Here is a 288358-nt window from a genome sequence, read left to right as displayed (position 1 = left end):
TTTGTCACGCATTGATTGAAGCTTCCTCCAATCGATGCCACCTTCTGGATTCAGGTCCCGCATCTCTATTAAATATTTCCACCAACTGCAACAGAAGTACTTGCATTGCACAACTTTGAAGAGTCTTGACACATGCTCACAACTGTTGAAGAGCTTGTCAAGAACCATCACTCCCACACGGGACCATAGTTGGTTGAAGTAAGAACATTGCAAGACTGAGACATTGAAGATCCTTTTGGGAGGAGAGAACTGCATGGAACAGTACTCCTGTTTCCAGACACATTTTATTGATTGTAATGCCCAAATTGCTTCTAAATTGGAACTTTTGGGTTAGATTTTATGCCCATTGAGTATGAATGCCCAAAATTTGTGTCGCTGTAAATTCTATTCCACATTCTAATTATATATCCGATCTGGTGAATGGCCCTTCACCTTCCACATTTTGCACTCCTGTCTCAAATATGAAATGCTACAAAAAGCTTTAGGAAATTACAGTTTTTCTCCGCACGAACCGAGGCTGATGAATTTGGGAGGCCTTTAGACAAAAGAAGACTTTTCTGGCTTTACCTTTTGTGATTTTCTCGGGAGGGGAAGCGATAATATTGGAGTCACTGCATTGACTATATTTTGATATGAAGCAGAAGATGACATAGGTGAAGGAGCCCCTGAACTAGAGCAGGTGGGATGAGAGGAAGTGTTAAATAGGGATTTGAGAAGAGTGTATATGTATATGAAGCATATGAATGCATGAAGAATTTATGTATTTAAAATCCTTTTAGGTGGTAGGGATTGCAAAAATGTGATTTTGGAGTTTAAGATAGTGATCTTACGAAAGGATGGCTCGTTGCCCATTCATTTGGCACTCATGGACTCTTATAAGAGGCTGAACCTAATGAGCTTAGATTAAGGAGCAAGGAATACTGGGAGAAGCTGGATAATAGAGTTGAAAGAATGGATTATTTGGAATGTTGTGATCATGCACTTACGCTTGTTGTCTAATTACATTCTTGTTTCTGTTTCAGTTTCCTGTGTTTGATTCTTTTTTAATGTCAGATTATAATCACTTAGCTTCTGGAAAGGAGCTCCTTGGTAAGTAAAATGGAAGTACCCGCGGACCTGGATGATTTTAGTGTAGAACATTGTACTGAAAGGTACAACAACTTGCATTTATATAGCACTTTTAACATAGAAAAGGCATTCTGTGACGCTTCTCAGGAGCGTAATCAAACAAAAATGAATGTCAAGCTAAAGGAGATATTAGGAAGGTTGACTGAAAACTTGGTCAAAGAGAGGTGGGTTTTAAGGGAGAATCTTAAAGGAGGAGAGATGTGAAGAGCTTTAGGGAGGAAATTTCAGAGTGTAGGGCAACTAATGGTGGGGCAATAGAGGGAAGTGCACAAGAGGCCAGAATTGGAGGAGGGCAGTTATGGGAGCGTTGTAGGGCTGAAGGAGATTGCCGAGATGGGAAGGGTGAGGCCATGAAAGGATTTGAACAAGAGAATGAGGATTTTTAATTGGAGTTGTTGGGGAACCAAAAGCCAATGTAGGTCAGCGAGGATGGAGTGCTGGGTGGACGGGACTTAGTGAGGGATAGAATTTGGATAACAGAGTATTGGATGAACTGGAGTTTTTTGGCGTGTGAAGGATGGGAGGTCAGACAGGGAAGCATTGGAATAGTTAATTCTGGATGAGGGTTTCAGCAGCAGATGGGCAGAGGCAAGCAATGTTACGGGGTGGAAATAGGTAGTCTTTGTGAGGGAGAGGATACGGGGTTGGAATCTCAAAGTCAAATGTGAACCATCTTATTGAAACTGAGACAGTGAAGCATAGCCATAACATAGCTAAGGTTAGTCTAGTGAAATATTAGGGGGACATAGACCAAGCTACAAATAAATTGCACACCAGTTTAGTAAACTAAAAGCAGGGATGACATTTCTTCAAGAAACATGAATGGAGTCACCAAATGTTGGTGAGAGTAAGGCAGGAATAGTACAGAAGCTATGAGAGAAAATGTCATTCATGGGCTCCTTTGGTTTATGCATGATCACTTCAGCAAATGTATATACATCTAAATTATCTAACTTAATTCCTAAAGCTGACTTCCGCTAAAATTTGCCTTTCCTGTCATTGTAAGTGGGTACAAAAGCCCGGTATTGAACCCAGCTGTAGATGGATATCGGAGAAAAGATAGGGGCAAAGGAGAGGATCAAAGGGTTCAAAAAGAATATGGGGTCTGTGGATCCGATGCCAACTTAGCTGATATTCTGAAAGTAGGCCTGAGGAAGGGCAGAAGTTTTGCTTCAATTAAAACAGAAAAACATTTATGTTCATGAGAACTGCACAGCCAGATGAATCTTTTAGAACCTCATCTTAAATCCTTTCACTGGGAGAAAGTGCTGAGGGAACTAGCAAAGAACATAAGAATTAGGAGCAGGAGTAGGTCATACGGCCCCTCGAGTCTGTTCCAAAGGTAAAATGTGACACAGTAGATCCTTTTATGATGGCTAGGGTTAGGCAAAAATATTATCATTGAGGAAACAAGACTTGTAAAGTACAGCGGACTGAAGCAATAATTAGAACTCAGAAAGGAGAGCTTCTGACTGTCCCCACCGGAGATTAGCAGGAATTTTCATGGCCTCTGCCAACTTAGAGCTACATACAGGCACCCCAGTTTCTACAATTCCTTCCAGTTCCGCAATTGGAGAAGTGAAATCCAAATTCTTTCAATATCTCATTATCTTAGAGGAGATTGAGGGTCATACAAGCGCATAAATCTGCGGGGACTGAGCTATGTTCCAGAGTGATCTAGAAAATGTTTTTACAAAAGGTAGAACTTACATTACTGAGTGATTTCTAGCCTACACATATTTAGAATTATTCAATTCACTCAATATTACAAAAGAGAGAGAGGGCTAGATTTTCAGTTGCTTGCGCCAGCAGTTAGCGCCTTAAGAGAAGTGATTTTCGGGCGCTATGCGTGTAGCGCCTGGGCGCAGCGCAGTTTGCGCCCCGCCCCAAATTAAGTTGCCCGTTAGCGCCGGCGCAAAGTTTAGCGGCCGCCCGGATGCGCGCGCAGAAAATGACGTCACATCCTCGTGCAACGCCCTTTGGCCGCCCCGACTCCAAACTTCAGTCGGACCGCCCCATTGTGCGCCTGGCGTCCAGAGCGTTTGTAAAATGGAACGCAACACACCCTGGGGAGCGCAAATTAAAGGGCACTCGTACAAAAGGCACTCTGCATGTGTTGTGTGGAAGTAAGCTGTGTGTTGTTCTGAACGGCCTATTTATGTTTCCGGGCACCAATCAATCCTCCTCCTCCTCCTCCTCCTCCTCCTCCTCTCCTCTCCTCTCCTCTCCTCCTCTCTCTCCCCCCCCCCCCCCCCCCCCCGTTTCACCCCAGACTTTGCATTTGAAAAAAATACATGCACCCTTCCCCTTTAAGAGCTCACTGGCACCAGAGTGTCTGCCGTGCGCTGCGCCCGAGCTCGGGTGTTGCGCTCTCCACCGCCGGCTTAGCGCCTAAAGATACTAGTGGAACGCCTCTTTTAGCGCTCCACCAACCTCTTAGGGCGAAGCCACTGAATTTCCGGCAACGGGGCGCTACTTTGGGGCGGGCGCTAAGCTTAGCGCCCCAAAACTGTCTATACTGAAAATCTAGCCCAGAGTCTATAAAGAGTAGCAGTTACAGAAGGTCAAGCACACAAATCTAGCTACAGCATTAATGTCCAAGCTTTAGATGGTGTACCACAAAAATAGGATAGCTGTGAAGAGAAAGTTAACCCACATTCTTTTAGGTAGTGCCCATATTCGGTATCACATTTTGGCTTTATGACTGGCTACTGAAAAATGTCTAAGGTTGAATAAATGTACCTAGATCACAACCGTGGAGACATTTGGCTTTGCAGTTGGCTTCATCTAGTGGATCAGAGCATTGTGTGTAATTTTGTTCACTTTAATATAGAATTATTTCAAAATCTGATGAGAGATGTTGAACAGTACTCTTCTGAAGTTTATTAAACTGGTGCATTCTGTCCCCACAGGTCCCCGGCTACAGCATCCTGCCGCTCGTTTGAGGTCCCACCTGCCAGCCAGGCTGTCAATTTGGCTGACTGTCAGGCGGGAGTCTACAGCAGATTATTTAAAGGAGGCCCTGCCGTTGAGATTGGCAGGGTCTTCACGTCCCCGGCATTGCCGGGTTTTCCCCATGCTCCCCTGTGCCCTCCCTGTTGATATCGGGGCAGCATGCTTCATCTCAAAATTCTTCAAAATATCTGATTTTTCCAGTTGGATAGGCAGCCTGCCCCATTGCTGGTGGAATTTAATCAATGAAAAAGCACAGATTTTATTGAGATTACCCTGACATTAAAATACCCTGGTTTTGAATGTTCCCTAATTTACAATATTTTGTATTTGGTATTCAGCATACGTAGAGCATCAATTTTGCTGATTTTTGAAAGTTAGCAGGAAAATTCAGGTTCCATAGGGTTAAATACTATGGTTGTAATCTGATTAATGATCGGTGTTCTCTCAAATTGCATCATTAGAGCTAGAAGAGGAACTTAATATTAATGTCTAAGTATCTCAGAATCGGCCACATAAATTGCATACAAAGCACAACAGATTTCCTGAAGAGCCGCCATGTAAAATAACCCTATCAGAATTTGATAAAATGTGTACATCAGTGGGTAAATAGGATTATTATGACTAACCAGGTGCACTAAACCATTCTAAATGAGATTGATAAAGTGACAAGGTTTTATAGAAAATGATCAAAGGCTAATATATATCATTCAAATTGATATACTAACCAGGTCTGTAAATACAACAACATCTTCCGTGGTTGTCATTGTTTTGGTGAAATGACACCAGGTCTTTAATGCTGGTTTGTACCGATTATGATGTACTTGGAATATAGGAGTTTGGTTCTGTCCATGGTGGATTAGTACAGTACATCAGCTGTCAGGAAATGGTTCATCCTCCACTTTGTCCAACCCAACAGAAATTTAGAGTCGGATCACTGTTTCATGCAAGAGTGCATATGCTTATACAGTATAATCAACTAACAATTGGTTATGTAGCTATTAGCCATTTTTTAAATTCCTGTTTGAGCAGTGATAAGGCAGAATTAAGATGCAGAGAATAATCTTCATACCAAGTGAAAGTGATTTCAGATCTTATCAAGCTTTTTGAATTCCATGCAAATAAAGAATTCCTGCTATTTATGTTTTTAGAGCAGGATACTGTTTAAACCAAGATAAATGATAAGTAATCCACTTTTTTGTGCTAGCTTGCTTTCTTCTCCTAAGACACTAACCCATGCTGGGGTTTGGACTCATAAGAACTTGTAGCTCCAATACAGTGCCCAAGTGGTCGTTCTTCCTGTTTGAGCATAGACATAAATTTTCAGCAGACTATTCAGCTGCAAAGGGCATCACATGTAGCCTGAGCCGCCTTATCTCATGCACACTTTCCAGCATAAGTCACTGGATAGCAATCAGCTGCAGAAATCCTGAATGACTTCCCCTCTCTAGCTGGGGCATTGAGACCAATTGTGGGACCCCTCCCTGCTGCTACTTTGGTGATAGCTAACACATCGCCAACGGGGGTAATTGAACTTGGGACTTGTAAAACTTAGTACTCATTAATCCAACAACTTTTTTAATGACTTCACAGAGTACCAAATTTGCTAAGAGAAATTTGTCATGAGTTTTGTTTTTTCAATGTTTATCATGAATCTAGCCTACCTGTGTATTTTCTGCCCAATTATCATCTTTGTGTTTTCAAAATGACTTAAATTCTTTTTAAGGCATATGGGATGATTATTGGTCAATATGCTTATGGGCAACCCTAAACTGCATCTGCACAAACCATGGCAGATTGGGGATGCTTGATGCACAAATGGAGAATTAAAATCTCTCCAGTGTGCGACTGTGATCATGCAGAACAGACCATGGAACATACAACGACTCAATGGCCGATTCACAAACACGAAGAAGGCATCACAGTGTTAGACTCCACTACGTTATCTGGCTTAACCACCTAAAATGTAAAATTATAGTTGTTGCTGTACTTCTACATCAACCATACGAAGTAGTAGTATTGGTCAATACCAACCAAGGTTGATGGTCTTAATAAATGTTAGCTATGTAATTGTCAGGTTATGCGTTCTGTCCTGCAGGAATATAGCTTTAGGATTTTGAGTATAAATCTTCAAAATTATATACTACATACTTATGAAAGTAGCAAAAACAATTGTTGAAGAAAAACCCTCAAGTAAATCTGGTGGAGAAAAAAATGCAGCTGTTTTGGCCAAAAAATTGTGGGTTGCTCCTAACGTTTAGTAACTTTCAAGACTCCCATTTTTATTCATCTCAGTCAGAGAGGCAGGTTTGCTAAGAGTTTCATGCCTATTGACCCCCTCGTAATACTGAAAGTTTTTGTTCTTTGACTACCATCCACATGAAGGTCTGAGTATGGAAATGGCTGTTTAAATTTCTTTGGGGCCAGGAGAGAAGAACTAGATTTAATGCAGCAGTGTATAAAATAGGGTCAAATCTAACATTTAAGAGCAGAAAACTTATATGGCCAGCAAATGTTACTTTTACAAAATTATCCTTGTTCAAAGATTTTGAAAAGCTGTGTAATTAAAACATTTTTCCAAATAAAAACTGCAATATGTCTGTTTCATAAGCATTCCAATGTAAAATAAATGGAAAATCTCTAATTAGAACAGAAAAATAGGATTTTTTTGTGGCTTTAACCAGCCAAACAAAGTGTTACATAACCCTGGCGTAGTCATGCTTAGAAACTACACAAGTGTGTATATTCTTTTCACCTACAAGTGGCAAGTCACCCATTGCAATGAAAGCTGACACTGTAACAGTGGATTCACTGCTCCATAGGATCTGGCTGGGCGCTCTCAATTCCCCTGCTGCTCTTCAAATATGTCCATTTTAACATGCAGATGGGGCCTCTGTTTAACGTGTTGAACCTCCAACAATACAGCACTCCCTCAAAACTGCACCAAAGTGTCAACCTAGATTATGTGTTCAAGGCCTGGAGTAACACTTGAACTCACAACCTTCTAACTTGGGTGGGAGTCCTGCCAAATAAGCCAAACCAACACATAGCTGTGGAAAATCTGCCAGTGCTATAACGCCAATAAGTTTTTCAAAAGTATTGCGATCCCTTGATGCAAACATGGTTGATACTGAGTACTAGAGGTGAAACTACGAGGATCCTACCCATCATATAAGGTTCTACATCTAAACTTAATGACTTTGGTATCACGTGCATGGAGATCCTAGACAAGCTAAAAACTAATACATTTCCAGGGATGGGCACAACGTATCTCTGGGTGCTAAGTGAGAGGATAAAATCTATGAAATGCTGACTGTCATTGTGAGAGTCATTTAACACAGCAGAGCTTCCACTGGATTGGAAATCAACCACTTGGTAGCTATTTTCACAAAAGGCAGAAAAACACACCTGAGTGACTACTGACTCATTAATCTTGCATGAATAATTGGAATAGATAATACTGATGAAGTGAAGGAATGTTGAAGGCTGGGTGCTTAAGTGAATGGCTGCAAAATTGGTCATGTTGGTTAGGATATTGAGAAATCATTAGAATCAGGACTTGTACCAAAGGATTGGAGAGAAGGGAACATAACACCCATTTATTTTAATGGCATTGAGCCTGACATCTGTCACTGATAAAATATTATAGGCTATCCTCAAGAAAGGTATTGTGAAACAACTCTGATGGTTGTTGCTTTTTAAATTAAATGATATAACCTCAACATAAAAAGTTATAATTGGGGATGGTTGGCCGAGCAAGGCTGGAGGAGGGGGAAGAGAAGGAGGAGGATGTGCCTGACCTTGGGCACCACACTTTAGGAAGGATGTTGAGGCTTTGGAGAGGGTGCAGTGGTGATTTATTAGAATGGTACTAGGGATGAGGGACTTCAGTTACATGGAGAAACTAGAGAATGTGGGATTGTTCTCCTTGGAACAGTGAAGGTTAAGGGGAGATTTGAAAGAGGTGTTCAAAATTATGAAGGGTTTTGATACAGTAAATAAGAAGAAACTGTTTCCTGTGGCAGCAGGGTCGATAACCAGAGGACACAGATTTAAGAACCAGAAGTGACAGGAAAACAAGAATTACGCAGCAAGTTGTTATGATCTGGAATGCACTGCCTGAAAGGGTGATGGAAGCCGATTCAATAGTAACTTTCAAAAGAGAATTGGTTAAGTACTTGAAAGGTGACAATTTGCAGGGCTATGGGGAACGAGCAGGGGAGTGGAACTAATTATATAGCTCTTTCAAAGAGCCGGCACGGGCACAATGAGCCGAATAGCCTCCATCATTCTATGATGCTTACCTTTAGCTAACGTCCTATCCATGCAGCCACGCACCCTTTAATATTGTGTGTCTTAGTTTTATCAGCAAGCCTCATGCAGTACCTTATCAAATGCCTTTTAAAAATCCATGTACACCATACCCACTGCATTTCTTTTATCAGTTGGTTGTTAGAGGAGCCGAGGGTGTGTGAAGGAATGCTATTACCAGAGGAGATCCTGGCAGTAGTGAGAGATTTGAAAATTCAGACAGGGATCTTGTTCAATTCTCTGGGGCACAGGGTTTCAGTGGAGCTTGCCAAGCGTGGGGACATGCACCACAGCAAATTGGGTGAGGGATGATAGGCCTGAAGAATGGAACTCTTCATTTCAGGCACCCAGTGTGGTTTTCAACAGCTCCTGGGTCAGGTATACCACACATATGCAGAGTAAAGGTACCTAAACTCTGATCCAAAAGCATACCTCAGCCTCGAGCTCCACCCCACACAATCCCTGCATCAGTCTGCTACTTTTTTTTTCTATTTCCACACACTACCCTTCATGTGGACTCTCAGTGAGATTTCTAATTAGTGCCAAATTAGAGATGGTTTTGTGCTGTATGGAATATAGTGCAGTCTGAGAAATTCATTTGCTCCCTGAGGCTGAAGCAAAATAAATTCTTCCAAACATAGCCACTTCTGGCCTAGTGCCAGAGACTGACTGGTGGGTAATTCAACAGCAACCTCCACATAAGTTAAGCACTTGGAGTGTTCACCACCACACCTGCACATGGCAACAGTCAGAGCCTTGGTGGAGCAACCTAAACCCAACCAGCACAGCAGGCAAACAACAGTATACAGTGGTGCCAAAGTCGAACCTGAAATCAGACAGTGAAGTTACGCAGAACCCGAGCCCTTAGCAAAGCTTATTTGTTACCATAATGTATAGTATATATGCTAATGTTTAGGAACCAAATATCAATTGCTACAAAAACTCAATTAAAACAACAAAGTCCCTTGAACCAATCCTTCAGTCGTAAAAGAGATGTTTTAGAATACTGAACAATCCACAATAGAGAAGCTACCAACAAGTCAAGTCCATTTGTCTCTTTGTCTTCACTAAGTCATCAGATTTCTTCTCCGATTAGATAACCATTAAATATTTCAGCGAATTTTGTGCTTAAAATTAAGCCATTTTTTAACCTCGGAACCTTGTACAAATGAATGACATTTTTATCATAATTGATTCTTTTTTAACTGAATCAAGATCTCTGATCACATGCATGTATATTTGAAAACCTTAACACTAAAAAATACTAAAATTAAATCAAGATATGGTGCTTTATCCTGAAACCATAATATTGATATGATAAATTTGTTTACAATTCAGATCTAGACATATAAGATTGTGGAGAACATACTGTTTGAAAATTAAATAGCCTGGTTAAAATAACCTAATTTATTCAAAATTTGGTGTGGAAATTATGTTTTGAAAATGGATGTTATGTTAATGTCATCAATTAATACCACATAATTGGCTCTGTAAACATCATACAACATTGAATCAAATGGCAAATATCATGAGATATAGTTCCTAGACACTGATTGACTCAACCATAATGATCCTTCCCAGTCTTATGTTCCTCTGTTTGACAATATTCATACTAGCAAATGATCACCTGTGAATTCACGGCCTGTCACTACACAGGATTAATGAGGTGCAAATTTATTGAAGAACCTAACGAACTGCCTGAAATAGTGGGCACAGCCTTGCCTAACAAAAATCTATCGATCTCCGTCTTGAAATTTGAGATCCTCAAATGTTGACTATTACTACGATTTCCATTGATGGAGGGGCCTTTTGATGGAAGGAACATCCCAAGGCACTTCACATATAGACAAATGAAAAATGAATGCTTAGCAAGGAAAGGAGAGGTGACCTAAAAGCTCACTAGATGTTAACCTAACATGATAATGGTTAGTCAATTGCTTGATTAAAGATTAGATTTCATTTAAGATCCTGGAGCTCTAAGGTTTTGTAATAAAGATTCATTTCCGTATAAAATAATTGTTTCTTTTGGACATGGTGTTTAAGAAACAGTTCTTACATCATGCATAGTTTGAAAGAACAATAGCAGGGATGTTAGCACAACATTTAAGTTTGATCAACAGATGTGTACAATGCAGTTCTGAGCAGTTGTAATCTGAATGTTCAATATGTTCACATTTTCCCATAAACTGGATTTTGACAGACTTACCGGTCAGTATCACTGTCTCTTTGCTCTCTGGTCTTGGTACAGCAGGAAAGAATTAATGAACAGTATCACTCATTTTGCTGTACACCAGAAAGAACTTTGCATGCTTAAATACAGTTGCCACATGTTCAAAAACATCAACTATAAGCATTTCAATTTTTCTGAACTATTTGAGTGATTTGTGATCATTTCTGCAGTATGCATGAAATAGTGGTGCTAGGAAAAGCTGCTTTAATTATGCTTTATACCCAAAGTTACCTTTACATTCACGGCTTTCTGCTGGTGGTGCTCTTCGCCGTCGCCCTCATTTTTTGCTATTTGGCATATTTTCGCATTTGATGAATTGAAGACTGAGTACAGGAATCCTATGGACCATTGCAATACTCATTCCTCAGGTACTCCCGAGTACCTCGTCCTTGCCATCTTCTGTGTCATGTTCCTCTGCAGCAGAGTGGCTTACACTGGGTCTCAACATGCCATTGCTGGATTACCATATCTGGAGGCACAGGACTAGGCCAGTAATGAACGTTCCAGATCTCTTATGATCCAACCATTATTTTGAATGCTGATACATGAGCATGCTGTCAGAAGGAAGGTGGTGCAAACTAGCATTCTATATGGTGTCTTTTTACTACCTGTATGGCACTACCTGTGCGGGTGAGTTCTTAAAGAAATCTTTGTAAGATCCAGTGACTCCATGCAAGGAACACAAGGATGATGGTGATTTTTCAAGAACTCTGGTTCATCTACAGAACTTGTAGCTCACCAGATATGAGCTGCTTATATGTATACAATTTAAATGCTTTCCCTCACTTTTCATGGTGGTTTTGCCTTCAGAGTTTATAGTTTTCTGCCTTATCAGAAATGTTTCTGTAATTTGCCTTGACCCAAAACTCAGTAGAATTACGTTTGTGTTTTATGTATGAAAATCAATAATTACAGATTACATTTTAAATGTAAAATTGAATTTGCACTCCTAATATATTTATCCCTTAACCAACATCACTAAAACCAATTGTCTGGTCATTGTCATATTGCTGTTTGTGGAAGCTTGCTGTTTGCAAATTGACTGCTGTGTTTCCTACATTACAACAGTGACTACACTTCAAAAGTACTTCATTGGTTGTAAAGCACTTTGGGACCTACTGAGGTCGTGAAAGGCCCAATATAAATGCAAGTCTTTCTATCTCTATCAGTGCCAGTTCATCCATTTCTGTCCCTTAATGTACTGCATTATACTGACACTGAATCAATGGCATCATAGTTCTCTACTATGCATCACGTTCAAGCCTGATCATGTTCTCACTCAAATGTTCAAGCATGTGCACTTCCTGCAGGTTCACTGGATAGTAATATAGAACAGGAAGCCGGGTCAGTGTTCCTTCCCTAATCCAAGTGTACCGAGGCCAGTTACTGTTGACCCAGCTGAGCTAATGTAACTCAGCACGGATCAGGGATCGTACCTGGGACTTTCCCGATTTGTACAACTGACTGATATAAGCGACTGAGCATTGGGTGTGTTTGTCAAATACATTTTTACATGATTACCCATTTCTGTGACAAAGTCCAATGATATAGTCTGACACATACCTTTGCTGTAATGTGTTTCTAATATTCATTTTGCCCCTACAAGGTAACTTATCACGCAGGTAATGTAATACCAGTTATAGAACCACTTTCACTGTATGAATTCAGCCAGCCGTTGTAAGTTTCAGTCTTCGATGATCACAGGCCAGCAATGTGAAAAATGTGCTAAAGTAGAAGGTTCAGTTTTAGACTATTTCCTCATCCAAAAATGGCACTAGGGTGAACTGGTTGCACCTCATAGTTTTGAAGTGAAGTAAAATAGTTGAACAATATAATGGGACTGTAATCTATGCATGTTTCTAGACAATATCAAGAGCTCTGCATCATATATATCTCACAGCATTAGGCCTAATATGTTTCCCCTGCTAGCAGACTACTGCCAGTTAATGCATTCCTTTTCGAGGTGTGCCCACCAAGCTCCTCCTCCTGTAGCAACGACTTTCCTTTTTCATTATTAATAGTTTTTTTTACTGAATTCTCAAAAGTATCTCCCATATTTTAATGGATCACTCCTGACGTGTTTTAATTAACTGTTTTATCTTCTGTTTAAGAAGGGCCTGCATCATCCATTTTTTAAATAGCTAATGTTGCTGTCACTTTAAAAGCCATCTTATTTGAAATATGAATCATTACATTTCATAAGTGGCAATTTATAATTGTAATGCACTGTCACAAATATTATCAAGCATTGTCATTTATCAAGAGCTCAAGTGAAATATGCACAGTGGAGAACTGAAAAAGGAAATAAGAGGGGCAAAGAGAGTGTATGAAAAAAGATTATTGGGTAACATAAAAGGGAACGCCACAGTCTTTTATAAACATAATTAGTAAAAGGGTGGTCAAAGGAATGGTGGCGCTGATTAGAGACCAAAAAGGAGATCTTGTGGAGACAGAAGGCATGCTGAGGTACTGAATGAGTACTTTGCATCTATCTTCATAAAAGAAGAGGATGCTACCAATGTCACAATAAAGGAGAAGGGAATAGAAACATTGGAAAAGATAAAAATAGATAGAGGAGTTACTTAAAAAGTTGTCAGTGCTTAAAGTAGAAAAGTCACCCAGTCCAGATAAAATGCACACTAGGTTGCTGAGGGAAGTAAGAGTGGAAATAGCAGAGGCTCTGGCCACAATCTTCCAATCCTCCTTCGACATGGGAGTGGTGTCAGAGGACTGGAGGGTTGCAAATGTTACACCCCTGTTCAAAAAAGGGGAGCGGGATAAACCTGGTAACTACAAGCCAGTCAGTCTAATGGTGGTGGGGAAACTTTTAGATACAATAATCTGGGACAAAATTAATTTTCACTTGGTAAAACATGAGTTAATAAATGACAGCCAACTTACTAATTCTCAGGGTGTGGGCATTGCTGGTAAGGCTGGCATTTATTGCCCATTTCTAGTTGCCCTGACAAGGTGGTGGTGGGCTCCTTGATCCACTGGTACCGGTTTGACACAACTGTTAAAGGCAAATTGTGTGTGACAAACTGGATTGAGTTCATCGATTAAATAATGGACAGGGCTGATGAAGGTAGTGCAGTTAATGTGTATATGGACTTTCAAAAGGCATTTGATAAAGTGCCACATAATAGACTTGTTAGCAAAATTAAAGTCCAGGGGATTAAAGGGCAGTGGCAGCATGGATACAATATTGGCTAAGAGACAGAGAGCAATGGTGAATGGTTGTTTTTCAGACTGGAGGGGAGTATGGAGGTATACAGGGGTCAATATTAGGATCACTGCTCTTTTTGATTATGTATTAATGGCTTGAACTTGGATAGACGACATCATTTCAAAGTTTGCAGATGGCACAAAATTTGGAAATGTAGTAAACTGAGCCGGATAGTAGCAGACTTCAAGAGAACATAAACAGACTGGGCAGACACATGGCAGATGAAACTTAACAGAGAATTTTGGTTGGAAGAATGAGGAGAGGCAATATAAACTAAATGGTACAATTTTAAAGGGAGTGCAGGAACAGAGACACCTGGGGCTGTATGTGCACAAATCTTGGAAGGTGACAGGACAAGTTGAGAAGACTGTTAAAAAAGCACATGGGATCCTTGGCTTTATTAATAGAGGCATAGAATACAAAAGCATGCAAGTTATGCCAAACCTTTATAAAATACTGGTTAGGCCTCAGCTGGAGCACCACACTTTAAGAAGGATGTCAAGGCCTTGGAGAGGGTGGAGAAGAGATTTACCAGAATTATACCAGAGATTAGGGACTTCAGTTAAGTGAAGAGACTAGAGAAACTGGAATCGTTAGAGAAGGTTAATGGAAGATTTAATAGAGGAGTTCAAAATTATGAGGGGTTTGGATAGAGTAAATTATGGGAAACCATTTCCACTGGCAGGATGGTCGGTGAATTATGCAAGGGGCCATTTAAATAAATTTACACATCACAATAATGCTCCAGCACAGAATGCCCAGCTGAATCATAAATTGGGTGAGAATCTGATGAAAGGAATCCCCTTTCCCAGCTCTTGCACGCCCATTCCAAGCTTTTGGGACCAATCCTGCTGACTGGAAAATCTACCCTCATATATCTTAATGCTGCTGCACAGATGCACTTCCAAACAGTGCGACCACTAGTATATGTGATGTTTTTGCACTTGAGTTTGTGTGTCACTGAATGAGCAGGAAAGAAGATCTGACAAGATCAGGATGGTACTTGCCCTGAGACTGAGAAGGGCTCCAGGCTTCACCCTCTTGTACTCCCCTGATGCAGACCCTTCCAATAATGTCTAGAGTGGCCTCCTCAAACAGGTTTCAGAATTTGAAACTCCTGGGACTTCATCCAGTATTGTTTCCTTTTATTATTTGCCATCTTGACCTAAAAGCTAGCAAGTAGTCTTGAGATTTTGCAAGTTTAAGTACCACAGACAGTGACATACAGCTGCCTATCCTCCAGTACATCCTGTCTGGTTCTAAATGAACATGCGTCATTCAGCTCGGTTGTCTTACAAGGATTTCCTGTGTCAAACCCCCTTGAGACTTCTGTCTGACTGCACTTTCAGATCTAAGTTGCTGCTTGTATTTTTCCCAGGCTGCAGAATGACCATGCACAGTAAGCATTCAGTAAAGGGAACTCAAAATGTGTTACAGGTTGTGACTTAGAGCAGGCAATTAGCATAGAAACCTATACTGCAATGTTACCTGAGCAACTTTCTTGAGATCAAGAAGACTGAGGGGTGACCTGATAGAGGTCTTTAAGATTATGAAAGGGTTTGATAGGATGGATGTAGAGAAGATGTTTCCACTTGCGGGGCAGACCAGATCTAGGGGCCATAAATATAAGACAGTGGCTAATAAATCCAATAGGGAATTCAGGAGAAACTTCTTTACCCAGAGAGTGATCAGAATGTGGAACTCACTACCACAAGGTGTAGTTGAGGCAACTTAAGGGGAAGCTAGATAAACACATGAGGGAAAAAGGAATAGAAGGATATGTTGATGAGGTTAGATGAAGAAGGAGGGTAAAGGAGGCTCATGTGGAGCATAAACACCCTCATGGACCTGTTAGGCTGAATGGCCAGTTTCTGTGCTGTAAATACTATGTAATGGCCCATGCAAATAGCATTGACCCTGTCTACAATCTGTCATGCTTACTGAACTGGTTGCTTTTGAAGAGGGCATCTTTCTGTCCTCCTTACCTGCACTTGATGGCTTAATAGCCCCTGTGCTGCGTCATCATAGTGAGTGCTTCTTGCTCAAGTAGCCTACATTTCACAGCAATAATGTAACATTAACCGCTAACCATATATATATTATTTAATGGATTTTTGCATCTAATTCCACAGGGCAGTGCCCTAGGCCCAACCATCTTCAGCTGCTTCATCAATGACCCTCCCTCCAACATAAGGTCAGAAGTGGGGTAGTTCGCTGATGACTGCACAGTGTTCAGTTCCATTCGCAACTCCTCAGATAATGAAGCAGTCCATGCCTGCATGCAGCAACACCTGAAAAACATTCAGGCTTGGGCTGATAAGTGGCAGGTAACATTCGCGCCACACAAGTGCCAGGCAATGACCATCTGCAACAAGAGAGAGTCTAACCACCTCCCCTTGACATTCAACGGCATTACCATTGTTGAATCCTCCATCATCAATATCCGAGGGGGGGGTGGTGGTCACCATTGACCAAAAATGTAACTGGACCAGCCACATAAATACTGTGGCAACAAGAGCAGGTCAGATGCTGGGTATTCTGTGGCAAGTCACCTCACTCCCCAAAGACTTTTCACTATCTACAATGCTCAAGTCAGGAGTGTGATGGAATACTCTCCACTTACCTGGATGAGTGCAACTCCAACAACACTCAAGAAGCTCGATACCATCCAGAACAAAGCAGCCCGCTTGATTGGTACCCCATCCACCAGCTTAAACATTCACTCCCTCTATCACTGACGCACCGTGACTACAGTGTGCACCATCTACAAGATGCACTGTGGCAACTCGCCAAGGCTTCTTTGACAGCATCTTCCAAACCCGTTACCTCTACCCACCCCGAACTCCTAACAGCACCGTGGGAGTACTTTCACCACACGGACTGCAGTGGTTCAAGATGGCGGCTCACCACCACCTTCTCAAAGGCAATTAGGGATGGGCAATAAATGCTGGCCTTGCCAGCGACGCCCACATCCCGTGAATGAATTTAAAAAAATCTAATCATTTCTTTTTACATGTAAGAGAACAGTCTGAGCAGTAGGAGAAAAATTAGGAGAATTGACCAAATAGGTAGCTAAAAAGGTATTAAGGAGGTTTTTAAAGGAGGGAGAGAAGTAACAAGCAAAGATGTTTTAGTGAGGGGATTGCGGGGCTTAGAACATACACTTGAAAGCTCTGCCAGCGAGTGAATCGTACCAGGGTGGGAGAAATGCACAGGAGGGCAGAGTAGAAGAAAATAAGGCATGGACTGGGACATGATACTAGAGAAGGGTGGGGGTGATGCCATGGAGGGACTTTTAAACAAGGACCAGGACATTGAAATAAGCAATTTTGGGGACAGGAAGCCAGTGGAGGTTCAGTGAGGACCAGAGATTTGAGCAAGAAGGTCAGGATACAGATGATGAAGGTTTGGACAAGCAACATTTTGTGTATGATGGAATTCAGCAAGTTGCTGAAGGTAGCATTGAATAAATTAAGTCTTGTGGTAACAAAAGTGCGGATAAGGGTTTCAGCAGTGGTGGGTGTGATAGGGATGGAAGTGGACAATGTTTTGGAGGTGGAAGTATGCATTCTTGGTGATGGAGAGGATATGGGGCTTGAACCTCAGCTCAGTGTCATGTAGGGCATCAAAGTTCTGTACCATCTGATTAAACTTGAGTAAGCAGCTGTGGAGAGGGTTGGAGTTGGTCAAAGATGTGAGGAATTTTAGGCGAGAGCCAAATACGATGGATTTGATTTTGCTAATGTTCAGTTCAAGAAGGTTCTTGCTAATCCATCACTTGATGTCATGCAGGCAGTCTGACAAAACAGAGGTGGTCATGGAATCAAGGGCATGGTGGGGAGCTAGAGCTGGGTGTCATCTGTATACAGGTTGGACCCCGGTAATCCGGCACCCTCGGGACAAGGCCGGTGCCGGACCATTGAAAATTCCGAACCACTGAAGGTTAGGTAAATAACACCTAAAATAACAATATTAGGTACAATATTATGTTTGTTTATATCGCGGGAAACGGTGGCGCCGCCGAGCGGCTGCTCCGCAAACTAAAGACCGCCGGTTTCAATTCGTGCCGGACCACTGAAGGTGCTGGGCCATCGGGTGCCGGATTACCGGGGTTCAACCTGTGTATATATATGGAAACTGATCCCATACCTGGAGATAAATTTCCGAGGGGGAGCATGTAAACAGGGAAGAGGATGTAACATTTGGGTACTCCAGAGGTAACCATGTGGGATGGGGGGCAAAGAGGAACTATTGTTGGAGATAGAATCATACAATCATAGAATAGTACAGCACAGAATGAGACCGTTCGGCCCATCGAGTCTGCACGGGCTCTTTCGAAGAGCAACCCAGTTAGTCCCACTCACCCGTTCTTTCCCATATCCTTGAAATGTTTTCTTCAACTATTTATCCAATTCCCTTTAAAAGCTACTATTGGATCTGTATCCACCACCATATCAATCAGAGCATGCCAAATCCTAACCACTCATTGCGTAAAAATGTTTCTCCTCATGTCGCCTCTGGTTCTTTTGCCAATCACCTTAAATCTGTGCCCTCTGGTTATCGACCCTTCAGCCATTGGAAACAGTTTCTCTTTATTTACTCTTTCTAAACCCTTCATGATTTTAAACACCTCTATCAAATCTCTTCTCAGCCTTCTCTGCTCTAAGGAGAACAACCCAGCTTCTCCAGTCTATCCATGTAACTGTAATCCTTCATCCCAGGAATCATTCCAGTAAATCTCTTCTGTACCCTCTCCAAAGCCTTCACGTCCTTCCTAAAGTGTGCTGCTCAGAATTGGACACAATACTCCAGCTGGGGCCGAACTAGTGTATTATATTGGCTTAGCATAACTTCCTGGCTTTTGTACTCTATGCCTCTATTTATAAAGCCCAGGATTGCATATGCTTTATTAAATGCTTTGTTAACCTGCCCTACCGCCTTCACAGAGTTATGAACAAACACCCCCAGGTCTCTCTGTTATTGCACCTCCTTTAAAATTGTATCATTTAGCTTACATTGTCTCTCCTCATTCTTCCTACCAAAATGCATCACCTTACACTTTTCTGCATTGAATTTCATTTGCCATGTGTCCCCCCATTCCACTAGCCTGTCTATGTCCTCTCGAATTCTATTACTAGCTTCCTCAATGTTTACAACACTTCCAAGTTTCATGTCATCTGCAAATTCCAAAATTGTGCCCTGTACCCCCCAAGTCCAAGTCATTAACGTGTATCAAAAACAGCAGTGGTCCTAGTACTGAACCCTGGGGGGACACCACTGTATACGTCCCTCCAGTCTGAAAAACAGCCATTCACCACAATGCTCTGTTTTTGCATTCTTCGGGTCAAGTAGAAGTGAAACCAGGCACTGATACAGTGGAGAGTGGGTTGCACAAAGTGATCTGAAATGGAGTGCTTCTAGACAGAGTGCTAAATTGGGCATTTGGAGAGAGTGGGAGTCTCTGGTAAGTACTAGGTAAGTCTTAGCTGTATTAGTTGTAAAAAGTGGAATTTATTTTTACATTTTGAATTTAACTTAGAACTTTAAAAACTGTAGTTAACAGAAGCTGGTACATTTTCCGGTACATTGATGACTGTATCAGTGCCGTTTCCTGCTCTTGCCCTGAACTAGACAATTTCATTCACTTTGCCTCCAATTTCCACCCTTCCCTTACCTTCACATGGTCCATCTCCGACTCTTCCCTTCCCTTCCTCAACTTCTCCATCTCCATCTCTGGGGATAGGTTATTGACCAACATTCACTACAAGCCCACTGACTCCCACAGCTACCTGGACTACACTTCCTCCCACCCTGCCTCCTGTAAGGACTCTATTCCATTCTCCCAGTTTCTCCATCTCCGCCGCATCTGCTCCGACAATGCCACCTTCCGTACCAATGCTTCCGACATGTCTTCCTTTTCCCTCAACCAAGGATTCCCCTCTACTGTGGTTGACATGGCCCTCGACTGCGTCCGTTCTATCTCCCGCATTTCTGCCCTCACCCCTGCTCCTCCCTCCCGGAACCACGATAGAGTTCCCCTTGTCCTCACCTTTCACCTCACCAGCCTCCACATTCAACGCATCATCCTCCGCCATTTCCACCACCTCCAACGTGATCCCACCACCAAACACATCCTCCCCTCACCTCCCCTTTCGGCATTCCGTAGGGACCGCTCCCTCCGAGACACCCTAGTCCACTCCTCTATCACCCCCAGCACCCCTTCCCCTTCGCCCGGCACCTTCCCGTGCAAGCGCAGGAGATGCAACACCTGCCCTTATACCTCCCCCCTTCCCACTGTCCAGGGCCCCAAACACCAGGTGAAACAGCGATTTACTTGTACTTCTTGCAATCTAGTATACTGTATTCGCTGCTCACGATGTGGTCTCCTCTACATTGGGGAGACCAAACGCAGATTGGGTGACCGCTTTGCAGAACACCTCCGTTCAGTCCGTAAGGGTGACCCTGAGCTTCCGGTTGCCTGTCATTTTAATTCACCGCCCCATTCCCACTCAGGCCTCACCGTCCTCGGGCTCTTGCATTGTTCCATGGAAACTCAGTGTAAGCTCGAGGAACAGCACCTCATCTTCCGTTTAGGCACTTTACAGCCTTCCGGATTCAATATCGAGTTCAACAATTTCAGATCATAACCTCAGCCCCTGTCATATTTATATGTTTTTTATCCACACTTTTGGTTTGTGCCTTTTCTTTTTTTTCTCTCCCACATGGCAGCTGTCTTTCATTCCGCCAGTGCATTTCACACTTCATCTAGAGCCATTTTTTGTTTCTTAATCTGTCCTATTACCATCTAGTCTCGTCTTGAATATTTCTTAATGCCTCTTTACTTCTCACAAACCTTCCCTTTTGTTCTTTCATCCCCGCCCCCATTTCCCAGCCCCCAACTTGCTTTTTCATCTGTTTCATTTCCTGCTTTTTTCTCAGTTCTGAAGAAGGCTTTCAACCTGAAACGTTGGGCTGGATTTTCATTAAGCTGTCGGGAAGGAGGCGGGACTACAACTTTCGGGTTTTAGTCCCGTCTCCATCGACGTCCGGCCAATCGACGCGAGTTTTCTTTGATTGACTTTGTTGAGCCCGCCCAGAATGCTCAGCAGGCCAATTAAGGGCCACCCGGCAACAGGTGCCGTCACAGACTGAAATTTCATCTGTCAAGAGTTTTTGACAGATGAAATATCAGTGTTTCACAGCTGTTTGAAGCTGTCAAACACTGACAGTCTGACTTCTAACCTGAGTCCTTCTACGCAGACTCAGTTAGAACTCTCACCGACACTGAAAGCTGAAGGCTGTCACTTTTGACAGATCGCAGCCATTCAGCTTTCAGTGCCGGCTGAGTGATGGTCTCCCGACGCCTAGAGGAAGAAAGGCTGTTACGGTAAGTACAGGTAAGTAAAACTTCTTTACACACTTTAGACACACCAAACACACTTACCTTTGCACTCATGCACCCATCACTCACCTGAACACCGACATCTCGACCCCTCCAAGTCCTTCAACCCGACAGCCCGCCTGCTCTAACCTGGCGTTGTTTGGAGCCGTCGGGAATCCCACACGACACCCCTCAAAATAGGGATTAGGCTAAAAACTGCCTGTTAACTACCTGTTAACAGGCAGTTAATTGGCACTAATCCCTTCCCGCCTCGGGTCGGCGGGTCCCAGTGCGGGGCGGGTACCCGCCTCCCTTGAAACTTACGTGGAGGCGGGTTTTGGGCGGGATGGTGTCGGGACCCCCGAATTCGGGATTTTTGCCCCCCCCCCCTGCACGCCTGAAAGCCCGCCTCACGGTACACTGAAAATCTGGCCCGTTAACTCTGTTTCTCTCTCCACGGATGTTGCCTGGCCTGTTGAGTTTTTCCAGCTTTTTCTGTTGTTAACAGAAGCTGCCTGCCAGTGGCAGTTAACTGTCAGTCAGCTGTAAGTGCTTGTCTTGAATAGGTGCTAATTACTGGGAGCAGGGAGCTGAGTCTGCACTTGTAACTTGGGTGTGGCTCCAAGAGTATAAAAGTAAACAGTAATTGCTGATACAGAGTGCTTCTAGACGGAGTGCTAAATTGGGAATTTGGAGAGAGAATTCAAAGCCGAGGGGGAAGGGGGAGAGAGCAAGAGGAGCGGCGCGGCGCGGCGCGGCCGGAGATAAAGGTAGGCCCGAGAGACTGAAGGTAGTGCGAGTGTCAGGGAGTGAGGTAAGTGATGTCAGCACAAGGGAAGGAGCTGAGGAGGGGAAAAAAACAAATTGGTGAGTGGCTAGTGGTTGATCTTTCTTAAGTTAAGTTTATTTCTGTTAAGTTAGTTAATTTATTAAGTAGAGGCATGGCAGGGCACCTCAGTCCTGTGGGAAATTGATGGGATTGAAGGCCGATAAATCCCCAGGGCCTGATAATCTACATCCTAGGGTACTTAAGGAAGTGGCCCTAGAAATAGTAGATGCATTGCTGATCATCTTCCAACATTCGATGGAATCTGGAACAGTACCCATGGATTGGAGGGTAGCTAATGTTACCCCACTATTCAAAAAAGGTGGTAGAGAGAAAATGGGGAATTACAGACCGGTAAGCCTGACATCGGTAGTGGGGAAAATGCTAGAGTCCATAATAAAAGATGTAATAGCAGAGCACTTGGAAAACAGTGACAGGATCGGACAAAGTCAACATGGATTTACAAAGGGTAAATCGTGCTTGACTAATCTACTGGAATTTTTTGAGGATGTAACTGGTAAAATAGATAAGGGAGAACCAGTGGATGTGGTGTATTTGGACTTTCAGAAGGCTTTCGATAAGGTCCCGCATAAGAGATTAGCGTGTAAAGTTAAGGCACATGGGATTGGGGGCAAGGTATTGACTTGGATAGAGAACTGGTTGGCAGACAGAAAGCAAAGAGTTGGAATAAACGGGTCTTTTTCCGAGTGGCAGGCAGTGACTAGTGGGGTACCACAGGGATCGGTCCTTGGACCCCAGCTATTCACAATATATATTAATGATCTAGACAAGGGAACTAGATGTAATATCTCCAGGTTTGTAGGCGACACAAAGCTGGGTGGGTGTGTGTGCTGTGAGAAGGATGCCGAGAAACTCCAGGATGATTTGGACAGGTTGGGTGATTGGGCAGAAGCATGGAAGATGCAATATAACGTGGATAAATGTGAGGTTATCCACTTTGGTGGCAAAAACAGGAAGGCAGATTATTATCTGAATGGCAATAGATTGGGAGAAGGGGAAGTGCAACGAGACCTGGGTGTCCTTGTGCACCAGTCGCTGAAGGTAAGCATGCAGGTGCAGCAGGCGGTTAAGAAGGCAAATGGTATGTTGGCCTTCGTAGCAAGAGGGTTTGAGTACAGGAACAAGGATGTCTTGCTGCAGTTGTACAGGGCCTTGGTGAGACCACATCTTGAGTATTGTGTGCAGTTTTGGTCGCCTTATCTGAGGAAGGATGTTCTTGCCATGGAAGGAGTTCAGCGAAGATTCACCAGGCTGATACCTGGGATGGCAGGAATGACATATGAGGAGAGATTGGGTCGATTGGGCTTATACTCGCTGGAGTTTAGAAGAATGAGAGGGGATCTCATTGAAACTTATAAAATTCTGACAGGACTGGACAGACTAGATGCAGGAAGGATGTTCCCGATGGTTGGGGAGTCCAGAACCAGGGGTCACAGTCTAAGGATAAGGGGTAAGCCATTTAGGACAGAAATGAGGAGGAATTTCTTCACCCAGAGAGTGGTGAACCTGTGGAATTCTCTACCACAGAAGGCGGTGGAGGCCAGAATAACACCATTTCCCTACAAATACTGATTTCTTTCAGTTCCTCCCTTTCTTTCAGTTCCTCCCTTTCATCAGACCCTATGTTCCCCGACATCTCTGGGAGGTTATTTGTATCCTCCTTTGTGAAGACAGAACCAAAATATGTATTTAATTGGCCTGCCATTTCTTTGTTCCCCATTATAAATTCCCCTGATTCTGACTGCAAGGGACCTATGCTTGACTTCACCAATCTTTTTCTCTTCACAAATCTATAAAAACGTTTACTGTCAGTTTTTATGTTCCCTGCAAGCTTACTCTCATATTCTATTTTCCCCTTCTTAATTAATCCCTTTGTCCTCCTTTGTTGAATCCTAAACTGCTCCCAATCCTCAGGTTTACTGCTTTTTCTGGCCAATTTATATGTCCTCTCCTTGGATCTTATGCTCCCTAATTTCCCTTGTTAGCCACGGTTGAGTCACCTTTTTGTTTTATTTTTATGCCAAACTGGGATGAACAAATTCTGTAGTTCATGTATGTGAATGTTTGCCATTGCCTATCCACCGTCAACCCTTTGAGTGACATTCCCCAATCAATCCTACCCAACTCGCACCTCAGACCATCGTAGTTTCCTTTATTTAAATTCAGGACCCTAGTCTCTGAGTCAACTACTTCATTCTCCATCTTAATGAAGAATTCAATCATATTATGATCGCTCCGACCCAAGGGGCCTCGCACAACAAGATTGCTAATTAATCCTTTCTCATTACATGTTACCCAGTCTAAGATGGCCTGATCTCTGGTTGGTTCCTCGACATATTGGTCCAGGAAACCATCCCGTAAACACTCCAGGAATTCCTCCTCCACAGTATTGTTCCTAATTTGGTTAGCCCAATCTATATGTAGATTAAAGTCACCCATGATGACTGCTGTGCCCTTATTGCACGCTTCTTTAATTTCCCTTTTAATGCCATCCCCAACCTCAGCATTACTGTTTGGGGGTCTGTATACAACTCCCACTAACATTTTCTGCCCCTTGGTATTTCTCAGCTCTGCCCATACAGATTCCACATCATCAGAGCTAATATCCTTCCTTACAATTGTGTTAATCCCTTCTTTAGCTAGCAATGCTACCCCACCTTCTTTCCCTTTTTGCCTATCTTTCCTGAATATTGAATACCCCTGGATGTGGAGGAAGACAAATTTCAGTGGGTTGAGAATAGATCTGGCCTGGGTAAATTGGAATCAAAGATTGGCAGGCAAAACTGTAATCAAACAATGGGCTGCCTTTAAAGAGGAGATGGTTCGGGTACAGTCGAGGTACATTCCCATGAGGGGGAAATGTAGGGCAACCAAAGTTAGAGCTCCCTGGGTGATGAAAGAGATGGAGCGTAACATGAAGCAGAAAAAGAAAGTGTGTATGACAGATGCCAGGTTGAGAATACAAGCGAGAATCAGGCTGAATATAGAAAGTTCAGTGGGGAAGTGAAAAAGAAAATAAGAGGGGCAAAGAGAGAGTATGAGAATAGATTGGCAGCTTACATAAAAGGGAATTCAAAAGTCTTCTATAGGCATATAAATAATAAATGGGTAGTAAGAGGAGGGGTGGGGCTGATTAGGGACCAAAAAGGAGACCTACATATGGAGGCAGAGGGTATGGCTGAGATACTAAATGAGTACTTTGCATCTGTCTTCACACTGGTTTGGCCTCAACTGGAGAATTGTGTCCAATTCTGGGCACCGCACTTTAGGAAGGATGTGAAGGCCTTAGAGAGGGTGCAGAAAAGATTTACGAGAATGATTCCAGGGATGAGGAACTTCAGTTACTTGTTCTCCTTAGAGCAGAGAAGGTTGAGAGGAGATTTAATAGAGGTGCTCAAAATCATGAGGCGTCTGGACAGAGTAGATAGAGAGAAACTGTTCCCAATGGCAGAAGGGTCGCGAACCAGAGGACACAGATTTAAGGTGATTGGCAGAAGAACCAAAGATGATCTGAGGAAAAACTTCTTTACACAGTGAGTGGTTAGGATCTGGAATGCACTGCCTGAAAGGGTGGTGGAGGCAGACTCAATCATGGCTTTCGAAAGGAAATTGGATAAGTACCTTGAAGGAAAAAATTTGCAGGGCTACTGGGAAAGGGCGGGTGAGTGGGACTAGCTGAAGTATTCTTGCAGAGAGACGGCACAGGCTCAATGGGCCGAATGACCTCCTTCTGTGCTGTAACCATTCTATGGTGGTCCCCAGAGGTGGACTATGTAGGCGAGATATTAAAGGAGATGGAACGGTTGGCATGTCAAACATTGCAGAAAGTACATGGAGGGATAACATGCCATGGTTGCAATCACAGAGGATGTTGTTAGTGAGTTTGACTGGGGCAGTTTTGGCACTGTGGCACTTGAAAATCAGATTGGAGTAATTCAGAAGGGAAACTTTGGGAGAGGGGAGCGGCAACAATGTATTCAAAGAGCTTGGAGAGGTAAGGGAGGTTAAAAATAAGATGGTCGTTGGAAAGGACAGAGATTTAGCGTAGTTTTTGTTGCAGATCCATTTTTAGATGTAGATAAACCAAACAATAAATATTTGTGAGCAGTGTCTGTATACACAGGTGAAATTCATTGTGAGCAGTAGCAGAAATGGGGTGATCGGGAATCTGTTGACCTCAACGGAAAAGAAAATTGGGCAGAGTGTAAAACGAGCTCCTGATTCATTATAGCCCATGTTGCATAACCGCCCAAGACTAATTTCACCCCCATAAAAGCAGCATTGCCTTCGTGCCTCATTTAATCTTTTGACCAAAACTGTCACAGCTGGACCATGTAGGGCTTTTAACCCAGCTCTCTCCACACTGGGTTTCAGGCATCTATTAGTAACTCCAAATCTCATCATCTTCCAATCTCTCAGTCCTTGATAGGTATTTTTTATGCTTCATTTTGACAAGTTCAGTGAAGATATTTCTCCCCTGGAGAAACAGGACGAATGTAAATTAGGTTCTCTCAGAGCTGATGAAACAGAATTGTGTCCTTTTACCTATACGTTGCAAGTGTCTAGTGCCGAACCCACACCTGTTTCATCTTATGAAAAGACACGGCTGTTTGCATTAGAATTAATTGGACCTGTTTAAACGTTGGGGCTGTCCTAGTTCATTAACAAAGCAATATTTGCACACGTGCAATTGCTCAGTCTGCAACTAGCCATTGCTACAGTCTGATGTTTTACAATCTTAGTTCTATAACATTACACAGCAAACTCCAGCTTTCACTTTAAAACAATATGCATTAAAAACTATATTTAAAGTTGAAAAACTATTACAAACTAGACATTATTAAGAAAATGTCAGATACAAATTCAGAGTGCAAGTATTTTGAGCAGTTTGCCATGCTGTCTTGTGGCGTCTGCTTCACAATGACACCAGAAATACCGTATAACCAGAGTCATCATATAACCAGAGTCACCGCCTCAGTGCCGTAAATTCACCACTTGAAGTTTAATAATAAGTAACAACACTAATAATTTTGGTACAGGGCTGCAGAAGTATCAAAATTACTAGGGAAAGGACCTTCTAATGAGAACATAAGATGTTGCTAACTGAAAAAGCTAACGTGCTCTTTTCTAATCAGTCACTCTCCAATAAATAAGCGTAAAGTGGGCTTAGTTGATCAGAAATTAGCTGGAGATCAGCTCTGCTTATTTAGCGTCCCACTTGATTTTCTGCTCAGTTTCTCAAGTGGTGTTGGAAGTGTTCACCAATTATTGAGGTCCTAATGATCCCATTGAATGTCCACACAATTTCCCACAGTTTGCACTGGAATAGTACTGAGTCATGTACCTGCCCAAATTAACTAGGCATCTTTGGTTGCTAGGGATTATGTTTTTCCAATTTCTGTTGCATTTTGCCCCATCAGCACTTAATTGTTCAGGAACCTTTGAGCCAAATGTTTTGGCGTTTCAATATTTTTTTTGGAACATCCACAGCTTTGGCATATGGTTTACTCATGAGGATCTCCCTTTATTTATGTTCTTTGGAAAAAGCAGAGAAGGAGCAACAGAAGGAACTGGTCTTATCAGGCTGGAACTGAGATGGACTCCACCACCTGGCAGTACCCGTCCACCCACAGTACAGGCAGAGGCACACCTACCTGGATTTCTCAGATGAGTGCTGCCTGAAAATGCTTTGAATCACAAGTGAGGCAGTGATAAGTAGTACCATCTGCTGCAAGGGTACCTTTAGCTAACCTGTGTCAAAGGGCTGGCACAGCGAGTGGCAGCAATGGTCAGCAATGCCCTCAAGGTATCTGCATCTTTCCAAGCATGCTGCAATGCTGTCTTATGCAGAGGGTGCCCTGGGATGCAAATGTAGCCACCTTCCATTTTGTTGTCCCATTCTTTGGTCAAAGACTTGATTTTCTTGCCTCCACATTTATTGGCCCCAATTTTCCCGAAGGTGCGGGGAATTGTCGGGTTCCCCGAATGTCAGGTTCCGACCCGAATCTAAATGGGTCAGCCAGCTGCACGCAATTTTCCTTCAAGTGGCCAATTTATTTCCAGTGTGTGGGCACCCTTGCTAATTGTCCATTTCCAGTCAGAAAGCCCCACAGTATGATGTCATCATTCGTGGTGCTTTTAAAGTGTCCAGCAAGCTTTTCAACATTTGCAGGCTTCCCAACCAGTCTTGCAGAATGGCAGAGGAGCCTGCACCAGCTGCTGCCAGCGGCAGAGGCCGAGCTGCCGCCAAATTTGACGAGACGTCACTCCAGACATTGGTGGATGGGGTAAGGGCCCACAGGGAGGTCCTCTTCCCTAGCTCAGGGAGGAAGAGGCCTGCCAAAGAGACCAGGGCTGCCTGGATGGAGGTGGCTGCAGAGGTCAACTCTCAGGGAGTCACCCGATGGACCTGGATACAGTGCAGGAAGCGCTTCCATGACCTTCACCGTACAGGAAAAGTAAGTATGAAGTTTCCATCACCCTCAAATCAAATCAAATCAACTTTTATTGTCATTGTTAGTGCACAAGTGCAGTACAACGAAATGTAGGCTTGCGGCTCCCGAGAGTGTACAATTTGGATTAGGACACTTAAACATTTCAACATACATTTGTACATATATATTAGCATAAATATGACCATAATAAAGTGCATCGGCAGGTGTGCAGGCTTTAGTGTTTATTTGTGGAGTTCAGTAGGATGACAGCCCTGGGAAAGAAGCTGTTCCTAAATCTGGTCGTACGGGTGCGAATGCATCTGTAGCGTCTTCCAGATGGTAGGAGGGCGAACAGACTGTGGCTGGGGTGGGTAGGGTCTTTGATGATGGACCGTGCCCTCCGTAGGCAGCGTTTCTGATATATATGTTCTATGGTCGGTAGCCGGGTGCCGATAATGCGTTGGGCAGTTTTGACTACCCACTGCAGGGCTTTCCGGTCATGGGAGCTACAGCTGCCGTACCATACCGTGATACAGTTTGTCAGGATGCTCTCTATAGTGCAGCGGTAGAAGTTAGAGAGGATCGGGGGTGACAGATTACATCCCTTCAGCCTGCTCAAGAAATATAGGCGCTGCTGGGCCTTCTTCACCAGAGAGGAGGTGTTGAGTGACCAGGAGAGGTCTTCCGTGATGTGGACTCCGAGGAACTTAAAGCTGATCCCCATTGCCTTTCCCCAACAGCACTCCGCTTCAGCAATCTCCCATCCCACTTCACAGTCACATCCATGCACCCTTACCCATTCCCTATCTCTCTATGCTCACCTTCACATAACTATTCCACCATGCAGCCCTCATACTGTCTCTCACTCTGATGCTTGGAACACAACTGACAACACACAGGGAGGGCCCTTGGTCTTGCAGCCTCACACCATCTTTGTCTCCTTCTAAGTATCTATGCTATGCAATCTCTACACTCACTCCTGCACTCTCACTCAAACTCCACTTGTCTCCCTCATTGTAGGAAAAGAGAGCTCACAATAGGAGAGAGCGTGCAAGGACTGGAGGAGGACCACCCTCAATCGCCCACCTGAGCCCCTGGGAGGAAGCTGTGATGGAGATTGCTGGGGCTGACGTGCCTGTGGAAGCTGGGGCAGGAGAGACCGGATCAAGCCCGCAAGCTGGTGACAGAATAGTTTCCCATCTCTCTCATTGACATAGCACGAGTCGCTGATATGATTCTGAAGCTACATCATTTGGACTTATGAGCATATGCCAAATCCAATGTGCAAGTCGCCTTGGCATCACATCTCTAACTCTTTCCTTTACTCCCCCACAGGACCATCCGGAGCCCCCGTCCCCACTGCCGAGGAGGAAGAGGCTTTGAAGCCAGACTCCTCAGAGGAAGCTCCAGCCTCTGAGGGCGCAGCGTCAGCAGAAGTACGCGCACCCAGCACCAGCCCAGACACTCACACCTCAGGAGGGGGAACCTTCGGGACATAGAGTAGTGTTGTCACCTGGTGTTTCACAGCTCACAAATGAGCATCAGCAGATTTTGGAGACGGACAGCAGTGGAGAGTCCTCATCAGAGTGTGCAGGACTCTGCTAGCTCAGCTCAGCTGCATGTCGACCCTATGCCTCTGGGTCCATCTGCAAGAGAGGAGGTGATGGATCTCCATGCACAGATGCAGGAGTCTCTGACAGGTTTTGTCTCCAGGGTCGCTGCGAGTGTGGAGTGAATGGAAGAGTCCATCGCGAACTTGAGTAGAGCCTTATTGGAGTCATTGGCGCATGAAAGCATCACCACGGAAAGGATGGCTACCTCCGTGGTAAGGCTGGCTGTGGCCGAGGAGAGGAGGGCTGCGGCCATGGAGGAGCTTCGTCGCCAGGGTATCGAAAACATGGTGAGTGCTCAGAATAGAATGACATCTCTTGAGGAGCGATGGGCATCTATTGAGCACCGAAACCAGACCTTCATGGAAGTCCCTCTGAGCAGGACTTCCAGTGCAGGGACGGGTCCCCATGGCCCCCCTGTTGTGCAGCAAGGTGCTCTCCAGCCACTTGCAGGCACTGAGGGGGAGCTGACCCATGAGAGGGAGGTTGCTGGCAGACCTCAAGGAAGTGGGGGCTCCTCTCCACGCGCTCTCACTTCCATGCCACTTCAGAGCCCCGCCGGAGTCCACACCCAAGTGAGATGGGAGTCTCAACCCCTGCACAGCCGCAGGAGCAGCAGACTGCTGGCGAGCCCTCACAGGCTCGCCACCCCAGAGGACGCCTGCCAAAGGTGTCGAGACAGGAGCAGCAGCAAAGTGAGCAAGGGGCCTCCACGTCTGCTGAAGCCACAGGGGTTGCAGTATGTAGGAGCATGCGTAAGAGAAAAATAAAGCACCACTAATCACAAGGGTAGTCACTTGGGTGAGAAGTCTTGTATATAGTTTTAATGCTATCACTTTGTTGTACTTAAAAAAAATTTGATGGCAACTGCTGGAGTTGTGGCATCTGTCATTTGGCAAATGGGGATTTCACATTGAGGCCTTAGGATTACTTGCAGATGTCAGCAAGCTGGTCCAATAGGTAGAAATGCGCGGGGATGGGCCACTGTCCATGGTCAGTTAAGAAGCAGCGAGGCTACAGTGTTTGAGGTACCAGGCTATGCAAATCTGCCCAGGATGAGTGCGTTCCTTGCATTCCGCCCAGCAATGTTCTCGCGCACTGGTGCCGCTGGTTGACGGGCCTCTGCAGGATGCTCGTTTTCCTCCTCCTCCTCCGCATCATCCTCATCCGAGGCGGCTCTGTGAGGAGCCTCTTGGTCCTGCGGAATCGGCAAGCCACGACGCTGTGCCATGTTGTGAAGCACACAGCATACCACAACGATTTTGGAGACCCTGGCTGATGAGTACTGTAGGGCTCCACCTGATCTATCGAGGCATCTGAAGCGCATCTTTAGCAATCCGATGGCTTGCTCGATTAATGCATCTGGTGGAAATGTGGCTGGCGTTGTAGCGCTCCTCAGCTTCTTTGGCTGGTCTCCTCACCGGCGTCATTAGCCAACTCTGCAGGGGATATCCCTTGTCTCCAAGTAGCCATCCCTGAAGTTCGTTTGGTGGACTGAATAGCGGAGGCACAGTAGACTGGCACAGTATGAGGGAGTCATGGCAGCTGCCAGGGTACTTGGCACAAACATGCAAAATCTCCTTCTTGTGGTCACACACCAGCTGAACGTTAAGGGAGTGGAAGCCCTTGCGGTTGACAAAAACTCCTGGATTGCGATGGGGTGCCCTAAGGGCCACATGTGTGCAATCAATGATGCCCTGCACCCTTGGAAAGTCTGCCAGCTGAGCTAATCCACGTGCTCGCGCCCTCACACTTGCGCAATCCCGGGTGAAATGGATGTGATTGTGTGCGAGGGCAGAGGCCATCGGTGACCTGTTTGATGCAAGTGTGTGTGGCCGCCTGGGAGATGCCGCCGATGTCTGCTGCTGATCCCTGGAAGGAGCCTGAGGCATAAAATTTGAGTGCGGTGGTGACTTTGATGGCCACTGGTAAGGAGTGTCGACCTGGTGCTCTGGGCTCCAGGTCTTGCTGCAGCATTGTGCAGATGTCAGTCACTACCTCTCGCAAAAGTCGGAGCCGCCTTTGGCACTGCTGCTCAGTCATGTTGAGGTAGCTCACCCTGTGTCTGTAGACCCTGTTTGGGGGGTATCTCCTGCGCCGACGGCCTTCCATGCGCTGGCCCCTTTTGGCCTGAGCTGCCTCAGGTGGCTGAGCCGCAGCCTGTCGCTCCTGCTGGTGCTGCTGTTGTTGCTGGTGCTGCTGCTGTTGCTGGATCTGCTGTTGCTGGATCTGTTGGAGATCCTCTAATGCCAAGAAGAGAAGGAACAAAAGGCCTCCCATGCTTCTGGCAGATGCCTCCGTTGAGGCGCTGAGTTAGGGCGCTGAGAGGGGCTTCCCAGGAGCTCACACTGGAGAAGTGTGTGAGGCTCCAACCTTCCACAGCTGTGCCTAAGCCTTCAGCAAGTTGCCCCAAGCCTTCAGCAACAAGGTCCTGCAGCCTACAAATGCTGGCTGATTAAATCTCTTCAGTCCTGATTGACCTGCAGCCGAAAGCAAGCAAGCCAACATTGTTCACGCCAGGTTTCATCAGCGGTGTTCCCACCAGGCGTATTTTACGTGGGGAAAGGCTGAAAATTCCAAGGGACCTTGAAAATAGGATTAAACATGCCAATTATTGATCATTAGGCTCCCGCCGACCATTCCCGCCTGCTGCGGGCAGGACTGATTCGGGTCGTGCTGAAACACGGGGGCGAAAGTCGGGTGGGGCGGGGAATCTGGTTGGGGGGGGGGTCGCGACCCCCTATTTCTGTGATTTTTCAGCCCTCGCCCGCCTGAAACCCCGCCCGATGGCTCCGGGAAAATCGGGGTCATTGTGTCAGCCTTTGAGTTTTACCATCCATTTTTGTTACAAAAGTTGAACTATACTTTGAAAATATTAAAAGTCCTTGTGAAGTTTACCATCAATTTGTCCTCGTATGCAGCCAATTACCCTAACTGGTCACATCCCTTTAATCTACCTATCACTCCTTTTTTTAAGCTGCTTGTAACAATTACCCTCCCCACTTTCTGGTAACCTCCCAATGTCAGGCCTAATATGGACTGGGAGATCATCCACATTATTGTTAAAAAAAAAGCCGATCGCACAAAATCAGGCAGGGTCAGCATACTAACTGTTAGGCTAACACTCACTTATCCTCCAGACAAGCAGACAGAAGTATGGGTAGGTGGACACACTGTTTCAGGTCTCATGGTCTAGTCCAGTAATCCAGTAAAGGTATTGGACATCATGGATGGGCATTGAAATCCAGCTGAACTCTAAGCAGTTTGCTTGACCTGCAATAAATCCCTCAAAGAGCAAATTACGGAATCTCTCGTTGTGGCTAGGCTAGTGTACTTTTTTATTTAATTCATTCACTGGATGTGGGCATTGATGGCAAGGCTAGCATTTATTGCCCATCACCAGTTGCCCTCAGAAGGTATTGATAGGCCTTCTTGAACCTCTGTTAGCAGTTTGATACAACTGCGTGGCTTGCTAGGCCACCTCAGAGTGGGGTTGTCAATCATCCAGGATTGTCCTGGAGTCTCATAGGAATTGAAGATTAATCTCCAGGACACTGCTGCCAGCAAACACGGGGAAAAATCATAGAGGCATTGAAAATATTGTGGTTTTTTTCATTTTCTTTGAACATTTTTGTTTATTAGTTATAAAAATATAGAAGTTGGGGGGGGGGAAGGCTGTTTGACAGTCAAGAATCATCCATTTGAGTCGTGAAGAGTCTGCTCACTTTCCAATTGGCGTGGGAAGATGGTGTGCCACGAGGATGGATGCGTTGGGTAGATCAATGGGGGGAGCGTGGAAGGCGGGATGTCATGTGATTGAAACCGCCCAAGAATACTTCCAACCAGAGTTGGCAACCTGATCTGGGAGGGTAGTTGAGTCAGCCACGTTGGTGTGGGACTGGAGTCACATATAGACCAGATTGGGTAATGACGTAAGGTTTCCTTCCCTAAGGAACATTAGTGAACCAGTTTAGTTTGTACAACGATCTGACAGTAGTAAATGCATAGCAAGAAACTGCACATCCCCAGCCTGTGAGTGTTCATCCGTTATTAGTGGACAGAAAATCCCAGGCTGGTGATGCACAGTTTCATAATACCTGCTCTTGGCATGCACCCTTCGCAGAACATTCACCTTCATATCATTGCAAACCTTGAAACAATGAACAGGCTTATCTATTCCATTTCTATTTTGCTTCTCAAAGCATAACTGCTTTACAAGTACAGGATATTTTATTAAGTATTAAAAAGTTCATTGTTTTAAGGAAGATTAGCCTAGAAATGCCTGTTTGTGATACTTTATTTGTTTTTGGTATATGAGTAGCACTGGCAAGGTCACTTTTTATAGCCCATCTGTGGTTGGCCTGCTGTTTGTACAGCTTGCTAGGTCACTTTGGTCAGCAGTAAAATCTAACCCCATAATCTAACTTGAGTTATTTGAAGGACAGACTGTGTATAGGGGGCAGGTTCCTTTCCCTGAAGGGCATTAGTAAGCCAGTTGTGGTTTTATGGTCTCTTTTCTCTGGTGCCAGCCCACAATTTACCAGATTTCTTAAATCCAATTTCACAACTTGCTGTGGTGGGATTTGAACTCTGGGTTGCTAGATATTAGCCACAAACACCCATTATCCATTTACACACTATTATCATAAAGTGCCTCTTGTTTGCTTTAATAGAACCAGATATACTTTAATTCTGACCTAACGAAAGATGTTTCAATGAAATGACTGGTGTGGGGTCCTGGGATTTGGCAGTATGGGGGGTCCTTTAATCTGACATCTCCGTGAAAGGGAAATTTGGGGTTTGGCAGTACTGTGGAACACGAACCTGAGGTTTCGCACAACTGAGTTGAATGTGAGGTTTGGCACAATGGTGCATTCTTGGTGTTTGTCAGTAGGAAGATGCAGGGTAGGGCATGAGGTTGACAGTACGGGGTGAGGGGAGGATCCATGTCTCATTGCACTGATTTGTGCCTTTTGTAGGGACTTCTGTAACCACAAATTTTGATGTCTTATGATTGATTCTTGGATTTGTATCTCTGTGTATTTTGCACTGTCTCTCTAACCCTCATCACCTCTCTGTCTCACAGCTGTAAGAAAATGTAAACATTCTTATTTTAACTATTAAAGAAACTACAGATGATAATTAGAGCTTTCAACTTATTTGTTTTCTTAATTTAAAAAGAGCTTGAGATAAAGACACCGTGTATGTCTCTTTAGCTCTGTCATTGTCTCTGTCTCGTCGTTTGACAGATATTATTAAATGTCAATGTGATGCAAGTGATCACCAGGTGATAATTAGAAGCTTTAAAATTCCAACTAATTTGGGGTTTTTTTGGAAAATGAACAAAACATGGCCAAAGAAGCCTTAGCAAAATTGAGGTCAATGAGGGTTAAAGGGAAAACCCTCCAGTGGCTGGAGTCATGCCAGACACAAAGGAAGATGTTCATAGCTGTCGAAGGCCAATCATCGCAGCCTCATGACATCGTTGCAGGAGTTCTTTGAGGAAATTTTCTCAGTCTAACCATCTTCAGCTGCTTCACCAATGACCTTCCCACCATCATAAGACTAGGAGTGGGGCTATTTGCTGATGACTTCACAGAACTCCATTCAGAATTCCTTTAGAACATAAGAACATAAGAAATAGGAGCAGGAGTAGGCCATTTGGCCCCTCAAGCCTGCTTTGATAATGAAGCAACCCAAGCCAGTCTACAGAAGGACTTGGCAGCATTCAGGCTTGGGCTGACAAGTGACATGTAATAGTTGTCAGCCCAAGCCTGACATGTAATAGTTGTGCCAAATAAGTGCCACACAACCTTCAACAAGAAAACGGGCCCAACACCTTTCCTGACTTTCAATGGCACCAACATCGCTGGGTTCACCATTGACCAAAGGGTAACTGGACCAGCCTTATTAACACAGTGGCTATGAGAGCAGGGCAAAGGGTGGGTACTTTGCGACGCATGGCTCACCTCCTGATCCCTCAAATTCTCTCCTCTTCTACAAGATTTAATCAGGAGTGTGATGGAGTAATCACAACTTACCTGGACGGGTGCAACCTCAACAACACTCAAGAAGCTCAACACCATCCAGGACATAGCAGCATGCTTGATTGGTGCCCCTATTACTGGGCTCAGTATCCACTCCCTCCATCATCAGAGCTCTGTAACTGCAGTATGTATTATCTATAAGATGAACTGCAGCAACTCGCCGAGCTTATTTTGACTCCACCCCCCTCCCCTCCGACCTCTACTACCAAGGACAAGAGCAGCAATGTTGGAGGATAAAGTTGACACAAATGTGTGACAAAAAGTAAAGTTTTGTAGATAGAAAGCGCATGAAGTAAGATTTCTAGTAAGCTTTAAGATAATGTGATAATCTACCTGTTTAGAAGTCTGACTTAAAAATGGCAGTGATGACAATTTTAGGGAGAGTTAGATCAATAAGTTTATTTAAGACACCATTGTAGGGACCTCTGTCCCCATGAATGCATATTGTTTAGGAAGAGTGCAGGCATCAAATAATTAAAGTTTCAATGAAATTTTTAATGACATACAATTCCTTTTTAATTTGACCCATTTTATCCTTGCCTTTTCTGAAGGTATTGGCTTATGCTAGGGCACAGTTCTATGGGTACAGGTAGTCGGCCAGTACCTCACCCAAGTGGCCTTTTATCATGTGTACGCTGAGTATCAGAAGGCTATTGAATCTTTGGGGGCGATTTTGCCAGCCTCAGGGAGGCGGGTTTGGAGGTGGGACTGCCAGGAAAATGGTAGAATCTGGGGGCGGGTACCCATCCCGCCCCCAACCCGCCTCCGTGCCATCTTCCCAGGAGGTGGGTACCCAACCCGCGCCGGGTCCCGTCTCCTTGAGGCGGGGAGGGGATTACAGCAACTTAACTGTTAACAGGCAGTTAAGAGGATTATCTCCATTTTTCCAACAGAGGTGCGGGCTTCCCGACGTCAGGAAGCCCCACCAGGGTCAGCAAGGCAAGTAGTGGGTCTGCGGGGGTGAGGGGGTCCAAAAGTGTGCTGTGGAGGTGCGTGATGGGTGCAATGGAGAGGTAAGTATGTGAGGTGAGTGAAAAGTCTTAGAAAAAGTTTCCTTACTTTTGTTTCTTCCTGTAGGCTTCAATCGTTGGGGATCCGGAGGCTCCGGCATCTCCACGGCAGAGATGACAGATGGCTGCTGCATTCTCTGATGCAACAGCCATCTGCTTTCTGCTCAGGAAATAGGTTTGGTGAGCCTTGAGTACAAGAACTCACCAAACAACAGAGAATGTCAGTATTTGACAGCTTCTCAAAGCTGTCAAACGATGACAATTCATCTGTCAAAAATTTTTGACAGATGAAACGTCATACGCTGATGTTCTCTGCAACCGGCTTTCCCTTAATTGGCCTGCTAAGCTCGCTGGGCGGGCTTAACAAGGTCAAGCAAGGGAAAATAGCGTGGGTTGGCCACAAGTCGATGGAGGCGGGACTAAAACCCGACAAGCAGCACTCCTACCTCCAACGCGCCCCCATTGACAAAATCACCCCCATAGAGTCCATCACAGCTGAGCCTGATCCTGCCTTCACCCAATATCCACACATGTGCAACTTCCATCGGGGGATCGCAAGATGGTGGGAGCCCTAGTTATATTTTCCGTTTCTTAGCCCAGGGGTACTGAGACCATAGTGAGCATCCATACTGCCACCTTGGCTAAGGTCAGCAAACGCAGCCTAGAGCAGGCATGGAAACTGGATTCTCCTGGTCTGTATAGCTCAGTACCATACCACACAAGGGAGCTCACCTAATTCCTTCAGGTACTCTACAGCCTTGTGTCTTGTAATGTGAAATCGGTTCCGCCTAAAGATTGTTATGTTTGCATTCCAAATTAAATATGTCTTAAGATGAAGTCAGGAGGATTGGTAACCAAAGGATATAGATTTAAAAATAATTGGCAAAAGAACCAAGGGGGCGATGAGGAGAATTTTTTTTAATGCAGCAAATTATGATCTGGAATACACTGTCGGAAAATGTGATGGAAGCAGATTCAATAATGGGCTGGATCTTGCTGGAAAAATAACGGTGTGTTAATGACGCACGCCGTTATTAATGTGCAAATCGGCCAGCATGTTCAGGGGATTAAGAGATACACTGTGAGTTGCAAATCTCTAGAGCTTGCTGGTCAATTTACGCCGCTCTGCCGCTTGCTTCACACAAACGACATTTTAGCCTCCCTGTTATTTTAAGAACCTGATGGATTTGCACATTAATTGCCGATTAAACTCGTCACAGAAAAGCTAAATCTGGTAATTAACAGCGTAAGTATGCGTGATAATTGTTAATGCAATGCCAATCTCTCTGGCCTAGATATTGAACAATTTAAACTGTGGAATCCCATTCCTTCAAGTAGTAAATTGTTGATGGAAATTTTAAAAGTCAAATGTTACATTTAAATAAAAATTTCTTGCTTTTCCTTTCTGTCTTTATTTTTCCCTTTCTTAATCTAATCTTTCTTTCACTCTATTGATTTGACTTTAATTCACCCAGCTTCTCCATCATGCCTCTGCTTCTTTCTCAATCCTTAAACCTCATTGGTTAAGGAGCTAGAATGTAGATCCCGCAGTTCACTGAGGTACCAGTTGTCCTGTTGCCCTCGCTGCGCTGTTATCAGCTCACACTCCCAGCAAGCTACAGCTCAACAAATGTTTGAGCTGTAAAGTGCAAAATAAAGTTTAACTAACTGGGCACACTGCGAGATGTCCCACTCCAGCAAGATCTAGCCCAATTATTTTCAAAAGTGAATTGGATATATACTTGAAAAGGAAAATTTGCAGGGCTATGGGAAAAGAGCAGGGAAGTGGGACGAATTGGATAGCTCTTTCAAAGAGCCAGCAAAGGCATGATGGGCCAAATGGCCTCCTCCTTGTGTTGTATCATTCTCAGCTCCATTGTATGCGAAATTACTCAACATGTAACTCATAAAATAGCTAAATGAAAATTTAACTGATCCAATGTAATCTTTTTACTTTCTCAGTCATTTGCTATTTCTTAGGAAGAGTAAATGTATACAACACTGAGTTTTTTTTTCCATTGCATGGCCTTTGAATGCTCCTGCTTTTGAGGTGCCCTCAATAAACTGCATTCATATGTTATCAACAAATACAATTTAGCATAGGTTGTAAAAACATAGTTTTCTTTTTCTGTAAATAAGTAATTAAAACTGCTCGAAGGAACAGAAAATGGTCAACTATGTACGAACCTACATGTGGAAGCAATTATTTAAAAACTATTGAACTGACATGCAAAGTCCCTCTTTCAGAAAGACAGGCAGTTGTCCTACAGTGTGCAGCAAAGGATAAGTGCGGTATGTAGTCATTTGGATTGGAATCCAATTTGAACTATTGCACTCGCATCCCTAAATATTAGTAAATTCTAGCAGATGTTTTTTTCCAGTTTGTATTATCTACACCGTGGTTTCCTTGCTTGGCTTCAAGTAAGAAAGTGAATCTGTTGGAATGGGCTTTACTGTTTGCTGGTTGGAATCTCGTTCAAATGTACAATTGGAAGGTACTTTATGTACTCGGGTGCCCAAGCAAAATCAATGCATGATCTCAAAGTATATGTCCTGCTCCTCTGTAATCACAAATGTCAACAGACCTACGCAAGTGAGCCAATTTGTATTGTCTATAAAAGTGAACATTATGTTCTAGCCAGTGAAAATAATTCTCTTGAGGTCACTATTGCTTTTTATCACTTAACCCCTAGGATGCTGCCAAGAAGAGATAACTAGCTTCAACAGCATCTGCACTGCTGGGCTGACAATGTGTTATCTCATTGAGAGACTGGAGCACCTGGTGATACACTGTGGACATCAAACAATTGGCTTGGTTGCTTCAATGATACAACCAGGTCAATCTTTAATGATCTGATAGTAATGTTCTTTGAATAGTGAAAATGGGAGAGCAATAAGAATATTTGATTTTTATTTAAACAATTTTTAATTGTTTAGTAGAAGTTAATATTACAGTAATAAAACTATTTCTGAATGAAATCCTCACATCAGCCTTCACGTCCTCCTGGGCCAATGGCCTCCTTCTGTACTGTTTGATTCTATGATCCTACAATCTACTTTTAAACCCACAATTGACATCACTTAATCATTAGTTCTTGATTTAACTCATTTTGTCTGCCATGTATTTTAGATGTCAATTTTCCACCTCTTCCTATTCAGAAGCTTGGATTTCTTTGTGGGTACAGTGCCATGGACCTCAAATACCTTTTTGATTCCTTTCTCAAGTAACATCCGATGTTTATGTGCTAAGACAGTGATTGTTGGCAGGCTGTTTGATCCATGTGGCATCACAACTGAGCCTAATCCTCTCCTTACTGATGTCCACACGCATGTACTTTCCAGCTTGGGCCAATGGAATGCTGATTTTTCACCCTCTGTAGCTCAGGGGCACTGAGGCCAATTATTGTGCCCATACAGGCGCACTGACTGAAAGCAGGTAACTCAGCACAGACGGAGAATCAAACTGAATCCAGAATTCAAGATAAAACTAGTGGGCAGTAACAACACATATTAATCAAGAATAGCCAGCACAGATTTGTTAAGTTGTGTTTGACAAATTGAATAGTTTCTGGAGTGACCAGTTGGACAGATAAAAGAAATGCAATAGATGTAGTTTATATGGATTTCGAAAAGGTGTTCGATAAAGTGTCTTACAAGAGGCTTGTTAGAAAAGTTAATCCATATAGTACTTGAGGAAATATAGTAGCATAGCTAGAAAGTTAGTTGACAGATAGTGAACAAGGAGTTAGGGTAAATGGAAACAGAAAATGCTGGAAATACTCTATCGATCAGGCAGCATCTGTGGAGAGAGAAACCAAGTGAAAGGTCATCGAGCTGAAACGATCGTCAGAACAGTTCTGACAAAAGGTCATCGAGCTGAAACATTGGGGGGGATTTTAACTCGGGTGAGGGATAGTGTCGTGTTATCCGAATTTCGTGTTTCCCACACGAATCTAAATGGATGTGGGAGATTGATGCAATTTTAACTTAAGTGGCCAATTGATTTCCAGCGTGTGGGAAGCCTTTGCAATTGGGTTTTTCATGACTGAAAGTCACCTCTGATGATGTCATCATTGCTGCTGCATTTAAGGTCCACAGCAAGCCTTGCTTCTTCTGCAGACTGCCTAGCTTCTTGACTGTGCAGTGTGAGGGAGCTGCAGTAAAAATGACAAGCGGGAGGGCAAGATCAGCTCCTCGCTTTGACAAGGTGGCACTGCAGGCATTAGTGGATGGGGCTAGGGCCAACAGGGAGGTGCTCTTCCCTTCATCAGGGAGGAAGAGGCCTCCCAGTCAGATCAAGGTAGTGTGGATGCAGGTGGCTGAGAAGGTCAACTCCTTGGGAGTCACCCGCAGAACCTGGATACAGTGCAGGAAAAGATTTCATGACCTTCAGCGCACTGGAAAAGTGAGTATGAATTTCCCATCACCCTCAATCTGATCCCCATTGCCTTTTCTCACCAGCACTCGGCTTTAGCAATCTCTTTCTCCACATCCCACTTGACAGTGACATCCATGCACCCTTACCCATTCCCTCTCTCTCTATGCTCACATTCACATAACTATTCCACCATACAGCCCTCACACTCCCTATCACTCTGATGCTTTGAACACAACTGACAACACACAGGGAGGGCCCTTGGTCTTGTAACCTCACTCCATCTTTGTCTCCTTCTAAGTATCTATGCTATGCAATCTCTACACTCACTCCTTCATTCTCACTCAACCTCCACTTGTCTCCCTCATTGCAGGAAAAGAGCGCTCACAACAAAAGAGAGCGAGCCAGGACAGGAGGAGGGACAGCCTCAATAGCCCACCTGACCCCCTGGGAGGAGGCAGTCCTGGAAATTATGGGCATTGAGGATGTTCGCGCGTGGGGGATGGACAGACGAGTGCAACACAGCAAGCTGGTGACAGAAAAGTTTCCCATCTCTCTCTTTGACATCGCTGATAATGATTGCGAAGCTGTAACAGATGGACTTATGCGCATCTGCAAAAAGCTATGTGCATGTAGCCTTTGCATCACATCTCTGACTCTTTCCTTTACTCCCCCATAGGACCATCACAAGCATCCGTCCCCCCTAGCCAGGAAGAAGAGGCTGAGCAGCCAGACTCCTCAGAGGAAGCTGCAACTTCTGAGGGCACAACATCAACAGAATTCAGCGCACCCTCGGTGGGACCTTCGGGACATAGAGTAGTGTTGTCACCTGGTGTATCACAGCTCACAAGTGAGCATCAGCAGATTGTGGAGACAGGGACAGCAGTGGAGAGTCCTAGTCGGAGGGTGCAGGACTCTGCCAGCTCGGCTCAGCAGCATATCAACCCTCTGCCTCTGGGTCCATCCATGAGATCAGCAGTGATGGAACTCCAGGAACAGATGCAGGAGTCTCTGGCAGATTTTGTCTCTATGGTCGCTGCGAGTGTGGAGCGAATGGAGGAGTCCATAGCGACCATGACCAGAGCCTTTGTGGAGTCATTGGTGCATGAACGCATCACCACGGATAGGATGGCAACCTCCATGGAAAGGATGGCTATGGTAGAGGAGAGGATGGCTATGGTAGAGGAGAGGATGGCTACAGCCATGGAGGAGCTTAGTCGCCAGCATATGGAAAACATGGTCATTGTTCAGAATAGAATGACATCTCTTGAGGAGCGATGGGCATCTATTGAACAGAGAAGCCAGACCTTCATGGAAGTCCTTCTGAGTAGGACTGCCATTGCAGATACGGGTCCCTATGGCCCCCCTGATGTACAGCAAGGTGCTCTCCAGCCACTTGCAGGCGCTGAGGGGGACCTGACCCATGAGAGGGAGGTTGATGGCAGACCTCAAGGAAGTGGGGGCTCCTCTCCAAGCACTCACACTTCCATGCCACTGCAGAGCCCTCGGTCAGAGCCCCACCAGAGTCCACACCCAAGTGAGATAGGCATCTCAACCCCTGCACAGCTGCAGGAGCAGCAGACTGTTGATGAGCCCTCACAGGCTTGCCACCCCAGAGGAAGCCTGCCAAAGGTGTCGAGACAGGAGCAGCTTCAAAGTGAGCAAGGGGCCTCCACATCTGCAGGGGTTTTCCTGATCTGCTGTAACTTTGGTGGAATTTTGGTGGAAATCAGGGAGAAATGAAGTTGCAACAGATGATCAGGAGAACCCCATGGAAATTCAGGGCTTGGGACTATATCCATTGAAGCAAATAAGACTAAGAGGAGATTTAATAGAGAAGTTGAAAATTATGAAGGGTTTTGATAAGAGTGAATAGGGAAAGATTATTTCCTCTGATTGGCGAGTCAGTGATGAGGAGTGAGTGTTAGTGCAATTATCAGCAGCAGCAACAACTTTCCATATTTCTGCAGAGCTCCTCATGTCTGGAAGGATGTCTCAAAGCACTTTACAGGGTGTCGGAAAACAGTGGATGTGAGCAGGAGGAAAAGGAGGAAAGCCTATAGTGGGGGTTACAGACGGTGAGTGGGCAACCAACGATCTGGTCAAAGAGATGGATTTATAGGAAGTTATTACAAAAAAGGAGGAAGTTAGCAAAATATTGGGATTTTGAGAGGCTGTTCCAGGGACTTTCAGTGGCTGAAACATTGGTGGCTGATGGAATGAAGGAATTGGGGAAAGAGTAAGCCAGTGTTGGAGGAGCGGAGAGATGCATTGCTGGAGGACATCGCTGAGGTAGGATGGGATGAAGCCATGGAAGGATTTGAAAGAGAGGACGAGGATCTTGAAGTCAAGTCACTGGGGTGCAGGATGCCAATGGAGCTTGGAAAGGAGAGGGTGATAGGATTGCAGCCTTGGTGTGGGTGAGAGCACATGCCTCTGTTTTCTGAATGAGTTGTGCAGCAGAGGCGGGAGAGAAGTAATGGCAGCTGTGGGAAAGGTTCTGGAGGCGAAAGAACGCAATCTTTGAGTGGAATGGGCTTGGATAAGTTATTGACTGACAGTTGAGGGAGCTGACTTAATATCAATGGGTCATATGCCAGAATCATCCAGTATGCATTAATGTTAGTGACATTCCTGAGCTGCATAGAACAGTGTGGTTATCAGCAGATTGATTGATTATAGAGCTAACTTGATAAGCTAACTGTGGCCAGCCTTGCTTGTATATTGTGCTATAAGGAAGTAATTATTGTGTAGCTGGTGTGGTTGTTGTCTTATCGTGATCGACAATGATAATAACCGGCAGTAATATTGGATATGGATTTTTTAAAAATTCATTCATGCAATGTGGGCGTTGCTGGCAAGGCCAGCATTTATTTCCCATCCCTAGCTGCCCTTGAGAAGGTGGTGGTGAGCCACATTCCTGAACTGCTGCAGTCCGTGTGGTGAAGGTACTCCCATAGTGCTGTTATGGAGGGAGTTCCAGGATTTGACCGAGCAACGATGAAGGAATGGCGATATACTTCCAAGTCAGGATGGTGTGTGACTTGGAAGGGAACTTGGAGGTGGTGGTGTTCCCATGCACCTGCTGCTGTTGTCCTTCTAGGTGGTAGAGGTCGCGAGTTTGGGAGGTGCTGCCAAAGAAGCCTTGGCGAGTTGCTGCAGTGCATCTTGTAGATGGTACACGTGATTGTTTAAGGTGGTGGATGGGGTGCCGATCAAGCGGGCTGCTTTGTCCTGGGTGGTGTCGAGCTTCTTGAGTGTTGTTGGAGTTGCACTCATCCAGGCAAGTGGAGACTGATCCATCACATTCCTTTCTTGTGCCTTATAAGTGATGGAAAGACTTTGGGGAGCCAGGAGGTGAGTCACTCGCCACAGAATACCCAACCTCTGACCTTTTTTAGCCACAGTATTTATATGGCTGGTCCAGTTAAGTTTCTGGTCAGTGGTGGCCCCCAGGATGTTGATGGTGGGGGATTCTACAATGGTTATACCATTGAATGTCAAGGGGAGGTGGCTAGACTCTCTCTTGTTGCGGATGGATCATTGTCTGGCATTTGTGTGGTGCAAATGTTACCTGCCACTTATCAGCCCAAGCCTGGATGTTGTCCAAGTCTTGCTGCATGCGGGCATGGACTGCTTCATTATCTGAGGAGTTGTGAATGGAACTGAACACTGTGCAGTCATCAGCGAACATCCCCACTCCTGACCTTACGATGGAGGGAAGTTCCATCTTCCTTTGTGCTAGTTATGACTCCAGCCAGTGGAGAGTTTTCCCCATGATCCCCATTGACTTCAATTTTACTAAGGCTTCTTGACACTCAGTGAAATGCTGCCTTGATGTCAAAGGCAGTCACTCTCACCTCACCTATGGAATTCAGTTCTGTTTGGACCAAGGCTGTAATAAGGTCTGGAGCCAAGCAATCCTGGTGGAATCCAAACTGAGTATCAGTGAGCAGGTTATTGGTGAGTAAGTGCCACTTGATAGCACTGTCAATGACCCCTTCCATCACTTTGCTGATGATTTTAAAAAAAAGTTATAGAATATAGATAAAAATGAACATTAAAACTGTGTTTTCGATAGATGAGTGGCTTTCACTTTATTGTGTGAAGGGTCCTCTGCAAATATTAGCACACTCCTGAGGATGTTGCAAATATTGACCTACTCCCAGGACCCCTATCAAAATTTCTGAAAGAAAAATGTCAGTTACCCAAAGCAAAAAAAAGCCCTTTCATTGCCAAAAGAACATTTTTTAAATTATTGTGCAACAGAAATAACAGGCGAATAGGTCAACAACAAAGGGTCTTGTCCCTGTAGGCCATGGCAGCCATGTTTTCTGGCTGTCAGAAGCTCGGCCTGCCTGTACAGGCTAGTAAAGTAGCTTTGTGTTTGCTGGCTTCACCAGCTGTTGGGGAACGTACATTGGGGAGAGATAAAGACTAGAACTCTGACTTCTTCTGCATGCTCGACTGTGTTTCTGTTGTTCCAGCTGCTGTCCTATCTTCCCCACAATATAAATGGGGCATTTTCACAGCAATAAGGCACCGAGGCAGTGTTGCAGAACTACTCCTTGAAGTAATTCTGCAATATAAAAGTGCTAAAAGTCATACTCCAAAAGGTCAAGTGATCACTTCCAGTTGTAAAGATATAACCTGACACGTTTTATTCCATTTGCTTGTTTAACTTGCTGTAGGTAGTAAATCATGCAAAAAAAGTACAAAATTGCATTTTAATGTTTGGGCAGCAGCGATGGATAATTACCACACAGACACCCACAGAGTAGGTGATTCTGGCCAGTCATTAACTCAGGGTATTTCCACAATTATATTGTTGCAACTGTACATGTTAATCTATCTGCCTAGCTCATTAACTGCTACAAGCCACTTCCACTTAATGTTATTAGCTCATTATTTATTTAAACAAAGAAAAAATGCAGGCGGTAAAAGTGAAAAAAGCAACAATATGTTAGTTAATGGTAATTCTTTTGTAACTGCTTAATAGACGGAATCTAAATTAAAATCACTAAACTTTCAGTTATCTGATATCCATGCTCAACTTGAACAATCAATTTATTTACTTGCTTGCAGTAACTCTTGAATAAAATTGATTTTATTGGCCTAATCTTTTCCTGATTGAGGCACCATTTTGGAATAAAGTGTCCAAGCAGATAGGACATTGCATCATAGATATGGTACAGAACTTTATTCAGTCATCGGAGTCCCATAGGTTGGGAATTTTACACTGCATTGTTAAATAAAATCATTTTGGGACTTTCTGTCTGATTGTATTTAGGACTTCTTAAAATGGGTATTTGAGGTATCCTAGTTTTTCTCTGCAAAGATGATTCATATATTTTCAGATTCTTGAGAAATCAAAATATTTTTATGGGAGTTGGCTCTGTCACATTCAGCAGCTTCAGGAGCATGAGTAATACTATTTCTATCACTTTGGGGGAAAATCACTGTATTTATAAGCAGTGCTGGGCTCTTAAATGTCTTATCGGAGCTGAATGAATCTCTTCCTATAAACTGCCACCACATGTCTGTTCCTGCTGTCCTTAGAGCAGGAGGAAGAGGCCTCTGATGGGTTAACCACACTGTTGCTGTAAAGCTTCCAGCTGGCCCTATCGAGCCAGTTCACTCAAATATGGTTTCCCTCATCTTCGTTCTTAGCGCATCTTGTTTCAATGTTGTAGTCTAATTTTCTTTCTTGGCCTTTCCTTTCTCTGGCACGTCGGTAGAATTCATGAACTGTGAGTGTTGACATCAAAATTAGACACTACTGCAGTTATGCAATTCTGATCTGAGTTTGTTTAAAAAAAAAGTAATCTGTAATCCCGATATTGAAGCCAGTACATAGTGCTCTTTTAAATTATATTTGTTAGGGTCAAGTATATATTTTTGTGAGACCATGTTCTTGATCTCTTCCATGCTGGACTTTCGTGCTATTAGAAGTTGTCTGCCATACATGGAATAGCTTCCTTGAACAGACCGCAGCACAATATTGTTCCACGGCAATAAAAGGGAATTACGTGCTGGAGATTCCCTTTATAAGGCTTTCTGATCTGCACTGACCTCTAATATCTTGCATTGTTGAAGGCCTTCTCACTAACATTGAACCCATAAAAAGAAACCCTATTAAATCACACATTTTGTAAGGCTTCCAGTAAGACAGCGCGATAAACCAGAACCTCTAGGAAGCAACGTGCTTTCAGGTTGAGTATTGAGACCAGAATTTACTCAATTTTGTTTAATTAAGTGATCTTTGTTATTTCAACTGAATGCAAAAGGCCTTTCACTAAATGCTATGATTCTAACCAGCTCAATCCTGTGTGCTTTCCTTTTATTTTCTCTTCTATTCTGGATTAGGGTTAATTACCTTCATGTAGGTACAGCAAGTGGATGCAGTGTGGCTTCAGCCCAAAGCAAACACACGTCTTGATTTAAGTATCCGTTTATGATGGGTGTGCATGATCTCAATTCACTGCTCCATGTGGGCAGAGAAAAATAAAAGACTGCTGTTTTTTTTTCTCTGTAGAATCTCCCAGTCTAAAAACAAAGTAACCCAACTTTACCAAAGCATTATTTAAATTTTATTTTGACATCCATTTTAGGGGAGTTCCAAGATCCCTAGACTGATGCACTTTAATTGCACCAGAAATCACTGTAAACAATTCATCTAACCACCCAAATTTTACAAAGGAATTTGTACAAAAAATGGGACGTCGGTATTCTCCAGATAGAAGTCACCACAGACAAAACTCAACTTACAGAAGCAATCGGCAGGGAACTCTGACATTGATTTTATCCAGTCCGTACACAACATGAGGCTGGTATTCAATGAGCAGTTGTGATTATAGCATAGGAATTTAATAGCAGCTTTTTTTAAAGAAATCAAGAGAAAATTCGAACAGGTTTCAAGTTGTTTTTCAATATTACAGACCATTTTAGTTTTAAAAAAAAACAACAAATTTAATGGTCTGGAATTTGCAGTCGGGATGATGGCGAACTGGCAGCGTTTGAAACTGACAGCAACTTCGGGATTTGGCGCATGCGGCAATCCCGAAGTTGCGGTCTGTCAATGACAGCTCCGACACAGGCTGTGCTGTGCCACCCCCACAGAGCCGGCAATCAGTGAAATCGCATAAATCATTGAAACTGATGAAAACTTCGGCTCTTCCGCAGTAATTACGCTGTTAAATTCTCCACTAACAGTTAGACCCAACGGGATTAGGTGTAACTGGGGTTTTAACAGCGTATTGATTGCTAAACAAATGTTAAAGGCCTGGAAAACTAATTTAAATTTTGTGCAATGTGAAATTTCTCCATTTTAATAAAAATTAAAAATATTAAGGAACTTTTTTTTTTAAAGTTTTTTTTTAAAGTTTGTCCATCTTTATTTTAGGTTTGCCTTTTCCCCATGTGAGAGCCCCAATCTTTCTTTTGCTCTCTCTAGCTATTTTAAAAAGTTATAATTTTAAGAGCTTACCCACTTCCTTGTTAGCTGGCTATGAGAATTCTGCCTTTTGATTGGTTACTTAGACAGACTGTTGACGTTACTGCAGTTCGCACAAGGGAATCCCCACTAAACTCCGTTGATATGAGTTGAAGGTCGGAAAACCCGAACTTTGCGACAGAGATTGGGAGATCTTTGTGCGGAGCTTACTTCGGGGCCAGCAGCAAACGCCCTCGCTTCGTCGCTGACCACAAATTCCGGGCCACTATCTATTTATGAATTGTTTCAGTCCACTTCTAATGCTAGGTCAATTATTCAATAACTTGGATTAAGCAACATTGCAAAGTGGGACTATCAGATTATTTGAATTAAGTGACTTTGAACTGAGTAGTCTCTCCTTCCCTTTCAAATGATGATCTCTCTGAGGCAGTATTGCCCCAAGTACTACATATGGGGGGAAAAATTTGGTTGCTTTCCGCCTCCCGTTAGTGCCCTAAGAGGGCGCTAATGGGACGCAAAGCAACTGGCACCCAGGCGCGGCAATAATTGCGCCGCTCACAAAATTGATCAGACATTTTGCGGCGGCGCTAAACACTACTGCCACGATCCCCTATGCCCGCAGTCCAAAGATGTGCAGATTAGGTTGATTGGCTATGATAAATTGACCCTTAGTGTTAGGGGGATTAAATACGTAGGGTTACGGGGATAGGGTGGGATATGTGTTGGTGTAGGGGTTACCGGGATCGGGTGGGATATGTGTCGGTGCAAGCTCGATGGGCCGAAATGGCCTCTATCTGCACTGTGGGGTTTCTGTGATTCTGTGATTCTGAGATCGTGTCAGTCGAGCGTGCTATGTCCCGGTAGCTCCCTGGACCGGATATTGAGTGGCGCCCCCTGCCTTACCGCCTGCCGCTAGCAACGACAGGTTGAGGGGAGCATTTTACAGTCGAGAAGGGACTGGGGGAGCGCTATTTAAAGGCAGCCACTTCCTGCTTTTTTTTGTCGGCGACATTTTTGCACCACGCATTCTGAGAGAGAGACTTCTGGAGAGATTCAACGTTGTGTGAAGGAGTTTTGCGTACTGAGCAGCACTTTGCAGGTTCATTTTGATTTGACCTTCCTTGCATCGATTTAAAAGAGACTATGGGGGCTGCACGCTGAGCTCTTTCCCTTGGTCTCTCCATTGTTCTTTCCAGCAGATTTGATGTACAGGTCTCTCCAGGCCAAGATTCAATGTTGCAATTAGCAGGGTGTGGATGGAGAACAAGATCGACCCTCCCCTTTAAGAAGTGGCCGGTGTTGTGTATGTACCTTTAAGGGAATAACTGGTCTTAGATTGCAGTACCGGCAGTGACCACCCCTGTATAAAAGGCCCTAGCAGGCTTCTGTAGTTTCAGTTTCAAGCTGCCTCTTGTTCAGTAAAGTACCTGTTAAACTGTCCTCCCGAAGTCCGTGTATTATTGAGGCGCGGACTTTACAGTGGCGACGAGTAAGTTTGAACTCACCTGCAGTGTGGCATCATCTCACGGGGATCTCGCCTGAAAGGAAGGTCCTGGAAGGTCATAGTCTGAGCAACGGGCGTCGACCGAGGGCAACCGCCCAAAGAATCCATCGGTGTTTGGAGAATTGCGGGAGAGACTGTGGTTCCAGCGAATCGTGCTGGTAGCAGGTAGCGCGCTGACCCTTCCGGACTGCGGCGGGCTCAAGCTCGATCGAGCGGCTCTACAAATCGGGCCGCGCAGCGTCACCAGGAAAAGAAAACAAGAGAGAGAGGGTGGAGCGCACAGGGCGCGGTCGGTGCTCGAGAACAGGACAGCGGAGAGAAGCTAAACGGGGGGGGGGAAGGAAAGCAAGACGCGCCGAAGCTGCGGGTCGCCGCCTTTACCCCGTAGAACGCTAGGAGCAGCGTGGCAGTAAGGGGAAGAAGCAAAAGCGCGGGAGGTGCCATTTTATCCCATTGGGGAAGAAGCAAAAGCGCGGGAGGTGCCATTTTATCCCATTGGGGAAGAAGCAAAAGCGCGGGAGGCGCCATTTTATTCCGTTGGGGAAGAAGCAAAAGCGCGGGAGGTGCCATTTTAAATCGCCCAAGATGCCGAGAAGTGGCAGTATCACTGCTTTCGACAATGAGATAGAAGACTGGACCACGTATGTAGAAAGAATCGAAGTGTACTGCAAGGGAAATGAGGTGGCCGATGGAAAGAGGGCATCGGTATTATTAAATCTAATGGGTGCGAATACATACTGTTAAGTCCGTGAATGATTGAGACACGGACCAGCAGGAGTGAAAACAAACGAGTCTTTACTGGTGGAAGTCAATAGTGAAACTAACAAACAGAGGCTCTCTAGCGCCTTTTATACAGGGGTGGTCACTGCCGGTACTGCAGTCTGTGACCAGTTATTCTCTTAAAGGTACATACACAACAATTCCTCCCCTTTTAGATAAACAGTACATAACATTCATTTAACAACAAAATGATAACTAATTACAATCACAATTACTGTTGCTAGATACATTGGTTAAGTTTAAGCAATTATAAGTTCAGTCTTTGAGGAGGCTTCCTGATTCTGTCTGGATAACGCCTCTTTGGGGTATCAGGTTCTTCTGGCAATGTTGAGTCATGATCAATGTCGTTGTTTGGTTCATCTGCTTCCAATATTAGCGGTTCTGTGGTAGCTGCAATTGGAACGTCGATTTCATTACCAGGTGTATCAGATCGTGGTGTGGAGTTGACGTTTTCCAGTGACTCTAGAATCTGGTCAGCATGGCGTCTTACAATGCTCTCCCCAACGTCCACGGTATACATGAGAGGTCCTTGTCGTGTACAAATCGTTCCTGGCTGCCATTTCTCAGTGCGGTAGTCCCGGGCCAAAACTGGTTGACCTATCTTAAAACTCCTGGTCGGCCTTTCATTCATATTCTGAAACTGCCTGTTCTCCACATCTCTTCGGATGTTTGGCTTAACCAAATCCAAGCGGCATCGTAGTCTTCGATAGAAGAACATCATGGCTGGAGTTTGGTTGGTAACCGCATGTGTCGCATTCCGGTAGGCAAACAAGAAGTTATCCACCTTGTGTTGTAGGGGTATATCTTCATTACACATTGCCTTGATAGCCTTCTTGAATGTTTGGACAAACCTCTCGGCCAATCCATTAGTGGCTGGATGATATGGGGCAGATGTGTAATGCTTAACACCATTGTTCTTTAAGAATCTCCGGAACTCTTCAGACACAAACTGTGGTCCATTGTCAGAGCAAATCTGTTCAGGCAGCCCATTCCTGGCGAATATGGTTCGTAAAACTGTGATAGTTTTTTCCGTGGTGGTTGAGGACATTTTTATTACCTCTGGCCACTTTGTGCATCCACCGCAATTAAAAACATCGAGTCCATGAAGGGACCAGCAAAATCAATGTGCACCCTTTGCCATGGAGATGAGGGCCACTCCCATGGATGCAGAGGAGCTTGTGGTGGGGCGTTTTGGACCTTCTGGCATCCTGCACAGCTCTTGGTCATCTCTTCGATTTCTCTATCGATTCCCGGCCACCACACAAACGCTCTGGCTAAGTTCTTCATTTTTACCCCACCCAGATGACCCTCATGAAGCTCATTGAGCACTCTATCCGTCAACTTAGGTGGAATTACTACTCTGGATCCACACATCAAGGTTCCTCTGCACACTGACAGCTGTTCTCTTCTCGGCGAGAATGCTGGCAGCAGTGGTTCGCCATGTGCTGGCCATCCCTTCATCATTAAATCATAGACCCGTGATAGTGTCGGGTCATTCCGTGTTTCCTTTTCTATGTTTGCATTCGTCACAGGGAGACATTCGACTATGGTCGAGTGGAATAACTCCATTGGATCCACTGCAAGGTCTTCTTCTTCCACCGTCGGCAACGGTAGACGTGACAATCCATCAGCATTTCCATGCTGTTTAGTTCCTTTGTACTCAATGTCATATTGGTGTGCCCCTAGGAAAAGGGACCATCTCTGCAGCCGTTGTGCTGTCATTATCGGTACGCCCTTCTGAGGGTTGAAAATGGAGACAAGAGGTTGATGATCGGTTAGTAGAGTAAATTTTTGACCGTGCAGGTAGTGATTGAACTTCTTCACCCCCCACACTAGGCTGAGGGCCTCTCTGTCAATCTGGGCGTAGTTACGCTCGGCAGAAGTTAACGAGCGTGACGCAAAAGCTATCGGCCTCTCTAAACCATCAAGGAATTTATGTGACAGTACCGCCCCAATGCCGTAAGGAGACGCATCACACGCCAGCCTGATTGGCAGTGCTGGGTTGTAGTGAGCCAAAACTTCCCTTGAAGTGATTAAGTCCTAACTCTTCTGAAAAGCACGCTTACAATCATCGCTCCATTTCCATGCTACCCCCGTTCGTAGCAGGGCGTTCAGTGGGTGCAGAATTGTCGACAAATTCGGCAAAAACTTATGATAGTAATTCACCAATCCGAGGAATGACCTCCGTTGCGACACATTTTCAGGCGCTGGGGCCTTAACAACCGCTTCAATTTTGTCAGGGGACTTATGTAACCCCTCTTCATCAATCACGTGGCCACAATACGATATCTGTTTCTTAAAAAATTCGCACTTGGGGCGGTTGGCTCGCAGCCCATGTTCCCGTAGTCTAGTGAGCACCTGTTCTAGGTTGTTAAGGTGTTCACTGTCATCTTCACCTGTTACAAGGATGTCGTCCAAGTAACACTGAGTCCCCGGAATCCCTTGCAGGACTTGTTCCATCGCTCTTTGCCATATCGCCAGAGCCGATGCTACTCCGAATACCAATCGATGATACTGGTAAAGACCTTTGTGAGTGTTTATCGTGAGATACCTCCTAGAGGACTCTTCAACCTCCATCTGCAAATATGCTTGTGCTAGGTCAATTTTTGTAAAACGCTTCCCTCCAGACAGTGAGGCGAAGATGTCTTCTATCCTTGGAAGAGGATATTGTACCGTGTGAAGGACTGGGTTCACCGTCACCTTGAAATCCCCACAGATGCGAATCTTCCTTGGCTCTCCGGACTTATTGCTTAACGTTTTCTTCATGACAGGAACGATGGGTGTCGCCCACTCGCTCCAGTCGACCTTAGACAACACGCCCGCCTTCTCCAGATTCTCCAGCTCTGCCTCGACGGCTGGGCGAATTGCATATGGTACCGGTCTTGCTTTGAAAAACTTGGGAACTGCATTCTCTTCTATTTTTATCGAGGCGGTTACGCCTTTAAGCGTGCCCAGTTCTTGTTGAAATACCTCTTTGGCATTAGCTAAGATTGTTGACAATCGTCCAGGAGTGACGTCTTCATCTTTTTTACCGTCCACCGTCATTGCATGAATGGAATGCCAATCCAAGTTTATCTTCCTGATCCAGAGGAGGCTGAGGGGGGACATGATTGAGGTGTACAAAATTATGAGGGGCATAGGTAGGATGGATGCTGAGGAGCTTTTTCCCTTAGTAGAGGGGTCAATAACTAGGGGCATAGATTCAAGGTAAAGGGCGGGAGGTTTAGAGGGGATTTGAGAAAGAACTTTTTCACCCAGAGGGTGGTTGGAGTCTGGAACTCACTGCCTGAAAGGGTTGTGGAGGCAGAAACCCTCACAACATTTAAGAAGCATTTGGATGTGCACTTGAAATGCCATAGCATACAAGGCTACGGGCCAAATGCTGGAATATGGGATTAGATTAGACAGGGCTTGATGGCCGGCGCCGGCACGATGGGCCGAAGGGCCTCTATCCGTGCTGTATTACTCTATGACTCTATGACTCTATTCCCGTCCCAATAACGGTGGTCCACCATTTGGCAGTATGCAGAGATACAATTTCCGTATTTTCTTGCCATTGTATTCGACAGGCACCCTTATTTTTCCTCTGGGGTATACTTTTTGCCCCGTATACGTCGTCAAGACGATGGATGTCTCTCTCAAGGGTATGTGTGAAAATAGCCGCTCGTAGTCTCGTCGATTCATGACGGTTAGCGCTGATCCTGTATCCAATTCCACTTTAACTTGGGACCCTGCTATCGTGAGGGTGACCCAAATGGTTCGGTGATCCTCTTTTGCGATTACATTGTGAAGTTTGAGACGGCTTAGTCTCCTGTTTCCGGATTCACTATCGCTCATCTGGTCTTCGGAACGACTGTCCGTCATCTTTTGTACTTTCTTGTACGATTCCTTAGTACAGGTAGACTACCCTTTATCCGGACTTCCGAAAACCGAAACCCTCTAAAAACCTTCGGTTTTTTCGTTCAGCATAAGTCGTGCGTACGACTTACGCTGAACGAAAAAACCTTCGGTTTTTAGAGGGTTCTGGTTGCGGAAGTTCGGGTAAAGGGTAAGTCGTGCGCACACCCCCCCGCCAGCCCCGACAACCGCCAGCCGCCGACCCCGCCAGCCCCGACAACCGCCGGCCCCGACAACCGCCGACCCACCCCCGCGGACCCCGCCGGCCCCGACAACCACCGACCCCGCCAGCCACCGACCCCCCCCGCCAGCCCCGACAACCGCCGACCCCCCCCGTGGACCCCGCCAGCCCCGACAACCGCCGACCCCCCCGCGGACCACGCCAGCCCTGACAACCGCCGACCCCCCCCCCGCGTACCCCGCCGGCCCCGACCCCCGCCGACCCCAACTGACTTACGCTGAGCGTCAGCGTAAGTCGTGCGCACGACCCCCCGCCGACCCCCCCGTGGACCCCCGCCGACCCAACTTCCGAAATCCGAAATTCTCCTTTATCCGAAACTCGGCTGGTCCCGAGGTTTTCGGATAAAGGATAGTCTACCTGTAGCCTTTTTGTTGTCGCTGGTCTTCTTCCCAGACCTGCAAACTCGTGCAATGTGTCCAATCTTCCCGCATTGTCTGCATATTTTGTCTTTGGACCAGCAGTCCTTCTGGTCATGGTTAGTTCTGCAGCAGCGGTAACATTTTGCAAATCCCCGTGTCACTTCGTGGGTGCCGTATTCCTGTGGTTTTTGTTGAATTTCTGCAGCTCCCCTGGCTGCTGCTTCATACGATACTGCCACGCTGAAAGCCTTACCCAGCGTCAGCTCTTTTTCTGAGAGTAACTTCTTCTGTGTTCCTTCACTCAGGAGTCCACAGACAAATTTGTCCCGTAGGGTATCTGCCAATCCTGCTCCGAACTGGCAGTGCTTTGATAGCTTGCGTAGTTCCGTAAGATACTCAGCATTGCTCTCATCTTTGTGCTGAGTTCTCCTGGGGAATTTTAATCTTTCTGCTATCAACAGCGGTGCAGGGTTTAAGTGTTCCTGTAGGACAGCAACAATTTCGTTAAAACTCTTCGCCTTCGGTTTGGCTGGAGTAATCAGGTCCCGCAATAGGCCGTACGTTCTAGCGCCCATTAAGTTTAGCAATATCGATGCCTTTTTCCCCTCCGCTATTTCGTTTGCCTCGAAATATACCTCGACTCTTTCCACATACGTGGTCCAGTCCTCTAATGTATTATCAAAAGCAGTGATACAGCCAGTCTTCGGCATCTGGCATATCTAAAATGGCGCCTCCCGCGCTTTGCCTTCTTCCCCGCTGTTGTTAGCGCTACTTTCCACGGTTTCTTGTGCGTTAAATATTGATTCTTTTTCTTTTATTATTTTCCCGTCATGGAGTGGACCCTCTGGGACACTTCCCTCCCTCTTCTTAGGTCCGAATGCTGCCCGGCTTCGAAGCACCGGCCGCGCCCTGTGTGCTCCACCCTCTCTCTCTCTCTCTCTTTGCTTCCCGACTCGCTGCCTGGCCCCGTTGAAAAGCCACCCGATCGAGCTTCAGCCCGCCGCAGCCCAGGAAGGATCAGAGCACTACCTGCCACCAGCCCGATTAGCTGGGAAACCACAGACCGAGGAACCCAGCCTGGCTCTGGAAAGTCTCTCCTGCAAGTTTTCAAACCGATGATTGACGGTCAACGCCCGTTTCTCGAGTTTCTTTGGACTCTTTTTTTTTTCTTTCTTCTGGCTCCGACCTTCAACAACGTCGTCTGAGGTGCTGCCGAGTTGCAGGTAAATTCGTTTCTTACTCGTCGCCAGTGTTAAGTCCGTGAATGATTGAGACATGGACCAGCAGGAGTGAAAACAAACGAGTCTTTACTGGTGGAAGTCAATAGTGAAACTAACAAACAGAGGCTCTCTAGCGCCTTTTATACAGTGGTGGTCACTGCCGGTACTGCTGTCTGAGACCAGTTATTCTCTTAAAGGTACATACACAACACATACAGCCTATTGCGGAATTTAATTACCCCAGCTAAACCAATGGAGAAAAGTTTTGAGGAGATTGTTCATATCTTACAGGAACACCTAAGCCCTACACCACTGCTGATAGCAGAAAGATTCAAGTTCCATAAAAGAAACCAGCACAAAGATGAGAGCAATGCTGACTATCTTACGGAACTACGCAAGTTATCGAAGCACTGCCAGTTCGGAGCAGGACTGGCAGACACCTTACGGGATAAGTTTGTCTGTGGGCTCCAGAGTGAAGGAACCCAGAAACGACTACTTTCCAAAAAAAGGACCTGACGCTAGAACAGGCTTTCAGCGTGGCAGTATCCTACGAAGCAGCAGCACAGGGAGCTGCGGAAATACAACAGAAACCACAAGAATACAGCGCTAACGAAATGGCGTATGGAGCCGAAAAGTGCTATTGCTGCGGCAGAACAACCCATGAGCAGAAGGACTGCTGGTTTAAAGACAAAATATGCAGGCAATGCGGGAAAATGGGACATATAGCAAGAGTCTGCAGGTCGGGAAAGAAGACCAACATGACAAGAACTACTAAGGAACAGTACAGGAAAGTAAAGAAACTGACAGATAGTAGTTCAGAAGATCAGGAGAGTGATAAGGACTCCAGGAGCAGGCGACTAAGTTGTTTAAAGTTACACAACGTGATCGCAAAAGAAGATCACCGAACCATTTGGGTCACCCTCATGATAGCAGGGTCCCCAGTGAAGATGGAATTGGACACAGGATCAGCCTTAACTTTCATGAATCGACGAGACTATGAGCGGCTATTCTCACACATACCCTTAAAGGACACGTCCATTGTATTGAAGACATACATGGGGCAAAAGGTCTACCCCAGAGGAAAAATAAGGGTGCCAGTTGAATATAACGGAAAGGAAACACAGAAACTATACATGTATATACTACGAGATGGAGGACCACCATTATTGGAACGTGAATGGATCCGAAGAATACAATTGGATTGGCATTCCATTCTGGCACTAACTGTGACTGACAAAAAAGATGATGACGTCGCACCTGGACGTCTGTCACAAATTCTATCTGACGCGGAAGAGGTGTTCCAACAAGGACTTGGGACTCTAAAAGGAGTAAAGGCAACCATAAAGATTGAGGATAACGCAGCCCCAAAATTTTTCAAGGCCAGACCGGTGCCATACACGATACGCCCAGCTGTGGAAGCTGAACTGGAGAGTCTGGAGCGTTTGGGGGTGCTGTCTAAGGTGGACTGGAGCGAGTGGGCCACACCCATCGTTCCTGTAATGAAGAAAGCATTGAGCAGCATGCCTGGGGAGCCAAGGAAGGTTTGCATCTGTGGGGATTTCAAGGTGACTGTGAACCCAGTCCTGCACACAGTACAGTATCCGCTTCTGCGGATAGAAGATATTTTCACCTCACTATCTGGAGGGAAACGTTTTACAAAGATTGATCTGGCTCAAGCGTATCTACAAATGGAGGTGGAAGAAGCATCTAGGAAATACCTCATGATAAACACTCACAAAGGCCTTTACCAGTACAATCGACTGGTATTTGGGGTAGCATCGGCCCCGGCTATGTGGCAGAGGGCAATGGAACAAGTCCTGCAAGGGATCCCGGGGACCCAGTGTTATTTGGACGACATCCTGGTTACGGGCAAAAATGGCAATGAACACCTTGCCAACCTGGAACAGGTGCTCACGAGATTGCAGGAATATGGGCTACGAGCCAACCGTCCCAAATGCGAGTTCTTCAGGAGACAAATCTCGTATTGTGGCCACATGATTGATGAGGAAGGGTTGCATAAGTCGCCGGACAAGATTGAGGCTGTAGTCAAGGCTCCAGCACCAGAAAATGTGTCGCAACTGAGGTCGTTCCTCGGGTTGGTGAACTACTACCATAAGTTCTTGCCGAATTTATCTACAATTCGGCACCCACTGAACGCCCTCCTTCAAACTGGTGTAACATGGAAATGGAGTGATGAGTGTAAGCGTGCCTTTCAGGAATGTAAATGCCAAATCACTTCAAAAGAAGTATTGGCCCACTACAACCAACACTACCGATTCGGTTGGCATGTGATGCGTCACCTTACGGCATTGGAGCGGTGCTGTCACACAAATTCCGTGACGGTTCAGAGAGGGCAATAGCCTTTGCATCACGCTCGCTAACCTCAGCCGAGCGTAACTACGCCTAGATTGACAGGGAGGCCCTCAGCCTGGTGTGGGGGGTGAAGTTCAATCACTATCTGCACGGGCAGAAATTCACCCTACTGACTGATCATCAACCACTGGTCTCAATTTTTAACCCAAAGAAGGGCGTTCCGGTGATGATGGCGCAACGTCTGCAAAGATGGTCACTTTTTCTAGGGGCACATCAGTATGACATAGAGTACAAAGGTACGAAACAACATGGAAACGCTGATGGGCTGTTGCGCCTACCGTTGCCTACGGCGGAAGAAGCACCTGCAGTGGACCCGGTGGAGATATTCCATGTGACCATAGTCGAATGTTTGCCTGTTACAAACGCAAGTATTGAGAAGGAAACCCGAAATGACCCGACACACTCTCGGGTCTATGATTTGACGGTGAAGGGATGGCCAGCATATGGCGACTCACTGTTGCCAGCATTCTCGCCAAGGAGGGAACAGCTGTCAGTGTGCCAGGGAACCTTGATGTGTGGATCCCAAGTGGTAATTCCACCCAAGTTGAGAGATAGAGTACTCTATGAGCTTCACGAGGGTCATCTGGGAGGGGTAAAAATGAAGAGCCTAGCCAGGGCGTTTGTGTAGTGGCCGGTGTGGTAAACCACTGTTTGTATTCCTGTTTGTCCTGTTTGTATTCCACTGTGTACATGCCTGGACATGCCTCGGCTGACTCCTCCCACAGGTCCTAGTATAAAGGTGACTGCTCCCCAGCCCTTGGTATCCTGGACCGGTCGACCACTCGAGGCAGACCTCCATTCTGTTGTTAATAAAAGCCTTTAGTTACTCTTCTAACTCTCAGTCTTTTATGAGTAATTGATAGCGCATCAATTTTATTAACAACATTTTTATAATGGAGAAGATCCTCACACCAGCATGCCTGGATTTAGATCATCGGGAGGCGGACTCATCCACCAAGTTTACTCACTGGCTTAAGTGTTTCGAAAAATTCCTGACCGCCTCCGAAGCAATCAAATCGGACGAGACAAACTGGATGTCCTGACCTCCAAAGTGAACCACCGAGTGTACTCGGTCATCCAAGACGCGACCTCGTACGCGGATGCTATCAAGCTCCTCAAGGACCAGTACACGCGCCCAGTGAACGAAGTGTACGCCAGGCACCTCCTGGGGAGTCGTAAACAACAACCTGGGGAATCGACCGTGGAATACCTTCAGGCACTGTCTGTGCTTGGCCGGGCCTGTGGTTGTAAGGATGTAAAGGCCGCCGTATACACAGAGGAACTTATCCGGGACGCTTTTGTAGCGGGCCACAGATCCAATTACACACGACAGCGACTGTTGGAGCAGAGTAACCTCGACCTCAACAAGGCCTCTGAACTCGCACTATCGTTGGATGCAGCCTACCAGGGCATGGATGCCTACTCCTCTGCACCGTGGACGCCGCGGGGAATGACAGCCTGGGACACGGTAGGACCGCCTCATAGCGCCGTGCCACCCCAGCCACACCCCAACAACGGCCCAACTACCGCAGCAGTGTCCCAAGGCCAGACAGCAGTGCCCCAAGGCCAGAAATGCTACTTCTGTGGCCAGGCAAAACACCCCAGAGCGCGCTGCCAGGCGAAAAACGCGATCTGCTCGGGCTGCGGGAAGAAGGGACACTACGCTAGCGTCTGCAGGGCCAAAGCCACCCCGAACCCCAGCAGCGCCGCGTGTGGGCCATGCGGGCCGCCATTTTGGACCTCCCCGGCCGTGTGCGAATCACCGGTACAGCAGCCATTTTGGACGCCTCCAGCCACATGGGGATCACGGACGCCGCCATCTTGGACGACAGCCGGGACGCAGCAGGCCCCCGACAACGCCTCATCTGATACCCGCAGCGACACACCGACCCCTACGCTGGCATCCGTTACACTGGACCAAGCGAGACCGCACCAACTGGCCAGTTCCACAATGGACATTAAGGTAAATGGTCACGATACAATCTGCCTTTTTGACTCTGGGAGCACGGAGAGCTTCATCCACCCCGACACGGTGCGGTGTTGCTCTCTCCCAGTCCTGCCTGCGCAACAGCGGATTTCTATGGCCTCCGAGTCCCAGTCGGCGGACATCGGCGGCTACTGCGTGGTGACACTCATAGTAGACGGGACCGTGTACGATCATTTTAAACTTCTGGTCCTGCCTGACCTCTGCGCTGCCGTCCTGCTGGGGTTAGATTTTCAGTGCCACCTTAAAAGTGTTACGATGGCGTACGGTGGACCCCTACCCCCACTCACAGTCCGCAGCCAGCAGCTTCCAAATTGCCCGCCGCGCACCAGGTGCAACCTCTCCACACTCAGAGTCACCCCCCCACCACTGTTTGCTAACCTCACCCCCGACTGTAAGCCCATCGCCACAAAGAGCAGGCGATACAGTGCCGGGGACAGGGTTTTCATTAAAACCGAAGTGGAGCGGCTCCTGAAAGAAGGGATTATTGAGGGCAGCACCAGCCCCTGGCGAGCCCAGGTTGTGGTCGTTAAGACCAGCGAGAAGCAGCGCCTGGTCATCGACTACAGCCAGACAATAAATCGCTACACCCTGCTGGACGCCTACCCACTCCCCCGTATAGCTGATATGGTCAACCAGATCGCGCAGTACCGCGTCTTCTCGACCATTGACCTGAAATCAGCGTACCACCAGCTCCCCATCTGCCCTGAGGACCGCCAGTACACTGCCTTTGAGGCAAACGGCCGCCTCTATCACTTCCTTAGGGTTCTCTTTGGCGTCACCAACGGGGTCTCCATCTTCCAAAGGGAGATGGACCGGATGGTAGATCAAAATGCGTTGCAGGCCACTTTCCCATATCTGGACAATGTGACCATCTGCGGCCGTGACTTGCAGGACCATGACGCAGACCTCGAAAAATTCCTCCGCACCGCCCAACTCCTAAACCTGACATATAACAAGGAGAAGTGCATATTCCGCACAAACCGCCTCGCCATCCTTGGCTGTGTTGTGGAACACGGAGTCATCGGCCCCGACCCCGACCGGATGCGTCCCCTTATGGAACTTCCACTGCCCCACTGCCTCAAGGCCCTGAAGAGGTGCCTAGGGTTTTTCTCCTATTACGCCCAGTGGGTCCCCTACTATGCGGACAAGGCCCGTCCGCTGATCAAGTCCACCTCTTTTCCCTTGACGGCAGAGGCCCGCTTAGCCTTCCACCGTATCAAGGAGGACATTGCCAAAGCCACCATGCACGCAGTGGACGAATCCATCCCCTTCCAGGTGGAAAGCGACGCGTCCGACTTTGCCCTGGCCGCTACCCTCAATCAGGCGGGGAGACCCGTGGCCTTCTTTTCACGAACCCTCCAAGGCCCGGAGACCAGACACTCCACTGTTGAGAAGGAGGCCCAGGCGATTGTGGAGGCTGTGCGTCATTGGAGGCACTACCTGGCCGGAAAACGATTTACCCTGCTCACTGACCAGCGTTCAGTTGCTTTTATGTTTAACAACAAGCAGAGGGGCAAAATCAAAAATGACAAGATCTTGAGGTGGAGAATCGAACTTTCCACCTACAACTACGAGATCTTGTACCGGCCCGGGAAGCTAAATGAACCCCCGGATGCGCTATCGCGTGGCACCTGCGCCAGCGCGCAGATCGATAGACTACGGGTCCTCCACAATGACCTCTGCCACCCGGGGGTCACCAGGTTCTTCCACCTCATCAAGGCCCGCAACCTGCCTTACTCTATTGAGGAGGTCAGGACCATGACCAGGAACTGCCAAGTCTGCGCTGAGTGCAAACCACACTTTTATAGACCAGACAGGGCCCACCTGATAAAAGCCACTCGCCCCTTCGAGCGCCTGAGCGTTGATTTTAAAGGGCCTCTGCCCTCCTCCGACCGCAATGTGTACTTCCTCAATATTATTGATGAGTACTCCCGTTTCCCGTTCGCCTTCCCCTGCCCGGACATGACCAGTGCCACGGTCATTAAATGTCTGAACAACCTCTTCACCCTGTTCGGCTTCCCCAGCTATATCCATAGCGACCGGGGCTCATCGTTTATGAGCGACGAACTCCGTCAGTACCTGCTAACTAGGGGTATTGCCACAAGCAGGACCACCAGTTACAACCCCCGGGGGAACGGACAGGTGGAAAGAGAAAATGCGACAGTTTGGAAGGCCGTCCTGCTAGCCTTAAAGTCTTGGGGCCTTCCAACCTCCCGCTGGCAGGATGTGCTCCCCGATGCGCTCCACTCTATTCGGTCACTGCTCTGCACTGCCACTAACGCCACCCCTCATGAGAAAATGTTCGTCTTCCCAAGGAAGTCCACATCAGGGACATCGCTACCGCCATGGCTGACGTCCCCAGGGCCGGTCCTACTGAGAAGACACGTGAGGACCCATAAAACAGACCCCCTGGTCGAGAGGGTCGACCTCCTCCACGCCAACCCCCAGTATGCTTACATCGCATACCCGGACGGGCGGGAGGACACAGTCTCCATAAGAGACCTTGCACCCTCGGGGACCACAGTAACCCACTACCACCCCCCCCCCACGATCCGATATCCAGCCCCAGCAGACGGCAGGCCTGGGCCCCGCGACCCGCTCGACATCTACGAGGACGACACGCCTGTGCCACAGCCTACGCTGGACTCGACGCCGGAAGCTTCACTACCCCTGACGTCGCCACGCCGATCACAGCGGCAGACAAGACCTCCGGAGAGACTCCAATACACTAACTTTTAATACACTTCACCCCGCCGGACTCAATTTTAAACAAGGGGTGAATGTGGTAAACCACTGTTTGTATTCCTGTTTGTCCTGTTTGTATTCCACTGTGTACATGCCTGGACATGCCTCGGCTGACTCCTCCCACAGGTCCTAGTATAAAGGTGACTGCTCCCCAGCCCTTGGTATCCTGGACCGGTCGACCACTCGAGGCAGACCTCCATTCTGTTGTTAATAAAAGCCTTTAGTTACTCTTCTAACTCTCAGTCTTTTATGAGTAATTGATAGCGCATCAGCCGGGAATCGATTAAAGAAATCGAGGATATGACCAAGAGATGCACAGGATGCCAGAAGATCCGAAACGCTCCACCACAGGCCCCGCTACATCCATGGGAGTGGCCCTCATCTCCATGGCAACGGGTACACATTGATTTCGCTGGTCCATTTATGGACTCAATGTTTCTAATCGCTGTGGACGCCCATTCGAAATGGCCAGAGGTCATTAAAATGTCCTCCACCACCACGGAGAAAACTATTGCAGTCCTAAGGACCATCTTCGCCAGGAATGGGTTGCCAGAACAGATCTGTTCCGACAATGGCCCACAGTTTGTGTCTGAGGATTTCCGGAGGTTCCTGAAGAATAATGGGGTGAAACATTACACATCTGCCCCATATCATCCAGCCACAAATGGATTGGCTGAGAGGTTTGTTCAGACCTTTAAAAAGGCCATAAAGGCAATGTATAATGACGACATACCACTGCAACACAAGGTGGATAACTTCCTGTTTGCTTACCGGAATGCGACACATGCAGTAACCAACCAAACTCCAGCCATACTGTTTTTCAACCGGAGACTAAGATGTCGCTTGGATTTGCTCAAACCAAACATAAGATGAGATGTTGAGGATAAGCAGTTCCAGCACATAAATGAGAAGCCAACCAGGAGCTTCAAGATAGGGCAACCAGTCTTGGCCCGTGACTACCGAACAGAAAAATGGCAGCCAGGCATGATATGCACACAGCAGGGACCACTAATGTACACAGTGGACGTTGGAGAGAGCATCGTGAGACGCCATGCTGACCAGATTCTAGAGTCACAGGAACAAGCCAAACCTGTACCACAAGCATGTGCACCTGGTAATGAGCCCGAAGTACAGATTGCGTCTACCTCAGAAGCAGGGGTATTGGAAGCTGACGAACCAACCAATGACAATGAGCCAGAATTGACTCCACCGCCAGAACAGGATACTCGAGAAAGGCGCTATCCAGTCCGGATCAGGAAGCCTCCTCAAAGACTGAACTTATAAATGACTATTTCAGTTGATATATATATTACTGAGAAAATTGTAATTGTAATTGTAATTAGTTATTATTTAGTTGTTAAATGAATGTTATGTACTGTTTATCTAAAAGGGGAGGAATTGTTGTGTATGTACCTTTAAGGGAATAACTGGTCTTAGACTGCAGTACCGGCAGTGACCACCCCTGTATAAAAGGCCCTAGCAGGCTTCTGTAGTTTCAGTTTCAAGCTGCCTCTTGTTCAGTAAAGTACCTGTTAAACTGTTATCCCGAAGTCCGTGTATTATTGAGGCGCGGACTTTACAGCCGGCGCCAGTGTTTCTGTGTTCCATTGCTGACTGACATCACCTGAGCTTCGCCAGCGCTCTGAGGTAGCGCCTCGCTCCTCGGTGTTAGTGCCTTAAGAGAGGTGTGTTGCACCTGATTTAGCACCTCCAGGGGTGATAGAAACCAAGTTTGCAGTCGGAGGCGATAATTAGCTCCAGGCGCTAAACTTTGCACCCGGCCGATAATTGCGCCCCAAACGGGGCGATACCGAATTTCTCCCCCATGAAGTTTAAAATCGGAAGCTCCAGCATTAGAAATTAGAATGTATGCTTTATTTTGTTTGTACCTGTGATGCGCTATCAATTACTCATAAAAGACTGAGAGTTAAGAGAGTAACTAAAGGCTTTTATTAACAAAAGAATGAAGGTCTGCCTCGAGTGGTCGACCGGTCCAGAAATACAAAGGGCTGGGGAGCAGTCACCTTTATACTAGGACTTGTGGGAGGAGTCAGCCGAGGCATGTCCAGGCATGTACACAGTGGAATACAAACAGTGGTTTACCACATTCACCCCTTGTTTAAAATTGAGTCCGGCGGGGTGAAGTGTATTAAAAGTTAGTGTATTGGAGTCTCTCCGGAGGTCTTGTCTGCCGCTGTGATCGGCGTGGCGACAGCAGGGGTAGTGGAGCTTCCGGCGTCGAGTCCTGCGTGGGCTGTGGCACAGGCGTGTCATCCTCGTAGATGTCGAGCGGGTCGCGGGGCCCAGGCCTGCCGTCTGCTGGGGCTGGATATCGGATCGTGGGGGGGGGTGGTAGTGAGTAGTGGGTTACTGCGGCCCCCGAGGGTGCAAGGTCTCTTATGGAGACTGTGTCCTCCCGCCCGTCCGGGTATGCAATGTAAGCATACTGGGGGTTGGCGTGGAGGAGGTCGACCCTCTCGACCAGGGGGTCCATTTTATGGGTCCTCACGTGCCTTCTCAGTAGGACCGGCCCTGGGGACGTCAGCCATGGCGGTAGCGATGTCCCCGATGTGGACTTCCTTGGGAAGACAAACATTTTCTCATGAGGGGTGGCGTTAGTGGCAGTGCAGAGCAGTGACCGAATAGAGTGGAGCGCATCGGGGAGCACATCCTGCCAGCGGGAGGTTGGAAGGCCCCGAGACTTTAAGGCTAGCAGGGCGGCCTTCCAAACTGTCGCATTTTCTCTTTCCACCTGTCCGTTCCCCCGGGGGTTGTAACTGGTGGTCCTGCTTGTGGCAATGCCCCTAGTTAGCAGGTACTGACGGAGTTCGTCGCTCATAAACGATGAGCCCCGGTCGCTATGGATATAGCTGGGGAAACCGAACAGGGTGAAGAGATCGTTCAGACATTTAATGACCGTGGCACTGGTCATGTCCGGGCAGGGGATGGCGAACGGGAAACGGGAGTACTCATCAATAATATTGAGGAGGTACACATTGCGGTCGGAGGAGGGGAGAGGCCCTTTAAAATCAACGCTAAGGGGCGAGTGGCTTTTATCAGGTGGGCCCTGTCTGGTCTATAAAAGTGCGGTTTGCACTCAGCGCAGACTTGGCAGTTCCTGGTCATGGTCCTGACCTCCTCAATAGAGTAAGGCAGGTTGCGGGCCTTGATGAAGTGGAAGAACCTGGTGACCCCCGGGTGGCAGAGGTCATTGTGGAGGGCCCGCAGTCTATCGATCTGCGCGCTGGTGCAGGTGCCACGCGATAGCGCATCCGGGGGTTCATTGAGCTTCCCGGGCCGGTACAAGATCTCGTAATTGTAGGTGGAAAGTTCAATTCTCCACCTCAAGATCTTGTCATTTTTGATTTTGCCCCTCTGCTTGTTGTTAAACATGAAAGCAACTGAACGTTGGTCAGTGAGCAGGGTAAATCGTTTTCCGGCCAGGTAGTGCCTCCAATGACGCACAGCCTCCACAATCGCCTGGGCCTCCTTCTCAACAGCGGAGTGTCTGGTCTCTGGGCCTTGGAGGGTTCGTGAAAAGAAGGCCACGGGTCTCCCCGCCTGATTGAGGGTAGCGGCCAGGGCAAAGTCGGACGCGTCGCTTTCCACCTGGAAGGGGATGGGTTCGTCCACTGCATGCATGGTGGCTTTGGCAATGTCTTCCTTGATACGGTGGAAGGCTAAGCGGGCCTCTGCCGTCAAGGGAAAAGAGGTGGACTTGATCAGCGGATGGGCCTTGTCCGCATAGTAGGGGACCCACTGGGCATAATAGGAGAAAAACCCTAGGCACCTCTTCAGGGCCTTGAGGCAGTGGGGCAGTGGGAGTTCCATAAGGGGACGCATCCGGTCGGGGTCGGGGCCGATGACTCCGTGTTCCACAACACAGCCAAGGATGGCGAGGCGGTTTGTGCGGAACATGCACTTCTCCTTGTTATATGTCAGGTTCAGGAGTTGGACGGTGCGGAGGAATTTTTCGAGGTTTGCGTCATGGTCCTGCAAGTCACGGCCGCAGATGGTTACATTGTCCAGATATGGGAAAGTGGCCTGCAACGCATTTTGATCTACCATCCGGTCCATCTCCCTTTGGAAGACGGAGACCCCGTTGGTGACGCCAAAGGGAACCCTAAGGAAGTGGTAGAGGCGGCCGTTTGCCTCAAAGGCAGTATACTGGCGGTCCTCAGGGCGGATAGGGAGCTGGTGGTACGCTGATTTCAGGTCAATGGTCGAGAAGACGCGGTACTGCGCGATCTGGTTGACCATATCAGCTATGCGGGGGAGTGGGTAGGCGTCCAGCAGGGTGTAGCGATTTATTGTCTGGCTGTAGTCGATGACCAGGCGCTGCTTCTCGCCGGTCTTAACGACCACAACCTGGGCTCGCCAGGGGCTGGTGCTGCCCTCAATAATCCCTTCCTTCAGGAGCCGCTCCACTTCGGTTTTAATGAAAACCCTGTCCCCAGCACTGTATCGCCTGCTCTTTGTGGCGATGGGCTTACAGTCGGGGGTGAGGTTAGCAAACAGTGGGGGGGGGGGTGACTCTGAGTGTGGAGAGGTTGCACCTGGTGCGCGGCGGGCAATTTGGGAGCTGCTGGCTGCGGACTGAGAGTGGGGGTAGGGGTCCACCGTACGCCATCGTAACACTTTTAAGGTGGCATTGAAAATCTAACCCCAGCAGGACGGCAGCGCAGAGGTCGGGCAGGACCAGAAGTTTAAAATGATCGTACACGGTCCCGTCTACTACGAGTGTCACTACGCAGTAGCCGCCGATGTCCGCCGACTGGGACTCGGAGGCCATAGAAATCCGCTGGTGCGCAGGCAGGACTGGGAGAGAGCAACGCCGCACCGTGTCGGGGTGGATGAAGCTCTCTGTGCTCCCAGAGTCAAAAAGGCAGATTGTATCGTGGCCATTTACCTTAATGTCCATTGTGGAACTGGCCAGCTGGTGCGGTCTCGCTTGGTCCAGTGTAACGGATGCCAGCGTAGGGGTCGGTGTGTCGCTGCGGGTATCAGATGAGGCGGTGTTGGGGGCCTGCTGCATTCTGGCTGTCGTCCAAGATGGCGGCGTCCATGATCCCCATGTGGCTGGAGGCGTCCAAAATGGCTGCTGTACCGGTGGTTCGCACATGGCCGGGGAGGCCCAAGATGGCGGCCCGCATGGCCCACATGCGGCGCTGCTGGGGTTCGGGGTGGCTTTGGCCCTGCAGACGTTAGCGTAGTGTCCCTTCTTCCCGCAGCCCGAGCAGATCGCGTTTTTCACCGGGCAGCGCGCTCTGGGGTGTTTTGCCTGGCCACAGAAGTAGCATTTCTGGCCTTGGGGCACTGCTGCGGTAGTTGGGCTGTTGCTGGGGTGTGGCTGGGGTGGCACGGCGCTATGAGGCGGTCCTACTGTGTCCCAGGCTGTCATTCCCCGCGGCGTCCACGGTGCAGAGGAGTAGGCATCCATGCCCCGGTAGGCTGCATCCAATGATAGTGCGAGTTCAGAGGCCTTGTTGAGGTCGAGGTCACTCTGCTCCAACAGTCGCTGTCGGGTGTAATTGGATCTGTGGCCCGCTACAAAAGCGTCCCGGATAAGTTCCTCTGTGTACACGGCGGCCTTTATATCCTTACAACCACAGGCCCGGCCAAGCACAGACAGTGCCTGAAGGTATTCCACGGTCGATTCCCCAGGTTGTTGTTTACGACTCCCCAGAAGGTGCCTGGCGTACACTTCGTTCACTGGGCGCGTGTACTGGTCCTTGAGGAGCTTGATAGCGTCCGCGTACGAGGTCGCGTCTTGGATGACCGAGTACACTCGGTGGTTCACTTTGGAGGTCAGGACATCCAGTTTGTCCTCGTCCGATTTGATTGCTGCGGATGCGGTCAGGAATTTTTCGAAACACTTAAGCCAGTGAGTAAACTTGGTGGATGAGTCCGCCTCCCGATGATCTAAGTCCAGGCATGCTGGTGTGAGGATCTTCTCCATTATAAAAATTTTGTTAATAAAATTGATGCGCTATCAATTACTCATAAAAGACTGAGAGTTAAGAGAGTAACTAAAGGCTTTTATTAACAAAAGAATGAAGGTCTGCCTCGAGTGGTCGACCGGTCCAGAAATACAAAGGGCTGGGGAGCAGTCACCTTTATACTAGGACTTGTGGGAGGAGTCAGCCGAGGCATGTCCAGGCATGTACACAGTGGAATACAAACAGTGGTTTACCACAACCTGCCAATAAATTTCCCAATAAAAAGCAAATAATTACACAGTATTACCAATACCCTTCAACTTACAAAGGAAGCTTCTTATAGACATAGAAACATAGAAGATAGGAGCAGGAGTAGGCCATTCGGCCCCTCGAGCCTGCTCCGCCATTCAATGTGATCATGGCTGATCATCCAAATTCAGTACCCTGTCCCTGCTTTCTCCCCATATCCCTTGATCCCCTTAGCCTTAAGAAATATATCTAACTCCTTCTTGAATATATTTAATGAATTGGCCTCAACTGTCTTCTGTGGTAGAGAATTCCACAGGTTCACCACGCTCTGGGTGAAGAAATTCCTCCTCATCTCAGTCCTAAATGGCTTACCCCTTATCCTTAGACTGTGACCCCTGGTTCTGGACTCCCCCGCCATCGGGAACAGCCTTCCTGCATCTAGTCTGTCTAGTCCTGTTAGAATTTTATAAGTTTCAATGAGATTCCCCTCTCATTCTTCTAAACTCTAGCGAATATAAGCCTAATCGACCCAATCTCTCTTCATACGCCATTCCTGCCATCCCAGGTATCAGTCTGGTGAATCTTCGCTGCACTCCCTCCATGGCAAGAACATCCTTCCTCAGATAAGGCGACCAAACCTGCACACAATACTCAAGGTGTGGTCTCACCAAGGCCCTGTACAACTGCAGCAAGACATCCTTGCTCCTGTACTCGAATCCTCTCGCTATGAAGGCCAGCATACCATTTGCCTTCTTAACCGCCTGCTGCACCTGCATGGTTACCTTCAGCAACTGATGCACAAGGACACCCAGGTCTCGTTGCACTTCCCCTTTTCCCAATCTATTGTCGTTCAGATAATAATCTGCCTTCCTGTTTTTGCCACCAAAGTGGATAACCTCGCATTTATCTACATTATACTGCATCTGCCATGCATCTGCCCAATCGCCCAACCTGTCCAAATCGTACTGGAGTTTCTCTGCATCCTCCTCACAGCACACACGCCCACCCAGCTTTGTGTCATCTGCAAACTTGGAGATATTAAATCTAGTTCCCTCGTCTAGATCATTAATATATATTGTGAATAACTGGGGTCCTAGCACTGATCCCTGCGGTACCCCACTAGTCACTGCCTTCCACTCGGAAAAAGACCCGTTTATTCCAACTCTTTGCTTCCTGTCTGCCAACCAGTTTTCTATCCAAGTCAGTACCTTACCCCCAATCCCATGTGCTTTAATTTTGCATGCTAGTCTCTTATGCAGGACCTTATCGAAAGCCTTCTGAAAGTCCAAATACACCACATCCACTGGTTCTCCCTTATCTATTCTACCAGTTACATCCTCAAAAAATTTCAGTAGATTAGTCGAGCATGATTTACCTTTTGTAAATCCATGTTGACTGTCCGATCCTGTCACTGTTTTCCAAGTGCTCTGCTATTACATCTTTTATAATGGACTCTAGCATTTTCCCCACTACTGATGTCAGGCTTACTGGTCTATAATTGCCCGTTTTTTTCTCTACCACCTTTTTTAAATAGTGGGGTTACATTAGCTACCCTCCAATCCATGGGAACTGTTCCAGAATCTATAGAATTTTGGAAGATGACCAGCAATGCATCTACTATTTCTAGGGCCACTTCCTTAAGTACCCTAGGATGTAGATTATCAGGCCCTGGAGATTTATCGGCCTTCAATCCCGTCAATTTCCCTAACACCATTTCCCTACAAATACTGATTTCATTCCTCTCATTAGACCCTATGTTCCCCGACATCTCTGGGAGTTTATTTGTGTCCTCCTTTTGTGAAGACAGAACCAAAGTATGTATTTAATTGGTCTGCCATGTCTTTGTTCCCCATTATAAATTCCCCTGATTGTGACTGCAAGGGACCCACGCTTGACTTTACCAATCTTTTTCTCTTCACATATCTGTAGAAGCTTTTATCAAGAATTTATTTTAAAGATAAAGGAAGCTGGGTGATGAGATTGTTTTTTAATTCTGCAATTTACTATCTTTCTGTAAGCTACTTTCTCCTATCTTTAGGTGCCTTAATCGAACCTATTATTTACTAATTCAGAGTGCACAGGTTTGGGTTAATGCTCAGGTGATGTCAGCTGTGGCTCAGTTGGTAGGACTATCGACTCTGAGTTAGAATGTTGTGGGTTCAAGTCCAACTCTAGGGACTTGTGCACAAAAATCTAGGCTGACAGTGCAGTGCTGAGGAAGTGCTGCACTGTTGGAGGTGCCGTCTTTCAGATGAGACGTTTAAACCAAGGCCCCGTCTGCTCTCAGGTGGGCGTGAAAGATCCCATGGCACTATTTCGGAGAAGAGATGGGGAGTTATCCCTGGTGTCCTGGCCAATATTTATCCCTTAATTAACATCATTTTAAAACAGATAATCTGGTCATTATCACATTGCTGTTTGAGGGAGCTTGCTGTGCGCAAATTGGATGCTGTGTTTCATACATTACAACAGTAGCTGCACTTGAAAAGTACTTAATTGGCTGTAAAGTACTTTGGGATGTCCGGTGGTCATGAAAGGCGCTATATAAATGTAAGTCTTTCTTAATGCTATTCTTAAGTCATGACGTCTCCAGGTGTGAGAGACTTACCTGGGTTAATACCAAGGATGGATTTAGAGATTTCTAAAGTAAGATGTAAGCACTGGAGGTTCAAGATAGAAAAAAAGATTGGTGGGGGGTGGGTGTTGCTCTGGTTATGTTACCCCCTCCCTGAACATCTTGATTTTTGCCACTTTATCTCATGCAGTTGACAACATTTAGGAGTAGTATTTTGGTTCATTTTGAGGAGCCAAGAATATATATGTGTAAACATTCCTTTTAATACACCATTATCTCTATATTTACATACAGGGATTAGAAATAGTTAGGAAAAGTATCTGTTTATATGAAATAAATGATCATGTGAGGAAGAAGAGAGTTCAGGCCAGGGCTTACCTTAAATAAAGAGCTTCTCTGTCACACAGTCAACATCTAAAACACTGGTGGCACCATCTCAAATGCTACAAAAAGATTTCAAATACAAATATGACAAAGAGCAGTGGTTTAAATGTGTCATTGACAATATCTCAGGAATATTCTTTGACAAATGCAATACTTGAGGAGTGGAAACACAAGATGTTGACCCAGAAAGTTCACGGGCAGCTCTCAGCGTGAGGCTGAAACATTTTGGAAAAACAATTCAGACCCAGAACAGCAATACTTCTGAATATGACCACCCTCTCCACAGTGGTGTAGGTGGTAAATCAAAAAGGTGCTCTCATTGAGCGTGCCTGAGATAAGCATGGAAAATAAAACCTTGCCCTAACCAAAAAATGGCCACCAAGATATGCCTCTCATGACTCTACACAACCCAGGGTCACCTGCTGGAAGCCCACCCTGCTGCATGCAGATGAAGACGGGAGGTGGGAGGACTTATTTATCCTGGGAATTCCCTGAACTCTTTACCCATTTACTGCCTCTAGAAAAGCCAGGGGTGTTAGATCCAGTATAGTGTCCCAAACGTAGGAAACAATCACGGAGGTCAAAGGATGCACAGTGTAACAATCTTGCAACACTGTTTTGGCTGGAAGTGGTTTCCAATACATAAAAGTTGCAAAATCTCTGCATTGAAACATATTTGCTGAATTTTGCAGGCAATTTAAAACGAGTCTTATTGGGGAAATCATGGATCTCCGTCCAGGGATTCTGTTGTTCCTGTGCTTACAGAAGCAGCATGTAAGTCAAGAGAGTGCGCCTGACCCATAGGCCAATGTTTGACACCACACATGGCAGCCATTGATCTGTTGGTGTGGTTTCAGATGCGGTGGGTTTCAGATCTCGGCTGTTTTGTCAGGGAGAGGGGCAAACCAGACCAAACACGAACCCAGTTAGGAGGGAGGGAGAAAGAGAAAGCCATGCATACATACCTTACTATTGTTAATGTCAAGTGAGATATTGGTAGGAGGATGGCATCCGGAGAACTGAAGGGGAAATGAAATAGAAATTACGAGAACGGTACCAGGGATGAGGAACTTCAGTTAAGTGGAGAGATTAGAGAAGCTGGGATTGTTCTCCTTAGAGCAGAGAAGGTTACGAGGAGATTTGTTAGAGATGTTCAAAATCATGCACGATTTTAAGAGAGTAAATAAGGAGAAACTGTTTCAGTGGCTGAAGGGTCGGTAACCAAAGGACACAGATTTAAGGTGATTGGCAAAAGAACCAGAGGCAACATGAGGAAACATTTTTTACACAGCAAGTTGTTGTGATCTGGAATGCGCTGCCTGAAAGGGTGGTGGAAGCAGATTCAATAATAACAGTCAAAAGAGAATTGGGTAAATACTTGAAGGGAAATAAATTACTATCAAAGGCTATGGAGAAAGAGCAAGGTAGTGGAACTAATTGAATAGCTCTACCAAAGAACCAGCACAGGCACGATGGGCGAAAGGCCTCCTTCTGTGCTGTAACATTCTGTGATTCTATGAAAGGAATGGGGAATGCCATAAGCAGGTGATCTGGTGACAAATGCTTGATTCCCAGCTCCATGGAATGGGGGGGGGGGGGGGAGGATATGGATCTCTGCCACTCAATAAGTTCCTGATCTTGTTTGTTTAGTTAGAGGAGGCACTGACTGAGCAAAGCCAAGATACTGCTACCATGCAAATGGAGTGAATAATAAAATAATTGAAGGGTGAGCCACTCTTGCATGCACCCTAGTGGGCAGCTAAAGAACTCCACTGGCAGTGGATTGGCAGCTTGCTCAGTCAGGGAATGCTGCGTAGTCCAAGAGAATCCAAAGCAGAGAAAAAAAGGAGGCAGATAAATAGATTGTCTCAGAAAACTGCACGTCCTTCAGTTTTTAAAATCTACTTAAAGCATTTATGCAAATTCATTTTGGGTGTGACAAGGCTGGTTAGACCGCACAGCATTGACCTGACAAAAAAAGGGAGTGTGCAGAGTTGCTTCTGCATTGCAAGCTGACAGCAGTTGACCACAATTTATTGTCATCATCACCTTGTGGTAGTTGCAGTCCACACTGGTGATTAAAAGGTAATGCTTTTGTCAGTTGATAAATATTTGCAGTTATGCACATCTCAACTTGTATTTGTTCCTGGCACAGAACCTAAAGGATCGTTTATTCAATAGTGCCAACGGCTCCCCTTGATGGCTCAGCGAAATCTGCCAATGAACAGCTGAGCTGTGCAGACCAGAAAGGCCCTCAGTTTTATCTCTGGTCTGTGCTGGGTTAGCTAATCTCAGCTAAGGATGGGTCCCACATAAGAAATTAGCGTGCAAAATTAAGGCACATGGGATTGGGGGCAAGGTATTGACTTGGATAGAGAACTGGTTGGTGGACAGAAAGCAAAGAGTTGGAATAAACGGGTAATTTTCCGAGTGGCAGGCAGTGACTAGTGGGGTACCGCAAGGATTGGTCCTAGGACCCCAGCTGTTCACAATATATATTAATGATCTGGACGAGGGAATTGGATGTAATATCTCCAAATTTGCAGACGACACAAAGCTGGGTGGGAGGGTAAGCTGTGAGGAGGATGTCGTGAAACTCCAGTACGATCTGGACAGGTTGGGTGATTGGGCAGAAACATGGCAAATGCACTATAATGTGGATAAATGTGAGGTTATCCACTTTGGTGGCAAAAACAGGAAGGCAGACTATTATTTGAATGGCAATAGATTGGGAGAAGGGGAAGTGCAAAGAGACCTGGGTGTTCTTGTGCACCAGTCGCTGAAGGTAAGCATGCAGGTGCAGCAGGCGGTTAAGAAGGCAAATGGTATGTTGGCCTTCGTAGCAAGAGGGTTCGAGTACAGGAACAAGGATGTCTTGCTACAGTTGTACAGGGCCTTGGTGAGACCGCACCTTGAGTATTGTGTGCAGTTTTGGTCGCCTTACCTGAGGAAGGATATTCTTGCCATGGAAGGAGTGCAACGAAGATTCACCAGGCTGATACCTGGGATGGCAGGAATGACGTATGAGGAGAGATTGTGTCGATTGGGCTTATACTCACTGGAGTTTAGAAGATTGAGAGGGGATCTCATCGAAACCTATAAAATTCTGTCAGGCCTGGACAGACTAGATGCAGGAAGGATGTTTCTGATGGCCGGGGAGTCCAGAACCAGGGGTCATAGTCTAAGGATAAGGGGTAAGCCATTTAGGACTGAAATGAGGCGGAATTTCTTCACCCAGAGAGTGGTGAACCTGTGGAATTCTTTGCCACAGAGGGCGGTGGAGGCCAGTTCATTAAATATATTCAAGAAAGAGTTGGATATATTTTTTAAGGCTAAAGGGATCAAGGGATATGGGGAGAAGGCAGGGATGATCAGCCATGATCTCATTGAATGACGGAGCAAGCTTGAAGGGCCGAATGGCCTACTCCTGCTCCTATCTTCTATGTTTCTATGTTTCTATGAAAGAGCACTGTAATTGGTCCTTGGGGTAGGGAGGGGACAATTGGTCACCATCCCTCTTCTTGATCGCTACCTACTGTGTGTTGATGTTGGGGGTCATGACAGGATCTGCTTTGATTGTGATCCCCCTCCTACATCATTAAATAGCCTCTCAATATTCAATGTCAAGGCTCACGCATGAATAGAGACTAACAGATGAGGAATTGCAAGGTGCTTGCATCCATGGAAATGTGGTCCAGGAAGGAGTCAAGACTTTCCGGAGCAGAAGGGGAATCTAATGAGAGAAAATAATAAATGTGTGCTTTGCATTTAGATAATGGCCCGGCATTTCTTCTTCTCTTAGGCAGTTCCTCGGAACCGAGGATGACTTGCTTCCACATTAAAAGTGAGTTTGCAGGTGACTGATGAGTCCAATGCGGGACCTACAATCTCTGTCCCAGGTGGGGCAGACGGTGGTTGAAGGGGCGGGTGTGTAGGGTGCTTGGGTTGACGTGCGCTGCTTGCGCTTGGCTTCTGCTTGCTCCCTGCGAAGAGACTCGAGGTGTTCAACGCCTTCCCGGATGCTTCTTCTCCACTTTGTGCGGTCGTGGGCCAGGGATTCCTAGGTGTCAGTGGGGATGTTGCACTTTTTCAAGGAGGCTTTGAGGGTGTCCTTGAAGCGTTTCCTCTGCCCATCCAGGGCTCTCTTGCCGTGTCTGAGCTCTGAGTAGAGCGCTTGTTTTGGGAGTCTCGATGTGGCCCGTCCAGTGGAGCTGATCGAGCGTGGTCAAAGCTTCAATGCTGGGGATGTTGGCCTGAGCGAGAACACTGATGTTGGTGTGTCTATCCTGCCAATGGATTAGCAGGATCTTGCTGAGGCAGCGTTGGTGGTACCTCTCCAGTGCTTTAAGGTGCCTACTGTACATGGTCCATGTCTCTGAAGCATTCAGGAGGGCGGGTATCACTACTGCTCTGTAGACCATGAGCTTGGTGCTGGGTTTGAGGTCCTGGTCTTCAAACACTCTCTTCCTCAGGCGACCGAAGTCTGCACTGGCACACTGAAGGTAGTGTTGGATTTCGTCATCGACGTCTGATCTTGTTGACAGTAGGCTCCCGAGGTATGGAAAGTGGTCCACATTGTTCAAGGCCTTGTCGTGGATTTTGATAATCGGGGGGCAGTACTCTGTGGCGGGGGGCATGTTGGTAGAGGACCTTTGTCTTACGGATGTTTAGTGTAAAGCCCATGCTCTCGTACGCTTCGGTGAAGGTGTTGATGATGGTTTGAAGTTCGACCTCCGAGTGTGCGCAGACGCAAGCGTCATCTGCATACTGTAATTCGACGACAGAGGATGGGACGACCTTGAATCTGGACTGGAGGCCTCACTGTTATTTCTACCGTAAATTAGCTCCACTCCAGCGGGGAGCTTACTGAGGGTGAGCTGGAGCATTGCAGCAAGGAAGATCGAGAAGAGCGTTGGTGTGATGACACAGCCTTGCTTGACCCCGGTCCGTACGTGAATTGGGTCTGTGGTGGAACCGTTGGTCAGGATCACGGCTTGCATGTTGTCATGAAGCAGGCGGAGGATGGTGACAAACTTTTGAGGGCAGCCGAATTTGAGGAGGATACTCCATAATCCCTCATGATTGACAGTGTCGAAGGCCTTTGTGAGGTCAAAAAAGGCCATGTACAGCGGTTGGTGCTGTTCCCTGCATTTCTCTTGTAATTGACGTGCGGTGAAGATCATGTCCATTGTGCGCCTTAGTGGGCGGAATCCGCATTGCGACTTTGGGAGGAACTCTTCAGCCACTGGTAGAAGGCGACTGAGGAGGATTCTTGCGATGACTTTCCCTGTGGCAGACAGCAAGGAAACTCTTCTGTATTTACCGCAATCGGACTTGTCACCTTTCTTGAAGATGGTCACAATTACGGCATCTCTGAGATCCCCTGGCATGCTCTCCTCCTTCCAGATAAGAGAAATGAGTTCATGAATTCATGCCAGTAGTGCTTCTCCGCTATGCTTTAGTGACTCGGCGGGATTTCATCTGCTCCTGTGGCCTTGTTGTTGTTCTTCAGTTGTCGGATGGCCTTTTCAACCTCTTGCCGGGCTGGGGTTGTGCTGAGGTTCTGGTGGGTAGCATGCTGCGGGATGGAGTTGAGGACACTCGCGTCGAAGACAGAGTCTTGGTTAAGGATATCTTTGAAGTGCTCCTTCCAGCGGGCACTGACTGCCTCCCTGTCCTTGATGAGTACCTCTCCGTTCTTGGCCCACAGTGGGGTAGGACCTTGGGTGCTTGAGCCTTTACGGTAGAAATAACAGTGAGGCTCTCAGCACTCACCGTTATTAAAGAACAAATTGGACAGCAACTTCCAGAGCCCATACAAGCGCAGTTAAACAAAATTAGGAAGTTGCTGTCCGAGTTGCCCTGCTCATCCAGAAACTTTGCTACACCGATACCTTGCCAAGAGACTCAGCATTGAAATACATGCAATGGCATGAAGTTGGGGTAATTACGTGATAGCTACCCGCTAAACTCACCTGAAAAAGTTAGGGCTTTCCATTCAAATGTAAATGAATTTTTAATGGCCTGATAAATCTTAATTACTGCCAAACAACCTCTCTGGCACTGAAAATTAACTTTTACAGATGTGAAGTCTCATTCCTTCAGATTTTAATTATTGTTGGAGATTTTAAAAAATTTGAATTTTTTTTTTTACTTTTTCTTTCTGTCTCTTATAACTCTCTCTTAATCCCATATTTCTTTCCCTCTATTTTGCTTTCTGTACATGATTTGACATTGAATTAGCTATTCCAACTTACACTTCCTGGTTTAGACTGTGCATGACTCAGTACGGATTCTCCTCAGGAGACACACAGTTGCTTGCCCTGTTCACACAGGTCCCAGATTCCCTGTAGAGGGCACTGCGCTGTTTTTGCTCTCTAATAACAGCAAGTTCCAGTGCAAAAGCCCATAGAAGGTTTGTGGGCAAGTGTAAGTGTAATGAATGTCAAGTGCTGTTCGTTCGCCGTTGAGAGCAAATTCCGGGCCATTGAAATTCCATGAATATATTTTGGCACAATCAACAATCAGTTCCAAGAAGAACATGAATTTCTGCTTGAACTGGTGTGATGGGCTGTTCACTATGTTCATGCATCCTATTGCTTCCCCACTCAACACAGCCAAAAATATCTCAATTCACAATGAGACTAGATTCTTCATATATATTCTTTTCTGTCCTGCCCGTACACCATGGATGGGCAAACAGCCTGTTCCAAGGCCTTTTTCAGTTCTATTTAAGAGCTGGTTGTTAACGCATCCACAGATGTCCCAGGATCACTCGTCCTCTGATTTTCATGCTTGGGCTCTGTTTAGTGTCTTCCCCTGAAGGCCAGACTAAGATCTGTATCTCCCCACCTGGGCACAAACCATTCCAGGGTTTGGAATGAAGCTACATCACCAAAACTCGCTGGTTCTTTGGAAAGTTTATTCTGTAAAACCCTTGTGAAGTGCTTTGAAATGACAGATTGTAATGGAAGTAAGTAAAGTGCCTCATGCAACAAATAAACAACTGTTGAAGCTTGGCATCAACAGCTCTATCTCAGTAAAGGTGAGCAAACATACTACATCTTCTTACAAATCTATTTAATGGTGTTGTGCTCTTTGTTTTGATGACATGGATAGTATGTGAGTGCTCAAGCCTGTATAGCTTATGCCAAGTTGGACCAGTTGCACAATATATTTTGAGCCAAGTTACAAATGAATTAGTTGACCTCAGTTCAGTTTTATTTCTTAATATTTTTTGGTCCACTCTTCCCCTGAAGGTGGTGGTGTGTTTTCTTTCATGAGCCCCAGCAGGCCAAGTATCCATTCCTCGTGCGTACGTGCTGGCAGACTATTTGATAGTGAGGGCCATCAGTACAGAACCCAATCCTTGGCTGGCCCAATATTCACACAGGACTCCCTTCCAGCTGGCAGATCTTCCCCTCCCTAGCCCAAGGGTGCTACGGTCAATTGCAGTGACCCTGCTGCTACATAGAGTTAGTGGTTAAATGTACTCCCCATGCAGTATTGAACCATACAGAACAGGGAGTTTCCCAATTCCAATCACTAATCCATTGTGTGTTAGCAGCGATTGACCCAGGAATCTGCCTGGCCTGTATAACTCTGGATTACAAGGACTGTACATTTGATCACAAATTTTTTTTTCATGGGATGTGGTTGTCACCAGCAATTTATTGCCCATCCCTAATTGCCCTCGAGAAGGTGGTGGTGGGCTGCCTTCTTGAATACAACTGAGTGGCTTGCTCGGCCATTTCAGAGGGTGGTTAAGAGTCAACCACATTGCTGTAGCTCTGGAGTCACATATAGGCCAGGTCGGGTGAGGATGGCAGATTTCCTTCCCTAAAGGGCATTAGTGAACCAGAGGGGTTTCTATGACAATCCGGTAGTTTCATGGTCACCATTACTGATATTAGATTTTTAGTCCAGATATATTTAATTAACTGATTTGGGCTGTTCAACAATGGTGAATGATAAAGCTTTCACAACACAGAACACAGGCTGTTAAAACTTCCCAGTCTCTCTCCTGCCCAACCTGCAAATGAAATATAATAACTCATTGGACTGTCAAGTATCTTCCAATAATAATATTGGAAGGGTATGGCGGTGTAGTGTTTATGCTACTCGACTGTTGACCTAGAGGCATGGACTAACAATCCAGACATGAGTTCAAATGCCACCAGAACAGTTTGAGAATTTTAATTCCGTTTAAAAAGTCTGGAAATAAAAAGCTGGCATCGGTAAAAATGACTTTGAAGCTGTCGGATTGTCATAAAAACCCAACTGGTTCACCAATGTCCTTCAGGGAAGGAAAGCTGCCATCCTTATGCAATCCTGCCCGTAAGTGACTCCAGTCCCACACCAATGTGGTTGACTCTGAAGTGGCCTAGCGAGCCACTCCGTTGTATCACCACCTTCTCAGGGATGGGCAATAAATGCTGGCCTCGCCAGCCTAAGAATAAATAATAATAATTTAATGGGCCGGATATTCCGATCCCTATGGGTGGGTACGCGCTGTGTACCCACCTGTAGGGACATTGGAAATGCCGGTTTCAGGTATGCACAGCGCATGCGCTGGAAACCGGCATTTCCGATCTGTCAAGAAAGCTCTTGACAGATCCTCCGGCTGCCCGGGAGAAGAGCCTCAGCAGGTGGAGAGTTCCGCTTTTTGGAGACCCTCCGCCCGCAGAAAACCCTTACAATTCTTGCGCCTGATAAAAGCAGGCGTAAGGCCTGCTTTTACCAGGATAAGAGTTGAAAAAAGTTTTTTTTAAAAAATTTCCACTGATTTATCATTTAAAAATACTTTAAAAAAAGATGTTTATTTTTAGCCCCGTAATTATTTTTTTCAAAAATTTAAATTTTTGTTTAAAATAGTTAATTTATGTAATTTCAAGTCATTTTAAAAATGTGATTTTTAAAAATAATTTATTTGAAGTTTTACTATGTTTTGGGGGTGTTCTCCATTCATATATTTGACAGGTCTTCCTGTCAAATGTATGAAGGGAGATTCCCTTCTCTGATTGGCTCCCCATGGCCCACATGATCCCAGGGACGCTGCGAACTACCTGCGACTCTGGGATCCGTGGCCCCTACGCAGTTTGGAGAGGCCCAGCAGCAGAACTGTGCGCCTACTGGGAGCCCTCAGGTAAGGGCGCAGATTTTTCCAGATCGCAGCCCTCCGACCGCGGAAGGCCTGCGATCGGAATATCTGGGCCATTATGAGTATTGTTAGATTTAAGAGGATCAATGAGTAAAGAACTGTATTAGGCTGCTGGGGTGCATGATATGGAATTTATAATGGCAAATGTCATATATCTTAAAGATCTCATTTGCAACAATAATTTTATTTCCCTCTTCCTATTTTATATTTTCCACAGAAGACACCTATTACTACCTCCTACAGTCAGGAGAGAATCATCTAGATATTTAGACAGCTGCATGATGACTATCAACACTACTGTGTATGCTGAAGAATGTGTTTACAGTAATGCAACCCAACCCAAGGCAGTTTTTCCCCCACTGGTATATTAGGGGACTCCATCTACCGAAGTGATTAAACTAGCAAATCTGAGTAGCAGCCAGCCCTCCAGCTCAACAGATTGGGATGCAAGGTAAAGATTCTACAGCCAGTGTCACTGAGTGATCCATACACTGCAGTGTGTGTCATTTGAGCCATTACATTGTGAACATGTATCCCAATGCTTACTGCATTTATATCAATTGTAAACAGGAATTTTACTGTACATACTGAGTGTCCCAGTGATGGGATCACCTCACTCTGCAGTCTGGAACATAAGAAAAGAATTAGGAGCAGGAGTAGGCCATACGGCCCCTCGAGCCTGCTCCGCCATTCAATAAGATCATGGCTGATCTTTGACCTCAACTCCACATTCCCGCCCGATCTCCACAACCCTTGAGTCCCCTAGAGTCCAAAAATCGATCTATTTCAACCTTGAATACACTCAATGACTCAGCATTCACAGCCCTCTGAGGCGGAGAATTCCAAAGATTCACGACCCTCTAAGTGAAGAAATTCCTCCTCATCTCAGTCTTAAATGGCCGACCCCTTATCCTGAGACTATGCCCTCTAGTTCTAGATGCTCCAGCCAGGGGAACCAGTCTCTCAGCATCTACCCTGTCAATCCCCCTCAGAATCTCATATGTTTCAGTGAGATCACCCCGCATTCTTCTAAACTCCAGAGTATAGGCCAGAGAGGAGGCAAGAAGTGAGGACGTATAGCTTGAAAAGGCAAATGTCCTTTAAAGTGGTGAACCAACCTCAGAACTGGTGCAGTGAGCAGATGGAAAACCAAAGATTCAAGGTGCTTACATTATTTGTTTAATCACCAGTCATCTCTGGATAAAACCACCTTAATCAACTTCAGCATTTCAATCTTAATTGAAAAAAGCTTCTTAGAAGAGCTTGCATTTATATGCCACCTTATTATGTCCTCAAGATGTCCCAAAGCTCTTCACAGCCAGCAAATTCCTTTTGAAGTGTAGTTACTGTTGTAAGGTAGGGAAGCACGACAGCCAATTTGTGCACAGCAAACTCCCACGAAGAGCAAATGAGATGTTCGACCAGCCAAGCTGTTTTTGGTTAAGGAGGAAATGCTGGCCAGTGCAGTGGGAAAACTCCCTGCTCCTCTTCAAATAGTCCCGTGGGACTATTTTTTTACATTCACCTGAACAGATGTTTGTTTAACATCTCATGGAGGTCAGGGGCAAGTTAGAGAAATTTAAAAAAAAAATGAAATATTGCTGCTTAGATCTGGTGATGTGGCGAGAGATCGTATCAATACTAGGATTAAATGGAAAACAAAGCCAGAAGTTTCAAAAAAAATACAGGGGGAAAAGAAAAGAATGGCAAACGAAGGACAGAATAAAAAGAAAACTCATTACAACGGACGAAGGGACAAACATGGGATACTAATAGAAAGAAGTTTAACAAACATGGAGAACGGAAAGAACAAAGAATCAAGTAAATGCATAAAGGCGATTAGAATTTTTGTTTTGTTGTTCGAAACTGTCTTCGGCTATTTCTAGTGACTCTGGCCAGTTATTGGAATGTTGCACAGGAAACAATCATGGGACTTGTTTTTACAGAGAGTTTTTTTTTAAAGACAAGTTTGTTTGGCCATGGTTCACCAATTACTCAGCTGAAGTTTTATCCTACTGTGAATGACGACTGCATATCTACAACTATTTACATTACTGGCAAGTGCTACATGGTGGAATTCAAATACTGGGTCTCAGCAGGATTTTAACAAAATGTGCCAGATGAAACCTGCTGTCTTTTGGGATGCGCCGTGGCCAGCAGATTTCAATGTTCCCTTCATTTCCTTATAGAGATTGCTAAAAAAATGATGTGAAACAGTCTCGTTGTCATTACAAACCGGGCCAATTTTAGTTGCACAAAATCCAAGTGTGTACTCTTTAAAATCAATCTGTGTTGTACTTCCTTCACGACAATGTGTACAACATAAATTTTTATTCTGGGTTGTAGTTTAAAAAACTGGATCGCCCATAGAACACCGAAACCACCTAGTTATGTTATCAGAAAATTCATTTTATTTTCACAAGCATATGGCACCATTTAAATGTTCAACATATGGGTGAAAATATGGATCCCATTCTTAGTTTGTTGTGGAGTGTGGAGGTGGGAATGCTGTATGCTTGATTTTGGTGTCTTGGTTTTTAATTATCGTCTCATTTATGTGGAGTGTAGTCTCTATCTTCAAAGTTTGTCTATATTAGCAAATGCATTACCAGACAGAGACAGGCGGGAAGTGGTGGTGGGCAAGGGAGGGGAAAGCGGGCAAGGGAGAGGAAAGTGGGCAAGGGAGAGGAAAGCGGGCAAGGGAGAGGAAAGCGGGCAAGGGAGAGGAAAGCGGGCAAGGGAGAGGAAAGCGGGCAAGGGAGAGGAAAGTGGGCAAGGGAGAGGAAAGCGGGCAAGGGAGAGGAAAGCAGGCAAGGGAGAGGAAAGCGGGCAAGGGAGAGGAAAGCGGGCAAGGGAGAGGAAAGCGGGCAAGGGAGAGGAAATGGGCAAGCATTTCAACTTGGGTTATATTTCAGCACCACTACCTCTGGCCACACAGCAAGCAGCATCGCTGATAGATGTGGAAATGTCCACGTTTGTCACTGGGCTGCTTGTCCAGGGTACGTGGCCTGGGGGCTTGCAAAAAGGGAAAAATAAAGATTTAAAAATGCATAAACAAATTAGCAAAGTGGCTTCTGGCTCCTGCTGCTTCAGCTGAGATGGCAGTACGGTGCTCGTTACAGACTCCCGGCATCCGTGCCACAACTGGCGGGGGGGGGGGGGGGGGGGGGGGAAGGAGAGACATGTAAATTTGAAGGGCGGTCCTGGTTTTGCTGGTACTTCCTCTCCCCTGAGATGATGGAGTCTGCAGGCCTCTCCCTGCTAGGAGTGACCTTAAGCTCACCTGGTGAGAGAAGGCGAGTTCTGAATGCCAGCCGAGATTAGTCAATGATTGTCACGGTGAAGAAAGAAAAGGAACTCCTGTCCCCACCTGCCTGATAGTGATAGTGTCGCTCCGTGTTTAATCACTCAGGGAAGCTATTAACTCTCCTGGAAATAAGCAAAATCTAAAGAAAATCCTAAAAAATGTTACTTTAATGTGAAAACTGCTGTGTGTCTGGATTTGCAGTTTACAACATAAAATGGTTTAATGTTACGATACATGGAACATATAGTGTGAAATTTGGCTGACAGTTCTATTTTCTAAAGCTTTGAATAATAGCCTTAGTCACTACATATGGAATCATTACTTTCTTCCTTGGATTACTACTGCTGGTAGTCAGTTTCTCAGTGTACTTAGAGCTGTCTCCCTGGATTCCAATGTCAAATGCATAACGTATGTTTCCATTATTTTCTAGTTCAGATGCAAATATGATCTAGGTGCCCAATTCTCTGGGGGCTATTGATTTCATCCACACACTGAACAGCCCTCCATTAATGGGGTTTGCAATAATGAATGAGATCAGAGACAAAGTGAAGCATTCAGAATTACAAGATGCAGACTTTTAAAAATGACTTTTGAACACATCCAAGATTGTTAAGGCCGATTCTGTGCAGCCATCGAAGTTTGAGTGTGTAAAGCTGTCACCCCCACACACAAGAAGTGGCTGAACACCAAGCGTCATTTGTCCTGGACAGTCCGAGACTGCATTGATGACCTGCAAGAAAAGCAGTTAGAAATTATTTTAAGGATTGCCATCTCCCGCCCTCCCACTTGAGGATTGCCATCTCCCGCTCTCCCACTTGAGGATTGCCATCTCCCGCCCTCCCACTTCAGGATTGCCAGCTCACGCCCTCCCACTTGAGGATTGCCATATCCTGCCCTCCCACTTGAGGATTGCCATCTCCCGCCCTCCCACTTGAGGATTGCCATCTCCCGCCCTCCCACTTGAGGATTGCCATATCCTGCCCTCCCACTTGAGGATTGCCATATCCTGCCCTCCCACTTGAGGATTGCCATCTCCCGCCCTCCCACTTGAGGATTGCCATCTCCCGCCCTCCCACTTGAGGATTGCCAGCTCCCGCCCTCCCACTTGAGGATTGCCAGCTCCCGCCCTCCCACTTCAGGATTGCCATCTCCCGCCCTCCCACTTCAGGATTGCCATCTCCCGCCCTCCCACTTCAGGATTGCCATCTCCCGCCCTCCCACTTGAGGATTGCCAGCACCCGCCCTCCCACTTGAGGATTGCCAGCTCCCGCCCTCCCACTTGAGGATTGCCATCTCCCGCCCTCCCACTTGAGGATTGCCATCTCCCGCCCTCCCACTTGAGCATTGCCATCTCCCGCCCTCCCACTTGAGCATTGCCATCTCCCGCCCTCCCACTTGAGGATTGCCATCTCCCGCCCTCCCACTTGAGCATTGCCAGCTCCCGCCCTCCCACTTGAGGATTGCCAGCTCCCGCCCTCCCACTTGAGCATTGCCATCTCCCGCCCTCCCACTTGAGCATTGCCAGCTCCCGCCCTCCCACTTGAGGATTGCCATCTCCCGCCCTCCCACTTGAGCATTGCCAGCTCCCGCCCTCCCACTTGAGGATTGCCAGCTCCCGCCCTCCCACTTGAGGATTGCCATCTCCCGCCCTCCCACTTGAGGATTGCCAGCTCCCGCCCTCCCAGTTGAAGATTGCCATCTCTTGCCCTCCCAGGTAAGGATTATGATCTCCCACCCTTCCAGTTGAGGACTCCATCTCCCATTTGAGTGTGCTGTGCCAGTAATTCCTGTCATGTATAGTGCTACAGAGACTGTTTATGTTACAAAAAGAAACTACAGACCCCTCTGTGTAATGAAAGATGTCACTGGCTGTGCAGAAAAAAGATGCTGGGGGAGAAATTGGGTGGAGCCGCAAACGGGGCGCCAAGCTCGCCTGGGCGCCAGATTTTGCGCTGCGATCGGAGCAGCAGCAATCGCTGGAAATTCAGCTTGAGCGCCCCAAGAGGGACATGGGGCGAGGCTCGAGGCGCTCCGCGTCCCTCTTAGGGCGCTGAAACTGAATATCGCAGCGCAACGTGCTGCAGCGCCACACGCTGCGGCATGGCGCGCTGCGGTACTGCAGGCCTTCCTCCCATTCTTAAGGGGGCGGGCCTGCACCAGCGCGATGAGCGATCGCGAGTGCCGGCAAAAGAGCCCGGCACCGAGGAGAAGTGCCGGGCTCTCGGAAAGCAGCCGGCAATGCCGCGGGGGGAGAACATGAGGCCGGGGACGGAGGTGCTGGCAGGCGGCCGCCGAAAAAACCGACCGCCCCGTACCTCCACCTTAATTTGCGCCACTGCCGCCACAGGTAGGCCCCGTGAACCGGGCGCGATTAGCGAGCGGCGCTACAGAGGCGGTCGCTGCCAAATATCGCGATCAAGGCAGTAGCGGGGCGCTGCGCACACCGATGACATCATTGGTGGCGGCGCAGCGCAACAGGCTAACGCCGGCATTAGCGCCCCAGCTAAATATCGCGGGAGGCGCGGCCAGTGGCGCTAAAGCCACTGAGTGCCCTCTTTAGGTGCTAACTGGTGGCGCAGCCCACCGAATTTCTCCCCCGCTCAGTTTTTTTTGTTGCCAGCAATGCTCAAAAGCGACTTCCCAGTGGCAAGGTCATGGAAGAAAGGGCGATATCTTCACCAGTTATAGGAACTGCCTTTGCATTTAGGGACCAGTAGAACTGTTACCTGATCGTCCCGTCTCTGATCTGCTGAGCTTTATTGCTCACTTTCATAATAGAAATCTTTCAGGTGACACTTGAACAGCTAATAGTAGGAGTAGAGCCTGGAAAATGACAGTATTAATGGACAAATACTTGTATGATGTTCCTTTGCTATTTAATCTTATTCAGATAAGCCGGTTAACGGCGCCATTAAAATAGCAGACAGAAGAATGTCGTACTAGTCCACTCATATTGCCAACAGAAATTTCTAGCCCTTTATTTAATAGACCACACCGTGTGAATTAATGATGGCTCTGTTGCAGATGAAATTTAGGCCCAGACTGAATTACCATGATCTCAATAACTTTTATTATCACTTGTCAATTGACAATGGGTTGCAAGCGACAATAACAGATATTTGTTCTAATAAGACTTTTTCTGCTCAATAAAATCACTGTGAAATAAGTCAGCCACTTACTAAAGTGACACTCTATGACACTGTATCCAGCTGCCGTGCCAAGTAAATAAATCGGAAATTTTTGCGTACTTGGGGCATTTTATAATATCACTTAAATCTATCGATACATTAAAGAAGATGGAGTCTGTCCATCTGTTGCTCTTAAAGGCACCATGGAAATTACTAAAGCTAAATTTAAAAAATAACTAGGATAATGGAATCACAGCACTGGGTGTGCAAACTGAAGAGGAATGTTGGAAAGCAGGGATTAGAAAATGTGATTAATACAGTTTGATGTAAAATTCACATTGTATGTGAAGGGTATTGACTAAGAATGAGCCAGGTTGTGTATCTGAGACTCTGTGTCTTGATCTCAGTGTTTGGGTGAAGCCTTCGTTACCTCAGAAAGATTGATTCCCTACTCTACTGAGTGATTCCCCCCATCCCATCCCATCCCATCCCAGCTTGAGAAGCACTTCAAAAATCCAACAGGCAATTGCATTCATCATCTACAACCACAACAGGCTCAGGTGAAAGGCCAAGAGTTCTTAACCTGATCTGTTCCAGTGGTCTTATAATAATGACCTGCAAATACTTTATTCCTGATACTTATTCTACATGGCATTTTGTTTTCTCTCTAAATAGGGACCAAAGAGCAGGTAAAGACACTTTAACATTACAAACATGACTTTAGGCACTGTTACCAACCCTTACGCCACTCCAAGCATCATTGGTTTCCTCCATCTGCCCACCTCCACTTTAAATGGGTTCAAACCTTGGTTAAGATAGACAAAGGAATGCCATATGAATGCATTAAGCATTTGTGCACTAATATTACAACTAAGGACTTCTAGGCTATAATCATAGATTACAATACAATGAGTATTTTTTTTTGTTAAATGGGGGATGGATTTACCACTTTTTTCTGCAACTAAAACTGTCAAATTGCCTTCTGGAGGAAGCCAGACTAAATATCAGCCACAGTTGAGATTTAATGTTCTGTTTGCCAGTCACACACACACAGCAGATTAATGCTCCGCACACAAAAAGGTGCTTTATGTTGAAGTGGTGTATTGGCCATCATGTGGGAGCTCCGGCATACTGTGCCGCAGAGTGCTAACACCTGACTTTGTGATTCTCCATATGGTGAGCATGATCGCAGATGTACTGTCGCAGGGAGAGCTGGAGCGGGCCAGGCACTTACCAACGAGGCAGAAAGGAAAACCAGCAATGGGTTCAAGAGACAATTACAACAATAACCACAATAACTTGTATTGATATAGCCCCTTTAAAGTAGTAAAACGTCCCAAGGCACTTTGCAGGAGCAATTATCAAACCAGAAGTAACACCGAACCAAAGCATGTGTTTTTGGAGAAAGGTATTATGGATGTGCTGAGAAAGTAGGTAGGCAGGGACTGACTTTTTGGGACTGATATGGGTATAAATTTGTCTTGAGCAGTAATGCAAAGTGGGCTATAGGGAACTGACAGCCCAATTTGTATTCCAATGGAAAAGAAAATTGGACAGATTGCAAAAACTGGCTGCCGATTCGCTAGCCCCTGTTTCACTCTACTGCCCAAGGTGAATTTATACCGCCTCGAGCTTTGCTGTTCCTGAATGCTCTCATCTACTTAAATCACCCAGGGCTCTTACACCTTCTAGCAGGTGATGACAAAGGGGCACTTACATTGCCCTGGGAGCAGCAGACATCCAACTTTTCACCTGCAATGTAGTCCAGAGCTCTGGGAGAACGAGAAGAAGGGAGAAGGGGGAAGAGACAATACAAGGTAGCTTTTAAAAAGAAAAGATGAAAAAGGTGGAAGAATTAGTGAAATGGGTTTACATCCCTCAAACAAAGCAAGAGGATCTCAATCCGCTGCCGGCTTTCCCCGGGTCCTGTGAAACCCATCCGGCAAGCATTAAATTTAAATCCAGACTCTCCGAGACGTGCCATGCAACCCGACGCTGTAAAAATGGTGGCAGGCAAATACGCGGCAAGTGGGGTTTGCGATTTTCTAATTTTTATACGACCCTCTCCCGCCCATCATGGAGGGGTTAATATCGACCCCTATGCATTAGCACAGAATTTTGCCCCAGTGTTAAATGTCATTAATTTGTGTTTGCTGCAAGTGCTAATAACACATTAGTATGGAAGCCACTGTTAAAGGTTCTGCAGTTTGTATGTTTTTTGTGCACTCCATTAATCTGACATTCCATCTCATCAGTGTGCTTTGCTATGCCATCGCTGGCACTTCTGAGCTCCTAGCACTACCAGAGCTGCACTTCTCCCCCAGCCCACACAGTTAGGTGCCAACATATTTTTGGGTAAGATTATCACATTATCAGTGACTACGGAGTGCTCTGTTTCTATACATAACACGAGCAGTACGCAGTAGCACTTCCACTTGCTCTTGTGCAGCTGGAAAAGCTACAACACTTGGAACAATAACACGCCCGACTCCAGCTGATAACAGTTAATGTGGGAACTGGCTCTGTCTGTTCTCAAGGTGAATCTATCACACCGTAAAACTCAGATCTGTGTTCCAAAGAAAGTGAAATCTTTCTATTTGGACAAGTATATACACTTATTTAAATTTTCCATTCCAATCCAATTATGAAAAACTTGAATAGCAAGGACTGTAAGCATTCCATTTTAGCTTTCCAAGAGGCTGCCTTTTAACGATGTTTAGGTTAGGAAAAAGTTCAGCCAGTTTAAGACTTTGGTCTTGAAAACATCAAATGATCCCCAAGGTTGGTTAAGCTACTGAGCCATGGACACCAGGAAGGTCCCAGGTGCTATCCCAAGTCTGTGCTGGGTTAGCTGTTCTGAGCTGGGGTGCTGGTAATGGGGCTATAATTGGTTTTAGTGTCTCTGGGTTAAGGGTGGGAAAATCGGCCAGGGTTTCTGCTCCTGATTGACCTCTGCTGGGTGTGTATGTAAGTGGATGTCAGCTGAGGACGGACTTGGCTAGCATGTCTCTCATGGTCAAATAGTCGGCTGCTTCTCCTCCTGTTGGTGGCTTAGTGGCAGAGCGGGACTACTGCCCATCCACATGACTCCAGCACTAACTGCCCAAGGCTCTTATTTGCTATGCGGGGTGTGTTTGGAACAGTAATACCACTCCCGATAGGGTTAATGCCACTGGGATGGAAGGAGATTTGATGCTGCTGCAGCAAGTTAAGGGGGACATCACTTTTCGAGCAGTAAGTGTAAGGTGCAGCGGCCTTGGCTGGAGGAAGAGAGGGGGGGAATCAGCAGCAAGAAAAGTTCCCAAACTCTCTGCTGCATTCATGGAGGTGTTGTGGGCTGAAGTCAGGGTAAAAGGGATCAACTGTTGGGTACTGAGGGCAGGAAGCCCCATTAAAGGGTAATTCATGCTGTATGGAAGGAAGTTGTAGAAGGTGTCAGTGCAGGAAGAGGTTTATTGATCTCTCAAGGGAGGCCAAGACAAGTCAAGGTATTGCCTCGACTGAGATATAGCCTACATCCACCTCCTTATCTCCTATACGCCTTCTCTGTCATCACCAAGGTGTCAAGGAAACTCACTTATGCAAAGGGCAGCCTCTACAAACACGCAAGCACCAGATGAACTCAACCGCGCTATCAACGCACACAGCCTGTCACAAGGGGTTCTGCTAGCCTTCAAAGTGACAATACATCTGCTCATACTGCCACTGATATAATGCAGGTAATAATTTGGGATGGGTTTGGGGCAGAAGTTGGGGAAAATGGGTTGTGGGGGTTAGTCACGCCCATTTGATCTATTTTAAATGTGGTGGGGTGGACTCTCAGAAGCCTTTAAAGGAATGGGGATGTAGTAATTTTTTGGGAGGATAATTCTGGTGCAAGACTGATAGCTTTGAGGTATTAGGCCTTACTGTCCTATTTTACTGCCCCACTATAAAACAGGAGGAAAATCCAGCCCTCACAGTCTAGGTACATAAATGAAGAATGGCCACTTGAGCAAGATGTTGGATGGGGTAACTGGTGCCTGTGTAACTGTACAACAGCAAGGAGCCACTGAGTGGAGGAAAGGAGAAGAGAAACCTAATGGGGAATTAAAGAAAAATTGCAGGTTTGCTCCCAGGAATTTAACAATGCTTCTTTATAAGCTGATCTAAGGAGATGGATTAGAAAGTCCTCTCCACTACTTCTTCAACAAGGTCACCTCATTTTGTTCAACTGCTGAAGAATGCATGGTTGCCACTGCATTGGTAGTGAAAAGCAAAATACAGGCACCTATTCATTTATTAACCAATGCTGCTTAAGATTTAGATTTCTAAATGAATAGATATTTAAACATCAAATGCAGTGGCCTGGTAATGTGATATTCTAGTTACAGAGAGGCACCCAAATTAGATAAAGAATTCAGTCCCAGAAAAAGTTTATCTGGTTCAAGACTTGGCTACCTCGACAATTTGAAAACTTTCCATCCTGCAACTAAATAAAGTCAAATATTTTAACTTATGGAAAGTGGATGCCAACTCGGAGACTTGAATGGCATTCTAGAGTTATTTTATAGTTCTTGCACCTTTTATGGTAGTTTCTGTCTAATGTTTACTATGAACATGCTGCAACCAAAATAAAAACACAGATCCCTTCCATTCCCCTTGAAGGATATCCTAGTCTTAGGTATTACCTGTCACACAACAAAAAAAATCCTCAATTTTTGTTTCTGATCTGAATTGAAAAGTTGCTTCGGAAATGTAATCATTACAATCAGAATTACCTGCGAGTATCTCCACTTGTGACACTTAGTACTGGTAGACTTGGGCAATCCCGGCAGAACCTGCCACAGCTGGTCAAGAATCAGAGGTTCCACCTCTTCCTTATCTTTATGTACATTTTCAGCTCCAAATTGAACAGTGGTGTGGACAACAATGGAAGGTCCGACTTCAGGGGATTCTGTACAAACCAGCAAAAAGAATAGTAGAACTATTTACATAGTCATGAATGAGATTGACTCTGTGTACTCTCAAACACAGTCAGGCATTAGCAAAGAATGAAGCATCGCTTGTCAATCCACATTCAAACCAACCAGCTTTCATATCTTACATCCGCCCATGCCATTTCTTGCTGGGTGTCAAAGGATCTAATGTATACCATGGATTAGAATATCTAAAGGATGAGAGCATCCTTGATTCTCAGCTTGGTCAAGGCAGTGCACAGCCAGGCCATCCAGACCAGGACGGTCCCAGGTTGGATCCCCGGTCTTTGCTGAGTTAGCTGACCTCAGCTAAGGTGGTGATACAGTACAACAATTAGCCTCAGTGCCGTGTTTTCCAATGGAAATGAAAGGTGAGCGGTTTCTATAACGGTCGGCTAATCCACAATGCCAGTTTTACACCCGGGTGGTTAGCTAAAAACCTACCCTAATGTCTTCAGGAGAGATGAGCTGGAGAAAAGGGACAAAAATAAAAGAAATTAAATGATCAGTTTGATTCTGTAAAATTGAAATATGAAAGACTTGCATTTATATATTGCCTTTCATGACCCCATGACGTCCCAAAGTGCTTTACAGCCAATGAAGTACATTTGAAGTGTAGTCACTGTTGTAATGTAGTCAAATTACGCACAGCGAGATCCCACAAACAGCAATGTGATGATGACCAGATAATCTGTTGGTTGAGGGATAAATATTGGCCAGGACACCAGGAGAACTTCCCTGCCCTTCTTCGAAATAGTGCCATGGGATCTTTTACGTCCACCTGAGAGAGCAGACGGGGCCTCAGTTTAACATTTCATCTGAAAGACGGTCAGTGTTTTTGCAATAAGATTACAGTTTATCTGCCCGCAGCTTAGACCTGATTGACTGTTACTGTTTCAATGGAATACCTGCTGAAATGTTTGCTGTTAGCATTGCCCTGTTGTTATGGAGAAAAATAATGGCAGCACTGACCTAAACTGCGTTTCTTATTATCGATGGAGAGGAAGCGTATGCAGGGGTTGTTGGCGATGTACTTCGCTGCCCAGGGGACATCAATCTGCGTGCCTGCTTCATAGAAAAGGGCCAAAGCAAAACGAGAGGAATAACTTGCTGCTTCCAGTCGTTGCCTTTGCGATTCATTTATAACTACAGAAAGAAAGAAAAATGAAAGGGACCATGGCTTAAAATCAATGTTACTTTTTTGAAACACGGTACAACATGCGCAGTCAATAATTATCTGACTAAATCGCAAATGCATTACAGCTGTGCATCATCAAATATTTACTAATGGGGCCTGGGTTGAAATCCTGCTCAGACAGATGGGTGAAGAGCTTGTGTCTCTGATGGGTGTTAAGGGTCAAAAATGAAATCAGTTTAAGTACTCTCAATTCTGTTCTCAGGGGACGGGGCTCCATAGTGCAAGAACTGCACGGACAATTCACAATCAGCACTAAACAATCATTTTAACCCATCAGCACCTTAATGTATTTGAAATTGGCTAGCAACAAATGCATTGTGCACCACAAGACTGGCCGCGAGAGCCCAAGGTATTAAACTTTTATTTTATAGCAGCTATAAACACACTGTTAATAGACGTTGAGCTCATCAGAGGCAGAGCCTCAATGGGCGAAAGGAAAGTGCGGCCAATAGAGTTCAAAGTGGGGGCAGATGGAAAGGTTGCAGTCAGAAAGTCTGAAGGTGTGCAATTTGTGGGCATAAAGGAGCACTGATGCAGACCAGTTTGGGATTAAGTGACCATTAAACCGTGTTTAAATGGAACCATGTCCCAGATAGATTAACTTCACACCAATTTGTTTAGATTATACTGTGGTGTTGCCACATTGGGGAAACACTGTGTGTATGTAGATAAACCTGTATAATCCCCTTTTAACTGCTGTATTCCCCTCCCCCCGCAAGACAGTTGCAAGCTGAGAGGAATAAGGCACGTTCAGACTTGCCTGCTGCTGAGAGAAGGAAAACTAATCAGGTTCCAGCAGGTGACCAATCCGTGAGTCATCACAGGTTCGCGGGCTTCACGAATTCAGTACTGTATTGTGAGAGTTGGAGTAAAGACCTATTTCTTGTAGCTCGCTGTATTGCCTATTTCTTTACGCAGGAGACCGTAGTCCCCCACAATACTACGCGATGGGTGGCTTGGCAACAAATCACACTAATCATCATTTGCACAGATGCAAAAATGTTCATGCAGCGGAGTCCTGTTTTTTAATACCATGGATCATAAGAAAATGAAAAAAATATATATACGTGGCTACTAAATAAACCATTTTCTACCCAACAGTGTAATATTTTTGTAACTTCATCTTACATTCCTTGTTTAAATCTGTCCTCACAACACGCATTTTGTCAGACAGAGAATCCCATTTCTTAAATTGGTTTCCATGTAGTTTCACAGTGTACTTGTACTGAATGGGTGGTGTATGGCTTTGTGACAATGAATACAGGGGCATTTGTAACAGTACAGATCCATTAGTTGATGGTGACGGTTGAATAATGTTGGGTTTATACTAATGTAGTTTAATTGTGACACTTACCCCTGCTGTTTATTTTAGATAAATTGTACCATCAACTCCAGGTTAAGCAGGGTTAACGCTGTCAACTAACCTTTCACAAAATGTTCTATTCACTGATTTTTGTACGGGGGATTGCATAGAGAATAGAGGAGAGGCTGAGTTATTGTAGAGATTTGATAATGTTTGAGGCTGACATGCAGCAATGTCTGAGAGTGCAGTTATACTGCACATTGCGCATTGCTGCAAAGCAGTGACCCCAAAATTTTAGTGTAGCTGTAGGAAAAGTTCGGCATCATAGTGTGGAATGTACCAGGTAAGGAGTTAGCCTGTCTTTGTACCAACTACATGTTTAGGTACACACGCATAAGAGCTCTGCTTTCCTGGCCTAAAGGATGGTGTGAATGCACAGTATAACTACTTGTAGCACTCTAAAGCCAGCTAGTAGTGTCAAATAATGCATGCGGTATAACAAGGGAACATTCGGGAGTGGCACATACTTCTGCTCAACTTTATTATGATGCTTCAGCCAAATTTATGAGGTGTTACAACCAAACAGGGCAGCAGTATTCAAGGAGTGGTTGTATAAATTGCCTTGTATGTAGCTGATGTAATCTGGGAGTTGTTAGATACCCATTTAGCTTTACAAGCCAGACCTAAATGTTTGGCTGCTTTGCTTGTGTTGTTGAGAATGACAGGTTGCCAAAAATGTACAGTAATGGCTAAACTGTCCTACTGCAATCAGTGATAGATTGTCATTTGTTATTTTTAGGTGCCTCTAGAAAGATTAGCTATGATAATAAATATTTTAGTACTGAACAACACACAGATCATATCCTCCATAAATTGATTAGTAGCTTGTGAAACATCAACCTACTGTGATATACGTGTTGATTACGGCATTCCTGATGAGCCATCAATTACTCAAAAGACTGAAGTTGAGCGAGTAACAATCAGGCTTTTATTAACTAAAGAATGAAGGTCTTGTCTCGAGTGGTCGACCCGTCCAGAATACTAAGGGACTGGGAGGTAGTCACTTATATACCTGGAATAGTGGGAGGAGTCAGCCGAGGCATGTCCAGACCTGTACCTAGTGGAATACACATACAGACACAGACAGGTATGACAGTGGTTTACCACATTCACCCCTTGTTTAAAAATGAGTCCGGCGGGGTGAAGTGTATTTAAAAGTTCGTGTATTGGAGTCTCTCCGGAGGTCTTGTCTGCCGCTGTGATCGACGTGGCGACGGCAGGGGTGGTGGAGCTTCCGGCGTCGCGTCCCGTGTAGGCTGGGGCCCTGGAGTGTAGTCCTCATGGGTGACGGTCCAAGGCGAGCCGGCTGCTGGGGTTGGATATCGGGTCGTGGGGGGGGGTGGTAATGGGTAGTGGGTTACAGCGGTCCCCGAGGGTGCGAGGTCTCGTATGGAGACTGTGTCCTCCCGCCCGTCCGGGTACGCAATGTAAGCGTACTGGGGGTTGGCGTGGAGGAGGTCGACCCTCTCGACCAGGGGGTCCGTTTTATTGGCCCTCACGTGTCTTCTCAGTAGTACCGGCCCTGGGGACGTCAGCCATGGCGGTAACGATGTCCCCGATGTGGACTTCCTTGGGAAGACAAACATTTTCTCGTGAGGGGTGGCATTGGTGGCAGTGCAGAGAAGTGACCGAATCGAGTGGAGCGCATCGGGGAGCACCTCCTGCCAGCGGGAGGTCGGAAGGCCCCTAGACTTTAAGGCTAGTAGGGCAGCCTTCCAAACAGTTGCATTCTCTCTTTCCACCTGTCCGTTCCCCCGGGGGTTGTAACTGGTGGTCCTGCTTGTGGCTATACCCCTAGCGAGCAGGTACTGGCGGAGTTCGTCGCTCATAAACGATGAGCCCCGGTCGCTATGGATATAGCTGGGGAAACCGAACAGGGTGAAGAGGCTGTTCAGACATTTAATGACCGTGGCACTGGTCATGTCCGGGCAGGGGATAGCGAACGGGAACCGGGAGTACTCGTCAATGATGTTGAGGAAGTACACATTGCGGTCGGAGGAGGGGAGAGGCCCTTTGAAATCGACGCTCAGGCGTTCGAAAGGGCGAGTGGCTTTTATCAGGTGGGCTCTGTCTGGTCTATAAAAGTGCGGTTTGCACTCAGCGCAGACTTGGCAGTTCTTGGTCATGGTCCTGACCTCCTCAATGGAGTAAGGCAGGTTGCGGGCCTTGATGAAGTGGAAGAACCTGGTGACCCCCGGGTGGCAGAGGTCATTGTGGAGGGCCCTCAGCCTATCGATCTGCGCGCTGGCGCAGGTGCCACGCGATAGGGCATCTGGGGGTTCATTGAGCTTCCCAGGCCGGTACAAGATCTCGTAATTGTAGGTGGAAAGTTCGATTCTCCACCTCAAGATCTTGTCATTTTTGATTTTGCCCCTCTGCTTGTTGTTGAACATAAAAGCAACTGAACGCTGGTCAGTGAGCAGGGTAAATCGTTTTCCGGCCAGGTAGTGCCTCCAATGACGCACAGCCTCCACGATAGCCTGGGCCTCCTTCTCGACCGCGGAGTGTCTGGTCTCCGTGCCCTGGAGGGTTCGTGAGAAGAATGCCACAGGTCTCCCCGCCTGATTAAGGGTGGCGGCCAGAGCGAAGTCGGACGCATCGCTTTCCACCTGGAAGGGGATGGATTCGTCCACTGCGTGCATGGTGGCTTTGGCAATGTCTTCCTTGATACGGTGGAAGGCTAAGCGGGCCTCTGCCGTCACGGGAAAAGAGGTGGACTTGATCAGCGGACGGGCTTTGTCTGCATAGTAGGGGACCCACTGAGCGTAGTAGGAAAAAAACCCTAGGCACCTCTTCAGAGCTTTTAGGCAGTGGGGCAGTGGGAGTTCCATAAGGGGACGCATCCGGTCCGGGTCGGGACCGATGACCCCGTGTTCTACAACACAGCCAAGGATGGCGAGGCGGTCTGTGCGGAATATGCACTTCTCCTTGTTATATGTCAGGTTCAGGAGTTGGGCGGTGCGGAGGAATTTCTCGAGGTTTGCGTCATGGTCCTGCAAGTCATGGCCGCAGATGGTCACATTATCTAGGTAAGGGAAAGTGGCCTGCAGCTCGTTTTGATCGACCATCCGGTCCATCTCCCTTTGGAAGACGGAGACCCCGTTGGTAACGCCGAAGGGAACCCTAAGGAAGTGATAGAGGCGGCCGTTTGCCTCAAAAGCAGTATACTGGCGGTCTTCAGGGCTGATGGGGAGCTGGTGGTACGCTGATTTCAGGTCAATGGTCGAAAAGACGCGGTACTGCGCGATCTGGTTGACCATGTCAGCTATGCGGGGGAGTGGGTAGGCGTCCAGCAGGGTGTAGCGGTTTATTGTTTGGCTGTAGTCGATGACCAGGCGTTGTTTCTCGCCGGTCTTAACGACCACAACCTGGGCTCGCCAGGGGCTGGAGCTGCCCTCAATAATCCCCTCCTTCAGGAGCCGTTCCACTTCGGTTTTGATGAAAACCCTGTCCCCGGCACTGTATCGCCTGCTCTTTGTGGCGATGGGCTTACAGTCGGGGGTGAGGTTAGCAAACAGTGGGGGGGGGTGGGACTCTGAGTGTGGAGAGGTTGCATCTAGTGCGCGGCGGGCAATTTGGAGGCTGCTGGCTGCGGACTGTGAGTGGGGGGAGGGGGCCACCGTACGCCATCGTAACGCTTTTGAGGTGGCACTGGAAATCCAACCCCAGTAGAACGGCAGCGCAGAGGTCGGGCAGGACCAGGAGTTTAAAATTATTGAACACAGTCCCGTCTACTACTAGTGTCACCACGCAGTAGCCGCCAATGTCCGCTGACTGGGACTCGGAGGCCATAGAAATCCGCTGGTGCGCAGGCAGGACTGGGAGAGAGCAACGCCGCACCGTGTCGGGGTGGATGAAGCTCTCTGTGCTCCCGGAGTCAAAAAGGCAGTTTATTGCATGGCCGTTTACCTTAACGTCCATTTTGGACCGAGCTAGCTGGTGCGGTCTCGTTTGGTCCAGCGTCACAGAGGCCAGCGTAGGGGTCGGTGTGTCGCTGCGAGTATCAGATGGGGGGGGGTTGGCGGTCTGCTGCGTCCCGGCTGGTGTCCAAGATGGCGGCGCCCATGATTCCCATGTGGCTGGAGTCGTCCAAGATGGCTGCTGCTGCGGTGGTTCGCACATGGCTGGGGAGGCCCAAGATGGCGGCTCGCACGGCCCACACGCGGCGCTGCTGGCGTTCGGGGTGGCTTTGGCCTTGCAGACGCTGGAGTAGTGTCCCTTTTTCCCGCAGCCCGAGCAGGTTGCATTCTTCGCCGGGCAGCGCGCTCTGGGGTGTTTGGCCTGGCCACAGAAGTAGCATTTCTGGCCTTGGGATACTGCTGTCTGGCTTTGGGACACTGCTGCGGTAGTTGGGCCGTTGTTGGGCTGTGGCTGGGGTGGCACGGTGCTATGGGGCTGTCCTACCGTGTCCCAGGTTGTCGTTCCCCGCGGCGTCCACGGTGCAGAGGAGTAGGCATCCATGCCCCGGAAGGCTGCGTCCAGCGTTAGTGCGATGTCGGAGGCTTTGTCGAGGGTGAGGTCACTCTGCTCCAGCAGTCGCTGTCTGGTGTAGTTGGACCTGTGGCCCGCTACGAAGGCATCCCGGATCAGTTCCTCCGTGTACTTAGTGGGCGTTACCGCCTTACACCCACAGGCCCGGCCAAGCACGGACAGTGCTTGGAGGTATTCCTCAGTCGATTCCCCAGGTTGTTGCTTGCGACTCCCCAGAAGGTGCCTAGCGTATACTTCGTTCACAGGGCGCGTGTACTGGGTCTTGAGGAGCTGGAGGGCGGCTGTGTACGAGGTCGCATCCCGGATGACTGAGTACACTCGGTGGTTCACCTTGGAGAACAGGACAGACAGTTTGTCCGCATCCGTTTCGACCGCAGTGGAGGCAGTCAGGAATGTCTCGAAGCACGTGAGCCAGTGAGCAAACTTGGTGGAAGCGTCCGCTTCCCGACTGTCCAGGTCCAGGCATGCTGGTGTGAGGATCTTCTCCATTATAAAAAATTTAGTTAATAAAATTGATGCGCCATCAATTACTCAAAAGACTGAAGTTGAGCGAGTAACAATCAGGCTTTTATTAACTAAAGAATGAAGGTCTTGTCTCGAGTGGTCGACCCGTCCAGAATACTAAGGGACTGGGAGGTAGTCACTTATATACCTGGAATAGTGGGAGGAGTCAGCCGAGGCATGTCCAGACCTGTACCTAGTGGAATACACATACAGACACAGACAGGTATGACAGTGGTTTACCACAATTCCTATATCAGTTATTTTAACAAAGCGTTAATCAATTTAAAAGAAACCAGTTAATGCCTGCATTAAATAGCTGATACAAGGTGGTCATATCAACATGTTAAACATTCATATATTAAGATCACAGTCTTTTCTAGGCTACATTTACTCACTTTTCTTTCCCTTAACCCAGATATTCTATTCATTGGAGAAAAGTGCGTAACCACAGAACATTCGTTCAGTCACAATGCTCAAGAACCAAAAGTGGCCACTCACCTCCTTTTAGTTCTGATTTTGATGTTGATGCTCATTTTAAGCTTAAAATTATTTGTAATTATTTGCTGAACAAAATACTGAGTTTTGCCATTCATTGTTGCCAAGCTGTTTATATGTTTTAGAACTTGGCTGATTGATATGGGAAGTCAGACATTGCTTCACAGTTTGGCTCAAATATGACTCCTTTCAATTAAATAATAAACCAGATGTTTGTTGAATTGATGAGTACAAAACCATCCGATGCAGGACTGCATTAGCGTTTATGTAATGTGCTCACATTTGCAATTTTACGCTTATAAGAAAGACTTCCATTTATATAGCACCTTTCATGACCTCAGGACGTCCCAAAGCACTTCAAAGCCACTGAAGTACTTTTAAAGTGTAGTCACTGTTGTAATGTAGGAAACATGGCAGCCAATTTGCGCACAGCAAGCTCCCACAAACAGCAATGTGATAATGACCAGATAATCTGGTGTTTTTAGTTGGTTGAGGGATAAATATTGGTCAGGACACTGGGGGGATCTCCCCTGCTCTTCTTCAAAATAGTACCATGGTTTCTTTTATGCCCACCTGAGAGGGCAGACGGGGCCTCGGTTTAACATCTCATCTGAAAGACAGCAGCTCCCTCAGTACTGACTAGAGTGTTAGCTTAGATTTTGTACTCAAGTCTCTGGAGTGGGACTTGAGTCAGAGGTGAGCGTGCTACCCACTGAGCCACGGTTAATGTGCAAACTCTATCACGTGAAGGATGGATGCGAAGGAGATGCACTGTCATTTGGAGACAATGAGGCTCATAGAATCATAGAATGATACAGCACAGAAGGAGGCCATTTGGCCCATCGTGCCTGTGCTGGCTCTTTGAAAGAGCTATCCAATTAGTCCCACTCCCCAATTTTAAAATTCTCATCCTTGTGTTTAAATCCCTCGCCCCTCCCTATCTCTGTAACCCCTAAAGCATTCCGCTCTTCTGATTCTGGCCTCGTGTATACTCCCTCTCCGCTCGCCCCACCATTGGCGGCCATGCCTTACAGAAAGGAAAATCAAGCGGCCGGTCTTCTACCATCAGTTTTCTGCCTGCGCCAACAGTGAAAATTACTCTCACCCCCACTTACCCACCTTCTCTCCATATCCCTCACCCCCACCTACCTCTCGGTGGACATTACTATCAATGGGGAGAGATATGTGCTTGGTGTAGTGGAATCAGCTTTATAAATAACCTGTGTATGATATTGCTACACCTAATGCACAGAGGGAGGCCTCACTCAGTGTTCTGAGAACTTCAAATTGCAATGACTGACCAAAAAATGAGAGTGAACTAGCAATACAAAATCACTCTCAACAGAACAGTATTTAATAAATAATACAATTTTAAATAGAAATGAAATATTATTCAACATAACATTATTTTATTTGGCTTCCCTGTAGCTCAGTTAGTTTATCCAGGGAGTAGCTGTATACAGGTAGACTATCCTTTATCCGAACTTCCGAAAACCGAAAACCTCTAAAAACCGAAAGTTTTTTCGTTCAGCGTAAGTCGCGCGCACGACATGACCAGAGTGGCGCACGACTTACGCTGAGCAGGGCAGAGGGTCACAGAGTTCCCTCCTGGGTAGGAGATTGCAGGCCGAGCCGGGCAGTGTGAAGGAGGTACCGGGAGAGTGAACCCAACAATACAGTGGCCCATCCGATAGCTGCAGCGGCCCGTCCGATATTCTTTTCTCCCCCACCCCCGCCCCGACCCGACCCGACCCGAACCGCGGCCCGTCCAATATTCTTTTCCCTCCCCCGACCCGTCCGATATTCTTTTCTCCCCGACCCGACCCGACCCGAACCCCGACCCGAACTGCGGCCCGTCCGATATTCTTTTCTCCCCCCGACCCCCGCCTGACCCCCCGACCCCTGACGACTCCCCCGACCTGAACCGTGGCCCGTCCGATATTCTTTTCTCCCCCCCCCCCCACCCGACCCCCGACCTGATTTGCGGGCCAGCTTAGTAGGAGTCAGCCGATATCCGGCTTTCCAGAGAAGCAGGAAGGGGAATGAGACACGGAACAGTCGCAAGAGGTAGCCTGAACTTTTAAAATTTATATTAAATACAAATTTTCCAGTCTTATAATAATACCTTCTGAAATCCGAAAAATTCCGAAAACCGAAACTCAGCTGGTCCCAAGGCTTTCGGATAAGGGATAGTGTACCTGTAGCTGTACAGACAAGGTCCCAGCTTCAGTCCCTGGGACTGTGCTGAGTTGGCTGATCTAAGCCTGGGTGATGGTGGGGTACTGCGATTGGCCTTCACGGCCCTGGATTAAGAAGAGAAAAATCAGCTGGGGTTGCTTCCCACTCCTGACTGCTATTCAGCGAAATAGAGAGAAGTTTGTTGTGTGGACAGGATGTGGCTCAGTGGGTAACACTCTTGCCTCTGAGTCAGAAGGTTGTGGGTTCAAGCCCAACTCCAGAGACTTGAGCACGTAATCTAGGCTGACACACCATGCAATACCGAAGGAGTGCTGTACTATCGGAAGAGCCTTTTTTCAGATGAGACATTAAACCGAGGTCCCGTCTGCCCTCTCAGGTGGACATAAAAGATCCCAGGGTGCTACTTGAAGAGGAGCAGGGGAGTTCTCCTTGTTGACCTGGCCAAAATTAGAGTGAAATTTTTTTCCATACTGTCTTATATTCTTTCTGGAGAAAAGCCTAACTTTTTTCATTTAATATAAATATGGAGTCACCAGGCATAGATTTCCCTTCGGGCCTCAGTTTATTAACTCTATCATAAAAGTTAGAAGAAGAACGCAATTACTAACACAGCTACAGCAAGATTTTCAATTCAGTAAGGTGCTATATTCTACTATGGGATGTCCTGGACAGCACATGCAATTTATAAACTCTATAATTTACTGGTACAATTTTCCTCATTGCTCCGCTCCTGAAGGTGATACAGAGGCACAGATGCGTAGCCTCACCAGCCCTCCAGTAACTCACCCAAATGGCCATAGATTTAAGTGTTGCCGGCACTGTCCCTCTTCCCCCGATCTCTGCACCACACAAAGTTAGAATTTCTTTTTTTGGGAAAGAGTCAACAGACATGTGGTTTTACTCAGAGCCTTTCATAGCTCTGCATTTCTGCTGTAAATTTTGCAGCATGAATTGTAACAACTTAATTAAAAAAAATGGCACTGGCAAACTTGAAGTGATGAGTAAAGAAGTTTGACTTCAATGGAAATAAAAAATCAGGAGAGATGTAAAATAGGCTGCCGACTCGCTATCACCCATTTTATACTATTGCACACAGTCAAATTCGGTGTGTATTCGGTATTTCAGGGTGCTAGAACATGTCTGGCCTGAGTTAAAGCAGAATATTCTTTTTTTTTTGCCTTTGGTAAAACATCCATTTATTCCGTTTTTATTTATTTCTGGCAAGCCAGAAAAACGAGCCCGAGCTGATCAACAGCTGGTACAGCCCCCAACAGCTGACAGCTCAAAAAATGGCTCTGATTATAGGCCTTACGACACGTAAAGACAAGGGCCTAGAAATTCAGTTGGCTGCGCCAGCCGTTAGCGCCTTAGGAGGAGTAGATGTTGGGCGCTAGGCGGGTTGCGCCCGGGCACAGCGCGAACTGCGCCTCGCCCCAACTTCACTAGAGATTTAGCACCGGCGCAAAGTCTTTGCACGCGCTCAGCTGCGCACGCAGATCATGACGTAATTTCCTCGTGCAACGCCCTTTGTGCGCCCCCAGCCGGAACTTCAGTCGCGCCGCCCCATTGTGCGCCCGGCGCCCCTAGCGACTGTGAAGTGGAATGGTGCTCAGCCGATGCGGGGCGCGTGGGGCGCAAATTAAAGGGCACTCATCCTGCAATATAAAAGGCTGCCATTTTGCAGCACACCTTCTTGCGAAACGGATCTTTGGAGAGAGACCAAGGTAGATAGCTTTCTGCTTTGGCCCAACACTCGGACAGGTACTTCTAGGCTTCAGGCCACAGCTTTCAAAAAGTTTTTGCCTTCATTGACATCTCATTGTTTGCCAGCATATTATGGGGGCTGCAATGGGTGTCAACGCAGGCTTTCTCAATTACATCCAAAGGGCTCACAGACGCCGTGAGAGAGTGGCAGCCCTGGTTAGACGGAGAGGGGGCAACAGGCGTCGGCAAAGGAGGCCTTACCCACCCAGGGTATACCGCCAGCAGTTCTCCTATCTCCAGATGTCTGAGGAGCAGTGTGTTCGGAGGCTGCGATTCAGAAGGGAGGTGGTCACAGAGATCTGCCAGCTGCTTGCCGTTGATCTGCAGCCACAGCTGAGGAGCAGGACGTCTCTGTCGGTGGCAGTGAAGGTGACGGTGGCACTCAACTTTTATGCCACCGGCTCCTTCCAATCCGCTACTGGGGACATTGCCAACATCTCCCAGTTCGCCGTGCATTGCTGCATCCGCCAGGTGACCAATGCCCTTTTCAAAAGGAGACGTTAGTTCATCTCCTTCTCCATGGCCCTTGACAAGCAGCAACAGCGTGCAATGGGCTTTGCAGCATTCGCGGGCTTCCCCATGGTGCAGGGCGCCATTGACTGCATGCATGTGGCTTTGCGGGCACCTCTGGAGAATGCCGAGGATTACCGCAACCGGAAGGGCTACCATTCGCTGAACGTACAGCTGGTGTGTGACCACAGGCAGCTCATCCTAGCTGTCAATGCCCGCTTTCCAGGCAGCAGCCACGATGCCTTCATCCTGTGACAGACTTCTGTGGCAGACATGTTCCAGGCACAGCCTCGCCCACGAGGATGGCTTATCGGGGACAAAGGCTATCCTTTGTGTACCTGGCTGATGACCCCGCTCCGTGCGCCCAGCACCCCTGCTGAAGAGCGATACAACGAGAGCCATCAAGCGACCAGGAACATCATCGAACAAACAATCGGCGTCCTGAAGCAACGGTTTCGCTGTCTCGATCATTCCGGTGGAGCCCTGCAGTATTCTCCGGAGCGAGTCTCCCATTTCGTGGTCGTTTGCTGCATGCTGCACAACCTGGCTATCCGCAGGACTCAGCCACTGCCACCACAGATTGGAGGACCACCTCAGGAGGAGGAGCAGGAGGAGGAGGAGGACCAGCACAGGAGGGAGGCACAAATTGCAAGGGCCGCCCGTCGCTGGCTTATTGAACGTCGGTTCTAGGCCCCCTCTCAGGGACTGGCTTGTGCCAATGTCAGCAGATGAATGTAGCCGCTCCACAAGCCCTCAGCCGAGCAGGGCAACCAGGACTTAACCAAAAAACCATGCACACTGCAATTTAACAACAAAAATTTATTGAAAACCTCTGCCCTTCCCACATTACATGCTTATGTGGAGAAGCCCCCTCCAAAAACACAAAACTACCAGTCTCGGCCTTACAAAAAGAAAGAAGGACACCAGTCTCGGCCTTACAAAAAGAAAGGACACCAGTCTCGGCCTTACACAAATAAAGAAAGACACCAGTCTCGGCCTTACACAAATAAAGAAAGACACCAGTCTCGGCCTTACGCAAAAAAAGATAGACACCAGTCTCGGCCTTCATATATCAAAAAACACAACAGCCTCGGCCTTCATATATAAAAAAACCTTCTCGGCCTCATATATAAAAAAAACACATGGCCACACCTTCTACTTTTTCTCCTGCGAGGGTGATCCACCTCGCTTCCGCGAGTGGCCCCTTCCTGCCCTGCAGCTCCTCCTCAATGGGACCCCAGCGGCTGCAGCAAGGCTGGGGGAAGGCTGCTGAGGGGCAGATGGCGAGACGGCAGATGCCCTTGGGGGTCGGCCTGCACCAGCTCTGGCCTTGGACTGGCCGGCTGCTGACTGCTCCAACTCTGGCTGGGCGGCAGCAGTGTGTCCAGCAGCTCCTGGCAGCTGCAATGGTGGAGTGGCAGTGTCGGCTGCAGGAATGGTGGCAACCTGGCAGATTGCAGGTGCTCGCTGGTCACCTGACACATTGGCACTCGCACGGGCCAGCACTGCAGCATGCGCAGCAAACAGCTGAAGAACAGACTGCTGGGCTGCTGCTGCGCGGCGAGTGCCCTGGCGATGCCTGGCTGATCCAGCGAGGGTGGCAGCAGTTAGTGCCCGTGTGGCCCTGGTCTGTGTCCGCATCACACCAGCCAGTGAATGGACGGCACGACTGAGCACTTGGCTAGAAGCCGACTGTGCTGCCGCGAAGTCCTGCAGACTCCTGGCCTGTGCTGCCGTGATGTCCTGCAGACTGCTGGCCTGTGCTGCATTGATGTCCTGCAGACTCCTGGCCTGTGCTGCATTGAACTGTTCCAGACTCCTGGCCTGTGCTGCACTGAATTGTTGCAGACTCCTGGCCTGTGCTGCCCCGAATTCCTGGACACTCCTTGCCAGTGACTCTATGGAGTCAGGCATCCTTCCCACTGCAGCCATGAGCTCAGTGTGCCTGCGCTCAGCCTGGACGGCCATTTCCTCTGGGAGGCGCACCTCCTCTGCGCTCACCGTCGCAGGACTGGTGGCCGCACTCACCCTCTGGGGAGAAGTCTGCCGAACTTCCCCACCCCTCCCGCGTTGCTGCAGGCCGCTGGGCCCCGGAGCTTCACTCTCCTCCGACCCTTCCCCCCGGCTCCCCTCCAGGGAAGACGTGTCCCCTACATCGCCATGGGCTGGCACGGCTGAGGGTGGCACTGATGGGCCGGCTTCCTCTTCCTCCTCCTCGTCTTCCGAAGGGCTGACAGTGGCAGCTTGAGGGCCCGCCTCCTCACCTGGCGATTCACCATCTGAAAGCAGGAAGGCACAAGAGTAGCTTTAGAGTGAGGACAGGGCGGCAGCGAGGGAGGCATGAGTGGTGCCATTCACCGCAATGGTCGGACAGTGGCAAAGGATACTGATCTGATGCGCAAGTGGAACGAGAGAGGTCCAAAAGGTGATGCCCTTACCATTGGTGCCCAGAACAGGGTCGGCATCTCCAGTGGCGACGGGGCCAATCAGCCGGCCTCCCATAATGCGCTCCACACGCTGGTCGAGGTCGGAGAGCTCTTTGAGGTCAGGACGGCCTCCCCCGGTCTCAGTTTGGTTGCGCCGGTTGTGCGCAACCTTGGCCTGCAACAGAAAGGACGGCCTCTAAGTACAGTGTGTAGCCCTGATCTTGTCTGCACTGCCTCCCATGGTCGAATAGCTTGGACAGTGTGTAGCCCTGATCTTGTCTGCAATGCCTCCCATGGTTGAATAGCTTGGACAGTGTGTAGCCCTGATCTTGTCTGCACTGCCTCCCATGGTCGAATGGCTTGGACAGTGTGTAGCCCTGATCTTGTCTGCACTGCCTCCCATGGTCGAATAGCTTGGACAGTGTGTAGCCCTGATCTTGTCTGCACTGCCTCCCATGGTCGAATAGCTTGGACAGTGTGTAAAGTGCTGAATGTGCAATTGATTTTCATGCCAGGCCCATAGCTGCTGGATGAGGGCTGGCCATTAGGGCTTTCAGGTCCCTTTGCCCATAATGTGAGGTGCACATGCAAGGATGAGGAGGACACTGGAAAGGGTACTCACCCTGACAATCCGAGTGAGGTCGTTGAACTTCTTCCGGCATTGTACAGGAGTCCTGGCAACCACGCTGTTGGAAGACACCCTGTTGGACACCTCCCTCCAGGCTTTCCGGTAGGCGCTGGGCAGCGGCCTCTTGCCACCTTCTGGGTACAAAACATGGCGCCTGCGCTCCACTGCGCCAACCAGCAGCCTCAGGTCACCATCACTGAAGCGCTGCGCTCTCTCCCTGGCCTTCTCCATAGTCCTGGGCGTTGTACAGGTGAAGCTGAAGTGGTCAGGCCTAGGTTGAGGGCTTCAGTGTGCAGGGCGTGGCAGGCAAACAAATACACCCTCCCCCTTTAAGAGCTGACTGGCACCAGAGTATCTGCCGTCAATCAAGAACTCGCCGCACCTGCGCTGCGCCCGGCCTCGGGGGTATCGCTCAGCACCGCCGGCTTAGCGCCTAAAGATAGTCGTGCATCGCCTGTTTTTGCGCAGCAGCAACCTCTTGGGGCGATGCGACTGAATATCGGCGAACGGGGCGCGACTTTGCGCCGGGCGCAAACTTTAGCGGCCGCCCGACTTTACCGCCCCAAAAGTGGCTATACTGAATTTCTAGGCCAAGGAGTTACCATGAAAGGGCAGTGGGACATGAGCCTGTTGTCATTTAAGCTACAGGAAAAGACAACTTTCGATAACTTTTATTGCAGGGGGAAAGAAAAACTAAAGTGCACAAAGTACAGTTGGCAGCATTGGTGAATTTAGAAATGACCGAAAGCTCAAGGCATGAGATAGATGTTCTAGTGGTGTCTGGGGACATGTGCCCTCCCACACAACATTATATTTAGATTTCTGACAAAGTGCAATTTCTGTTTTTTTGGAGTCCACTGTAATTCTGCTTTTCAAGTCAAAAATTGTTTATTCTGGAAGGCCCCACAGATATCATATGAAAATAAGTGCAATCATGGGGACTTTAATCTAAGTGTACAGGCTCCAATTTATTTTGTTGCGAATCCAACCCGAGATACATTGGTCCCGATATTAAGGGGTTGGGTGGGGGGGGGCGTGGGTGGAGGTGTTGGAGCGCTGGGAAATGCGGGTAACATGGAAGGCCTGCCGCATTTAATTTTTTTTTCCTGTTTCCTGGCCAGCAGTCGGGCGGGAGGGCCTGCACTGGTAGGCCACAGCTGGGGAGCGGAGAGGGGGGAGGGGGAGATTGTGGCTGGAAGGTCGGGGGGAGGTCGTGGATGGGAGGTCGGGGGGAGGTCGTGGATGGGAGGTCGGGGGCAGGGTCCTTCTGAACATTGACATATCTTTTCCTCTTTTAAATAATGACTGACCCGCAGTATATTTGAAGCATTTTCTGTTTTTAGGGGACTCCAGAGGTAATGGTGCGAGAGCGGGAAGAGGAGCCACTGCAGGTGATTCTCTGGCTATGACTGGATAGATAAGAATGGAATGAGGCGAGTGCAGACCCACCCAGCTGGACAACGGAGGAGAGGCGTTGGAGGAGGATGGTGTGGTCAACCATGTCAAAGAATACAGACAGATCGAGAAGGATGAGGAGGGATAGTTTACCTTCGTCACAGTCACAAAGGATGTAATTTGTGACTTTGATAAGGGCCGTTTCAGGACTGTAGCAGGGGCAGAAACCTGATTGGAGGGATTCAAACATAAAGATCTGGGAAAGATGGGCACAGATTTGGAAGGCAACAGCACGTTCAAGGACTTTGGAGGAAAGGAAGGTAGTTTGCAAGGACAGAGGGGTCAAGGGTGGGTTTTTTGAGGAGGGGGTGATAACGGCAGATTTGAAGGGGAGAGGAGAGACAATCGTTAACAATATCAACATGGGGGCCAGGAAGGGAAGTTGGGTGGTCAGCAGTTTAGTGGAAATAGGGTTGAGGGTGCAGGAGGTGGGTCTCATGGACAAGATGAGCTTGGAGAGGACATGAGGGGAAATAGGAGAGAAACTAGAGAAAAATGTGAGTACAGGGTTAGGACACGGGGGAACCTTAGGGTATGAGATATAAGACTAGAAATTACTGTTAGTGATAATAACGAACACGGGCTTAACATTTGTCTAATATTCCTCTGTCTGCTATTTTAATGGTGGTGTTATCCCATTTAAAATAAATAGGTCGACAACTCTGTTAAAACAGCAGACAAAGATATACCCGTTGACTGTGCTATACATCTGTTCACTATCACCAATTTTCTAGCCTATATCACTCTCTAGGTCCTCCCAAAAAGGTTTGTTTTCTTGTGCTGGAAGCAAAAATCATTACACATATCAATCATTCAAGAGCAGGTGCAAGACGCTGAATTCTGTGCTCTCGGGTGCACCTCACTGACTGCCTCCAGCCTAGTGTTTTTAATTTAATCAATTTATTGATTACTAAAAACACTCCTCATGCTTCTTGCTGTTTTAGATGCTGCAGCTTCACTGCCTGGCCTCTGCACAGAAACAAAGGAACTTCCACCAGGTGTGTGGAAACAATCTGAAAACAACATTCAAAGTTGCAGAACATAACTGGGGCTACAACTTAAAAAAAAATCATTCTTGGGATGTGGGCATCGCTAGCAAGGACAGCATTTATTGCCCATTCCTAATTGCCCTTGAGAAGGTGGTGGTGAGTTGTCTTCTTGAGCTGCTGCAGTCCGTGTGGTGAAGGTACTCCCACAGTGCTGTTAGGGAGGGAGTTCCAGGATTTTGACCCAGCGACGATGAAGGAACGGCGATATATTTCCAAGTTAAGATGGTGTGTGACTTGGAGTGGAACTTGGAGGTGATGGTGTTCCCATGTGTCTGCTTCCTTTGTCCTTCTAGGCAGTAGAGGTCACAGGTTAGGGAGGTGCTGTCGAAGAAGCCTTGGCGAGTTGCTGCAGTGCATCTTGTAGATAGTACACACTGCAGCCACGGTACACCGGTGGTGGAGGGGCGAATGTTTAAGGTGGTGGAACAGCTGCTGATCAATTAGACTGCTTTGTCCTGGATGATGTTGAGCTTACCCACAAAGTGCTCAAAGGACTACTTCACACACAACAGTAGTGCACAGTAGTAAAATCCTAAAAATGGGAATCTTAGTGTGATTGATCAAATTAAGTAAAACTCACCACCACTCTAACCCCACTCCCGATTATATTTCCAAATCCTGGCAATTCTGTAAGGAAGTCTCAAATAAAACTCGTCAATGCATTCACCTCATGGTACATCTCAAAAAAAGGCTACAACTAATCTTGAAGGCATTAAGTTTTACATAAGACAACGGCCAGAAAGATTCTTTAAAGAAAATGAACAGTTTAAAAGGTGCATTTTATCATCTTACTTGTTATATGTAGCTTCTTTGGGAACAAACACTAAATAAACCCTACTTCTAACTGTGACTCTCAGAAACCATCAGCACATCTTAAAACTTTACTGCTTCATGTTTGTGTGCAACCAACAGTGGGAGAAAACAAATCTCTGCTAAATTGGCTCTAAAAGGATCTGATTGGTTTTGATTGCTCCCATTCACAACTGATCTGATTGGTTGATAGTGACAACCGCCAATCCCAATGAAAATAGCTGAATTTACTTTTGAGATGCTAGTATGTTGACAGACGAGTTGAAGTGCTGGCAATCAGCTTAAAACATATAGAAACATAGAAGATAGGAGCAGGAGTAGGCCATTCGGCCCCTCGAGCCTGCTCCGCCATTCAATGCAATCATGGCTGATCATCCAAGTTCAGTACCCGGTCCCTGCTTTCTCCCCATACCCCTTGATCCCTTTAGCCTTAAGAAATATATCCAACTCCTTCTTGAATATATTTAATGTATTGGCCTCTACTGCCTTCTGTGGTAGAGAATTCCACAAGTTCACCACTCTCTGGGTGAAGAAATTCCTCCTCATTTCTGTCCTTAAAGGCCTACCCCTTATCCTTAGACTGTGACCCCTGGTTCTGGACTCTCCGACCATCGGGAACATCCTCCCTGCATCTAGTCTGCCCAGTCCTGCCAGAATTTTATAAGTTTCAATGAGATCCCCTCTCATTCTTCTAAACTCCAGCGAGTACAAGCCCAATCGACCCAATCTCTCCTCATACGTCATTCCTGCCATCCCAGGTATCAGCCTGGTGAATCTTTGCTGAACTCCTTCCATGGCAAGAATATCCTTCCTCGGATAAGACGACCAAAACTGCACACAATACTCAAGATGTGGTCTCACCAAGGCCCTGTACAACTGCAGCAAGACATCCTTGTTCCTGTACTCAAACCCTCTCGCTATGAAGGCCAACATACCATTTGCCTTCTTAACCGCCTGCTGCACCTGCATGCTTACCTTCAGCGACTGGTGCACAAGGACACCCAGGTCTCGTTGCACTTCCCCTTCTCCCAATCTATTGCCATTCAGATAATAATCTGCCTTCCTGTTTTTGCCACCAAGGTGGATAACCTCACATTTATCCATGTTATATTGCATCTGCCATGCTTCTGCCCAATCACCCAACCTGCCCAAATCATCCTGTAGTTTCTCGGCATCCTCCTCACAGCACACACGCCCACCCAGCTTTGTGTTGTCTGCAAATTTGGAGATATTACATCTAGTTCCCTTGTCTAGATCATTAATATATATTGTGAATTCAGAGACTGGCTTGAATAATGGTTCTTGTGTAGACTGGACAAACAGCCAGGGTTTCTTATTAGCAGTACAAGATGAGCTCATGAAAAGATCATTTCACTACCATATAGAGAAGTTGAGGCGAATAACATAGATGCCTTTAAGGGAAAGCTAGATAAACACATGAGGGAGAAAGGAATAGAAGGTTGTGCTGATGGGGTTAGATGAAGTAGGGTGGGAGGAGGCTCATGTGGATCATAAACACCGGCATGGACCTGTTGGGCTGAATGGCCTGTATCTGTGCTGTAAATACTGTGTAATTCTATACAACTCTTTAAGCAAGTGTGATAGTAAATTTTCATAAAGCACTCAGATATGACACCATTTTTTTTAAACTTTATTTTACTAGGTGTGTTTATCCTTTATATTTTCAGCGTCCTTTTTCCACTTGGCAGACACCTGTACCTGGGAAGGTAGATGCACAGCCTGCTCCCAGGCCATAAGCAACATTGTTCTTGGTCCCCTCACCAATAGACAACTGTTATAAATCACCTTCTTTACCGAACACTCCTTGTATGGCTTCCAAAGGTAGTGTGCAATAGGGGTTACAACATGCACAAACCCCTATCATGGTAGGAATTAAAGCTTAGAAATTACTGTTGGTGATATTGCTGGATGAACACGTCATACGTTTGTATGACATTCTTTTGGCCACCATTTCTGTGGAGGTGTTAACCTATTTAATGTAACTGGGTTAACACCTCTACCAGAGAAGTGAACAAAGGCAAGCCAGGCAAATGTGCTAGGGCTTTGTCTGCTAATATTGTCAATAGTAATTTAATGGAAACACTTTCTAAGGCCCTGTGCCACCTGCTACTACAGCTGGGTCTTGCATGCAGTGGGCATCTTATTGGATTAGAAAATTGCGGGCCCACGGTCTTCTGTCCATAGACATCAATTGATGAAAAACGCCAATAGTAAGCATGGATCCAAATATTGTTTATATTTTTAATCAACTGCTTAAGCCCATTAACGTTAATAAATGTAGAGATTTAATTAATTTCAATACCACTTTCCAACAACTTCCATGAAGATTTTGAGGCAGGACCGAAGCTCTGTACAGTGCTCATCTCAATATGTGGGATTGCACATTCATCATAACAGCACCCCATGCTGCCCCAGCACATTGCCACACTCGCTTAGCAAGATGATAAAACTACTGTCAATCAGGACCAAACTTTAGAATAATGATGAGATACAAGCTGATGCTGCCTATTTTTCTTTCACTTCCTTATAATTCTTAAAGAAAATCCAAGAGGGACAGGTTCTAAGTTTTTTTTTGAGCTGAATCAGCACTATCCATTGGAATATGTGTAGCTGAAAACTATTTTTTTAAATCACAATGATTCAAGTTAAAACTCTTGTATTTACAACTATGTTTCTTACAAAGATATTTGCAGATTCATTTCTTTTAAGGGTAGAAAGCATGTGAATTTAAAGCTATTTTAATTGTTTTTTTAAGGTTTCCCCTCTAACTCTCGCGAAGATAGTGCTCAATGGCAGGAGACAGGTGCTTGGGTGCCAGTAACCCAGCCTTCCCACCTCTAAGTTGTCCACATAGACCATAGACTCCAAGGAGTAGAATTTTCGTCTTAACCGCCTGGGTGGTAATCTGCAGGAGCGAATCGTCCGCCTGTTGTACAAACCACCCAATCGTCTTTCCAGTCAAAGGCCCAGAGGCTTCCCTTTCAATTCTAAACAAAATTCTCTTTGCATAAAGTTGTAGTGACGTTTCAATCAGATTCTGTTTACCTCTATCGATAAGTCACGTACACTTTCCAATTGGGAATCACTGAGTGGCAATGAGGAGGAAAACTCTGGGCTAATTTTTCCCTTCTTTCTTCCAGGGACAATAGCAACAACTTGCATTTATACAGCGTCTTTAATGTAGTAAAACGTCCCAGGGCACCTCACAGGATTAGGGCAGGTGACCAAAAGCTGGTCAAACAGGTAGGTTTTAAGGAGCGTCTTAAAGGAGGGGAAGGAAGTGGAGAGGTTTAGGGAGGGAATTCCAGAGCTTAGGGCCTAGGCAGCTGAAGGCACGGCCACCAATGGTGGAACAAATTGTAGTCCCTCTACTGGTAGCCAATGTTCCCTTTAAGCTGCGCAGCGCCCTGGACCTCCCACGCAGCCGGCTCACCGACAGTTAAAGGGGAAAAACCGCACATGCACAGTATTTTGAATGGGCCCCGCAGCCCCTTAAAGGGGCTGTGCACCCAAATTTTTTTTTTAAAGGGAACGCTGCTGGTAACCTGGCTGAGATCATCCATTTCAACACGTTTGAGGGATCAAGCCTAGGACTGACCTGGTCTGTACAGCTCAGTACCACACGCATTTACTCACTGAGCCATTGGGGAAGCTCTAGAATAAAGCTTTCCTATTCCAGAACTTTCAATAGTCCAAAACATGGGACTTCATGAATTGAAATAATTATTCTTTAGATGTTGGTGACTTCGAAGCACCTATTGGAATTATAGTAATACTTCTAACCTTTCAAGTAATTTAAGAACATATAAAAATAATTATGTATCACATCTGTATGCCAGATATGCTAACAGACTGCACTCATGGAAGTCAACATTAAATATTAGCTGCAAAACTTTCATAGTCCTATTTTGATCTCTTTTATCTCATGACTCTTAACCCACATGCAAAAAATCAGCACTATATTTAACTGTCTGCCACCCACATAAAGACTTTTACAGTGTACTGCTATAGAAGATAAGATTAACATTTTCCAGTCCATTTAGAGCACATTGTCGCTGCAGAAATCATCTACTGTTCTAAGCCCAGGGATGTTCCTTCGGCTCACTCTAGTATACAGATGATTACAAAAAGAACTCCACGGTTAAGAGCCACATCATTTACTGTGCAGGAGGAGCCCAACAGTCAAGTATGAGAAATTCACAGCAAGGAAATGTGCCACAGGAGTTAAAGAGCCCCCACTCACAGAAAGAAAGATCAACATCAAAATGATCAATGCTGTTTGCCAAATCTCTCTGCGTTCATGTTTTGCCACTGAACTTCCACATTGGAAAATATTTCAAACTGGGTTCGGACTGAGACTTTTGACAAATAGTTAAATTTAACGACACAACAGTTTTACTATATAACATCAAAACAGAAATTTAAAGCATTCTCCTCTGTTTTCTCTTCTCCTCTCTTGGAAGGCACTAACTCATGCTAAACTATGGTTCCAAGGGAGCCCTAAATATATCAATTTATTTAGAATAATATTATTGAATAAATTCCCATATAATTTAATGTGAGCTACAGACTCACTACATCCTTTCATGAGTTACAAGACTACTGTAACAGAATCACAATGGGTGACTATACATTTTTGTGATGTCAATCAGCATTGATCTTAACCAATTAACCAGCTGATGACCTTCTAACCTCTCCATGCAATGATTCCGAAATGCTGTTAAAAACTAGCTGACCTCTCCTGCCGATGCTCTGAAGTAATCTAGGGTCTGGATCACCATTGTGAGAGAGCATGGTCCCCTTCAAAACTATGGAACATGGTACAGCAGGGGCTCAGGGAGCAGAGTATAGTGCGGGGTTGGGGAGGAAAGCAGAATGGGGAGCACAGTGGCAGTGGTGGGCACTGGGAAATGGAGTGCAATAGTAAGGGGGCTGGGGAGTGGAGCACAGCAGGGTTTGGGGGGGGGGGCGCCAAGGATGTATTTATTGCAAGGGGGATGGGGTATAAAAGTAGGGAAGTCTTGCTACACATGTACAGGGCGTTGGTGAGACCACACCTGGAGTACTGTGTACAGTTTAGGTCTCCTTATTTAAGGAGGGACATACTTGCATTGGAAGCAGTTCAGAGAAAGTTCACGAGGTTGATTCCTGGGATGAAGGGATTGTCTTATGAAGAAAGGTTGAGCAGGTTGGGCCTATACTCATTGGCGTTTAGAAGAATGAGAGGTGATCTTATTGAAACATATAGGCCTAGAAATTGGGTTTTGGCTTAGCCAGGGCTTTAGCGCCGGAAATTAGTGCCGGCGCTAAGTCCCCTGCGCGCGCCAAAAATTCAGTGGCGCCGCGCCCAAACGGCTGCCGGCGCTACTGAAGGGTCTTAGCGCCTGGAAAAGGGCGCTAACTGCCGTTTCACGCCGCAATTCCGGCGCTGCGGCACCCGATGCGGTGCGGCAGGCTGGGGAAGTGCAGGCCTCCTCCTTCCGTTAAGGAGGAGCTGCCTGCACCCAGCCACGGCCCGCGCAAATCTGCTTAAAAATGAGCCCGGCACCTCGGACAAGTGCCGGGCTTGCATCTGTTCCGGGGGGGGGGGGGGGGGGGGGAGAGAAGTCCGGGGAGGGAGCTGCGGGCAGGCGGCCGGCGGGAAAGCGGCCGGCCGCCGCGGGGCCTTTAATGTGCCGGCGCTAACTGCAGTAAGGCACCTCTGACAAAACGCTGGTTGCGGCTGCCACGGGCGAGGCGGCCGCAACTCAATTTCGGAGTTCGGGCGGGTTACCACGGCAACCGGGACGCTGCGCACACCGATGACGTCATCGGTGCCGGCGCAGCGCTACCGGAGCAACGCCGATTTAGGGCCCCAGGGAATTTCACTACTGGCCATAACTCCGGCGCAAGGCCCTCTAGCGCCTCAAATGAGGCGCTAAGGCTACTGAATTTTCAGCCGCTAAGATTCTGAGGGGCTTGACAGGGTAGATGCAGGGAGGATGTTTCCCCTCGTAAGGGAATCTAGAACTAGGGGGCATAGTTTCAGAATAAGGGGTTGCCCATTTAAAATGGAGATGAGGAGAAATTTCTTCTCTCAGAGGGTCGTGAATCTTTGGAATTCTCTACCCCAGAGAGCTGTGGCGGCTGGGTCATTGAGTATATTTAAGGTGGAGATAGACAGATTCTTGAACTATAGGGGAGTCAAGGGTTATGGGGAGCGGGCAGGGAAGTGGAGTTGAGGCCAAGACCAGATCAGCCATGATCTTACTGAAAGGCGGAGCAGGCTCGAGGGGCCGAATGGCCTACTCCTGCTCCTATTTCTTATGTTCTTATGTAGAATTTTAACATTAAAGCCATTGGACTTCAAGAAAAGTAGGGGAGGTCACCTATTTAATATCACTGGGGACATGATGAACCGCAATAGCAGCTGTTCTGAGAATATTTTTTCCCTGGATCTGATTTCCAGTCAGAAGGGTGGGAAAATGTTTTTTGTCAGACAATCAGAATGTGTTTTTAATGCATCAGAATTCTTTTTAATGATTGACAGCAAGGCTGGCTTTTCACTGAGCATGCAACTACTTCCTAGTTGTAAGCTCTAATCTCTCTGTCCAGTTTTATAATATACTGAGGAGAAAGTGTCAGGCTTAAAGGCATTCTAGGACGCCTGTTTTTCAGGCGCTAAGAGGCCAACTAAGCTCCCAAAATGGCGAACAGGAAGTGCTCGCACACTTCCGGCTGGATGTGCGCCGCCCGCCATATTGGATAAGGAGAAACAAGAGGCGTCCTTACCCATACTTGAAGCAGGCGTTAGGCCTTTTGCATATACAAATAAGGGGCCGAATGCCTGTTTGAGGTCCCCTCTCCAAGCTTGGTTTGCCTTGAGGCAGCCAGCTCCATCATTGCACTCAGGGAAAGCAGGCCTAGGGATTGCCCGCAGCACAGAAAGTAAGTAACTTACCTGAATGTAAACACTCCTGCTCCTCCTGACCCCATATTTAACCCTAGTTGTCCTGAGTGCATTAAGAGTCAACCACATAGTGTGTGACTGAAGTCATGTGTAGGTCCAGACCAAGTATGGATGGTAGGTTCCTCTCCCTGAAGGGCATTAAGAAGCTGTTTGAGGTTTTACAACAATCCAGCAACATTTATGGTCACTTTTTCTGGTGGCAGCCCACGAATGACCAAATTTGGTCAATTCAATTTCTTAACTTGCCGTGATTAGATTTGAACCCACGATCTCGAGATCACTGGTCCAGCACTACAACCAGCAAAGTGGCAGTGCATGAAGAGAGATTGGGTCATTTAGGCTTATATTTGCTAGAGTTTAGAAGAATGAGAGGGGATCTCATTGAAACTTATAAAATTCTAACAGGACTAGACAGACTAGATGCAGGAAGGCTGTTCCCGATGGCGGGGGAGTCCAGAACCAGGGGTCACAGTCTAAGGATAAGGGGCAAGCCATTTAGGACTGAGATGAGGAGGAATTTCTTCACCCAGAGGGTGGTGAACCTGTGGAATTCTCTGCCACACAGGGCAGTTGAGGCCAATTCATTAAATATATTCAAGAAGGAGTTGGATATATTTCTTGAGGCTAAAGGGATCAAGGGATATGGGGAGAAAGCAGGGACAGGGTACTGAATTTGGATGATCAGCCATGATCTCATTAAATGGCGGAGCGGGCTCGAGGGGCCGAATGGCCTACTCCTGCTCCTATCTTCTATGTTTCTATCCTTGTGTGGAGCTTACTTCGGGGCCAGCAGCAAACGCCTTCGCTTCTGACCGCAAATTCCGGGCCACTATAGATAAATGCCAACATATATTATATGAAATACCAGATGCTGGGAAGGAGCTAAAGGCTGTAATTCAATCTCAGGGTTCTGCGGACTTTCTGCTGCTTTGCTTTTACAGCCGATGATGTCATGAGTGAATTATACGTTACAAATCTGTCCTTCTTACACTGCAGGGACTTCCCAGAAAGGAGCTCTGATATCGGAAACATCTCAAACCTTCAGAAATAGATCCCTTGACCCTGGAGACAGCAAACTGTGAGGGAAATCTTACAAGTTCACAGGGGACTACAATGTTCTTTTACAAAAATGACAGTGTCTGCTGGACTGCGCCAACTAGCAAACGTACGATGGAAGTGAGTCAGTTTTCCTTCATTCCAGGATTCCTTATGCAAAGAAGAACGTAAGCAGTTCATATTGGTTACTGGGGGGTAAAGACTGAGCTGGCAAAATTGGGGAAATGTTAGGAGTGAGATTTGTGATTAAAAGAGGGCTACTCCATTTGGATATACGAAGATAGATTTTCTTCTATGGGAAAATGCTGGTGCCTCTGACAGGTGCAATGCACCTAAGATGGTGAAGGTGGAAGTAGCTGATCATGCTTTTCCTCCCCCAGCCCATTTGCATGGCCCAGGAAACTCCAGATGAAGGCCTGCCCATTGTTTGGGCAATGCGTCAAAACGCTGGGGAGGAAATCAATGCGTAGCTGCAGGCCTTCATCTTTTCTCCGAGCCACGGAGGTGGGACTAGGCTTTTATTCCCTTGAGTATAGAAGATTAAGGGGTGATCTAATTGAGGTGTTTAAGATGATTAAAGACGTTGATAGGGTAAATAGAGAGAAACTATTTCCACTGGTGGGGGAGTCCAGAGCAAGGGGGACTAACCTTAACCTTAAAATTAGAGCTAGGCCGTTCAGGGGTGATGTCAGGAAGTACTACTTCACACGATGGGTAGTGGAAATTTGGAACTCCCAAAAAACAGTTGAGGCTGGGAGGTAAATTGAAAATTTCAGAACTGAGATTGATAGATTTTTGTTAGGTAAGGGTATTAAGGGTTATGGAACCAATCCGGGTAGATGGAGCTGAGATGCAGATCAACAATGATCTAATTGATTGGTGGAACAGGATTGAGGGGCTGAATGGCCTACTCCTGTTCCTATATTCCTTCTGGCTGCAGCAGGAGAGTGCTTGAAATTGTCCTCAGGGGGAGGGCTAACTATAAACTTGGTACTTGCCTGCAGTTTCTTCGGCCTGCCCCGAGGGCCCTCACAGACCCTCTGGCCCATGGGGCTCCGTAGGCCCCGCGCCCCTATTCTGGTTCCCTGAAGAGTCACAAGCCTCAGGAGACGAGGTGGGTGTTTGGAAACACTCCCTCCCACCTCATTAGAATAGGTGCACTAGGCCTGCGCCTACTACAGGCTCAGGCCCACTTGCATCCTCCAAGAAATCTTGGGCAGCATAATCGGGGTGAAGAATGACACAACAAAGTCTCTGTTCCTTTTTCCTCTTCCCTGCGCCTAAAGAAATGCCAATTCTCCAAGTGCAGAGAAAGCGAAAATGTTTGGGATTTTCTTTTCATGAAAACTGCTTACATTTAAACTCGCTAAATGACTGTTATTAGGAGTTTTTAAAAATTCTATACCCTCTTATTAATAGATTAACAATGGTTTCTTCCTTACATAATTCCCACCACAACACCCAACATTCCCTACCAGAGGGAACAAAAAGGCTTGTTCACGTCTCTGCCAGTCACACTCTCAACACATGAGAGCACCCTCCCCACCCGACCCCCCCCGACAATTTGTCCACCAATTTTCCGTCATCACTGTGAAATGCCTAACATCTGCTTAGTCTCTCTCCAACACCTTGGTCATGACCTTCCCTTAATACGAATGTCTATAGACTGATTTCAGCCAGGGTGGTGGTCAGGGGCACGACAATTGAGTTCAGCATCCCTGGGCAAGGGGTGGGATAAAATAAAAAGAAACAGCCAGGGTTCCTTCTCCTAATCGCGATCCGGTGACTCCAATCCAGGAAGCACTGGTCTGTAGACATTGGGTGAGAGTAGGATCAGACTCAACTGTATTGCCCTCTACGAATGAGCAGCTTGCTAACACTCACTGTCTAGGCTTACACATGAAGAATGCCAGCACCCATGGAAATGTACCCGAGCATGATTCAGCACCTTCAGAAGGGGAGGGGAGAATATTGGCAAAAAAGAAATGTCCATAGAAGGATGATGATGGCTTCAACGCTATATCATTAGTCTATAATTAGATCATTTCCTTTTAGGTCTTCAACTACTCCCGTTGTCATGCTTCTGCCTTCAGCTTGGAGGAATGGATGGTCTCAGCCATGGAATTCCCCCTGACACTGTCACTGCTGCTGCGTGATCAGAGAACTGCAAGATGTACTTTACGATGGATACAGAGCACCAGACAGAGACAGCAAGATGGTTTTCCATTCATCATTCCACTGCTTAAAGATACCATACATTCTCTGTAAATACCCTCCGGCATGCACTTAAAGACAGTTCAGAATGGTTACCATTTTCACAACTTTAAAGATCATGTTTGTGCTCTGCATTTGGGAAGATTTTCACTTCAGGCTCCAAATCAGGGTCATCAGGCCGCCCCCCCCCTAGGAAATGTGTGAGAAGCCCAAACCATTTTGATGGTCGGGCCTCATTAGCCAATAACAGGTGAGCTGCTCATGAGTGTTCCGGCTTAAACAGACAGATCGCCAATGAGTGGTGGAAGTGGTATTTCAGGCAGGCCCAGCCTCAATGTAACATGAGGCTGCACCTCTTAAAGTAAGATGCAATCTCTCAAAGTGAGGATGTTGGGTTTCTTTTCTCTGCCCATTGGGATTTGAAGCTGAAGGTCCACCGTGGCACGGGCAAGGGCACTAAGATTTTCAGACGTTGCCATGGAGATCTTCTTGGAGCAAGTGAGGCACAGAGGGTCGTCCTCTTCCCCTCCAGTAGGGCTAGAGTCCCAAGGCAGACATTGCTGCAGGACTTGAGGGAGATCTCTGAGTAAGTAAATGCAATGAGCCTTACACCCAGGCCGTGGTTGTAATGCTGTAAAAAGATTAATGATCTGACACGTTCGGCCAAGGTAACACTTACTTCTTGCTGCATCACATGTTGCCACAGTACTTCATTTCTCCCCCCACATCACCCCAAGCACTCCCATCCCCCTCTTCACCTGCTTATAATCTGATTAACAATGGGAACTAATCCTACCCTCCTTCTAGTTTCAGCTGCACTATCAGCAGCTGCTGTTGCCCTCACAGCTGCCACGTGCAGCATATTGCTGTCACCTGGTTGTACTCATCTTGTATTTGCCAGCAATTGCCAGCCTCTTGCCACTTTCCTGTTCCGTGTCACCCCCCCCCCCAACTCTGCGCTCTTCTTGTTGCATGTCTGATGTGCCTTAAATAACCACAAAACTAGAAGTTCTTGGCCCAGAACTTGGTGTCGGGGGCTTGCCACGCGTGCAAGTCCCCGATGTGCACTTACCCGGCGCGCCGACATCTGAAATCTGGCCCGCAGTGGATTTCCTGTCAGTGGCCCGGTTCTGATCTCGGCGCGCTGTGCTAACCTGACCCAGCGGCGTAGTTAGTGCGATGTGCCGGCTGGGATCAGGTGAGCACTGTTCAGCCAATCAGGGGAGGGGAAACTTCATTCATAAGTTTGATAGTAAAGACTGTCAAACTCATGAAAAGTACGGCACCCCAAAACAGTACTTAAACTTTAAATAAAATTTTAAAAAGCATCCCAATAATTAAATTAACTATGAATAACTTTAAAAAACTATTTTAAACAATTAATCAAATTTTTGAAAAAAATAAATTAAAAAAAAATAGGGTCTGAAACTAAACTTACCTTACTGTAGATTCTTTAAAAATAATAAACCTGTGGAAAAAAAAATTCTAAATTGTACTAAAAGACCACTTACCTGTAAAACTAAGTACTTACGTGTGGTTTTTCAATGCGTAAAAACCGGAGCCCTTTACACATGCGCAAATCTGTAAAAATACAGGAAATCCAAGTCGCACGCGCTGCCCAATACCGCGCATGCGTTCAGCCTCTTAACCCCTTGGGTCAGAGGACAGGAAATGCCGGTTTTCAGCGCATGCGCTGTGCATGCTGAAAACCGGCAATTCCTCCTGGCACACGCGTGAGTACCCTGTCCGTACTCACGCGTTGTGACAGGAATTACTGGGCCATAGACTTTAACAAGTTGGCTTTTAATCACTAAGATCAGAGCTAACATCTCAACACACTGACTGGCTCGCAGGAATGAGTCATACAGATCCTGGGATCTTTATGTAAGAGAAGTCAGGGGCGGAGCCAAGAGCCAAGACCTGGAACCTTCCAGGTTAGTCAGGAAAGAGGAAGTGAAACTATACACCGTGTGGTATACATGAGTGCAAAATGAATACAGGCAAGAACGAATACAGATTTCATTACAATGTCACACTCACCATGCACACATCAGCATGCCTCACACAAGTTCACACTCCATTGATGGAGCCACACACTACTAAGCTCCCCCTTCCTCCTATAGGACAGGTTGGTGCACAATACCTGTGAACGGATGCAAACAGGAGGAGGGACAGCTTCCGTCCAGGTCCGAAGTCCCATGGAGCAGGAAGCCCTGGAGACTGTTGGCACAGGCCTCCCTCTGAGTGTCGGGGATGGAGAGTCGGGAGGATTGGAGCATCAGGGTCTATCTTTCTTCCACCTGGGAGCTGGCCAAACTGGTGATAGCTTGCATGTCTGAGGCTCCCTAACTGGCCCAAAACTTGCTGTTCATTGTTCCGTTTGTCTAGTTGCAGGTCCCCCTGCAGAATCAGTCCCTGCTGTGGAAGACATTGAGCCAAGCACCGGCACGGAGGCCAGCACCCCAGGTGGGACAGTCTGTTAGGGCGGCTTCACAGGATGAAGTTCACATCACAACTGTGTATTGGCTGGCAGTGGCGGAAAGGACAGTGGAGCACACAGCTGGCCAGAGGGCACGCCTGGGTCCAAGCACCACTGAAGAAGGTGGAGATGAAGACTTTAGTGTCCCAGCCTTTAAGAGAAGGATCTTAGGAGTGCACCAGCAAATAGTGGATGCATTGGACAACCTGCCGAGGAGCTGCCATTTTATTACTGAGTATATGGAGGAGTCCACCTCTAGCTTGGTAGTGTTTTGGTGCAAGGCATGTGTCCACCTGGAATATGTTGTCTCCTCTGTGGAAACTGCAGTGAGGCCTGCAGTGCCCTTGCCACCACCAATGGCAGCTCCGGCCTCCACCGTCTCCTCCAGTCTGGAAAGGCTGTCCAACAGCCTGGACAGACCAGGGGATGGAATGGAGAGGGGCTTTGATTGAGGTCATAGACCTCCCCCAGCCTACTCTCACGCAGCTCCATGGGAAGGGAACAGGCACTGTGGGAGTTGCACATGCTCAGTAGGAGAGTTGGCCTGCGCCCTCTCCAGACCCTTAACTGACGCCCACGCTGACAGCACCAGGTCGGCTGGACCAGACTGCCTCGGCAACAGCCAAGATACTTCACTCTGCATCCGGTCCCTCTTGGGGCCGCACTGCTAGAGGTCGCCCACCACCACCATCCCCAGTGCCCTCAATGGAGCAACTACAGCCTTCCACCAGCCACGCTGAAACCATGGGGACATAGCAATCTAACGGAGACCTTGCGAACTGCTCAACGCTGACAATTTTGGCTGATTAATTTTAAAAATGCGAGTGTCCTGGAGTTATACCAATTTCCACATGAGAAATCAATTAAAAGAGAAACAGAAAAGTCTATAACGAGAAACTACCTAAAAAGCTAAAAACTGTACTCCTCTTTTCTAAAATGTGCTAAAAGCTGCAGAGTCTGGCTCAGGCACTCAAGTGAAAGCCATACTGGGAGCTTCTCAAAACCAGGGAAGAACTAGCATTTGTAAAGGTCCGGGGATTGTATACAGGGAGGGTTCAGAAGTGGTCACATGAGGGGAGGGGTCCCATTGACATCAGGTTAGAAACAAAATCAAGTGATTCTCCAGAACCAACCAAAATTAGACAAGTTCCTATTGCGTGTTAGCGATGCCTGAATGATGAAGAAACACTTTCTTTTCAAGTAGACGTCGCCCCTTTAAGAGTATTTTGTTTCAGGACAGAGAAGAAGCTTTATAATATCCCAGATCAGGAGACTGCGGTGGACGGAAAAATAAATCTTGTCACAAAATGCATAACATGTGGTTTTTCAATGCATCTGCAGTGGGTCCACCAATACCATTTGAATGGTTTTAATACATATAAAGTGTATCAATCTTATTAATAAGGAACAAGTAATATGCATTTATATTGCTCACTCAGTTTATTTGATTTCTGTTTGAGCAGGGCACTGGGCTCACTCTCAACCTCGTGTGTTATACAGAAGATACACAATCAGTAAAAATGTAATACCAGGCTTATGCCACAAGTGACTTATGAAAGATCTGCTTGAGGTTTGCAGTAAACCTCATACTTAACTGCTGTGTACGCCATGAATTATATAAAGAATAATTTACCATTTTGACTGTAAATATTTAAATGGAGAAGGATGCTTTACCATTTCCTGTTAAATCATGTGATTGGCCTGTTCCTCCCCCTCTCCCCACTATGGCCTCTTGCCTCTTTCAATCTCTGTGTTTAGATTCTTTAATAGGGAAGTATCTCTGGGGAACTAAGTCTGTTGTTCTCCCTCTCTGTGCACTTCCCCTCCGATCTCACTCTCGCCCTCTCTCATTGGCCTTTTTTCCATCCCTCTGCTGAAACACACTGCATTTCTCTCATTTCCGACCTCTTGACTTACCTTGATTTTAAAAAAATCTTTTCTTTGAAAAATCGTCTGTGATTGCAAACCTTTTTTTAAATGAACCCGAAACTGGTTTGTAGGGAACTTCAGATTGTCAATCTGTTAAACCTTGGCTGTAGCACTAAATGAGAACAGATGTTGTCTCAACGGGTTAATAAGGGTCATTTTTGCCTAATCTGTGCTGGTCTTATGGAAAGGAGAGAATGCTCAGGTGTTTAAATTAGTTTATTGAGAGCTGCTCACAGAATGGCACAACATAGTCCATGTCTACAAGGTGTAGTATAAATGTGATCTACCCTAGTGTTGACCATCAGTCATAAGCTCCCTAAAAATGCCGTTTCCATTTTTCTGCTCCTGTACTTCATTCTTTCACACCATTTTAAGAACTGTCTGCGTCATATAAATCAATTGGAAAAGGCAACATTCTCTCTCTCTTTCTCAGCAGTCCTTAATGATGAGGTCACTTCCACCCACAAATTAATGGCTCCCAGATCTTCCCACACGCAGCTTAATGTATGTAGCTCCAGAAGGAGTCATTTAATTCCATAGAGTCCTGACTTTATTTTTGTCTTTTGCCATTAATGCTTTAGAACCTTCCAGAAGGGGCTGGCTGCCAGCTGTCCCTGGGGTCACATCTGCACAAAATCTGCAGATAGGGTACATATTTTCTACTGCAAGACATCAGTGCTGATATCGCAACAGTCATCGTTTTCTAAAGCAGCCATAAATTTGTTACATGGAATCAACATCCCTTTGAATGTGCTAAAACCGGGACGCAGTGTTTGTTTGAACATGAGATGTCTGATTTACTGATTCTTAAACAGATCTAAAATCAAAACACATTGATAAGAAGATTTTAAAAAGCAATTTGTCCCATCACATTCATTCTTCTATTACACGCTGTAGGAACCCTCCAACATTTATGCTTTAATAAATGAGATGAGAGATTTCTTTTACATCCTCAATCATTCCATCACCCTCAAGATCCATCCTGAGACCTAACAACCAGGCTTTACTCCTCAATCTCATAACTTCCACTATACGACTTCATTAAAGGATTCCTTTCTAACAATGACTAAGCAATGCCCTGTGTACTCGAGTCATTTATTCTTGTTGCTTTGATTGCCGTATCTTGGTCTGATAATGACCACATTGTGTGTGAACGGTACAAACAATGCAGTAGTCATATATCCTCCTAACAACAGTAGAAAGTTTGATGATCATGTCCTTATTAAAATGTGTGCCTTCCCCATAGTCTAGAGAAACACCTGATGCTTTTAAATTTGGACTGAAGGAGCCTTTAAGTGTTGGAAGATGAAGGGTGGCACTTTTCGTGATCTGTGGTTTTGTAGCATTACACATGCCTAACCATTAATATGTAAGCAATTCATTGTCCATCCAAGTGGAAACTAGTTAAATAGGATCGAACGTGCCACTATATTGCTCTTCAAGTAACTTGCAAAAGATTTTCACTGTAAAATACTTGAATGTGAAGCCAAAAAGTTCAGATATGCCCAACCAACCGTGTTGTGGGCTGGAAAACATCACTAGATTTAGCCAATCCCTGTTTGTGTTTGCTCTGTCCTGAGCCAGATATCCCATCATCACCTAATCTTTTGTTAATGACCTTTATCTGCTTACATCAGGAGGAAATGGAATGCTCAGTTCAGGAAATTGCAGGGGTGAAATTGGTCTTTGACAGTAGCACAAAACAGCGATAGCGAATAGGCAGCCCATTTTACACCGCATCTGATTTTCTTTTCCATGGATTTGTTATCGCCTGTTTCGTGCTACCGCCAAAAACCAATTTCACCCTCTGCAGTTTCCTGGTACTAGTCCAGCACCATGGCTTTGCCAAATTTAAGGGCAATATTTATTGTCCCGAGGGTATTAAGAGTCAACCACCTAGGTCGGAATTTTGCTGGCGCTCAGAGTGTGGGTTTGGAGGCAGGTCTGCTGTCAAAATCACAAAGATTGACAGCGGGTCGGTATCCCGCTGTAATCCTGCCTTTGTCAGTTTCCTAAGTGTCGGGTCTGTCATCTCTGAACAGACCCGACACCAAGCAGCGGGACAGCCAATATAGCTACTTAAAAGCTTGTTAATAGGTAGTTAAGCACCATTTGCCCATGTACTTAACATTTTACCAAGTTTTTAACGAGGTTCCCGGAGAGTGGGTATCACGTCAGGTAAACCTGTCGGGTTCTCAATGACTCTCCATTGCTATGAATAGGTGACAGAAGCAAAAGTGGCATAAAACCTACCATTTTATAGCTGTTCACTTCCCAATCTTAGAAGCTGGAGCCTTCATAATTGGGAACCCACTTTTGAGTTTTATGCAGTGGAAGTGTTTGGAGTAAACTCTCTATCCAATGCCACCTCCTTGGAGCAAGCTCTCTCACCATTGACAGATCGCTTCTGTCATCTCAACTTCAGCTGCCATCTATTCCAGCAGCATCGATGCCCTTGAAAAAATCTCAAATTGGTCCTTAGAATCCCACCACGATCAGGCCCCAACACCAGCAGCACCAGGTACACCAGCAGCACCAACAACAACACCAACCTTCTCCACAATCACCAAATGCTGCACAGGACACAGGGCATCATGCACCCGACAACATTGCTGCCCGGGACGCCAACAATGGGCTCACCATGGCCAGATTTACTTCACTTGACGCTGTACACCCTGGCTGCCACATGGTGCGCCAGGTTGGCACCACCCCACACCAGCATCCCTACAATGCCCAAGCCATTCCTTTCACACTCGTCACCATTGCGGGGGGTACCCTTGTGTCTCACCATTCACTGCAACTCACTAAGCCACTTCCAAATGTGCACACAAATCTGTCCAAGAACACAAAGTGTTGAAAATAAAGACTTCAATGTTTGACAGCACATTCCAGTAATCCATAGTCAAAGTTTCTGTACTCTTCTGCCTCTAGAGTTCCTCATTTCCAGCACTCTCTGCTTTTACAGGCAACGGGTGCAACTTATAAATCCTGCTCTAAGTTACCCCTGCTGAATTGCAAGTGTAATTTCTGGAATTTCAGAGCACCATATTTAAAACAGCTGTGTGGGGACTCATCGAGTAGTTCGCTCAGAGGCCCAAGCCATGATCGGGAACTTGGTTTTATGAAGGAAGACCAGCAGCAAAGGCTTCTGTCCCAATTTGCAGGCCAGTAAATTCTATTGAATTACATCGAATTACATAGAATGTACAGCAGAGAAACAGGCCATTCGGCCCAACTGGTCTATGCCGGTATTTCTGCTCCGCACAAGCCTCTTCACACTCTGCTTCATCTCACCCTATCAGCATAGCCTTCTATTCCTTTCTCCCTCATGTGTTTATCTAGCTTCCCCTTAAATGCAACTACACTAAACGCCGCAACCACGCCATGTGATATCAAGTTCCACATTCTCACCACTCTCTGGGTAAAAACAGTTTCTCCTGAATTCCTTATTGGATTTATTAGTGATTATCTTATATTTATGGCCCCTAGTTTTAGATTCCTGCACAAGCAGAAACATTTTCTCGACATCTATCAAACCCCTTCATAACTTTAAAGATCTCTATTAGGTCACCCCTCAGCCTTCTCTTTTTGAGAGGAAAGTGCCTCAGCCTGTTCAGTCTTTATTGCACTAATTTCAAGCCCCAGAAATGGCAAAAATGAGGAGAAATTTCAGGACCCTTAAGAAGTGTTTCTTCAGTTCCATAAGCTGTCAGTGGAAGGGATACTCTTCTCAACAGCAGCTGTAGCGGGCAAGAGGAGTAGTTCAACTCTCTTTTCATTCACAATTTCTCAGAGATTTGGGTCTGTCTCCTGCAGGACATTGACTCCACTAGAACCATTTAACATTTGGCCCATCTTTTTAAGTGATAAATTGGGGCTCTGCTTTACTTTGGTCATAGGTGCTTTACCAAAGTTCTTCCACGACAGCAGAGCTTTGGATGAGCTGAGATTTACGGAGGATGGAAGATGGGAGGCCAGCCAGGATAGCATTGGAACAGTCAAGTGTAAAGGTAACAAAGGCATGGGTGAGGGTTTCAGCAGCAGATGAGCTGAGGTAGGAGCAGACACGGGCGATGATACAGAGGTGGAAGTAGGCAGTCTTTTTTTGATATATATAAATGACCTGGATATTGGAATACAAAGTAGAATTTCTAAATTTGCCGATGACACCAAACTGGGGGGGGGTTTGGCAAACAGTGAGGATGATACCAATCGGCTGCAACAGGACATAGAAACGCTATCAGAATGGACAGACAGGTGGCAGATGGAATTTAATACAGAGAAGTGTGTGGTGATGCATTTTGGCAGAAGGAACAGGGAGAGGAAATATACACTTAATGGCACAGTTTTAACGTGTGTGTAGGGACAGAGGGATGTGGGAGTTAATGTGCATAGGTCCCTGAAGGTGGTAGGACGTTTTGAGAGAGTGGTTAGCAAAGCATATGGGATCTTGGGCTTCATAAATAGAGGTATTGAGTACAAAAGTAAAGAAGTTATGCTGAACCTTTATAAAGTGCTGGTTAGGCCACAACTGGAGTATTGCATTCAGTTCTGGTCACCACACTTTAGGAAGGATGTGAAGGTCCTTGAGAGGGTGCAGAGGAGATTTACCAGAATGGTTCCGGGGATGGGGGATCTTAGCTACAAGGACAGGTTGGAAAGGCTGGATTTGTTTTCATTAGAGCAAAGGAGGTTGAGGGGTGATTTGATAGAGGTGTACAAGATTATGACGGGTTTGGATAGACTAGACGGGGAAAGGCTGTTCCCACTGGTTGATGGTACAAGAACTAAGGAACACAGATTTAAGATTTTGGACAAGAGATACAGGGGGGATGTGAGGGAAAACTTTTTTACGCAGCGAGTGGTGATGACCTGGAACTCGCTGCTGACGGAAGTGGTGGGAAGCGGAGGACACTCAATGTTTTCAAGGGGAGACTGGATAGGCACTTGAGGGAAATAAACTTGCAGGGCTACGGGGATAGAGCGGGGGAATGGGGCTGACTGGATTGCTCTACAGAGAGCCGGCATGGACTCGATGGGCAGAATGGCCCCCTTCTGTGCCGTTATGACTCTATGATTCTTTGTGATGGAGAGGATATGGGGTCGGGTTGAATATGATGGCGAGGTTGCGAACGGTCTGGTTCAGCTTCAGAGGGTAGCCAGGGAGAGGTTGGCATCGGCGGCTAGGGAACTTTTGCGACAAGAGCCAAAAACGCCAGCTTCGGTCTTATCAAAGTTTAGTTGGAGGAAATTGTGGCTCATTCAAAGCAAGCAGTTTGGCAATACAGAGTGTCGAGACAGGTGGTGACGAGCTTGAGTTGGGAGCCGTCAGCGAACATGTGGAAGCTGACCCCATGTCCTCAGATCATGTCTCCAAGAAGCAACATGTAGATGAGGAAGAGGAGGCGGCCAAGGGCAGACCCTTGGGGGACTCGGAGGTAACAAAGGTAGCACTTCAAAAGTAATTCATTATCTGTGGAGCACTTTGGGAAATATTGAGCTTGTGAAAGGTGCTTTTTGAAGCTAAGTTCAGTCTTCACTCTTTCTTTCAATTCTGTTTGGACTATTCTTGGTAATAAAAAAAAGTTCCTGTAACCACCATTATCACACAAACATACATTTTAGATTCATTATGCATCTGCACAGTTCCCTATTACGTGCAAGGCCACAGCTTTCCAATTAGCAAATATTGACAGTATTTTACACCTAAAGCAGCTGAACATTAAAGCCTGGGCCTGCAGTGGCATGTAGGAGCATTCAAACTTTATTTAGTGTTTTTTTGACCTCTGACAAGGCAGAGATTTTTTTGAAGTCTTTCTCACAGCCAAGGCACGTGGCCATGTTCAGTTTTTATAACCATATCCTGTACCTATTTTAGACTCTTGACTAAATCACACGTATGAAACACAGTACACCCAGTATGTTAAATTTGATGCTTTCACTACATAAAATGAAATCTAAATATTTTTTAAAGCAGGCTCTTGTGGTGATAAAGCAGCTTAAGTGTTTATTTTTTGTCTCACCAATTTTTTTCCCTTCCCCATCTCTCCTGAAGGGGTCAACTCCTTGCTGGGTTAGGTTCCATACTTCCTGGATACCCTCCAATACTTCACCAAAGTGGTCATTATTCATGTGTGAGCCTTGAGAATAAGTACTGGCCGGACATTTCATCATAGGGGGCATTACAGGTGAGCTCCATAATTTTTCGGCTACACTTCAAAACACCCCTTTGGCCGTGAAGCGCTTTGGGACATCCTGAGGTGGTGAAAGGCACCATATAAATGCAGGTCCTTGCCGTCTTTGTCCTTTCCCTCACCTGAAGTCCATGTTGACTTCCAGTAGAGGTTCTTAGGTAGCAGTTAGGATCAGGAACCTTGGCCAATATTGCTCCTAACTTGAGGTGCTAAGGTCAATTACAGCACTCCCTAGTAGCATTCTGACTGAGGCCAGCTAACTCAACACAGGTCAGGGACTCAAACGTGTGGCCTTCCTCATTTGTATGTCTCAGCAACATACTGAATACATTCACTGAGGCATCAGGGGCGCATTATAAGACAAAACTGACTATAAATATTTTTATTTCACAGACATTGCTGATTTCATTAATACAAAAATATCAAGGATATTTTTGATCCAGAGGATGAGTCATTGAAATTGGTTAAAGTTTGACTTCTTTAAAACTGACAAAACTTTAGGGTTGAAATTCCACTCAGTGCTAATTTTGGCATACTGGTTAATGCAGTATTTTAAAACAAATGGTTAACAATTGAATTATGGCGTGCTAAAACCAAATGAAAAGATGAAATTAATTAGCACTTTTCCTTCTTTACCAAATCTCCATGCAACAGTACTTAGTGCTGTCAAACATCTCTGTTAAATAAATACTATTAAATTCAAGACTTTTAGTCAGAACCTCCCTTAAGACTTGAATAATGAAGTTGCACTTTCAAGACGTCGGGATAACATAAGAACATAAGAAATAGGAGCAGGAGTCGGCCATACGGCCCCTCGAGCCTGCTCCACCATTCAATAAGATCATGGCTGATCATCAACCTCAACTCCACTTTCCCACCCGATCTCCATATCCCTTGATTCCCCTAGAGTCCAAAAATATATCTATCTCAGCCTTGAATATACTCAAAGACTCAGCATTCACAGCCCTCTGGGGCAGAGAATTCCAAAGATTCACAACCCTCTGAGTGAAAAAATTCCTCCGCGTCTCAGTCTTAAATGGCCTACCCCTTATCCTGAGACTATGCCCCCTAGTTCTAGATGCTTAAAACCAACAAACACCAACAGCCTATATATCCTGGCGGGTATCGCTCCCCCTGATATAAGAAGAACGGTAGCCAGCAAGAAAGAGCGACTCCGTCAAACATCAGATGAGAGACACCCTCTGCATTATCATACACCTACACCCAGCCGCCTAAAGTCAAGAAAGAGCTTCATGAACAGTGTTGTTCCATTACAATCAACCTCATCTGAAGCCCGCATCGCCTTGTGGAAAGACCGGCTCGCCAGTCTTGAACAACCCCCAGTGATGGAAATTTTACTTGATGAAAGCCTTCCCCCAGGAGCTAATTGCAACTGGGCAACCTGGAAGTGCCTTAACAGACTTAGGACCGGTGTAGGTTGCTCAAAGGTGTCACTAAGCAAATGGGGATATTCAACCAGCCCGACAACTTGTGAATGTGGAACTGAGGCACAGACTATGCAACATCTCCTGCAATGCCCATCGTTAGAGGAACCCTGCACTGTTGCAGATCTTGCTGAATTCAACAACAAGGCGCAAAAATGTGTCCAGTTCTGGCTGGGCTATGTATAGACTGCCCGTGGACACGATAAGAAGAAGAAGAAGTTCTAGACACTCTAGCCAGGGGAAACAACCTCTCAGCATCTACCCTGTCAGTCCCTTTCAGAATCTTGCATGTTTCAATGAGATCAACTCTCATTCTTCTAAACTCCGGAGAGTATAGGCCCATTCTACACAATCTCTCATCATAGGACAGCCCTCTCATCCCAGGAATCAATCTAGTGAACCTTTGTTGCACCGTATCCAAGGAAAGTATATCCTTCCTTAGATAAGGAGACCAAAACTGTGCACAGTACTCCAGGTGTGGTCTCACCAAAGCTCTGTACAATTGTAGCAAGACTTCCTTACTCTTATACTCCAATCCCCTTGCAATAAAGGCCAACATGCCATTTGCCTTCCTTATTGCTTGCTGTACCTACATGCTAGCTTTCTGTGTTTCTTGCACGAGGACACCCAAATCTCTCTGAACACCAATATTTGAAAGTTTCTCACCATTTAAAAAATATTCTGTTTTTCTATTCTTCCTACCAAAGTGAATAACCTCACGTTTCCCTACATTATACCCCATCTGCCACCTTACTGCCCACTCACTTAGTCTATCTATATCCCTTTGCAGACTCTTTGTGTTCTCCTCACAGCTTACTGTCCCACCTAGCTTTGTATCATCAGCAAACTTGGATACATTACACTCAGTCCCTTCATCTACATCATTAATATAGATTGTAAATAGCTGAGGCCCCAACACTGATCCTTGCGGCACCCTGCTAGTTACAGCCTGCCAACCTGAAAAAGATCTGTTTATCCCATCTCTCTGTTTTCTGTCCATTAACCAATCCTCTATCCATGCTATTATATTACCCCCAACCTCATGAGCCCTAATCTTGTGTAATAACCTTATATGTTGCACCTTATTGAATGCCTTTTGGAAATCCAAATATACTACATCCACTGGTTCCCCTTTATCTACCCTGCTAGTTACATCCTCAAAAAAATCGAATAAATTTGTCAAACACGATTTCCCTTTCATAAAACCATGTTGACTCTGCCTAATCATGTTATGATTTTCTAAGTGCCCTGATACCACTTCCTTAACAATGGATTCCAGCATTTTCCTGACGACTGATGTCAGGCTAACTGGCCTGTAGTTCCCTGTTTTTTTCTTTCCCTCCCTTTCTGAATAGCAGTTTTCCATTTGCGACCTTCCAATCCACTGGGACCATTCTAGAAACATAGAAGATAGGAGCAGGAGTAGGCCATTCGGTCCCTCAAGTCTGTTCCGCCATTTAATGAGATCATGGCTGATCATCCAAATTCAGTACCCTGTCCCTGCTTTATCCCCATATCCCTTGATCCCTTTAGCCTTAAGAAATATACCTAGCTCCTTCTTGAATATATTTAATAAGTTGGCCTCAACTGCCTTCTGTCGTAGAGAATTCCACAGGTTCACCACTCTCTGGGTGAAGAAATTCCTCCTCATCTCAGTCCTAAATGGCTTACCCCTTATCCTTAGACTGTGACCCCTGGTTCTGGACTCCCCCACCATCCGCAACATCCTTCCTGCATCTAGTCTGTCTAGTCCTGTTAGAATTTTATAATTTAGAATCTAGGGAATTTTGGAAGATCAAAACCAATGCATCCACTATCTCTTCAGCCACCTCTTTTAGAACCCTAGGATGTAGGCCGTCAGGTCCTGGGGATTTGTCAGCTTTTAGTCGCATTAGTTTCTCTAGTATTTTTTCTCTACTTATATTAATTACGTTAAGTTCCTCACCCTCATTAGACCCTTGGTTCCCCGCCATTTTTGGTATGTTTTTTGTGTCTTCTACTGTGAAGACAGATACAAAATCTTTGTTTAATGTTTCTGCCATTTCCTTATTCCCCATAATAATTTCTCTTGTCTCAGCCTCTAAGGGGCCAATGTTTACTTTTGCTACTCTCTTCCTTCTTACATACTTGTAGAAGCACTTACCATTTGCTTTTATATTTCTTGCTAGTTTTCTCTCATATTCTATTTTTTCCCTTTTTATCAATTTTTTGGTCATCCTTTGCTGGTTTCTGAAACTCTCCCAATCCTCAGGCTTACTATTATTCTTTGCAACATTATAAGCTTCTTCTTTCAATCTAATGCTATCCTTAACTTCTTTAGTTAGCCATGGTTGGATCACTTTTCCCGTGGAGTTTTTGTTTCTTAATGGAATGTATTTTTGTTGAGAATTATGAAATATTTCTTTAAATGCTAGTCACTGCTTATACCTTATGCCATACCTTTTAATCTATTTTTCCAATCTACCTTAGCCAACTCACCCCTCATACCTATGTAATTGGCTTTATTTAAGTTTAAGACTCTAGTTTTGGACTTAGACAAGTCACTCTCAAACTTAATGTGAAATTCTATCATATTATGATCACTCTGCCCCAGAGGATCCTTTACTATGAGATTGCTAACTAACCCTGTCTCATTACACAATACAAGATCTAAAATAGCCTGTTCCCTGGTTGGTTTCATGATGTATTGTTCTAGGAAACTGTCCTGAATGCATTCCATGAACTCGTCCTCCAGACTACCTTTGCCAATTTGATTTGTCCAGTCTATATGAAATTAGTCTGGGCCACTCTCAGGCCTTTCCTTTACAGACCTTTCCTTAACAGGCCCTTTACAGGCCTTTTCTATACAGGCCTTTAAACATTTCTGACACTTGAATACTCAGCTCCGACAACACTTCCTGCTTGTGTAGAGGCAAGAAATAAATTGGCTGATTGATGAAATAAGGTCGCAATATGGACACTTAGCAAAAACATTTAAAATGAAATTAAATTCAGACCTTCGTTCTCAATCCTTCACAGATCATATTAAGGGCGATAAATGTCATCAGCCTTTACATTTTTAGCAGAACTATGAAGGAATGCTTTGTATAAAGAGATTTTAAAAAGGCAAAGTTTTTCAAGATTCTTGCCTGTAGTGACTGCTTTGAAACACTGCTGCTCGTAGCTTCTGTGGCTTTAGATAGAACACTTACTGTACCAATTGGATAAAGCCCTTTGAGAAAGAACCATATTAACCGCTGGTAAACTGATTCTTCACATCTCTGCAACAACGCAAAAGGGCACCAGCTTCCAATGACCAAAAAACAGTTGGCAACACACTCAATATGAATTTGAACAGCAAGGATTTTTACAGAGCATCACTTTGACCAGCTGATTCAATCCACTTTTAGTTTGAAGACTTTTTTCATACGACACTTGAAAAGCTCGTTTCCACTGTCTGTGTGGAGTTTGCACATTCTCCCCGTGTTTGCGTGGGTTTTCTCCGGGTGCTCCGATTTCCTCCCACAGTCCAAAGATGGGCGGGTTAGGTTGATTGGCTATGATAAATTGACCCTTAGTGTTAGGGGGATTAAATACGTGGGGTTACGGGGATAGGGTGGGATATGTGTTGGTGTAGCGGTTACAGGGATCGGGTGGGATATGTGTCGGTGCAGGCTCGATGGGCCGAAATGGCCTCTATCTGCACTGTGGGGTTTCTGTGATTCTGTGATTCTGTGAAAATATCCATTTGAGATATTCAGGCTTCGAGGAACAGTCGTACTGGGCCACAAAGATGGGTGGAAATCAGTTCTGTCTGATGTTCACCCATTTAACGCCCAGCTGGATTTCTTGGTCGGGTCTAAGGCGGGCGGTGGAAGCCCACATCATTTTCAGAGCCAGGTGGGACTTCGCTAATAAACGTAAGGGCAGTCAAAGTGGCATAATTAGGATATCATTGTGATTTTTGTGTCCTTTACACCTCCATATCACCGTTTTCCATTCACGCCCACAGACCATTGGCATATAGCAAAGTCAAGTGAAAGTTTCATGCCAGATATATTTAAAGGGCCCAGTGGCTGAAAGCAGCTACCGTTTGAAATTATTTATTTTCTTTGGCTGCGAAAAATGTTTTTCTAACAATTAGAGGTGCTTTGTGTGTGAAGATGGTTTTGCAGGAAGTATTTTTAAGCGCCATTAATTGGGGTCCCATCTGGGAATACCACCACATTTGGCATACCTGAAGGAAGAGAAGGAGGTGGCAGAAAAGAAGGATGCTGCTCAGGTCCAGGATGTTGCAGCGGGACTGCTTGGACCCACCTTTATCCGCTCAGTCAAGTGAACATTCCTGCACTTAACATTATTATATAAGTTGGCATCTCATGTGGCTACTTACAGACAAAAAAGACCTTGTCTGACTTCCTGCAGCTGTTGCTGTGCTTCTTTCCCACTGTGTAATTCTTTCTGTGTCCCTTGCTCGTTCTTTCTGTTTATGGACCACAGTTTTCCTCTCTCGCTGTATGACTCACTGTGATGTCTGTATGTCTGTCTGTGCCCGACTCTCACTTTCCTTTAATGCAAATGCAAAGGCCACTCTCCTTCTAGGCCAACACTTATCTCAGGAAGTTTCATTTCATAGAATCATCAAATATTTATGGTGAAAAAAATTGATCTCAACAGTCACTTAGTCCCAAAGAAATACTTTACATCTTTTTTCTCTGCATGTGCCACAGGGCAAAACAATTAAAATCCAATATGCCATCAATACAATTGGAATAAGTTTAATGAGCACTTAAAACAGGATCGCTCACGGTTAAGTAAGCAATTACGGCCTCATTTTGACAAAGCAACAATGTACCGCTGAGCATATGTCTGATTTCTGTCATTTTTTTCCATTACTCCGGGTCTACATTAAAATATACAGCAGAACAAAAGTACGCTTGGCTCGTTCTGAGTATGTTCCATTTTGCTGATGGGGTTCCAGCGTTGTTTGATTGGCAACCACACAGTACGAAAATGATATTATATCACTTCCAACACAAAGAGTGAGTGGAGCAGCCAGTGCCTGCCCTGCTTTCAAGCAGAATAATCAAAGACATAGCCTATGGTGCCATGCTTTTCTTGCTCCTACATGTGAAATGAGAAGTTCGAGATGAGGTTCCAGATTGAGCTTGAGACCTTCCTGGTCTGTAAGGCTCAGTATAACACCATGCCCTGTATTCACCCCCAGTGTCTCAAGGACAGGCCAGTGTCCTCTCTGATGCCTACAAAGATTAACTTTGGTCAGTTCCATTCTATTGCAAAGTGGGTGAGGGGCAACATTACAAAACTACCCATAATTTGGCACTAAATTGGTAATCCTGCTAAGAGAAGCCATAGGAATCACTGCTGTAAGAGGCAGAAATGTAACATTGGTGCAGGAAAGGGATCTTTTTAGAGGCTGAGACAGTGTTGATGGAGCTTTATCGTACATCTGGCCATGCTACACGTCATCTGATAGCGCTTAATACTAACTGGAAAAAGTGGACAATTTCCCATCCCCATCACTGACACCATTCAACCTGATGAGCATAATTTCTATTAAATAAAAAAGAAATGCTCCCAGTTGTCTGACTATATTATGGGAGACTCCTGTGGTTCACTTAAAGCTGGGAAATAAGAGATTTTAGCTTGAAGAACATTTATAGTGATGTCCCAGGCAAAATCATCGGCTTCATTACCTTGACTGAGTCAGCAAAAAGCTCTTTTACAAATATTAAATATTGATTTCCAGCACAAAGCAAAGGCACATCACCAAAACTGGGTGACACCAACATCTGCAGAGAGAGATAGGTAGGGTTAAACTTTCAGGTATTTGGACCATGGGTCATTAGATCTGAAATGTTAACTCTGTTTCTCTCTGCACAGATGCTGCCTGGCCTTTTCTTTAAATTCGTTTTTATGGTATGTGGGCATCGCTGGCAAGGCCAGCATTTATTGCCCATCCCTAATTGCCCTTGAGAAGGTGGTGGTGAGTCGTCTTCTTGAACCCCTGCAGTCTGTGCGGTGAAGGTACTCCCACAGTGCTGTTAGGGAGGGAGTTCCAGGATTTTGACCCAGCAACGATGAAGGATCGGTGATATACTTCCAAGTTAGGATGGTGTGTGACTTGGAGGGGAACTTGGAGGTGGTGGTGTTCCCACGTGCCTGCTGCCCTTGTCCTTCTAGGTGGAAGAGGTCGCAGGGTTGGGAGGTGCTGCCGAAGAAGCCTTGGCGAGTTGCTGCAGTGCATCTTGTAGATGGTACACACTGCAGCCACGGTGTGCCGGTGGTGGACGGAGTGAATGTTTAACGTGGTGGATGGGGTGCTAATCAAGCGGGCTGCTTTGTCCTGGATGGTGTTGAGCTTCTTGAGTGTTGTTGGAGCTGCACTCATCCAGGCAAGTGGAGAGTATTCCATCACACTCCTGATTTGTGTCTTGTAGATGGTGGAAAGGCTTTGGGGAGTCAGGAGGTGAGACACTTGCTGCAGAATACCCAGCCTCTGACCTGCTCTTGTTGCCACATTATTTATGTGGCTGGTCCAGTTAAGTTTCTGGTCAATGGTGACCCCCAGGATATTGATGGTGGGGGATTTGGCGATGGTAATGCCGTTGAATGTCAAGGGGCGGTGGTTAGACTCTCATTTGTTGGAGATAGTCATTGCCTGGCAATTTTGTGGTGTGAATGTTATCTGCCACTTGTCAGCACAAGCCTGAATGTTGTCCAGATCTTGTTGCATGCGGGCATGGACTGCTTCAATATCTGAGGAGTTGTGAATGGCACTGAACACTGTGCAGTCATCAGTGAACATCCCCATTTCTGACCTTATGTTGGGGGGAAGGTCATTGATGAAGCAGCTGAAGATGGTTGGGCCTAGGACACTGCCCTGAGGAACTCTTGCAGCGATGTCCTGGGGCCGTGATGTTTAACGTTCAACCACCACAACCATCTTCCTTTGTGCCAGGTATGATTCCACCCAGTGTAGAGTTTTCCCCCCGATTCCCATTGACTTCAGTTTTACTAGGGCTCCTTGATGCCACACCCGGTCAAATGCTGCTATGATGTCAAGGGCAGTCACTCTTACGTCTCCTCTGGAATTCAGCTCCTTTTTCCATGTTTGGACCAATGCTGTAATGAGGTCGGGAGCTGAGTGGTCTTGGCAGAACCCAAACTGGGCATCAGTGAGCAGGTTATTGGTGAGTATGTGCTGCTTGATAGCACTGTTGATGACACCTTCCATCACTTTGCTAATGATTGAGAGTAGACTGATGGGGTGGTAATTGGCTGGATTGGATTTGTCCTGCTTTTTGTGGACAGGACATACCTGGGCAGTTTTCCACATTGTCAGATGGATGCCAGTGGTGTAGCTGTACTGAAACAGCTTGGCTAGAGGCGCGGCTAGTTCTGGAGCACAAGTCTTCAGCACGATAGCCGGGATGTTGTCGGGGCCCATAGCCTTTGCTGTATCCAATGCGCTCAGCCATTTCTTGATATCATGTGGAGTGAATCCAATTGGCTGAACACTGGCTTCTGTGATGGTGGGGACCTCAGGAGTCGGCCGATATGGATTATCCACTCGGAACTTCTGGCTGAAGATGGTTGCAAACGATTCAGCCTTGTCTTTTGCACTCATGTGCTGGGCTCCATCATGATTCAGGATGGGGATATTCATGGAGCCTCCTCCTCCCGTTAGTTGTTTAATGGTCCACCACCATTCACGACTGGATGTGGCAGGACTGCAGAGCTTTGATTTGATCCATTGATTGTGGGATTGCTTAGCCCTGTCTATAGCATGCTGCTTCCACTTTTTAGCATGCATGTAGTGCTGTGTTGCAGCTTCCCCAGGTTGGCACCTGATTTTTAGGTATGCCTGGTGCTGCTCCTGGCATGCTCTTCTACACTCCTTATTGAACCAGGGTTGGTCCCCTGGCTTGATGGTAATGGTAGAGTGAGGGATATGCCTGGCCATGAGGTTACAGATTGGTGGAATACATTGCTGCTGCTGCTGATAGGTAGATTGGTGAAGACGAGATCAAGTAGGTTTTTCCCTCCTGTTGGTTTTCTCACCACCTGTCGCAGGCCCAGACTGGCAGCTATGTCCTTCAGGACTCAGCCAGCTTGGTTAGTAGTGGTGCTACCGAGCCAGTCTTGGTGATGGGCATTGAAGTCTGAGCGTTCCCAGCATTTACTGTTTTTGCTTCAGATTTCCAGCATCTGCAGCATTTTGCTTTTTGAAGTGTAGTCACTGTTAACATAAGAACATCAGAACATAAGAAGTAGGAGCAGGAGTAGGCCATTCGGCCCCTTGAGCCTGTTCCCCATAACCCTTGACTCCCCTGTAGTTCAAAAATCTGTATATTTCAGCCTTGAGTATATTCAATATTGTTTTGTTGGCAAACGTGACAGCCAATTTGTGCACAGCAAGGTCCCACAAACAGCAATGGGATAAATGACCAATTAATCTGTTGTGGAGGTGATGGTTGAGGGATGAATGTTGGCCAGTACACTGGGAAAACTCCCTATTCTTCTTTGAATAGTCCCCGCGGGACCTTTTACATCCAACTGAGCAAGTAGATAGAGCCTTAGTTAAACGTCTCATCTGAAAGACGGCACCTCCAACGATGCAGCACTCCCTCAGTACTGCACTGAAGTGCTGGCCTAGATTGTGTGCTCAAACCCAAAAACTGTTTATAATAGAATATGGAGCATAAAATAAAGATGAGGGTGTCTAATTGAATTACTGCCCTACTTGAGCAGTAGAAATACACCCACACTAACAGATCTGCTGGTAGCAGAAAAGCAATAAATCTTAGAATGAGATCAGATACTCAGCATTATTAAGAATCACATCATGGAAACTAACAATGTTTGAACAATGGAGAACAGAATGTGGATTCTGCTTAGCATGGTATTTACACATAATGACATGATATTTTAACCTCATCTCAGTATAAAGATGGGATGGCTAAATCGCTAAATAGCGACACACGTTTAATCAGCCATGAGGTTTATTTTGAATAATGTCATCTATTGTACAGGCACTCAACTCTCTGCGGTTGTTTCAAATGCCAACATAAAGCTACAGCAACCTGCTTCTACCAAGCAGCTCCACCCAATGTCTTGGTCAATGCAAATGATTCCACAATCCATTCCACTAATACGATGCCACTGAGATACTGGCATAGAGCCCTGTAGTTTAGCTTAAAGCACTAGAAATAATATGCAATGAGTAATATCAGTGAGTTACAAGGCAGCAATTCCATCAATTTAATTTAATTTGTAACAGCAAAATTTGCGGGGTTTATGAATATCATTTAAATCATGAACTGGGGGATTATTGCTTTAATTTCATTTCCTGGTGTTTTCAATCCAGTCCCCACTACTTATAGCAGGCGTGTCTGTGCGAATGCGATTTGCCCGCTATAGGCGATGTCCGGTACAACGGAGTAGCACTAGATAACAAGAATGTTGACATCGCTGATTTATTATATGCATTGGCCTAGCAGGGAAGGCACCAAACTAATGTATAACCATGGGGAATTAAATTATTTTTATTATTTGAATCTGTTTGGGTGGCGCTTTTCATCACCCTGAGTTAGTTGTGTATATGTGTGGACTATTGGCACGGAACAAAAAATGCTAGCTTTGAACGTTAGCGTGTGCAGTGACTGCCCAACTTTAACACTAACCGTTGCTCCAGCTCTAACCTTGATGAATCTGATTGATTCTGTGCCAATAGCTGACTGTCAACCCTTGTCATTAGTGAGTGAGCACAGCTGTTTCTGCCCGAAATAAATAGAGCACTTAAGACGCTATAACCGTCAACTTTGAAATTGACGTTAACGCAAATGGCTAATTGCTATCGCTTTTTGGTCAATATGAGTGACTGCCCATTTTAAACGTGGCGCTTTAAGTGGTGGGGACTGTACTGTAAATGTCATTTCTATTGCATTCTAATATATTTTGAAGACTGTTTTGATGCAAGTATTCCAGTGACATCAGGAGATAGCCTAGACATTCCATTGCGCCTGAAAATGCTGCTTATTGGCTGCACGCCTGTTTGGGGGAGGGGGGAGGCGCAGAAATTGGTCATCTCTGATGCTACTTAAAAGCAGCCAGTACCTCTTAAAGGGGAGGTGCACAGTGGCAGCAGTCAACAGGAAACATTCTGAAAGGAGCAAAATGGCTGCAAGAACCCAGAGAGGGCACCCAGGTACTCCAATGCTTTTCATTCTTGAGAGTTACATGTTTTATTATGATGATTAGGATATACTATATGGGCTCCCCCAGCCCTCTTGGAAAATGTAAAGTTGATTATATTTGCTCAATAAAGGTCACTCATGTTTATTTTTTGGGATAACTTTTTCCTGTGCATATTTTGCGCAGCTTCCCAATTCCATGCTCCTACAGCCCAGTCTCCTCAATGATGGCCATATGGGTTCTACATGCAGTGAGTTTAGTCGGTCTCGACCAGTCTTTCATCATTGAGAATTAACAGAATTAAATAACTCCCAAATTGGCACAAAACCAGAACACTCACCGAGAGGCTGTAAGAATAACTACTGCAAGAGGTAGAAATGTCCCTCCTTTTTAAAAATTAATTTATGGGATGTGGGCGTCACTGGCAAGGCCAGCATTTATTGCCCATCCCTAATTGCCCTTGAGAAGGTGGTGGTGAGCCGCCTTCTTGAACCGCTGCAGTCCGTGTGGTGAAGGTACTCCCACAGTGCTGTTAGGGAGGGAGTTCCAGGATTTTGACCCAGCGACAATGAAGGATCGGCGATATACTTCTAAGTCAGGATGGTGTGTGACTTGGAGGGGACCCTTGAGGTGGTGGTGTTCCCATGCGCCTGCTGCCCTTGTCCTTATAGGTGGAAGAGGTCGCGGGTTTAGGAGGTGCTGCCAAAGAAGCCTTGGCGAGTTGCTGCAGTGCATCTTGTAGATGGTACACACCGGAGCCATGGTACGCCGGTGGTGGAGGGAGTGAATATTTTAAGTGGTAGATGGGGTGCCAAGCAAGCGGGCTGCTTTGTCCTGGATGGTGTTGAGCTTCTTGAGTGTTATTGGAGCTGCACTCATCCAGGCAAGTGAAGAGTATTCCATCACACTCCTTACTTGTGCCTTGTAGATGGTAGAAAGGCTTTCGGGAGTCAGGAGGTGAGACACTCGCCGCAGAATACCTAGCCTCTGACCTGCTTGAGGTGACCAGGCCCAGACAGGTAATACAGGGCCAGTTGAGACCTAGGGGTCAGTTTTAACCACAAAACAGTTTCAGGCAGTTAGGGGTGGGGAAAGTGAAAAACATACTTGCCGGCCTAATTTTCAGGCCCGGGCTATTTTAATTCCTGGGACTCACTTAAATGCCATCGGTCCACTTGCACCCATTCTGGGCAGGCTCAAGCAGTCAAGGGCTGAACTCCGGATTCCAGATAAGTGGCGGGGAAGGGGTTTCGGGAGAGTCTTGTGGGAGGGAAAGGGTGGAGGGGGTCGGGGAAGTCTGGGGCGGGAGAGGCCGTGACTTTCATTTCCCCGTGGCCCCCACAAAGGACATTTTTTCACTTACCAGGAGGGCCTCTTTGTCCTTCCCACCAGTTGCCAATCCGCTTCAGCCTGGCAGGAAAGCTGTGGCGGCATCACCACTCTGGCCCCAGTTAAAGTGCCATCAGGGTCCTAGTGATGCCATAGAACCCCGACTAGTATTTATGCATGAGGACCTGCCTGAGTCCGACGGGCGTCTCATTTGCCGCCAAAACCTGCACCGTTAAAATTGGAAATCATTGCGAACAAAGTGTGAAATGGAGCTTCTCTATAGGGCTATGAGTAGGGAGTACAGCAGTGGGACTGGTTTTGGATTGATCTAGTGCAGGCTTCCTTCTGTGCTGCAGACGTCTATGGTTTTATAGCTCAGTGTAGTGAAGACATATGTCTAGCACTGAACTGCATTCACTGCTGATTGCTAGTACACTAATGTATTTGCAAACTGTACTCAAACAGCTTTGCTTCTTGCTGCGTCTCATCCACTACATGTTGTACTCATCACATATCTCATTCAAACATTCGTTTCCTGTACTATGCCAACAAACAATTCTCCAAAGGAGAGTTATATCATTCTAAAGGTTAAACAGCTTCTTTAATTGTTTGGTAATGACACCAAAGTTAGCACTTCCGCATCATTTCATGGATTGCATTGAAGCTTATTTGTTCCCATTTTGACAGTGAAAATGCGAATGAAGAATTCATTAAAAAATAGCATTTAACTTAATTTCTGTAAGTATAAACCTGATATCCCTGTCACAGCTACCTGTAGGATAGGCGCAGCAGTACTCTTAATGAAGTTAAGGTTTGCTTGAATATAATTAAGACTTTTGAGGGACTTCAGTAACTTTTTTGTTACCAATTACATTGAACGTACAGCACAGAAACAGGCCATTCAGCCCTACTGGTCTATACCGGTGTTTATGCTCCACACGAGCCTCCTCCCACCCTTACTTCATCTATCCCTATCAGCATAATCTTCTATTCATTTCTCCCTCGTGTACTTATCTAGCTTCCCCTTAAATGCATCTATGTTATTTGCCTCAACTACTCCTTGTGGTAGCGAGTTCCATATTCTAACCATTCTCTGGGTAAAGAATTCAAATATAATCGCAAACAGCAGAAACATAATACATCACAGCCCAGAATGATGCCGGGATTAATGCAACGTTCTTGAATTGGATTGAATCAATGAAGCATGATTTGTACGCTTAGTGTACTTTCCGACTGCCTCCCTCGCAAAGGACCTCGCAAAGAAAATGGCTGTGTGGCAAAATGATTCTGTATGCAACTGCTGGCCATCGTTCAGCTGTTGAAGGTACTGTAGCCACTTAATCCACTGCATGAGGTCTGTAGGAAATCCCTGCTCACTCCAGAAGATATAAACAATGAACATGGGCGATTCTGTCAAAAAAGCTTTTCATGGGATTCCAGCTAATGGTCACTAATGAGATGCTGCATGTTTCATGAGCCAATAGACAGTCCAGCAAACAGAGGGCAGGCTGTTCATTCTTCTGCCTACTAGGCAGTGCTCAAGCTCTTATTAATAGAGATCTGTTGAAATCCCTTTCAATTCATTATTGAGATCTTTAGGTCATTTTCAACTGTGACTGAAAGTTGCTATTTTTGCTCCTCTTCCCCCTGTGAAAGGGGGAAGGGAGTGGGGGAAGGAGAGGAAGAGAGACGCACAAGTACTTGGAATGGCCATATACCGTCGGAGGAACAGTACTAGGCTCTCAGCCCAAAAAGATCATTCGAATTCCCCTGCTCTCTCATTAGGAGAAAGTTTCCCCAATTTTTGGCAGCAGCACCGTTCCCTATTGTACCTTTAACAAGGCAGTAGATTGGTGCATCGGTTTGGAACTGCCAGTCAAATGGGATTTGATCATTGCGAATATAAAAGGAATCATCCCCAGTGTCAGGCTACTATTTACTATTATGGACTACTTACTCTCAGTCAGGGGGTGTGGGGAATAGACAGAACAATGGAGGGAGAAAGTGGGAAAAAAAAGTCTGCTTCACCAAAATGTACCGAACATACAGAGCGACCTGGGTGGCAGCAGTAAAGTTGGTCAGAGTCCTGCTGGCAGGAGTGTAGTCAGGTGTGTGCACTATACAGGAACCTGTACACCTGGGGCACCAGTGCAAGATACAACAGGTGATTTATTGCCCCGCGGGATCTAGCTGGGAAACTGCGGTCATTCAGCTCCGTGATGACCTTCTCCCTGTCAGTACTGCAGCTTGTACCTGATGCTGAAGCTTCACTCAGTGGGCAGGAGAGGTTGCGGACTGTGTACTACAGGCCACAAATGGAACATAGGAACATTAGGAACAGGAGTAGGCCATTCAGCCTCTTGGGCTTGCTCCACCATTCAATTAGGCCATGGCTGATCTGCACCTCAACTTCATTTACCTGCCTTTGCTCCATATCCCTTGATACCCTTACCTAACAAAAATCTATCTATCCCAGTCTTGAAAGCTTCAATTTTCCCAGCATCCACAGCCTTTTGGGGAAGAGAGTTCTAAATTTCTACTGCCCTTTGTGTGAAAAAAAGCTTCCTGATTTCACTCCTGAATGGCCTGGCTCTAATTTTAAGATTATGTCCCCTTGTTCTTGATTCCCCCACCAGAGGAAATAGTTTCTCTATATCTACCCTATCAAATCCTTTTAACATTTTAATCACCTCAATCAGTTCACCCTTTAATCCCCTATTCTCAAGGGAATACAAGCCAAGTTTATGCAACTACTGATCGATGAGGAATTCCCCGCCCTGGCTTTTGGGGAAGTGATGGTCTGCTGAATTAAGGATAAACCCAAATGGCAACTACTTTTTCTTATAATTGTTTAGTTAATCTATCAATTGTGAAGTTAAAATGGTTTAAAATAAAGCAGAATAAATCAATTTTAATGCAGAAATTCAAAATCTTCCATGGCGGCATGACCCAGACCCCTATAGAAATGCAGCATCGGTGAATGCAGTTAGGAGTGTGCACAATTCTAAATTAGCTACCTACAGATCCAACAAAAGAAAATGAGCAACCCGTAAACACGCACTTTATTGTTGCATAAAGATATCAAAGTGCGTTAATTCCCATTGATGCTGGGTACAATGAATGGACAACTGACTGGAACTCTTTACTGCTTATTGGAAACAATATGAGGTACTGTACTTATAATTTCAATAATCTTGGAGTCATCAAAGTAGACTTCACTATATCTTAGAATATCAGTCTACCTGAAACTCAGGACATCCCAAAGCAGTTTACAGCCAATTAAGTACTTTTGGCATGTAGTCATCTTGGTAATGTAGGAACGCAACAGCCAATTGGCACACAGCAAGCTCTCACAAATAGCTATGAAACAAATGACCAGATCATCTGTTCAACAATTTCAGATCATAGCCTCGGCCCCTATCATCATATATATAATTTTTATCCACACCTTTTGTTTGTGTCTTTTCTTCTCTCCCACATGGCAGCTGTCTTTAATTCTGCCAGCGCAATTTACACTTCATCTAGAGCCATCCTTTGTTTCTTAACCTGTCCCATTACCATCTCCTTTTGCCTTGAATATCTCTTAACCACTCCTGCATTCTATCCTATCACAGGCCTTCCATTTTGTTCTTTCATCCCCTCCCCCTTTACCCAGCCCCTACACTTGCTTAAAAATCTGTTCCATTTCCTGCTTTTTTCCAGTTCTGACGAAAGGTCATCGACCTGAAACGTTAACTCTGTTTCTCTCTTCACAGATGCTGCCTGACCTGCTGAGTATCTCCAGCATTTTCTGTTTTTATATCTGTTTTAGGTGTTGGTTGGGGGATAAATATTGGCCAGGACATCGGGAGCACTCCCCTGCTCTTCTTCGAAAACTGCCATGGGATCTTATACGTCCAGCTAAGAGGGCAGACGGGACGTCGATTTTAATGTCTCATCTGAAAGATGGCACCTCCAACAGTGCAGCACTCCCTCAGTACTGCATTTAAGTGTCAAGTTAGACTATGTGCTCAGGCCTCTGAAGTGGGACTTGAACCCACAACCTTCTGACCCAGAGGCCACCACTGAATCACGGCTGACACCTCTTTAGTACATGCCCGACCTCGGCTCAGCAGACCCTGCAGTGAAGTGTACCACAGTCACCCAATCAGGCAGACAAAGGAACTAATGGATCCCCCACGGTGTGGTACACTGAAGCCCGCTCTGCAAACTGCTGCTGAGTGAGGGAATTAAAACATTTCCTAATGCTCCGTATACTTGACCTGTAGCAGAAAGTTCTTTGATCCATATTCTGACAGAAATAAAATAAAAAGCACTCAAGTGAGTGACAGCAGCTGTTAGGAATTTCCTAACAGTAATTCTGTGCCATTGACCACATTACTGTTCAAGAATTATATTAGCAAGCATATCCCACAAAGTACATGCTATTGCATTTATCCAAATCCAGGTATTTCATTGCAGTTATTAATATAGCTGTAGCGCAACACTGCTGTGCACACCAAATGAAACATTTACTATAAATAACTACAGTATCACACCAATCAATATTTTAGATAACTTGGGGAGGAGCTGAGGGAAGAAACGAGAAAATGTAACTGAATTTTTGTGGGTGTTATAAGTACATCTATGTGAGTGAAATATTTATCTTTACTCAAGATACTATCAGACAATAGCAACATAGGAACAGGAGTAGGCCATTCAGCCCCTCAAGTTTGCTCCACCAGAATCACAGAATCACAGAAACCTCACAGTACAGATAGAGGCCATTTCGGCCCATCGAGCCTGCACCGACACATATCTCACCATTCAACTAAATCATGGCTGATCTGTTCGTTCGCTCCATATCCCTTGATACCCTTACCTAACAAAATTCTATCAATCTCAGTCTTGGAAGCTCCAACTGACCCAGCAACCACAGCTTTTTGGGGAGTGAGTTCCAGATTTCAACTGCCCTTTGTGTGAAAATGTGCCTTCTGATTTCACTCCTGAATGGCCGAGCTCTAATTTTAAGATTTAGGGGTTATTTTGGTGAAAGGGTGAAAACAGGCACTAAATAGGTATTGTGCTGATAAGCCAGGCCTGTTTGAAAGCCTGGTTTTAACATTTTGGGTCCTAATTGCTGATTACCATAATTTGAACTTGCCTGGAGGTGCTAAAATAGACACCTGCAGGTTTAGCACTCAAGTGCTGATTAGACGCAATTTTTGTAGAGCAGTGTATGTGGGCTCCATGCACCGACTTCCACTGAAGGTATGGAGTGTGCTGGCTGACACACAGCAGCGGGTTTCAGGATGGCTCAGGGGCCGAGGGAGAGGGCGCACAGGTTCTTGGACACGGCACTGGAGGTCCTGGTGGAGGAGGTCCAGAGGAGGAGGGATGTCCTGTACCCGCAAGGGGAGGAGGAGTCTACCTCGCTCTCCTGTCCCTCTCCCTTGCAGCAGCTGGTGCTGCTCTGCCTGGCCTCATGTCCACCTCCCATTCCTTCTGCAGATCAAAGGGAACCCTAGCAAGATGCCTTTGACCAAGTACTCCCTTTCTCCTGGTGACTCCTATAACGTGACCAATAAGGTGGAGCAGCACAACACTTACTCTTTTTAGGTGAAGTCTTCAGGGAATTTCCCCAAAAAATGATAGAGCATTGGTGAAGTCTTCACAAGTATCTCAGAAAGTCTCCCTATGTGTTTCAAAAGTCATCTTCAAACCTCCATTAGCAAATGAACATTAAAAGGTGACATACCTTTAAGTAGTGCTTGAAATCCTCAGCAACGACTTGTTTACTCCGAATCAGCTGGTCGTTGTTTGGGGAGGGCGTTAGATCAAGTGCCATCCACCAAAATGCCGTGCAGCCTCTTTAAAGAGCTCTAGCAGGCAATTTAAGTGGCAATCAGCCCCTTAACGATCATCCAGGCGGCCGTTCCTAGCGCTGACTTCAACTCCTTTATCAAGATGGCGTCTTACGCTAAATGTGGGCTAAACCGGCATTTCAGTTCAAGACCCCCATCTTGGCAACCTCGGAGGCTCTTTAGCATCTGAAGGAGCCATCAGAAATCACCCCCTATGTCTCATTGTTCTTGATTACCCCATCAGAGGAAATAGTTTCTCTCTATCTACCCGATCGAATCCTTTTAACATTTTAAACACCTCGATCAGATCACCCCTAAATCTTGTATACTCAAGCGAACACAAGCGAACTTTATGGACCTGGCCTCATAATTTTACCCTCTATGTCCTGGTATCATTCTGATAATAATAATTACAGGTAAATTAGTGTTTGCCAGTTTTAGGCCACTCTTTTGTATCTGTGTTTGTAAAAGTTGGGTTGCTGTGCAGTTGTTGATTTCTGGAGTCAATTAATCCACAAGGAAAAGCTCCAAGTGTTGCAATATGAGAAATGCTTTTCGTCTGTCTGAAAGGTACATTCATGATACTTTTACCAATGAACCAATGAACAGTGTGGGCTACACCTACAATATGAGTTATGAAGTTATTCCCCAAGGCTTCCCATCTGTCTGGTCTGTAAGAGTGATGTCCGACAAAATTCTAATATATAAATGGAAACTAAAGCCTAGATTTTCCAATCAGCCAGTCTTAACCTGGCTAAAATGAAATGGTTAACACCAGTGTTAAAATACCACCAGTCAAGAAATTTCGGTTCAAAAGTCTAATTTTTAAAATAAAGTCTGTGGAATTGCTGCTTCCTTGCTCTGGGTGCCATCCAGTTATCACCAGGTGAAGGCCCCGCCTGGTCTTGATGTGCTGTGACCTGCTGGTTTTTGCAAACTTTGCTGAATTTTGCATCAATCCCTACAGGCCTCTCTGAGTCGACTCCGCTTAATTCAAAGTCACTTAGTTCCAATTATTCAACGATTCTTGTGCATTAATTTTCCACTTTGCTGCATAACTTACATTGCTTAATTCAAATGATTGGATCTGACGTAAGGTTATCGACCTAAAAACGTTAACTCTGTTTCTCTCTTCACAGATGCTGTCCGACCCGCTGAGTATTCCCAGCATTTTTGTTTTTTCTTTCAAATTATTGCATTGTAGGAATGTCTAGTTCCTATCAAGAGACTGAGGTCGACTCAGGCGATCAAACAAATGATGTTTAATGTAAAACTAATTGAGTTTAACAAACAATTGCAAGAGAACTACGAATACAGGTCTAGTCAGTTCGGAGGCTCCACGAGGACTGCTTGGGCGGTCCCATGGCTGGCGTTATGATGTCATCACGTTTTTCCCGCCGGTGGGGGATCACGTGATGAACGGTGTGACATCATCGCGTTTGCCCGCACTCTTAAAGGGACCACGCTCTGTACATGCAAACAGTATATACAAAGATACAGACTCAGGCTGTAGCTAACATATTGTTAAAGGGAATTATATACATTTGATCGGAGTCCCTTAGTGGCTCCGCCACATGCGCCCCCCCAGAATTGTCTTTAACAGAAAAAGTGAAACGTCGAGGAGGCCTGACAAGCCTGTCAGAGCGACTTCTGTACACTTGGACTGGAAGCTGCTGGACGGCGGGCGGGCTGGTGGGCGGTTGCGCTTGATCTGGCATGGCGACTGTGGGCAGTCGGCCACGTTTTGGCGGCTGTGCGGTCTCGACCGGGCGGTGAAGGTCCAAGTGTGCCGGCTTCAACCGGTCAACCAAAATGTGGTCCGGTTTACCTCCGATATCCACCGAGAAAGTTTTGTCTCCCGGCTCTAGTACGCGGAAAGGACCAGTGTAAGGGGCCTTGAGTGGATCCCGATGAGCGTCGTGGCGGATGAACACATATTCGGCGTTCTTCAGTTCTGCTGGGATGTGGGAGCTCTGAAAGCCGTGATGCGATGTTGGTACTGGTGCAAAACACCTGGCTGCCTCCTGGTGGCTGATGAGTTGATTGGATGCGGACCATGGCTCTGTTGGTCAGAAGGAAATACCCATGTACGCGTAGCGGCTGGCCATAGACGAGTTCTGCCGAGGACGAGCGAAGACCCAACAGGACCCATGGTAGCCTGTCCACCCATCCAGCGCCTTGGAGGCTGGCCCTCGGTGCGGCTTTGAGCGACCTGTGAAACCGTTCACACAGGCCGTTCGCCTGTGGATGGTAGGCAGTGGTGCGATGTAGCTTGATGCCGAGCCCCTGAGCCACTGCGTTCCAGAGCTCAGAGGAAAATTGCGGTCCATGATCAGAAGAGATGTCCGCCGGTACGCCAAAACGGGCGACCCAAGAGCAGATGAATGCCCTGGCTATGTCTGCCAAAGTGGTGGATGACAAGGGAACTGCCTCTGGCTATCTAGTGGTGCGGTCTACCATCGTAAGGATATGTGTAAACCCATGAGAAGGTGGAAGTGGCCCCACCAGGTCCACATTCACGTGATCGACCCGTCGCTCCGGAACAGCGAAGGTGGCCAATGGAGCTTTGACGTGACGCTGCACCTTGGCCTTTTGGCAGACCACGCAGGTGTTGGCCCAGTCGCGGACATCCATACGCATGCCCCGCCAAATGAACTTGGACGACATCAGCCTTTGCGAGGCCTTCATGCCAGGGTGTGACAACCCGTGCATGGCGTCAAACACTTTTCGGCGCCAGGCAACCGGCAGGATAGGGCGAGGATCTCCTACGGAGACGTCACTGTGGTAAACCACTGTTTGTTATTGTTGTTGTTGTTGCACACTGTTGTGCCTATGCATGCCTTAGCTGACTCCGCCCCTGGCTCCACCCACATGCCCGGGTATAAAGGTGACTGCTCTGCAGCCCCCTGCCCTTTTGGATACCAGGCAACCACGAGAGGCATGCTCTGTTCTTTGCTAATAAAAGCCTATTAATTAACTCTCTGTCTTTTATGAGGAATTGATAGCGTATCAATTTTATTAGCAAAACAAAATGTCGGGTCCAAATGTTGAACAGCAGGAGCTGCATCAACCGACGGCGCCAAACGCTGAGCAGTAGGCGCTGCTGCGAGCCCTCAGACCAACATGCCTGGACCTCGACCCCCAAGAAGCGGGTTCAGCTACCAAATTCGCACAATGGCTGCGTTGCTTCGAGGCTTACCTGGAAGCCTCAACTGTGACCCTAGACGAAAACAAGCTGAAAATCCTGGCCTCAAAGGTGAGCCACCAAGTTTATACTCTAATCCAGGACGCGACGACCTACGCGGCGGCTATCGATCTGCTTAAAGGGCAATACGCATGCCCGGTAAATACGGTCTATGCCAGGCACCTCTTAAGATCCTGCAGACAGCAGCCCGGGGAATCGGTGGAGGCTTTCCTACGGGCACTACGGATACTCGGCCGAGGCTGCAATTGCAAAGAAGTATCAGCCGCAGCACACACGGAGGGACTGATCCGAGATGCTTTCGTTGCGGGTCTAAGGTCCGACTACTCCCGGCAGAGACTGTTGGAGAAGGGAAAAATAGACCTGAAAAAGGCAGTGTCCCTCGCGCTCTCGCTCGACGCGGCCCACAGGAATATGGACGCTTTCTCCCCTAACCGCTCCGCACCGTGGACGCCGCAACCTTGGGTCATGGGACCGCCACCTCCAACTGCTGCAGCGATGTCCAAGGCACAGAAATTTTATTTTTGTGGCCAGGCAAAACACCCCAGAGCACGCTGCCCGGCGAAAAACGCCACCTGCTCCGGCTGCGGGAAGAAAGGACACTATGTCAGCGCCTGCAAAGGTAAAACCGCTAACGCCAGCAGCGCCGCGTGTGAACCGTGGGGGCAGCCATCTTGTCCGCCATCTTGGGCTCCCCCAGCCGCGTGGGGATCGGGATCATGGGCGCCGCCATTTTGTCCGCCATCTTGGACGCCTCCAACTTCAATCACGGGGGACCCGGACTCAACCACCGCCTCATCTGACGACAACATCGACTCGCGTGACCATACGCTGGCCTCTGTGACGCTGGACCAATCTCTCCCTCATCAACTGTCCAGGTCCATGATGGACATTACGATAAACGGCCGCGCCACTACCTGCCTTTTTGACAGCGGGAGCACGGAGAGTTTTATCCACCCCGACACGGTGCGCAGTTACTCTCTCCAGGTCCTGCCGACGCGCCATCGGATCTCTATGGCTTCCAAAGCCCAGTCAGCGGACGTCGGTGGCTACTGTGTAGTGACCCTTTCGGTACGGGGCACAGAATACAAAAATTTTAAACTTCTGGTCCTGCCCCATCTCTGCGCTGCCGTCCTACTGGGGTTGGATTTTCAGTGCCACCTTAAAAGTGTCACATTGGCGTACGGCGGACCCCTCCCCCCACTCACAGTCTGCAGCCAGCAGCTTTTAAATCGCCCGCCGCGCACCATCTGCAGCCTCTCCACCCTTAAAGTCTCCCCCCCCTCCTTGTTCGCTAACCTCACCCGCGACTGTAAGCCCATCGCTACCAAAAGCAGGCGTTACAGTGCCGGGGATAGGAGTTTCATTAAATCCGAGGTAGCGAGACTCCTGAAGGAAGGGATTACTGAGGGTAGCACTAGCCCATGGCGAGCACAAGTGGTGGTAGTGAAGACTGGCGGAAAACAGCGCCTAGTTATTGACTACAGCCAGACGATCAATCGCTACACCCAGTTGGATGCATACCCACTCCCCCGCATATCTGACATGGTCAATCAGATAGCACAATACCGGGTGTTCTCGACGATTGATCTGAAGTCGGCATACCACCAGCTCCCCATCAGGGCTGAGGACCGCCAGTACACAGCTTTTGAAGCTGACGGTCGTCTCTACCACTTCCTCAGAGTTCCCTTCAGCGTCACCAATGGGGTTTCAGTCTTCCAACGGGAGATGGACCGGATGGTTGACCAGAACGCGCTCCAGGCCACTTTCCCCTATCTAGACAACGTCACCATCTGCGGCCACGACCAGCAGGACCATGATGTTAACCTAGAGAAATTCCTCCGTACGGCCCAGCGGCTGAATCTAACATACAACAAGGACAAATGTATGTTTCGTACCACGCGCCTTGCCATTCTTGGCTGCGTAGTGGAGAACGGAGTCATCGGCCCCGACCCCGACAGAATGCGCCCCCTTATGGAGCTCCCCCTCCCCCACTGCCAAAAAGCACTGAAGAGATGCCTAGGGTTTTTCTCGTACTATGCTCAGTGGGTGCCCAACTATGCGGACAAAGCCAGACCCCTCATCAAATCCACCTCCTTCCCCCTGACAGCAGAGGCATGTGCAGCCTTCACTCTCATAAAAAGAGATATTGCGAAGGCCACAATGCACGCAGTGGATGAGTCCATCCCTTTCCAAGTGGAGAGCGACGCATCCGACTTTGCCCTAGCTGCAACCCTTAACCAGGCGGGGAGACCCGTGGCCTTTTTCTCAAGGACCCTCCAGGGCCCCGAGATTCGACACTCCTCTGTCGAAAAGGAGGCTCAGGCCTTTGTGGAAGCTGTGCGACATTGGAGGCATTACCTGGCCGGAAAACGATTTACCCTGCTCACTGACCAGCGTTCAGTAGCTTTTATGTTTAATAATAAGCAGAGGGGCAAAATCAAGAATGACAAGATCTTGAGGTGGAGAATCGAACTCTCCACCTACAATTACGATATCTTGTACCGGCCCGGGAAACTCAATGAGCCCCCAGATGCCCTATCACGTGGTACATGCGCCAATGCGCAGGTTGATAGACTGAAGACCCTCCACAATGACCTCTGCCACCCGGGGGTCACCAGGTTCTTCCATTTCATCAAATCCCGTAACCTGCCCTACTCCATCGAGGAGGTCAGGACCTTGACCAGGAACTGCCAAATCTGTGCCGAGTGCAAACCGCATTTTTATAGGCCAGACAGAGCGAGCCTTATCAAAGCCCTGCGCCCCTTCGAGCGGCTGAGCGGCGATTTTAAAGGGCCCCTCCCCTCCTCTGACCGCAATGTGTACTTCCTCAATATAATTGACGAGTACTCCCGTTTCCCGTTTGCCATCCCTTGCTCAGACATGACCAGTACCACGGTCATTAAATGTCTGAATGACCTCTTCGCCTTGTTTGGTTTCCCTAGCTATATTCATAGCGACAGGGGCTCATCCTTTATGAGCGACGAACTTCGTCAGTACCTGCTCGCGAGAGGTATTGCTACAAGCAGGACCACCAGCTACAACCCCCGGGGGAATGGCCAGGTGGAAAGAGAGAATGCGACGGTCTGGAAGGCAGTCCTTTTAAACTTGAAATCTAAGGGCCTTCCGACCTCTCGCTGGCAGGAGGTCCTCCCTGCGGCGCTCCATTCCATTTGGTCACTGCTTTGTACAGCCACCAATGCCACCCCTCATGAGAGAATGTTCTCCTTCCCCAGGAAGTCCACATCGGGGATCTCGTTACCGACATGGCTGACTTCTCCAGGACCCGTCCTACTGCGGAAGCACGTGAGGTCCCATAAGACGGACCCCCTGGTCGAGAGGGTGAGCCTCCTCCACGCCAACCCTCAGTATGCTTACGTGGTGTACCCGGACGGGCGGGAGGACACAGTCTCCATACGAGACCTCGCACCTTCGGGTGCTCCCGAAACACTCCCTTCGCCACCCACCACTACCCACGCCTACCCCCAGTATGCTTACGTAGCGTACCCGGACGGGCGGGAGGACACAGTCTCCACACGAGACCTCGCACCTTCGGGTGCCCCTGAGACACCACCATCGCCACCCACCACTTCCCACACCCCGACCCCTGTAGACGTCATGCCGCAGCCCCAGGACCCGCCATTGACTACACAACCTCTCATCAACGAGACGCCAGGTTCGGCGTTGGATGCTGCACCATCACCGCCGCTGCTACGACGATCAGGACGGCATACAAGGCCACCTGATAGACTTAATTACACGAACTTTTAGTTTACACGAACTTTTAGTACACTTCACCCCACTGGACTCAATTTTAAACAAGGGGTGAATGTGGTAAACCACTGTTTGTTATTGTTGTTGTTGCACACTGTTGTGCCTATGCATGCCTCAGCTGACTCCGCCCCTGGCTCCACCCACATGCCCGGGTATAAAGGTGACTGCTCTGCAGCCCCCTGCCCATTTGGATACCAGGCAACCACGAGAGGCATGCTCTGTTCTTTGCTAATAAAAGCCTATTAATTAACTCTCTGTCTTTTATGAGGAATTGATAGCGTATCAGTCACAAAGTAGCGTGGTGCCTGCGGCGTGGAATTTGACGTCGGCCGCTTGGAGGCTAGAGGGGCTGGTTCAGTAAGCTTGCACCTCTGGATCCGAGGCTTGATCCACAGCCATGAGGGCATAGTCGATGCCAAGCTGGACTGCCTGAACGGTCGCGCGGGAGAGGCAATCCGCCACCAGGTTGTCTTTACCGGCCATGTGCTGAATATCAGTATTGAATTCAGAGATAAACGTTAAATGACGTTGTTGTCGGGCTGACCACGGTTCAGCAGTCTTGGCCATAGCGAACGTTAGTGGCTTATGGTCTACAAAAGCAGTGAAAGGACGTCCTTCCAGCAAGAACCGGAAATGGCGGATGGCCAGAAAAAGAGCCAGCAACTCCCGGTCGAAGGTACTGTACTTCCGCTCGTTTCGCCGTAGTTGACGGCTGAAGAACGCCAGCGGTTGCCACGTTCCCGTTACCCACTGTTCCTGCACTGCGCCAATGGCGTAGTCTGATGCGTCGGTGGTGAGGGCGATGGTGGCACCTGGCAGCGGGTGCGCCAGCATGGTCGCGTTGGCGAGGGCGCTTTTTGTGTCAACGAATGCCCGGTCCATGTCGACCGTCCAGCTTAACGGATCCTTGCCAGACTTGCCCTTGAGGGCCTCGTACAGGGGCTGCATGAGCAGAGCTGCCTTAGGCACGAAACCCGAGGAACTCCTGCAGGGCCTTGATGGTCTGCGGGCGTGGAAAGGATGTCACCGCCTCTACCTTTGCTTGCAAAGGCACCGCTCCCTCTGATGTGATGCGATGTCCCAGGAAATCAATGTGGGGCAGACCAAACTGACACTTGGCCGGGTTGAAAATCAGGCCGTGTTGGCTGAGGCGACGAAAGAGGGTGCGTAGGTGCGCGATGTGTTCCTCCTTATTTCGACTGGCTACGAGGATGTCGTCTAAATAGACGAAAAGGAACTTGAAGTCCCACAGCACGGAGTCCATGAGGCGCTGGAAGGCCTGGGCAGCGTTCTTCAACCCAAAAGGCATCCTCAAAAATTCAAAAAGGCCGAATGGGGTGATGACTGCGATCTTCTGCACGTCCTGCGGGTGTACCGGGACCTGGTGGTAGCCTTGGACCAGATCCACCTTGGAAAACATGGTGTTCCCAGCCAAATGGGCAGAGAAATCCTGAATGTGGGGGATTGGGTATCGATCAGGAGTGGTAGCGTCGTTAAGTCGCTGATAGTCGCCGCATGGCCGCCATCCGCCGCCAGGTTTTGGTACTATGTATACCAGGGACTATTGGACCGGCGAATAATCCCCAGGCGTTCCATCGTAGCGAACTCCGCCTTCGTGACCGCCAGCTTGCCGGGTTCAAGGCGCCGGGCCAACGCGTGGACCGGGGTGCCGGTGGTAGTGATGTGGTGTTCCACACCATGCTTCGTGGCCGTAGAGGAGAACATAGGTCTGGTCAGGTCCGGAAATTCACCGAGCAGGCGAGCGAACTCGTCCGGAGTTGGGAAAGCGCAGGAGACGGTGCGCAACATGGTGGTACCACGGTGGCAAGGAATGGAGTGAAACGTGGCCGCGTTGATCAGCTGCCGGTTCCGCACATCGACCAGGAGGCTGTTGGCGCACAGGAAATCCGCGCCGAGAATGGCTTGTGAAACCCTGGCCATAACAAATTCCCAAACAAATCACTGGCCGCCGAAGCACACCTGGACCCGCCGTTTGCCAAAGGTCCGGATAGCTCTGCCATTAGCCGCTTCGAGTGATAGGCCGTGCCTCCCAGCTTGAACATCAATAGCGGACGCGGGTATAATGCTGCACTGTGCGCCGGTGTCGCATAGGAATCGCCGACCAGAGATGGAATCGGTGATGAACAACAGCTTGCCAGAATTTCCGATTGTCATCGCAGCCGCGGGGCACCCGTCAGACCCGTTCTTCTTTTGCCGGGGTTGCAGTTGTTTTTTTTGGGGAGAGAAGCTGCAGGGAGGGGGGCAACATCTGGCTTTCGCGCCAAACCGCGCGTGGTAGGAGCACAGCCCCGAAGGTTGAGGAGCTGGGGTGGCGTCTGTGGGGGATGGGCGCCTCGTGGCAGCGCAGTACTGCTGCGTCACCGCGAAAATCTTGTCCGCTTCGGCAGCAAGCGCTGCGCTGTCTGTGACATCGGACCTGGCCAGGGCAGCTTGTACTTGCTCCGGTAACTGACTGAGGAAGAGCTCCCTAAAGAGGAAGCATTCCGGTTCGGACCCAAGGAGCGTGAACATTTGGCTCATGAGCTCAGACGGCTTGGAGTCCCCAAGGCCGGGCATAGCGAGCAGTCGGCGGGCGCGCTCCGACTTCGTGAGCCCGAAGACCTGTAACAACCGCGCCTTGATTGTTTCATACTTGCGGTCGTCCAGGGGGTTCTCAAGCAGGCTAACGACCCGCGACGCGTTGGAGCTGTCGAGTGCGGAGACTATGTAAAAATATCGGGTCTGATCCGCAACGATGTTCTGTAATGCAAACTGGGCTTCGACCTGGATGAACCACGCGGTCACTTGTTGCTCCCAGAATTGTAGCAGCTTCAATGCAACGCCGTTTGTTTCCATGCTTCGTTCCTTCTGCGAAAACCGTTCGCAAAAGTCGGGGTCACCAATGTAGGAATGTCTAGTTCCTATCAAGAGACTGAGGTCGACTCAGGCGATCAAACAAACGATGTTTAATGTAAAACTAATTGAGTTTAACAAACAGTTGCAAGAGAACTACGAATACAGGTCTAGTCAGTTAGGAGGCTCCACGAGGACTGCTTGGGCGGTCCCGTGGCTGGCGTCATAACGTCATCACGTTTTTCCCGCTGGTGGGGGATCACGTGATGAACGGCATGACGTCATCGCGTTTGCCCGCGCTCTTAAAGGGACCGCGCTCTGTACATGCAAACAGTATATACAAAGATACAGACTCAGGCTGTAGCTAACATATTGTTAAAGGGAATTATATACATTTGATCGGAGTCCCTTAGTGAATCCACCACAACATCATTTATTTAGTCCCCCCCAAAAAATGAACTCTGAGTTCTCAGGAGTGGAGCGTGAAAGGGCTGGACTGGGCAAAAAACAGATCCTGGTACCCATCAGCCCCTCACAGAAGAATAGGTCCTGCACTATTGTGTAAAACCTCAAAGGTTATATGAATTAATGTAATAATAAGAAAATCATGTAAATCGCTGCTTCCATTTGTCCTTCGATCCAAGATATTTTACATTAAATGAGTGCAGCCGATGGCACAACACACAGTGGGTTGCACGTGTAAATGTAACTGATGTGACCTTTGTTGTTCTGACTGCAGTGGAGACCTGGATTTTCCAGAGACTTGTTGGTGTCTCCAGTTAGAAGTAAAAGCACGGGATTGGATTCCCACACTGTTAGCAGGGGACATCGCAGGTCTCTGGCATCCAACAGGCCTTCGTTGGCAGTTGGCAGTGCCAGGTAAAATAAACAAGGTTTTATTTTTATTCTTTCATGGGATGTGGGCATCGCTGGCAAGGCCTGCATTTATTGCCCATCCCTAATTGCCCTTGAGAAGCCACCTTCTTGAACCACTGCAGTCTGTGTGGTAAAGGTACTCCCACAGTGCTGTTAGGGAGAGAATTCCAGGATTTTGACCCAGCAACGATGAAGGATCGGTGATATACTTCCAAGTCAGGATGGTGTGTGACTTGGAGGGGAAGTTGGAGGTGGTGGTGTTCCCATGCGCCTGCTGCCGTTGTCCTTCTAGGTGGAAGAGGTCGTAGGTTTGTGAGGTGCTGCCAAAGAAGCTTTGGTGAGTTGCTGCAGTGCATCTTGTAGATGGTACACACTGCAGCCACGGTACGCTGGTGGTGGAGGGAGTGAATGTTTAAGGTGGTGGATGGGGTGTCAATAAAACGGGCTGCTTTGTCCTGGATGGTGTCGAGCTTCTTGAGTGTTGTTGGAGCTGCACTCATCCAGGCAAGTGAAGAGTATTCCATCACACTCCTGACTTGTGCCTTGTAGATGGTGGAAAGGCTTTGGGGAGTCAGGAGGTGAGACACTTGCCGCAGAATACCTAGCCTCTGACCAGCTCTTGTTGTCAGAGTATTTATGTGGCTGGTCCAGTTAAGTTTCTGGTCAATGGTTGAGCAGGGTACAGAGGTGGAGGCTCTGAATTTAAGTGCTGCTCCCCCGGGACACCTTAGCAAATATAAAAGTGCGTTCACAGCATGATTCAAACTCATTGGTTCTTTCATCGCTGCATTTAAAATATACACTTGGGCTAGAAATTCCGCTTCTTTGTGCCACCCATTAGCACCTGCGGGGGGCGGTAACGGGGCACTAAGGGGTTACCGACCGGTTTTGCACTGGTGCTATCACTTACCGCCTCGATCTCTAGCGCCTTGTCGATCATGACGTCATCAAGTGTGCAGTGCCCCATTACCGCCCCGGATGTGAAATTGACTTTCGCCCCCCTGCATTATCGTCTCACACTGACAACGCCAGCAAGAGGAGGCGTTCTGAAGTTGGATGGCTGCTTTGGGAGTGGTAATTAAAGGGAATGCTCTTCAGATCGCTGAACCGTTATTATTTGCACCAGTCTGGTGCCTGCACAAAGTCTTCACTCTTTCATTGTTGAAGGGTGTCCAAGCCCTCCACTTGTTGACAGTGTTTGGGGCTGTATTGGCAGTCACCTTGCAAGACTGTAGTGCCAACAAATAGCTTCTGGTGCAGTATTGTCCGTTCCCTTTAAGCGAGGGAAGCAGCCTCTGTGATTGAAGTGTGCTGTCTGGAATGCGCTGCAAATTGTCTCGCGCTCTGCCGGTACCGACCCGCTCTCCGACTTTAGCGCCCTAAGAGAAGTGGTTAGTGCTTGATTTAACTCTCCATTTCCCTCTTGGAGCGCTACAACTGAATTTCGCGGGATCCTATCATCATTAGCGCCTGGCACTAATTGTTCAGCTTTCGAAGTTTTAGCGCCCCAAACGGGGCTAGAATGAATTTCTCCCCCTCTGTATTTTAGGGAAGAAAAGTTGTCTTCAAGGCTCAGAGCGATAGATTTTTGGACTCTAGGAGAATCAGGGGATATGGGGATCGGGCAGGAAAGTGGAGTTGAGGACGAAGATCAGCCATGATCATATTGAATGGCGGAGCAGGCTCGAGGGACCATTTGGCCTACTCCTGTTCCTAATTCTTGTGTTCTTACGTTCTATATTGGTCTAAACCGTGGATAAAAGAAAGGTAAAGGAATGTCAATAAAATGAATCAAAATCTCTGATCTGCTACTTCATCGTCGCTGGGTCAAAATCCTGGAACTCCCTACCTAACAGCACTGTGGGAGCACCTTTACAACATGGACTGCAGTGAAAGAAAGAAAGACTTGCATTTAAATAGCACCTTTCATGACCACCGGACGTCCCAAAGAGCTTTACAGCCAATGAAGTACTTTGTGAAGTGTAGTCACTGTTGTAATGTCAGAAACGTGGCAGCCAATTTCCGCACAGCAAGCTCCCACAAACAGCACTGTGATAAGGTGGGCAGAGGAAACGCTTCAAGGACACCCTCAAAGCCTCCTTGAAAAAGTGTAACATCCCCACCGACACCTGGGAATCCCTGGCCCAAGACCCCACAAAGTGGAGGAGAAGCATCCGGGAAGGCGCCGAATACCTCGAGTCTCTTCGCCGGGAGCAAGCGGAAGCCAAGCGCAGGCAGCGCAAGGAGCGCATGTCAACCCAAGCACCCCACCCACCTGCCCCTTCAACCACCATCTGCCCCACCTGTAACAGAGACTGTAGGTATCGCATTGGACTCATCAGTCACCTGAAAACTAATTTTTAATGTGGAAGCAAGTCATCCTCGGTTCCGAGGGACTGCCTAAGAAGAAAAAGAAGATAATGTTCAAGAAGAAGGCCCACCGCCATTGCTCAAGGGTAACTAGAGATGTACAATAAATGCCAGCCTTGCTGGCGATGCCCATATCACGAGAATTAATTTAAAATAGTCACTAACCAGCGTTATCCCATCGTCATTGAAACAGATTAAACCTATGTATGGGATGTTGCCGCCCTGCCCCTGCACACTCTACAGACTGATGCCATTGACCAGTTGCCTGTTAACTTCCCTGTGTTTGGGGCAGGGAGTGAGATCGCTAAGAGAAACGACACCTATCATGTGATTTGTTAATGATCACCATGAGGTAAAGACCTTCAGAAATGGCCACTTCCAGCCTGCAACAGGAGCTTCCTTGTAGGGATGGAGAAAACTTGAAAGGAATTCAGTCCACGAAGCAGAGGACTATAGATAAGTTTTAACAACATGTCCTTTCAGGTTGGGGTAATCTTCAAGGTTGGTGATATTGGTGCCCAGAGAATGATTATTTTCCCGTATCAGCATCAAGCACTTCCAGGTCAGGTATGGCACAGTCAGGTACATTCTGACAGCATGCTTCAGCCCAAACTCTGGAAAAGGAGCCGGCCCTCTATGCAGCCTCTCTGAATGAGGTTGCCAATTTTAGGAGGCAGACTTGCCCTGCGCACTATAGGGTGAATTCAGTGATCCCACTCTCCCCGGGGAGAAGCCAAACTTGAAGGGAATATAGGTTGGATTTCCAACCCGTGCTCACTTTTGAGTAGCCTCTAGGGGCATGCTGAACTTACCCTTATACGTGGCAAAGTCGTAAACAGTTTTCTTTGTGAACTCATTTGCTATACAATGGACTGAGCAAATCTTCCCCCTGAGTGACAATCAATCCCAACGTTTTGTGCAGTGGGCCCGTAGCCATTATGAAGTAGTCCAAGAATGTCAGGTAGAACGCCCGATCTCTGTATGTGCCACTCGTGAAGGCAGGATAACTGCCCCAGGCCTCTGTCTGTGCCACTCTGTAAATGTAGGCGGACTATCCCTCAGACTTCTGCATGTGCAGGCAAACTACCAGCAGATTATCTAAGAGCAGCAGGTGGTGATTTACCTTGCAATTTTCTTTCATAAGAAGCACCCAACATCTAACTGGGACAACAGACCCAAGGGCCTGGCTATAATCACACATGTGCCAATGGCTCAGAGTAACAGCCAATCAAACCTTGAGCTGCACAAATATATGAAAACCTTAACCGTCAATGTTGTAGGTAGCTAGAGTCATTCCTTTACTATACCACACTTTAAACTCTTACGTTCCTATTTAGTTCATTGTTTGGCTACTTGACATATCTGGGCTTAATTCATAATTAATAGATCGAACATCTAGCTAACGCCTCAAAAAATTGTGGAGAGAGACAAGTGTTCACTTGATAGCAGTGCTCACAGTTATTTCTATCCTTATATTCTGAATGTGCATTCTGGGCAAAAACCTGTCTCCCAGTCGCCACAGCACCAAGCGTGTAAGCATAAACAGGAGTAAGTTCATCTCCTGCTTGAGTCATTCCACAGATTCTCCATTTGACCACTGTGTAAATTATTTCAAATAAATTGGAATTAATAACTTCATGTTCGCAGAAAATCCTTGAGATGGATAAAATGTTGTGGCAAAAAAGTTAACTGTGCTTACAAACTCATTCTGAAGAGCACAGTGCACTCTTAGTTGTTTCAAAGTAGTCAGAGTAACCTGAGGTCCAGGTGTAGTCAGTTGGGCTCCACACAGGACAGTCAGCATTTACCACCTCTTGTTATCAGTGGAATTCTTTTTGGATCATATGCATCAAAAGAAAATAGTGAAATATTTAAGATAAATGGAGTTTAGATAGATAATAAAAAAAGGAATCTGGAGATGTAGAATGAGAATATTTATAAACCTCATCACCTCCAGGTCCCCCTCCAAGGCACACATCATCCTGACTTGGAAATATATCAGCGTTCCTTCACCGTCGCTGGGTCAAAATCCTGGAACTCCTTCCCTAACAGCACTGTGGGAGCACCCTCACCACATGGACAGCAGCTGTTCAAGAAGAAGGCCCACCACCACCTTCTCAAGAGCAAATATGGACGGGCAATAAATGCCGGCCTTGCCAGCGACGCCCATATCCCGAGAATGAATAAAATAAAACAGTTTAAACCAGACTTTAAAATTACACTAGATGGTATAGTCACTGCTATTGAACTTTAAAGGGCTTTAAACTAAATAAGGGTTGGGGGGGGGGTCCCGGAGGAGAGAAATCTAGAATGCTAAAGAGAAAAGACAAGGAAGTAGTGCAGAAAAATGACTGGGGTAAGGATAACCAGATTGTGTCAGGAAGGGACAGAGCGTACAAACAAAGGAGTGCACAAATAGGGTCCGGGTAAGAAAAAATGGTAACAAGACAAATAGGGCCAGAGTACAAAAAAATGTTTAGATGTCGAAAAATGTTAAGGCAAATCTAAAGGCACTGTATCTGAATGCACAAAGCATTCGTAATAAGGTAGATGAATTAACAGCGCAAATAGATGTAAATGGATACGATATAATTGCGATTACGGAGACATGGCTGCAGGGTGACCAAGGTTGGGAGCTGAATATCCAAGGATATTCGATATTTAAGAAGGACAGGCAAAAAGGAAAAGGAGGTGGAGTGGCGTTGTTAGTAAAGGATGAAATCAGAGCAATAGTGAGAAAGGACATTGGCTCAGAAAATCACGGTGTAGAATCAGTCTGGGTGGAGCTAAGAAGCACCAAGGGGCAGAAAACATTGGTGGGAGTTGTCTATAGGCCTCCAAACAGTAGTGGTAATGTAGGGGATGACATCAAACAGGAAATTAGAGATGCATGTAATAAAGGTACCACAGTATTCATGGGTGACTTTAATCTACATATAGACTGGCCAAACCAAATTAGCAATAATACTGTGGAGGATGAATTCCTGGAGTGTGTACGAGATGTTTTTTTAGACCAGTACGTTGAGGAGCCAACTAGGGAACAAGCTATCCTAGATTGGGTATTGTGCAATGAGAAGGGGTTAATTAATAATCTTGTTGTGCAGGGTCCTTTAGGGAAGAGTGACCATAACATGATAGAATTCTTCATTAAGATGGAAAGTGAAGAAGTCCAATCCGAAACTAGGGTCCTAAATCTAAACAAAGGAAACTATGAAGGTATGAGGAGTGAGTTAGCTATGGTAGATTGGGGAGCTTCATTAAACGGCATGATGGTGGATAGGCAATGGCTAACATTTAAGGAACGAATGCATGAATTGCAACAGTTATACATTCCTTTCTGGTGCAAAAATACAAAAGGAAAAGTGGTCCAACCATGGCTAACAAAATAAATTAAGGATAGTATTAGATCCAAAGAGTAGTCATATAAAGTTGCCAGAAAAAGTAGCAAGCCTGAGGATTGTGAGCAGTTTAGTGTTCAGCAAAAAAGGACCAAGAGATTGATTAAGAGTGGAAAAATAGAGTATGAGAGTAAACTTGTAAGGAGCATAAAAGCAGACTCTAAAAGCTTCTACAAGTATGTAAAAAGAAAAAGATTAGTGAAGACAAATGTAGGTCCCTTACAGTCAGAAACGGGAGAATTTATAATGGGGAACAAGGAAATGGCAGAGCAATTAAAGAAATACTTTGGTTCTGTCTTCACATAAGAGGACACAAATAACTTCCCAGAAATGCTAGGGAACCAAGGGTCTAGTGAGAAGGAGGAATGAAAGGAAATTAGTATTAGTAAAAAAATAGTGCTGGAGAAATTAATGGGACTGAAAGCTGATAAATCCCCAGGGCCTGATAATCTGCATCCCAGAGTACTAAAAGGTGTAGCCACGGAAATAGTGGATGCATTGGTTGTCATCTTCCAAAATTCTATAGATTATGGAACAGTTCCTGCAGATTGGAGGGTGGCAAATGTAACCCCACTATTTAAAAAAGGAGGGAAAGAGAAAACAGGGAACTACAGACCGGTTAGCCTAACATCAGTAGTAGGGAAAATGTTAGAGTCTATTATAAAGGATGTGATAGCAGGATACTTAGAAAATATCAACGGGATTAGACAAAGTCAACAAGGATTTAGGAAAGGGAAATCGTGTTTGACAAACCTACTGGAGTTTTTTGAGGATGTAACTGGTAGAATAGATAAGGGAGAACCAGTGAATGTGGTGTATTTGGATTTTCAGAAGGCCTTTGATAAAGTCCCACATAAGAGGTTAGTGTGCAAAATTAAAGCACATGGGATTGAGGGTAATATAGTGGCATGGATTGAAAATTGGTTAACAGACAGGAAACAGAGAGTAGGAATAAATGGGTCTTTTTCGGGGTGGAAGGCGGTGACTAGTGAGGTACCACAGGGATCAGTGCTTGGGCCCCAGCTATTCACAATATATATCAATGATTTGGATGAGAAAACCAAATGTAATATTTCCAAGTTTGCTGATGACACGAAATTAGGTGGGATTGTGAGTTGTGAGGAGGATGCAAAGAGGCTTCAAGGCGATTTAGACAAGTTGAGTGAGTGGGCAAATACACGACAGATACAGTATAACGTGGATAAATGTGAAGTTATCCACTTCGGTGGGATAAACAGAAAGGCAGAGTATTATTTAAATAGTGATAGATTGGGAAATGTTGATGTAGAAAGGGATCTGGGTGTCCTTGTACACCGGTCACTGAAAGCAAACATGCAGGTGCAGCAAGCAGTTAGGAAGGCAAATGGTATGTTGACCTTCATTGCAAAAGGATTTGAGTACAGGAGCAAGGATGTCTTACTTACAGTTATACAGGATCTTGGTGAGACCACACCTGGAGTACTGTGTGCAGTTTTGGTCTCCTTACCTAAGAAAGGATATACTTGCCATAGAGGGAGTGCAGCGAAAGTTCACCAGACTGATTCCTGGGATGGCAGGACTGTCGTATGAGGAGAGATTGAGTCGACTAGGCCTGTATTCGCTAGAGTTTAGAAGCAAGCAAGCAGAAGAATGAGAGGGGGCCTCATTGAAACGTATAAAATTCTGACAGGGCTAGACAGACTGGATGCAGGGAGGATGTTTCCCCTGACTGGGGGCTCTAGAACGAGGGGTCACAGTCTCAGGATACGGGGTAGGACATTTAGGACTGAGATGAGGAGAAATTTCTTCACTCAGAGGGTGGTGAACCTGTGGAATTCTCTACCACAGAAGGCTGTGGAGGCCAAGTCACTGGATATATTTAAGAAGGAGATAGATAGATTTCTAGATACAAAAGGCATCAAGGGGTATGGGGAGAAAGCGGGAATATGGTATTGAGATAGAGGATGAGCCATGATCATATTGAATGGCGGGGCAGGCTCGAAGGGCTGAATGGTCGACTCCTGCTCCTATTTTTCTATGTTTCTATGAACACGTCCAGTAAAAAGCTGCTATCCTACATGCTCTTAGAACCCAATGATTCATATAAGTTGTTCCAGAGTGAACCAGCTATGAAGTAAAACCTATAGTGTCTGCCCTGCCAACTCATATATGCACTCCAGCATAGCAACTGCCCTCTCTATCTGCGCAGTTCACTTCGTCCTGTAGAGCAGAGAAAAGAGCTGCTGAGAGTCACCTGAGTACAAGGCCTGGTGGTTGACTCACAGCACAGTAACCAGATGGGGAGTGATGCGCTATCAATTACTCATAAAAGACTGAGAGTTAAGAGAGTAACTAAAGGCTTTTATTAACAAAAGAATGAAGGTCTGCCTCGAGTGGTCGACCGGTCCAGAAATACAAAGGGCTGGGGAGCAGTCACCTTTATACTAGGACTTGTGGGAGGAGTCAGCCGAGGCATGTCCAGGCATGTACACAGTGGAATACAAACAGTGGTTTACCACTGGGAGATTGGCATTTAATGTCACCCCCTTCAATATCTGTGTGTTCCTAAAGAGGGAAAAGCACACACAGACCGCTATCCTAGTCAGAGTTGCCTGACCGCGAAGGGAAGTTTCACCACATAGATTTGATGGCCAACAGCCCTTGGGCCAAGAGACACCTGCAGTCGAGGTACTCCAGCCAGTGGGTGTCAGCCATGTTTAACACCCCTCCCTGCTGCTCTGTACCACTATCGCTGCACTCCAAGAGTTAACACCTTGGTCCAGAGTTAACATTTAACACTTCACATGCCTTTACATCATCTGTGATTAACGGTCAAATCCGTGTCCTCAGTATTGCTGCATAGATCAAACATAACTGTGACTACCTTATATTGACAAAGGTCAGCAGAGACACGAAAATGTAGAACATTCGATGACACAACATGGGTTTTTGTTCTAAATGGTGGTTTTGTATCCTTTCACCACAGCGTCTTCCTTCATGAAATTATTAAGAAAGTAGTTTAATTTTTTTAATGCAAACGCCTCCCCTTGACATGTGTCCGCTTTTAATACGTTGCCGACCAAAAAACATTTAAGGCTTGAAATCACTTTGACCTCAGTGGATAAAAACATTGAATGTGTTTGTCTGTTATCTAATGGGGGCAGTCGCTTCTTTATTTAAAATGGGCTGTCGCCTTTGCTAAAATGGCGGAGAGGGAAATACCCAAATTAATTTACTAAGCACTTGTCCGCTAAGATCACAAGCAGGCATTTCTAATCCTTAATTTCTTTTGGTTGCTAATTCTGTGGCTGCTTCATATCAACAGCACAAAGGTCAGACTGCAACCTCTCTTTAAATCTGTAATCCGTAGCGACAAGCCCACCCAATATTTGAAAACTAAAACTAAAAATGCATTGGAATTTAAACAAATTATACATTCAGACTCACTCAATTATTCCCTCCCTCCCTGTTCTGCTTCCTCCACATAAATAAATCTTTAAAAGAATCGCAGCACAATATCTGGGAAGCAATTTCTTTCCCGTGGTTTATTTCCCGACCCTTTCCTCTCCTCTTTCTCTTCTAGGCACTCATATCTGGGTGTTGTCCTGCGTGAGGAGAGCAGCCAACTAGATCGCACTCTTCTCCTTTGTTTTATACATTTACATCACGGAGATGCCAAGAACTGTGAACGTGAACACGCCAGCATTAATCGGGTCGAATGCCCGTCGGGGAATGGGAGCGGGCAAAGCTCAGGGTTTGCTCCAGTCAGCTCAAAGCTGGTCAGAAATGTCAAATTAGTGACCACGGAAGATCAACATAAGCACTTAAGCTAACATCGCACTTCGATCTGCCTGATTTCACATCATTTTACAAACAATTTAAAGTGTTTCCAAATAACCATTTAGGATACCAGGAGAAGCAAGGCCAAGATTTGGCATGTTTTTGAACAGTATAATACTTGGTGTTAAAAGCTTAATCCACTGAACAGTGCCATCAGAAAGGGCCACAGCAGATTCTGCAAAATAGATTGTGTAAAAAGAAACTATGAGATACGTGGCAGCTGATTTGCTAAAGTGGGTTTGCAGGCTGCAACACATGCCACATCTAGAATACAAAGATGAGTAGCTGTGTGATTCTCCGAATGTGCACCTCATGGTTTTAATATGTGGTAAACCACAGATCCAATTGTATTCCGTGCACAAAGGTACAGGTCGTCCGAGGTCTGTGCAAGCAAACCAACACAACTGTCAGTGAGCTAAGCTACTGAACGCTCCGGTCCCCCCCATTACAATACTGAATGCAAAGCAGCTATAATGGAGGGCATTATGAGGAGGAAGATCCTCTAATATCCCATCATGTTATCTTTCCCTCCCCTTAGTGGCAAGTTAGTTTAACAATGATTAGGGCTGAGCACAGCCCCAAACATTCTACTTTCATTATTTGTTGCCCCTTCTCAAATGAAGAAATTAAAGGTCACAGGAACCCCAGTGACAACGCTAGAAATTTCTTATGTCAGCACAAATATGTAAGATGCAGTATTATAACGGTGAGGGAGGAAATTAAGACACTGATAAGAAAGCAATTCTCCATTTTTGCCAATCTCTGTCGGCATCGAGCATTCCCAGCTACCGTATAACACAGCCAGCTACCCAGCAGAGCCCGCCTCTACTCTGCTCCAATAATGGATCTTAGCCTCAACCTTTACTATGACATTTCCACCAGACACCCTTGTGGCAAATTAAAGACAATTCACACCGAGGCTCCACATGCACCAGGAATGTCGAGCGTATTACCTTACTCCAGTGTCGCCGACTGCATGGGTCTCATGTGTTTGACTACACCAGTAGACGTAAACCTACCTGCCGCCTCACAGCCTAGGCCTGCTTTGCATGGGTCTCCCCATCTGCTGCTGGGACTATGACCTTCCACGTTGGCCTTCTAAGCACACCAACCCGGCTCAGTGAGTCGGCGTGCCTGCGTCACGACAGGAGCCTGCTGATCTGCGGGGCCAAACTGCTGCCAAAAAATTGCTAACCCGCCCAATGGGGCAATTGCTAAAATATCAAAAGTTAAAAGGCCCAATTTTGGGCCTGTGGCGGGCGCACTGCCAATTTATTTGGCGAGTGTAATTACTTTGGGCGCTTCACACAAGCGCAACACACAACAGTAGAACCAGCTCCTGTGCGCCTAATCCACCTCCAGAAAGCCTGCGGGAGACCGAAAGTGCGCAACGTAGCAATGTTGTGTTGACATCGCTCTTCCAGACCTGGACTGTGTAGAAGAGTGTAGCAGAGCCGAGCCTTCAATTAAAACTGGATTCACATAGGACCACTGCCACTAGCAGAGAAAGCCCTGCATCTTATCAGTATTGACCTCATTTGATCCAGGTCCTGAAATTTAAATAACAGCCTGCTAATCTACTTCACCATCTATAGCTCAGCATTTACCAAATAGCTTCAAGAATATTTAAAGGGGAACAAGACTCTGCCAGAAAGAAAGACGGTAATAAGAGAAATTGTGCTGAACATTTGCTCCCTGTAGGAGATATTCTCTACTTTATCAGTCAAATAAAGCATCCTGCTGGAAACCTATCACGTCAGATCTCCCAGACAGAAAAGACCAGCTTGGATGACGAACCTGTTGACTAAGTCTCTGGCCAGCTGGCTTTAAGCGGAAAGTGAATCATTCTTCTACCCAGCCCTTAATGCCAATTCCAGTGCCTGAATGCCAGGGAAGAGTTCAGTACCATCTGTCTCTCTGAGGTAAGAGTCAGCAAGCGCACTGCGTACAATTCTTGTCACCACAGCACAGTGGAGACATCCTCAGGCAGATCTTTCTCTCATTGAGCGTTGACTGTAAAGGATCGCCTTGGTGCAGAGTACAGAGGAAAATCTGATGGGGAGAAACCCACGCACCTAACAAAGCCTGCCTGATTTCAAGGTGGGGGGTGGGGGCGGAGATCGGTGAGCTCACTAGGCGCATGCAATCTTTCTCGCACAATTTTCTTTTATAGGCTGCACCCAGGTGATCCTTCGCTCAGGTGATCTCTGACTTAGGAGATCTCTCATTCAGGCGATCCCTCACTCAGGTGATCGCTGACTCAGGTGATCTCTGACTCAGGTGATCCCTCAGGTGATTCATCACTCAGGTGATCCCTCACTCAGGTGATCCCTCACTCAGCTGATCCTTTACATTCAATTACAATAAAAGGAAAATCTGTCCCCTGCCTCTGGAGATAGTACAGAGGAGGGCAACTCAACCAATACGTGGAATTAAGCATCTGAGTTCCAAGGAAAAACTAAGGAAGCTGGACATATTTATACTGTAGAAGAAGTTGAACTTCCGTGGGGTTCTCCCGATCGTCTGACATAACTTTGGCAGGAAATCCTCGAAAAATAATGTTTCTGTGGATCTTCTGCCATAGTTACAGCAGATAATGGGGCAAACCCCAAAGGATTTAAGATTCTAAGGGGTACAGGCAAACTAAATCCTAATAAACTGTGCAGCCTGGCTACAAACCCTGCAGCCATGGGGCACGAACTTAAGCTCATGAGAGGGAAGGGATGAACAGACAGTTTCGATTGAAACTACATCACACCAAGGATGGTGAAAGTGTGGAACAGGCTGGCTCAGGGAGATGGTTGAGGTGGACAGTGGTGGCAAATTCAAGAAAGAGCCGGACAGTTTTTTTGTGAAAGAAGCGACTGAGGGCTATAAGAGATCAAGTAGATTTTGCCATTGTTTAGCTCTTCGAATGGCCAGATGGACTGCAATGGCAATGCAGGCACCTGCGACGTAACGGGTTAACGTACATTATTCATAAGTTACTCATAAGTTATTTCAAATTCAAGCAACAAATTATGTTACGCGCACAATTTCACCACCCATTCTGAGGTTATTCTGCAACACACAGTTGGAAGGAAGTCTTGCTTTGGTAATGTCCATTACCGGTCTGAAGTTAAGGAGTCTCTACCTCCGATCCAGGTGAACAGGTGAACACAGCAAAAACAACTCAAAATCTACCACTTGTTAGATAGTCTCACCCAAAAGAGATTATTTTGATAAATGAGGCAGGGAATGGAAATGACGCACATTCGTGTTAGCCAGTAAAGTAAAGTTGCCGGTATCATTGTTTGGCATAAAAATAAAACAAAAAAGGTGACTCAACCGTGGCTAACAAGGGAAATTAGGGATAGCATAAGATCCAAGGAGTGGATATATAAATTGGCCAGAAAAAGCAGCAAACCTGAGAATTGGGAGCAGTTTAGGATTCAGCAAAGGAGGACAAAGGGATTAATTAAGAGGGGGAAAATAGAATATGAGAGTAAGCTTTCAGGGAACATAAAAACTGACTGTAAAAGCTTCTATAGATATGTGAAGAGAAAAAGATTGGTGAAGTCAAGCGTAGGTCCCTTGCAGTCAGAATCAGGGGAATTTAAAATGGGGAACAAAGAAATGGCAGACCAATTAAATACATACTTTGGTTCTGTCTTCACAAAGGAGGACACAAATAACCTTCCAGAGAAGTCGGGGAACATAAGGTCTAATGAGAGGGAGGAATTGAATGAAATCAGTATTTGTAGGGAAATGGTGTTAGGGAAATTGATGGGATTGAAGGCCGATAAATCCCCAGGGCCTGATAATCCACATCCTAGGGTACTTAAGGAAGTGGCCCTAGAAATAGTAGATGCATTGCTGGTCATCTTCCAAAATTCTATAGACTCTGGAATAGTTCCCATGGATTGGAGGGTAGCTAATGTAACCCCCCTATTTAAAAAAGGTGGTAGAGAGAAAACGGGGAATTATAGGCTGGTAAGCCTGACATCGGTAGTAGGGAAAATGCTAGAGTCCATTATAAAAGATGTAATAGCAGAGCACTTGGAAAACAGTGACAGGATCGGACAAAGTCACAATGGATTTACAAAAGGTAAATCATGCTTGACTAATCTACTGGAATTTTTTGAGGATGTAACTGGTAGAATAGATAAGGGAGAACCAGTGGATGTGGTGTATTTGGACTTTCAGAAGGCTTTCGATAAGGTCCCGCATAAGAGATTGGCGTGTAATTTTAAAGCACATGGGATTGGGGGTAAGGTACTGACTTGGCTAGAGAACTGGTTGGCAGACAGGAAGCAAAGAGTTGGAATAAACGGGTCTTTTTCCAAGTGGCAGTCAGTGACTAGTGGGGTACCGCAGGGATCGATGCTAGGACCCCAGCTATTCACAATATATATTAATGATCTAGACGAGGGAACTAGATGTAATATCTCCAAGTTTGCAGATGACACAAAGCTGGGTGGGCGTGTGTGCTGTGAGGAGGATGCAGAGAAACTCCAGTATGATTTGGACAGGTTGGGTGATTGGGCAGTTGCACGGCAAATGCAGTACAATGTGGATAAATGCGAGGTTATCCACTTCGGTGGCAAAAACAGGAAGGCAGATTATTATCTGAATGGCAATAGATTGGGAAAAGGGGAAGTGCAATGAGACCTGGGTGTCCTTGTGCACCAGCCGCTGAAGGTAAGCATGCAGGTGCAGCAGGCGGTTAAGAAGGCAAATGGTATGTTGGCCTTCATAGCGAGAGGATTCGAGTACAGGAGCAAGGATGTCTTGCTGCAGTTGTACAGGGCCTTGGTGAGACCACACCTTGAGTATTGTGTGCAGTTTTGGTCACCTTATCTGAGGAAGGATGTTCTTGCCATGGAGGGAGTGCAGCGAAGATTCACCAGACTGATACCTGGGATGGCAGGAATGACGTAAGAAAAGAGATTGGGTCGATTAGGCTTATATTTGCTAGAGTTTAGAAGAATGAGAAGGGATCTCATTGAAACTTATAAAATTCTAACAGGACTAGACAGACTAGATGCAGGAAGGATGTTCCCAATGGCGGGGGAGTCCAGAACCAGGGGTCACAGTCTAAGGATAAGGGGTAAGCCATTTAGGAAAGGGATGAGGAGGTATTTCTTCACCCAGAGAGTGGTGAACCTGTGGAATTCTCTACCACAGAAAGCAGTTGAGGCCAATTCATTAAATATATTCAGGGAGGAGTTAGATATATTTCTTAAGGCTAAAGGGATCAAGGGATATGGGGAGAAAGCAGGGACAGGTTACTGAATTTGGATGATCAGCCATGATCTCATTAAATGGCGGAACAGGCTTGAGGGGCCAAATGGCCTATTCCTGCTCCTATCTTCTATGTTTCTATGTTTCTATCACCAGCAACTGGAGTTGACGGCCGCTGAAAATGGCTGCAATGCTAACGGAGCAAAATTGATCTGGGGGGGATGGAGATTGTTGGCGCAGCACTTTCCTGCCGTCCTGGTGGCGTTGCTGGAGGCATCTGAGGCGAACGTCGTGTGCAGGTGCGGTGTTGCAGCTTCCCACAGCCTCTGGAAGCGAGGCTGTGGAACTTGCAAGGAATTGTGGGTAATGAAGAGGTCTGAGAATTAAAGGGGCCATGCACACTGAAGCAGTGCAAATTAAAATGACGTGAAACAATGCAGTTTTCCAGCCCTTTCTGCCTTTAACAAATATTTACGTCACAACGCCGCCATTTTGTCCAGCATGGCGCTGCCAGTAAAAGATAAGCACAAAAACGGCAGCCATCACGAGAACCGCCAGCAGCTGGCGAAAGAGTGGCGGCTGCCGTTTTAGTGCCATTTAATGGTGCTATGGAGTGGCGCTAAGGCCAATCCAATGGTGCTATGGAGTGGCACTGCCCAATCCAATCTGAAACAAAGAAATATTCCCCTTATAGTCCAAACTAGTTGCATTTCAATTCAATTCAATTTTATTCAATTCAATTTTATTTGCCATATGTACTAGTACAACGGAATGCTTACTCCCCGTAGGGACGCGTCAGCTATTTTTACAGCGCCGTGTTCAGAAAGTCAATTCTTTGGCATCCAGTGGCAGTGGGAGCACGATGTCCCTCAGCTGCTCCGTCCTCCTCGTCACCGCGGCCTCCTCCTCACTGTTGCCGGCTCGGCTCCACGTGTGGTGGCCTGCTTCTCCCGCTCACCCGCTCACTTCAGTGAAGGGTAGTTCACTGATCCTGCCCATCGAGCAAGAAGCTGCACTCCAAGGGAGTGTGGGTCACAGAGAGCACTACAAAAACTGTAGTGCCAGTTCTCGGATCCACACTCCCTTCGAGTGTGGCTCCCTGCTGGGAGCACAAGAGCGTTGACTTAAGTCTTTACTGCGTACTCAGTATGTAGGGGGAAAAAGTTGTTGCCACCACGAGAGTTGCCAGTGTCATCAGCAACTCGGGTTATCGGCCGCTGAAAATGGACGCAGTTCTACCAGAAGAAATTCGTGCTGGAGTTTAGCCCAGTGCTAACTTACCATCTGGCTCCAGTACCCAAAGAAGCTTCATAACCTCAGACCACTGGTCAAGGTCAGTGAATGCATCTTCAAAAGCTATCTCCTACCAACTGAATCACCAGCCTCACACACTGCTCAATGCATGACACCCCAATCACTCAACTACCAACAATCTGCACCAATCACGAGGCACATCTCCCATTCCTAGCCTCACATCACCCCCTTGGAGGAGACGGTGCAGGCCATTCTTGGCAGGGGTAGGGCTGAACCCGTGGCCAGCAGCGGGGCAGCAAGGATACAAGATGCTGGTATCCTCATATGTTATCCTCCTTCTGGCATGCACCATTTGCTTTCCTGCCCTCCCCTTACCACAACTCCACCCTTGTGTCTTCCTCATTTCACACACCCAAGGAATACAGCCTGCCCAGCCAGTGGTTGGCCAAGAAGAGGGAGAGGAGAGTGAAGAAGAAGAAGAAGAAGAAACACCTCACTCGATTTGACACTCCCAGCCACCAGCTCCTCAAGGTCGACCTGCAAGGCCATTTGCAGGGTCCCCCACTGAAAGTCAGCAGCATTCCACCAGCTATGCTGCAGCTACTGGAGTAGCACTGTATGACATCAGTAGGATAGGCAAAAGCACATGCAAGACAAGGGAATGCATAAGGGTGGTGAGTTGATTTCTTGATGTCATATTGGATGGATAGATGTATAAAGTTGGATTGGAAAGTTTGCTTTGTGGAGGCTTTTATTTCATCAATATGGCCAAGAGGATGCTGTGATTGTCAATAACAGAGGAAAAGTAAGATGTGGGACTAATGTTGAAAGGCGAATTGGAGTTGTGGTCACTGGGACCATAGGCGGACGATTCCATCCCGGATATCCAAGCCAGAAACGGTCTATCTGGGGTGCATCCTTCCTTCTGTATCCTCCTCTGCTGCTTCCACCCTTCTGTTTCTTCCTCTTCAGCATATTTCTCTTCTCTCTGTGAGCGGATGCTGTAAATCTGAAATGGCAGCATAAAATGCTGGAAATACTCAGCTGGTCAGGCAGCATCTTGACCTGAGATGCGAACTCTGTTTCTCTCTCCACGGATGTTGCCTGACCTGTTGAGTATTTACAGCATTTTCTGTCTTCTCATAGAAACATAGAAGATAGGAGCAGCAGTAGGCCATTCGGCCCCTCGAGCCTGTTCTGCCATTTAATGAGATCATGGCTGATCATCCAAATTCAGTACCCTGTCCCTGCTTTCTCCCCCTATACCTTGATCCCTTTAGCCTTAAGAAATATATCTAACTCCTTCTTGAATATATTTAATGAATTGGCCTCAACTGCCTTGTGTGGTAGAGAATTTCGCAGGTTCACCACTCTCTGGGTGAAGAAATTCCTTCTCATCTCAGTCCTAAATGGCTTACCCCTTATCCTTAGACTGTGGCCCCTGGTTCTGGACTCCCCGCCATCGGGAACATCCTTCCTGCATCTAGTCTGTCTAGTCCTGTTAGGATTTTATAAGTTTCAAAGAGATCCCCTCTCATTCTTCTAAAATCCAGCGAGTATAGGCCTAATCGACCCAATCTCTCCTCATATGTCATGCCTGCCATCCCAGGTATCAGTCTGGTGAATCTTCGCTGCACTCTCTCCATGGCAAGAACATCCTTCCTCAGATAAGGTGACCAAAACTGCACACAATACTCAAGGTGTGGTCTCACCAAGGCCCTGTACAAATGCAGCAAGACATCCTTGCTCCTGTACTCGAATCCTCTCGCTATGAAGGCCAACATACCATTTGCCTTCTTAACCGCCTGCTGCAGCTGCATGCTTACCTTTAGCGACTGGTGCACAAGGACACCCAGGTCTTGTTGCACTTCCCCTTTTCCCAATCTATTGCCATTCAGATGATAATCTGTCTTCCTGTTTTTGCCACCGAAGTGGATAACCTCGCATTTATCCACATTATACTGCATTTGCCGTGCATCTGCCCAATCACCCAACCTGTCTAAATCATACTGGAGTTTCTCTGCATCCTCCTCACAGCACACACGCCCACCCAGCATTGTGTCATCTGCAAACTTGGAGATATTACATCTAGTTCCCTCGTCTAGATCATTTATATATATTGTGAATAGCTGGGGTCCTAGCACCGATCCCTGCGGTACCCCACTAGTCACTGCCTGCCACTCGAAAAAAGACCTGTTTATTCCAACTTTTTGCTGCTGTCTGTCAACCAGTTCTCTATCCAAGACAGTACCTTACCCAATCCCATGTGCTTTAACTTTGCATGTTAATCTCTTATGCGGGACCTTATCGAAAGCCTTCTGAAAGTCCAAATACACCACATCCACTGGTTCTCCCTGATCTATTCTACCAGTGACATCCTCAAAAAATTCCAGTAGATTAGTCAAGCACAATTTACCTTTTGTAAATCCACGTTGACTTTGTCCAATCCTGTCACTGTTTCCAAGTGCTCTGCTAGTACATCTTTTATAATGGACTCTAGCAATTTCCCCACTACCGATGTCAGACTTACCGGTCTATAATTCCCCATTTTCTCTCTACCACCTTTTTTAAATAGGGGGGTTACATTAGCTATCCTCCAATCCATGGGAACTGTTCCAGAGTCTATAGAATTTCGGAAGATGACCAGCAATGCATCTACTATTTCTAGGGCCACTTCCTTAAGTACCCTAGGATGTAGATTATCAGGCCTTGGGGATTTATCGGCCTTCAATCCCGTCAATTTCCCTAACACCATTTCCCTACATATACTGATTTCATTCAATTCCTCCCTCTCATTAGACCCTATGTTCCCTGACATCTCTGGGAGGTTATTTGTGTCCTCCTTTGTGAAGACAGAACCAAAGTATGTATTTAATTGGTCTGCCATTTCTTTGTTCCCCATTATAAATTCCCCTGATTCTGACTGCAAGGGACCTACGCTTGACTTCACCAATCTTTTTCTCTTCACATATCTATAGAAGCTTTTACAGTCAGTTTTTATGTTCCCTGCAAGCTTACTCTTATAATCTATTTTCCCCCTCTTAATTAATCCCTTTGTCCTCCTTTACTGAATCCTAAACTGCTCCCAATCCTCTGGTTTGCTGCTTTTACTGGCCAAATTATACGTCCTCTCCTTGGATCTTATGCTATCCCTAATTTCCCTTGTTAGCCATGGTTGAGTCACCTTTTTTGTTTTATTTTTATGCCAAACAGGGATGAACAAATTCTGTAGTTCATCCATGCGATCTTTAAATGTTTGCCATTGCCTATCCACCGTCAACCCTTTAAGTAATGTTCCCCAATCCATCCTAGCCAACTCATGCCTCATACCATCGTAGTTTCCTTTATTTAAATTCAGGACCCTTGTCTCTGAGTCAACTACTTCACTCTCCATTTTAATGAAGAATTGTATCATATTATGATCGCTCCTCCCCAAGGAGTCTTGCACAACAAGATTGCTAATTAATTCTTTCTCATTACATAATACCCAGTCTAAGATGGCCTGATCTCTAGTTCCTTGACATATTGGTCCAGGAAACCATCCCGTATACATTCTAGGAATTCCTCCTCCACAGTATTGTTACTAATTTGGTTAATCCAATCTATATGTAGATTAAAGTCACCTATGATAACTGTTGTGCCCTTATTGCACGCGTCTCTAATTTCCCATTTAATGCCATCCCCAACCTCAGCATTACTGTTTGGGGGTCTGTATACAACTCCCACTAACGTTTTCTGCCCCTTGGTATTTCTCAGCTCTGCCCATACAGATTCCACATCATCAGAGCGAATATCCTTCCTTACTATTGTGTTAATCTCCTCTTTAACCAGCAATGCTACCCCTCCTCCTTTTCCTTTTTTCCTGTCCTTCCTGAATATTGAATACCCCTGGATGTTGAATTCCCAGACTTGGTCATCCTGGAGCTATGTCTCCGTAATCCCAATTATAGCATATCCGTTTACATCTATTTGCGCAGCTAATTCATCCTCCTTATTACGAATGCTCCTCGCATTAAGACACAAAGCCTTCAGGCTTGATTTTTTAACACTCTTAGTCCTTTTAGAATTATTATTTACTGTGGCCCTGTTTGATTTACACCCTTGATTTCTCTGCCTTCCACTTTTGCTTTTTCTCTTTCCTGTCTTTTGTTTCTATCCTTGCTTCCCTTTCCTCTGTCTCCCTGTATAGGTGCCGAGAGCCCTTGCTTTACCATTCAAGGCCTTGCAAGCATCCAGCAGCACTCCCTGCACACTTAAAAAACTTTTAACATCTATTGCAGCAAGCCACTACTTCAGTAAAATCATTAAAACCCAGTCCAAAAGCTTAAATGCAAACTTACCTGAAAGATGTGTGTGTCCCTTTAAGAGGTGCTGACAGCGCCTCTGTGCATCTGTTTGCACGCTGGGGACACTACCCGACGTGCTTAGGAGTCAGCCCTGAACTCAGCGCTAGGGTCGAAGTTCGCTGTGGTGATGTACATTCGGCGTTGCACGCTAATTGACGTCACCACTCCGCCATTTTTCTTTGCCGGGTGATATTTCTTAATAGCAGCGCTACCGGGCCTAGGAAAATGGAGGGCGCCGCAGGACCCGCCACCAGCTGGCGAAAGAGGCTGCCCTCTTTTCGTCATTATTTGCTGGTAACGGGTGGCGTTAAGCCCCCGAATTTTTAGCCCATTGTCTTTAAGAATGTAGGTATGCAGGTCCCAGATCTTTGATTAACTGTTTGCCTAAAGCACATTTCTAATACTTACCAACCCCTCCCATGCCCTAGGAGGATAGCCAGGAGAGACTTATTAACAGATTTGTTTTCTCCCTAGCTTTGACAAAGAACATGGCTTCTACGTGATGCTTCTCCTGATGCCTTGGTGGACATCAGAAACTTTTTTGTGGGCGATCGTGGATGTCAATTCACATCCCACAATTCCATGGGGCAGCAGCACTTTAACCTGTTGTAGTTAAACAGTGCTCGTAGTGAGGATTTTCCATTCTATTTTTGTCAAAGTCTTTGATAGATTAACTTGAAGTTTGGTGGTAGCGGAAATGTATGATGATTAATGTTGTCCTTAATTGCAATATTAAATTTAAAAGATTTACATTGCACAAAGTACGTCATTGACTCAAATGGAGTTAATCGCATTATAGGGTACTATGAATTTCGATCCAGTGACTACCAAACAGTGCACGATTATCTGTAAAGGTCAGCTTCCTCTTTTACTGTTTAAAAGGAGAAATGGCCGTGCAGTTTGCTCTGTCCGACACGAGATAAAGTGGAAGTAAACTTATAACAGATTCTAATTTTAAATATCCTAATTCAGCTCTCCTGCAACATAAGGAAGAGATTTTCAGCCACCTGTTCCCAATCAGATATCTCAACGCCTGATAAATTAACCATTTGGCCACAATTGCAGTGAACATCGCTCGTCCATTTATATTGAATTACATAGAATGTACAGCACAGAAACAGGCCATTCAGCCCAACTGGTCCATGCCGGTGTTTATGCTCCTCCCATCTTCATCTCACCCTATCAGCATAACCTTCTATTCCTTTCTCCCGCATATGTTTATCTAGCTGCCCCTTAAATGCATCTAAAACTTTGTAAAACTACAAAGACTACAACACTACACCCACCCATATAGATGAAGTCTCACTGACTTCATTTACTTGATGTCACGGAGAGGTAATGTTAACAAATTTGAGGGGGGGCGGGAGGGGGGTAACCATTTTCCAAAGAAAGGAGGGTTTAAACTTCGTAACCCGGAGATTGAAAGTTTTCTGGACCACATACTCAAAAGACCCTGAGACCTGCCATGTGTCCTCTTTGCTGTTCAGTCCTACTCACCGTTACCTGGATGGGTTCTGATCGGACAACCAGTGTCTCTGAGCTAGGAGTCTTTGGGCTAGAAATTCATCTTGGGCAGTGGTGCAAAGCGGGCGGTATCGAATTGGCCGCCCGTTATATGTAGCGCCAGATCTATTGCAGTCAATCCAACTGAATATCAGGCGCTGCCTATAATGGGCGGCCAATCCGATACCGCCCCTTTTTCGCCACCGCACGGGACAAATTTCTAGGCCTTTGACTGAGGGAGCGCAAGAGGCACCGACTCTCATTCCATTCGAATACTTAGTCGAAGCTACAGGAAAATATAAAAATGGCAATGGAAAGGACCTGAGGCAGAACAGAAAGGCCTGGAAAGCACAAGATGGATTGGGACTGAGCAAGTCATGAATATTAAACTTGATAAATTCAATCCGTTAAAATATTTCCCTGCCAATTGTACCGACAAAGAGAAAGATTAGCACAAATGTAGCAGATAAGGCGGTTGAAATGAAAATAGTAGTATCAGATAAATCACATTACGATGGGCAAGAAAATGTTTAGCAGGAAGGAATTCCATGAGGTAAATATCTGCCACATGTTGATAACTATTTAATGGTTTTAAATCATATCTCAAATTCTATTTAAATAAAGTTCCTAAGTTACAATATTTCTCCATCAGTTTCTCAAACCATAGGATTAAATCTGTCTACTTCCTAGAACTATTGTGTGGTTTTGTATTTTAAATGCACATCTTTCCTCATTCTCCAATTTAAATTACATGGAATTCTTTTTTAATACTTTGGTCCGTATTTTCCGATCGGAGGCTTCCTGCGTGCGGAGGTCTCCAATCTGGAAAAAATCTACGAACTTACCCGCAGGCTCCCGAGGTGTGTATACTTCCGCTCCTGGGCCTCTCCAAACTCGAAATGCGCAGGGCCCACGTATCCCAGGGGCGCAGGCGGTTCGCAAGCATCCCCGGGATCACGTGGGCCAGGCCAGCCAATAGCAGAAGGGAATCTCCCTTCCTACTTTTGACAGATAGACCTGTCAAATATATGAATGGAGATCACCCCAAAAACACAGTAAAACATTAAATAAATTTGAAAAAGACCATCACGTTTTTAAAATGAGTTAAAATTACAATAAATTAAATATTATAAACAAAAATTTAATTTTTTGAATAAAATAATTAAAGTTTTTTACAGGGCTAAAAATAAACTTACTTTTTTTTTAAAGTATTTTAAAATTATAAATGAGTGAAATTTAAAAAAAAACTTTTTTCAACTCTTATGCTGGTAAAAAAAGCAGGCCTTATGCCTGCTTTTACCAGGTGTGGGATTTCTAAGGGTTTTCTCTGGGCGGAGGTTCTCCAGAAAGCGGAACTATCCGCCCGCAGAGGCCCTTCTCCAGGGCAGGCGTCCGATCTGTCAAGAATTGACAGATCGGAAATACCGGTTTTCAGCGCATGCATTTCGCATGCTTGAAACCGGCATTTCCGATGTCCCTACGGTGTGTACACAGTCCGTACCCACCCGTAGGCATCGGAAAATACGGCCCAAAGCCTCAGCATTATTGACAAGAGTTACTAGATTTTCATGGAGATTCCTTAAGTCCTAAGATATGCCTCCTAAGAAAAATGACACAAGTGCCTTTTCCCCATGGAATTTTTGACCTGTTAAAGAATTCCCAGGAACATGTTGCTTTGAAATGTGCCATCCCTTAGCCCAGGATCGGCTTTTTTAATGTAAAGTTTCGCGCATGCGCAAAACTTTGAAAGGGCCACGCACACAAAAAAAATAAGAGGGAACATTGCGTGACTCTGTTCAAAGAAGAACAGGGGAGTTCTCCAGGTGTCCTGGTCAACATTTATCTCTCAGCCAATATCACTAAAACAGATTATCTGGTCATTATCTTATTGCTGTTTGTGGGAGCTTGCTGTGCACAACTTGGCAGCTGTGTTTCCTACATTACAACAATGACTACACACCTAAAGTACTTAATTTGCTGTAAAGCGCTTTGGGGCATCCTGGGGTCATGAAAGGCACTATATAAATGTAAGTTTGATGCAAAATCGTTAGGCCTGCTGCCAGCACCCCCTCCACTCTGCCGCCCCCCGCCATCCCTCTCACAATTGCCTCCCCGCCGCCTTGCAGGTAAAACTTACAGCTCAGCTCTGCGTTGAACCTGCTAGAATTCCCATACCCCCAAATTGTGAGTTGCTTTCGAGTGCTAGCAGTTCTCCGGTAGTAAGCAAGTGAAATGGCTCGGGCCTCATGGCATGGACTTGGGCAGGTGGCACTAATGCTCCTCCCAATGCCTGCTCAAAGTCCGCCCAAAATCAAAATGGCCCCCGAGAAAAAGCAACGCAGTCCGCCCAAACTCAAAATGGTTTAGGATTTTGCAATAATTTCAAAATTTTCTACAGTTCCGAAGATTGATTTTTGATTAAAGAATACCTGGGTAGAATATGCCTTTAAAAATCCAGGGATCAAAATGGCCGTCAGACCTCGTGGCAGAAGACAAAAGACAGTCTCTGTTCAAAGCACGGGCTGACAAAAAGGACTTGAAAGGCAACCTGTGTGTGTCTGTGAAAAAGGATGGCTGTCCGACCTCGTGGCAGAAGACACCACACAGTCTGTGTGCATATGAAAAGGGAAAATCAAAGATGGCTGACAAAGGATTTAGAGAAATAACCCCAGCCCTGAAGCAATGGAGTATTTAAACTGTCAATCAAAGGCAGTTCGGGGAGTTTCCCTGCAGGACAATCGATGTTTGTTTACAGAGAGTCTAGACTGCCAATCAATTGCAGTTGGGCGTGACCACAGGACAATCAGATTGTTTACACTAACATCCAAGGGCTGTTTAGTCAGCAATTAAGGAAATAGACATGTGTTTTTTTCAAACCAAGACAGCTCTATTCAAACCCATCACGATGAATGGGGATACATTCAAAAACCCATCATTCATTCAAAAACCCATCATAAGGGAAATGGGTAATTCATCCAAACCCCATCACAGTCAATGGGAACAGTTTGGATCCCTTTTGTTCAGCCCAGATACATCCGGATTTGGGCGGGAAGATTTCGGCCCCAAATGGGGTATAAGATAGCTTCTCAAGAAGCCATCTCTCTCTCTCTCTGCAGCCTCACCTCCGTGCCCCATCTACCACTCAGGAGCCCGCCCAAGGGAGTGGAATACCAGCAGTTACTTTTAAACACTGGGGTATTTCCATTTTCGGGGTGGTGAAGAATCTAAGACCGCAAGGGCATGGGGCAGGCGTTCATTGGTGAGCATACATTTTCTGGCCCATTACAAGGCAACTTAGAATAGGTATAGGGGTGGGAATTAAGGGGAATTTTGTTAAAACTGTAATTTTAGTCAATTTTCCCTCGTTGTGTCTGTTTTCTCCTCTCCTATTTAAGTAACAGTGTTGCACTAAGCAGGAAAGTGCTGTAGTGGACACGAAGTGTGCTGTATTAAAAGTGCTGTATTTAAGTAACAGTGTTGCACTAAGCAGGAAGGTGCTGTAGTGGACACTAAGTGTGCTGTATTAAAAGTGCGGTATTTAAGTAACAGTGTTGCACGAAGCAGAAAAGTGTTGTAGTGGACACCAAGTGTGCTGTATTAAAAGTGCTGTATTGAAGTAACAGTGTTGTTTTAAGCAAAAGTGCTGTACCAGGCATAAGTGTGTTGTATCGATTATTTTTAAGTTGTTTCTTTCTTTTTGTTTCAATAAATACTGGTCTGTTTTGCACCCAACCATGAGTCACGTTTTTTTTTCTGTCTACATCGCTACCGAATAAGTCCAGCGGTCAGAACCAGGAATAGGGGAGCGATTCAAAACTGCACGGAGGTCCCTGGAGCAGCTCAGAGGCTTCTGACTGGCCAGAGACAATAACCCCAACCCCGCTCGTGTTTAATTCCTACAATGGCCCCCAAGAAAAAGCAACGCAGTCCACCCAAACTCAAAATGGCCCCTAAGAAAAAGCAAAGCAGTCCGCCCAAACTCAAAATGGCCTTCAATAGAAAGCAACGCAGGCCATCCTCTGTGGCAGGAAAATTAGGGCAAAGTGAGTAACTGATTTCTTGGCACTCATCCACCACAGGAAGAACTCAGATCTTTCAAATTCAGTTTACACTACCACACTTGTGTTTAATTAACTGCACTAATAAGTTATATCAGCTATATCTGATGGCACTGCTACAACACAGGCTATACTAATCTGAACAGACTTCAGTTCATAACCACAACTTAGGACTCCACAACAAAATGGCACAGGACACATTTTAAATCAAAGACTACTGGGTAAAATTGCATATATGTTACGCAGTAGCCTGCTCTGGACTGACATTGAATGTTATATTACAATCATGAGCGCTATGATTTGCTTTTGTGGTTTATTTAAACCCTTTGAAATACTCTCTCGCCTAGCAGTGAACTCCCAGCCAGCCAACCTAGATATTTCAGGTTACATTTAATAGCCTGATCAGCTGGATTATTAAACATCCATTCTGTGATACTATTCAGTCAAATACCTTTTTTTTAACCAACGAGTTTTTTTAATGCTATTTATTTTATTGCTCTTTAATTGCTTGTTACCATTTTACCAGCAATGTTCTGTCCTGAATGAGGGCCTCTATTATCACGGTCGGTCTTGCTCCATTCCTTGAGGATTGGGTATACCAGTTTCAACTTCACTTCTTCCAACCCCACCGCCCCAACCTTCTGAACATCAAGTAACCTTCTAGTGCTGGATATTCTTTGCTCCTCCAATTCTAACCATCCAAGGTTGATTGGCCATGATAAATTGACCCTTAGTGTTAGGGGGATTAAAATGTGTGGGGTTACGGAGATAGGGTGGGATATGTGTTGGTGTAGGGGTTACGGGGATCGGGTGGGATATGTGTCGGTGCAGGCTCGATGGGCCGAAATGGCCTCTATCTGCACTGTGGGGTTTCTGTGATTCTGTGATCTGTGAAATACACTGTCAGGCCTGAGCAGGATTTAGGGAAGGGGAAAGAAAGTAAACTTCAGTTTGAAATGAATAGAGGCTAAGGATGCATTCCATTGCATACATATTTTATCGCTGTGCTAATAGAGAGGGCAGAACTAGCATCCAAAGTCCAAATTGATATGAATTTTGCAAACAATTTTACAACAAGTCCTCTGGATTAGGAAATGAGAGTTCTACTTGCTCAGGGCAACTACCATCCCTTTATTCTTGTGCTATCATCCCTTTCGTCATTTAATCTCTCCTGCCTTCCACCCTATCACAGACCTTCCCTTTTGTTCTTTCCTCCCCTCCCCCCTTTCCCTGTACTTGCCTAACACCTGTTACATCTCTAACCTTAGCCAGTTCTGACGAAAGGTCATCGAGCTGAAACGTTAACTCTGTTTCCCTCTCCACAGATGCTGCCTGACCCACTGAGTATTTCCAGCATTTTCTGTTTATATTTAGTGAGGTTAGTTAGTGCAAGTGTCATTTGAGGTTTAGGATGTGAACTTTTGACCGTTCTGTGTGAGGAGCCCAACATTTTACAGCAGCAGTTACCAGATTGTCCTTTCACAGTATTTTCTCAACACCATTCGCCACAAAGGTGATCAGCCCGATAAAATCAGCCACCGCCCATGAGCAAACGCCTCAAGACGCTGCAATCAACGCCTCAGTAAACACAATTTAGCCCAACCTTGTTCACTGTTTTTAGACTTAGAAACTGCTAAATTTCATTCTTGGCAAGGTGAGGGAGGGAGGGGAGAGGGACAAAGAGACGTGTCTTGCCTGAACATATGAGGAAGTCACAGCAGTTCCCATTTTAAAATGACTGAGAATCATTAATATTCAACCCCCCCCCCCCCCCACACAAACGTTTTACTGGAAGCAGGAAAAAACAAAAAGATGGAATGGAGTATGGAATATAAAATGCAAATTTATTGGGATATTCCCATCAATATAAATTTAAATGCTATCACAATGAAAGAAAAAGCATATGAATCCTTTTAGGGGCCAGTTTTTGCATCAATGCAAGGCTGTTTTGTATGCATATCGACAACGAGACAGGTAGTGTGACTCCGAAGTCAACTCTGTGATCTGAATATGGACCTGGTTCGCACGCTGGGTGCAGTAGAAGGGCAGTTCCGTGCAAGGCCAAGTTTTGAAACTGTCCCTGCTGTTCCACTGAACATTACAAAGCTGGGTTTGTAACTGGAATTAGCTACATGGTACCACTGTAACACGTGGGCACACTTCACATTGAATAATAGCAGGGAACTGGCCCTCCTGCCAATCGGGAGCTGGTGAGTGCACTTCTGTGTATCCATACAAACGCAGGTGCACTGAAGAACCTTTGTTTATGGGCCAGAATTGGCAGTATAACTGAGGCCTAGTGGCCTCAAATCACAATGTCCAGCTACTGGAGACCAGTACATGCAGTTTAACTGACCCCCTTAAAACATAGCGCGTATGCTAAATACTGTTTCGATTACTTTCTGGTAATCAACTGTTGATTATTGCTCCGACCTGCAGTGATTACATTACAATTGCTGATCCTTCAGTGGGATTGTCATCACACATCAACAATATGAAAGTATTTGCCTTTGGTGTCCACCAAGACTTGTACTGCCAACAAAGTTGTCCCAAACTGGAATAAAGCATTACCATGTATATGCGGCTACTTGGCAGGAGTAGTAAGGCTGTAACATTTTATCAGGTTCATACAACAACTATCCACCTCTCAATGTATCAGCCTTGGCTCAGTGGTAACACACTCGCCTCTAAGTCAGAGATTGTGGGTTCAAGCCCTACTCCATGAAGCTTGAGCACATAATCTTAGGTTGGCACTCCAGTGCACATTAAGATAGATATGTCCTGGGAATAAAGAGGAGACAACAGGAGGGAGTCCAGAGTTAAGGTCAGAGGTCCTGTGGTGGGATAAAGTTTACATAGGTAGGGTGGAGCCAGCTTGGAGCATTGATGAACCAGGTTCAGAGATAGGTGTGGAGGGTGAGTGAGTCTAGAAACTATTTGAAGGGTAGAGTATTGAGGGACGCACTGCTAGAGGTATTTCTGTGGGAATAAAGAACATGCAGAATCGATCGCGGGGCAAACGGTGGTAAAGGTGGAGAAATGGACTTCATTTTTTTAACATTCACTGAGGAGTGTTATGGTCATAAATAAATAGATGTTTTCATTATGAACAGCTAGCTTGAGCTAGTCATTTATTCAGCCATGTGGACTAGTGTACAGGCATCCATCTTGACTACTGCCTTGTGGGTACCCCGCTACTAAACATACAGCTCCACCTAGTGTACCATTCTAGAATGACATGTTACTGATCATTACATCCCCCTTCCTTAGAGGTTAAACAAAATCAATATCAATCAATCATAACGACATAAACATCTTCACAACAGTCAACACATTTTCAAAGCTTTACTTTATGAACTCTAAGCTTTTCATTCTTTTATTATAGTTTTCTTTGTGCTCAAAGATTAAGTCTATCAGTCTTTTTTACTTCACATGCGGATCTTCTCAGCACAGGTAAGTCTGATGTGTTTTCATGAGGGCCTGTATGTGTGTTTGTGTTAGTTTGTTCTGGTGGTGAGTGACAAGATTCAGTTGTGGCATTGTCATCGATTTGCTCTTGGATAGTTTCTTGTGTTTTCAGGAGGGAACGGCGGTTCCTCCTGAGAATCTGTCCTTCCTCAGTTCTAACAGTGTATGACCTTGGTCCTACTTCCTCAAGAACTGTAGCTTTCCTGTTCCATGCATTTGGATCCTCAATCCTGACAACATCATCCCTTGTCAATGGTTTCAGAGTTTTGGATGACTTGTCATAGTGTGATTTCTGTTTCAGCTTTAACAGTTGAAGTCTCTGTCTCAGTTCCTTACTCTGCTTTTCTTTTGCAAAGCAGGGTAGCGTGGTGCGCAACTTGCGACCCATTAGGAGTTCAGCAGGTGAAGAACCACAGTCTAAAGGGGAGGCTCGGTAGCTCAGCAGGGCGAGATAAGGATCAGACTTGCTTTCTGTTGCTTTCTTCAGTAGCTGTTTGAGAACTTGAACACCTTTCTCTGCCTTACCATTTGACTGAGCATACAGAGGACTGGATGTGATGTGTTGAAAGTCATAATGTGCTGCAAACTGTTGCCACTCCTTACATTTGAAGCACTGACCATTGTTGCTAATGGCAATCCTGGGAATTCCATGTCTGGCGAAGATGGATTTAACATGCATTATGACACTGCTTGCTGATGTGCTTGAGAGCAGCGCCATCTCAGGATAGTTAGAATAGTAGTCAATCACTATTAGATAGTCTTTACCATTCAAATGAAAGAGGTCCATACCAATCTTTTGCCATGGTGCTGTTGGTAAGTCAGCTACTATCATTGGTTCCTTTGCTTGTTTGTTTTGGTGTTTCTGACATGTCTCACATATGCCTATCATGTTCTCAATGTCCTTATTTATGCCAGGCCAATAAACAGTGTCTCTTGCTATCCTTTTGCATTTTTCAATTCCGAGGTGTCCCTCATGAATCCTTTTGAGCATGTCTTGACGTAGAGCCTGTGGAATGACTATTCTGTTCTGTTTTAGTAATAGTCCACTTGCGACACTTAACTCTGACCTGATGTGATAGTACTTTGGACAGGAACCTTTTGGCCAACCATGATGAATGTTCTCTATTACTGTTTGTAACACTGTATCTTTTACTGTTTCTTCTGCTATTTGCTTTGATTTTGTGTCTGACACGGGCAGCACAGCAGTGACCATACTCACATGAACATCCACGTCTTCCTCAGTAGAGCTCACATGACTCATTGTGGGTGCTCGGGATAGTGCATCTGCTAACACTATGTGTTTGCCTGGTGTGTAGATCAGTTCAAAGTCATATCTTTGCAGCTTCATCATGAGTCGTTGAATCCTTAGAGACATCTCATTCAGACTTTTTTTTATGATGGCAACCAGTGGGCAGTGGTCTGTCTCAACTGTGAAGGTGGGAAGTCCATATATGTAGCCATGGAACTTTTCTAGTCCAACTACCAAGCCTAGACATTCCTTTTCAATCTGGGCGTATCAACATTCAGAGTCAGTCATAGACCTGGAGGCATAGGCAACAGGCTTCCAATCTTCACCCTCTGCTTGTAGCAAGACTGCGCCTAGGCCATTTTTTGATGCATCCGTTGACACATTGATTCTCTTTGTCGGGTCAAAGAAGATGAGTACAGGTGTGGTTGTAAGCACTGTTTTGAGATTCATCCACTCTTGTTCATGCTTTTCTGTCCATGCGAACTCATTTGTTTTATGTAGCAGGTCTTGCAGACAGGCTGTCTTGGCTGACAAGTTAGGAATGAACTTTCCAATGAAGTTTATCATCCCCATGATGCGTAGCACTCCTTTTTGTCAGTGGGTCGGGGCATTTTGAGTATGGCGTTTATTTTTTCCATATCTGGCTCTATTCCTTTACCAGATAGATTATCTCCTAGGAATGTGACTTCCTGGACGCCAAACTGACACTTGGCTTTGTTGAGCTTCAGTCCATTCTGGCGTATGCTCTGTAGCACTTTAGTCAGTCTCTCATTGTGTTCTTTCAGTGTGGAGCCCCAGATGATGATGTCATCAACATAGACCCGAACTCCTTCCAGACCTTCAATTATGTGTTCCATCACTCTATGAAAGATTTCAGATGCAGATATTATCCCGAAAGGCATTCTGAGGAAACAATACCTGCCAAATGGTATGTTGAAGGTACAGTATTTGGTGCTCTCTTCATCCAGTTTTAGTTGCCAAAATCCTTGTGAGGCATCGAGCTTTGTGAAGTATCTGGCACCTGACATTTCACTGGTGATTTCTTCTCGCTTCGGAATCTGGTAGTGTTCACGTTTTATGTTTGCATTTAAGTCCTTTGGATCCATGTATACTCTCAGATCATTGTTCTTTTTCTTTACACATACCATGGAGTTAACCCAGTCTGTTGGCTCTTCGACTTTCCTGATGACTCCTAGTGTGGTCATTCTGTCCAGTTCTTTCTTGAGCCGGTCACGCAGAGGTGCTGGAACTCTCCGTGGAGCATGTACCACTGGCTGAGCATGCTCCTTTAGCTGGATCTTGTAAGTGAATAGTAGAACTCCAAATCCTTTGAACACATCCTGGAAATTACTCACTACAGAATCCACTGAGTCATCTGGTCTGCTTATGGCACAGTTTATACGGTAGACTCTCTTGACCAGTTCTAAGTCCTCACAAGCTTTGTCACCTAATAGTGAATCAAGTCCTTCAGCCACAACAGAAAACATGAGATGATGCACTTTGTCTTTGACTGTCACTTTAAGTCTGCATACACCCAAGCTATCTATTTTCTGTCCATTATAGTTCTTCAGTAGTGCTGACTTTTTCTGTATTTTGGGCTTTTCTTTCATATTTTTAATGTCACTCATACTGATTAAGTTTGCTTTTGCCCCAGTGTCTAGTTTCAATGTAACTAATGCTCCATTTACCTGCAGTGGCATCATCCATTTGTCTTCTTTTACTGCATTAACTTTATGTTCAGCATTGTCCATTCCTGAGGGCTGCACATTTTCTGTATCCTTTTCTATATTGTCACATGACACCATTCCTACAAAAAATGTCTCACTTAAATCAGTGTCCTCAATCACATTGACTTGTTGCCCTTTCTTTGTTTTTACTTTTGAAAAGCATTGTTTGGCAAAGTGATTCTTTCCATTACATTTTGTGCACCTTTTTCCAAACGCAGGGCATTGTCTTGACTGGTGCTGGTAACCACAGTGTTTACAATTAAAAATTCCATCCTCCAATTGCTTTGCATTTCTGTTCTGCCCATGTTTCTTCCCCTCATAGGACACAGCACCAACAGCAGCACTATCACTTACTACAGTCGCATTATTATTAATTTCACTGAAAGTCTTTGCGTGCTGTTGAGCTAGCTCACTGGCATGGCATATTTTCACAGCTTTCTCCAATGTTAGTTCGGTTTCTCTCAACAGACGTTCCCTGACCTTTTTATCATGAATACCAAACACAATCTGGGCACGAATCATGGATGATTTCAGTTCAGAGAAATTACATGTCTGTGCTTTCAGTTTCAGATCGGTCACAAAGCTATCAAAAGTCTCATTTTGCTGCTGTATCCGTGAATGGAACACGTACCTCTCATAGGTCTCGTTCTTTTTGGGAGAACAATATGTATCAAACTTCTTTAGCACATCGTCCATTTTTTCTCTGTCCTCCTCTTGATCAAATACAAATGTATTAAATACCTCTATCGCCTGCGGGCCTGCAGCCGTGAGCAGTAATGCTATTTTCCTTGCGTCTGGCATCGTACCAAACCCGATGGCAGCAACGTAGAGTTTGAATTGTTGTTTGAAAGTCCGCCAATTGCAGTCGACATTCCCCGTGAGTTTCAAACCCTCCGGTGGCTTCAAATTCTCCATGTCGCATTTCACAATATTCAGCAGATATTACCAATCCTGGTACCATGTTATGTTCATAAATAAATAGATGTTTTTATTATGAACAGCTAGCTTGAGCTAGTCATTTATTCAGCCATGTGGACTAGTGTACAGGCATCCATCTTGACTACTGCCTTGTGGGTACCCCGCTACTAAACATACAGCTCCACCTAATGTATCATTCTAGAATGACATATTACTGATCATTACAGAGGAGGAGATGGGAAAGTGCTCCTCTGGACCCCACAAGGAAAGATTAGAACCCCACCCCCTTCCCTGGGCTTCCGCTCCTATCCTCCCACGTGACACTCCTGAAAACCCTTTCCCGCAACTTGCCTTCTTGCCGATGAGCTTTCCTTTGCCGTAGGTGGCGGTCTCCTGCAGCCTGGACTTCTGCTCCCGCCTGCCGGCCGGCCAGCTGCCACTTCCTGGTCAATGGCATGAAGGCGAGGCCCAGGAGTTAAAATAACCCAGGCCTCGTGCTGCTGACATCAAGCACGTTTGGTGCTCAGCTCGTGCCCCAGCCCCTCGCTCGCCCAAAACCCACTCCGAGTTCAAATTCCCCCTTTTATTTATTGCCTACCAGCTTTCTCCATATTAATCTTGATTCACAATGAATGGTTGCCGAGAACAAATGATAGTGGATGTTTCAAAGAATAACGTGCATGTACAAGAATGGTAGTCTTCGAAACGGAAAATGACTTTGCTTTTATTAACAGCTTAATGTTTTTTCTGGGCTTCCTTATCTACAATATGCTAATTTGGAAACTGAGTCTAATTCTGTTAGCAGACTGATGCTGGGCATTGGTGACATGTAGAGACTTGTTTAGTCGTTGCATGTCACATTATCCAGCAATGCCCCTGTCCCGAGAGAACAGTCAGGAACCACATGCAAAAGTTGTTGCTACGAGGCCTGAGACAGCAATCTTTTGAATTTCAAAGTGATAGGATTGTCTAGGCTATGAAGTATTTACTATTGAAAGAAAAGTACTTTCAGATATACATAATAAATAATATTACTCCAGCTATTAAGACCAGTTCACAATGTTTTTTTCAATAAAATATACTCTAGAAATGTGCCATTATATAATGTGAAGCATGCTTTCTGTAAAAGGCCACTTTGCCTCTATAATTCTGTTTATGTTATGAGTTTATTTCTTCCAGCATCACTTTAGCAGCATAACTAGTTACAGCGGATTTTAAACTTTAAACTTAAACTTTGTTCCTCTTAAAAATAAATGGGCACGCGTTATTTGGTCATCATTTATTTATATTTAAAATATAACGTAGCAAACTTATTATTGATCGTTTTACGAACATACGAAATTGATGGGCATGAAAAGACCAGCTTGTCCATCAAGCCTGCATGATGGACCATGTTGGCTGGAGCACCACACTTCTTTCCACCCACATCCACCCCGCCACCCCCCACAGCCAAGTCATCTCCTAGGAGAGGCAGAAAAATGGAGAAAAAAAACTGGGTTTTTCAAGGGAAACACGGGATGGGCATTAATCCAGTGACGCCCACATCCCGAGAATGAACATTAAAAAAAAAATTATTTCCAAAATAATATATAAATACAAATAAAACATAAATTGTAGATCTCAAAGCGTGTTTCGCCTTTCTCCATTTCCCCCATCCAAAATATCGCCCTCCTTTCTCCTGCCGACAGTGGCGATGCTAACTGTCCATTGCCTCATTCATGCCGTCATAGTCTTTCTGCAGTGCTTGTCACTGATATTTCAATAAAGTTTAATAGCAGATGTGTTAAGATTTGCCTACTGCGATCTGTGAAAAAGATCCAGCAGTACAATGATAGATTTTGGTTGTGCCAAACTTTGGCTGTGTCCACAAAGAGCATTTGGAGTTGTATAACACTCAGAGCCGGATGAAGAATTCTTGGGGCCCCAGGGTGCCAGGAACATTCGGGGCCCCTTCGCCCCCTCAACACAACCCTATCCTGCCCGCTCCATTAAAACACTTACAACGGCAAGTGTCAGTATTGATACTGTTTCCGACTCTGCCTCGTCCCTTTCTGACAATCATTTAAATTGCTAGAGTATCTTGATCCAGCGGTCGTATACAGTTTCTTCGTGCTATGGTGAGTGTTACCTGTTAAGTCTGTGTGTTCTAGTTGTAATTACTAACACAGACTACAAGATTAAAGTTCAACAGGTCTTTACTGGTTGGAGGTCAGGACTCTACTAAATACAATATTACTACACAGTGCTTATATACCGGTGGTCACCACCGGTATTACGTATACAGCAGCCAGAGAAAGTAGTACATCTCTTAAGGTGGAACAGGCTTAAGTTCTCTTAAGGTGGAACAGGTTACATACACCACAATCCTCCCTTTTTAGCTTAACAGTCATATCCCCATTTAACATAACATAATAACATATATAACTTCAGGTATAAACAGTTCAAAGGTTCAGTCTCTCAGGAGGCCTTCTGATTCGGTTTGGATAACGCCTTTCAGTGGTCTCTGATTCCTGTTGCTGAGGTGACTCCTCTAGTTGGTCTCCCATGCATTGGGTGTTATCATCATCAGGTACATTCCCTGCCGAGGTAGATGCTTCAGGTTCATTAACGTCTTCCACAGTTGTCTCTGTCGCAACCATGGGTTCGACCCTTGCTCTCGATTCTACCAGTTGATCCGCATGACGCCTTATCACATTGTTACCAATATCTACTGTGTACATCAGAGGTCCTTGTCTGGCCCGAATTGTTCCGGACTGCCATTTTTCGTTTCCATAGCCCCTTGCCAACACTGGTTGTCCTACGTCGAAACTTCGAGTGGTCTTGTTATTAATATGCCGGAACTGTTTGTTTTCCACTTCCCTCCGCACATTTGGTTTTAACAAGTCCAACCTGGACCGCAACCTCCTGTTATAAAACATCATGGCAGGACTTTGGTTAGTCACTGCATGAGCGGCGTTTCGATATGCCATTAGGAAATTGTCCACCTTGTGCTGTAGCGGAATCTGATCATCGTTCATGGCCTTTATTGCCTTTTTGAATGTTTGGACAAATCTCTCGGCCAACCCGTTTGTCGCCGGATGATATGGGGCAGAGGTATAATGTTTCACCCCATTCTTCTTTAAGAATTTTTGGAATTCTTCCGACACGAACTGTGGTCCGTTGTCCGAACAGATCTGTTCTGGCAATCCGTTCCTTGCGAATATTGTTCTTAACACCGCAATTGTCTTTTCTGAAGTAGTGGTATTCATCTTGATCACTTCTGGCCATTTGGAATGTGCGTCCACCGCAATTAGGAACATGGAGTCCATGAATGGACCAGCAAAGTCAATATGTACGCGTTGCCATGGGGCTGAAGGCCATTCCCATGGGTGTAGTGGTGCGATCGGAGGTGCATTTTGCACTTTTTGGCACCCAGCGCAGCTTTTCGTCAACTCCTCTATCTGTTGGTCAATACCCGGCCACCATACATAAGCCCTAGCAAGACTTTTCATCTTAACTCCCCCCAGATGACCTTCATGCAGTTCTTTTAGAACTCTTTCCCTTAACTTGGGAGGAATAATCACTCTTGTCCCGTACATCAAAGTACCATGGCAGACGGACAGCTGGTCTCGCCTTGCCGAGAATGCCGGTAACAGAGGATCACCACGTGTTGGCCATCCTTTCACTGTCACCTCGTAGACTCTGGACAGTGTCGGGTCGTTCCTGGTTTCTCTTTCAATACTTGCATTGGTGACTGGTAAACACTCGATGATGGTCGAATGAAATAACTCAACAGGGTCAACTTTCGTCGTTTCTTCTTCTTCAGGTAGTGGCAGGCGCGACAGCCCATCAGCATTGCCATGCTGCTTCGTACCTTTGAATTCTATTTGATATTGATGTGCCCCTAGGAAAAGGGACCATCTCTGGAGACGCTGTGCTGTCATCACTGAAACACCCTTCTTAGGGTTAAAAATGGATACCAACGGCTGATGGTCTGTCAGAAGTGTGAATTTTTGGCCCTGCAGGTAATGATTAAACTTCTTCACTCCCCATACAAGGCTGAGAGCCTCCCTATCGATCTGCGCATAGTTGCGCTCAGCGGAGGTCAATGATCTGGATGCAAACGCGACTGGCCTTTCCGTGCCATTTGGCAACTTGTGTGAGAGTACTGCCCCAATACCATATGGAGAAGCATCACAAGCCAACCGAATAGGCAGTGTCGGCTTGAAGTGAGCCAACACTTCCTCTGAGGTGATCAATTCTTTGCTTTTGCGAAATGCCTTCTTACAGTTTTCGCTCCATTCCCATGGTACCCCCTTCTGTAAAAGAGCGTTTAGCGGGTGCAGTACCGTGGATAGATTTGGTAGAAATTTATGGTAATAGTTAATCAATCCTAGAAACGACCTCAACTGAGAGACATTATCCAGAGCGGGAGCCTTTACAACTGCCTCTATCTTGTCAGGAGACTTATGAAGCCCCTCCCGGTCAATGACATGACCACAGTACGAGATCCGCTTCTGGAAGAACTCACATTTCTGCCGATTAACTCTAAGTCCATACTCTTTCAGTCTGTTGAGCACCAGTTCCAAGTTTGCGAGGTGTTCTTCATCACCATCACCTGTAATCAGAATATCGTCCAGGTAACATTGTGTGCCTGGAATTCCCTGTAATACCTGCTCCATGGCCCTCTGCCAAATTGCTGGAGCTGATGCCACTCCAAAAACCAGCCTATTGTACCGGTACAAACCTCGATGCGTGTTGATCGTGAGGTATTGGCGTGACTCTTCTTCAACCTCCATCTGCAAGTACGCCTGCGCCAGGTCTATCTTGGTGAAGTGTTTCCCGCCAGACAACGAAGCAAAAATATCCTCAATCCGCGGAAGTGGATACTGCACCGTGTGAAGCACCGGATTAACGGTGATTTTGAAATCTCCACAGATGCGAACCTTCCCTGGTTCTCCTGGCTTGTTGCTCGAAGGACGTTTCATAACGGGAACAATGGGCGTAGCCCACTCACTCCAATCTACCTTAGACAGTACACCTGAACGTTCTAGCGCTTCCAGTTCCGCTTCTACAGTAGGTCGTATTGCATAGGGTACCGGTCTGGCTTTAAAAAATTTTGGGTGTGCATGTTCATCAATCTTGATGTTTGCCGTAATTCCTCTCAGTGTTCCCAGTCCCTGCTGGAACACCTCTTTATCATCCAATATTTTGGACAATCGTTTAGGTTTGACATCTTGTTTCCCCGGAATCTACCGTTAGTGCCTTCAAGGAGTGCCAGTCCATATTCATTTTCCTAATCCACTCCCGTCCCAGTAGTGGTGGACCTCCTTCAGGTAGCACATATAAGTCCATTACTTGGCTTTCTTCGCCCATGTGGACCACTTTTACCTCTATCTTTCCGATGGGGTACACTCTTTGCCCCGTGTATGTTTTCAATATAATCTCCGTATCCCGTAGGGGAATATGTTGGAATAACCTTTTGTAATCTTTCTTATTCATGACCGTCAATGCCGATCCAGTGTCCAATTCCATCTTTACTTGGACTCCTGCTATCTGAAGGGTGACCCAAATCGTCTGGAGATCTGCATCCTTACCAACGTTGTGTACTCTTAAGCTACCCAGTTCATTACTGCTAGCGTCTGAATCTGACTTCTGTTCGGTCGAACTGTTCTTTGTCACCTTGTGTACCTTTATGTATTTTCCTTGCGGTGACTTTTTGTTGCTGGTCTTCTTTCCTGACCGGCATACTTTAGCTATGTGGCCAAGCCTGCCACATGTTCTGCATTCTTGGTTTTTAAACCAACACTGGTTCTGATCGTGCGTTGTCTTTCCACAACGATAACATTTTACAGTACTCAAACCCAATTTATTTGTACTGAGTTCCGGTGGCCGTAGCTGCATTACTGCCGTGCCTCTCGCTGCGGCTTCGTGTGCTGCTGCCATAGTGACCGCTTTCTCAAGCGTCAGCTCATTCTCCTCGAGCAGTCGCTTTTGTGTATCTTCTTTTAATAAACCACACACAAATTTATCTCGTAGCGCCTCTGTCAGTCTCGTTCCAAACTGACAGTACTTTGCTAGCTTACGCAATTCCATTAAATATTCAGCATTGCTTTCATCCTTCAGCTGCCTTCTGCTGTAAAATTTAAATCGTTCCGCTAGCATCAGCGGCGTGGGGTTTAGATGATTTTTCAGGACAGTAACAATCTCCTCGAACGTCTTATCCACCGGTTCATCTGGTGATAAAAGGTGTTTCAATTGCCCGTATGTCTTCGCACCCATTAAGTTTAATAGTGTTAGTGCTTTCTCTTCATCTGGGATTTTATTTGCTTTACAATAATTTTGTATGCGTTCTACATACATGGCCCAATCTTCGATGTCGCTATCAAAGGTATTAATGTTCCCATGTTTAGGCATCGTTGCAATTTAATTTATTTTAATTTTTATCCAAGATGGCGGCTTCCCGCTCTTGTCTTCGTCCTCCACCTACAAAATGGCGGTTTTCCCGCGCTTGGCGGTCTTCACCCGTCCCCCGACGCTGTCTCCGCTTTACCGCGGCTCTCGCGCCTTCAGTTGCCCCAGACGCTGCGCCTTTTTAGCCCGAATGCGGCCCGGCCCTTATCACCAGCCGCGATCGATGTCCCCGCGCTGCGCCTTTCGGCCCGAATGCGGCCCGGCCCTTATCTCCGGTCGCGATCGATCTCACCGCCCTTATTCCTCCGTCTTCCCTCCCCGTCTGTACAGCCAACGCGGCCGACTTTCTGGTCGCGTCGCTGCCCGGCTTACCCACCACCGAGGTAGAAAGAAGATAGCTGACAGCCGCTGATGGAGGCTTCGAGTTCAGGATGTCTTCTGCACTCTGGTTTCTCGATGTCTGCCGCGCGACGTGTCTTCCAGCAGGGTGATGAGGGTGGAAGCCTCTCTTCGACGTCCGTTCTGTGGACGAAGCCGCCGTGGATATAAACTGCCGCAGGGTAAGAATCGGACTCGTCGCCACTGTTAAGTCTGTGTGTTCTAGTTGTAATTACTAACACAGACTACAAGATTAAAGTTCAACAGGTCTTTACTGGTTGGAGGTCAGGACTCTACTAAATACAATATTACTACACAGTGCTTATATACCGGTGGTCACCACCGGTATTACGTATACAGCAGCCAGAGAAAGTAGTACGTCTCTTAAGGTGGAACAGGCTTAAGTTCTCTTAAGGTGGAACAGGTTACATACACCACATTACCAGGGGCCCCATATTTGGCCGGGGGCCCCTGGACATGGAGCCCATAGGCTCATGTGCTAATGCGCCCTAGCAACACTAAAGTGAAGAACTGGCGGTTCCTCTGGTGGGGAGTCCAGAGCAAGGGTTAGAGCAAGGCCGTTCAGGGGTGATGTCAAGAGGCGCTTCTTTGCACAAAGGGTAGGGGAATTCTGGAACTCTCTCCCCTAAAAAGCTGTTGAGGCTGGGGGTCAATTGAAAATTTCAAAACTGAGATTGATAGATTTATGTTAGCCAAGGGTATTAAGAGATATGGAACCAAGGCTAGTAAATGGAGTTAAGATACAAATCAGCCATGATCTAATTTAATGGCGGAACAGGCTCAAGGGGCAAAATAGCCTACTCCTGTTTCTTTGTGCCGATGGAAGATTGTCACTGGTGATGGTAATGGTAGGAATAATTGAAAGTGATGAATTAAAAATGACCTAACCTTAAAGCGTATTTACTTAAGTAGAATTTTTTCCATAATGTCTTGTTATGTAAAGGGACAACACTAATGGCAAAGCCTAGATTGCGAGGGCCATCTTAGCCCTCATGACCTTAACTGACTTCATCCACAGTCCACGCACGCAATCTTTGCAGCAGAGGTCATTGGACTGTAATCAGAAGCCGACAACACTGGCTCGATCCTCCCCAGTGACACCAAGACTGACTGTAGCGTATATTTCCTCTTCCACTGATGTCCTGCTTGTGATCAACTAACTCAGCACAGATCAACGATGGATCCTCGGACCTTCCCAATCACTGTGGCTCTGTACCAAACTATACATTATGTTTAACCACTTGAGATACGGGGGACCTTGTCAATGTATTTTTAACCTGCATTGCAACAAAATTCAACAGACACATTGCAAGAATATTCAGAAAAAAATAGCTTTTTTTTTAAGGTATTTCTTTTGACTTAATTAATATAAAATGACCATATTATGTGCACAAGGTGTAGTCGCACTAAAATCTACATTAGGCATGGAATGTGTCTGGCACAAACCCTTGGCAATGACTGAGAAGTGTTGCCTTATCATAGGGATTGTTCTCAGACAGTGAAACTCATTGCTTTAACTATTTCCATCCTGGCCTGGCCAAAACTCTTCTACTGCACCCTCACTTTCCATGGCATTATTGAAATTATTGCTCTTGGACTGTAGTAATTAAATGAAGTATCACCTTAGGCAGACTCAGCTTTACTCCTGACCCTATAACAGTCCTACTGAACCTATTCCCAAGAACCCAACCTCCTGTCTGCTTTGCATATAATCGTAGAGGGCTAACAATCCTAATTTAGAATGTGCCAAACACAGTCAGAAAGAAAAGATGAGGAACCAAGCCAAGATCAAGTGTGCTTTAGAATCATAAGCTGGAATTTTCCCCTAAAAAAAAGGGTGGGTTTGGAGCTTGGGGACAGTTAAATTGTTAAAAATGGTATTCCCAACCTGATCCCGCCTCCAACCCCCCCACTTCCGGATTTAACAGAGGTGGGATGGAGGAGCCGCGGGCGACCTCTCTCCATACCCCCTGCCGATTCTTCGACCGAGCCCCTGCCGATCCCCCCCCCCCCCCGGCCGAGCCCCCGCTGATCCGCCCCCCCGACCGAGCCCCCCCCGACCGAGCTCCTGCCGATCCCCCCCCACCGACCGAGCTCCTGCCGATCCCCCCCCCGACCGAGCTCCTGCCGATCCCCCCCACCTAGCCCCTGCCGATCCCCCCCCCGACTGAGCTCCTGCCGATCCCCCCCCGACTGAGCCCCTGCCGATCCCCCCCCCCGACCGAGCTCCTGCTGATCCCCCCCGACCGAGCTCCTGCTGATCCCCCCCCGACTGAGCCCCTGCCGATCCTCCCCCCCCGACCGAGACCCCTGTGATCCCCGATCCCCCCGACTGAGCTCCTGCCGATCCCCCCTCGACTGAGGCCCTGCCGATCCTGTCCCTCCCCCCGACCGAGCCCCTGCCGATCCCCGATCCCCCTTCGTACTGCAATCCCGGACCGAGCCCCCTGCGATCCCCCCCCCGGACCGACCCCTCGGTCCCTCTCTGCAGCTGCAGGCCTACCCACCCGCAGCCAGCCAGCCTCTCAATCTGTCTGGCTGTGGGCGGGAAACCGAGGCCTCGCATTCAATCTGGCAGGGCCTGCGGGAAACCCGGCCTCTCGGGTCCCCTGCCCCCAACTTGCCTACTTAGAGAAAATTCTGGCCATAGAATCTTAACAGTATAGAAGGAGGCCATTTGGCCCATCGTGCCTGTGCTGGCTCATTGAAAGAGCAATCCAGTTAGTCCCACTCCACCGCTCTTTCCCCAGAGCCCTGCACATTTTCTCCCTTCAAGTATTTATCCAATTCCCTTTTGAAAGTTACTATTGAATCTGCTTCCACCACCCTTTCAGGCAGTACGTTCCAGATCGTAACAGCTCACTTCCTTATCATTGTACTAATTCCTACACTGACCTAGCCCACTTTCTGAAAAGCTTTCATTATATTGGTAAATTCTGGCTGCACAAAAGTTATGCCAAAGTGAATTTTCTTAAATTAAAAAAAACATATTTCTTCATAATAATATCAGTGAATGCAGCGTTAGGGGGATTGGGAGGGGAGAGGGATTGAGGTACTTGTATGGATATGAATTGAAATCCTTTGTATCCGTGAGAAGTACAAGAAGTTCCCATACTGTTTCCTCTAACCCGGATATTGTTTGTAAGATTGACAGGTGTAGTGTAGAATTAAGATGGCTGCACAATAAGCAGCACATTTATTTAGCACTTTAACCTTCACCACGGACTGACATGTAATTAATAGACATTTCTTTTAGGGAAATGCAACTTTAGATGTTAGATAAACCATTAACATTTGTGTATCTCCACCTCGCCATTAAGATCCTACTTAAAACCTACCTTCGACCCACATTTTAGTTACCTATCTTAACGTCTCCTTCTTTGGCTCTGTGTTAATTTTTGTCTGATTACGCTCCTATGAAGCATCTTGGGACGTTTTACTATGTTAAAGGTGCCATATAAATGCCAGTCGTTGTTGTTAATCTCTTCACAAAAAGGTCAGGGGACAATTATATAATTGCCAAACACACTTATTTAGGAGGGGGACCGAGCCCACATTTCACGCATTTGCCCCCCTTTCCTAATCCTCTCCCTTCCTGTTGCTCTCCAACCCCTATTACTTTTTCCTGGAGAGAACCCTGCCAAACTACATCTGCTTCGTGTAGACTTCAGCTACTGTACAGAATAGTACAGGCCTGGAAGGTTATAAACTGCACAAAAAGGAAGATTGTAACACCAACCTAAAAATAGCTCGGAACAGTCAGGGCCGCTACTTAAAACGCAGAGACATATGCCAGGCACTGGTGGCAGTCTGTTAGACGTGGAGGTCAGGGTAAATGCGGGGAGGTTTTCGTTTCCAAGCTTTAATCGTGTGAGTATTTAAGGCTGGGCCACCATTACGGATCAAAATTACAATCAGCAGGGAATCAAAAAATTGCAGAGGAGGGGAATTGGGGCCTGGCCAGAATGAGAGTTCAAAAACACAAACCTTTGGGCATTAAATGAAAAAAGCCTTGCAGCTTCGAGACTGGAACCCTACTTAAGCTTCTGTGCATTGAGAAATGTTGGTTCTTGCACTCTAGATTCAACATGTGATGTGAGGCATCCTTTGATAAATGCTGGTGAAACTAGGAACTATGTAAATAAAAAGATAGATCCTACCAGACCTTTTAAAAAAAAAAATACCTACAGACTGATTTAAAAGAGACAGAATCACAAACAGGTTTTATTACTTTCTTTCAAAGTGTTGCAGCAAATAGATTTGCTTATTCAGCAAATCAATCAGCAAGTTTCGACTTTGCAAGATCTTTCCTAATCCATTGGATAGTTAACAACCTCATAAGGTTAATTTTGAAAGCTGCATAACCTGTGTAAGTCTGAATACAGCAAATTGTTTCCAGACCAAAGTTTTCCTCTCTGGCTGTACCCAAAAACTTACTCATGCTGCCACCTTGTGATCTTCAATGAGCAACAGCACTTTCATGAAATACTGTACCTCCCCCCTACTTTCTGCCATTCACTTCCTGCATTGGTCATTCAGTTCCTGGGTCAAAGAGTCATCGTATTAACTCTATGTTCTATTCTTTCTCTGCAGTAAAGCATACACACAATTTCCAGCACAGAATGTCTTCAAAGACTACTTTTCTAATGCATCTCTGCTCCTTGGTAGATTTACAATTAGAAAATGTACAGATCCATAAGAAAGCAATTGATTCTCAAAATTCTTTGGGTAAATAATCCAGTTTGGTGCCGAAATGCTATTTATTCGGATTTTATTTCCGCACTCCCAACATCAATAGGAATTTCGGAATGCCTGACAAACATCAAACACTCATCCTTGACTGCACGTACATTCAGGAGGTACGGATTGTGAGGATTGAAGATTGAACAGGAGAGGGCCTGGTTTCCAACTGCTGCACTAAAAAAAAATGTGAGTGGCCCCACTGTGTGCATGCAAGATTACGCCTGCAAAATCAGTTTTTTAATGCTGCATCCCTGTTCAATTTTGGACTGGGAAAAAGATGGCTGCCTAAAAACAGGGCACTATGGGGATAGGTTACATTAGTGCGTCAATGTGCTGTGCCACAGTGTGTTAAGATATCTGTACTTTACACCCATGTTTCCTCAGACATGGTTAAATATGCATTCAGTGGAAATGGTGATTAGAAAGCCAGGCACTTGCCATAGGGAAATGATGGGGCGGGGGGGGGGTGCAGGGAGTAAGATTGCCAACTCTGGTTTGACATATTACTGGAGGTTTCATCACATGACCTCCTGCTTCCTAGCACCCCTCCCCCAAACTTTTCACAAGATAGTTACAAATGAGTCATCCATCTAGAAAGACCATAAAATCTCCCCATTTCAGCATCCAATTGTTTCTTAAATGATTCCAGAGTTTTTGCTGCCACTAGTACATTCCATGTGTTGGTCACTCTTTGTGTGAGGAAGAACTTTCCGATATCAGGCCTAAATTTACGTCGTCCTAGTTCTGACCAGCATCCACTGCTCCTCTCACAATTTAATTTAAAGTCATTTTCCATATTTGCCTTTTCCACGCAGTTTACTATCTTGCCTCTTGTACACCTCAATAAGATCACCTCTCACATGCCTTCTTTCAAGGCTGAAAAGCCCAAGGGGGAAAAATTCGGTCGCACCCCCTTTGGGGCGCTAACTTCGGCGCCCTGGAAAAGGTAGCGCCCTGTGTCATAAATTGAGTGGTAACGTCCCAAGCAGGAGGCGGGGCGCTAATGGAAGCGCTCCCCCTCTTTCCTGGGGCACTCCCATTCAATATCGCGGTGCTACTCGCAACAGCGCCACGCGCGTTGGCATATAGCGCCTCGTCATTGCATGCCTCCCTCCCCTGATTAAAGGGGAGGGGTCTAGTGCAGCACGCACCCGGGCCCTGCTGGACCACCGGGGAGCGGGGTGCTGGGAAAACAGCCCGGCACTCGCGGCCAGCACCCCGCATGAAGAAGCGAAAGGGGGCACGTGCTGGCAGGCGGCCCAAAAAATGTCTGCCCAGCACCTGCCCTATAACTTGCATCACCGTGGCCGCAAAAACACCACCCTGACCCTGTCGGACATATCGTTTGCGGCTGGGGCGTGAGCGGGGCGCTGCGCACGGTGATGAAGTCATCTATGGAGGCACAGCACCACGGGGCGCTATCAGCTACTGCCACCGCTAACCTCCTGCTGAATTTCGCTGGAGGCGTTAGTGGCGCCACGCCCAGGCGCTAGGGGCTTTGCACCCCGTTAGTGCTCCCCCAGGAGTGCTAAAACAGGAGGCGCAAAGCAACCCAATTTTTCCCTCCAAGTCTTTCCAGGCTCTCCTCACAACTTAGACCCTTGGGATCAACCTTGTGGCTCTTCTTTGCGCTGTCACCTGTGCTAGAATGTCTCCTTTGTGGCCGGAGCACTAAACCGTTTCAGCATGACTTCCTCTGACTTGTACTTTACTGTTTCGTTTCTCTCTAAGGCTGGATTTTCCGTGGGGTCAACGGGCGCGATCGGTGGCGGGACGGTGGGAAAGTGTTTTTGTTTCACAGCAGGTCCTGACTTTGTACTAACGTTTCGTGATCTACTGAGATCATTGAAACGTTTGCAGCACTGCACCCAGGTCCTCCTGACCACATCCTTGCTTGCGACCTCCTCTGCAATGTGCAACCAGGCTGTGTTAATCTCCTGGGGAGATCTCTTCCACCCATGGGAAGGGAAGAGGACCTCCCTGCGTGCTGTGACTCAGTGTTTGCAGCACCTCAATGCTGTAGAACACTGACAGCACAAATGTCAAAAGAAAGTTGGCCATGGTCCCTTTAAGGAAGCTGGCTGATGACGCATCACCAAATGACGTCACCAGACCCGCTTCCTCTAATTGGCCTGGGAAACAGTGGGATGGAGCCAGCAGCGGGGTCGGGACCCGCCACCGTCGTCCGGCACGGACCCGCCGAGGGTCGTAAAATCCCGTCCCAAGTCATTGATGTAAAGTAGAACCCCGATATCCCCGGGGCACTCCACTTAGTATTCCCCAACATATTTGGTAGGAAGAATAGGGAGGTCACTTATCACTTGGAGGGTGCGAGTCTAGATGGGGTAGAGGAACAAAGGGATCTCGGAGTACAAATACACAAATCACTAAAAGTTGCGACACAGGTTAGCAAAGCCATAAAAAAAGCAAACCAAGCACTAAGGTTTATTTCTGGAAGGATAGAATTGAAAAGTAGGGAAGTTATGCTAAACCTGTATCGAACCGTGGTTAGACCACACTTCGAGTACTGCGTACAGTTCTGGTCGCCGTATTATAAAAAGAATATAGAGGCACTCGAGAAGGTGCAGAGAAGATTTACAAGGATGATACCAGAAATGCGAGGGTATACATATCAGGAAAGGATGAACAGGCTGGGTCTCTTTTCTCTTGAAAAAAGAAGGCCTAATAGAGGTCTTTGAAATTATGAAAGGTTTTGATAGAGTGGATACAGAGAGAGTGTTTCCACTTGTGGGGAAGAGCATAACTAGAGGGCATCAACATAAGATAGTCACCAAGAAATCCAACAGGAAATTCAGAAGAAACTTCTTTACCCAGAGAGTGGTGAGAATGTGGAACTCGTTACCACAGGGAGTGGTTGAAGCTAATAGTATAGATGCATTTAAGGGGAGGCTAGACAAGCATATGAGGGAGAAGGGAATAGAGGATTACGCTGATAGATTTAGATGAGAAAAGACAGGAGGAGGCTCGTGTGCAGCATAAACGCCGCCAAGGATTGGTTGGGCCGAATGGCCTGTTTCTGTGCCGTATACCCTATGTAATTCCATGTAATGTAATAACTCCTCCAAATACCTCCACTTTTCTACCCTTCAGACAGTTTCCATTCCCAAGATTTACCCTGAATTCCTGCAGCTTTGAGCATAACTAATAGGCTTTTATGTGGAACTCTGTCAAATGTGTCTTGGAAGACTAGATATATACTACAACAACAACTTCGGATTTCTACCATAGGACTATCCACAGTCCAATTGGGCTGTCAATTCCCCAAAATAACTCAAAAGAGGTCATTTTATGCAATTCCCAGCTATTACACAGCTACACTGGCAAACGTGAAGAAAACCGATGGGTGGAATGATAAATCTTACGAGACTCTAGTTCAGTGGTGCATACTTACAATACAATTTAAAAGGAAAAGCACCAACACTAATCTAGTACTTTTCTACCTACGTCTTAAAATAAGAACCATCCCAATTTAAAAAAAAAGAAAACTCAAGAAGCAGATTGCCGTCATCCAGTGTCTTTTGACTACATTTCTCTCCTGATCACTTGGGGTATTTAGTTACTGTTATTTGGATTATTTGGGTTACTGTTCATTCGATTCAAATTGTGCTTGGAGCTTTTCGGACTTTCATGTAACATAATCCTTCCACATAAAGAAGGAAAAAAAAGAGAGGCAGAGACACAGGGACAAGTACACTCCCGAAACCATTACATTACCTTTTAAATAATTTATCACGGGCCTAGTTTACGTTTCTAGCTCCATAACCCTTTGGGATTGTAAATATTTAAGCAGCAGTGATCCTAGGCCTCAGCAATAATCTGTTACAGAAATTCTACAATTTCAAAACCCATTGGCAGCAGGAACATCAGTTACAAATTCTAGGCTTGGAATGGTTTAAAAACACACTTGGGCATTAAAAAGACATTTTTAAAAAATCGCCCCTTTGCTGATCGTAAAAAAAATTCTAACACAAAGTGATTGTCGGAAGTCCAACAGTTGCCAGTGTAAATCTCAAAGTGTATGCCCAGAAGTGATTGCTAGTGAGCACAATAGTTTGCGTGTAGCCAAGCCTAGGTTCCGCTGGGTTACACAGCGAGTGTTGCTGGAATACAGATGTTGGTTGCCTCTCAAATGCCACCTTACAATAAATGTTTACTTCTATATAGAGGAGAGGATGGCCGTCTAGATAGGGCAATTTTCTTCGTAACCTGTTAAAATAGTTCATCTTTGCACTATGACCTTCTAAAAATACAAAGTGGAAAGCGGAACTGGTTACATTACTCATGGACACAAGCTGGAATTCCCCACAGGATGGGTAGCAACATGGAAGTGTTACTAGTTTATATCCATCCTTTATGACAGCGGCCACTCAAATTGCCTCAGTAGTAACTTGTGAATTTGTTTCATTTTTCAATCTAATTTTGTCTGATGGGAGTAGTGGATAAAGTCCACAGCTGCAACCAAGGGCAGTGTTCCCAGATCATAATGGAGGTTTCCTTTAACAGTGTGTGCTGTCTTTTCTTTACATACTTCCTGAGCAGGCGTAAGCACAGATTCACCAGAATGATACCGGGGCTAAAAGGGTTAAAGTATGAGGATAGGTTGCATAGACTAGGCTTGTATTCCCTAGAATATAAAAGATTATGGAGTGATCTAATTGAGGTGTTTAAGATGATTAAAGGATTTGATAGGGTAGATAGAGATAAACTATTTGCCCTGTTGGGGGAGTGCAGAACAAGGGGCATAACCTTAAAATGAGAGCTCGGCCGTTCAGGGGTGAGGTTGGGAAGCATTTCTTCACACAAAGGGTAGTGGAAATCTGGAACTCTCTCCCCTAAAAAGCTGTTGAGGTTGGGGGTCAATTGGAAATTTCAAAACTGAGATTGATAGATTATTGTTAGGCCAAGGTATTAAGGGTTACAGAACCAAGGCGGTTAGATGGAGTTAAGATACAGAGCAGCCATGGTCTAATTGAATGGCGGAACATGCTCAAGGGCTGAATGGCCTCCTCCTATATTCCTATTCCTGTTTTCGTACTTCCTTTTATGCGTTCTCATTCATGCAGTGAATTCATAAGAGATGAGTAGCCCAGGAGTGAGTGCCCAGGTGCTCGAGCATGCTGTACCGTGGAGCAGAAGGACACTGATTCAAACCCCGCTCCTTACAGAAAGCTCCTGGTCTCAGCTACAGTCCCAAGTAGGGTTGCCAAGCCTCCAGGATTGTCCTGGAGTCTCCATGAATTAAAGATTAATCTCCAAGGCACTGATGTGAGCAACCCAGGAGAAAAATCATAGGGGCATTAACAAAATGGGGTGGTTTTTAAATTTTCTTTGAACACTTTCATTTAATAGTTGTAAAAATATTGCAGATGGGAAAAAAAGACTGTTTGACTGGGGGTGGGGTGGTTGGAGGTGGAAGGTCATGTGATGAAACCTCCTGGAATACCTCCATAAGAACATAAGAAATAGGAGCAGGAGTAGGTCATTCGGCCCCTCGAACCTGCTCCGCCATTCAAAAAGATCAACTCCACTTTCCCACCCTATCCCCATATCCCCCGATTCCCTTAATATCCAAAAATTATTGATCTCTATCTTGAATATACTCAACGACTGAGCATTTTGCAAATGGTGAGAGATTGCGAAATGTTGGTATTCAGAGGGACCTGGGTGTCCTTGTACACAAATTGCAGAAAGTTAATATGTAGGTACAGCAAGCAATTAGGAAACCAAATGGTACGTTAGCCTTTATTACAAAAGGATTGGAGTATAAGGGCTGGATTTTGTCCCTGGGGTGGGCTGGGGTCGTGTAATCCGCTTTTCGTGTTAGCCACCCGATTCTAAATTGATGTGGGAGAATGATGCGATTTTAACTTAAGTGGGCAATTGAGTTCCAGCGTGTGGGAACCCATGGCCCAATTGTTTTTTTCAGTCTGAAACTCGCCTCCGATGATGTCATCATTGCTGCTGCATTTAAGGTCTGCAACAAGCCTTGCTTCTTCTGCAGACTGCCAACCTTTTGGCCTTTCATATTAGAGGGACCTGGAGGCAGAATGACCAGTGAGAGACCTAGGTCTGCTCCCAGGTTTGATGACGTTGCCCTGCAGGCTTTAGTGGAGGGAGCAAGAGCCAATGAAGAGGTGCTCTTCCCTTCTTCAGGGAGGAAGAAGCATCCCCAGCAGACCAGGTTCTGTGTGGATCCAGGTGGCCCAGGAGGTCAACTCTTTGTCGATAACCCACAGAACCTGGCTTCAGTGCAGGAAGAGGTTTCATGACCTTCTGTGCACTGGAAAAGTGAGTGTGACTTTCCCATCACCCTCAATCTGATCCCCATTGCCTCTCCTCACCAGCACTCAGCTTTAGCAATCTCTTCCTCCACATCCCACTTGACACTGACATCCATGCACGCTTACCCATTCGCTTTCTCTCTATGGTCACATTCACCTAACTATTTGACTATGCAGTCCTCACACTCCCTATCACTGTGATGCTATAAAAACTTACAACACACAGGGAGGGCCCTTGGTCTTGCCACCTCACTCCATCTTTGTCTCCTTCTAAGCATCTATGCTATGGATTCTCAACATTCACTCCTTCATTCTCACTCAAACTCCACTTGTCTCCCTCATTGCAGGAAAAGAGAGCTCACAATAAGAGGGAAAGAGCGAGGACAGGAGGAGGGCCAACCTCAGTAGCCCAGCTCACCCCCTGGGAGGATGCGGTCCTGGAGATCGTGGGAGTGGAGGACGATGCGCAAGTGGGGGACGGACAGATGGGTGCATCACAGCAAGCTGGTGACAGAATAGTTTTCCATCTCGCTCATTGACATTGCATGAGTTGCTGATAATGATTCTGAAGCTCTAACAGATGGACTTATGATCATCTGTAATATGCAATGTGCATGTACCCTTGGCATCACATCTCTGACTCTTTCCTTTACTCCCCCACAGGACCATCGCAAGCACCTGTCCCCACTAGCCAGGAGGAAGAGCCTGAGCATCCAGACTCCTCAGAGAAAGCTGCAACCTCTGAGGGCGCAGCGTCAGCAGAATTCAGTGCGTCCAGCACCATCGCAGACACTCACACCTCGGTGGTACCTTCGTGAGATAGTGCAGTGTTGTCACCTGGTGTATCACAGCTCACAAGTGAGCATCAACAGATTGTGCAAACAAGGACAGCAGTGGAGAGTCCTAGTCGGAGGGCACAGGACTCTCCCAGCTCGGCTCAGCTGCATGTCAGCCCTCTGCCTCTGGGTACATCCACAAGATCAGCGGTGCTGGAACTCCAGGAACAGATGCAGGAGATTCTGGCAGGTTTTGTCTCCAGGGTCGCTGCGAGTGTGGAGCAAATGGAGGAGTCGATTGTGAACATGAGCAGAGCCTTTGTGGAGTCATTGGCGCAGGAACGCATCACCATGGAAAGGATGGCAACCTCCATGGAGGTGATAAGTCGCTAGAGTGAAGAAAACATGGTGAGTGTTCTGAATAGAATGACATCTCTGGAGGAGTGATGGTCATCTATTGAACAGAAAAACCAGACCTTCATGGAAGTCCTTCTGAGTAGGACTGCCAGTGCAGATACGGGTCCCCATGGCCCCCCTGATGTGCAGCAAGGTGCTCTCACGCCACTTGCAAGCGCTGAGGGGGACCTGACCCATGAGGGGAAGTTGGTGGCAGACATCAAGGAAGTGGGGGCTCCTCTCCAGGCGCTCACACTTCCGTGCCACTGCAAAGCCCTCGGTCAGAGCCCCACCAGAGTCCACACCCAACTGAGATCGGCGTCTCAACCCCTGCACAGTCGCAGGAGCAGCAGACTGTTGACAAGCCCTCACAGGTTCGCAATCCCATAGGACACCCGCCAAAGGTGTCGAGACAGGAGCAGCAAGAAAGTGAGCAAGGGGCCTCCACATCTGCTGAAGCCACAGGGGAAGCACCATGTAGGAGCATGCGTAAGAGAAAGATACTGCACAAATAGTCACAAGGGTAGTCACTTGGGTGAAATTTGATGTTTAATGTTAAAAAGCCATCAGATGGTTACTGTAAATAAAAAATCTGATGGCTACTGCTGCAGTTGTGGCGTGTGTCATTTCGCTAATGGGACTTCCAGATTGAGGGCTTAGGATTACTTGCAATTGTCAGTATGGTGGTCAAATTGTTAGGAATCAGCTGGTTCTTGGCCACTGTCGAAGCTCTGGTAAGAAGCTGCGAGGCAAAAGTGCTCGATTGGTTAGGCTTAGCAAATCTGGCCAAGATGTGTGCATTCCTTGCATCCCGGGCAGCAATGTTCTCGCGTACTGCCGCCACTGGTTGATGGGCCTCTGCAAGATGTTCGTTTTTGCTCTCCTCCTCCTCCTCCTCTTCCACCTCCTCCTCCGCCTCCTCCTCATCTGAGGAGGATACGAGGAGCGACTTAATCCTCAGGAATCTGCAAGCCATGACGCTGTGCCATGTTGTGAAGTGCACAGCAAACCACGACGATTCTGGAGACCCTGGCGCTCCTGTTGTTGCTGCTGATGTTGTTGCTGCTGCTGTTGGTGCTGCTGTTGTTCCTGGTTCTGCTGGTGCCGCGGCTGGTCTTCATCCTCATCTGATGTCCAGAAGGGAAGGAAATAAATGGCTCCCATGCTTCTGGTATATGCCTCAGTTGAGGAAGCGCTCAGTCAAGGTGGCGAGAGGGGTTTCCCAGGAGGTCACACTGGAGATGGGTGTCAGGCTCCAAACTTCCACAGCTGTGGTTATGCCTTTTAAAAGTTCCCCTAGACCTGAGACAACAAAGTCCTGCCACCTGCAAATGATGGCTGATCAAATATCCTGTTTATTGGTGGAGCTGCAACTAATAGTCAGCAATCCAATTGTGCTCCTGCCAGGTTTCAGAGCAGGCGTGCTTCATGTCAGAAAAGGGTTATAATCACAAAGGCCTTTCAAAATGGGATAATAGAGGCAATTTAGTGCTTGTTAAGGGCCTTAAGGGCCTATCCCGCCTCTTGAAGGTGGGACGCAGATGGGAGCAGTAAACACGATTTCTTGAAAATTGCTTGGAGGCAGGATGGAGGCGTGGTTGGGCCCGCCTGCCACTTTTTGCAATTTTAACACCCCATACGCCTCCATTCCCGCCTCCATGGCCCTGGGAAATTCGAGCCCTAAGAGTAAAAGGGGTAAAAATTGGGTAGCGCACTAATTAGCGCCCTGAAAAAGTTAGCGCACCCCCCGCGGCCGATTTTCCCAGGTAGCGCCCCGAGAGGGAGGAGGGGTGCTACTGGAAGCGTCCCGCGTCCCTCTTGGGCCGCTGTGAGCCAATACCGAGATGCTACATGCCGCAGCGCGCGCGGTACTGCAGGCCTTCCTCCCCTTATTAAAGGGGAGGGGCCTGGCACAGTGCGTCCTGGCACCCAGCTGGGCCACCAGGGATCGGGAGTGCCGGCAAATGAGCCCTGCACTCAAGAGGAGTGCCGGGCTCACGGAGAGCAGCTGGAACCCTGCGGGGTGACTTCACGGGGACCGGGGACAGCAACGGGGGCAGGTGCTGGCAGGCGACCAGCAACAAAAATGGCCGCCCACCACCTCCCCTTTAACTAGCACCGTCCCGGCCGCAGGTAGGCCCCCCTGACCCCGGCGGACATAGCGTCCAGTGGTAAGTCGGGGGGCGCTACCCAATATTACAGCCGGGGTGCGAGTGGGGCGTTAGTGGTTAGTGCTGCCGCTAATCTCCCACTGAATTTCGCAGGAGGCGTTAGCGGCACAGCGTCTAGGTGCTAGTTGATTTGCGCCCCATTAGTGCCAGGCGCAAATCAACCGAATTTAGCTCCCAAGAAGTCTTACTGCAATTATATAGGGCCTTGGTGAGTCCACACCTGGAATACTGTGTACAGTTTTGGTCTCCTTACCTAAGGAAGGACATACTTGTCTTAGAGGGAGTGCAACAATGGTTCACTAGACTGATTCCAGGGCTGGGGGGGAATGCGAGATTGAGTAGACTAGGCCTATATTCTCTACAGTTTAGAAGAATGAGAGGTGATCTCATTGAAGCATATAAAATTCTAAAGGGGCTTGACAGGGTAGATGCAAGGAGGATGTTTCTCCTGGCTGGGGAATCTAGAATTAGGGGTCACAGTCTCAGAATAAGCGGTCACCCATTTAGGACTGAGATGAGGAGAAATTTCTTCACTGAAAGAGTTGTGAATCTTTGGAATTCTCTTCCCCAGAGGGTTACTCATGCTCTGTCATTGAGTGTATTCAAGACAGAAATCGATAGATTTTTGGATACTAAGGGAACCAAGGGATATGGGGAGAGTGCGGGAAGGTGAAGTTAAGGTAGAAGTGCAGGCATAATCTTACTGAATAGCGGAGCAAGCTCGAAGGGCAAAATGGCCGACTCCTGCTCCTGCTCCTATTTTTTTAGTTCTTATGTTCATCCACAGCCCTCTGGGGTCATTATTTAAAATTACCCCCAATTACTTTTCACCTCAGAGCTGGCCATATCAGCAGCTTATGTCAGATGTCAGTGCACCAAACATTTAAATTCTAGCTATCTGCAGTTTAATGAAGATTTCTCTATCCCAGTGCCCTGTACGGTGGTTCCCTGCTAAAATTCTTCACCAGTAATAGGACTGCGTTATATTAAAATCCAGCTCCAAGTTTATCTGTTCGTTATTTAAGAGAACCCAGAAGAAATTATTTGTCCTGTTTGGAGATAAAGAGGGAGAAATTCGGTATCGCCCCGTTTGGGGTGCTATTATCGGCCGGGCACAAAGTTTAGCGCCCGGTGCTAATTATCGCCTCTGATTGCAAACTTGATTTGAGCGCTAAATCAGGCACTACACACCAGTCTTAAGGCGCTAACGTTGAGGAGCAAGGCGCTACCTCAGAGCGCTGGCAAAGCTCAGGTGATGTCAGTTAGCAATGGAACACAGACACATTGGTGCCGGCCAGTTCTTAAAGGGGAGGGTCCATATTGCTGGCCTGCCACACACTGTTCATTGTAGCCTTGAATCTCAGCCTGGAGAGGCTTCAAAAGCAATTGTGTTGGAAGCACTAATGGATAGGCCCAGGGAAAGAGCTCGGCGCATAGGAACCTCAAAAGTGGTTAAAACTAAAAATTTTGCCGACAAAAAAAGGCAGGAAGTGGCCGCCTTTAAATAGCACTCCCCCAGCCCCTTCCCGATTGCAAAACGTTCCCCTCTACCTTTCGTTGCTAGCGGCAGGCGGAAAGGCAGGGGGCGCGACTCAATATCCGGTCCAGGGCGCTACCGGGGCATTGCACACTCAACTGACGCCACGATCTGCGGGTGCAGGAGATCATGGCGGTAGTGTTTAACGCTGCCGCAAAATGTCTGGTGAATTTCGCGAGCGGCGCAAACATTGCCGTGCCTGGGCGCTAGTTGCTTTGCGCCCCGTTTGCGCCCTCTTAGGGCGCTAACGGGAGGCGCTAATCAACCGAATTTTTCCCCCGAAGTGCTAAACTTGTATCTGAAGAAAACATGGCACTTGCTAAGTTTGGTTAAAATCACCTGAATCATTTGTGCCATTTCTACAGACAGGTGGCTCGAAAGACGCTTTTATTTTCCTCCAATAAAGAATCTGAGAAAGGAAAAATGAATGAACTTTGAAGGAAGAACAATAATAACCTTTGGTTAAGTTGTTTAGTGACAGATTAGTATTCGTGGACAGAGAGATAGATAGATGTCACTACTACATAAACCTTTCTAACAAACAGCAAATACAAATTTTGAGGGAATTATATGTCATTAAAATTGACTGTGCGATTAGATTAGGAATCGTTGCAATTAAATCTTTGTTTTATTTTGACTGCTGCAGGTGTCTGAATTCTCTGGTATATCTCAATGGTCCAAAACTTTGGTTTCATCAGCACAGTTAAATGAGGCTCTATCTCCTTCTCTCTTTTGCTTCTGCCTGTGTGTCTGTCTGTCTCTCTCACACACACACTGTCCTTACAGGCACCTGTAACAATCTATTTGGAGTGTGTGTTATAATTAGGTATATTATTAGCTGACTCAGGTCATTTGCACTTTCACATAACCTTAATGGATAAAGTTAATGGAGCATAAAGGGAGAACCAGTGAGAATGAGGAAAACCAAGGCATCAAGTATTCATGTACGTCACAAGGACGAAAATTACGTTCAAGTCTAGGGTGTCGACAGAAATGGCGACGATGATGGAGATTCTTAGCTTTTCTTAAAAGATAACGTACTTACAAGTCTCAATGTGTCCTTGTAGCTGAAGAGTTTGTGGAACAGGCATTGTTAGGACAACCGCATCAAACATTTCTGAAGGACCCGATTTGCTGCAGACTTCCAACTTTCCTCCTTTGAGGTTGATGTGGGTAACATGGCGATCATATAACACATCTGTTCCAGCGTGGTTTGTGATATAATTAGATACAAACAGTGAAAAATGAGAGAAATATAAGGTGCAGAAAAAATAAAGAAGTGTAAGAATATGAAACTACACATCAAACATTTCATTTATGCTTTCAAAAAATTCTAGCATTTTTAAATATAGCTTTTCTAAATAAAAATTGAAGCATAATTCAAAACAGAGACTTTCTCCACCCCACCCCCCCCAACCCCCTCCAACCACCCAACATACTCCCTAATTTTCTCCCACGCTCCTCTCCTGAAGGCAGTGACTCAGGACTGGGGATACTGTTCTACGAGTGCCTTTTGCCTTCTGGTACTTTGCCCAAGTGGGCATTCTTCATGAGCGAGCGAGTTAAAGTTAGCATGCTATTCATTCCTGAAGGCATCACCGCTGACCCTGGCCCTGTCTGCATCTGATATCCTCCATGGGCACTTCAGCAGTGGGCACTCAATAGTGACCAAGAATGTGAACCTTTCTTTTCTTCCTCTCCCTAACAAAGGGATACCGAGCCCAACTGTTGTACCCACAACACCAAGACGAGCTAGCCTAGCTGGGCCTGGAACCTTCTTGGTCTGTGCAGTTTACTACACCCTGTTATTGTTTTCCATCGAAACAGTTGTACTAGGTAGATTTTTTGGACTCCTATCCAACCTCCTAACTGGAGAATACAAAGATGAGATAAATAATCTGGTTATAATATTTAGGGCCTCATAAAGAATTCTAAACTCTCCTCAGGCCTGGTAGGTAATGGACCCAGCTGCTGTAGTACTAAACCATACAGCCCAGAAGGTGCTAGGTTTGACTCCCAGTTAGTTGGGACAGAGGTGATGTGCGACAGTTGGCTTCAGAATCCCTGGGCTATGAAAGGGGGGCGGGGGGGAAAGAAAATCAGCCTTGCTCCTCAGTGCTACCCAGTGTCCTCTGCTGGGATATGCATATTTCTACACGTTGGTTGAGATCGAGATTGGTTGTGATGCCTTTCATGGTCAAACAGTCTGCCATCACATAATGCCTAGGCTCACGAATGGAGAGTTGGCACTTAGGTAGGGAAGCATGGGGGGTGGGGGGAGAAGTGGGGGGGAGAAGTGGGGGTGCTGGGGAGGAGTGGGGGCAGGAGGGAGTGGGGGCGTGGGGGAGTGGGGGGGAGAGTGGGGGCGGCAGAGGGGAGTGGGGGTGGCAGGGTGGAGTGGGGGTTGGGGTTTGGGGGGAGTGAGGGCGGGGGGGAGTGGGGGCGGCGGGGGGAGTCGGGGCATGGGGGAGTGGGGGTGGGGGCAGCGGGGGGGAGTGGGGGCGGCGGGGGGTTGGGGCGGCAAGGGGGAGTGGGGGCGGTGGGGGGGAGTGGGGGCGGCAGGGGGAGTGGGGGTTGGGGGGAGTGGGGTGGCGGGGGAGTGGGGGCGGTGGGGGGGAGTGGGGGTTGGGGGGAGTGGGGTTGGCGGGGGGGAGTAGGGGTTGGGGGAGTAGGGGTGGCGGGGGGAGTGGGGGTTGGGGGGAGTGGGGGCGGTGGGGGGGAGTGGGGGGGAGGAGTAGGGGTGGCGGGGGAGTAGGGGCGGTGGGAAGTGGGGTGGCGGGGGGAGTGCGGGTTGGGGGAGTGGGGGTTGGGGGAGTGGGGGTGCCGGGGAGTAGTGGGGGCAGGGAGGAGTGGGGGTGGCGGGGGAGTAGGGGCAGTGGGAAGTGGGGTGGCGGGGGGAGTGCGGGTTGGGGGAGTGGGGATGCCGGGGGTAGTGGGGGCGGGGAGGAGTGGGGGTGGCGGGGAGTAGTGGGGGCGGGGAGGAGTGGGGGTGGCGGGGGGAGTGGGGGTTGGGGGAGTGGGGGTGACGGGGGGAGTGGGGTTTGGGGGAGTGGGGGTGCCGAGGGGAGTGGGGGTTGGGGGAGTGGGGGTTGGCAGGGAGGAGTGGGGGTGGCAGGGGGTGGTGGGGAGGAGTGGGGGTGGCGGGGGGAGTGGGGGTGGCGGGGGGAGTGAGGGTGCGGGGGTGAAGTGAGGGGGAGTGCCTGGAATTGTGAAATAAAATTCTGGGAACACTCAGCAGGTCAGGCAGCATCTGTGGAGAAATAAACAGAGTTAACGTTTCAGGTTGATGATCCTTCATCTCATTTTTGCCACAGATGCTGCCTGACCTGCTGAGTATTTCCAGCATTTTCTATTTTTATTATTCTGAAATACTTTTTTTTCATTCCTGGGATGTGGGCGTCGCTGGCAAGGCCAGCATTTATTCCCCATCCCTAATTGCCCTCGAGAAGGTGGTGGTGAACTGCCTTCTCGAGCTCCCACAGTGCTGTTAGGGAGGGAGTTCCAGGATTTTGACCCAGCGACGATGAAGGAACGACGATATATTTCCAAGTCAGGATGGTGTGTGACTTGGAGGGGAACTTGGCGGTGGTGGTGTTCCCATGTGCCTGCTGCCCTTGTCCTTCTAGGTGGTAGAGGTCACGGGTAGAAAATACAATGAACTCCCTTAATACATGACCATGTTTCACAGTCCCAGGCAGCCTTTTGAAAATAGTCTCATATGCAAAAGAAAAAAAGACACTATTTTTACTATGCTTATATTACACAATGATTTAGTTAGAGAAACCTCTAAGAGTCCCTGTGCTTAGGAATAGTACTGTAGGATTGGCAGCTCAGATTGGCTGGAAACACACTCTCTGCTACATGAGTCGACAACAGCGCAGTGGTTTTACTGTAAATATAATGGGTCTGCAAAGAGGTCCATGGCATATTTAACTTGCCTTGCACCTGTATAATAAAATAAATCACAGGATGTACTAAACACTGAGCAGTCATAGCATTTATAAATATTTAGCTGGAAGCTCATTAATAACTAGCTCAGAAAAGGAATAAATTAGGGTGCATCGTGAAGAGCAACTCTTATTTTTGTCTGTGCTTTGTACATGAATATGTACGCGCCAAGATTAAATATTCAAAAAATGGGAACTCAATATAGATGAAAGGAGTGAGTGCTAAAGTATTGACTGAGATGTGTAAAAATCTTCAAATAAATCACAGTGTAATAGTTGGCAATGTTTTGATGCCAATAGCAACTGGTGAGAAGGAGTTCAAAGTAAAACAGTCAGTGGTAAGTATTGGTAATCAGTATTAGACGAGAGAGTGCTGCCAGTTAAAAGAATGCTGCATGGGTTAGACTTTCAAACTGGTTTGAACCTGTGTCCCACCCTCACAATTTAATATGAAGTACTTTTCCAGATTGACCTTTTTTGCATACCATTTACTATTTTATATTCCTCTATAATATCACCTCTCAGATGCCTCCTTCCAAGGTTGTAAAACCAAACTTTCACTGGTCTTTTCTCAAATTCCAGCCATTTAACACTATGGCCTCGATTTAACCGCCCCACAACGTTTGGGAGGAGGTCGGGGGTGGGGGCGTTAAACCCTAAATAAAACATGCCTGCCGCCATTTTTATGGCAGCGGGTTGCGTGGCGTGAGAGTGTCCCGTCTTGGAGAGCCGGGACACTTCATTAACATATTTAAACCAGGTTCCCACGGTGCAATTGAGAACCTGCTTTAAATTTAATTGCTGGCGGCCGGGTTTCCTAGGGGTTGGGAAATGCGGCAGCAAAAGGGAGGCGGGAGCTGCCGGCTCCAGAAGGTAAGTGCTTTTTACAGCATTCCTTGTGGGCCAGTGCTCCCCACAACCCCGCAAGGAAGCCTTTGGCTGATCGTAGCCTCTCTCTAGCTCCACCGCGAAAATGATAATGAGGTCCTGCCGTTAATATTGGCAGGACCTCCGCGTCCCCGGCCTCACCACTTTCTTTGGCCGCTACCGGCCTCCCCTGCTCCCTCCCCGCCTCACCATAAATATCGGGGCCGATGGATCAGCCTTGTGGCAGTGACTCCAGTTCTTGAATATCTCCTCTGTGTTCAGGAGATCAGAACTGCACACAGTATCTGTCTGACCAGCGCATTATAGAATTTAAGCCCAAGTTGCTCTGACTTGTGATCTACTCTTTTAACTATATAGTTCAGCATTCCACTTGCTGTGTTGGTTGCTCTCTGTAGTGGTCGGGCATGTTGAACATCAAGCCTACAAACACTCCTAGATCTCTTAGCTTCATCCTTAGCTATGACAGCACCATTCATGGAGTACACGTGTCCCCCATTTTTTCCTTTCGGCTTGCAATACTTTACATTTATCTGTATTAACGTTACCTTTCCGTCCTGTAATTTGACAACACATTCAAGGTTTAGTCAGCTAAACATGTTTTCCTGTTAGAATTTACTTCCTCCACATTTCTTCACTCAAAACATTAACATAAGACGATTTGTCATGTGCAATTCAGTTGACCCTATAAACTGGCCTTTATATGCTACTTACCGCCTGACTGCGTAAACTTTGATGTGCTTTGTTGCTGCAACATCTCTTATCCTTTGCTTGTGCTCAGATCTAGCGCTATAATCTGGAGCCAATATTGGAATCCATCTACTTCTTTTCATGGGACTTTCACCATTTGTACTGCTCCGTGATCCAGGAGCAACACAAAGTAACCATCCAATGTTCAAACCCCTCTTTCCAGGGCAACAGTTTTTCCACGACCTTGCTGCTCTATCTTTACAGCAAATTCCAAAGTAAAATAAAGACACTTTTGAAAACAAAAAAAGTGCCGTTCACACATGCACATATATTGCTTTTAAATTCTTAATGAAGCGAGCTCAGGTTGCGGGGGAGGATTGCCATTTTAATGATTTAATCGCTGAATTCTTAGTTTGGAAATTGTTTTCTGCTACTATCTGAAAAGAATTCCAACCTCTTCATTAATAGTTGTGAGACGTTGATGTAAAAGGGTTATCTGAAATCCTCTTGGACTCAATGGGGACACAAAGTGGGGTGTGAGTAACCAAGAGCAACGGATTGCTCTGATCCGATTTAAATGAGTTCAAAATAGGATATGTTTACACATAGCCACCAAGTGACTTTGGCAAATTGAAGAAAAAGTGAATTGTCAAAATGGATATGATCATAAAACGGATTTCACCATCCAATACCTGAGTCTGCGAGATAATGTTTGACAATAGAGGAGATCCCTTGTGGAGCAACATAATTACAGATTCCTTCGTTTGGTGCCATTCCCTCCACATGACTGAGCAGTGGTTTTAAAATACCACGAGATAGCAATTCTTCATAAAAACTAGAAAAAAACACAGTATCAACCAGTTAGAAACCGGACACATATGTTTGTATAGTTTCCATTTTAATAAAATTGACTTATTTGACCTGCATTTATACTGAAATGCAACCAGAGCTCACCCTGAGCTAATCTGCAAATCCCACATCTTATCCATCACCAATATGCTTATTCCACCAGTGCAGTATGACTTGCTTCCACCCCTACCTCACCCCCATCTCTCCTGTCCCTCATCCAACCCTCATCCATGTTTCTGTCACCTCTACTTCTTATTTCTCTACTGTCCTTCTTGTTGGCCTTCAATCCTCCATAAACTCCAACTCATCCAACTCAGCTTTCCACATCCTGTCCCGCCTGCCCGCATCCCCCCCCACCACAGTCCCCCACCCCATCCTTGCTGATCTACATTAGTTCCCTGTGCCCCAACTCACTGAATTTAAAATCTTCACCCTCATCTTCCACCCCCTCTGTAGCCTCGCCCCACCCTATACCGCCACCCTCCTCCCATCTTCTCAATTCTCCAATTCTAACCTTCTGCATATTGCCCCTTCCTTTGCACTAAAATTGGTGGAAGGACCTTGATCCACCTCACCCCTATTCTCTGGAACTCCCATCCCTAAACCCCTCTGCCTCGGTATTTCTTTATTCACCTTTCCAAACCTTCTTAAAACTCAGAAAGTACAAACTTCCAGCCAAAACTGCAGTGTCTGGATTTCTGACCAAGCTTTTGATCACCTCTCCTGACTCTCAAACTATGGCTCAGCATCTGTTCCTTTTTCACCTCTCTGCAGATGGTCATCCCTCAGCCTTCTCTTTTCAAGAGAAAAGGGACCCAGCCTGTCCATCCTTTCCTGATATGTATAACCTCGCATTTCTGGTATCATCCTTGTAAATCTTCTCTGCACCCTCTCCTGTGCCTCTATATCCTCTTTAAATAATATGGTGACCAGAACTGTACGCAGTACTCTGTGTGGTCTAACCAAGTTTCGATACAAGTTTAGCATAACTTCCCTACTTTTCAATTCTATAACTCATGAAATAAACCCTAGTGCTTGGTTTGCTTTTTTTTATTGCCTTGTTAACCTGTGTCGGTACTTTTAGTGCTTTGTGTATTTGTACTCCGAGATCCCTTTGCTCCTCTACCCCACCCAGACTTGCACCCTCCAAGTAATAAGTGACCTCCCTATTTTTCCTACCAAAATGCAATACCTCACAATTATCTATGTTGAAATTCATTTGCCAATTATATGCCCATTCTGCAAGTTTATTAATGTCTTCCTGTAATTTGTTGCATTTCTCCTCAGTATTGACTAACCCCCTCCCCCCCACCACAATTTGGTGTCATGCACAAATTTAGAAATTGTGTTTTTGATTCCAAAGTCTAAACCGTTAATATAAATTGTGAAACATAGAAACATAAAACATAGAAGATAGGAGCAGGAGTAGGCCATTCAGCCCCTCGAGCCTGCTCCGCCATTCAATGAGATCATGGCTGATCATCCAAACTCAGTACCCTGTCCCTGCCTTCTCCCCATATCCCTTGATCCCTTTAGCCTTAAGAAATATATCTAACTCCTTCTTGAATATATTTAATGAATTGGCCTCAACTGCCTTCTGTGGTAGAGAATTCCACAGGTTCACCACTCTCTGGGTGAAGAAATTCCTCCTCATCTCTGTCCTAAATGGCTTACCCCTTATCCTTAGACTGTGACCCCTGGTTCTGGACTCCCCGACCATCGGGAACATCCTTCCTGCATCTAGCCTGTCTAGTCCTGTTAGAATTGTATAAGTTTCAATGAGATTCCCTCTCATTCTTCTAAACTCCAGCGAGTATAAGCCCAATCGACCCAATCTCTCCTCATGCGTCATTCCTGCCATCCCAGGTATCAGTCTGGTGACTCTTCGCTGCACTCCCTCCATGGCAGGAACATCCTTCCTCAGATAAGGCGACCAAAACTGCACACAATACTCAAGGTGCGGTCTCACCAAGGCCCTGTACAACTGCAGCAAGGCATCTTTGTTCCTGTACTCGAACCCTCTCGCTACGAAGGCTAACATACCATTTGCCTTCTTAACCGCCTGCTGCAACTGCATGCTTACCTTCAGCAACTGGTGCACAAGGACACCCAGGTCTCGTTGCACTTCCCCTTTTCCCAATCTATTGCCGTTCAGATAATAATCTGACTTCCTGTTTTTGCCACCAAAGTGGATAACCTTGCATTTATCTACATTATACTGCATCTGCCATGCATCTGCCCAATCACTCAACCTGTCCAAATCATACTGGAGTTTCTCGGCATCCTCCTCACAGCACACATACCCACCCAGCTTTGTGTCGTCTGCAAACTTGGAGATATTACATCTAGTTCCCTCGTCTAGATCATTAATATATATTGTGAATAGCTGGAGTCCTAGGACCGATCCCTGCGGTACCCCACTAGTCACTGCCTGCCACTCGGAAAAAGACCTGTTTATTCCAACTCTTTGCTTCCTGTCTGCCAACCAGTTCTCTATCCAAGCCAGTACCTTGCCCCCAATCCCATGTGCCTTAACTTTACACGCTAATCTCTTATGCGGGACCTTATCGAAAGCCTTCTGAAAGTCCAAATACACCACATCCACTGGTTCTCCCTTATCTATTCTACCAGTTACATCCTCAAAAAATTCCAGTAGATTAGTCAAGCACGATTTACCTTTTGTAAATCCATGTTGACTTTGTCTGATCCTGTCACTGTTTTCCAAGTGCTCTGCTATTACATCTTTTATAATGGACTCTAACATTTTCCCCACTACCGATGTCAGGCTTACCGGTCTGTAATTCCCCATTTTCTCTCTACCACCTTTTTTGAATAGTGGGGTAACATTAGCTACCCTCCAATCCATGGGAACTGTTCCAGAGTCTACAGAATTTTGGAAGATGACCAGCAATGCATCTACTATTTCTAGGGCCATTGAAGGTTTGTATTAAAATCCTGACAAACAAATTCTCAATACCGCTCAGTTAACTCCTGGCTTAGCGATGCCATTGGAAGTGGAAATATCCAATGAAAGCCTCGCAAAAGAGAGAGGGAAGGAAAACAGTTTCTCTTTATGGCTTTCCTGAACCACTCACCTAAAAGCCGCTCAGATAAAGGCTTGGGAACAGATTGCAAAATGCTGTGTGGCATAAGTCAATAGCTCTTATTGAATATAATATATGAAGATAACCTCCCTCTATTTTATCCCTTCCCATTTTTCTTTCCTGGTCTCAACAGTCCAATACGTCAGCAGACAACTCGCTTTCAGGTCGTTGATCGGCCGTTCCCCACAGTGCTGCACACAGAGATCGGGAATACTGAAGGACTAAGCTGCATTCCCCCACTCCGTGACACAGCCTGTTGGGGCTACAATACACTGCTCCACAGTACAAGGGCAATAAATGTCACATTCCTCCCTGTTACCAATAAGTAATTCTAGGAACATAGGAGCAGGAATAGGCCATTTAGCCCCTTGAGCCTGTTCTGCTATTCAATTAGATCATGGTTGATCTGTACCTTAACTCCAATTACCCACCTTAGCTCCATATCCCTTCATACCCTTATCTAACAAAAATCTAGCGATCTCAGTCTTGAAAATTCCAATTGATCCAGCATCCACACCCTTTTGGGGAAGAGAGTTCTAGATTTCCACTGCCCTTTGTGTGAAAAAGAGCTTCTTGATTTCACTCCTAAATGGCCTGGCTCTAACTTTAAGATTATGATGAGGTGACAGTTTTACATCAATTCTGCTCCTTTATTCAGCTGACAGTGCCTTCCAGGGGGTATTGGAAATGGGACCGTTACATGAGAAAATGTTTACAAACAAATTTAAAACGGTTTGGTAAGCACGTGATAGAAATCATGTGGGAACACACTTCTGTGTGTGAAAGTACTGCAGTGAAAATGACTCACCGCCCTTCCCCCCCCCCCGAACAAAATAAGGTTTTCTAAGCCCTTGTTCATGCAGAGAGTGCGCAGACATCAAAAAACATACTAAATCATGAAAAGTTGCTGTAATTTGTCAGGTTGTATTTGACTTCTTATCCTAACCCTGGTGAAAGATTAGTCCAACAAGGGCAGCTGCTTGCAATTAGCAACGAATAACAATTAACATTCTTAATGACCAAATTCAATAGTGTAAATCTAAATTGTGAGGTGTTTATCTCCTGTGGTACTGAATCACCTACAATAAGAGCCTTTTCAAGTACCTCTGATGCTCTTCTGCATAGTATGGTGTTACTGTAATGTACTGTGCTCCCAGGTCAGCCGTGCAGTTTGGGTCGTGGGGACTTCTGATTGTGCTCATTCTTCCTCCTTGAAGCAAAAATGTTTGGTGTTTAGCACCATCACTCCCTATGATTTCACAGAACCTTACATTCTTAGAACACTCGCACCCTGACCTCTAGAAAATACAATTCGAGCACCCAAGAAATCATCTGATTCTGATACTATCAATTCACAATCTAGACAGTATTTGTTTGGTGATAACATTTAATACTGCTGATTAGATCTGCAATTGTAACTTATTGGAATGATGCAGTTTGTAATACAATACCCAGAGGCAGCAAAGAGGAAAATATCCTATAGACTATTTTGACACAGGCAGCAGTAAAGATGGCTACATTTTGGTGACATGGCCAGAAATTATGTTTAAATACTGGATTTTAGAGTTAGGTTAGGGTGATACAAACTAGAAGCAACTTTGATACATCATTAGTTACATGCCTTCCATAGGGAGGTACTGAAGTTACACATTCTTTAGGTAGGTCATGCACCAAACCGGAGATGGAATCACAGGGCTAGTGTCCTTACTTGCTCACGGTAGTCTTCCAAAAGCCACATTGCCTGTTGTAGAACCGCTGTTCCTACATACTCCCCACTATTCCTTCAGTTGCCACTGCTTCTCGGACTAACTGCAGTACAGAACACTATGAGAGTGGGAATATCCTGGAATCCTTATCACCAATGGAATCAGTCTAGGTTGGCTGTTGGGATAACCCTGCCCCTGTAATTCTCTTACTCATTGCATGACTGAGGCTGGGGGCCAGAGAGCAAGTGTGACAATAGGGGGTAATAGTAAGGATCTGGAAGTTGGGCCCAAGGTGGTCATGGAGCAGGCAGAAGGATCTCTGAAGTGGATATGGAGACAATAGCTGAGCAAATGGGTTTCTTCTCCAAATGTCAATAAGTACTTTGATGATTTTGACAAAATTATGAAAACGTATTTGGCAGACAAAATAAAATCACTTCCAAAAATTCCGGAGTGTCACTAACACAGGATATCATTGTGGTGAAAACCACACATAACTTTCGGCATTTAAACATCCAAACAGATCTAGTATGTCTGCTCTCTCAAGTGGATGTAAAAGATCCCATGTCACTACTTTGAAGACGAGTGGGGTGGGGGGGAAGGGTTACTCCCAGTGTCCTGGCCAATATTTATCCCTCAACCAACATCACTAAAACAGATTATCTGGTCATTATCTCATTGCTGTGTGTGAGAACTTGCTGTATGCAATTTGGCTGCCACGTTCCCTACATTACAACAGTGACTACGCTTCAAAAGTACTTCACTGGCTGTAAAGCGCTTTGGGATATCCTGAGGTTGAGAAAGGCGCTATATAAATGCAAGTTCTGTCTTTCTTTTATGGTCAAACACTTTGTTCATGAAGGCTAGGCTCCATTATTAAAAATGTATGATGGGGCATAACTGAAATATTAACTTGGCTTTTTGCCTTCAGATACTGACTGAACTGCTCTGCATTTCCATCATTTTCTATTTTTGTTCCATAATTGTATTACTGGAGATGTAACAATTAAAATTACTTTTCCACAGCCTTCCATACCATACAGATTGACCAGCAATTCTTTAGCTGCTGCTGGGAGCAGTAAAGGAGGCCTGAGCTGCTTTTGAGTGGGTGTGAATTAATCCACAATTAATAGGGATTTGCAGGAATGAGAGCTGTATCCTTTGGAAGACATTACAATTGCAAAGATTGCTGCGAAAACACACTTATAATAAACATTGCAGTGCAACATTAAACTATGCTATAAATCTCTGCCAAGAATCAGTGGGCGTGCATCCTCGTTAGGTACGACATGTTACACCAACTCTTTCTCAGGGTAATTTCCATTTCATCAAACTGCCAATATCTGTCTCCCTGGAAATTGTGAGAAATTCGTAATGCAACAAGTTCCCTGTAAAAGGGCAAACAATAAATAAGCAGAACAGTAGGCGAATCTCGGCATAATTAAGACTATAAGATTGAATTCTGTTACAAATCTGTTTGTCCTGAATTGCTGTAAGAATGGAGACCACAATGGTGCCTTCAATGGGCGTCTGTCACTACAAAACTGTGAGAAAATACAGCACAATAATAAATTTCCGCATGAACAGATAATTGGCATTGCCAGTCAATGCAGGAAAAGGCATGCAACATGGTGAAGTGGTAAAATTAAATTTAAAGCCATCAATCAAATTGCCTAATATACAAGCCCAGATTTTAACCTAATGCGCCCAGTGGGAAGTCAATGAAGTGTAAAATCAGGCTGGATCTAAAACGGGCATCTAACAAGAACCTGCCCCATTCCCAATGGGTGGGTTAGTTTAAAATCAGGGCTATTGAGGCAGTGCTGCACTGCCGGAGGTGCCCTCTTTTCGATAAGATGTTAAACCGAGGCCCAGTCTATTAGAAGACTGGCAGGGAAGTTCTCCCTGGCCAATATTTTATTCCTTAACCAACACCACCAAAACAGATTATTACAAAGAATTTACAGCACAGAAACAGCCATTCAGCCCAACTGGTCTATGCCAGTGTTTATGCTGTGCACAAGCCTCCTCCCTTATCTCATTGCTGTTTGTGTGGCCTTGCTGTGCGTAAATTGGCTGTGAAGCACTCTGGGTTGTGAAAGGTGCTATATCAATGCAAGTTCTTTCTTTTTTTTTTGTTTTATGGGTTGTGGGTGTCGCTGGCAAGGCCAGCATTATTGCCCATCTCTAATTGCCCTTGAGAAGGTGGTGGTGTGCCACCTTCTTGAACCACTGCAGTCCATGTGGTGAAGGGAGGGAGTTCCTGGATTTTGACCCAGCGATCATGAAGGAACAGTGATATACTTCTAAGTCAGGATGGTGTGTGACTTGGAGGGGAACTTGGAGGTGGTGGTGTTCCCATGCGCCTGCTGCCCTTGTCCTTCTAGGTGGAAGAGGTCGCAGGTTTGAGAGGTGCTGCCAAAGAAGCCTTGGCGAGTTGCTGCAGTGCATCTTGTAGATGGTACACACTGCAGCTATGGTACGCCGGTGGTGGAGGGAGTGAATGTTTAAGGTGGTGGATGGGGTGCCAATCAAACGGGTTGCTTTGTCCTGGATGGTGTCGAGCTTCTTGAGTGTTGTTGGAGCTGCCCTCATCCAGGCACGTGGAGAGTATTCCATCACACTCCTTACTTGTGCCTTGTAGATGGTGGAAAGGCTTTGGGGAGTCAGGAGGTGAGTCACTCGCCGCAGAATACCCAGCCTCCGACCTGCTCTTGTTCCCACAGTATTTATGTGGCTGGTCCAGTTAAGTTTCTGATCAATGGTGACCTACCAGAATGTTGATGGTGGGGGTTTCGGCGATGGTAATGCCGTTGAATGCCAAGGGGTGGTGGTTAGACTCTCGCTTGTTGGAGATAGTCATTGCCTGGCACTTGTGTGGCACGAATGTTACCTGCCACTTATCAGCCCAAGCCTGAACGTTGTCCAGGTCTTGCTGTATGCGGGCATGGACTGCTTCATTATATGAAGAGTTGTGAATGGCGCTGAACACTGTGCAGTCATCAGCGAACATCCCCATTTCTGACCTTATGTTGGAGGGAAGGTCATTGATGAAGCAGCTGAAGATGGTTGGGCCTAGGACACTGTCCTGAGAAACTCCTGCAGCGATGTCTTGGGGCTGTGATGATTGACCTCCAACCACCACAACCATCTTCCTTTGTGCTGTTTAAAACTCCAGCCAGTGGAGAGTATTCCCCCCGATTCCCATTGACTTCAGTTTTATTCAGGCTCCTTGATGCCACACCCAGTCAAATGCTGCCTTGATGTCAAGGGCAGTCACTCTGGAATTCAGCTCCTCTGTCCATGTTTGGACCAAGGTTGTCATGAGGTCGGGAGCCGAGTAGTCTTGGCGGAACCCAAACTGGGCATCAGTGAACAGGTTATTGGTGAGTAAGTGCCGCTTGATAGCACTGTCGATGACACCATCCATCCCTTTGCTGATAGAGAGTAGACTGATAGTGCGATAATTGGCCGGATTGGATTTGTCCTGCTTTTTGTGGACAGGAGATACCTGGGCAGTTTTTCACATTGTCGGATAGATGCCAGTGTTGTAGCTGTACTGGAACAGCTTGGCTAGAGGTGCGGCTAGTTCTGGAGCACAAGTCTTCAGCACGACAGCCGGGATGTTGTCGGGGCCCATAGCCTTTGCTGTATCCAGTGCGCTCAGCCGTTTCTTGATATCACGTGGAGTGAATCGAATTGGCTGAAGACTGGCTTCTGTGATTGTGGGGACCTCAGGAGGAGGCCGATATGGATCATTCACTCGGCACTTCTGGTTGAAGATGGTTGCAAATGCTTCAGCCTTGTCTTTTGCGCTCACGTGCTGGGCCCCACCATCATTGAGGATGGGGATATTCATGGAGCCTCCTCCTTCTGTTAGTTGTTTAATGGTCCACCACCATTCATGACTGAATTTGGCAGGACTGAAGAGCTTTGATCTGATCCGTTGATTGTGGGATTGCTTAGCCCTGTTTATAGCATGCTGTTTCTGATGTTTAGCATGTGTGTACTTCTGTGTTGCAGCTTCCCCTCATTTTTAGGTATGCCTGGTGCTGCTCCTGGCATGCTCTTCTACACTCTTTATTGAACCAGGTTTCATCCCCTGGTTTGATGGTAATGGTAGAGTGAGGGACATGCCGGGCCATGAGGTTACAGATTGTGGAGGAATACTATTCTGCTGCTGCTGATGGCCCACAGCACCTCAGTTTTGAGCTCCTAGATCTGTTCTGAATCTATCCCATTTAGCACGGTGGTAGTGCCACACAACACGATGGAGGGTGTCCTCAGTGTGAAGACGGGACTTGATCTCCACAAGGACTGTGGGGTGGTCACTGTTACCAATACTGTCATGGACAGATGCACCTGCGACAGGTAGATTGGTGAGGACGAGATCAAGTAGGTTTTTCCCTCGTGTTGGTTCTCTCACCACCTGTTGCAGGCCCAGACTGGCAGCTATATCCTTCAGGACTCAGCCAGCTCAGTCAGTAGTGGTGCTACCGAGCCACTCTTGCTGATGGACATTGAAGTCCCCCACCCATATATTTCATAATGAAGTTACTTCACGGAATCATACAGAAAGAGGCCATTCGGTCAATCGTGCCTACACCGGTTCTTTGAAACTTTATGCCAGTTTTGTTTCTTTTGGAACACAGTATGAAAATATATGAAAATAATCCCTGAATCTGAGTGACAACCAGGACATGAGCCAGGTGAAAAGTTAAGATAAAGCTGAATCTGACCTGACTATCTGGAGAATGTTTTCCACTCTCCCTGTGTCTGCCAATTTCAACTCAGTGATCAGAGGCCGTCTAGCAGTGAGGTGGAGCATGGGCAGCCTGAAAGCCCCCGATTGAAGCTATTAAGAATACGCCCCGCCCCTAGACTGTGAGAATAGGCCCCGCCCCCAGACTGTGAAATAGGCCCCGCCCCCAGGGTGTGAGAACAGGCCTCGCCACCAGACTGTGAGAATAGGCCCCGCCCTCAGTGTGAGAAATTAGGCCCCGCCCCCAGAGTGTGAGAATAGGCCCCGCCCCCAGAGTGTGAGAATAGGCCCCGCCCCAGAGTGTGAGAATAGGCCCCGCCCCCAGAGTGAGAGAATAGGCGGTGCCCCCAGAGCGTGAGAATAGGCCCCGCCCCCAGTGTGAGAATAGGCGGTGCCTCCAGAGTGTGAGAATAGGCCCCGCCCCCAGTCTGTGAGAATAGGCCCCGCCCCCAGAGTGGGAGAATAGGCCGTGCCCCCAGAGTGTGAGAATACACCCCGCCCCCAGAGTGTGAGAATAGGCCCCGCCCCCAGACTGTGAGAATAGGCCCTGCTCCCAGACTGTGAGAATAGGCCGTGCCCCCAGAGTGTGAGAATAGGCCCCGCCCCCAGACTGTGAGAATAGGCCCCACCCCCAGTGTGAGAGCATTGGCCCCGCCCCAGAGTGCGAGAATAGGCCCCGCCCCCAGACTGAGAATAGGCCCCGCCCCCATTGTGACAGAATAGGCCCCGCCCCAGACTGAGAATAGGCCCCGCCCCCAGAGTGTGAGAATAGGCCCCGCCCCCAGAGTGAGAGAATAGGCCGTGCCCCCAGAGTGTGAGAATAGGCCCCGCCCCCAGAGTGTGCGAATATACGGTGCCCCCAGAGTGTGCGAATAGGCCCCGCCCCCAGACTGAGAGAATAGGCCGTGCCCCCCGAGTGTGAGAATACGCCCCGCCCCCAGAGTGAGAGAATAGGTCCTGCCCCCAGAGTGAGAGAATAGGCCGTGCCCCCAGAGTGCGATAATAGGCCGTGCCCCCAGAGTGTGAGAATAGGCCCCGCCCCCAGAGTGTGCGAATAGGCCCCGCCCCCAGTGTGAGAATAGGCCGGGGACCCCAGAGTGTGAGAATAGGCCCCGCCCCCAACAGTGAGAATAGGCCGTGCCCCCAGTGTGAGAATAGGCCCTGCCCCCAGAGTGTGAGAATAGGCCACACCCCCAGTGTGAAAATAGGCCCTGCCCCCAGACTGTGAGAATACGCACCGCCCCCAGAGTGTGAGAATAGGCCCCGCCCCCAGAGTGTGAGAATAGGCCGTGCCCCCAGAGTGTGCGAATAGGCCCCGCCCCCAGTGTGAGAATAGGCCCCGCCCCCTGAGTGTGAGAATAGGCCACACCCCCAGAGTGTGAGAATAGGCCGCGCCCCCAGACTGAGAATAGGCCGTGCCCCAAGACTGAGAATAGGCCGTGCCCCCAGAGTGTGAGAATAGGCCGTGCCCCCAGAGTGTGAGAATAGGCCCCGCCCCCGGACTGAGAGTAGGCCCCGCCCCAGACTGTGAGAATAGGCCCTGCCCCCAGAGTGTGAGAATAGGCCCCGCCCCCAGAGTATGAGAATAGGCCCCGCCCCAGAGTGTGAGAATAAGCCATGCCCCCAGAGTGTGAGAATAGGCCACGCCCCCAGAGTGTGAGACTAGGCCGTGCCCCCAGAGTGTGAGAATAGGCCCCGCCCCAGAGTGTGTGACTAGGCCCCGGCCCCAGGCTGAGAATAGGCCCCGCCCCCAGAATGTGAGAATAGGCCCTGCCCCCAGTGTGAGAATAGGCCACGCCCCCAGTGTGTGAGAATAGGCCACGCCCCAGACTGAGAATAGGCCCCGCCTCCTGAGTGCGAGAATAGGCCACGCCCCAGACTGTGAGAATAGGCCGTGCCCCCAGAGTGTGAGAATAGGCCACACCCCAGAGTGTGAGAATAGGCCCCGCCCCTAGAGTGTGAGAATAGGCCCCGCCCCAGAGTGTGAGAATAGGCCCCGCCCCCAGTGTGAGAATAGGCTCCGCCCCCAGAGTATGCAAATAGGCCACGCCCCCAGACTGTGAGAATAGGCCCCGGTCCCAGAGTGTGAGAATAGGCCCCGCCCCCAGTGTGAGAATAGGCCCCGCCCCCAGTGTGAGAATAGACCGTGCCCCCAGAGTGAGAATAGGCCCCGCCCCCAGTGAGAATAGGCCCCGCCCCCAGTGTGAGAATAGGCCCCGCCCCCAGAGTGTGAGAATAGACCGTGCCCCCAGAGTGAGAATAGGCCCCGCACCAGAGTTTGAGAATAGGCCCCGCCCCCAGAGTGTGAGAATAGGCCGTGCCCCCAGAGTGAGAGAATAGGCCCCGCCCCGAGCATGAGAATAGGCCCCGCCCCAGAATGTGAGAATAGGCCCCGCCCCCAGACAGTGAGAATAGGCCCCGCCCCAGAGTGTGAGAATAGGCCTGCCCCCAGAGTGTGAGAATAGGCCCTGCCCCCAGAGTGTGTGAATAGGCCATGCCCCCAGAGTGTGAGAATAGGTCACGCCCCCAGAGTGTGAGAATAGGCCCCGGCCCCAGACTGAGAATAGGCCCCGCCCCCAGAGTGTGAGAATAGGCCCTGCCCCAGTGTGAGAATAGGCCCCGCCCCAAACTATGAGAATAGGCCCTGCCCCCAGAGTGTGAGAATAGGCCCCGCCACCAGAGGGTGAGAATAGGCCCTGCCCCCAGACTGTGAGAATAGGCACCGCCCCCAGACAGTGAGAATAGGCCCCACCCCCAGAGGGTGAGAACAGGCCCCGCCCCCACGAGAATAGGCCCCGCCCCAGAGTGTGAGAATAGGCTCCGCCCCCAGAGTGTGAGAATAGGCCGCACCCCCAGACTGAGAATAGGCCCCGCCCCCAGAGTGAGAGAATAGGCCCGCCCCCAGATGGTGAGAATAGGCCCCGCCCCCAGCGTGTGCGAATAGGCCCCGCCCACAAACTCTGAAATAGGCCCCGCCCCAGTGTGTGAGAATACGCCTCGCCCCATCCATTGTTGAATAGGTCCCGCCCACACACCGTGAGATTAGACCCCGCCCCGACACCGGGATATTAGTCCCCGCCCCCAGACGGTGAAAATAGGCCCCGCCCCCAGAGTGAAAATAGGCCCCGCCCCCAGAGTGTGGGACCAGGCCTCGGCCCCAGACTGAGAATAGGCCCCGCCCCCAGAGTGTGGGACCAGGCCTCGGCCCCAGACTGAGAATAGGCCCCACCCCCAGAGTGTGGGCCTAGGCCCCGCCCCCAGAGTGTGGGACCAGGCCCCGGCCCCAGACTGAGAATAGGCCCCGCCCCCAGAGTGTGGGACCAGGCCCCAGCCCCAGGTCTGTCTCAATTGGCGGCGCGGTGACGTGGCCTCGCACTGACCTGCGCTTCTTGCTTTGTCCCACACCACTACTTGCAGCTTGCTCGACAATTCCTTTCGGAAGAGGGACGCGCACACGCTGCCCGTAAGACCCGCACCGACGATCAGCACCCGAGCCATGGCCGCAGCTTTTCAATCCGGCTTTAAATGGTCGGCACGTCTGCACAGATCCTTTCCCGCTCCACGACACAGAGCGACTAATGGCGCTGTCCGAGCAAATGTTTACCCGGGGGTCACTGAGAGATCACACCCAGAACCCAGGAACTACTGATAGATCACACCCAGCACCTGCTGAGAGATCACACCCAGGAACTACTGATAGATCACACCTGTTAGATCCGTGTATTTTTGATGTAGTGTGTCCTTCAATAACTTGACACAAGACTGCAGGAACAATCAACAGGTATTTACTGGATATGGGTTACTCTAAAACTAAACGTACAGATCCCTACTCAGGGTTTATATACAGGTGTGGTCACTGCCGGTACTACAGTATACAGGAGCTGTAAAAAGTAGTTCTCCCCTTAAAGGTACATACACTACAATTCCTCCCCTTTTAGATTGACAGTACCATAACATTCATTTAACAATTAACACTTTTAACATGCACATTAACTGAAAATAGTCCATTTATAAATTCAGTCTTTGGGGCGGCTTCCTGATCCTTTCTGGATAGCGCCTTTCCTGAGTGTCTTGTTCTTGGTGTGGAGGCCCCCTGTCGTCAGTTGGTTCATCAGCTTCCGATGCTACTGTTTCTGGGGTAGATGCTACCTGTATGTCGGGTTCATCACCAGGTGCGCAAGACATGGGGTTGACTCGTTCCTGTGACTCTAGGATCTGGTCGACATGGCATCTCACAATGTTCTCCCCAACATCCACTGTGTACATTAGTGGCCCCTGCTGTGTGTATATCGTTCCTGGTTGCCATTTCTCTGTTCGGTAGTCACGGGCCAAGACTGGTTGCCCTACATTGAAGCTCCTTGTCGGCTTCTCATTGATGTGCTGGAATTGCTTATTCTCAACATCTCTTCGTACATTTGGTCTGAGCAAATCCAGACGAGATTTCAACCTTCGGTTAAAGAACATCATGGCCGGGGTCTGGTTGGTGACTGCATGCGTCGCATTTCTGTAGGCTAACAGGAAATTGTCCACCTTATGCTGCAGTGGAATGTCGTCATCGCACATGGCCCTTACTGCTTTCTTAAAGGTTTGTACGAACCTCTCAGCCAATCCATTTGTGGCTGGATGATACGGGGCGGATGTGTAATGCCTTACCCCATTCCTTTTCATGAATCTTCGAAACTCTTCGGACACAAACTGTGGTCCGTTATCAGAGCAAATCTGCTCTGGCAAGCCGTTCCTGGCAAATATGGTCCGTAGGACTGCAATAGTTTTCTCCGTGGTGGTGGACGACATTTTGATCACCTCAGGCCATTTCGAGTGCGCATCCACGGCTATTAGAAACATTGGCCTAGAAATTGGGTATAGCCCCGCTTGAGGCGTTAGAACTGGCAATGCGCTAAGTTTATAGCCAGACGAGAGCTATCTGCGCCTGGGGCGATATTGGGTGGCATCGCCCCCAAAGGGGATTCAGGCACTAAATCAGCCGTTGCTCTTAAGGCGCAAAAGGTCAAGCGCTACCCAATTTCGACGCGGACGGGCGCAGCGCAGGTGAACTCAATTACGGCAAAGCACGAGACCTGCAGACGCCGGCCGGCTCTTAAAGGGGTGGGTCAGTCAGACTTAGCTTCAACACCCAATGCCCTGTAGGCCTCAGATTCGGCGCTCGCCCTTGTCTGGCGGTACAAAGTTCATCATTATGGAGAAGGTTAGGCAGAGAGCAGAGCGCTTCAGCACTGAGGCTCTGGACCAATTGGTAGCTGCAGTTGAACACCATCGACAGGTGCTGTACCCGGATAATGGCAAGAGGCCAAATCAGAAGGCTTACCGACGATCTTGGAGGGAGGTTGCTGTGAGGGTCAACTCCAGCAGCATGGCGACCAGGACCCCTGTTCAGTGCAGGAAGAAATTCAACGACCTCACACGGATCGTTAGGGTGAGTGATGGTTTACCAAACTTGTGCTTCCCTCCATCTGCAGCTGACTTCGGGCACCCTGCTGCAATGATGCGCCACTGGCCATCTGTCAGTATGCACCCATGGCCCTTTCTGGGCATACACATGGACAGATGTCTCAAGGCCTCATGTAAGGGCTCTTGCACAATGGGGGGCATGCGAGGATGTCTCAAGGCCTCATGTAACAGAACCTCCCCTTCTTTCCCCTGCAGTCGAAGATGGCGCAGATTAGAAAAGAACAGCGTCAAACCGGTGGCGGACCTGCACAAGTGGTCACTCTCACGGATCTGGAGGAGAGAGTGCACCAGATACTTGGAGGACGTCTGTCTGGTCCAGTGACCACTGCATCTGCCGACCCCATTACCGACAGCGAGGGTAAGACTCTCACCTTTTCCACCTGTTGCCTTCCACTTGGTCCCCCCGCCAGCATGCATCCTCAGTGTGCAGCCATGTCAGAGCCATGCCGCAATCTGGCATGCCTTTCAGCAAACCTGTCCTTTTGCTAAAGCCACTCTTCCACCTCCCACTTTCAGATGAAGCAGCACCAACTCGGGCTCAACGCGCTGAAGCTGCCAGTGCCAGTGCCACCGGAGGCGAGGACCAGGAGGAATCCGGACCAGCCGTTGCAGAATCCGGGGAGTTGAGACATCTGCAGACTGGGGATAGTAGTCCCCTGGAGGGGAGGGGGGGTGGCTCTGAGGATGAACCAGTTGCCGGACCAAGCGGCATGGAGCAACGCAGGGGGGATAGGCAAGTTCGGCCACCGTCTCCCTGCAGGGCAAGGCAGGTCGTCATGACTGCTGCACAGAGTGCAGATGAGGTCCGGCGCCTGGCAGAGATGAGCAAACAGGCCCGGGTCAGACACACGGAGCTGATGGCTGCAGTGGAGAAGATGCCTGAGTCAATAGATTCATTGGCTAGGAGTATGTTGGACTTCGGGGCAACAATGGAGAGGACTCTGCAGGGCTTTGGCGCAACAATGGAGATGTCTCTCCAGGTGTTCGGGGAAACAATGGACAGGGCTTCGGGGCCACAATGGACAGGACTATCCAGGGCTTCGGCCCAACAATGGAGAGGACTATCCACGGCTTTGAGTCGGCAATGGAAAGGACTGTTCAGGGCTTTGGACAATCCCTGGAAAGGTCTCTGCAGGGCTTGTCCGAGGCAGTGGAGCGGTCGGCTCCTGCCTTGTCCAAAGCCATAGGAAGAACTGTCCAGGCCTTCTCCGAAGCACTGGCACCTGGCACACAGGTCCTCACTGTTGCCACGCATTTACTTGCTGGGCTCCTCCACAGCCAGATTGACGCAACGCGATGTCTCACTGCAGCCACCCTCTCTGCATCAGATAGGATCACCCCGGGCCCTTCCACTCCCGTACAAGGCCAGGAATCCGTGGAGCCTGCGATTGTGGCGGATGAGCCGAGCCGCTCCCCTCAGATAGCCAGTGTGTCGTCCGACCATGGTGCAGGTGTCCTCTCTCGGCAGGAGACCATTGCACATGCCAGAGCTGGGACGCCTGCATTGCAGCTGCCACCATCTGCAGGCCACACTGCTCCCAGCCATGCTCAAAGCAAGCATCCCGCGTCCGCACCCTCCAAGCCCAGAGGTCGGCCAGGCCGTGCCTCAGGGGCTTCTGCGCTTCCAGACAGTCGGCAAGCGTCCCCCAGCCTCGAGGCCGCCACTGGGGTGCAATTACGTAGGAGCAGCAGGGCGGGAAGGGGCCGGGCGCGAACGAGAAGTCGTTCTCCCTCAAGGGGCCAGTTGTAGAGGGAGGTGCTGAGACGTTTGTTTGTCCAAATTCACGGACACCCTCACCTGCTGTTATAGGTGCAGATTTTTGTTGAGTTTTGCTGCTTTGCCGAACAGGTCACTTTTATTTTGGCAGTGATGGTTTCTGCTCACTTTACGTTGTTTAGCTGTAATGAAAGACTTTTGTGTCAATAAACAGAAGTTTAAATGTTGCTTGGTGCATGTGACTACTTTCAGTGATGCTGGCATGCAGAGGCCCTCAAACATCCAAAGTGCCCATGAGGTAAGACTCTCATCATTCTGCCACAGGGGTGTCGAGACGAGTCCAGAGGAGCCTCTGACGAATGGACCTTCCACTTTCAGCAGCCCTTCCATCTTCCTCCTCCTCCTCCTCCTCTGCGTGCTCTTCCTCCTCCTCCTCCTCCTCCTCATACTCCTCCTCCTCCGCCTGCTTGTGCAGGGTCCGAGGGAAGGTAATGAATGGACGCGTTCGCCTATAAAGGGCATCTGTCACTTGCCGGATGCAACAGCGGACTGCAGCTTGAGCGACAGTCGCATTGTCCCCAATGGCTGACTGAAAGGAGCCGTTGGCATAAAAATGGAGGTCTTCAGTCAGTGTAGCCATCACGGACAGAGAGGTTCGGCAGCGTTCACGCGGCTGCAGATCCTGACCAAGCAGGTGGCACAGATCAGTAACAATGTCCCTCCAGATTCGGAGCCTTCGCAAACACTGCTCCTCCGACATGTCAAGGCTTGTCACCTGCTGCCTAAAGACCCTCGCAGCCTCCTGTCGGATTGGCCGACCTCCATTGCCCCTCCTTCTGGACAATCCCGGCCCTCTCTCCCGCTGTCTCTCTGCCCCTTCACAGTGTTGGGCGATGAGGCCGTCGCCCTCCAAACAAGCTCCCATTCGGATGCCAGTTGGTCAAAAGGCTTTTAGGTGTAGTGCTGCAAGTGCTTCGGACAGGGTTGAAGTTCCCAAGTACTGTAAAGCTCAAATCCCAGAACTCTGCTCCACATTAGCTCGCCAACTCTCTCCAGCAGCGATCGCAATGAGCAGGCCAAGTGGCAGAAGATTCTGCACTAGAGCTGTCCCCTTTAAATAGCGCCGCCCTACTCCGAGAAGGGCCTGTTAGCCCTCCTTCGAACTGTCACTAATAGCGCTGGGCGCTAAGGCTCCGGGCGCCACCCAATATGCGCTCAGGCGCTCCTAAAAGGCATTGCACACTGAAATGACGTCATGAGCCGTTTGCGCTCGCGTGCGCGCGCAAACACTTAGCGCAGGCGCTAAATGTATAGTCAATTTCTGAGTCGGCGCTATCCTCATAGCGCTCGCCCCAACATAGGGCTTCGCCCCAATTCTAGGTCTCTTTAGGCACTCAGCGCCGGCGCTACCAACCCAATTTCTAGCCCATTGAGTCCATGAATGGACCAGCAAAATCAATATGCACCCGTTGCCATGGAGATGAGGGCCACTCCCATGGGTGTAGAGGGGCATGTGGTGGTGCATTTTGGACCTTCTGGCATCCTGAGCAGCTCTTTGTCAGGTCCTCGATTTGCTGATCGATCCCCGGCCACCACACATAAGCCCTAGCAAGGCTTTTCATTTTTACCCCTCCCAGATGGCCTTCGTGAAGCTCATTGAGCACTCTCTCCCTTAACTTGGGTGGAATTACCACTCGGGATCCACACATCAAGGTCCCCTGGCATACTGACAGCTGTTCTCTTCTGGATGAGAATGCTGGCAACAGTGAGTCGCCATGTGTTGGCCATCCCTTCACCGTCAAGTCATATACCCGAGACAGTGTCGGGTCATTTCAGGTCTCCTCTATATCAGCGTTAGTTACTGGCAAGCGTTCAATCATAGTCGAATGAAATATTTCGACAGGGTCCACTGCTGGTGCTTCCTCCGCAGTAGGCAGTGGCAGACGTGATAGCCCATCAGCGTTTCCATGCTGTTTCGTGCCCTTATACTCGATTTCATATTGGTTCGCCCCTAGAAAAAGCGACCATCTTTGTAGCCGTTGCGCAGTCATCACCGGCACGCCCTTCTTTGGATTAAAGATGGAGACAAGTGGTTGGTGGTCCGTCAGCAAGGTGAACTTCTGCCCGTGCAGATAGTGGTTGAACTTTTTCACTCCCCACACTAGGCTGAGGGCCTCCCTGTCAATCTGGGCGTAGTTACGCTCGGCTGAGGTTAGTGACCGAGACGCAAAGGCTACTGGTCTCTCCGAGCCGTCCGGGAACTTGTGCGACAGCACCGCTCCAATGCCATAGGGTGATGCATCACACACCAACCGAATTGGTAGTGCTGGGTTGAAATGAGCCAACACCTCTTTTGATGTGATCAATTCTTTGCACTTCTGGAAAGCTCGTTTACATGTGTGATTCCACTTCCATGGTACCCCCGTTTGCAGTAGGGTGTTCAGTGGGTATAGTACTGTAGACAAATTCGGCAAGAACTTATGGTAGTAGTTCATCAGCCTGAGGAACGACCTCAGTTGTGACACATTTTCCGGTGCTGGAGCCTTGACTACTGCCTCAATCTTTTCAGGGGACTTATGTAACCCCTCTTCATCAATAACGTGGCCACAATACGAGATCTGCTTCTGGAAAAACTCGCATTTGTGGCGATTTGCTCGGAGACCATATTCCTTCAATCTAGTGAGCACCTGCTCCAGGTTGGCAAGGTGAGCACTGTCATTTTTGCCCGTGACCAGGATGTCGTCCAAATAACACTGGGTCCCTGGAATCCCTTGCAGGACTTGATCCATTGCCCTTTGCCAAATAGCCGGAGCTGATGCTACCCCGAACACCAGCCGGTTGTATTGGTAGAGACCTTTACGAGTGTTGATCGTGAGTTACTGTTTCGAGGCTTCTTCTACCTCCATTTGCAGGTACGCCTGGGCCAGATCAATCTTAGTGAAGTGTTTCCCTCCAGATAGCGAGGCGAAAACATCTTCAATCCGCGGAAGCGGATATTGTACCGTGTGAAGGACTGGGTTCACTGTCACCTTAAAGTCCCCACAGATGCGAACTTCCTTTGGTTCCCCAGGCATATTACTCAATGACCTCTTCATTACAGGAATGATGGGTGTGGCCCACTCGCTCCAGTCCACTTTGGACAGTACTTCTGAACGTTCCAAACCTTCCAGCTCTGCTTCGATGGCTGGGCGGATCGCATAAGGCACCTGTCTGGCCTTAAAAAACATTGGGCTTGCATTTTCCTCTATTTTGATCATCGCTGTTATGCCTTTTAGTGTTCCAAGTCCCTCCTGGAACACTTCTTGTGCGTCAGTTAGCATTTTTGACAGTCGTCCAGGTGTGGCGTCATCATCCTTTTTGGCATCTACAGTCAGTGCTTGTATGGAATGCCAATCTAGCTGTATCTTCCGGATCCATTCACGTCCTAGTAGTGGTGGTCCTCCATCTGGCAATACATATAGGTCCATTTTTGATGTTTCCTTACCGTTATATACAACGTTCACCCTTATTTTTCCTTTGGGGTAGACTTTTTGCCCCGTGTACGTCTTCAAGACAATCTCTGTATCTCTCAAGGGTATATGTGAGAATAGCCGCTTGTCGTCCCTTCGGTTTATGACTGTTAGGGCTGATCCTGTGTCCAATTCCATTTTCACTTGGACTCCAGCTATCTTGAGCGTGACCCAGATAGTTTGATGATCCTCCATTTGGATCACCTTATGTAGTTTCAGACAACCCAGCTCCTTGCTTCCGGAGTCTGTATCACTTTTCTGTTCGTCTGAACTACTCTCCGTCACCTTATGTACCTTCTTGTACTTCTCCTGTGGAGATTTCTTGCTGCTGGTTTTCTTTCCCGACCTGCAGACTCTTGCTATGTGTCCTAGGCCTAGAAATTCACTAGCCTTAGCGCCGCTTTTGAGGCGCTAGAGGGACTAGCGCCAGAGTTATGGCCAGTTTAAAAATTCCCTGGGGCCCTAAATCGGCGTTGCACCGGTAGCGCTGCGCCGGCACCGATGACGTCATCGGTGTGCGCAGCGTCCCGGTTGCCGTGGTAACCCGCCCGAACTCCGAAATTGAGTTGCGGCCGCCTCGCCCGTGGCAGCCGCAAGCAACGTTCTGGCAGAGGTGCCTTACTCCAGTTTGCGCCGGCGCATTAAAGGCCCCGCGGCGGCCGGCCACTTTCCCGCCGGCCGCCTGCCCGCAGCTCCCTCCTCGAACTTCTCCCCCCCCCCCCGGAACAGATGCAAGCCCGGCACTTGTCCGAGGTGCCGGGCTCATTTTTAAGCTGATTTGCGCGGGCCGCGGCCGGGTGCAGGCAGCTCCTCCTTAACGGGAGGAGGAGGCCTGCACGTCCCCAGCCTGCCGCACCGCATCGGGTGCCGCAGCGCCGGAATTGCGGCGCGAAACGGCAGTTAGCGCCGATGTACCGCCGCAAAGACCCTTCAGTAGCGCCGGCAGCCGTTTGGGCGCGGCGCCACTGAATTTTTGGCGCGCGCAGGGGACTTAGCGCCGGCACTAACTTCCGGCGCTAAAGCCCTGGCTAAGCCAAAACCCAATTTCTAGGCCCTACTTTTCCACACTGTCTGCACACTTTGTCCTTAAGCCAGCAATCATTATGGTCGTGTGTTGTTCTGCCGCAGCGATAACACTTCACTGTTCCGTATGACATTTCATTTGTGCCATATTCTTGCGGTCTCCGTTGTATCCCTGCAGCGCCCTGTGCGGCTGCTTCGTGTGATACTGCCATGCTGAAAGCCTTTTCCAGCGTAAGGTCCTTTTCAGATAAAAGCCGTTTCTGGGGTCCTTCACTTTGAAGCCCACACACAAACCTGTCCCTTAAGGTATCTGCCAGTCCCGCTCCAAACTGGCAGTGTTTCGATAGCTTACGCAGTTCCGTTAAATACTCAGCATTACTTTCATCTTTATGCTGGTTCCTTTTGTGAAACATAAATCTTTCTGCTATCAGCAGCGGTGTGGGGTTTAAGTGGTTCTGTAGGGTTGACACTATGTTTCCAAAATCCTTGTCCACTGGCTTCTCTGAGGTTACTAGGTTTCGCAGTAAGCCATACGTTTTTGCACCCATGGAATTCAACAATACCAGCACTTTCCTCTCATCTGGCACTTCATTCGCCTTGCAGTACACTTCTATGCGTTCGACATATGTCGTCCAATCTTCGACTTCATTGTCGAACGCTGTGATACTGCCACTCTTCGGCATCCCTGGGTGTGGCTAGACTGGCTCAAAATGGCGTTTTCCCGCACTCTCCCTTCTCCGCTGCGGCTCAAAATGGCGTTTTCCCGTGCTCTCCCTTCTCCGCTGCGGCTCAAAATGGCGTTTCCTACGCTCTCCCTTCTCCGCTGCAGCTGCTCGGCCCTTGAACACCGGCTGCGCTCTGCACGTTTCCCTTTCTTCCCCGCTGACGCTGCTCGTCCCTTGAACACCGGCTGCGCTCTGCGCATTTTCTTTCGCGCCTCTCTCTCTTCTCCCGTCGACGCCGTTCGGTCCTGAACACTGGCTGCGCCCTGTGCGCTCTACCCTCTCTCTTCTCCCATCGACGCTGCTCGGCCTTTTCTGTGCCGTCGGTCGGCTCTAGCCGCCGCTGTCCGGGAAGGGTCTGCACTGTACCTGTTGCCAGCCCGTTTCGCTGGACCACCGTGACTGGAGAACCAAGCCCAGCTCTCAACAGCCTCTCCTGCGATGCTCAATCTCTGTTGGATGACTGGGCGGTTGCTCGTGGTCGACGCCCGTGCTTCTGGTCTCAACTTTCTTCCACTGTTCTCCAGGAGCGAATCCCTGGGAAGTAATGCAGAGTTGCAGGTAGGTTCGAATCTGCCTCGTCGCCACTGTTAGATCCGTGTATTTTTGATGTAGTGTGTCCTTCAATAACTAGACACGAGACTGCAGGAACAATCAACAGGTATTTACTGGATGAGGGTTACTCTAAAACTAAATGTACAGATCCCTACTCAGGGTTTATATACAGGTGTGGTCACTGCCGGTACTACAGTATACAGGAGCTGTAAAAAGTAGTTCTCCCCTTAAAGGTACATACACTACAACACCCAGCCCAGGAACTACTGATAGATCACACCCAGCACCCAGGAACTACTGACAGATCACACCCAGCACCCAGGAACTACTGATAGATCGCACCCAGCACCCAGGAACTACTGATAGATCACACCCAGCACCCAGAAACTACTGATAGATCACACCCAGGAAATACTGATAGATCACACCCAGGAACTACTGATAGATCACACCCAGCACCCAGAAACTACTGATAGATCACACCCAGCACCCAGGATCTACTGAGAGATAACACCCAGTACCCAAGAACTACTGATAGATCACACCCAGCACCCAGGAACTACTGATAGATCACACCAAGCACCCAGGAACTACTGAGAGATCACACCCAGCACCCAAGAACTACTGATAGATCACACCCAGCACCCAGGAACTACTGATAGATCACACCAAGCACCCAGGAACTACTGAGAGATCACACCCAGCACCCAGGATCTACTGATAGATCACACCCAGCACCCAGGAACTACTGATAGATCACACCCAGCACCCAGGAACTACTGAGAGATCACACCCAGCACCCAGGAACTACTGAGAGATCACACCCAGCACCCAGGATCTACTGATAGATCACACCCAGCACCCAGGATCTACTGATAGATCACACCAAGCACCCAGGATCTACTGAGAGATCACATCCAGTGTCATGAATCTCATCATTCATGACGAAATAACTCATGAAGTAACACTGGGCGGCCAGCTGGTGGAGCCGTCCAAGGAGTATAAATGCTCGGGCTTGGGCCCAGCTTGCTCAGGATGTTTCTGTAACCAGGAGCTAGTGATGTAACTAGAAATCTCATGGTTTTGAAACAGTTGATTAAAGCCTTGTTTTATACTCAAACCAAGCGCTCAGTAGACTTTTTACATCCATTTAATCAATTGCACCTGCTCCACGCTCTGAGTGGTCTTGGGAACAGACGGCTACGACTCAAACTGTAGAAGGGAACTCGGATGAAGTAATCAATCCATCATGGAGAAACTACTCAGACCCGCCTGTCTCGACCTGGACCCGAATTCACTTACAGCTGCTAAGGTATGGAAACACTGGTATCGTACCTTTAGCAACTTCCTTGAGGAGTATGGTGAGAATGCTCCTAAGTTACGAATGCTTGCCAATTATGTATCCCCTCATGTGTTTGACTACATCAAAGACTGTGTAGACTATGACGCCGCTATCCAAATACTACAGCAACTATATGTTAAGTCCCCAAACAAAATTTTTGCTCAGCATCTACTGGCCACAACCCGACAACAACCCGGGGAATCACCTGACAAATTCCTTCAAAAGCTTCGCAGGCTCAGCAAGGATAGTAATCTTAAAGCTGTCACAGCTGAGCAGTACCTGGAGGAGTTAATTCGTGATTCCTTTATTAATGGGATTGCATCTCCCTTCATACATCAGCATCTGTTGGAGGATAAAACCCTCAAGTTACAGGCTGCCTATGACCAGATATGCTCTCTGGACTTAGCAAAGAAGAATGCAGATACCTATCTTTCACCACGTGCATGGGCTGCTGCTATCACTTTTAGTGACTCCTTCAACAAGCCTCGGGCGGAAGCCCTCACTGATGATGGCTCCAACCTGGCTGATGACAACCCTACCCTAGAAGCCTTCACTGATGCCAACCCTGCCCTAGCGGCATCTTGGCAATCTGGAAGGAAGTGTTTCTTCTGTGGAGGTGCATTCCACTATAGGACATTTTGCCCTGCTTGTAACGCAGCCTGCAATCATTGTAGTAAGAAAGGCCACTTTTCTAAGGTATACCGGTTGAGAGCCCCTGTTAGTTTTGCAGCTACTAGCTATAAAACTGCTCCTCCCCCAAGAGCCACTCCTAAGGTTACAGCTGCAATCTATAAAACTGCTCCGCCCCCAAGAGCCACTACTAAGGTTATAGCTGTCAAGGGTAAAACTGCTCCTCCTCCCATCACAGCTGTTTTTCCCCAATGTCTGTCCCATGCAGCCACGAAGTTTTCGGTAAATGGACACATTTTGAGTGCACTAATCGACTCATGCAGCTCTGACAGCTTCATTAGTGAGCGGGCTGTCAGTAAGTTCAAACTGCATATTTACCCCTCGGACAGGGAAATTGTAATGGCTCTGACGACACTGACCACCAACTCTTCCGGCTTTTGTCTTGTTGACCTTATTCTCAATGGCCGCACTTATTTCTCCACCCGGCTCGGGGTGCTCAAAACCCTATGCAGTGATGTGCTCCTGGGACAGGATTTCCAGAAACAACAGAAAAGACTCACTTTCGAGTTTGGAGGGTCAAAGCCGGAGCTTACTATTTCCAAAGTACCGTTTTGTGCGCTTTCGGCGGCTTCGCTCGACGAGCCCTCCTTGTTTGCCAATCTTTCCCCCCGATGTAAGCCCATAGTCACTAAATCACGACGTTTCAGCCAAGATGATCGCTCCTTTATCGAGGCAGAAATCTCTTGCATTCTAGCTGATGGTATCATTAAGCCATGTTCATCTTCCTGGCGGGCTCAAGTCGTCATTCTTAAAAATCCTCTGAAACAACACAAGAAACGTCTTTGCATCGAATACTCGCAAACTATTAACCAGTATACCGACCTGGATGCCTACCCACTACCACGCATCGATGACATAGTCAATAACCTTGCCAACTACAAGGTATTTTCAACCTTTGATTTAAAGAGCGCATACCATCAAGTACCTTTAAAGGACTCTGACAAAAAGTATACGGCCTTTGAGGCCAATGGTCGGCTTTATCAGTTTTGTCGTCTTCCATTTGGGGTCACCAATGGGGTGGCCATCTTCCGACGGGCAATGGATAGCCTAGTCAAACAGGAGAACTTAACGGACACTTTTCCATATCTGGATAATATCACCATTGCTGGTCATGACCAGAAGGAGCATGATGCCAACCTCCAGAAATTTTTTGACGTTCTCCGTCATCGCAACTTAACCTTAAATGAGTCCAAATCTGTGAAATCAGTACCATCAGTCAACATCCTTGGCTACTAGGTGGGCAACGGTGTAATCAAACCGGATCTGGAGTGACTTTGTCTGCTTCAGAAGCTCCCTCCCCCTACAAATCTCGGCTCTCTTCATCGGGCACTCGGCATGTTCGCCTATTATGCGAAGTGGATACCCCACTTCTCCGACAAGATCCAGCCCCTGCTTCACGCGAAGTCATTTCCGTTGGAGGCAACAGCTATTTCAGCTTTCAACCTCCTCAAACGACAACTGGAAAAAGCCACGCTTCGTTCCATCAATTAAAATCTTCCTTTCGTGGTCGAGTGCAATGCATCGGAGGTGGCGATCTCGGCTACCTTGAATCAAGGTGGTCGACCCATTGCATTTCTGTCCAGAACTTTGCAGGGTAGCGAGCTCCATTATCCTCCTGTCGAGAAGGAGGCTACGGCTATCATCGAAGCAGTACGTAAATGGAGTCATTTTCTCGCTCGTCGCCATTTCACGCTTATAACCGATCAGCGCTCCATGGCCTTTATGCTGGATAACCGGAAACGCACTAAGATCAAGAATAACAAAATACAACTTTGGAGGATGGAATTGGCCGCCTTTGGCTACACCATACATTATCGACCCGGCAAAGAGAATGTGGCCCCAGATACCCTCACGCGGGCATTCTGCTCTTCCATGTCAACTTCGACTCTTGCGGATCTTCATACTGACTTATGCCATCCTGGCGTTACCCGTATGTTGCACTTTGTGCGATCTAAAAATCTCCCATTTTCTACGGAAGATGTGAAAAGAACATGCTCCACCTGTAGAATTTGTGCGGAATTAAAACCGCAATTCTTCCGTCCGTCGGATGGTTCGCTCATACACGCTATGCAGTCTATGCTGCGACTCAGCATTGACTTTAAAGGGCCGTTGCCTTCCACAACGCGAAACACCTACTTGCTTACTATGGTGGACGAATATTCACGCTTTCCCTTTGCTTTCCCCTGTCCCAATATGCTTACTTCCACAGTGATCAAATGCCTCGATCAAGTCTTTTCCCTTTGCGGTACGGCCACTTTCATCCACTCTGATCGGGGTCCCTCCTTCATGTCAAGCGAACTCAAAAGTTATCTTTCCCAACGGGGGATTGCCACAAATAAAATGACACCGTATCATCCCATATGTAACGGACAGGTTGAGAGATACAACGCTATCATTTGGAACGCTGTTCGTCTTGCACTGAGGTCACGCAACCTACCAGACCAGCAGTGGGAAACTATGCTCCCTGACGCGTTGCATTCCATCAACTCTTCTTTCTACGTCCACCAATGTCACTCCTCACGAGCAATTCTTCAGGTTCCAGCGTCGCTCCACTCATGGGACGTCTCTACTGTCATGGTTGGCAGCTCCCAGCCCTATGCTGCTCTGAAGATTTGTTCAATCTTCCAAAAACGATCCCCACGTCGACAAGGTGGAACTAACAGACGTAAATCCCACGTACGCACATGTGCGATACCCTGATGGCCGGGAGTCCACCGTTTCACTCCGAGCTCTGTCTCCCTGTCCAACCGGTCCCACGGACCCAACAGGTAGAGGAACCCATGGTAATGATGCCGACGCTCTGCGCTCCTTTGAGGATGACACCCTACCTGGGACATCAAGGGATCTGCCGGCTACTCCATCGGATCAACTCGGGGAGCTGAGCGCTTCCCATGGGATGGCCACCTGAAGCCAGGACGCCGGTCAATCCCCGCCTACCAAACAAGATGATGCCAGCTCTGCGCCTGTGGGGACCCACACCCGGAGTCCCGATCTCCCCAGTCTTCCGCAGGTCGATCAAGGCGACATGGGTCCCGTCGATCTACCAGTATGAACCAAGCAACCCAGGGACCAAGACACGGTCCGAGGAGACGTGCCTTCCAGCCACAAGCGAAGATCTAAAAGACTGCGGCTATTCGTGGTCCGCCTAATCCACTAGAAGGAAGTCGTCGGACTTCCCAAATCTTTCAGGCGGGAAGAATGTCATGCATCTCATCATTCATGAAGAAATAACTCATGAAGTAACACTGGGCAGCCAGCTGGTGGCGCTGTCCAAGGAGTATAAAGCGTGGGCCCAGCTTGCCCAGGATATTTCTGTAACCAGGAACTAGTGATGTAACTAGAAATCTCATGGTTTTGAAACAGTCGATTAAAGCCTTGTTTTATACTCAAACCAAGCGCTCAGTAGACTTCTTACATAACCCAGCACCCAGGGTCTACTGATAGATCACACCCAGCACCCAGGGTCTACTGATAGATCACACCCAGCACCCAGGGTCTACTGATAGATCACACCCAGGAACCACTGAGAGATCACACCCAGCACCCAGGAACCACTCAGAGATCACACCCAGCACCCAGGAACCACTGAGAGATCACACCCAGCACCCAGGAACTACTGATAGATCACACCCAGCACCCAGGAACTACTGATAGATCACACCCAGCACCCAGGAACCACTGATAGATCACACCCAGCACCCAGGAACCACTGAGAGATCACACCCAGCACCCAGGAACTACTGATAGATCACACCCAGCACCCAGGAACTACTGATAGATCACACCCAGCACCCAGGAACTACTGAGAGATCACACCCAGCACCCAGGAACTACTGAGAGATCACACCCAGCACCCAGGAACACATAGATGAGAAATTTAAATTTGAGGCCGTGGGCTACCAGGAGCCAGTGTAGGTCAGCGAATACAGGGGTAGTAGGCAACTGGCATTGGTACGGATAGGATGCAGGTAGAAGAGTTTTGGATGAACTGAAGCTTATGGGGTTAGAGGATGGGTGGCCGGCCAGGAGAGCATTGGAACTGTCAAGTCTGCTGGTGACAAAGACATGGTTAAGGGTTTCAGCGGCAGATGGGCTGAGGTAGGGGTGATGTTATGGAGGTGGAATGTGACATAGAATGTTGGGAGAAAATCACCGTGCAGAATTTGAACTGCAACAGAAGCCTCGAGAACTTTAATGGTTTCAGGAGATATTGATCAAAAGGAGTACTACCTCTGACCAGTTAATCTAGAAGCAACATAACAGAATGTAACCAGTTGCAGGGTACATTCAAGCAAACAGGACAGGACAGACCACAGGGAACATAGAGGTTTTAAGGGGTATGGAGCAAAGGAAGGTATATGGAGTTTGGTCGCAGATCAGCCATGATCTCATTGAATGGCAGAACAGGCTCAAGCGGCTAACTGGCCTTCCCCTGTTCCTCTATTCCTAGGAGGAGTTCCCAGAAGTGTTAATGTGGCACAAAATGGAGTGTGAACTAGTAATATTAACCCCTCTGATTATGATGCGTTGTACAGTATGGGAAAGCATAACATTTTCAACTGGCCAAGGTCACACGATTGTTATCCCATTTTACCTGACAAGGTGGATTGAAAGTTATACTGTGCCTTACCAAATTCAAGTGACCCAAGTATTGGAGAGGGAACAGAAACTGTAGTATAGGTTACCCAATAAGTAAATGGCAACATGGCACATTTCATCTAAAAGACAGAGGGGTCTATGGTCCACCTGCGAGATACAATTGCAGTATTATCATTGAGTTGTACCCAGTGATTGCTGTAATTCTGAAAATATGATGCAATGTTAATTTGGATGAGGTAATGTGCTACTGTATTATTATATAATCAAGTTTATTGTTGTGCTTATGACCTATACTAAGTATTAGTTACTAAATTACTGTAATCACTGATTAACAGGCCTTATGGTGGCATTAACAGTAGTGCTGTATGTGTAGAAACATAGAAAGATAGAAAAATAGGAGCAGGAGTAGGCCATTCGGCCCTTCAAGCCTACTCTGCCATTCAATATGATCATGGCTGATCCTCTATCTCAATACTATATTCCCGCACTCTCCCCATACCCCTTGATGCCTTTTGTGTCTAGAAATCTATCTATCTCCTTCTTTACTATATTCAGTGACATGGCCTTCACAGCCTTCTGTGGTAGAGAATTCCACAGGTTCACCACCCTCTGAGTGAAGAAATTTCTCCTCATCTCAGTCCTAAATATCCTACCCCATATCCTGAGACTGTGACCCCTCGTTCTCGACCCCCCAGCCAGGGGAAACATCCTCCCTGCATCCAGTCTGTCTAGCCCTGTCAGAATTTTATACGTTTCAATGAGATCCCCTCTCATTCTTCTAAACTCTAGTGAATACAGGCCTAGTCGACCCAATCTCTCCTCATACGACAGTCCTGCCATCCCAGGAATCAGTCAAGTGAACCTTCGCTGCACTCCCTCTATGGCAAGTATATCCTTTCTTAGGTAAGGAGACCACAACTGCACACAGTACTCCAGGTGCGGTCTCACCAAAGCCCTGTATAACTACAGTAAGACATCCTTGCTCCTGTACTCAAATCCTCTTGTAATGAAGGCCTTTCTAACTGCTTGCTGCACCTGCATGTTTGCTTTCAGTGACTGGTGTACAAGGACACCCAGGTCCTTTTGTATATTAACATTTCCCAATCTATCACCATTTAAATAATACTCTGCCTTTCTGTTTTTCCTACCGAAGTGGATAACTTCACATTTATCCACATTACACTGCATCTGCCATGTATTTGCCCACTCACCCAACTTGTCTAAATCGCCTTGAAGCCTCTTTGCATCCTCCTCACGACTCACAATCTCACCTAGTTTTGTGTCACCAGCAAACTTGGAAATATTACATTTGGTTCCCTCATCCAAATCATTGATATATATTGTGAATATCTGGGGCCCAAACACTGATCCCCTGTGGTACCCCACTAGTCACCGTTTGCCACCCCGAAAAAGACCCATTTATTCCTACTCTCAGTTTCCTGTCTGTTAACCAATTTTCAATCCATGCCAGTATATTACTGTGGTAAACCACTTTTATCGTTCACTATCATTACACTATGGTTATCACTGTTATATCGTTACACTATGGTTATCACTGTTTACACTGTTGTATCACTACACGAGGTCGCCTCTTGTCACGCTGTTATACCTGGGCTGACCACTGCTGACTCCGCCCATGGCTCCACCTACTTGCCCAGGTATAAAGGTGGTCGACTGGCTGGTATTCCTCCTTGTTGGATCCGATCACCCACGAGGGTGGGCTCTGTTATTTAGCCAATAAAAACCTATAGTTACTGTCTTAACTCGTCGCTTTTCATTGGATGAATTGATAGGTATATCAATTACCTCCAATCCAAATGTAGTTACATGAAATCATTGCTATTAGTACATTGAATTGTGCCTTGTCCAACCTTTGAGGTGAGTTAAGAGTTAAATGGTATTCAACTGGTGTTGTACTTTGTTCATGCTAATCACTGAAGTATGACTGGATTTTTTTAATTGAGCCAATTTATGTTGGATGAGTCATGAGCCAAATTTAGCATTATTATACACACTTCTAGATGTGAATGATAATCCTGAACTAATTTCCCCTCCAGGTGGATGTGTGAGGTGGGCTCTCAGGTGGAAAAGTTAGTCTGGTGCCTAAACAGCTCTCTCTGTGTGGGTAGAATGGCCTTTTGGGAATGGGACATAAGGTTACTGGAATAAATATGAAACAAGATGGTCATCCTCTATGGAACTGAATTCTTTCTGCTATGCTAGGACAAGGGGAATAGCATGGGAGTGTCAGCCTTATCTCAGTTGTAGCACTCTCACCTCTGAGCCAGAAGGTTGTGGGTTCAAGTCCCACTCCAGAGACCTGAGCATAAAAATCTAGGCTGACGCTTCAGTGTAGCTGTCTTTCTGATGAGGCGGTATACCGAGGCCCCGCCTGCCTTCTCAGGTGGACGTAAAAGATCCCTTGGCACTATTTCGAAGAAGAGCAGGTGATTTCTCCCTGGTGTCCTGGCCAATGTTTATCCCTTAACCAACATCACTAAAACAGATTATCCAGTGATTATTTCAGTGCTGTTTGTGGGAGCTTGCTGTGCACAAACTGACAGCTCATTTCCTACATTACAGCAGTGCCAACACTCAAAAGTACTTCATTGGCTGTAAAACGCTTTGGAACATCCTGAGGTTGTGAGAGACGCTATATAAATGCAAGTTCTTTCTTCAGCAAGGGTTGAACAATGGCAGTGTAACAACTGGGTCTCTGTGCTCTGGTGTGAGTGCCCTGAGTTTCTTCCTGAGCTTTGATCTCTCCTGCTGTCTCTCTGTCCATCATTGTGAGAATTCTGCATCTCATCCAAGAACTGGTCTCGGTTTCTCTATCTACCCACCTCTCTCCAAAATAATATTCTTTTAGAAGTATCTTTTTAACAAAATCCTGCCCCTGCAATGGTGAACCTGTAAGATCGCAGCCAAATACCCTCTCTGCCATTAAAGGATTCTTTTTTTCTTAATTCTAAAAATGTATTTTTTAATGTAAACAAAATATTTTTGGGGAGAAACTGACATTTGAAAAAAATATATATTTTAAAAAATAATCACTCATATTTAAACTGTTAAAGCTGAGGTAAAACCTGAGCAATTCTCCAGCGAGTCATCACACAAGAGGCAGATTCCTAAGGGGAGTGGGCAATAAATTGAAACCAGCTCCTCTAATGTAGGAGTCTCGTGATTCTTTCTTAATCTTGGGATGATCACCTTATACTGAAAACACTATCCCATAATTCCTCTCTCCTTTAAGAAATTTGTTCCCAAAATATTATTATTCAGAAAATGCTCTTTTGCTTTTGTACATTTCAGTGCTTTCCATTTTTCAGGACCTGGTTTGACAGAGAGATGTGCATTTCAAAAGTTGAAAGGCCTTTCAGTAACAACAGAAAATGATACTCCTTCCCCACAAAGTGAGCCTGCATTACCGCCACAGGAATCTTTAAAGCCACATGGCTATTAATAAACTGACAAATCAGAGAAATCCTGTACAATGTACACTGTACTTTTAAATCACTCAATAACCCAGCATTCCTTTCAGTGAATAATATTGGAATTCAATCAAAAACTACACCTTGATATGGCCGAGGCCCATGCAATGGATACAGGAACTACAAAACCAGTGAACTGTGAACTTACGTAGGATATACAGCACAGAAACAGGCTATTTGGCCAACCAGTCCATGCCGCGTTTATGCTCTACTCGAGCCTCCACCCGTCTTTCCTCATCTAACTCTATCAACATAACCCTCTATTCCCTTCTCCCTTATATGCTTGTCCAGCCTTCCCTTAAATGCACCATAATTTTCACTTCAACCACTCCCTGTGGTAGCAAGTTCCACATTCTCACCACTCTCTGGGTAAAGAAGTTTCTTCTGAATTCCCTATTTGATTTCTTGGTGACTATCTTATATTGATGGTCTCTAGTTATGCTCTTCCCCACAAGTGGAAACATTCTCTCTGTATCCACTCTATCAAAACCTTTCATGATTTTAAAGACCTCTATGAGGTCACCCCTCAGCCTTCATCCTTTTCTGATAGGTATACCCTCGCATTTCTGGTATTATCCTTGTAAATCGTCTCTGTACCCTCTCCAGTGCCTCTATATCCTTTTCATAATATGGTGACCAGAATTGTACGCAGTACTCCAAGTGTGGTCTAACCAGGGTTCGATACAAGTTTAGCATAACTTCAGTACTTTTCAATTTTATCCCTCTAGAAATAAACCCTAGTGCTCGGTTTGCTTTTTTATGACCTTGTTAACCTGTGTCGATACTTTTAGTGATTTGTGTAGTTGTACTCTACCCCACGTAGATTCTTATTTTTCACTTGATTTGTGTTGTGTTTTCCAGGGGGAGTTTGAATGACAGCATTTTCCAACTGCATGTTTTTAAACACAAGACTGTTTTTCAAGATCAGTTGGTGTTGAGTCAAAGCCAGTGACACAAAGTTTATATTTCTGCACTTTCTGGATAATCTCGTGAGTGGGCATTTCATAAAAATCAATTTGTATGTGAAGATTGCACTTCTAAAACTGTTTGAAATTATTATAACAATGTGAACAAGCCTTGGTGACAGAAGACCTTTAAAGCCCTTCAAGTATTGCATGTCCTTTGCAACTTTCAAACTACATGAACATTGCAAAAGCTGTAACATATGCCACTGAATATATTTCTTCATTCACAGCATTATTGGCTTAAGCTAAAAGTGTCACTTTTAAATTACACAAAGAACTCTCTCTTGGTGATCTGCAAAGAGTTACATCAGAGATGGCCTCTGACCCCCTTGTGAGGGCCTTTTTCTATAAATGTTACAAGTGTTGTCGAAGCAGTTACCCATGAACTGACTAAACACACCCATCAGTAAAATACAGGTAGACTATCCTTTATCCGAAAACCTCGGGACCAGCCGAGTTTCGGATAAAGGAGAATTTCGGATTTCGGAAGGTGGGTCGGCGGGGGTCCGCGGGGGGGTCGTGCGCACGACTTACGCTGACGCTCAGCGTAAGTCAGTCGGGGTCGGCGGGGTCCGCGGGGGTTCGGCGGTTGTCGGGGCTGGCGGGTGTCGGGGCCGGCGGGGTCCGCGGGGAGGTCGGCGGCTGGCGGGGTCGGCGGTTGTCGGGGCCGGCGGGGTCCGCGGGGGGGTCGGCGGTTGTCGGGGCTGGCGGGGTCCGCGGGGGGGGTCGGCGGTTGTCGCGGTTGTCGGGGCTGGCGGGGTCCGCGGGGGGGTCGGCGGTTGTCGGGGCTGGCGGGGTCCGCGGGGGGGGGGGGTCGGCGGTTGTCGGGGCTGGCGGGGGGGGTCGGCGGGTTCGGGGCCGGCGGGGTCCGCGGGGGGGTCGGCGGTTGTCGGGGCTGGCGGGGTCGGCGGTTGTCGGGGCTGGCGGGGGGGTCGTGCGCACGACCTACCCTTTATCCGAACTTCCGCAACCGGAACCCTCTAAAAACCGAAGGTTTTTTCGTTCAGCGTAAGTCGTACGCACGACTTACGCTGAACGAAAAAACCTTCGGTTTTTAGAGGGTTTCGGTTTTCGGAAGTCCGGATAAAGGGTAGTCTACCTGTACTGGTATTGTGCAACTGTGTTGCTTTGGATTATCTCTTAAGTACACTACTGAGCAAAGCGGTCTAAAGGAAATTTATAGTGCGGTCTTACATGGTTATTTCACTTATTGTTACCATTGATACTGTGAGTTTTTTTAAGTGTTTGTAGTTTCCTCCAAGGCAAGCTATAGTGGCACAACCCAGTTCATTTCCTGCTTTATTACCATTTTGTAATAAAGTGCTAGGTACAGTTGCATTGCAGAGAGAAGCAACTTATTGAAACACAAGAGATGTTTATAGACCAAATTGAATGCCATGCTACAGAGTGAGATGTATTGTGCTGCAATTTGTTGATTGAACACTAGAGGGCGGCCCTGATGGGTGCAAGCTCATCACAGCAGTCACACTGCAGGTTTTCCTCTTATATTGAATATTATTATGTCATTATTATATCCAGAGAGAGTGTTCCAGAGAGTCTTGAATAAAAGCAGCTCTTATATTACCACACCGACCTGAGTGTTGGTCGGACATAGCACAGAACATTCCATGTTCTTAAATAAAACTATGTAGAAATCTTTTCTTTCACAAGATCACAAGCTCTAGCCTGGATTTTCTGCTCCGGGCTGCCCATTGTAGCCACACCAGTCAGACAGTCATGGGCGGACGATAGGCAGGAGTTCCATTTCAGCCCACTTTAGCCCCTCCATTTCCTGACGTCATTGCAGTCCACGGGATGTGGAGGGGGAAACACCCGCTTATTTTTGGGAGAAGAGGAAGAGCAACAGAAGGATGCCAGGCTGCTCCTAGACTAAATCTCCTGTAGGAGCACGTCAACATCCAACTCCATATAGTGAGGGCTCCGTGCCCTGGAGCACATCGCTCCAACATTTGGATAATAACAAACGAGTTTCTTGCAGCCAAAACAAGGCAGATGATCCCTGGCCCTTTAAGCTGCTGCAGGCCTTTAAATGCTGTAGCCGTACATTATTTCCTGCCCTCTCCCTTCCTCCCTTCCCCCATGGGCAAACACCCAACTAGATGTGCTTCCAACAACTCACCTTAATTATAACGTTGAGCGGGCACCATTCCGACCCCCACACTTCTAGCCCGAATCCCATCCCATCAGAAAATCTACACCAGTCTTTATTTCAGCAACACATTATCTAATATGTTGATCACATGGCTCTCAACCACGATGTAACAAACTGAAATGGCATTTCCTATGTGCCTAGCTCCCTCTGCTGAACATATGTTATGTTAGCTATCTTCTTTGACGTAACATATCACAGAATTGCTATCAAATTCCTATCCAAACGTGTCACACACATTTAGGGATGTACATATCCATTTCCCGAGCCTAGGTCCCAGGATACAAGACCCAGGTTTCGTGCCTCTGGTAACTAGAGCAGCGAACTGCACTCAATCACAGGCTCATGTACAAGACGTCTAGATCACAGAAGGCTTTCCAATACACGACAACAGACTGAATTTTGATATTTAGATAAGAAGTTAGGAAGGTGAAGGGATCTATTTTACTCCATTACTGTTGTGGAGTACACCATAAGACAGGACTTATACCTTAAAGGCAAACCATAGATTAAGAGTTAAAAAAAATGTTTGCACAGATATTATAGTAATCAGGGATGTTATGATTAAGGTTATCCACCAGGTGGTGCTGTAGCCAATGCTGCTACTAAGGTCAGAGGTTTGCTTCCTGTGTAGGTCAGCACGAGGTGGAATGCCAGGATGCTGATGCAGGCTGTCTGTAAACGTGTTTCCCAGTTGTTAATAAAGTACTCGTGTTAATTCTACGATATCGCCTCTTTGAGTCCTTGTTCCACTTAATGGATTTATCACATTTGGCGACAAGGCAACTTAAGGACCCTGCATAAAGAAGAAAAGTCTGCTGGGACGTTTAAACAACAAAATCATGAGCTAAAGTTAGCTACAAGCTGGAAGACATTAGGTACAGCTAAGGTAACTGTGCAACACAGGGACACAGTGGAACAGCTACCTGTAGTTATAGTATCGGGTACCGGACCAAACCTGTTAGGTCGGGGCTGGATAAAAGAACTTAAATTAGACTGGGGAGCAGTACATCAAATAGATGCGGGCAAACAGTTGACTTTGCAAGAAGTGTTGAGTGAACATGAGAATGTGTTCAAGGAGGAACTTGGCACATTTAATGGCGCCCCAGCTAAGATTTATGTAGACAAGGAGGCACCGCCAAGGTTTTTTAAACAACGACCTGTGCCTTATGCCATGAAGCCAAAGGTAGAGGCTGAGCTTGACCGTCTATTGAGAGAGAACATACTGGAGCCGGTGAAATGTTCGGAATGGGCAGCTCCCATAGTACCTGTGTTAAAACCGGTACTATAAATTGACTGTCAATCGGGTGTCCAAACTAGAGTAGTATCCTATTCCCAAAACAGAGGATCTCTTTGCAAACCTGGCTGGAGGAAAGAAATTCACAAAGTTGGATATGAGTCATGCATACTTGCAGATTACACTGGATGACAAATCAAAGAAGTATGTCACCATAAATACACACAAGGGCTTGTTTACATATAACCGCTTACCATTTGGTGTCTCATCTAGTCCAGCTATCTTCCAGAGGACAATCGAAGGTGTACTGCAAGGGATTCCACATGTTTCCATCTATCTGGATGACATTCTGGTGACGGGAAGAACCGACCAGGAGCATCTGAGCACTCTGAGAGAGGTACTACAGAGATTGGAGAGGGCAGGGTTCCAGCTCAAGAGGAGTAAGTGCACTTTCCTGGGGAATGAGGCAGTGTTCCTGGGACACAGAGTGGATGCCACGGGGCTCCATCCACTCAAGGAGAAGGTACAAGCACTGCAGGATGCCCCTGCTCCTACAAATGTGGCTGAGTTAAAAGCTTACCTGGGACTGCTGAACTATTATAACAGGTTTTTACCAAACTTGTCAACTGTGTTAGCACCTCTTCACAAACTACTGCGCAAGGAGACACAGTGGCAGCGGGGAGAGGAGCAGGGGGTTTCATTTGAACAGTCCAAGAAACTAATGCTGTCGTCGGATGTGCTGGTTCACTACAATGCAGAGAAAGACATCATTCTCTCTTGTAACGCTTCACCTTACGGGGTGGGGGCAGTTCTTTCACACTGCATGGAAGATGGAACTGAAAGACCAATTGGGTTTATGTCCCGAATTCTAACACCAGCGGAAAAAAACTTTTCCCAGTTAGACAAAGAGGGGTTAGCAGTAATATTTGGGTTACTGAGGTTCCACAAGTACATATATGGCAGGAAGTTCACCATATGCACGGTTCATAAACCTCTTCTCTCTCTTTTCAACGAAATGAAAGCAGTTCCACAGATGGTGTCACCCCGGATCCAGAGGTGGGCAGTGACGTTGAGGGCATATGAGTATGTCATCATCTACAAGGCGGGCAAGTACCATGGGAACACAGATGCCTTGAGCCGTCTTCCACTGCCAGGCACACCTATCCGTGCAGCTCCAGAGGACAGAGTTTTGATGTTGGAGGACACTGACACGGCACTTGTGACTGCAGAGCAAGTAAGAACATGGACAGGTAAAGATCCAGTACTGTCTAGAGTTCGAGAATATGTGGTGAGAGGATGGCCACAGCATCCAGAAGGGGCTGACTTCACACCCTACAGTGTCAGGAAAACAGAGCTGAGTGTGCAGGATGGTTGCGTGTTGTGGGGAGCATGAGTGATTATTCCACAGCCAGCACGACAGTCTACCCTAGAGCAACTACATCAGTGTCATCCTGGGGTCTCGCGTATGAAAGCCTTGGCTAGGAGTTACTTGTGGTGGCCAAAGCTAGATGAGGAGATAGAAAATCTAGTCAAGACATGCAGCACTTGTCAGGAACACCGGAAGGCACCAGCAGCGGCTCCTCTCCACCCCTGGGAGTGGCCGGATAAACCATGGAGAAGATTGCAATTAGATTATGCGGGTCCATTCATGGGGAAGATGTTCCTCATAATCATTGATGCACATTCCAAATGGATGGATGTTTATCCTGTAAATTCTGCTTCCGCCACTACTACTATAGACTGCCTGCATCAGAGCTTCAGTAATCAAGGGCTACCGGAGATCGTGGTGAGTGACAATGCCACTTGTTTTGTGAGTACAGAGACAAAAGAGTTCTTGAGAAAAAATGGCATAGTGCAGGTGACCTCGGCTCCATATCATCCGTCCTCGAATGGACTTGCGGAGAGAGCCGTACAAACATTTAAGGAGATGATGAATAAAAGTGCAGAAGGGAGTTTAGCAGCCAAAGTGTCACGGGTTCTGTTCAGCTACAGAATAACACCTCAATCCACCACAGGACTCTCTCCTGCTGAGATGTTATTAGGTCGTAGACTACGCTCCACTCTTGACCTCGTCCATCCAGACCTAAAAAGGAAAATGGAAAACAGACAAAACAAACAGAAAGAGAACCATGACAAAAGAACAAAGAGCCGAAGTTTTGGAGAAGGAGATGCGATCCTTACCAGGAATTTCAGTTATGGACCAAAGTGGATTCCTGGCTTCATAGACTCAATGACAGGTGCAGTATCATACAAGGTCATGTTGGGAGATGGTAGGGTAGTACGCAGACATGTAGATCAGATACTTCCCTGACAAGGGGAAATTGAAATGAAGGTTCCAGATGCAATGACTGAAGACAGGGTTGCCCCCAGTTATCCAAGTGCATCTGTGGTGCCACCACCAGGGACAGAGATAATTCCACAGGAACCTATCCGTCAAGAGGAAACCATCGTTGCAGAGTCAGATACTCTGAGCACTGCTCAGGAGCAGCTGGTGGCTTCACCACAAACAAGCAGGGACTTTACCGTTAGACGTTCACAAAGGACTCGCAAGCCACCAGAGAGATTGATACTGAACTGTTAGATTCGTCAAGTTTGGAACATGATGAATGGAGACTCCTTATGTGACCCTCAGGAATGGTTGTTTGTTAAGAAATTCATACTGAAATCTTAAGGGGGGAGGGATATAGTAATCTGAGATGTTATGATTATGGTTATCCACCAGGTGGTGCTGTAGCCAATGCTGCTACTAAGGTCAGAGGTTTGCTTCCTGTGTAGGTCAGCACAAGGTGAAATGCCAGGATGCTGATGCAGGCTGTCTGCAAACGTGTTTCCCGGTTGTTAATAAAGTACTCGTGTTAATTCTACGATATCGCCTCTTTGAGTTCTTGTTCCACTTAATGGATTTATCACAGATATCTTGAATGTTCTACAGGAATCAAGTGCAGATGTGAGGATCAGATGAATAAAGCTGAAAAATACTTTCTAAGGCAAAAAATATATCGAAGTGAAAGAGAGTATAAAAGAGAAAGGGGCCATTTAGGAGCAAATGATAAAGTAGATGGAACTTGCAAGTGATTATCGTAACACCCAAATTATGAAATTCACCGATACAACTTGACGACAATCCTGGGTTGAGAGGGCTCTCCTATGAGGAGAGATAGAGTAGAGTGGGCCTATATTCTCTGGAGTTTAGAAGAATGTGAGGTGATCTCATTGAAATGTATAAAATTCTTAGGAGACTTGACAGGATTGATGCAGAGACAATGTTTCCCCTGGCTGGGGAGTGTAGAACAAGGGGTCACAGTCTCAGGATAAGGGGTCGGCCATTTAGGACTGAGATGAGGAGAAATTTCTTCACTCAGAGGGTGGTGAATCGTTGGAATTCTCTACCCCAGATGGCTGTGGATGCTGAGTCATTGAGTATATTCAAGGCTGAGATCGATAGATTTTTGGACTCTAAGGGAATCAAGGGATATGGGGTATGCTCTTACCCTGAACTAGAAAATTTCATTCACTTTGCTTCCGATTTCCACCCTGCCCTCACCTTTACATGGTCCATCTCCGACTCTTCCCTTCCCTTCCTCGACTTCTCTGTCTCCATCTCTGGGGATAGGCCATTGACAAACATTCACTACAAGCCCACTGACTCCCACAGCTACCTGTGCTACACTTCCTCCCATCCCGCTTCCTGTAAGGACTCTATTCCATTCTCCCAGTTTCTCAGTCTCCACCGCATCTGCTCTGACGGTGCCACCTTCCGTACCAGTGCTTCCGACATGTCTTCCTTTTTCTTCAGTCGAGGATTCCCCTGTACTGTGGTTGACACGGCCCTTGACTGTGTCCGTTCTATTTCCCGCACTTCTGCTCTCACCCCTTCCCCTCCCTCCCGGAATCACGATAGGGTTCCCCTTGTCCTCACCTTTCACCCCATCAGCCTTCACATTCAACGGAGCATCCTCCGCCATTTCCGCCACCTCCAGTGTGATCCCACCACCAAACGCATCTTCCCCTCACCTCCCCTTTCAGCATTCCGAAGGGACCACTCCCTCCGCGACACCCTGGTCCACTCCTCTATCACCCCCAATACCCCTTCCCCTTCGACCGGCACCTTCCCGTGCAAGCGCAGGAGATGCAACACAAGCCCTTTTATCTCCCCCCTTCCCACTGCCCAGGGCCCCAAACACCCCTTCCAGGTAAAACAGCGATTTACTTGTACTTCTTGCAATTTAGTATACTGTATTCGCTGCTCACGATGTGGTCTCCTCTACATTGGGGAGACCAAACGCAGATTGGGTGACTGCTTTGCAGAACACCTCCGTTCAGTCTGTAAGGGTGACCCCGAGCTTCCGGTCGCCCGTCACTTTAATTCTCCGCTCCACTCCCACTCAGACCTCACCGTCCTCTGCCTCTTACACTGTTCCAATGAAGCTCAATATAAGCTTGAGGAATAGCACCTCATCTTTCGATTAAGCACTTTACAGCCTTCTGGACTCACCAGAGAGTTCAACAATTTCAGACCATAACCTCTGCTCCATCCTTTTTTTCCCATTTATTATTATTTTTTTCTCTCTCCCACATGGCAGCTGGGTTTCTTTCTGCCAGAGCCATCTTTTGTTTCTTAACTTGTCCCATTACCATCTCCTTTTGCCTTGCACCATCTCTTAATCTCTCTTAATGTCTCTTAATCTCTCCTGCCTTCCATCCTATCACAGACCTTCCCTTTTGTTCTTTCCTCCCCTCCCCCCTTTCACTGTCCCTGCACTTGCTTAAAAACCTGTTCCATCTCCAGGTTTTTCCAGTTCTGACAAAGGGTCATCGACCTGAAACGTTAACTCTGTTTCTCTCTCCACAGATGTGGCCTGACCTGCTGAGTATTTCCAGCATTTTCTGTTTTTATTAAGGGATATCGGGATTGGGCGGGAAAGTGGAGATGAGGTAGAAGATCAGCCATGATCTTATTGAATGGCGGAACAGGCTCGAGGGGCCAAATGGCCTACTTCTGCTCCTATTTCTTATGTTCTTATTACTATCTGAGACTGGGTTTCATTGGACCGGAGCTGTTGATCCCAGTGTCGGTGTCGGTGTAAATTTCTCTGTAAAAATTGGGATGATCAGTATGTTCAAAAACAGACGATCCTATGATAGAACCCGCTTGACCTTTCATTATTCTCATATTTTGACTGCAGCATCTTGTATCTCATTTGAGTTTATTTGCGTGTGAGCAGAGCCACTATCAGGACCTTGGCCTAGAAATTCAGTAGGCCTAGCGCCCCATTTGGGGCGCTGGAGGGCCTAGCGCCGGAGTTATGGCCAGTTTAAAAATTCCCTGGGGCCCTGGAATCGGCGGTAGACCGGTAGCGCTGCGCCGGCACCGATGACGTCATCGGTGTGCGCAGCGTCCCGGTTGCCATGCCGACGGGCCCCAGCGCCGAAATTCAGTTGCGGCCGCCTCGCCCGTGGCAGCCGCAACTAAGACTCTGGCAACAGAGTCTTACACGACTTTGCGCCGGCGCATAAAGGTGGAGCGGCGGCCGGCCGCTTTCCCGCCGGCCGCCTGCCCGCACCTCCCTCCCCGGACTCCCCCACCCACCCCCCCGCGGAACAGATGCTTCTCGGCTGCGAGCCCGGCACTTCCCCGAGGTGCCGGGCTCATTTTTGTGGCGATTTTACCGGCCAGCGGGCGGGTGCAGGCAGCTCCTCCTTAACTGAAGGAGGAGGCCTGCACTTCCCGAGCCTGCCGCACCACATCGGGCGCCGCAGCGCCGGAATAGCGCCGCAATGCGGCGCGTAGCGCCAGTTTTCAGGCGCAAACACCCTTCAGTAGCGCCGGCAGCCGTTTGGGCGCGGCGCTACTGAATTTTTGGCGCGCGCAGGGGGACTTAGCACCGGCGCTAACTTTCCGGCGCTAAAGCCCTGGCGCGGCGCCAACTGAATTTCTAGGCCCTTGTGTTTTCTAGGAACACATCTGAAAACAAACAAACTCTCTAGCGCAGAGATAACTGGATCCAACAAGTGCCATCTTCCACTATGTAGTCCATATCTTTCACATGACATATTCCAGGGTTTAAGACAAATAGGTAGGGATATCATTACTGATAAGGGGATTATACAGGCAGAATCTCTTATTTATCTGTTGAATGTATGACTGCATCCCATAACTCAAATTTAATAAAGTCAGGTAATTTTCTAAATTCAATGGACTAATACATAGGCCTGGATTTTCCGGGGCCTATGATTGTGTAGGCATCGTAAGTGCCCCTCCAGTTCCGGGTTTCTGCGTGTGATGCACATGCGCGAAAACCAAGTGTCACAATCAATGTTCCCCGTAATTTTTTTTTGGGCTGCGCAGCCCATTCAAAAGTCTGCGCATGTGCGGTCTTTTTCAATTTAAAAGCTCGCTCACCGGCTGCGCTGGACCCCTGGAGCACTGCACGGCTAAGCGGCCTTGCTGCTTAAAGGGAACATTGGTTAGAATCATGAAAAACTCTCGCTCTACGTATATATTATCTGTATATTACATGTATCCCAATGACACCCAGTTCTACCTCTTCATATTTCCTACATTACAACAGTGACGACACTTCAATAATACATCATTGATAGCACCCTCGCCTCTGAGTCACAAGGTTATGGGTTCAAGTCCCACTCCAGAGACTTGAGCACAAAATCTAGGCTGGCACTCCAGTGCAGTGCTGAGGGAGTTCTGCACTGTCGGAGGTGCCGTCTTTCGGATGAGATGTTAAACCAAGGCTCCGTCTGCTCTCTCAGGTGGACGTAAAAGATCCCATGGCAGTATTTAGAAGAGCAGGGGGGAGTTATCCCTGGGGTCCTGGCCAATATTTATCCCTCAATCAACATCACTAAAACAGATTCGGCCCTTTGAGCCTACTCAGCCATTCAATAAGATCATGGCTGATCTTCTACCTGAACTCCACCTTCCCGTACTATCCCATATCCCTTGATTCCTTTAGTATCCAAAAATCTATCGATCTCTGTCTTGAATATACTGAACGACTGAGCATCTACAGCCCTATGGGATAGAGAATTCCAAAGATTCACAACCCTGTGAAGAAATTCCTCCTCCTCTCTGTCCTAAATGGTCGACCCCTTATCCTGAGACTGTGACCCCTAGTTCTAGATTCTCGATAGTTATAGATAGATAGATAGATTGATAGATCGATCCAAATGGTTTTTATATTTTCCTTTCTATAGTATTATATCTAAGCTCATCACTTTGCTGTGGAATATTGATTTTTTATTGCTCTGGTTAGCTCTAGTTTCAGATTTTATTTATTGTGGTTTACAATGGGTGAATACTTACAATCTACACTAATCTATTTTATACATCGAGCTAAAAATATTAACAGAAAGTAGCAAACACTTTACGTGAAACCCATACCATTCATGTCAGACTTCATATTCAGATCATATTCAGATTGGTAGTGTCAGTGATGCAAGGACATACATACAACGCAGTACATGTAACAGAATTGTTTTCAAGACTTGTGACTAGTTGGTCAACAGGGAGGTAGCAGCGTGTCCCAAGCACAAGATACAATTTCTGTATTGCACATGTTGGCAAATATGTAGAGTGCAGATCCAAAATGGAATGGATGATCAGATCATGGGGCCATGCCATCCAGGGGCATAGCTTGGCACGTGCACTGTACACTAAATCTGCATGCGTTTTATCTGCTGGGCTGGCACATCACCAAGCCTATTTTGCAACTGCCGATTTGCTGTAACAAGAGCCCTTGTTCACTCTGATGCTACTGGTTCACTCTGATGCTACTGGTTCACTGTAGGGGGTGGTGGGTTTGTCGGCCTTTTAAATTGACCTTGACGGTTCGAATTGTCACACTCCCTGGTTCTGGGGCTTGGAATTATTTAGGGGATGTGATAGATGTAGGCAGACAACTGTTTGATGCAAGAACAAATATTTTATTTAGAAATCGCACACCACACGAATTAACCAAACAAAAACGTTTACGCAACGGGTACAGGGGTTATGCATTGAGAGAAAAAAACAAAAAACAAAAAACAAAACAAAATAAAACCACCTCCCACCACTACACTAACTAAGTTAGGCTTTGAAATTACAGGGACTATGCTCACCAAAGGATTTCGCCACAGTTTAGACCAGTTGCACACTGCTTTCTCTCTCCTCAATCTTGTGGACTCCTTGGCTGGTTGCGGTGTCTTCGGTATTAGCACTGGTCGACGTTTTGATGATAAACAAGTTTTTCCTAGAGTCAGTGCTGGATGATGGTTGATCTTTCAGTGACTCCCAGGCTTCTTGTTAGGTTTTCTTGTTGCGTTGCTGTAACCTCGTGTGGCGAGTTAGATGTTTCAAAGCCAGAGTCAAAGAGCCCAGAGTCCAAGCGCGTTTCTTCTGCTCCGGTGTGCTGCAGCTGCTGCCCGCCGGCACTCTCTCTCTTCAGCCCGTCTGTTGAGGTCTCTTTAGCTACTAGCAAGCCCTCAGTTATACCTGAGAGGCTGCTTAAACTTTTGCGCCAAAACTCGGGTGCACAATTGATTTTAGATGACTTCCTTTTGTGCGATTTTGGCAGGCTGATCAACTCTGATGTGATCCCTTTGTGAGAATTTTGGTGGGCTGATTGAGCATTAGCATGATACAAGATTCCCAAAGGTGTTGATGGGATTTTTGAATGGTGCTGTTAGAATGTCCATTGTGTGTTTTGCTGATGCCAGGATTTTCTGTATAGCCGTTTTAAGAACTATTAAAATATGTATGTATCTGGGTCCCTGGTAAGTGGGCTTTTGTTAGACTGATAATGTCTCCCTGGGGGCCTGCCTCCCAGGTGGGTTAGCAGCCCTATAAGGATCCCATTTCCCTGGGCAGACCCAGCATACAATTTAAAATGTCCAAACTCAATCCAATAGGCCCTAGTTTAGTCCAAAGATGCCTAATAGTGAGATATTTCTGTCCACGTTTCTCCTCCAAAAGGTCCAACACAGTCCCTTTTTAAATTCCAGACACATGCCCATTGAGTAGGGGGTCCCGGAATTTTGTGAATCCTACAGTCCCGCCTTTGACACTATTCCCTTATAGTGTCACCGTTGGTGAACAAAATTCCTAATATCCCAGAGCCGAACCTTCCCTCAATTACCTAGTGTGGTAAACCACTGTTATTGTTGTTCACCGTTGTTGTTGTTGTTGCACACTGTTGTATCTATGCATGCCTCAGCTGGCTCCGCCCCTGGCTCCACCCACATGCCCAGGTATAAAGGTGACTGCTCTGCAGCCCCCTGCCTTCTTGGAAGCCAGTCAACCACGAGAGGCATGCTCTGTTCTTTGTTAATAAAAGCCTTTTAGTTACTCTCCTAACTCTCCGTCTTTTATGAGTAATTGATAGCGCATCAATTTTATTAACAAAAACAAAATGTCGGCACCAAACGCTGAGCAGCAGGCGCTGCAGCAAAGGACGGCACCAAACGCCGAGCAGCAGGCGCTGCTGCATGCCCTCAGACCAACATGCCTGGACCTAGACCCTCAAGAGGCGGGTTCGTCTACCAAGTTCGCACAATGGCTGCGTTGCTTCGAAGCTTACCTGGAAGCCTCAGCCGTGACACTAGATGGAAACAAACTAAAAATCCTGGCCTCCAAGGTGGGCCACCAAGTCTACACGCTCATCCAGGACGCGACTACCTACGCGGCGGCTATCGATCTGCTAAAAGGACAATACACACGCCCGGTAAATACGGTTTATGCCAGACACCTCCTGAGATCCCGCAAACAGCAGTCCGGGGAATCGGTGGAGGCATTCCTATGGGCACTACAGATACTCGGCCGAGCCTGCGATTGTAAAGAGGTATCGGCCGCGACACACACGGAGGGACTTATCCGAGATGCTTTCGTTGCGGGCCTCAAGTCCGACTACTCCCGGCAGAGACTGCTGGAGAAGGGCGAAATCGACCTGAAGAAGGCAGTGTCCCTCGCGCTCTCGCTAGACGCGGCCCACCGGAATATGGACGCATTCTCCCCTAACCGCTCCGCACCGTGGACGCCGCAACCTTGGGTCATGGGACCGCCACCCCCGGCACCAACTGCTGCAGCGATGTCCAAGGGCCCGAAATGTTACTTTTGTGGCCAGGCAAAACACCCCAGAGCACGCTGCCCGGCGAAAAACGCTACCTGCTCTGGCTGCGGGAAGAAAGGACACTACGTCAGCGCCTGCAAAGGTAAACCCGCTAACGCCAGCAGCGCCGCGTGTGAACCGTGGGGGCAGCCATCTTGTCCGCCATCTTGGACACCTCCAGCCGCGTGGGGATCGGGATCATGGGCGCAGCCATTTTGTCCGCCATCTTGGACGCCTCCAACTCCAATCGCGGGTGACCCGGACTCAACCACCGCCTCGTCTGACGACCACAGCGACTCGCTCGACCATACGCTGGCCTCCGTGACGCTGGACCAATCTCTCCCTCACCAACTGTCCAGGTCCATGATGGACATTACGGTAAACGGCCGCGCCACTACCTGCCTTTTCGACAGCGGGAGCACGGAGAGCTTTATCCACCCCGACACGGTGCGCAGTTACTCTCTCCCGGTCCTGCCAACGCGCCATCGGATCTCTATGGCTTCCAAATCCCATTCAGCAGACGTCGGTGGCTACTGTGTAGTGACCCTTTCAGTAAGGGGCACAGAATACAAAAATTTTAAACTTCTTGTCCTGCCCCATCTCTGCGCTGCCGTTCTACTGGGGTTGGATTTTCAGTGCCACCTTAAAAGTGTCACATTAGCGTACGGTGGACCCCTCCCCCCACTCACAGTCCGCAGCCAGCAGCTTTTAAATCGCCCGCCGCGCACCATTTGCAGCCTCTCCACGCTTAAAGTCTCCCCCCCCCCATTGTTCGCTAACCTCACCCGCGACTGTAAGCCCATCGCTACCAAAAGCAGGCGGTACAGTGCCGGGGATAGGAGCTTCATTAAATCCGAAGTAGCAAGACTCCTGAAGGAAGGGATTACTGAGGGTAGCACTAGCCCATGGCGAGCACAAGTGGTGGTAGTGAAGACTGGCGAAAAGCAGCGCCTAGTTATTGACTACAGCCAGACGATCAATCGCTACACCCAGTTAGATGCATACCCACTCCCCCGCATATCTGACATGGTCAATCAGATAGCACAATACCGGGTGTTCTCGACGATTGATCTGAAGTCGGCATACCACCAGCTCCCCATCAGGGCTGAGGACCGCCAGTACACAGCTTTTGAAGCTGACGGTCATCTCTACCACTTCCTCCGAGTCCCCTTCGGCGTCACCAACGGGGTTTCGGTCTTCCGAAGGGAGATGGACCGAATGGTTGACCAGAACGCGCTGCAGGCCACCTTCCCCTATCTAGACAACGTCACCATCTGCGGCCACGACCAGCAGGACCATGACGTTAACCTAGAGAAATTCCTCCGTACGGCCCAGTGGCTGAATCTAACATACAACAAGGACAAATGTATGTTTCGCACCACGCGCCTCGACATCCTTGGCTGCGTAGTGGAGAACGGAGTCATCGGCCCCGACCCCGACAGAATGTGCCCCCTTATGGAGCTCCCCCTCCCCCACTGCCAAAAAGCACTGAAGAGATGCCTAGGGTTTTTCTCTTACTATGCTCAGTGGGTGCCCAACTATGCGGACAAAGCCAGACCCCTCATCAAGTCCACCTCCTTCCCCCTGACAGCAGAGGCATGTGCAGCCTTCACTCTCATAAAAAGAGATATTGCGAAGGCCACAATGCACGCAGTGGATGAGTCCATCCCTTTCCAAGTGGAGAGCGACGCATCCAACTTCGCCCTAGCTGCAACCCTTAACCAGGCGGGGAGACCCGTGGCCTTTTTCTCAAGGACCCTCCAGGGCCCCGAGATTTGACACTCCTCTGTCGAAAAGGAGGCCCAGGCCATTGTGGAAGCGCTGCGACATTGGAGGCATTACCTGGCCGGAAAACGATTTACCCTGCTCACTGACCAGCGTTCAGTAGCTTTTATGTTTAACAATAAGCAGAGGGGCAAAATCAAGAACGACAAGATCTTGAGGTGGAGAATTGAACTCTCCACCTACAATTACGATATCTTGTACCGGCCCGGGAAACTCAATGAGCCCCCAGATGCCCTATCACGTGGTACATGCGCCAACGCGCAGGTTGATAGACTGCTGACCCTCCACAATGACCTCTGCCACCCGGGGGTCACCAGGTTCTTCCATTTCATCAAATCCCGTAACCTGCCCTACTCCATCGAGGAGGTCAGGACCATGACCAGGAACTACCAAATCTGTGCCGAGTGCAAACCGCATTTTTATAGGCCAGACAGAGCAAGCCTGATCAAGGCCACTCGCCACTTCGAGCGCCTGAGCGTCGATTTTAACGGGCCCCTCCCCTCCTCTGACTGCAACGTGTACTTCCTCAACATAATTGATGGGCACTCCCGTTTCCCGTTTGCCATCCCTTGCCCAGACATGACCAGTACCACGGTCATTAAAGGTCTGACTGACCTTTTCGCCTTGTTCGGCTTCCCTAGCTATATCCATAGCGACCGGGGCTCATCCTTTATGAGCGACGAACTCCGTCAGTACCTGCTCACGAGAGGTATTGCTACAAGCAGAACCACCAGCTACAACCCCCGGGGGAACGGCCAGGTGGAAAGAGAGAACGCGACGGTTTGGAAGGCCGTCCTCTTAAACTTAAAATCTAAGGGCCTTCCGACCCCTCGCTGGCAGGAGGTCCTCCCTGCGGCGCTCCATTCCATTCGGTCACTGCTTTGTACGGCCACCAATGCCACCCCCCATGAAAAAATGTTCACTTTCCCCAGGAAGTCCACATCGGGGACCTCGCTACCGACATGGCTGACGTCTCCAGGACCCGTCCTACTGCGGAAGCACGTGAGATCCCATAAAACAGACCCCCTGGTCGAGAGGGTGAGCCTCCTCCACGCCAACCCCCAGTATGCTTACGTGGCGTACCCGGACGGGCGGGAGGACACAGTCTCCATACGAGACCTCGCACCTTCGGGTGCCCCTGAAACACTACCATTGCCATCCACCACTACCCACAACCCAACCCCTGTAGACAGCATGCCGCAGCCCCAGGACCCGTCATTGACCACCCAACCACTCAATGAGACGCCAGATTCAACGTTGGATGCTGCACCATCACCGCCGCCACCACGACGATCAGGACGGCATACAAGGCCACCTGATAGACTTACTTACACGAACCTTTAGTACACTTCACCTCGCCGGACTCAATTTTAAACAAGGGGTGAATGTGGTAAACCACTGTTATTGTTGTTCACCGTTGTTGTTGTTGTTGCACACTGTTGTATCTATGCATGCCTCAGCTGGCTCCGCCCCTGGCTCCACCCACATGCCCAGGTATAAAGGTGACTGCTCTGCAGCCCCCTGCCTTCTTGGAAACCAGTCAACCACGAGAGGCATGCTCTGTTCTTTGTTAATAAAAGCCTTTTAGTTACTCTCCTAACGCTCCGTCTTTTATGAGTAATTGATAGCGCATCACCTAGTAATTGTAAAAAAAAAATCGAAACATTACATTTCCCTCACGAATACAGTACATCAAGTATGCCTTTTGTATTACAAGTTCCATTGGCCGAGGGATCCGACTCCCCTCCCCCCAGTTATACATTCAATATATAACACAGATTCTTCAAGGTACATTACAAACTTTCAGAGTAGACTCAAACATCACAAATTTTACTTACACTCCCCTAGGCGTACCTTACAGCCCGGAGGTCAGTTACACATTAACCAAACATTCAGGTTACACACCACTTCTATAAAAAATAAAAATACAGCACTTTCTCTTTTAACCCAAACCCTTTTAACTTAGATACTAACTTAAACCAAAGCTATATACAGCGCCACCCATCTCCGGATGGCCAGGTTACATCCTGGATGTCCTGTGCCTTCTGCAGTATCTGGGCAGCATTTGTACCGGGGACCATGGCCTCCTAGGCCGTGAGACTCGGCTACTGCTTCTCACGGGGTCGGTACTCGGGGGCTTTTCCGAGTCCCATACCATAGGCAGTGTAGTAACCTGGGAGGTTATGAGTAACCTGATCCACCAGGTGGTGCTGTGGCAATTGGTCTCCTGAGTTAAGTCTGATCTGTACTGGTTGTACTCTTTGTTTTTGCTGCCTCATAGCAGAAGCTTTTATGTGCAAGTGTTGATTAAACCATGTTAAGGAGTTAACCTGTGTCTGTCTCCATCTATGGCCACCTCAAGATACCACATATGGCGACGAGAATAAAGGACGGAAGAGTTTTGGAGTATTCGGAAGAGGTGCTCGGGTTGGTTAGCAAACTAGTCGGAAAAGCACGAGGCTAGGCCGCGGGAGTTGAAACGGAGTTTGATTTTTTGGCTGAAGTGACCGGACTCCAAGGATGGCAGGAACGGTAGGCTCCGTGGCACCTTTTGACAGCAAGTCGCAGTCTTGGGAGGAGTATTGTGAAATACTGGGCCATTTCTTTATGGCAAACGAGGTGGACAGTGCTGAAAAGAAAAGGGCCACTTTACTGAGTTGTGTGGAAGCGCAAACCTATACACGGATGAGGAATCTGCTGAGCCCGGAGCGGCCAGGAGAAAAATCTTTTGACGAGTTGGTGAGTCTACTAAAGAATCATTTCAATCCGAAACCTAGTGAAATAGTACAGAGATGGAAATTCAATTCGAGGATTAGGAGGCCGGAAGAAAGCGTTACTGAGTATGTGGAGGAGCTTCGGAAGCTCGCACAGGACTGTAATTTTGGAAATGCGCTCACAGTCATGTTAAGGGACAGACTAGTATGCAGAGTTAACGACGACAGTATACAGCAAAGGTTGCTGTCAGAAGAAGGATTAACGTTTGAGACGGCACTTAAAAAAGCACAAGCCATGGAGATGGCTAACAAGGACATTAAGGACTTAAACAGTATGGGCAAGGAGAAATGGAGTAAACCAGTGGGAGGAGCTGTTTTCAAGATGGAAGCTGGCGTGAAAAGTCCACCAGTCGGGGTTGGGGATTGCTACCGATGTGGCGGGACGAGCCATTATGCAAAGGACTGCAGGTTTGCAAAGACAAAGTGCCACAATTGTGGAAAAATAGGGCACTTAAAGAAAGTCTGTAAAAGGGCAGTGAGTGAGAGAAGCAGTGCTAAAGGGGCAAAGCATGCTAAAGGGGGGAGGGAGAAGTACACAAAGCGGGCAAATTACATACAAGAGGAAGAGTCTAGTGAGTCGGTTTTCACGATATACAGAATAGACACTTCAAGGCCCAACGTACCCCCTCTCACTCAGTATTTGATAGTGAACGGAGGTCAAGTAAAGTTTGAGATTGACACCGGATGTAGTGTAACCATAATGTCGCAGACTGAGTACGCCAAGCTATGGGGGGAAGCAAAAGTACCAGAGCTAGGTACATGCCCCATTAGTCTCAAAACCTACACAGGACAGAAGATGGACATTTTGGGGGCGGCCGAAGTACAAGTGGAACACAAAGGAGTCACCAAAGAGCTTACGGTGGTAGTGGTAGCAGGGTCAGGGCCAAACCTGTTAGGGCGAGGGTGGATCAGTGAGTTGAGTGTGGACTGGCAGGCAATGAATAAAATGGAGGACAGTACAGAGGCACTGCAAGAAGTGCTGATGAAGCATGAGTTAGTGTTCAAGGATGAACTGGGCACCTTAAGGGGAGCCACAGCCAAGATTCATGTAGCCAGTGATGCCACGCCTCGTTTCTTTAAACCAAGGTCGGTACCTTTTGCAATGAAAACCAAGGTTGAGGCAGAACTAGATCGCCTGCTAAAGGACAAAGTAATAGAACCAGTGAAATTTTCAGACTGGGCGGCACCAATAGTCCCGGTATTGAAGCCCGACGGTAACGTAAGGGTGTGTGGTGACTATAAGTTAACAGTGAACAGAGTATCATCACTGGAACAGTACCCCATTCCGAGAATGGAGGACATGTTAACATCGCTCGCTGGGGGAGAAAGATTCAGCAAACTGGACATGAGTCATGCGTATCAGCAGATATTGCTAGATGAAGAATCAAAAAAGTTTGTCACGGTGAACACGCACAAGGGGCTGTTCACGTATGCCAGGTTACCATTTGGTGTCAGTTCTAGCCCAGCAATATTCCAACGGACTATGGAGGGCATTCTGCAGGGCATTCCAAAGGTGGCCGTGTACTTAGATGATATTCTGCTAACAGGAAGTGACGATCAGGATCACTTAAAAACACTGGACAAAGTGCTACAGCGGCTGGAAGAGGCGGGGCTACGCCTAAAACGGAGTAAGTTTAGTTTCATGGAGAAGGAAGTTACATTCCTGGGACATCGGGTGGATGCCACAGACCTCCATCCATTACCAGGGAAAGTGCGGGCAGTGCAGGATGCACCGGCACCCACCTCAGTGACTGAACTGAAAGCCTATCTAGGGCTCCTGAATTATTATAACCGGTTTCTTCCAAACTTATCGATGCTGCTGGCACCCCTGCACAAACTGCTGAGAAAGGAGGAGCCATGGCGTTGGGGGCCAGAGCAAGCGAAAGCGTTTCAGCAGTCAAAGGAGCTACTTCAGTCCAGCAGGGTGTTAGTGCATTACGACGAGAAGAAGGAGCTGATAATGTCCTGTGACGCATCACCCTATGGACTGGGGGCAGTGTTGGCCCACCGCATGCCAGATGGAGCAGAAAGGCCCATCGGGTTTGTTTCACGCACGCTCACAGCTGCGGAAAAGAACTATTCACAGCTTGATAAAAAGGGGTTGGCCATTATATTTGGAGTAAAGAAATTCCATAAGTACATATATGGGAGGAAGTTTGTAATCAGTACTGACCACAAGCCTCTTATTAGCTTACTGAATGAGATGAAAGCGGTGCCTCAAATGGCATCACAGAGAATAATGAGATGGGCAGTAATACTAAGAGCCTATGAATATGTGATCACGTACAGAGCCGGCAAGGAAAACGGGAATGCGGATGCTCTCAGCCGCCTGCCCCTCTCAAAATCTCCTCGCAGTACTTCCCCTGAGGAGCACGTCCTGATGCTGGATCAGGAGATCAGTCCCCTGATGACTTCAGTGCAAATCCAGGGCTGGACAGCCAAGGACCCCGTTCTGTCAAGGGTCCGTGAGTATGTGTTGAAAGGCTGGCCAGATCACCGTGAGGGACCGGAGTTCGCGCCGTACAGACAGAGACAGCACGAGCTCAGTGTCCAAGATGGATGTGTGCTATGGGGAGCACGCATCATAGTCCCAGAGCGGGGACGCTCTACTTTGATGGAACAGTTGCATCAATCGCACCCAGGAATGACTAGAATGAAAGGACTGGCTAGGAGCTACCTGTGGTGGCCTAACTTGGATGCTGAAATTGAGTCAAAGGTAAAGTCATGCACTATATGTCAGGAACAGAGGAAAGCACCTGCCGGGGCACCACTCCATCCCTGGGAGTGGCCCAGCAAACCCTGGAGGAGAATTCGCATAGACTATGCGGGACCTTTTATGGGCAAAATGTTTTTGGTGCTGGTTGACGCTCACTCAAAGTGGATCGACGTTTATCCAGAGAGCTCTGCAACGACTGATGCCACACTGAATTGTCTCAGGAACAGCTTCAGCATGCATGGTATTCCAGAAATGATTGTATCCGACAATGCACAGTGTTTTGTTAGTGAAGGGAGCATAAGGAATGGAATCACACATGTCACCTCGGCTCCATATCACCCAGCCTCAAATGGGTTAGCCGAGCGAGCCGTGCAGACTTTTAAGGAGCTCATGAGGAAGAGCTCAGGTGACACCCTGGAGACCAAGCTCAATAGAGCCTTGTTTAGTTATCGTATAACACCCCAAGCTACCACGGGGCTTTCTCCGACTGAGTTGATGATGGGGAGAAAGTTGCGGTGCACGTTAGACCTGATACACCCAGATCTCAAAAGCAAGGTTGAGACAAAACAAACAAACCAAAAAGCGTACCATGACAAACATACTAAAGCTCGCCATTTCGCCATAGGGGACTCTGTGTACACCCGGAACTTCGGTTATGGACCTAAATGGATACCAGGACTAATCCAGGACATTACAGGACCTGTGTCGTACTCCGTGTTACTAGGGGATGGTCGAGGGGTTTGTCGGCATGTGGATCAGCTTTTCAGCCGGCAGCAGGGGGAACTGCCTCAGCTGGAACAAAGGGCAGTAGAGGAGGCTGTTCCAGGACCCAGCACAGCTTATAAGGTGCCAGTGGACACTGGTACTGCCAGGCCACAGCGGGACAGAGTAAAACCAACATCAGAGACTACTCCAATCTCAAGTGCGAATGAATCTGAGAATCCACTACAAGTGGAATTAAGATGTTCACAAAGGATTCGCAAGCAACCAGAAAGACTTATACAAACCTGTTAAATTAGTCAGGGGTTAACCATGGTTAGAGCATACTGGTTAATTAAAACGTAGTACCTAGTAAGGGTTATTGTTTAAGAATTGCATACAGCAATCTTAAGGGGGGAGGAGTGTAGTAACCTGGGAGGTTATGAGTAACCTGATCCACCAGGTGGTGCTGTGGCAATTGGTCTCCTGAGTTAAGTCTGATCTGTACTAGTTGTACTATTTGTTTTTGCTGCCTCTTGGCAGAAGCTTTTATGTGCAAGTGTTGATTAAACCATGTTAAGGAGTTAACCTGTGTCTGTCTCCATCTATGGCCACCTCAAGATACCACAGGCAGGATGGCCCTTCCCTCTATGCAGTGAACTGCGCCTAACCCTAAAGCTAGTGGGACTACTATCTCCCCTGTTGGTTCCTCATAGTCGGAACCTATGTCCGGTGGGGCTGCTACTTCCCCCACAGGCTTCCCATAATCGGGTTCAGTGCCTGGTGGGGCTGTTACCTCTGTTGTGGGCTCATTCCCTTCAGAGGCTATGACCGGTGGGGCTGCTGCTTCCCCTGCCGGTTCCCTACAGTCGGGCACTGCAGGCCTGGGACCTTTTGCCCGTAAGCGGTCTCCCGCCTTCTGCAGTCTTTGCTTCCTGGAGTCCCTCTCGGGACGGAGCAGTCTGCGTCGTAGCATAGGGGACCATGGGAACCTGGGCTGCGGGGTACGGAAGGTCCTTCTAAGGCCTTCGAGTACCTGGGGCTCGTACGAGTCCCAAACTATAGGTGGGACAGCCCCTCCAGCAATGCAGCTCATGGCCCCTACTTGTACGGCCTGTGAGTCTGCCCCCACTACCCCTGCAGTTCCCCCACAGTCGGAGGCTGCCGGCTAGGGGCCCTTGTCCTGAGGACGGCTCACCCCTCCCGGCTGCCCTTTGTGCTTAGCTGACTCTGGGTTGTACAGCTTGCACTGGTTGATGCGACGGGGCAATTTGACAGCGTACACCATGGGGCTTGCTTTATCAACAATATTGTATGGCCCCATGTACAGTTCTTCAAAAACACCTGCCCACGCGAAGTTCCTCACCATCGCCTGATCCCCTACCGCCCATTCGTGGCGTCTACGGGGTTCCAACAGCAATCGGTTACTCCTGTGCTGCCTCCCCATGTTACCAGCAGCCTGGCAGTGAATCTGTTTGAGGTGCTCAAACAGATTCTTAATGAAGCTGTCCCAGCTCACTTCCCTGAGTTGGCCCTCAGTAAGCACCGGGGCTAGCACATAGGTGGGAGTTCGCATGGTCCGGCCAGTCATAAATTCATGCGGGGAATACCCCGTGCTTTTTGACGGGCTGTCCCGGACCCCCATTAGGACCAATGGCAAGACCTCCACCCATGCCTTGGGTGAGTCTCCCGTCTCCTTTCGCAGCCTCTCCTTTATAGTCCGATTCATCGCTCCACAGGGCCCGATGACTGCGGGTTGTGGGTGACATGCCATTTCCCCGCGATGCCGAGCTCCTTAAGCATAGCCTGCATCACCTTCCCGGTAAAATGACTTCCCTGGTCGGACCCACCGGGAGAGCACTTCCCTAATTAAAATTCTAGCTGTGCCTAGTGCGGTCGCTATGCAGCACGGGAAGGCTTCCACCCACTTGGAGAAAACATCTACCAAAACCAGGCAGTATTTGTATCCTCCCTGGGCGGTGGGTAGGGGCCCGATGTAGTCGATCTGAATCAACTGCCATGGTCCCTCTACCCTTCTGATATGCCCCATGGACACCTTCCTTTTCTGGCGATCAGGGTTGTTGGCTGCGCACACCAAACACTCCGACCAAAACTGCCGGACATCCTCCCTGAGTCCCGGCCACCACCCTGCCTGTTCCACCCGTTTCCAGGTAGTCTCAGGTCCGGGGTGTCCAGCTCTTGGACCCTCGTGGGCCAGTTGGAGGAATTCCCTTTGGTGCTGCTGCGGAACAATCCACTGATCCCCATGGAACAACATGCCTTCCTTTATGGCCACTTTAGCCGCGCCGTATGGACCCGCTACCTTCTCCCCCTTGGCGAGTAAACTCAAAACAGATCTCAGGGCGGAGTCCTGTGCTTGAACCGTTTTCAGGTCCGGGGCCAATGCTACCCCTGCACTCCCTTGTGTCCTGTCTCTGCCCCTAATTGCTGCCACGGGTCCTAAATTGTACGGGTCCCAGAAACTGCCCGTACAAGCACCCTCTTTAGCTAGGGTGTCTGCCCGCTGGTTACCCTCCCCACGGAGTTCGGCCTTTGAGTGGGCCTTTACCTTATGTATATACACCTGCCCTTCACTGCCTATAGCCCGCATGATTCTCTCCAGCAACGGTTTGGTTGCTAGGGGTTTCCCGTCCGCAGATGTATACCCGTGACGGGACCAGATGGCCAGGTATTCTGTACACGAATTGCAGGTAAACATGCTATCTGAACAAATCATGTACGTGGTAGGGAACTCCTCAGGCTGGGTCACAATGTACACCACCGCCGACAGTTCAGCATGCTCGGTGCTCATGGTGCTCGGGAGCTTAATCGCCAGGGCAATGCCTGCCCGTGGGTCATAGATCCCGCAGCCCGTGAGTCGCTCGCCTGCCGACACTGTGCTGGAGCCGTCAGCGTAGATTTCGCGGCCTGTGGGATGTATCTCGGCCCGAAATCCTACATCGACGTCCCATACTCCTTCTATGGAACACCTATGGGCCACCCCTGAGTAGATCATGTTGGCCGCTAGTTTAGGCTCACAAAGTCCATTTGGGAGAGAAGTAGGGTCCAGCGAGCAATGCGGGCACTGCTCACTGTCCCGTCTTTAATTCACCCATCTAGGAGCATTTGGGTGGGCGTGTGATGGGTGAGGAGCGTAATTGGAGACCCCCCTGTAAAAATAAGGGATCTTTTTACCGCCCACTGAGTGGTGAGGAGGTATCTCTCACAGTTGGAGTATGCCTTCTCCACATCTGTGAGGACCCTGGAGGAGTTGACCACCGGTCTGAGCTGGCCATGTCGCTCCTGAAGCAGCACTGCGCTCAGGCTATCCCCACTGGCTGCTACCTCCAGGAAAAACTCCTCATCCCCATCGATAGCCCCTAAAGCTGGCGCGGTTTGCAGACTTTTTTTTAATTTGAGTGAACGCCTCCCCGCAGCTTTTATCCCAGTCCCACTCCACTCCTTTGTGAAGGAGTCGGAGTAGGGGGGCTGCTGTGGCTGCGTAGTCCTCAATGAAATCCCTGCAGTAACCGGTAAGCCCTAGGAAAGATCTTACTCCAGTAACAGAATGAGGGGCTGGCAATTCCTGCACTGCTTCTCTCCTGGCCTTATCTATTGCCCTCTCGCCTGCACGCACAGTCAGCCCCAGGAATTTTACTTCTAGCTGGCCGATCTGCGCCTTTTTTGGGTTGACTTTAAAACCCTCTTCCTTTAGCAGTTCCAGCAGTTCAGCCAGCAGTGGGCCGTGCTCCTCACCCTTGTCGGTGAATAGGAGCAGGTCATCCACATACTGTACCAACTGCTGGGACTTGCTGAAGTGTTTTAGACAATTGGCCATGCATTGGTGGAATATACTGGGGCTGTTATGAAACCCCTGGGGAAGGCAGTTCCACGTGTATTGCTGGCCCTTGAAGGTAAAAGCAAATTTGTACTGGTCCCCTCTCTTTAATGGGATGGACCAAAAACCGTTTGAGATATCCAGCACCGTGAAGGTGCACGCAGATGCCGGTATGCTTCCAATTAGGTCGGCGACTGCAGCGACCGTGGGCGCGCAGGCTGGGATATTACGGTTGAGGACCCAGTAGTCCACAGTGGCTCTCCACAAATTGTCCGGTTTCCTAACCGGCCAAAGTGGTGAGTTCACGTGGGTGGCTATTGGCCTCAACACTCCCTGTGTGACTAGGGAACCCAGGGTAATCTCCAGGTCTGCCTCCGCCTCCCTAGGAAACTTATACTGTTTTTGGGGCCTGCCCATGGGATCCCCATCTACGCTAACCTCGACCCCTGTTACCCTTCCACAATCATGCTTGTCGGTGGCGAATGCACCGAGATTTGCCCACACAAACGCCCGATACTCTCTGGGGGTACTGCTTACCAGTAACTCGAGGTCATAGCCTTCTTTTGGCTTTACCGTGCATAGGGTCCCTTTGCCTTGTATCCCCGGGATCACTACAACTTCTTTCTCTGACCCCGTGCACACCGCTCCCCATAGACAATGATTTCTGAGGTCCACTTGGACCTTGTGGCCAATAATGAAATCTGCACCTAGGATCCCTGTTCCCTCTTTCTCCCACTTCATTAGGACACACTTCCACTTGGTGTGGAGTGCTCCTAAGTCAATTGATAGTGGAATAGAGAACGAGCCAGCCTGCTCGTTACCTGTGAACCCTACCAGAAATACGGGACTCCGTTCGACAGAGGTGAGGTGGTTGGGTTATCCGCATAGACGATGGTGCTGGAACCACCAGTGTCTAGCAGATAGGTCCCTTTAACCCCCTCCACCTCCATCTTCACGCAAGGCCGTTTCCACTCATCATAGTGTAAAGGGCACAGGTATACAGGCTGCGCTGACTCTAGTCGTGGATCAGGATTAGGTGGGGCAGATGGGGTTGCGCCGGTGGCTACAGCTACCTTCCTGAGCCCATTATCATAGTTCGGAGCACGGCCACGATCTGATCGAAACTGCCAGAGGGATTGTGTGCCACAGGCCCGGCTCTTTGAGCCGGGGCTGTTAAACCTTTTGTGGCAGGGGAATCCTTTAAGGGTGAGGATTCCTTTTCTGCCCTATCTTTCCAAGGATTTTGGCAATTCTTCCGCCAGTGTCCACTTATTCCGCACCCATAGCACGTACTCTTTGAATCGGAAGGGCTCCCCCCTTCCTGGTCCAATGCTCTCCTGGAATTACTGGGCCAGATCTCGTGGACCTTTCCTTTTTGTGGGGCCTCAACTGCCCCTCTGCCGTTCCAGTAAGCCAGGGTTAACTGTCTAACCACTGACTCCTCGGTAGCGGTGGGGTCTCTGGGGTCAAACCACAGCTCAACTTTAGCCTTTACTCGTGGCAGGCAGTTAGCTACTAGGCTGTGAAGCCAGCGAGCTGTTGGTTCCTGGTCCAGGTGTTCCCGGTCGAGATCTCCTTCACATGCTCTCTCGTAGATGGCCCACAGCCTGTCTGCGAAAGCCTGTGGGGTTTCACCTGCCTGTTGCAGGGTCTTCTCGACCCGGGAAAACGGACTTCCATCATTAAGGCTCAGAACCTCTAACACCCCTTCCTGGGTCGCAGCGTATGTGCTCTGCCCCCTCTTGCTATCCGCAGCGAGGCCTGGTATACCTTACGACCCAAGGAGAAAAGCAGCATTTTAGCCTGTTCGGCCTCATCGCAGCCGTTTATACCGGCTGCCTGCTCTATGTCCATAAAATGGACCGAGGGGTCCCCTTGAGGGGTTAACTTTTCTAAATGAGCTACCATGAGTTGCTGGGTTCCATGGGGAATTACAAATTGGCTCTCCAGGGCCCCTTGTCCCTGACCACCGTTGCCGGCACCATACTTTTGTTGTCGGATTGGGCACATCGGCCCCAGTCCTGACACCCCTTATATTTCCTCGGTGCCGCGCTCTCTCTGTACTGCCAGGCTTAACCCTGGTAGGGCTACAGGTGGTGGTTGGACGTCCCTTTCTGCCACTCTATCCCCCTCTACTCCCCCTTGCTCCTGCACGTCTCCCTTAGGAGCGCTTGGGCTTATCAGGCATACCATCCCCTTAGCATTAGATAGGGCCTGGGTTAAACTTTTTATCTTGGCCTCACAGGGCCCGTGATCCTCCACCCCGAAGCCCTTGCTACTGGCTACTCTATAGGCTGCCTGCACATCCTGTATCCTCTCCTCCTGTTCTCTTATTACTTTTGTTAGGCGGGCATGTTCCCCCCGCAGCACTAGCTCATACCCCTTTGCCTCTGTTACTTGGCATTGGAAATAGTCCTGCTTATTCCTGTGGGTCTCTTCTAGCTGTAATCTGATATGCTTTTGTTTAGTTAATTCCTCAAACATTTTCTCCCCTGCCATAGCCCTTACGGCTGAGTGCTCTTCGGATTCCCGGAGCTCTGCTACCAATTTCTTGACCTTCCTATCCAGCAACTTGATATGTCTTTGGTAGCAGACTAACCAAATAGCCTTCTCTATTGGCCTCTTATTGTCCTTGCTCTCGGTCTACTTAGCAGCTGCGTCCACTGGACGCTCAGCCCGTAACAGGCTTATGACCCACTTTTTGGTAATATTTACTTTCTTAAATACATATTCAGAGATTCTTTCCTCCATTTTTGTTCTTTCCACCAGGACCGAGTCTACAGCCTCACACCCTTTGTACCAAGCTCCTGCCTGACTCGCCATTATGTAGTGGGTGGTGGGTTTGTCAGCCTTTTAAATTGACCTTGACGGTTCGAATCATCCCACTCCCTGGTTCTGGGGCTTGGAATTATTTAGGGGATGTGATAGATGTAGGCAGACAACTGTTTGGTGCAAGAACAAATATTTTATTTAGAAATCGCACACCACACGAATTAACTAAACAAAAACGTATACGCAACGGGTACAGAAGTTATGCAGTGAGAGAAAAAGCAAAACAAAATAAAACCACCTCCCACCACTACACTAACTAAGTTAGGCTCTGAAATTACAGGGACTATGCTCACCAAAGGATTTCTCCACAGTTTAGACCAGTTGCACACTGCTTTCTCTCTCCTCAATCTTGTGGACTCCTTGGCTGGTTGCGGTGTCTTCGGTATTAGCACTGGTCGACGTTTTGATGATAAACAAGTTTTTCCTAGAGTCAGCGCTGGATGATGGTTGATCTTTCAGTGACTCCGAGGCTTCTTGTTAGGTTTTCTTGTTGCGTTGCTGTAACCTCGTGTGGCGAGTTAGATGTTTCAAAGCCAGAGTCAAAGAGCCCAGAGTCCAAGCGCTTTTCCAGCGTGTTCTCGGGTATGTTTCTTCTGCTCTGGTGTGCTGCTGCTGGTGCCCACCGGCACTCTCTCTCTTCAGCCCGTCTGTTGAGGTCTCTTTAGCTACTAGCAAGTCCCCAGTTATACCCGAGAGGCTGCTTAAACTTTTGCGCCAAAACTTGGGTGCACAATTGATTTTAGATGACTCCCTTTTGTGTGATTTTGGCAGGCTGATCAACTCTGATGTGATCCCTTTGTGAGAACTTTGGTGGGCTGATTGAGCATTAGCACGATACAAGATTCCCAAAGGTGTTGATGGGGTTTTTGAATGGTGCTGTTAGAATGTAATCAGGTCTTGACACTGTCCATTGTGTGTTTTGCTGATGCCAGGGTTTTTCTGTGTAGCCGTTTTAAGAACTATTAAAATATGTATGTATCTGGGTCCCTGGTAAGTGGGCTTTTGTTAGACTGATAATGTCTCCCTGGGGGCCTGCCTCCCAGGTGGGCTAGCAGCCCTATAAGGATCC

The 288358-nt window shown here is 47.2% G+C and overlaps 1 protein-coding gene across 2 annotated transcripts; it reads right to left on the bottom strand.

Annotated features, from left to right (window-relative positions):
* Window positions 1-83583: 83583 nt before the first annotated feature.
* Window positions 83584-238746, bottom strand: rnls (renalase, FAD-dependent amine oxidase). Of its 2 annotated transcripts, XM_085994865.1 has the most exons (8): window positions 238437-238746; window positions 229693-229798; window positions 225328-225470; window positions 220159-220311; window positions 94783-94956; window positions 93613-93788; window positions 90570-90624; window positions 86372-86454 (listed from the first exon to the last, which is right to left on the bottom strand). In XM_085994865.1, exons 1-7 carry the CDS (start codon window positions 238552-238554, stop codon window positions 90601-90603), a joined length of 894 nt encoding a protein of 297 aa, XP_085850991.1. In that variant the 5' UTR covers window positions 238555-238746; the 3' UTR covers window positions 86372-86454; window positions 90570-90600. The 2 variants fall into 2 exon arrangements, with proteins under 2 accessions (XP_085850990.1, XP_085850991.1); XM_085994864.1 differs by lacking the exon at window positions 90570-90624 and having other exon boundaries at window positions 83584-86454; window positions 238437-238744.
* Between the last annotated feature and the right edge of the window lie 49612 nt (window positions 238747-288358).

The sequence above is a fragment of the Somniosus microcephalus genome, chromosome 8, assembly GCF_052327205.1.
Source record: "Somniosus microcephalus isolate GS21.2 chromosome 8, FLI_Smic_1.0, whole genome shotgun sequence".
Classification (NCBI taxonomy): Eukaryota; Metazoa; Chordata; class Chondrichthyes; order Squaliformes; family Somniosidae; genus Somniosus; species Somniosus microcephalus.
Note: the sequence above shows the minus strand (reverse complement) of the source record. Positions and strands in the feature narration are given on the sequence as shown.

What these genes read in the sequence shown, in the direction of transcription:
- rnls (XM_085994864.1), bottom strand. Translation starts at nt 238,554, where the DNA reads ATGGCTCGGGTGCTGATCGTCGGTGCGGGTCTTACGGGCAGCGTGTGC. An exon ending in ACATTATCTCGCAGACTCAG is followed by an intron (nt 220,312 to 225,327) that starts GTATTGGATGGT and finishes ACGCTGGAACAG; the next exon opens with ATGTGTTATATGATCGCCAT. An exon ending in ACAAGGACACATTGAGACTT is followed by an intron (nt 94,957 to 220,158) that starts GTAAGTACGTTA and finishes TTCTTTCTGTAG; the next exon opens with TTATAAATGAATCGCAAAGG.